Raw genomic sequence first — 288,358 nt, 5'->3', positions numbered from 1 at the left:
TTGAGCTGCGTGATTTAAAATGTGATTTACAAGGACTTACAACCTGAAAAACAAGCATTTGATTTCTTTTACATTGTAAGCTGCGCGAGGATCAACTGCCATCTAGTGGAACTGCCTATGTACTGTGTCTTTGTCACAAAACACATGAAGATATTCTTTGTCATATGACATTTGTGGTGGGTTACAGCGTTATTGCGAAAGAGGCAACTCGAAATGTTTCTACTCTTTGGTGAACTGTTACTCTAGACGGCATTTAAATGTGCCTGGTGAGCATGAGAGTGGTGAGCGTCATTTAAAAGCCTCTCGAGCACAGCTCGCATCTTACCTGAGTGTTCGATTTTGCATGAAGTCCGGTCTGTCAGCCATTTCTCACGGATGGATCATCTGTCACATTCTGGAAGCTCTCGGACGTCATCTTATCTGTTCTGCTGCGCTGACACACCGAGAGCCACCCGGACTTAGCGTCAGAAGACGTGCCGCCATCTTGAGTTAGGAGTTCCAAGTTTCCTGCGGTCAGCCTCATTTTTTGTGCTTTGCCTGCCATGCATCTTTTAGTCAGCGCTGATAGAGTTCCATGCATTTTTCTTCTTCATTAGAGTGACTATCCTCCAGCAAGTGACCTTTTTATTAATCTACACATATACTGAATGTTACACATATGCTGCATTTAAGGACTTACTGTTAGGTGTGGGATGTCTTAAACATTCTTCGGGTGAGAGAGTTCGCTCACCGGTGTTATTAAATTAAAAAAGAAGAAATGATTTTCTTACATAGACTGTGAATTACCATTTAATATGCTTGAAATGACTTATACTGAAGTTAAACTAAAATCATAATATATTGGCATTTCGCAAGTATTAGATATACACCACAATCTCTTGTGCAAGTCATATGTTATTTACTTTTATTTACACTGTGTCTTACACTTTTCTTTATTTTTCTTCATCCTGTAATTCGGTGTTAGCGTACATGATATGTTTTAGATTTGGCCAATCTAGACGTTTTAGAGGTACTACGTTTTATCTTTTGGTGTAGGGTAGTTGGGTTTAGGAGCTGGTCTCCGTATTTTTCTTCAGTGTAGGTGTGCACGCTTACTAACTGTTCCTACCCTACAAGTTTGTTTTAACCTTGCTTCACCCTTTACGCATGTTCATTTGGAAGTGTAAGTTGTTTTTCTTGTTTTGTGGTGTTTCTTGTGATACTTTTATGAGCAGTTATTATTGGGTCTAGTATTTACCCTATACATTTATTGATGATTTTCTGGTGAAGGTTATGCACTTATTATTGGTCACGTATTTACCCTACACATTTATTGTTGATTTTCTGGTGAAGGTTGTGCACTTATTATTGGGTCATGTATTTACCCTATCCATTTATTAATGATTTTCAGGTGAAGGTTGTGCACTTATTATTGGGTCACGTATTTACCCTATACATTTATTAATGTTTTTCAGGTGAAGGTTGTGTACTTATTATTGGGTCATGTATTTACCTTATACATTTATTGATGATTTTCAGGTGAAGGTTCTGCACTTATTATTGGGTCACGTATTTACCCTATACATTCATTAATGTTTTTTTTCTGATAGGTTGTGCACTTATTAGTGGGTCATGTATTTACCCTATACATTCATTCTTTCATTCATTTCAGATGGTTTGTGCACTTATTCTTGGGTCAAGTATTTTTATTTATGTATTTATTTATTTTTTGATGCTTTTATGGGATTAATTGTGTTCTTTTACTTTTCTGCTGTTCTGCTTTTGAGTCTTTTTGCTGTTTAATTTTTCTTTTCCTCTTTGTTTTCACCTAGGGAAGGGGATGTGTGCCATATTGTATCCCTTTACACTGTTTCTTTCTTCCCTTATTCTAGTCACTTACTTCTACCTATTCTTCTCTTCTTATTCTTTCCTTCCTTCCTTGTCAATTTGAACTGTCCGCTTGCTAGTATGAACTGTCCGCTTTATTGCAAATTTTATTATTCTATTTTTTTAAAGTTGCTTTGTTGTTCGTAATTGTATTATATTACTGTTGAAGGAAAGGGGATATGTTGTGCCTAGAATTATCTCCTTCCTACTTGCTCAGCCAGTATGAGGGTGATGTCCGTGTGGAATGTTAGGGTGCTTGATGACAGAGAGAGTGGAATGTGAGTGCGCCTGGTTGTGTGTGGAGAATGACAGTTGATGAGAGTGGGCTGAGCAACAACATCTAGCTCCTGGTGGAACTCTCCAACTGATTTACTAAGACACCTATGGAACCTGTGATGATTTACTAATAAACCTCCTACTTGGATAAATTACCTGGCTACCTCTACATTATATCTTATTTTACCCACAACAGCCACCAAGTTGGGGACCAACTAGGGACTAAACTGCCGAAAGTCATTACCTCAGTTTTATCAGAGTTCAACTTCAGGCAGTTGCGGGACATCCAGAAACTGATGTCTCGCATCCCTTCTTGAAAATTTGCTGCCAATTTTACTCTGTCATTATGGACTGCAAGTACAAGTTGGTTGTCATCGGCATAAGAGGTCAACCCCATCCCATGGGTTTTAATGATCCTGGCCAAGTCCGACACATAGATATTAAATAAGGTCGGACTTAGGGAGGATCCCTGAGGCACACCACATGGGAGAGAGAAGACCGGAGATTGGAATTCACCCAGCTTGACAGACTGTGTACGGTTTGCAAGAAATGAGGTCAGTAAGGCCCTGGCCTTTTGGTTGAAGTCAATGGCAGAGACACGGTCGATCAAGATGGTGTGATCGACCGTGTCAAAAGCTGCGGACAGATCCAACAGCATGAGGACAGCTGCTCCATCCTTATCCAGAATCATCCTAATGTCGTCTGAAGCCTTGATAAGGGCTGTCTCTGTCCCGTGCTCCTTCCTAAAACCAAATTGAGTATCATCGAGCAAGTTGTTATTGTGGACGAATTGGGCAAGTTGATAGTTCATTATTTATTTGATGATTTTTGATGGGAAAGGAAGACATGCTATAGGTCTATATTTTTTTGGTTCCAGCGGATCGAGATTGGGTTTCTTGAGTAAGGGTTTAATAATAGCCTTTTTCCAGACTGATGGATAGACGCCTGTGTTGAACATAGAGTTAAAAATGTCACCAAGGGTAATGGCAATAGGATCCGGAAAGAGTTTAAGGATAGAAGGCGGAGAAGGGTCTAAGGTGGAACCGGATTTAGTTGAAAGAACAAGCTTGCATACCTGCTCAGGAAAGACCTGAGTAAATTCTGAGAATACGGAGGTAGAGGAAGCATTCGAAGAATTTTTGAGGGTTTGCAGGTCTGAGTTGGCATGTATGGCGAAGTCAGAGCAAATGTGAGTAACCTTATCTTTAAAGAAATTAGCAAGCGAATTGCATAAGTCTTGAGAAGCTTGAAAAGAGGTGCCTATTGATGGTGTGGAAAGTTTAGTAACTACTTCAAAAAGTTCCTTCGGGGAATTTTGGGCCAATTCTATTTGAGTACAGTAGTATTTACTCTTGTGCTGGACAATCAGATGTTTATATTTTGTTATTGCTTCTTTGTATAACGTTTTGCCATTATTATAATCTTTATGCCAGTGTCTCTCTAAATTCCTGCAACATTGTCTCTCGAGTCTTAGTTCCTCTGAGAACCAGGGTGCGGAGCGAAACCTTCGATGAGTAGAGATCTTTTCAGATGTACTAATGAAGAAAAGATGTCGTATAACTAGACGGAGTAATTATTGGAGGCTATTTCAGGGTCTTCTGAGGAAATGTAATGGGAAGAAGACAGAGATTCTAGCAAGATTTGGGCATCAATTTTATTCCATGCCCGGATCTGTTTAAATGTGTGAGGGCCCTTGCCTTTTGAGTTGTTTTTTTTAATGTGAATGGTACAGGGTATTGCGGAATGATCTGTCCAGATCAAAGGGGTAACTGAAAGTAGAGAGATGTTTCTATTATTAGTGAAGAGACCATCCAGTGTATGGCCTGCCCTATGAGTAGGTAAGGTGACTAACTGGTGTAAGCCAAATGATAACAGATCAGTAATCAGAGAGGTAGGTTGCTTGTCAATGGGATATTCAAAATGGAAATTGAAATCTCCCAGGATAGTGTAGTCTGGTATAGCTGCTATTGATTCTAATAAGTTCCGCAAGAAAATCTGATCGGGAACCTGGTGGGAGATACAGTAAAGTTCCTTTAAAATATTGGGTGCTTGAAAGCATAACAGAGAAAGTTAATGCTTCACATACTGAAAAGTTAGGGGTATCAGTTTTAATTATAAATTTGTCACAGTAAATAATTGCTAACCCCCCACCTTTCTTTAACGTTCTGTCCTGTCTAAATAGACAGTAACCTTCGGGGTGGCCGTGCAAAAATCAGGACCAGAGGATAAATCCCCCCAGGTCTCCGTCAGCAATAATAAATTCAAATTATGTTTAAAAAGGAATTCATGTATTTCAAGCTTATGCTTGGGTAGAGAGTGGATATTTATAAGTGCAAACTGGATAGTATATGGTTTAGTTAGGGAAGCATGTGTACTAAAAAATGAAGAGGCTTTGGTTGGTTCTATTTTGAGCCTACAGTTAGGGCAAGTGGTGTAGTGTAGTTCCTATTTTCCCTATAGGCCCTGCGCATTGGAATAACATAAACAGCAGTGTAGACGTAGGAGTGCGATATCTAGGTCTCTACTGACTATGTTAGACTTAATTGGCTTTGTACCAGCTAGCTCAGAGGTCACTGGAAACTTCCTTGACTGAATAAGAAGTGATCAGCTTCTTTGGCTCAGACAAGAAGGGATTCAGTTTTCCAACAACCGCATTAACATGACAACTTTGCTCCTCAGAATAAGAGTCAATCTCTAGAGTCGTGTGAAACAATAGACAGCTATTTCAATCAGTCAGTTCGTGCAGAATTACTTTCACCATTTATGCAGAGAATGGAGAGGCGGGCGTTTTCAATAAAAAGGTATTATTTATTGAACAGTCTTTCTTCTCAATCAAGAGAAATGAATTGCCACAATTGCAAGACTAGTTATTATAAAAAGTGCGTACAGTAAAAGTAGTATTACGAAATAATACTGTAAAAGCATTGATATGGTTTCTTAGCCATAAGATGGTTAAAATGAATAAAATATATACATTCATATATACATTAGCTAACAACCTCAACTGGTGCTTCTGACTACGCCTACCCCAGTGTACCTGACCTAAGCCTAATACGTGGGAGGGAGTAAGTAAGTAGCAGGTTAAGTTTAAGTTGGTTTTTGCCAAGAGCTTGCTTCAAGAATTCTCTCTAAGGGTTTAGTCAGCACCGTACCTCTGGAATAGAATGTAGGAGGTCTGGTTTCTCCTCTCAGGACTCGATATTCCAGTCACCCGCAAGGGCCGGAGCTGGATTTTCTAGGCAGGAGAAAAGACAGCGTCTTCCTCAGCGCGTCAAGGAGAAGGGGCAGCGTCTGTGGGCTTCTCGCATCTGCTGGGCTCTCTGCAAGGGGACAGCTGCTCTGCTCCAGTATTCACCACCACCGTGTTTGCTTAAGGCAACGTCGGTATTATTTATACCTGAAAGGTGCCGAGTTTGACGTAAGTTTTTGGACATAAGACGTCAATAAAGATGTCACTAAGAACTGGTCGTTCTTACAGTGCTCGTTAGGAGTTCTATTACAAATCAAAACAAAGCAAGCGGGGCTTTCCCAGGTTGCTGGAGGTTTGGTATGTGGCAAGAACTCAGTGTGCTATCTAGGAATCTAAGGAAGTGACTTCTGCTGTGTCATGGACTGTCATGGACTGCAGAGGCGACTTGCAAAAATATGGTTCTGAATATTATGCCATTATAGGGATATGTATCGATTATAGCCGTATAGGGGCATAAGGTCATGCTATATTGATCGGGGTCCTAGATAAAACACAACACCCACTCCACAAATTTATGTCCATCAAATTACTAAAAACTAAAGCAATAAGATGCGCGTGTATTCCTACCCACCCCAAAATACATTTTGTATCTGAAATGGTGTATATGAAATACATGAAAATGAAGATAGGTACTGTACGTTTTCAAGCATAGTAATCATTCAAAAACTATTGCATATGTAATCAGTTGAACGATTTTGCGAAAAATTACACATGAAATGTCTCTTAATACAGAAGAAGGGCGAGACCATTCCATCACATATAAATACAATTACTGTAAAATGTGGTAGAGGCCAAGGTAATATATTGTCTCTAGATGTACTAAAAATAGAAGTTCTGTTCTTTATGAATAGTTCTACTTTAAGCAAAAGCATTCGTGCCAGAAAAAAGGTAAATATTTTGAAAAATTGTCTGATTCAAAAAAAAATTCCATGGGGAGCAGAAAATTAAAGTTCCAGACGCTTTTCAGTAGTTTTTGTTTATCAAAACTGAAGGCCGAATTTCAGAGTTCATGGGAACGCTGTGCGCCGGATTGTTTTCCAAAATTCATTCTTTCTGTTCAGGGGAGAACATCATATCAGACAGGCTCTCAAAGAATAGGTCTACATATTCAGGTGACAGTTCGACCAGGTTCGATAGTGCAGTAACCTGGCAGTTGTGAGAATGATTGCTATCATCGGTGTCTGGATCAGCAATGCTCACAGAAGGTCGTACCTGGGTGATGTTGCTTTCATTTCTCGCTTCACTGCCGCCCCCTAGTCGTAGCGCAGGAGTCTCAACGAATGCCGTCATCAGGATTGGTAGCCGCTGGGGACAACACGATGCATGAGCCGTACTGCTGATGGTAGTGCAAGACAGGTGTCTAACACGCATTCTTCTCCGCATAGCATACATCGAAGCACAGGTAAGATGCAGGTCTGCCATATAGGTCTGAATGAAAGAAACCAGGTCATGTTCAGATCTCGCAGCCGGGCCAATCCAAGGACCTTAGTTATGCGGTCCCGGTAGCGCATTGCTAGGATCGTTTCTTCCATCCTTGCCGGAGTCATGCCTGTGTTTTGGATTGCCATATCGCAGCAGAAGGGTCAAAAATAAAATGCCTGCTACGAGTCCCAAAAGTAGTGGTAGGCCGCCAAAGAGTGAATGGACAAAATTGGGAATAATGCCCAGAACCGCTTTGAATGGTGTTAGCAGTCCCGAAAAAATTGTCTTAAATACATTCGAGATACCTACGGCATCCGACATATTTAGGATTTGGCTGAGCATTTCTGTGAAATGCACGGGGCAATTTGTTGATAAAAGTTCATGTATGTCCGATGTTGTCCTTGCAACTTGGAGATCATACGTCTCTTTTGATGACGTGATGGGCACTGTTGTCTGCAAAAGCACAGACTTCATTCTGCTTAAAGTATCAATTCGTATAGAGAGATTTTCAAAGGAGGCCACATCGGAGTCTCGGAGTCTCCAGGGCCGTTTGGAAACAATGCTTGCATACAGCAAGTGACCATGGAAGTCACGCTTACGAGATATGCTTTCCCTGGCACCAAGTCACAACAGCTGTGGTCCGTTATTAGAATGTAACTCCCGTTAGAAAGCTGCCTAAAGAATGGCTCTATCTGTGTTGCAGGTGTGATGTGCTGGTGGCATGAAAGGTTGTTTGAAGTCCCTTCACAGGCCCCATGTAAATTAATACCCTGGCACAAGAGTATACCGCTTAGTGAATGTTTGCAATTTTCACCACTAAGAAATACATTGTTGTTGTTGTCACTGTAGCATGTGTGTGTATATGGTAATTTCCATGATGACTTAATGTACCCCTTACCCAACTTTTCATACTGGCCTGCCGGTATATACTCAAGGCAATTTTTAAATCGGAAAGTTGTTATCGGAATAGTGATAATCCCATGTATTATCCATTTAATGACAGGTCTTTCTGACATTGTCAATGGTAATCTCTCAAGTTTTTCAATGCTCAGAATTGTATAGTCTGCTCCTTTTTGGGCCAAACTGATTTGTTTATCAGTAAGGTTAAAGACAGAAAACAATGACGTTATGTTGATTAGACGCCATGGCACATAGCCCGAACGCAGATTTTGCAACGTCCAGCCTAGCTGTACAATAGAACGTAATTGGGATTGGCCATGTTGTAACATTAGCAGGTCCTGATCTATTATATCGATGGCAGATGATACAATACTGTCCAGTGAATATATTCTGGAGGACAGAGTCATTAACCCATTGTCCACAACAGAAAGTGATTTTTCCAAATTAATAAGATCAACTTCTCGTATTTTTTCCGCTGTTTCAATTTGCATTACTTTCCATGCCTCGTTGTATGCCGCATATACACTTGCCGCTATGAAACGTTTTTGACGTTGTTTGCATGGTCCCATAATGAAATCACGCAAGTCAGCTGTCACGGTTCGCGGCATTGCCGCGGCCGGCCATTCTACCGCATACACACACGGGCGGCCGGAATACTCACTTCCGGCCGGAAGTTGAGTACCCGGTCTAGTCCCGGGCTCCAGAGCACGGAAGCACTTCCGGGGGGAAAACGCTTAATATCGCGTTTCCCGCCGGAATGGTGCTTCGGATTCCAGAGACTTTGTAGAGGTCTCGCTGTCTCTGACCTGCACGTCTCTACGGGAGACAAGCCGCGCTGGAGCGCAACTCGCCATCAGAAGACAGCGCTAGTTAGGAGCGCTTTGTGAAACGTCACCTGGTTTCATTCTAGGACTGCTCCTGAACAGGCTACCGACTTCGTTATCAGTTTCCCTCCGCGCAGGAGCGCAAACAGGGAAACGGCTCAGCCAGCATTCTTGGGTTGAGTGACTACTTTTGATTACACTGGGGTGCAACGCGCAGGAGCGCTTTCTTTTGTGTACTTTGGGATGCAACGCGCAGGCGCGCTTTCTTTTGTGTACTTTGGGATGAAACACGCAGGAGCGCTTTTCATTTTGATTACACTGGGGTGCAACGCGCAGGAGCGCTTTCTTTTGTTATAGCTTTTGATAAAGCGCAGGAGCGCTTTCTTTAGTTTGAACTCGGGGATAACGCGCTGGAGCGTCTTGCCCTCGCCTTTCATCCTCAGAGCTGGACCCATCTGAGGTCCTGCCTTCCCGGAAGCTTTGGTGAGTCCACAGACGATTACCTGGTCTGTGTGTGTATGTGGGGGGTGGTTCCTTTGTGGGTCTATCTATAACCTTGCTTTTTCTTGGTTTCCAGTTGTCACCGGACGCCCCGCCAGCTCCACGCTTTCCTTTACCCTACACCCTGGTTCCCATCCCTGCGTCCATCTCATCCCTGCTGGGGTTTTCCGTCCACGAGGGTCAGGTGGGTACAGGGACGGGTGCTCTTGTCATCTCTGCGGAATTGCACCACAAGCAAAGGTAAGACTTGTGGGGCACCCGACATCAGCACCGTCTTTAAGTAAAGATAAGTGTTGCTTAATTTCTGCCAGTGTGGATGTTCCTATTTATCAAAACAACAAGTGGTCCTGAGCATACAAAGATAACGAAAAAAATGGTAGATATAGATCACAATGGAATTCTATATAGTTTAAGATTCCTTGACCAGCCGGCCAGGGAATATTTATTGGTTCAATTGTTTAGGATCTCAAAGATACAAAAATGAACCCAAATGGTAAGGGTTAAATTGGGGCACAGTCCTGTGCCATATAGAGAAGAGCAAGACAAGAGGGTAAAGGTAAGTGAGAAAAGTTAGTTGACCTCAGAGTAGTTCATACATGTACTTATATGATACCACTGTTTGTATGAATGACTCCAGGATACACTGCTAATGTATATTTAATGCCAGTGACCTGCTAGCTCACTTTTGTTTGCCTGATAACTTTTCTCACTTACCTTTACCCTCTTGTCTTGCTCTTCTCTCTTAAATTGGTGAGGATATTTCAAGATTTCGACCGGGCCATATATTTCATAGTCATCCCAAACTACCCCGCCGGGTATTGGGATGGCTGTGACATTCACTGATGATAGTTCTCTTTTCTCGATGTGTGATGACTTGTGTGGTTTTAGATCTAAGTTGATGTTCTGACTTGCTGTGTCCATTGAACTGTATTTTCCCTCAATGAATTTTCCCAAACAAAGTATCATGATGAGCCAAAGTAGGAGAAAGAATACACCTAGCCCAAACCAGAACTCTAACCATGGAGAAATAAGATAAGTTTCTTTGAGTTGATGAACTAGTTCTATTGCCTTTTCTTTAAAAGTCTTTGTTTCTGGCATCACTTCAGGGTCGCTTTGATCTTCAGAAAAGTTATCGAAATTGATGAAGTAACCAGAGACAGTTCTGTCGATTGCAGGAATAGCATTTCCTATTTGATTTTCATTGGCACATTCTGATGCTACATCATTGTAGACAGGTGTTTCACGATGAACTGATTCAATTTGAGTTCCAAGAGGCACGAGTTCCATGGCTTTGTTGCATAGTCCTTCTTTGTGCACTGCAGGTTTATCAAATGTGATTAGTCTTTCAGTTTGAACCTCTTGGATTGTTGCAAATTTGGGTATTCTGTTACTTCTTGGGAGACCACTTGGCCTACTATTTATTATAGGCCACATGATTGTGGTTTCACCAGGTCGATGGATACACCTCGGTTCTCCTTTTTACCAGCAAGGGGCGGTAGTACTACTGATCTTTTTCCGTTGATATTTAAGACAGGTACTGCTTTTCTGTAAGAAGGCCCAAATTCCTTCTTTACCGCGATCTTTTCTCTGACCAGATCCCCAATCTTTGGAATCCAGACAGGTCTTGCTGGGACAGGTGGTGTGCCTTCAGTGGTTGTTGGCTGCTGTTTTAACTTTATGTTGCTCAGGGCTTTTCTTGTTTCATTTAAGTCCTGTAAAACAGCCAAACGATCTTTGATGTCAAAGTTTTTATTTTCATCTTTTACCACTGAAACCTGACTATCAAGATCCTGAATATACATTTTAGTTCCGAACAATAGTTCGTACGGGCTGAAACCTTTTAGAGAATTTCTTGGCAAGTTATTAAGACTATGTTGGACACTTGTTAAATGTTTGACCCACCCATCACCCGAACCTAATACCTTTGCAGTTATAGATTGTTTTATGTCCCGGTTTTTTCTTTCCACAACGCTGTTTCCCTCAGGATGAAATGGACAAGAGAATCGCAATCCAATGCCCATGCTGGTCATGGCCTCCTTATAAGCTCAAGAGCTAAAAGCAGGACCCTGGTCAGAATGAAGCATGGCAATTGCGTATGTGCCGATAAAGACTCGCAAATCTTTTATAACCGTTTTGGCGTCAGCCGAGCGCTGGGGCCACATTTTTTAAGTGTACGTATTCTTAATTGACTAATAGGGCGCAGCATTTCAAGTGTAGATGGCTTTATTCTGCCATCATGGATGGCCATGGCATTACTCCGCTAGACTCATTGCTGCGATCTCTATCGAAGTCCGGGCAGTTTTTTACATATTTGTAGTGGTGCAGGCTCATCCCTGGCCACCAGTACTCTGATTGTAATTCAGTCAGAGATTCCTTCATCTGTTTGTGCCTTGGACCATCACCCATGTGTGCGTCTGCTATTAGTAACTTTCTCCGGTTCATGTTTGGAATTACCCTATCCCCCACTCCAGGGATTCGAGCAAAAGGAACGGAGTTTGCATCAATTACGTATGCATAATCGAGTGGATAGTTCACGGGTAATGCTGCACAGCTGCCTTTTGATGACGTTTTTACCGCCAGCATGATTTCCCCGTCTATGTATTTTTCTGAATGCTTTTTTGTGGCTACGGAAGCCGGTTTAGTTGCTTCCGCGGTGGCTGTATTAGCTAATGAATTCCCTGCAATGTGAACGCCATCACGTTGATGACTCTGTGCGTGTATCACGTGAGTCTTTTGTAGTTCCTTCTGTAAAAGAACTACTTGTGTCCAAAGCATTTTATGCTTGATTGTGGCACCTGTGTCGTCTTTGTAATCATTTTGAACCCAGTTCTGCAAATCATTATTGTAAGAATTGACGCAAAAATGCGAATCGCACACGATTAGTGTCGGGAATTCACGTACGGCATTTTCAAGCGCCATCTTTAAAGCTCTGACTTCAGCTCGCTGAGCCGAACATTTTCTCAGTGATTCAGTTTTTGTTATTTTCGGTCTGAATTTACCGCAGAGCCAGCGACCTTTTACAATCGCGCAGGCTGCATTGTAGGATTTATCATCTACATTGTAGTGTTGTACAAATCTATCTGTATAGATTATACAAGAGTACTGTTCTAGAGGCAGGATTTCGATTGGCAGAGGATATTCTTTTTCATAATTTAAATCATTCAGTTTTTTCATGTTCGGGACGTAGTAATATTTTACTTTTCCAGATTCAAGAGAATTTTCCCACTGTATCCATTTCGGATCTAGTGATACTGTAGGCAGGTTTACTGGGCTGAATAGTGCCTCGAAGGCTGATTCTGCTGTAAAAACAGTTATACTTTTACCTTGGGCAAGAGCTCTTTCTCTTGCCACGGCTGTTTGAACTGCCTTTACGGTATTTTCTGTAAGACTGAATGTTTTTTCTGCTTGTGTGTACAAATGTGATTTGTAAGCTATTGGTATCGTTTCTCCCTCATTGGAGGTCAGGTACGTGAATCCGCATCTTCCTGGGATGACCCGGATTACAAGATCACGTGTGTTGTCACGTGTTTCTAATTTTGTTTTAGCTAACATGTCTGTTTGCAGTGATCTCAAAATTTCTGTGTGTTTTTGAGTCCAGTTGATTTGTTTAAAATCAGGTTTTATTAATTCGTAGAGAGGTTTAATCCTCTCTGCATAATTTAATATGTATTTTCTTCCGAAATTCAGGAAGCCTAGAATCGATTGTAAATTCTTCAGCGTCTTTGGTGCTTGGAGTACAGCGCACTTCTCTAAGAAGCTGTCCGCCAGGCTTTTTCCTTCACTTGATAATTCGTAACCTAAAAATAGTACTGTTAGATGGGCAATTCGAGACTTTTTAAAGTTGAATTTGTAACCCTCTGCCGCGAACCCAAGTATTATGATGTTCACCCTTTTCAAGTGAGTATCCAAGTCGTTGTCTGTGAGATAGATGTCATCGACATAAGATAATGCCTCATCATCATATATTTGTAGTAACTCTGTTACTCTGGCTGAAAATAATCCTGGGCTGTTCTTGAATCCCTGTGGGAGCCTACAGAAATGTTTCTGTGACCCATTATTGAGAAAGCGGTCAAGTACCTGCTTTCTGGTGCAATATTTTGACAAAAGAACCCATTAGATATGTCTAATGTTTGTTTTGTATTTTTTCCGAACTATGTTATTCATCAGTGCCGCACTGTACGAGTTCTGTACCGCAAATGTTTTGCAACACGAGTTAAGATGTCTGTAGTCCAAGACTAGACGATATGAATCGTCTGGTTTGGAGACAGGAAACAAAGGATTGTTCATTTGAGAGGTGCATGTTTCAATCACCCCCTAGTATTCTTTGTGATCTAAAATCTCCCTTACCTGTTTTCTAGCTTCTTGCTCAATTGGATACTGCCTTTGTGCAGTAGGTTGACTTTTTAACTGGATTTTGTGAGGAGGAGAGTCCTCATCCCATCCTACATGATTCTTATATAATGCAGGTACCTGGGCTACTGCCCATTTCCTTGCATACACATACTTAGTGTGAATCGCAATGTGATTCGAGAAGGCAGGCATAATCATTTCTTCGCCATGAGGGCACTCCCTGACAAACTCTGGGGGCCAATCTCTCTCAGCTAACAGGATATCATAGCCTTTTGAGAGGTTATCCCAAAATAGACCCCTTATTTTCCTAGTCTTATCTCCCTCTATACGCAGTGTTATTTCGTATATTTTATGAGGTTTGCTAACTCTGGTGTCTGCAGTTTCTACTTGAATGTATTCATTTGTGTCCACTGTCTCCAGATGATTCATCAGGATCCTGCGAGCTATGCTGATTTCTGCTGCACTGTCTAGCATTGTCTGTGCCCACTCTCCGTTTTTCAGCTGTGTCCTCAGTATTCTCGGCATGTTCGATTATTCTAATACTGGCTACCTTCTTTCTTGGAAATTGTAACTTTTTACTTTGAGCAGGTTCCTTGTCTTTGGACTTGGTGTGCTCTTCTGGGTCTGACCGTCCTCTTCTTTCCGATTTCTGTGAAAAAGATCGAGAGGGACGTGTATCAATACTTTGATATCTATCAGGCTTTTTCAAGTTATCCCTATTTCTAAGGTTGTATTTTTTTTCAGAGTGCTCCCTCTGGGGAGACTGGTGTTCTCGAGTCGGAGTTCTTTCCCTCCGCCGAGGAGACCTTCCTCTGGACTGGAATACTTTTTCTTTGGGAGTGGATTGTTTATTTCCATCCCAGCTCTTTTTAGGAGTGTTTTGATTATTTTTAATAAATAATTTTTCAGGATTTTTGAGTAGTTGGGGTTTTACTGGCTTCCCTCCCAAACTATCTCTACCTAGTTCCTCATAGCATTTTTCTATGATTCTGGCAAGCTCAATTGGTTGATCTGTTATATCTGTTTCTTTCAATTTCTGGCGGATCGCCACAGATGCCGCTTCTCCTTTTATGTTGGCTAATAATATAGCCGAGACCTGCTTGAAGTCTTTCAGTAATTTCATACCAAGAGTTAAAGCAGGTTATGGACCGTATTCATTCTGAATCTGTTTTAGCACATCTGGTATTACCGCTATGTTATGTTATGTTATGTTATGTTATGTGGTTTTTATTTGGCGCACAGATGCTCCAGCTAAGGAGCGTCCTGGCGCCCGACAAGGCAGCTACACAACACAACTAATAAAAACAGCACAAGCAAATGACTAAGGGAATAAAAATGTTTTCACGGCGCGACGAAAAGAAAGCAAATCGCTCATAGCGCGAATTGCCGGGGGTAAGGAGTTCCACAAAGCAGCGGCCCGCACTCGAAATGAGCGTCCACCGGCCCTGCTTCGCTTAAAGCGCAGTACCACGGCCAATTCGAGGTCTGCCGATCTTAAGGGTCGTGCTGGGATGTAGTTGGCCATGAGGGTCGTAAGGATCGTTGCCGGGGACCCCTTCAAGATCTTATAGGCGACGCAGAGGACCTTAAACTGAATCCGCTGCGCCACCGGAAGCCAATGCAGCGCTCGTATGGTGCTGGAGGTGGGACAGAATCTTGGAAGGCCTACCACCGCTCTCGCTGCGGCATTCTGGATCCGTTGCAGGCGCCCGATCTCAGCTACGTTCAACCCGGCCAGCAAAGAACTCGCATAATCCAGCCTGGAGATGACGGTAGCTTGGATCATGAGTTGCCGAGTAGGGGCATCGAAGAACTTTAGCACAGGACGGAGCCCACGCAAGATGCCGAAGCAACAAGCAGCCGTGCGTTTAGTGTGGCATGCAAACGTAAGGGAAGGGTCCAACCAGACCCCGAGGTTCTTAAGCTCGGCGACTGGGATGGGAGCAGAACCCAACTCCTCCGGCCACCATCTCTCTCCCCACAGTTCCGGTTGTCTACCAAATACCATCACCTCGGTCTTACTAGCGTTTAGCTGGAGACAATTGAGCGTCATCCAGCTAGCGACCGCCCTCAGTCCTTGTTGAAACCTGGGAGCGTCGACTTCAGCATCCCCGCTGATCGTGACCGCTAGCTGGGTGTCATCGGCATATGACACCATGGTCATACCCCATTGTTTGACAACCTCAGCTAGCGGCCTTATGTACAGATTGAACAGCGTAGGACTCAGCGAGGAGCCTTGGGGGACGCCCAGGTTCAACGGATGGAATTTTGACTGATAAGGTGGGACGGTCACGCTGAAGGCCCGGTTGGTTAAGAACGACCGGAACCAGTCGAGAGCAGTGCCGGTAACACCAGCCTCCTCTAAACGCTGCAGAAGGATAGGGTGCGAGACGGAACACCATGTGTTTTTGTGTAAATGGAAGCAAAGACTGTACCCCAAGTGTCACAGTCCTCCACATGTGGTGTGACCCCCATTGGAAGGCAGATAGTCAGAATTCTGTGTTTCTCAATAGGGGTAGTATTCGGGAATACTGCCTCTATTTGAGTAATTTTTTGTGCTAACCAGAAGGGGATTTGTTCCCGTTTTATGGGTATTTTACTAAGACATGATTGTATGTTCTGTGGTGTAATTTTATTTGTGTTCCCCTGATGAGGGGTCAGCTGTGGAATACTAACAGCTGTTTGGACTGTTGCGGTCCACATTACATATTGGACTAACTGTCTGTATATTTTAATTAGTAATTTTAGCTGTGCTAAAAGTTCTTCTTTTGACATTTTATCAATGTCCGGATGTGGTGTGTAGCTGGCTAGAACCGGCCACGTTGCTCCTGGTCTACCTAGTGGACCGAGCCGGGTAATGTGATCATTATGTTTTAGGGCGCCTTTAAACCAGAGCAGGTGCTCTTGGTATTTTAATGGAATTTCAATCTCCTCGAAAGGAGCGTATTCATCTGGTGGATTATCTATTTTGTAATAGTGGAATTCGTGTGTTGTAGCGTTTGCCGCTGGAAAGTTTATCCATGAATAGAATATCTCTGTCTGCCGATATTCGTGTGTCTCTATCACGAAAATGACTGTACCGCCTTGAGCTGTCAGTCCGTTTTCTATACGTTTTAACGTTATAGATTTTCTTAAGTTTACCGGAATGATAATTGCATTTGGTTCATCATGTAGGAGACTCGCGTCGTCCATCATTAGTTGAATTGCTAATATAGTAGCATCCCTTTCTTCATCACTGTCTGGCATTTTACTGTCAGAAAGGTTTTTTTTGTTGCAGATCAGGTTTCAAGGAGGCCAAGGATTAGGTGCACAATATTTTGGAACACTGCATCCTTCAACGTTGACTAAACCAGAAACTCTACATAGGAATCTCTTCCTACTAAGTTCCGGCGGATTTTAACCTTTCACCCACTCCAGACGTCTATTGGAGTATTTACGGGAGAAAGGGTCTGTGTGAAAGAGCACGACTGAGTTGCTCTAAAGTCTTGAGTTAGTTTTATCGCCTTACCAAACGTTGGGCGCCCTGTAGTGTGGTTCCTATTTTCCCTATAGGCCCTGCGCATTGGAATAACATAAACAGCAGTGTAGATGTAGGAGTGCGGTCTTCTAGGTCTCTACTGACTATGTTAGACTTAATTGGGTTTGTACCAGCTAGCTCAGAGGTCACTGGAAACTTCATTGACTGAATAAGAAGTGATCAGCTTCTTTGGCTCAGACAAGAAGGGATTCAGTTTTCCAACAACCGCATTAACATGACAACTTTGCTCCTCAGAATAAGAGTCAATCTCTAGAGTCGTGTGAAACAATAGACAGCTATTTCACTCAGTCAGTTCGTGCAGAATTACTTTCACCATTTATGCAGAGAATGGAGAGACGGGCGTTTTCAATAAAAAGGTATTATTTATTGAACAGTCTTTCTTCTCATGCAAGAGAAATGAATTGCCACAATTGCAAGACTAGTTATTATAAAAAAGTGCGTACAGTAAAAGTAGTATTACGAAATAATACTGTAAACGCATTGATATGGTTTCTTAGCCATAAGATGGTTAAAATGAATAAAATATATACATTCATATATACATTAGCTAACAACCTCAGCTGGTGCTTCTGACTATGCTGTTCTATTAATGCATCAGTGTCAGTTCATGTATTATTGTCGGCTCATATTGGGCTGTAGGTTGTCCTCGTAACACCACACGAGGAACTTTCTGATACAGTCTAATGAATTCATAGAACTATAAGTCAATTGTCGCAAAGCGTATTTAAGTATGTAATTTTTGTGCCATCAAAGCCAGAACAGATGCACAATAGTGTGTGCACTTCACTGTCAGAGCTTGGAAGCACTAACTTGTGCTGATGTATGTACTCAGATGAAGGGGGGCTTGCAGGATGGGCTGCATGACCCGGGTTTGTGGAAGTACACTATGTATATGCTGGGTCTGGTGACTTAGTGGACTAATGCGCAGACACTCTAGGGGCCTGTGTTTGACAGCATGGTCGCAGGTTCTGCTCCCGGCGGGTCCACTCAGCCTTTCATCCTTCTGAGATTGACTAAATGAATACCGTTGAATTGAGTAGCAATAGACATCAGTTATCTAGTGCTTTACAAATACACATGTTATATTATGTTACTTGGAGACCATGGCTAGGTGGGCTGTGACAATGCGGTCACAATGCAGAAACCGCTTCAGTTACTGCCGCCCCTTTCTTTAGGCAGCTGCCCACAATGCCATTTTCTGAAACTGCTACTTCTTTATCCTATTGATAGTGTCTGAGGCAAGTGCATCAGAACTACTTGTGGTGTGTGGCTGCGCACTACCAATTTGCAGGACTACCCTATGGCTTAACAAAACCCACCCTGGACCCCTCTAAGCCAGAAAGTTTCCGGCCTATCTCGTTGCTTCCTTACTTGGCCAAAGTAATGGAGGCACATGTCAATTCTACTCTGACGGATTTTCTGGAGACTAATGGGATCTTGGAGGAGTCTCAGAACGGATTCCGTGCCAAACATAGCACGGAGTCAGCCTTATTGGCCGTCACAGAACATCTAAGGGTGGCACAAGACAGGGGTGACACCTCAGCTGTGGTGCTGCTAGATTTGAGTGCGGCGTTCGACACCGTCTCCCATGGGATCCTAGTCAGGAGGCTATGGGAGATAGGTGTCAGAGATGATGCTCTGGACTGGTTCGTGTCATTTCTATCTGACCGTTCCTTCCAGGTTCATGCTCCCCCGTACTCATCCGGCAGTTTTCCATTGGGCTGTGGTGTTCCTCAGGGCTCTGCCCTCAGCCCCACGCTGTTCAATGTGTATGTCCGCCCCCTGGCCACATTGGCCAGGGAACGTAACATCGAACTAATATCTTATGCGGACGATACACAGCTGATCTTCACCTTCTCTAATAACATCGTTGGTGATCAAGCCAAATTCCAAGAGGATATCGTGGCCATTTCCAGCTGGCTTACGGAGAACTGTCTTCAGTTAAACTCATCTAAGACTGAAGTCCTCCTGGTTGGCCCAGACACTCAAAAGTGGGACGAGCGGTGGTGGCCCCCTACATTGGGCTCACCGCCTATGCCCAAGAAGGAAGTTAAGAATCTAGGTGTGATCTTAGATGATGCTCTCACCCTGGATTCCCATGCGAAGAGGATAGCTGGTACTTGCTATGGCCGCCTGCGCTCTCTGAAACCTATTCTTGGCTTCTTTGAATCTTCCACCCGTCAGACAATTGTCCAGGCTATGGTCTTATCCCATCTGGACTATTGCAATGTATTAATGCTTGGGTCCAATCTGACAGTCATCAATAGACTACAGAAAGCTCAGAATGCGGCAGCTCGGACCCTGTTCGGCTTACCAAGATGCTGCCATACCTCTCAGGTTTTGCGCAGACTCCATTGGCTGCCCGTAAAACAACGCATTCAATTTAAAACCCTGTGTGTTATGCAAAGAATGTTACATTGTCTAGGTCCTAAAATCTTGCAAGGAATCTGTTCCTTCTATGTTCCACAGCGTGCACTCCGGTCTGCGGACCTCTTCCTTGCCTGTACCATCAAGATTCGGAGGTGTAGAGCTGGTGGCCGCTCTTTTAGGTTTCAGGCCCCAAAACTCTGGAACTCTATTCCTCTAGGTGTACGTTCCATCACAAACCACCTTCAATTTCGAAAACAAGTAAAAACTTGGCTGTTTTCTTCTATTTAGGGTTCCGCGGTGAATAGATATCCTGCCGCATTCCTCCGGCTGTTATGTGATTGGACCTGTCTGCAAGCGCTGGGACGCCTCGTTGCTGGGGTAGCCATGCGCTATATAAGAGTTACGTAACATAACATAACATAACATAACATCGGCTCCTCGAGTCTTTAAAAAAGGATCACTTGGTGCCGGCTTGTCTCGGTAAGTAAGGTGTTCTCGTCTTCCTGTACCTGGACGATTGGCTCTTCAAAGCTGCAAGGCCAGAGGTCAATCAATCAATCAATCACAAGAACTTGCATGGCATGCTACTCACCCAAAGGGTCTCAAGGCGCTGAGGGGGGGAGTCGCTACTGCTCGAACAGCCAGGTCTTGAGTTGTTTCCTGAAGGAGAGGTGATCCCGGGTCAGCCGTAGGTGAGTGGGGAGGGAGTTCCAAGTCTTGGCTGCCAGGTAGAAGAAGGATCTTCCTCCGACGGTGGATTTCCGAATTCGTGGGACGGAGTCGAGGGCGAGGCTGGCGGATCGGAGCTTGCGGGTGGGTGTGTAGAAAGTGAGGCGGCTGTTGAGGTACTTTGGGCCCATGTCGTGGAGAGCCTTGTGTGCGTGGGTGAGGAGTCTGAACGTGATCCTCTTGTTGACGGGGAGCCAGTGCAGGTGTTTCAGGTGGGCAGAGATGTGGCTGCGGTGAGGGATGTCCAAGATGAGTCGTGCTGAGGCGTTCTGAATACGCTGGATCTTTTCTGGAGTTTGGCTGTGGTTCCAGCGTAGAGGGTGTTCCCGTAGTCCAGACCACTGGTGACCAGGGCCTGGGTGACCGTCTTCCTGGTTTCTGTGGGGATCCATCAGAAGATCTTTCGGAGCATGCGCAGGGTGTTGAAGCAGGATGATGAGACTGCGTTCACTTGCTTGGTCATCTTGAGGGAGGAGTCCATTATGAAGCCCAGGTTGCGTGCGTGGTCCGTTGGTATGGGTGCGTTGCCCAGGGCAGGGAGCCACCAGGAGTCGTCCCACGTGGAGGGAGATGGTCCGAGGATAAGGAATTCCGTCTTGTCTGAGTTCAGTTTCAGACGGCTGCTCTTCATCCATTATGCAACGTCTCTCATTGGCTTTGGCGGTGGCGGGGTCGTTGGTGAGGAAGAGGATCAGCTGGGGTTCATCGGCGTAGGAGATGATGTTGAGGTTGTGTTAACGGGCGATGGCTGCGAGAGGGCTCATGTAGATGTTGAAGACGGTGGGGCTGAGTGAGGATCCTTGCGGGACGCCGCAGATGACTTCGGTGGCCGCGGAATGGGGGGAGGCGGACTCGCTGGGTTCTTCCGGCAAGGAATGAGATGATCCACTCCAGGGCCGCTACTCGGATTCCGATGTTGCTGAGGCGCTGTATCAGGGTGCGGTGGCAGACGGTGTCGAAGGCTACTGAGAGGTCCAGGAGGATGAGGGCAGCCATTTCTCCGTTGTCGAGCAGGGACCTGATGTCGTCGGTGGCTGCGATGAGGGCGGTCTCGGTGCTGTGGTTTGCTCGGAAGCTGTATTGTGAGGGGTCAAGGGATCTGTTGGTCTCGAGGAAGGCGGAGAGTTGTCTGTTGACGGTCTTCTCGATGACTTTGGCTGGAAAGGGGAGGAGCGAGATGGGGCGGAAGTTCTTCAGGTCCGTGGGGTCCGCGGTGGGTTTCTTGAGGAGGGTGCTCAGCTCGGCATGTTTCCAGCTCTCCGGGAAGGTGGCGGATGCGAAGGAGCTGTTGATGATATTCCGGAGTTGGGGTGCGATGATGGAGTCGGCTTTGTTGAAGATGTAGTGTGGGCAGGGGTCGTGGGGGAGCCGGAGTGGATGGTGTTCATCATGTGGGTGGTGTCTTCGGTGCTGACAGGGGTCCAGGTGCAGAGGGTGGTGGCTGGGGGCACTGGTTCGGCGGTTGGGTGCGTTGTTTGTGCGCCAAAGCTGTTGTGAATGTCGGCGATCTTGCGGTGGAAGAACGAGGTGAGAGAGTCGCAGAGGTCTTGCGAGGGAGTGATGTCGGTGTTGCAGGCGCTGGGATTTGAGAGCTCTTTGACGATGCTGAAGAGCTCCTTGCTGTTGTGGGTGTTGTTGTCCAGTCTTTCTTTGAATGCTGTCTTCTTGGTGGTGCAGATCAGCTGGTGGTGTTTGCGGGTGGCGTTTTTGAGGGCCGTCATGTGTTCTGTTGTCTGGTCGTGGCGCCAGGCTTTCTCGAGGGTGCGGCAGGTTTTCTTGGAGTTTTTGAGGTCAGTGGTAAACCACAAGGCTTTCTGGCTGCCGGGTCTGCTGGGGGGGTTCTTCAGTGGTGCAAGTTCGTCGCCGCAGTCGGTGAGCCACTGTGTGAGGTTGCAGGCTGCTTCATCCGGGTCCGTCGTGTTGGTGGGCGGGTTCTGGCGGAGGGTGGTGGTGAGCTGGTCGGCGGTGATCTTGCTCCAGCGTCTGCGGGGAGCTTGTGGGTCGTGATTCTCCTGAAGTTGAAGTGGACGCAGCTGTGGTCTGCCCAGTGTAGTCCGGTGGAGTGGCTGATGGAGATGTGCTTGCTGGAGGAGAAGACGGGGTCAAGTGTGTGGCCGGCGTAGTGGGTGGGGGTGTTCACCAGTTGCTTGAGTCCGAGGTTGGCGAGGTTGTCCAGTAGGGCGGCGGTGTTGCAGTCCTTGTTGTTCTCCAGGTGGAAGTTGAGGTCCCCTAGGAGGATGTAGTCAGAGGAGGTGAGGGCATGTGGACTGACGAAGTCTGCGACAGCTTCGCTGAATTGTGTGCATGGTCCCGGGGGTCTGTAGATGAGAGTGCCACTGAGGGTGGTCTTGGGGTCAGTGTGGATCTGGAAGTGAAGGTGTTTGGCGGCAGTGAGGGTGTCGTCGGAGTTGGTCGTGATGCGGATGGTGTTTCTGTGGACGATGGCGATGCCTCCTCCGGTTTGGTTGACGCGGTCCCTCCGGGTGATTTTGTAGCCGTCCGGGATGGCTATGGTGATGTTGGGGGCTGAGGAGGCGTTCATCCAGGTTTCCGTGAGGAAGGCGAAATCTGGTGAGGTTGTGTAGAGGAGGTTCCAGAGTTCCACAGCTTGCCTTTGGACGTAGCGGGTGTTGAGCAGGATGCACTTGAGGTGGTTGTTGCTGGTGTTCGGCTTGGCGGGTGCGGTGCAGGTCCGGAGGCAGGTGAATCAGCAGGCTTGGCAGGTGAAGGGTCCGTGTGTGCGCCTGGGGGTGGCTTGGTAGCAGGCGGCGTATCGGCCGGCGTTGAGTAAGTGGGGGTGGCGGCGTCGTAGGTCCGTCGGGTGCGCTGGCATCGGTGAGGACCAGGGGTCCTGGCGCTGGGCGCGGTCCAGGCATGGACCGGCATAGACGGGCTTGCCTTTGGTGTGCCTTCGGCGCACAATCTGAGCGCCCGCTGCACGTGAACACTGCGCGTACGTGCGGGCTCCATTTAAGGTGAAGTGGGAGGGAGGAGCAGCTGGGAGGCAGGAGCGGGGCGGCCAATGGGGAAACAGAAAGAAAAGGGGGCGGGCCACAAGGGAGCAGCGGCGGGAAGCGGGGAGCGGAGGGGGGGTCACACCAGGGGTACAGTAACGAGAGAAAGCGCAACAAAAACCTACTGACAGAAGGAAAAACACTAATACAGTGAATACAATCCAATCCAATAAACGAAGGCACAGGAGGGCAACAGCGGGAGAAAAGAACGAGCAGTAGCGAGGGGGGCACCGAGGTCAGGGTCGGACCTGTGGCGCTGGGGCAGAGACGCGCCTACAGCTGGTGGGCCGTGCAGCGTGGGGGTGTCCTGGGGTCAGGTGGTTTCGCACCCTCTGCAGTTGACAGTATTCCCATTGGTCAACCTGGATTTTTCAATCAAAGAGTCCAAATCCCTCCTGTGGCCCTCCCAGTAAGTCCAGTTCATAGGGTCACTACCCTGCTCTGACCTTTCTCTCCTCCACAGATTTCCAATGTCCAGAAAATGGTTCCTTCTTTCCGGCAAGGCGCGCAAGTCCTTAATATCTGCAGATTCTGTGGTCTGCTGGCTTCCTGAAGTCGCCTAGTCATGCACGAATATTGGCAAATATGGATCCTGCAGTGGTGCCTCTGCAGGCAGTGGCTACAGTGATGGGGAGAACTGTAGAACTCCTTTGTAATCTCCCCCTGCACTTCAGCGAAAGTGATTTGGTGGGGGAACAAAGCGAACCTGAACTGCAGGATGACCTTCACTTCCCCTGCGACCGTGGCTACAGTAGTGATGGATGTTTCTACTTCAGGTGAGGAGCCCACCTGGAGGATTTAAAAATCAAAGTCCTCTGGTCTCCGGACAAAGAGATTCTTCAAATCAACCTGTTGGAACAGCAGGTGATGTAGCTACGCTCAAGACCTTCCTCCTTTCCATCTAAGAATGGCCTTTCTAGATGTTTATGGGCAATGTCACAGCAATGTGGTATGTCAACAAGCACAGGGAAATAGAGTCTAGGGCACACTGTCATGGAATGTGGCTCACCCCCAATCACTAAGAACGATCTCTAAACGTTGACATCCTAAGCCGGCGTTATGCTCCTTACCATGAGTGGCATCTTCTACCAGAAGTAGTCCAAGACACCTTTGCAGTTCTGCATCCTCCAGTATCCAATGCGGGGAGCCTTGGGAGATACATTTCAGTTGATGTGCAACTTTCAGATGCATTTGGTGTTTCCCCTATACCCGGTGGCTGTTCTAAAACGCAAGTTGGTTCCGCAGATAGGTTAATCTGGTATAAGCGTGTTTTGTCTTGTAGAATTCGTGTTTGGTCCTGAGGAGAACCCCGTAACTAGGGGGTTCGAAACGCGTCGACCTTGTAGGTCCAGTGTCAGTCGAAAAATTCAAAGTACTGAGTCAAACATAATACGATCTGTCTTGTCCAATTACTGGTGTTATCAACATTATAAATGACAATGTATATTGTATCATATGATTTAATGAAATGATTATATTGACACGGACCCATACCTCAGAGGTATTTGTTTTGTTTATAGGAATATAAGTGGTATGTTTGTGGTGTGAAAGATTCAGTGTGGATGTGTTGTGGTTTATGATCTGTATTGTAAAAATTTGTAAAAAGTTTGTATCTATTTGTATATTTTGTATATATTTGTGATATGCCCAAGAGATTCTTTTTGAAAAAACAAGAAAACTTTTGAAAAATTATTTGAATAAATTAGTAACAAATGTTACATCAGACTGATATGCTTTATTCATGGCTATTAGAAATGAAGTTAGTCCAGTACTGACATTTGTATTGTTGGTTTAGTTTACATTTGACTTAGCCTTGCTGGTTAGGAGTCAAGACCCAGTTTTGTTCTCCTGACCATGAGTGGCATCTTCTACCAGAGGTAGTCCAAGACACCTTTGCAGTTCTGCATCCTCCAGTATCCAATGCGGGGAGCCTTGGGAGATACATTTCAGTTGATGTGCAACTTTCAGATGCATTCGGTGTTTCCCCTATACCCTTGATTCCTCGAGTGTGAGAAAGATCCGACTAGACCGGACCCAAGTCCTTCTCATCACCCCGAATTAGCCGAGGAGGGGGTGGTTATTGGACCTTCTGTGCTTCTTCACATGTTCCCTGCTGAGACTTCAATTCAGGCCAGACCTTCTCTCCAAGTCGGAGCGAATGGTTCTCCACCTCAATCTCAGAGACCTCCTCCTACATGCTTGGAGATTGACCAGGCAAATTTGATTTCCTTCTAGCTGCCACCGGACATAGTGATTGTCAGCTTGTCAGCCTGTCACCCCACCAGCAAGTCTGTTTACTCTTGCAGATGGAGCAACTTTATTGTGTTATGTCCAGACAAGGGAGTGGACCCTTTCAGGATAATCTGTCAAAGGTCCTGCAATATGCACTTTCTCTAGGGTTGTGAGATAGGCACTCTGGAGGGTTGGTTTGCCACATTGTCAGCATTTCTCTGTCTGACGGATCAGCCATCCCTTTTTAAATTTCCCACCGCTATGCATTTCTGAGAAGATTGACTAATATGTATCCTCCAATCTCATTTGTGGTGCCGCAGTGAAACCTTAATTTGGTTTTGACTTTTCCTATGTTGAATCAGTTTGACCCCCTCAGTAGGTGTCCCTTAAGGATGTTGACTCTCAAAACTGTATTTTTAGTCACTATCACTTCAGCCAGGCAGGAAAAGGTGGGGAACTACATCAACCACCCTACATCGGCCCCAGGAGGTGGGCCCTGTGATTGCTCACACCTGAACCCTCACTGCTGAACTGAAAGTGTTATAAAGTGCAGTACGTTGTCTCTCAGTGTGGGAAGGCTGTCATTTGTTTAAAGGTGGGGGACTACACCAACCATCCTGCACAGGGCTTCAGGAGACAGACCCAGTGATTGCTCACACTTGCACTCTCACTGCTGGCCTGAAAGCGGCAAAAAGTGCGATGCATCATCCTATAGCGTGGGCAGCATGCAGACCTGTAAGCGCTATAAAGTACAGTGCTTCATCCTGCAGCACGGGCTGCATGCAGGCTGCGCCTGGGCGATGCCTTGGTCAAGGGTGAGCCCGTTCTGCACCAGCCATTAACCAGTAGTGGCTGGGATGTGCTGGCCACCCCCTTTGCCTTTATCCTGTGATATTTGTATGGCCTGGGGCGCATGGAACTAAACAGGTTAGGGATTACAGCCCTCCCGCAATCACTCCTGACTCTGCTCAGGGATCCATCTGTCCTGCCTTGACGAAAAGCTAAGAGGACTCTGCTGCAGCCCCTGCCCATTCCATTGATATACCAGGGGATAAGTGCTGGTAAATAATTTTGACTTTCCTTTATTTTTTTGTTTTATTATTAACATCACTGGACATTTAAGTGACTGTTGGACTCACTTTCTGTACTTGTCTTTGTGATAGTAGGGATTATTCTGTGTCGAGTTTGCTTTTTTCTCATGGCTCTTGTGAGCATGTTTATTCTTTTATATTGTGAGTAGGTGGGTAAAGTTAGTGATTCTTTGATTACATGCCTTGGGGCCTGCCTTGATAAATACCCTGCCTACATTTTACTAACCCTTCTGATGCCAGCTCCCCCATGCCACGCCTTTTTAGGGTATTTGATGTACTTCACGCTTAGGCCCCCATGAATGTTTTTCCACATAAGGTATCCACACCAAATTTGCATCCTTTTTTAAAAATATCTTACGGAATGTAAAGGTACCCAGAGTTTGTGGATTTCCCTGAAGAGGACAGAGAAAGTAGCCAAAATATAGCTACATTTTGGGTGTTTTGGGGACAAATGGGAAAAAGTGCTACAGAAGAAAGCGTCTGTTATTTTCCCTGCAAATGGTATCAATGAAGGGTTTATGGTGTTAAAATCACCATCTCCATAGCCTTTAGGAACAGGCTACATTTTCTACATCGTTTTGGTATTTATCGTGTTTTTTGTGCTTTCAATCTTAGTGGTAGAAATGACCTTAAAACCAATAAAGGATCCTGGATACCTAGACATTTCTTAAACGTAGATGGAATTCTGAACTCAGAGAGGGGTTATTTGTGTAGATCCTTCAAAGATTGTCTAAAGAAAGTAACAGTTGGAATAAAGAAATATTGAATTTGAGGTGATGAAACAGCCATTTGTGCCTTCATTTTCACCTGTAACTCTTTCTAACTATGATAGGTTTAAAACAAATATATACTGTTATGTCTGCAGGATCGTTCTAATTGCGATGATATATAGGGCTTGTAGGTTCACCAAGAACAAGAGGTAGCCGGGGCCAATAACTGAGCTGCACCTTGCAATGGTTTTTCATTGTGTAATGGGTATACAGCAATCCATTTGATAAAATATAAAGAGTGAAACATATATATCAAGGAAACCTATGTAATTCTGATAAGGAAACAAGATGTGGAGTTTACAAGCAGTGGTTATTTGTGCTTCTCTGAATTTTTGAACACCCATATTAGCATGTTAATTAGAGGATATTTTTCAAAATGACTTGTTTTTTACGCACTGTCTTACATTTGGAAGGCAGAAATGCATTAAAAGACAAATGGTAATACAACTTATTCTACTATTTTGTGTTCCCCTAAGTCTCCAGATAAAAATGGTATTTCACTTGTGTGAATACGCCTAGTGCCTAAAATGCAATGTGGACACATAACAATTTTCCAGTGAAAATTAACCCTTTTTTTCAATGTGCCTAGTTGCGGGTTTTGAGTCATAGCTCAGCTGCCACCTAGGGAAATCTAGCCAACCTGTAAATATTTGAAAACCAGACACCCAGGGATTCCTGGATGGGCTGACTTGTGGGACTCTCACCAGGTTCTGTTACTCAGAATCCCTGGCAAACCTCAAACTTTGTAAACAAAACAAATTTTCCTCACATTTCTGTGATGGAAAGGTCAGATTCTGCAGGGAGCCACAAACTTCCAACCACCCATCATTCTCCCAAGTCGCCTGATAAAAATGGTAACTCGCCTGTGTGGGTAGGCCTAGTGCCTGCAACAGGAAGTTATCTGTCACAAAACGTACTGGCTTTGCAAGGGAGTCACCTGCCTTTCTAGTCCTGGGCTCGATTGCCATCTAGGGAAACCTACCAAACCCAGACATTTATGAAAACTAGACACCCGGGAGAGTCCAGGGAGGTGTGGCTTCTGTGGATCCCCAAGAATCCCCTTAAAAACTCAAATTTAGCAAATAAAACACATTTTCCTCTCATTTCTGTGTGGGAAAGATGTGGGATCACAGGGCCATCACAAATTTCCTACCACCCAGAGTTCCTGCAGGTCTCTCAATAAAAATGCCAACTCACTTGTGTAAGTGAGCAAAGTACCCATAAAAGGGAAGGGTTGAAAACGTATTGTGGAGACATCAAAATTCAATCACAAAACAATCTATGTTTTTGGTCCCCAGCTAGGCGGCCATCGAAGGAGACCTTCCAAACCAGACATTTCTGAAAACTAGACACACAGGGGAGTCCAGGGAGGTGAGGCTTGCATGGATCCCCAACATTTTTCTACCCAGAACCCCCTGCAATTTGCAAGCCTCAAATTTAGGTAAAGAAATGCAATTTTCCTTACATTTCTGTCTGGGTGTCACCGCGCTGGCACAAATTTCCTACCACCCAGCGTTACCCTTAGTGTGGCCATAAAAATGATAACTTCCTATAAACATATCTCTGGTGCATAGTGGGCTTTCTGCCCCTGGGGGCAGATCAGTTGGCTTTTGCCACTAAAGACTGTGACTATTTCGGGGGGGGGGGATGATTGGGGGCATTGGAACCCTTATTCTGGCAGCCATGGGATGGGGGGCAAAAATACTGTACGTTTGTTTTTAAGTGATGTTGCGGTATTGGTATTACTGTCGCGTTCTAATCTAGGGCCCTGATCAACCCTATGACCTTATGCCCCTATACGGCTATAATCCATATTATTCCCCTATAATGGCATAAACGTTCAAGTGTGAAATCTCAGAATCTCGTCTCTGACCTCACACGATCAGAGCCACATTCCTATGCAGCTTCCTCTGCAGCTCATTAGTACATGACACAGCAGAAGCCACTATCTAAGATTCCTAGATTAACACTCCGAGTTCGTCAACAAGATAAAAACTCAGCAACCTGGGAAATCCCCGCTCGCTATGTTTTGATAAGTAAAAGAACTCTAATGCGCACTGAAAGACGTTCACCTCCTAGTGACATCTTTATTGACGTCTTCTGTCCAAAAACTTACATCAAACAAGGCACCTTTCAGGTATAAATATTACCAACGTTGCCTTAAGCAATTGCTAGCTAACTGCCTCAGAGACATCGCTGCCGTTATCGCTGCTGATGCTATCGCTGCGAACGAGCGAATGATGGTGTGGTGAACACAGGAGCTGAACAGCCGTCCCCAGCAGATGCAACCAGCCCGCGGACGCTGCCCCTCCTCCTCCTCTTTGACGCGCTGAAAAAGACGCTGTCTTTTCTCCTGCCAAGAAAATCCAGCTCTGGCATTTCCAGCCTACCCTTGCGGGTGACTGGGATATCGAGTCCCGAGAGGAGATATAAGACCTCCAACATTCTATTCCAGAGGTATGGTGTTGACTAAACCCTTAGAGAGAATTCTTGAAGCAAACCTTGGCAAAAGCAACTTAACTAAAACTGCTACTTCCTTACTCCCTCCCAAGTATTAGGCTTAGGTCAGGTACACTGGGGTAGGCGTAGTTAGAAGCACCAGTTGAGTACGTTAGCCTAATGTATATATGAATGTATATATGTTTTATTCATTTTAAACCATTGTATGGCTAAGAAACCATATCAATGCTTTTACAGTATTATTTCGCAATACTCTTTTCACTGTACGCACTTTATCTAATAACTAGTATTGCAATTGTGGCAATCCATTTCTCTTGCATGAGAAGAAAGACTGTTCAATAAATAATACCTTTTATTGAAAACGCCCGTCTCTCTATTCTCTACATATTGTGAAAGTAATCTGCACAACAACTGACTGAGTAAAATAACTGTCTATTGTTTCACATGACCCTAGAGATTGACTCTTATCTGAGGAGCAAAGTTGTCATGTTGCACGGTTGTTGGAAAACTGAATCCCTTCTTGTCTGTGCCAGGGAAGCTGATCACTTCCTATTCAGTCAAGAAAGTTTCCAGTGACCTCTGAGCTAGTTGGTAACAAACCCAATTAAGTTTAGCATAGTCAGTAGAGGCCTGGAAGATCCGCACTTCTACGTCGATACTACTGTTTATGTTATTCCAATGCGCAGGGCCTATCGGGAAAATAGGAACTACACTACATTACCAGTCTGGAAAGTCTCCACCTCTACTCTGGCTAAACAAAAAATACTCTGTGGTGCTTAGAGGGAGTGTGGCTATTTTTTGTTGGGTGTAGGGTCATTGGCACGCCCATTCTGGGCAGCCACCACCCCTACATTTACATACAAATGTAATACTTGGTTCTTGTGGGCTTTGTGCTCCCCCAAGGGGGGGCAAAAAGACTGTGTCTATTTTTGGGTCAGGTCGAAGCATTACAATGCTCATTCAGGGTACCCTCTACCCCTGAATGTACATTAAAAAAATCCCTGGTTCCTCGTGGACTTTCTGTTCCCAACCCCCGGAGGGATGATCATGTGCTATTGCCCAGTAGCGGTGGGTGAGATTTGAAAGTGGTGGGGCGCAAAGTGATTTGCATACAGCACCGTAGCGAGCGAGCGCAGCGAGCGAGCCTGAACCCCAAAAGGGGGGTTTGGGGGGATTGCCCCCCCCCAGAAAATTTTGAAAAAAAAGAAGAAAAATCGTGCATTTTCAAGCAAATTTGAGGAAGCAGGAAGGTTAATAAAGCAATTGTGGAAGTGCAGTTATTACATTCATAGATGGCTTAACATAGGTAGCTGCTTATTCAGTATAACCACAGAGCTTCATACATTCTGTCCTATTACGCTCAGGTGCTGAATTCAGACTATAAGACTTTCATGAAAATCTCAGATCAACAATATTCACACCTAAGGTGGGAGCAAACAAGGCACTCCACACTTTTCTAGCAAAGAAACACATTTTAAATTACTGTAGGACTGGTATATACATCTGGCGAAACTCTACAAATAATACCCTAGTGCTAGTGCGCCTCGCTGCGCTGGGGAGATTGTGATAAGTTAACATAGGTGATCTACTTCATATGTCGTGGCCTTGTCCCAAAAATATGGCCCCCTCGTTGTGCTTGCTTTCCTGCCCCCTGTTCCCTCGTTGTGCTTGCTTTCCTGCCCCCTGTTCCCTCGTTGTGCTTGCTTTCCTGCCCCCTGTTCCCTGTGTGTGGCTCTCTGTGTGTGTGGGGCTCTGCGTGTGTGTGTGTGGGGGGGGGCTCTGTGTGTGTGTGGGGGGCTCTGTGTGTGTGGGGGGCTCTATGTGTGTGGGGGGCTCTATGTGTGGGGGGGGGCTCTATGTGTGGGGGGGGCTCTATGTGTGGGGGGGGCTCTATGTGTGGGGGGGGCTCTATGTGTGGGGGGGGCTCTGTGTGTGTGGGGGGCTCTGTGTGTGTGGGGGCTCTGTGTGTGGGGGGCTCTGTGTGTGAGAAGGGCTCTGTGTGTGAGAAGGGCACTGTGTGTGTGTGGGGCTCTGTGTGTGTGTGTGTGGGGCTCTGTGTGTGTGTGGGGCTCTGTGTGTGTGTGGGGCTCTGTGTGTGTGTGGGGCTCTGTGTGTGTTGGGCTCTGTGTGTGTTGGGCTCTGTGTGTGTTGGGCTCTGTGTGTGTGGCTCTGTCTGGCTGTGTGTGTGGCTCTGTCTGGCTGTGTGTGTGGCTCTGTCTGGCTGTGTGCGTGGCTCTGTGGTTGTGTGCGTGGCTCTGTGGTTGTGTGCGTGGCTCTGTGGTTGTGTGCGTGGCTCAGTGTGTGTGTGTGTAGGTGGCTCTGTGTGTGTGAAGGTGGCTGTGTAGGTGGCTCTGTGTATGGGTGGGTGGCTGTATGTGGGTGGCCGATATGTGCAGAAAAACACTTGCGAGTGCAAAATGAGGGTACAGTGTCTGCCCTTAAAGTCCAGTGAGCTCTGCACCGTCTTTCAATCAACACACCCTACCCAACAGCGGTCAATGAACCAATCCAGAGAAGAGTGGGAGCATGGAGGACCACACAAGACACGATCAAAGGCTGACCCAACAGCTGCCGATGGACCACACCAGAGAAAAGAGGGGGGAAAGAGGGCGGTATAAGACTATCAAAAGCCAACCCAACAGTGAACGAGAAGAAACCCCAATGAAGTAATGTGATATGATTAAAAACCAACTCAGTGACTGCTGATATACATTGTGGCAGAAAGGAACAAAGATGGCTTTACAGAAGTGTGATAATGACATTCAACTCAATTTTAAAGGGAGTGCTGATAGAGAGACGGTAGGGGTGAGAGTGAAATGATGTTAATGAAGACAGCTCAGCATCTATCAACATTGCTGGATAATAGAGAGAAGTCAGAGCGACAAAGAGCTGTACTATGTTTCAAACCAACCTTAACTAAATGTGTAAATGTGCGGTCTGACACCAATCTGATAAGACTGGGCTGATTGTTAAAACAATACCACGACGATCATGCCCATGCCAAGCTCCCTTTATGTGCCCGCACACAGCCACACACTATGGCAGTAAGCACAAGCACAGCACACTCTTTAATGTAGGTAGACAAACTCTGCACGTGCACACTGACTTTTATTGCATATAGGCACCCACGCTTAATATATGCACAGACTCACTTTCCTTGTACAAACACACTCGCTGTATGCACTCAGTCACTACCCTTGAATGCACACATGCTTCGTGTGAGGCCACACTAGAACATGCTTCCCGCAGGGACGTGTAGGCCACGCCTGTCTGCCCGCATCTACACTCTCCTCTATACAGATATACGATGCCCTAGTGTGTCCTCAACCACACTGTCCATGTTCACACTTTCCCTGCTGCCCAGGGTTGGACTGGCCTAAGGGGCAATCAGGCAGTGCCCCAGGGGCTAATCTGACAGGTCAGAGTGTAAGAAAGTTTTTGGCTTGTTTTATTACCTGCTGGGAGGGTTTTTATATTTCCCAGGGTGTACACACAGACCCCTTTCTCTCAATGGCTGCTCACCATCTCTCTCTCTCTGTCTCCGCACCCTCCTCCCCCCAGTTCTGTAGACAGCCACAGTATGCCACCGGGGACTCAAGTGTACCTGCAGCACACACTGACCCCGAATGCCCCCTTATCTACCCTCAACCAGACCCTACAAAGACATAACAGCATACATGGAGGGAGTCTTCCAATGGTTATGCCAACGTGCCACCTTCGATCCCGGACTATTGCCAGCAAAACAAGCCCCTCCCCCCGCTCTTTATGAATACTCTGATTCCCAGATACCCCTTTAACGCACAATTCTCCAAGGCATGCAGGTTCGCCATGTGCAAAAGAATAGCGCGGGTGAACAGAGAGAAGAGAAAGATTTTCAAAGCAAAGGGTGGAAAGAATAAAGGAGGGAGACAGGTGGCAAGAGTTTCATGGACCGTACTTCACACATACTACTTTATTTCCATTGTTATCTAGCAGCCTAAGGGCTAGATTTTGCGTTGGGTGGTAATGGATAATCATCTGATACACGTTCGAAATGTTAATTGGAGAGGGAAATCTGTTGGTGGAATTTTCTTCTCCATCGTGGTATCATGGTAAAGGAAGTACCACTTCTGGTACTTTATGATCAGACGATTTATGGACTGTCCCTGTGCCAAGTGTCAGGGTGTGAAACAAGAAATTCTCCCAGTTTAGGCTATACATTCTCCTGTCTATGACCCGCTGGATTCAAGTGTTGCACTTTGCAGCTCTGAAATATATGTGCACTCATTAATTCTAACTTTCCCAGCCTGTATACACCGACCGTGCTGCACTGAGGTTATCTGTTCTCCCTTCGAGCATTATCAATGTTATCATTTGCATCAGTACTCCGGATGTGTTGCAACGGCTTTAAAGCCCCCCCTTACACAATTTCATTAAAGGAAAGAGACTAACATCCAATATATTCTCTCTAGATTGAAATGACGACATGGTGGTGTCCCACATCTAGCACCAGAATGTCACACCTTTGTCGAAACGGGAAACTCAAGGTCTAATAGAAAATGGCGAGAGGCCTAGGCTACCACATATGCTGGGACACTGCATACTACGCTGGTTGATAAACACACGGCCAAGTCAAAGTTTTGCCGGGAGGTTTCAAGACTTAGCACGTGTATTAATAGCGAAGAGAGAAATTACGAATAATTGGAGGGCTACAAGGGGACTAAGAACAGAGATCTGGAAAAGAGAGCTGGAGAAGTGGGCAGACGCAGAAAATAGAATTCATAGCTGCCAAGGTTTAAGATTGCTTATGTGTGACATTTTCAGAATTTCAATGTTATAATGAGTGACATTCAACAACTATGAGTGACACTTTCTTGCTTGCAAAATCAAGCAATGAAGAAGAGGGAAAAATATATAAATATCAGATATTACACCCCTTTGAGCAACTAGAAACTCTAAGAAGATCTTAAAACTGCTGCAAAACTAACCTACTGCCCTTAAATAAACGTGTTGCCTGGAAGCAGTGCATCACTGCAGTCAAGCCCCAGGTTCAGGTTTTTTTTAATGGATGCGGGGGGTGAGAAAGCTACATACATGAGGGTGCTGCCTGGACGCTGTGTGTCCCTGCAGCCAGGCCCCAGATTCAGGGATTGTGAGGGAATCAGGGGTGTGTGGGAAAGCTTCGTACACCCAAAGTAGCATTGAGCATGGTTGAGCAGCAGGCAGTATTACCTATGCTCTAATCTCATCCTTTGAGAATTAAAGACAAAGCATTAATATGCAATATCAGAATGAGATACCCATCTAGTGATCAAATTGTTCAGTGAGAACCTGGTAAAGCTGTGACAAATCCCAGCTTCTCTGTATCACTAAATTGTGTTATCCTAGACAAAGTGTTTATTTCATAGAGCCTTCTTTATGTTCATTATTACATATGAGAGTGCCTTCAAATATGCGTGTCATACAAATTAAAACATGTTTGTATAAATCGTAATGGTACCAACTAATTGTGAAAAAAATTCCTTCATATCTTAGAGTTTAACTGTACTCTGCAAGTATAATACGTCACAGATATTGTACAACTGAATCAGATGAAGGCATGCCTTCTGGGGTTACTAAATATTTTCTAAATTACACCATTGCTAAAATGCTGCAAGTAAATGACCTCTGCACAACAAAGATGTCATCAATTGGTTTGAGAGGTGCAAATTGGAATCCTGTTCATTTCTTTTTGTTGCCGTTTTATAGTGTGCTTTGGAGCACTTTACATGAGTACCAGTTATATTATAGATGGTCAGATTTGTTTTTTAGGAACAGTAAGATTAAGTAATTTGCCCATATTCACAGGATATTGAGCCAACGCCCAGACTTGAACCTGGTTCCCGAGTTCCAAAGTCTGCAGCTCTGACGGAAACACCACATGCTCTGCCATGTTTCGTGTTTAATTTAATGGACTATAACGGGAATCTAGTTTGCCTATAGGTTACAAGTGAGAACTGACTTACCTCTCAGCAAACAGTCAGTAGAAAACACGTCATGCAGATAGAAAACAGTGCTCCCATGAGGTGAATACTCCTTTCCTGGTGTTCCTTCTTTTAATGACTGCTCCCCTTTGAGTCTTCTGCTCCTGCCTTTTTCGCTAATATATAAGCTGAGTTTGTGATCCCCACTGTCTCACTTGGGCACCACCCCCACTGCCTTCCTTACAGCTGCTGGGAGGGGAGAGCCATTTGTGCGCCATAAAAGTATCCGACACCATGCGGCCTGCTCGACCACCTCCACGCAGTACACTGTGAGGGGTCACTCCACCCCGCCTCGGGCACTGCACTATACTGTGTTTAGCAAAGTACAGGCGACAGCATTTATAAGAATTACTTCAGGCACAGTTTTTGTTTCATGTGAACATCACCAGCAAAAACCGGAGCTCCAGACCAAACAGGCATACAAACAGCCTAGCTAAAATAAATCAGTTGGCACACTGACCTGCACAGCTACCTCTCAGGACTCGACTATACTTGACAGGTGGCAGGCCGGCAATGAAAAAGGTACAGGCGACAGCATTTATAAGAATTACTTCAGGCACAGTTTTTGTTTCATGTGAACATCACCAGCAAAAACTGGAGCTCCAGACCAAACAGGCATACAAACAGCCTAGCTAAAATAAATCAGTTGGCACACTGACCTGCACAGCTACCTCTCAGGACTCGACTATACTTGACAGGCGGCAGGCCGGCAATGAAAAAGGAAGCTGCCGCCCGTCATGGCATACACTCCAATTATGTTTTTCAATGTACTGTCCTGGTAAATTCGGCAACATCCACCCATTCCAAAAACGGGTGCATAATCCCCAAAGGCCCGAGCCAAACGACGTCATCACAACTTAGGAGAAGCCACACTGTTAGCGCCCATAAAACAAATATTTATCAAGATGCAGTGCGCTTATCTGCCACATTATTGTCGGAACCCGTAGGACAATTACTACTCACCACACTTATCCCCGCAGTCAGGTCTGGCGAGATCCCGTGAGTGCTGTGCAACAACCAGCCAGGCAAACGTCACAGCGCAAATCCAGAATGACCAATCACTGCATAGCTTCACAGTGAAGTCACGCAGTGATTGGCCATGCAGTGCTGAGCCTGAGCCAGTGTGCCACCAGCCAATCCTGGGTCTGCATGTAGCGCCTGGATTGGCTAGCGAGGCACATTTGCTGCTCGCCCTTTCGCCCTTAGAAAACCCGGGCTGTGGCACCAAACAAGCACCCCTGGGTCCCGCTGGGGAATTTACAGTGCGCATGCTTGTGAAAGTCTTTAACTTTCCCAAGCATGCGCACTATAAGTTCCCCACGAAACTGTGCCCTACGGTCTGCTGCAGCCTGAGTGTGGACTGTCACTCAAGCTGCAGCAGGCCACACCCCTACACAATTCCCGCCGGCGGCTGATTGCTAGTATTCAATGTATTTAATTGCGGCCGGCGGCCGCGATGCGTCCATGGTGGCTGGTGGGGCTACGCCCCTACGCCCCAATGGACGCACCGCTGCTGCTATTGCCCCATCTGACCTTTAGGGTGGGCTGAAATACTGTGACAATTTTTTGGGGAGTTGGGACATGCCCATCTGTGCAGCCTGCACCCCTAAATTTACATAGAAATGTAATCCCTGCTTCCTATTGGGCTTTCCTCCCCTCTGTGGGGGCATATTGGGGGTAATTGCCTCAATTTGCTCCCCAAGGGGGCAGGACAACTGTGCCAATATCTGGGTGGGGTGGGAGCATTACAATGTACACTCAGGTCAAACCCCACCCCTAAATTCACATTTAAAAAATCCCTGGTTCCCATTGGTCTTTCTACCCCCTTGGGGGCATTTTAGGACCTATTTCCCCCATCTGTCCCCCAGGGGGACAGAAAGACTAAATATGCCCCAAACATTTGTAGGGAAAAAAGGACTTAGCCCAAGGGGTCGGTCCCCCTCCCCTGTGTCTAGCGGTGGATCCCTGCTTTGGGATCGCACTCCTGCAGTGATCCTCAGGCAGGGATCCAATAGGAAGGGTACCATTGGAAAGAGGAGATTCTCCCTTCCCAATGATACCTCTCCCATCTGCCTAGATGTTAGGGGGCTGAGATAGCCCCACGAGCATTGAATCAGTAAAACTGAAATGAGCGATGCTTCAGTTTCACTTTCAATGTAATGACGTCAGCACGCCATGAACGCTATTGTCATTATATTGAGAAAAAAAAATTCTCAAGAGGTTGGGGAAGCTCTTCCCCAGCTCCCAAGGCTGTAAAACCAAAAAGGGAATCCATCTGCTGTTTACTGCTACGTACTTGATTTCTGGCTAGTGTGCAGAGGTGTAACGGTTACATGCTCATTACACCAGCACCACAGCCGAGAACGTAAGCATTACATCCTCGGCATACAAGGGGTTAAACTGTACGAAACAGCGTTTGACCCTCTTTTTTTGTTAAGCTTGCATGCTCAGAACATGTCAAATCTATTACCGTCCATCTTGGGTTGGACGACTAGAACCTTGTATTCTGTATTTTGCCCTATAGTATAGTATGGGGTCCCTCCTTAATGTATGTCGAAACCTACACTATTTTAGTGGTACAATTTTGTCCAAAACATGGAAAAGAGAAAGGTGGGTGCTCCCACACATAAGTTGCCCAAAGTACAATAAAAGCTACTAGTTTTGAGGGGTTTCTGTCCTGGGCAGTCTCTGTAGTAAAGAAAGAAATTGAGTTGCATTCACTTAGTCCAACGCAGGACCTCATTTTAGTTTCAGCCATGGGTAGTACTGCTCATGACAAGGCCCAGGGGGTTTCTCCCCCGTTACTGAAGGAGGACACCCAAGAGGGTGGCCAATAATCAGCCAAGCCCCATTGCCAGGCCCAGAAGGAAGCAGAGGTGACGCATGGTTGCCCCAAAGAGAAGGGGTGTTTAGTGTCTGACGAAGTACAGTCAGAGCTCTTTTTTGAATTTCCAGTGTTAACCTGCTTTCAGGGAAGCAATGGTGGCGAGAACTCTAAATACGATTCCATCCTTTCGAGATTAGTTCAGATTGAAGAACGTGTGGCACAATTAATGACACAGGTAAATAACTCAGTGATATTGCAAAAGGACAAAAAATCTTATAGGTGGGTTAGGAGTTACTAGCACCATAACCAGTGTTAATAGTATTATTAAAGTGAATTTACCTTAGCCGCAGAGTGCACCAGCAAATCTGGCCTAAGACCCCATGTGCGTTTGGATGCTTCATATGCCAAACACTCCACTACAGTGTTACAGCCTTTAGTCCCCCGGGCAAGCAATGTAAGCAACTTGTCCACAGAGTCAACCCTGTATGTGACAGTCCTTGGGAATGTACTGCCACACAATAAACCTGCATGCGCTGCTCTACCCCTGGATTTGATTGATCCCCCCACAAGCTTGCTCCACATCTGCCCGCATAGCATGGACTGGGGGGAGGAGGATCTCATGAGTTCCAGGTTGGCTGTCACCTCAATTTGTCCTGGCAACTGGCGATCCTTGGAATACCGAGCTGACTCTCTGGCCGCCCAAGTGATGAGAGGGGGCCTCCCATTGGCTCACTGCGTTGGCCTGGTACTTGGGTCACTGCAGTTTGGGGGTGCACCTTGTCTCTTTTTCGGAGGTCTGCAGTCCTAGAGAGTGAAGACCTGGGGAACTCTCTGTTCCCTGCAGTGATGCCTGAGTTTCAAACAATAGGGCCCTTAGGGACCAACCCACCATTTTATGAAACATTGCTCCGCTGAATAGTCTCACCTACAGAAGATGGCATCCCCTCACCTGGAATTGCAATTGAGAGAAGACTTTATTGGAAACTAAAATAGGACTATAATCAGTCATCTACATTTCTTGAATCCCTCATAAGGGATCTTGTCACCTCATTGGGTACATCCGTTCTGAATTGTGCCTTACTCTCTAACAAACTCCTTTCCGTCAATTGATAATCATAAATATCTCACCTCTCCAATTGTCATACCCTTCTCCACCTTATGAGTTTGGAGATTGGTCAGAAGCTCCCTTCTCTTTCCTATTCACCCCTCTGAGGTACTTCCTTTCACTAAGCAATGGATAGAAAACTAGAACATAGGGGCCTAAAAATGCATCAAAAAGTCTCAAACACTGGTTACTCAAAACTCACCCTGAAATACTTATCTCAGACCTATACTTCTGCTTTAGCAAGGGAACACTACCCAATGACATCATCTTCTACAAAAAAAGGCGAGCACAAAGGAGGAATGTCATATATTTCATGCTTCAAATCACCTACACCAGGAAAACATCTCATGCTGTTAGACTGTCTGCCTCTCGTTCACCTTTCTGCAGGGCGGATGTTACCATATCTATATACAACAACAGGAACATTCTAATGCAATCTAAAAATGGCAAACTGGTAATAGCGGATGAGATCTTCCCTATCCTCAAGAAGGTGGTGAACAATAAGAACCCACATCCCTTCCAAAGTCACCCTAGCAACCCTGATGACGCTCATGCACCCCCTTTAACTCCCATGTCTATCCCAACATCACTCAACCCACTCCCAGTCGTCAGTGATTGCTACCCCACCTTCTCTTCTACCATATCCACTCCAGAGTCCTCATCTCTAGCTGGGCCAGAGAATCAATCCATGACTTGCCTACCCAATGCATTGGCTCTCCCTGCCCCTCTTAGGGCAAGCATAGATTCCCTCATCTCTAGACCCTTTCCCTCACATTTGCTCTCTATCCCTTCCTCCAAGCTCTAAAGCAAGGTTACCCCAGGTACTCCCAGAGCGCCCCCCTATGCCCGGAAGTTCTACTTGGCCAAAACTATATCCCCTAACTTAACCGGTCCGCTCCGGTGGGTGTTTACTAGTATCAGGATCCTTTTCTAGGGACTTTTTGAATGTATTGGGCAGGTAGTTTCTATTTGTTGGTTGTTCTCTATTTTCCCCTTCTTACCTGCCTGTATCTCGTCAGGGGTCCCCCTTCTTATTTGTAGTTTTGTCACAGCTCTGGAGCTGTGGGGGTCTTTGGTTCTTTCTTCTGGAATAGTTGTGCAATTTTGTTGTAGTCTTAATCGTTTGTGCCCTTTTGTGTGTTTTTGTCCCTGTGCCGTTCTCATCGGCATCTGTTATAATACTGAAGCTTTCAATTGTGAGGGGCCTTTTTACCCATATTTATGATGGAGTATGAAAGCCTTCAGGTTTTCTGGTGAAGACTTTGGCAAAATGATTGGCCTCTCAGGCACCGATAAATAGTTCTATCTCTCTCTAAGAAGCTAGAGGTCGAATGGACCAAACTCCTTAATCTCAACAAAAAATCTAAGTGCACAGAATTTCATGCGCATTTTATGCTAGAATATCTTAAGGCTGGAACAATCCCTATTGGACTTAGGGTCCACAACATCCCTGGACTGTTTGTCGAGATCAGACAATTCCTAGAGAAGTGGGCTTTAATATCAAACAGGTGCTCCAGGGATTGGATGATGTTGATCATTGAGACCACGAGATAAGTCATTGCAATCCAGAATGAGGAGATTGAAGAGCTGGAGAAAAAGTTGAAGCAAGACAACTCGGTGGAATTGGGTAAAAAGAAGTTGGAGGAAATATGTTAAGAATTGGACTCCTTCTCAGATTATCTCCTAAAAAGAAAAACCGAGAAGTTTAGGAAGGATATTCGGCTATTTACACAAGAGCGTGTCCATCCTTACTTGCCCACCAACTTCTATACCAGTTCAGATGATAACAACCCTCAGGGTGGTACCCCTAGATGGGGTAATATACGTGTGATGACCTTCTCAGACACCACCAACTCGGAAGGTGAGGGGCCCAATAATTATGATCCCAACTACGATCCTAAGTACAACTCCAACTTCCAGCCCATACAGGAATCCTTTGAAAGATCTGCTATGCCGAATCGTTTTTTAGGCAACCTTCAGGGGACTTTTCACCCAAGAACCCAGACCCCCCAACACAGGAGTTACCATCAGGGTCAGGGTCAACCTCAAATGTATATCCAGACAAGACATCTATATAACATAGGGGGGAGGGAGAGAAACAGTGGATTCAGTCTCCCTGAACGTTATAAGTAAATAAAAGTGGAATCCACTAAGGAGGTGGTGGTGGTCCCTAATGTGGTGGGGAGCACACTGTGTTGTTTAAATACCCCTCACACACCAACAGGCCCCTTGGTGTCATGCTTCATCATTGGGGTCTCCGCACCCCTCTACGGGATGTGGCGTGCTACAACCGACGACTACGTGGGAACACTTGCTGTGGACTATGTGTGGATGTGTGTGGGGTATTCTATGAGAGTGGTGGAGTGGTGAAGGTAATAGTTAAAAAACACCTGGCTCATGGGGAAAAAAAGACTTTAATTAAGCTCCTGGCTGGTATTATTAAAAAGGGTGCAGTGTGAGGTTACTGATGTATAATTATGTACCTTAACCTCTGTACTGCGTTGACATGAACATGTTTCGGAGTGCGAAGCTCCTTCTTCAGGACAGGAAATGCACAAAATTCCCCACCCTACTCACATGGATGTATATATGAAAGTGTATTATACAAAAACTGTGAACTATAGGTGTGTATGTACCTAAAATGTAGTTCAACACGTAGTCTCTTCGCCCAATTGGCGGTTTATCAAGACCTGGAGGGAGAGAAGTAAATAATCAATGCCTTTCTCATTATGCATTAGTAACTGTCATGTAGGTATCAGTGACCTTAAGGCCTTAAGGACAAAGAATATGCATATATATATATATATATATATATATATATATATATATATATATATATATATATATATATATATATATATATATATATATATATATATATATTCACTGAAAAAACCATAGGTTATAAACCATATATAGTTAGGGATTAGCATTTACAAAACCTTATTTTACTCGCATAAAACCATTGAAATTCCATATATAGTTAGATGCGCTAACTATATATCGCGCACCCGCAATCCACTGCTGATGATGTCACATATTACATCATTCATGACATGGTTAGTGACATCACTGATGACATCACTGATGACATCTCAAATGACATCACTGATGACATCACTGATGACAACATCCAGTGACTGTATGTTTCTGTAAAGTTAAAATATGTCTTACATATTGAATAATGAGTGGATGTATAAGTGTCTGGATGAAGGATTTAGTAGGTGCATGACTGACTGTATGAGTGAGTGATTAAATGTGTCTCTCTGAGTGCATGGGTTAGTGACTAAACTGTCTTAATTTGTGCATCATTATGTCTGTTGTTCTGTAAACTGTTGCATGTGTTGATAAGTAGCTATATGAGTAACTATATGGGTTATTGATTGGTTGCCCAAGTATTTGTATGGGAGACTGAGTTTGTGTGTGGGTGGCTGGGAGGTGTATGACTCTGTGCATAGATGTGTGAGCAGTTGATTCACTAGATGTATGGTTTCAAAAGTGCATGTGGAAACAGCTGTATGGGCGGTTGACTGTGTGCATGAGTGTATTGGTGAGTGAATGGATATCTCAGTGCTACATGTCAAAGTAAGTACATATGTAAAACACAGTACATGTGAGAGTTGACATATATAAATAACTGTGCATAAGAGCCAGTGAATGTGTGAGTGGCTGTATGGATCATTATGAACTTGTATCAGGGATTGTATAAGAGAGTAAATATGTGTTAGTATATGTTTGAATAAGTAAAGTTTGTATAACTGTGTTTCTGAGGAAATGGAGGTGTGATTGATTCTTTGCATGACTGACTAGGTGTGTGAGTAACTCCATGGATGAGTGACAGTCTGTGAGTGTCTGTTTACACTGATTGTATCTAAGGTTATATTAGAGTCTGAAGAGGTTCATCGTATTATCACATGAATGATATCATCAGTGATGTTATCAGTCATGTCAAATGAGATGTTTTCAGTGATGTCATCAGTGATGTCATTTGAGATGTCATCAGTGATGTCATCAGTGATGTCACTAACCATGTCATGAATGATGTAATATGTGACATCATCAGCAGTGGATTGCGGGTGCGCGATATATAGTTAGCGCATCTAACTATATATGGAATTTCAATGGTTTTATGCGAGTAAAATAAGGTTTTGTAAATGCTAATCCCTAACTATATATGGTTTATAACCTATGGTTTTTTCAGTGAATTTTCAAGGTTTTGTAAATGCAAATTCCTAACTATATATGGTCTATAACCTATGGTTTTTCTGTGAATTTCATTGGTTTTTTAAAAGCTAACATTTGTAGCTGTAAAATGTATTCTTCTTTAAATCCAAAAATATATTTTAGATGTCTATTGATAATTTTTTTTTTTATATTTTTTTTCTCCGCTTCCGGTAAGCGAACCGGGAAGCTTTCCGTTAGCTCATCTTGATGCCGCGATCTAGTACGCGAACCGGTAAACGTTTCGTTAGCGCAACTGTGACGCGTCGCGGAAGCGCGACGTATCACGTTGTCGCGTAATGCGTCTTATGACGCGCCGCGTTAGCGCTCCCGGAAGTGCTCCGGACCGCGAACCGGAAGCTATCCGAGGCACGGCGCGCTCCGCGTAACGTGAGCGGAACAGGTCATGTGACTTGTTTATTAAAGTTTTCATTGGTTCATTTCACTTTCGGTTTCCTAATGATGTAAAACTAGGTCATGTGACCTAAAAATAACACTTTTCATTGGTTTAGAACTATTTCTTTTCCCAAATGATGAAAGCCCCCACCTTTTTTCTCACTCTGACTTTCAACTTTGTGAAAGGAAGACCTGATTTTTTTCTGTGATGGCTTCAATAGTAGCTTCAGCTTCTGCACCCCCACCACCACCACCCCCATCTCCTAATAGGAAGAGAGGACCCCCTCCACAATTTCTTGGAAACATAGAGGAGGAAGAGGAAGAAGAAGACGGGGAGGAAGAAGAGGGACCACAATTTGTCGAAGAGTTACCCCGGGTATCTCATCGGAAAGAAAGCTTCATATGGCAATTTTTTAGCATTCCTTCTGACGAAAAAAAAGTCAATGCACGATATGCTAAGTGCCTTATCTGCAAAAAAAAATTATCCCGAGGAACAAACAAAAAGTACAGCTTTGGAAATCACACAATGCATCGACATATGCAGAGGTGGCATCCAATGAACTACAGTCGTGGAGAGATGCGTGACCTGCAACAAAAACCCCCAACTTCGGTGCCTTCAACATCTTCTGATCTGTCTCTGTCAGTGGCCGAGGCGAATGAAACAGTGCCCAACATACAGAAAAATTTTGTGCATCTAAAGCTCACATGCTTGTATTGTGGAACACTAATTTCATGCGCTAACATGAGCGTGAAATTGATTAATCTTGCTTTTGAAAAACACCAGTGTGCCAAACGCAAGAATTTTTAATTTTTTTTTTGCTCCTGTTGAGCCAATTTCAATACCTCTTTCTGTTCATTCCCTTTAAAAAAACAACAAAAAAAACAAAAAAGTGTTCAAAAAATCCAAAAAAATGAAATAATGTTCAAAAAAGTAAAAAAAAAAAAAAAAAAAAGTTCTTTTCAGAACTACCTCCCCTTTTTACAAAAATTGCTAGAAAGTGTAACACTCTGGCAAGCTGGTTTTTTTTAGTTCGCTTTCCGGATAGCTCTCCGGTACGCGAACCGGGAGCTAACCCCAAATTTTTTTTTTTTTCAAAAAAGGAGTAATTACAAGAGAACATGGCTAAGAACTGCTCACAAATGAGGCCTATTTTGAAACATGATGCTTCTTTTGCATTGCTTATGTCTCACAATAGTGATGCAATAACAGCGCAAAAGAGATGTAAAACCATCATAAAATTGTGTCAAACATTTTAAATGATTGTTATAGGATGCAAATAAGATGTGTGCTTTCAAGAGCTTTCTTTGAGGTGAGGCCTATTTCTTTTTTTTTTTAAAAAAACAGTACCCAGAAGTACAGCACTGTAAGCATTAAAATTGACACTTACAGAAGACTCAGCTTCTCCATATCTACCTCACATTTCTAAATGTATATCATAAGTACAAAAAGCATAACATTAATTATACATGTTAAATTGTTTATTTTTGCTGTTCTCAGAATGTATCAAATTTCACTTAAATCAGTGACTTGAAGGTATTCATCATGTAACAGCGGGGAAAAAAAAACACAATCAAAATGACTGTGTTTAAAAAACCCATACAAGCTAAGAAATCTGATTTCAAAACTCCTTAAAATTAACTTACTTTCAATAAAGTCGAAGGATCTCCTATGTACAGCGTCCACTCTGTTGTGCTATAAATATTTTCAGCCCGCCACTTTCTGAAAGAAAACCTCCATCGATACGAAAAATATGTTACATAGAAAAAAAGACTTCTCTCATTCTATCACATGTTTCCACTAGGCCAAATCATGTTGCCGCGATACGCAAGTCTTGTTATTCTTCCAATCAAATCCCAAAATTTTCTATTTTTGCAACTTTCAAAAAGAAAACATTTGAGATTATTTTCACAATCCTGGACTACTAATAACTTACTCTTCTTTGTCACTCATGTTCTCCTTTTCCTATGACACTGATACTGCTTACTATGAAGCAGACTTACTTGCAGCAAGTTTATATAGTTGGATTTTTAATCTAGACAGCATTGCAGACTTACATTCCCTCTACTTAAAATTTTGGTTTTAAAAACACCAGGTAAGAATTTTTAAGGTCAAACGGCAATTTTTTTTTTAAAGTTACAGCGGAATCATTACAGAATGACCAGCCGTTTCCAGACTTTAAGTAAGCTGTATAATGTCCTGATGTTGTTGATGGACCATTGTGATAGATAATTGCTACAGTTACAAAAGTCCTCCCTGATATTGACAGCTGAGAAGCCACAAAATTTTTTATTAAAGTTGACAATTTTGATCCATCAGGCCTACATCGTTGGATCATTAAAATGACATACTGGCCATATCTACGTATAAATAATGTTGACATCATATCACATTTACATTGGCTACACTCCATGTTGTGATCCGCTGCATTTACTAGCTTATTAAAGGACACTGATTTACTGTCTGGTAAAGTTAAATATATACATCTTTCTGAGTCTACACTAGTAGTACTTGATACCAAACAGTTCTCGCAGTCATGCTGCCATTGATAAGAAAGCCCAAACAGGTGATCTACATCTACACCCTCATCTTGCAATACATCAAGCATATACATTAAAAACTCCTGACAATCTTGCTGATTATTTTCAGAGAAGTCTGTTTGACCTGAACATTCATCTAACAGATAACGAACTTCAGACACACTTTCTACTTTTGTTCGATCACTGCTACATTTCTCGAAAACAGAATTCAACAAACAGCATAAAATTTGTTCTGAATTCAACAGAATCTGTTCTCTTAAACTCTCTAGTGAAAAGAGAACATTAACCACTACATTTGCATAGCAGTTGACACCAGAACTGTTTTCAAATTGAAAACCGACAACATCTTCAACAGAATCCACTTTTTTTCTGCTAACAATTTTCGGTTCATTGACTTTTAGTCTTTTTGCAACAACCTCCCTACTATTACTGATATTTCTACGTTTCCGGCCTACCACACGTTTCTCAAACAAAGGATATTGAGGCAAATGTGGCGCATACTCTCTTCTTAACCTATTGTATTCCTTAACACAATCTAGATCCGCACAAATGTTTGTGACATCACAGTCAATCAAGTACAATCCCGATAAAGTTCTAACTCGTGACAATGCCACATATGCCATACCCTCCTTGAACACAGAACTGCCAATATTCACCAATGCACAGTCTACACTTAAACCTTGCGATTTATGGATTGTCACCGCATATGCCAAGCAAACAGGAAACTGTTTACGGCGAACATATAAGTCTTTAACAAGCAAAAACCTAGCAGAACAACGACCAATTTGCTGTACTTCCTCAATGCCATCAAATTTAATTCTTAAAAATTCTATTCCATCTCTATTTCTGTATTTCTCAAAATCAACAACATTACCCATTGATCCATTTACCAGACCTCTTTCTACATGTAAATTCCTTCTCAAAATGATTCGGCAATTTAAACACACATTCAAAGTCTTTTCAAAACCCGCTGTTTTGGATATAGTCTTCTCTAATGAATCCAATTTTGATTTCAAATTGTCTGATAAAATAATTGTTGATCCCATATGCTCTAATTTGTCGATAGCTTCAAGTTTCACAATCTCTTGCTTTTCTAAATTCAACATTTTGTTGTTGAAAATGGCACATTCTGCAAGAGTTGGCATCAAACATATCCCGGATTTCTTCTCAGTAATTTTCTGAAAAATATTCTCAGGCACAATCTCTTGTTTGGGATATAAATTTGTCAGTAATCGTGCATTTAAAGCTTCTTTCCCATGCTCGGTCACTTTTCCAATTCTAATATCTTGTAGAATATTCTTGTAATCTTCATCCTTTGCCTGACGCATATTTTCATGCAGTTCAGCATAATTGAAGTTTAACCATATATTGACGTTGCCAATGCTCCCTAGGCACTTCCTGGTATCTTCATGCGTGAGTATTTTGAACACAGGTTGACCTTTTACTGGTGTCAGCTGCAGAAGATCTCCGAAAACAATGATGTGTTTGCCACCAAATAACACATCATATTCAGTTTTAAGTACTTCTTGCATTCTCAAATGCACAAAGGCAAGCATGACATTGGAAACCATGCTTACTTTGTCAATGATAAGTAGTTTCATTTTCCTCAAGACTCTTGAAACTTCACAGCAAGCATCCCCAGATAACTTGTTGTATTGTAATTTGTTGTCATGCTCCACCGGCAGCATCAGTAGACGATGCAAAGTAATACCTTTAATGTTATGTGCTGCCAGTCCAGTAGGAGCGGTGACAACACAAGACAACGATGACTCAGTCCTTTCCTGCAAATAACAAGAAATTGCTTTAATGAGGAAACTTTTGCCAGTTCCCGCTTCTCCACTCACATACAGTCAGACAGGCTTCAACAATGTACATGAGCACTCGTTCTTCTCATGACTTAATCCGTGCTCAATTTCCTTGGTAACTTCATCATATATTTTCCTCTGCTCAACGTTGAGTTGTTTTTCCAAGTCTTCTAAGTTAGCTGAATCCTCCTGAGCATGTGCCATGGCTCTTTCTGCTTCATTCATAGCAGTGGCAGCTTCATTTTCGATAATAGGTCCTCCAAGTGGATCTTGACTCAATGAAACAGAACTCTGACTGTCCTGAGAACTGTCTCTGGCAATCTCGGCTGCAATCGTTGCTTCCTGCTCAATTTCCAAAGTAAGCATTTCTTGATATTTAGGAAAAGCAGGACATTCTATGGACTCCTTGGCTGCATTGAAAGAGTCTTCGTAACAGAGGAAATCTCCAAGCAGTTCCTCTTCTGCACGCCAAGGCTTGAAAAGTTGCAAAAGTGCTAAATAGAAAAACTCCTTTTTTTCTGGAGATTCGCCACTCAATTTTCGATGGTTTACTAATTGGCATTTTCTTTGCTTGACCAGACATCCCTCACTTCCAATTACAGCATACACTCCTTTCTCAATATCTTCTTTGATGTTCCTCTTGAATATATAATTTTGTAGAACCTCATATAGACAAACATTCTCAAGGTGACTGCTTCGATTTGGATAATATGTATCCAACATGTTGGTCTTCAAAATGTCGGTACTGTTTGGCTCCTTTTCCGCCAAATACTCAATTTCCCGGACAGGTTTTAGAACTCGATTTCGTGTTGCATCAAGACCAAGACTTGCCCAAACGATACTCCTGGATTTGGCATAGAGACTTGCTGAAGATAAGCGGTCAGAACATTCGTAAGCTCCGATTTCTCGATGCGACAACATCTTCAGACTGAAACTGTACAACTTCTTGCTGAGGCTCTTTTTATGGGAAATGTCCTCCCACATATCCTTCAGTTCTGTCTTTTCTTTTTTGGTGATGTAAGATGTCACATACCGAGCCACAGCCATACAGTTGTCAGCCACAAACTGTATATCCATGTTAGCATTCCACATGGACAAAATCACTGGGTTGTAGTCATTGATGTACTTGGACTCTTCGTTCCTTTTCAAATTGTATGTATTCTTGGGTGATTTCCTCGTCACATTATGTCGCAGCGAGGACATCAAACTGTTCACTCTTCCTTTAGAAATCACTGGTCGTGGAAAGTTGAAACGACATTTGGTGTAGAACTTGTCCTTGTTTCTGAATTTACGACGACAGTACTTTCCACAATGATGGCTTTGGAAACGTAGAACTTGTTCTCTTAGGCTTTTCTTCTCCGTTGCGTTTGGAACAGCACACGTAGAATACTGTTCTATGAAACTCATCACTAAGTCATCCGGATCTGTTCCAAATTTAGGTGCATCCTTGATACACAACAACATATGTATATGAGGGGCACCTCTTGCTTGGTACTCCTTTCTCCAGAAGAAATCCAACACCTCTCCAAGAGGTGGATTCTTTTTATTTGTGATGAAAGACATCATAGCTTCAAATCTATGATTGAAGTACCTGCATACATTCACTGGATCCAAAGAACACAGTTCTCCAGGTGTCTTGAATTCAATGTTTTCAATATTTCCATTTGCCTCTCGTAGAAATTCAAGTAAGTCTTCCCAGCCATACTCGGCACAGCTCAGAGTGAGGAACCATGTCGGAGTTCCTAAGTTCCTCAACATACATTTTAAATCACCATGACGACGGTACCAGTACTCATTAGTACCACGCTGACACGCCATGAGATTAATTAAGTGAGAATCCAAAATACTGTCTTGGACATTGACTTTATGCATAAAGTCACTTGCCGAGATGTTTCGCATCTGTATACCACTTTTTAAGATGTGGTTCACTGCATATGACAGTCCAGACAGATCGCTTTCAAACAGGAGATGAAACAAATAGGGAATGCATTGACGAAACCTAGCATCTTCTGCATACAATCGTAAAGTCCGGTATTCAGACGCAGGAATTTGACGAGGTCGCTCATCATATCTTCCTCCTTGACCTGTGGGAAATAGCTGTGGGAAACACCGAGCTTCCAAACTTTCCTCCCAAACACTAATGGGACTCCCTTTGGCTTGTTTCATTTGAAACAACTCAATAGCATTCCCCATGACTTCCTTGGAATGCAAAGGATGAACACTATAATGTTCATATATTTCTTCACTATTAGACACCTCTACTTTCTCAATTTGGCCAGCACACAAAACGCTATCCTCTTCATCACTTACTTCCTCTTCTGCAACATATACATTCTTATAGTACTTATTATTTTTCTTCAAATACAAAGTTGCATTTTTCACTTTCCTAACATCCACTAAATCTTGCCATATTTTCTTATTCTTTGTCGGAACCCCATTAACCAAGATAACCAGAGGTTCCTCTTCCACTTTCTCAACTCCAATTGTGTTAATGTTTTTGTTCAAATCTAGAGGCAAATAAACAACTCTTCCCTTTAATCCTCTCTGTAAATCTGCTGGAGGCAACTTCCCTGTCTTGGGCTCCATTCTTACAATAGCCTGAAAGGGATGGATACTTTGAATCAAAATAGATTCATAAGTATTTAAATCCTTCAATTCTGAAGGTATCTCAACCAATTCCAGATTATTATGAACTGCCCTAGCAGGCATCTGGTTTTGATTTAATTTATTACAACAATAAGTACACACACGTTGATCCACTCCCAAATCAAAACAATTTTCTACCATCAAGTATGTGGCAAAATCCTTCCATTCACTATTATTTTCCCTTTCAGTTTTTGCATATAAATCCACTAACTTAGTCTGATTCTTATAATAAGTGCGTCGACAACATACACAAGTGAAATTAGGCCTCTCACTTGATTTCATCTGAAACGTGGCAATTTCCTTCTGAAAATTATCTGAACTAGAAACCTGTATATTATCTTCAACATAACCCTCTACTTCTGGGTCAATTTGAACATTCTCATCTCTACTACCAAAGTAACAAAAGTCAATTTCTTCACAAATATTCTTCACATCTATTTCAGAACCATGCAAAAGAGCAGCACATAATTGTTTAAGCATAATTGCTGGACTCTTAGCATAATACAACATTCTCACTAATTTTCTCACTTTATTATGATGCACTGCTAGCATCCTGAAATGATGAAAAACACTCTGGCATACTCTCCTGGAAAGACAAGCCAGTGAATGACCACGCAAACCTGTCATTTGTCTCACTCTGCAAGGATCTAAATCTTGCAACAACTTCATTTTCTGCTTCAAACTTTTCTTATTAAATGTCCGTATAAAATCACAAAGCAAATTGATGGAAACCTGTCGCACACTGCAAATAGAACTACACTTCCAAATGTACACAGGACCCTTAGGACGTCTTCCTAAAACCTCATCACTTAGCGCCTCTTCTGTCTCTGTTGTCACAAGTTGTTCTTTTTCAACTGGACAACCATCCTTCACTTCATAAGCTCGACCACTGGTGTCAACTGCAAACACCAAATCATTATCCTGAAAATAACTCTCCTCATTAAAAAAAGCCTTACAACTAGAACTATGCATCCATTCTCCGGAAAAAACTTCACAAAAGTTAGTACGATTTACTACTCTCTTCCATCTACTTTTAGTTTTGAAATCAGAAATTACCTTGCTTAGTTTCCTAATTCTATTGATTACCAAAATAAACAACTTTCGCTTAATTTCAAAAGCATGATCAATAATTTTCTCTACATTTTTCTTCTTCTTATAAAATGCCGCTTTATGTTGGCCTTTTTTTTTAATATTTTTCAATAAATTAACTATTATCCTATTACGGAACATTCAATGTCGAATGTCCCTAAACTGTTGTTTCCTTCTACTATCATGCACAGAGTTATCTCTTCCTCTACCAGTAACATTTTTGATGGGTCTCTCCTTTCCATTTAAATTGCTTTTCTTTTTGAGGACTGAAACATTTTTTGTAAAAATACTTTTTTATGACAAATATTTCTTAAGAATGATTTCGTGCTCTTACCCGGACCTTTCTTGGTGTTTTGACAAGTATTTGGGGAAGAGGACTGCTGCAATAAAACATCATCCTGCTGTCTTTGACGTTTTCTCGCCTTTCTCATTCTGTTTTTTGTAGGCATTTTCCAAACTATGAAAGAATCTACAGTTGAATCTGTGGAAAAATGTATTAAAAAATGTTATTACCACTATTACCAAACAGTAAATGAATAACAGTCATCTAAAACTTAATGCCCTACTAATTATTTAACATAGCAAATCTTTTGCACCAGCACTGCATCACAAAAATGACACTCAATGGTACATAACAGGCATAGAACAATCATAAATCTCTCCCTAATATTTTTAATGATTAATTCAGGATGACGATAAGATGTAGCTTATCTAAAGGTTTGTTTAGGCCCAGATAAACCTTGCTATTAGCAAGGTTTATCGCAAATGCGATAAAAAACGGCCGCAATGCATGAATATCGCTGAAAAGTCAACGATATTCATGCATTATCCAGCAAATGCTCTTAGCCATGTTATCCACCTTCCATTGAATAACATGGCTAAGAACTGCTCGCAAATGCAAAAAAAAACGGCCACAATGCAAGAATATCGCTGAAAAGTCAGCGATATTCATGCATTTTCCAGCAAATGCTCTTAGCCATGTTATCCACCTTCCATTGGATAACATGGCTAAGAACTGCTCGCAAATGCAAAAAAAAAACGGCCGCAATGCATGAATATCGCTGAACAGTCAGCGATATTCATGCATTTTCCAGCAAATGCTCTTAGCCATGTTATCCACCTTCCATTGGATAACATGGCTAAGAACTGCTCGCAAATGCAAAAAAAAACGGCCGCAATGCATGAATATCGCTGAACAGTCAGCGATATTCATGCATTTTCCAGCAAATGCTTTTAGCCATGTTATCCACTTCCCATTAAATAACATGGCTATGAACTGCTCAGGGCCCCATGAGGAACCCTATCCATTTTAAAAGGAAAACATAACATCAAAGACACTCAAATGCCTTATAAATATGGCCCAAAACAACCTATGAAGCTCTAACAGTACATATCCAGAAATGTAATTGATTTCAAAATTCGTTTTTAAACACAGCATATAAATCAATTGTATACCTGCATTCATGAAGAAATGACTGAAAATGTCCTTGAGACACATGAAAGTGTTTTCTGGAATGCCCTAGCACCATTTTTGGGACACTATTAACATGGCTAGGTAACTCCCATAATCAAAATCTAAATTTGCCCAGCGCAATTGGGAGCGTATTTAAAAGACACTTGCCCCATGAAGAACACTTTCCATTTAAAAAGGTAAACCACAATGCAAGAATATCGCTGAAAAGTCAGCGATATTCATGCATTTTCCAGCAAATGCTCTTAGCCATGTTATCCACCTTCCATTGGATAACATGGCTAAGAACTGCTTGCAAATGCAAAAAAAAACGGACGCAATGCATGAATATCGCTGAACAGTCAGCGATATTCAAGCATTTTCCAGCAAATGCTCTTAGCCATGTTATCCACCTTCCATTGGATAACATGGCTAAGAACTGCTCGCAAATGCAAAAAAAAACGGCCACAATGCATGAATATCGCTGAACAGTCAGCGATATTCATGCATTTTCCAGCAAATGCTCTTAGCCATGTTATCCACTTCCCATTAAATAACATGGCTATGAACTGCTCAGGGCCCCATGAGGAACCCTATCCATTTTAAAAGGAAAACATAACATCAAAGACACTCAAATGCCTTATAAATATGGCCCAAAACAACCTATGAAGCTCTAACAGTACATATCCAGAAATGTAATTGATTTCAAAATTCGTTTTTAAACACAGCATATAAATTAATTGTATACCTGCATTCATGAAGAAATGACTGAAAATGTCCTTCAGACACATGAAAGTGTTTTCTGGAATGCCCTAGCACCATTTTTGGGACACTATTAACATGGCTAGGTAACTCCCATAATCAAAATCAAAATTTGCCAAGCGCAAGTGGGAGCGTATTTACAAGACACTTGCCCCATGAAGAACACTTTCCATTTAAAAAGGTAAACATAACATCAAAGACACTAAAATGCATTCTAAATATGACCCCAAACAACCTATGAAGCTCTAACAGTACATATCCAGAAATGTAATTGATTTCAAAATTCGTTTTTAAACACAGCATTTAAATCAATTGTATACCTGTTTTCAAGAGGAAAGGACTGAAAATGTCCTAGAGACACAGGAAAGCGTTTTCTTGAATGCACTACCACCATTGTTTGGACATTATTAACATGGCTATGTAACTCCCATAATCAAAATCTAAATTTGCAAAGCACAAGTGGCAGCGTATTTACAAGAAATTTGCACCATGAAGAACGTAAAATAGCATAACAGACACTCAAATGCCTTGTAAATATGACCCAAAACAACCTATGAAGCTCTAGCAGTACATATCCAGAAATGTAATTGATTTCTAAATTCGTTTTTAAAAACAACATATCTGTTTCAGCTTACATAACAGACCATGGAATGGGCTCCATGTAGCACAATAACTTGTGTTACTGCATGCCAGAATGCTACACCGAATATGCAATTACAATTTCTCAAAGTAACAAAATCTATTTCTATATCACTACAGACAAAGCCACAGTTTAAAAACACAGCTTTCTTCATCATTTTCTCCTTAATTCATACTATTCTCTCTCTAAAATAAATAAATCTTTTCTCACCTTAGCAAATACTTTTTAAGTTTTGAAAACAGTCTCAGAAATACACCAAATTGTCTTCAGCAGAAGAAAAACGATGCACTCCAGAGGCTGCAGCTATTGAAAGCACAGAAAAACAGATATTCATTTCACATATCTCTCATATTAGCCAATCATAACTCTTCCCTCACTTTTTTCAAATCAAAACCCTTCCCCCCTCTGCCCTCTCTGCCTTTTTTCCATAGCAACCACCTCCTGGAAGACCTCTCATGTTTGCAAATTCACACAACAATGTTTCAATTGAACTCTGAACTCTCAGTGCACCTGCGTATCCAGTGCAATCTTTCATTAAATGTTTCTTCCTTGACCATTCAAATTACATCTTTCAAAGAACACATCCATGCACCCTAACTTTCTGTTTTCAGAAATGGAAATGCACCAATCACTGCTAATGATTCATTAGCATTGGAAATCCACAGTTTTTTTTCTTTACAAACTCCTACTGTTTCAACTGCCCTTTCATTACCACACTTCATCTGACTGCAGAACAACCTTCTCCCACCATGTTTAAGGTCTGGATTGTTGGACATAGTTACATCCACTGGGCTCAAAGGTATGCTGAGAACAGAAATTTACACAACCTCAATTTACAGGATGTGGAAATTAAGTGGTTGGGCCAAAGAGGATTAAAATGTCACCAATTGATACCATTGGTGAAAACCTTTATGCATTTGCCAAACCCTGACCTGTTAATAGTGCACTGTGGAGGTAATGATTTGGGCACTTTGACAGGGGTAGGTCTGGAAATGCTTTTAAAGGACACCTTGGAGCAATTAATGGCACTTTTTCCTCAAACTGCTTTGGTATATTCCAATATATGCCAAAGACAGAAATGGAGGTGGTCCAACCAATTTTCTCCACAAATTGAGAAAGCGAGGAAGCATGTAAACAAATCTGTTTCAGCTTTCATGAGAGACCATGGAATGGGCTCTCTGTACAACAATAACTTGCGTTACTACATGCAAGATATCTACAGAGGAGATGGAGTTCACTTCTCAGATGAGGGCAACAGAATTTTCATTCTGAATTTAAGACTGTGCATTGGTACCTACTTATAAGTACCTAAATGTACCATAAACCCAAAAGCTCTTCTCAGAGCTACCCTTCATCTGATCACACACTTTTATTATTTTTTTTCTAACTTTTTTCTGTAATTTTCAACAAACTACGCTCAAAGAGCGCTATCCGGTACGCGAACTGGAAGCTAACCGCGCAAACTTTTTTAAAAAAATGTTTTTTCTTCGCACATATAGTCCTCCTCAGCCACCCTCAGAAAACGTAGGGGGGCAAACTACTTGTACCATGCCCCCTTCTACCCATTCAGAACATTATTTACCCTCCATTTTATACCTTGATGCGACCGAAACACAAAATGGTGGACTCCCGTTACGCTCCTAGTTCGCGGACCGGACCGCTTTCCGGGAAGCGGTCTAAAAAAAAGGTGGGAAAGTGATTCACAGAAAAACGACTAGAGACACTCTCACCAAATATAAATTAGCTCATACTACATAACAATCCCTTTCATTTTCACAAATTTGATTGAAATTTAATTTAGCCATTTAGCCTGTAGACCTCTCCAAGTACCGTGAGGTAAATTACTTCACAAAACACATCTGAAGTGTTGGAATTGACAACCAATGAAAATGTTACTTTCATTTTCTACTTTTATTACCTGACATTTGATTGGTTATATACTTGAATATATATAAAGGAAGAAAAGGAAACACAGCCATTTTGACTGCTACTTCTTGTTGTACATTACAATTGAATTATCACTAAACTCTTCAACTTGTTTGTAAAGGTAAGTTGTTATTTTTAAAACTGAAGTATATTGTACACTATAACTTAATATAGTAGACTTTTTCTGCTAGATATGCACTATCCCTCTGTACTAGTAATGTATTTAGATAGACTTCTCTGTTATAGTTATGAATGGAGTTGACTTGTCTTGGTTAAATAACATACACTTTTTTATAGTCCTATTTCCACTCTGATACTATACACTGCCAAAAGAAAAATTCACTGATAAAAAATGACTATCTAAAATTAATCCCAACAGTGCCCTATCTCTACTAATATATATTGTTTTAATCCAAATTTCAGGCAAAATGGAAGGCGAAAACCAAGTTTCTTTTGAAATGGACCTGCAAGAGAGCAGCCAGGAATTGATTGAACAAATTGACATGGAATTTATGGATGAAAGCTTGGATAATGAACTGCTGCAATGTGTCCAAGCAGTAGATGCCCTCCTTGCAAATGAGGACATTTTACTACCTCACAGATTGCAAACAATATTTCAAGAAAATAATGACATTTCAGACACTGAAATGTTAGAAAGTTTAATAAATTATGAAAAACAATAAAAATTAAAAAAAAAATTTAAAAAAAAGAAAACAAAAAAAAAAAAAAAAAACAACAAACAAAACAACAAACAATTAACATTTAATCTTTGAAAAGTATATCATTCTATTATCCTTAAAGTACGCTGCCTAGAACGCTTTCCGGTTCGCGTACTAGGCGCTCATCGCAAAAAAAAAAAAAAAAAAAAATTTTTTTGAACCCTGCTGGGCCCTTTTAAAACCTCCACATAAAACCTAGGGGGTCAGGGAGGATCTACTATGCCCCCTTATGGAAATTTCCCCCTTTGTTTTGGCCTCCTCTTATCTCTCGATCCTACCGAGAGACAAGATGGCGGCCGCACCGGACTGTTTAGAATGTTGACAGACACCGAAGAGCCAATCAGCTTTCCGTGCGCAAAGTTCCGTTACGCGAAAAGTACGCGAACCAGATCGCTGCCCGGAGCGCTGTTACAGATATATATCTTGATTTAAACGTTAATTTCTCAAAATCCACTGGAGCACATATATTGAGACCTAGCAAAGGCACATCAGCCTAACAGTCCCTACAATTTTGCCAAGTTTCGTGCAAATCCATTCAGCCGTTCGAGCTAAAAGTGAGTCCAACCGCCCTATGGAAAACTCAATGTTAAAAACGCGTTTTGGGACCCCCCTTTTTTCTCAACCCCCCCTTGACGACCCCCCCCAAATTTCCTGGAGCTGCTCAGAAACAAAATGTGCCATTTTCCTGAAAATTTCAGCCAATTCCGTCCACAAACGCCAAAGTTATTAGGCATAGAATTTTCAGAAATCCCATAGGGAAAAAATCCTAACTATATATACCTACTGGCGACCGCCAGTAGGTAATATATATATATATGTATGTATATATATATATATATATGCATATTCTTTGAAAAGTGACAAAAAAGGACAAGGACACACATGTAAACACAGACATAACACACATGTTTGGATTGTTGTTGATTCCAAAAGTTCCTTCATGTTTGGGGATAAAAAACACATAATACTGCAGAGATTGTCTTACTTAGTGTTTTAGGTTACAATGCCTCATGAGCCCTTAACGCTTTATTGGGGGTTCCATCATGCTAGGATCAGCGATGGTTTTACAGGAGACGATCTGCCCTCTTCCCCTCAGCGCTACTCCGACGATGGTGCCGATGTGGGGAGGGCGAGTAGTATTTATACCCTGGTTTGCAGTGATAATTGCCAATTAGCGGGTTAATTACCCGCGGATGTATGCCCAAACATGGGCTGTTTTCTTAATGTTTATCGTGGTTCCCGGTTCCGCGCTAAGGAGCAGTGTCTTCTCCCTCGCTCATGCTCAGATTGTGCGGGTCTCATTGCGCATGCGCCGTAGTCGAAGACTAGGCTCACGCGCATGCGCGGATCGGTTCCGGGCCGGCTCCTTAGTTCTAATGCTACTGATGCACAAAGTTAACAGCACTCCGGTGTTTGGGGCAAAAGATATAGTTTTACTGACAGCCTCAATGTTTAGAATCAGCGCTTGTTGAACAGGCAGAGAGTGAAAAAATGCCAATATTTGTGCAGAACAAAGCGCATAGCAATTATTTGAACAATTATTTGAACACAGCTATGGACCTGATACCGGTGTTAAAGGTATGGAGGAGGACACAGATTTGATCAGATAATATGGAGATGGGGGTAGAGTGGTTTTTTGAGGGGTATGCGTCTAGTGAATGGTAATATTTCATCGCAGTTGCCCTCAGGGTATGGCATCGTTGAGGGCTTCTGTGTTAGTGCCCAGACGGAAAACACATCTCTGTTCCTTTTCAAAGAGGCCTGTTTCAGAGGGTAGCTGTTCAATAATGGTCCAAAGCAGCTCATTAACGCAGTGTTGCCTCTCCAGATAATGTGCTGCCATCTTTGTAGTTGATTTTCTACATCTCACATTGCTCTTATGTTCGTTTGTCCTGACTTTCACGGGTCTGGTGGTCATGCCCACATATTCTAACCCGCAGGGAAAAGTGATTAAGTACACCTTAATCTTTGTCAAGGCAGTTGAGATGCACTCCAGTACAACCCCTCGTGGGGTTTGGTATTTCCATGGGGTCGAATGTAGTACCTCCACTATGATGAGGAGAGTCTCGTCATGTGGCAGACTAGTGTAGAGACTCTCCACATCCAAACTCAGCAATATCTGTGAGTCCGGGTCGAATGGGAGGTCCTTCAGTAGTTGGAGGACAGCTTTGGTGTCCTTCAAGTAGGTGTCGGTGGCCTGGACTAATGGTCTCAGAAAGGCGTCGGCAAATTTAGACAAAGGCTCCAGGATAGATGATATACCTGATACTATGGGTCTGCCAGGTGGTTGAGTCAGACTCTTGTGTATTTTCGGTATGCTGTAAAAGTAGGGGGTACGTGGGTTTTTTTGTGTGAGGAATTCCCCTTCCTTTTTTGTGAGCCATTCATGCGCTAGTGCTTCCTCAACCATAGCTTCACTGCTTCACTCTCCTGCTTGCTCATGTTGTGGACGGTCTGGTGATTGCTGGTGTCTATTTTACTTAGTTCCACCATCAGGGCTTTTTCGAATGCCAGAACCTCGACTGGAAGTGCATGGTCACCAGACCTTCCACAACATGAGCAAGCAGGAGAGTGAAGCAGTAAGAGAACTTTCCCAGAATAGGGATCTGACGATAAAACCAGCAGACAAAGGGGGAGCAGTGGTTTTACAAACTACAACTGCATATGATCAAGAGTGCAAAAGACTTGTCGGACAGGAGGAACTACCGAATTCTACCAAATGATCCCACTGAAGAATTCAGGATCAGAATAGGAGCTATGGTTGAGGAAGCACTAGCGCATGATTGGCTCACAAAAAAGGAAGGGGAATTCCTCACACAAAAAACCCACATACCCCCTACTTTTACAGCATACCGAAAATACACAAGAGCCTGACTCAACCACTTGGCAGACCCATAGTATCAGGTATATCATCTATCCTGGAGGCTGAAATAGGCTCTGCAGGCCGAAATCTCGCGAGAATGCGCGAGAGTGCCCCAGCCCGATCCAAGATGGCGCTTTGCCAACTGCCTTGACAAAGAACTTCTTTGAGTATGAGGGCACACTGTACCTACAATGCCACGGTACTAGCATGGGCAGCACCTTCGCTAAGATCCTCAACCCAGACAACGCTTTTAGGAACAACATCCAAACATGGAAGAGATACATAGACAACGTCTTAGTTATCTGGGAAGGCAACAGCCAGTCAGCCATGGACTTTCTGGTTTGGCTAAACGATCAAAACGCATACTTGAAATTCACTCATTCAATGTCCAACGAATCCATGTTTTTTTTAGACCTCAACATTTACCATGACTCAGGGTGCCTGAAAACAGAAACCCATTTCAAACCTACCACAATAATAATAATAATAAAGACATTTATAGAGCGCATGGTTATGCCATCCCGGCGGATCCCCGCGCTAAAAGAGAGAAGAAGAAGCTCGCCAGGGGAGAGGACAGTGCGAGGCAGAGGACATTAAAGTAGACTATGAGGAGAACAGATGAGTTTTCAGTTGACGTCGGAAAATAGTTTCCGAAGGCTCCAGGCGGAGACTGATGGGAAGTTTGTTCCATCCTATAGCAGCCGCCACTCTAAAGGACCGAACTCCCATTTTTTCTCTCCTATAGCGGTGGGTCACAAGCGTGCCCATGCCGCCCGTTCTAAGCGATCTGCGTGGTTCATACCAGGTAACCAGACCTGCCAGATAGCCGGGAGCTTTATGCCAAAGGATCCGATGACATATTAGGAGGGCTTTGTACATTATTCTTTTTTTCAGTGGGAGCCAGTGGAGGGCCTCCAGGGCGGTTCTGGAGTTGGCTCTTCTTGGGAGTCTAAGCACCAGGCGGGCTGCAGCATTTTGCAGTATCTGGAGTCGTCCTATGCTTTTACTAGAAGCTCCCAGGAAGAGGACATTCCCATAGTCGAGGCGTGATGTAATCAGTGCCTGGGTCATAGTGCGCCGAGCCTCCAAAGGAAGGAGGTGCAGGGTTTTATTGAGAGTCTTTAGGACTCCAAAGCACTTGCCTACTAAACAGTTGATGTGTGTCTCGTAAGAGAGTGTGGTATCCATCCATATCCCTAAGTTCTTAGCTTCAGGACATGGTGTAGGCATAGCGCCTAAACAACTTGGCCACCAGTCACATGTCCAGAGCCGTTGATCACCACCAATCACCAAGACTTCTGTCTTGGAGCCGTTAAGTTTTAGGCAGTGATCATCCATCCAAGTGGCCAATGCTTGCATACAGGCTCGGAAGTTATTGGCTCCAGCTGCAGGAGTTTGGGTGAGGGTGAGTAATAGCTGCGTATCGTCGGCGTAGGAGACAATCTCTACGCCGAACGATTGAACTAGCTCAGCCAGGGGGGCCATATATAAGTTAAAAAGGGTAGGACTTAAAGCAGAGCCCTGTGGGACCCCCTGTTCCAATACCCTCTCCTCAGACTGAAACGAGCCCCGTTGGACCTGAAAGCTTCTGCCCGTCAGAAACGATTTTAGCCAACTGAGTGCTCTATCAGTCACACCTCCTCTGTTCAGACACTGTAGCAAGGTGATATGTGCTGCAGTGTCGAATGCTGCACTAAGGTCTAGCATGACCAGTGCCATGGTTAGGCCTGCGTAAGCTCCTTGACGTAGAGTTTCGGTGGCTCGTAATAAGGCCGTCTCAGTAGAGAAACCTCTTCGGAACCCCGATTGGGAGGGGTGCAGGAGAACATTCTTCTCCGCAAATGCCATCAATTGCACATTTGCAATTTTCTCTGCAATTTTCGCAGTATAGGGTAGCAGAGAAATAGGTCGTAAGTTCTCCAGGGCATCATGGCTTACATTAGGTTTTTTTCTAATAGGTAACATAATTGCCTTTTTCCAGTTTATCGGAAGGGTCTGGGAGTCAAAGGATGTTACAAGGACATGGCGGATGTAAGGTTCTAAAGCCACTCTGCTTGCACCCAGGACCCTCGGAGGAGCGGGATCTCGAGGAGAGCCAGATTTTATACTAGTACAGATGGTTTCAAGTTCTTTACTGGGTGGTACGGTAAAACACTCTAACCTCGGCTCCGAATTCAACAGCGCCACTTCCTTCAGTTCTATGAAGGTTTCTCCATCAGCAGGACATCTGGAGAAAGAGCTGTTAGGAGAAACTGCTTACTACGCTTCAACAGTTTTCACCCACGTCAATTCAGAGAGAACCTGCCATAAGGGCAGTTTCTCCGCCTACGCCGCAACTGCAGCGACATAAGCAAGTACAAAGCGCAAGCCCAAGACCTAAAAAAAAAACTGCAACATAGACACTACCACGACAAAGTAATAGACTCGGCAATGAAGAGGGCATGGAACAATAATCGTGAGGCCCTGTTGGAGGACAGGTTTCCAAAAGACAACGCAGAAGCAAGACCAGTATGTGTTACCACATACAGCACACACTCGAACAGAGTGTCAAAGATGGTTAACAGACATTGGAGGATACTGACCATCGGAACCCTAAACCTAGAGAAACCATTATTTGCCCACAAGAGAGGTAAAAATCTCAAGGATATCCTAGTACACACCAGGCCACCTAAGACACTAAGCCAACAACCCCGGCTAACGGGGACACAAGGGCATCATCCCTGCGGCAACTGCAGCAGCTGCCACCTAACGAAGAAGAGTCTGTCTCTCACCTTCAGAAATGGAAGGAAGTGGGAATAACGCAAATTCACAAATTGCAATGGTAAGAACGTGGTGTACTTAATCACTTGTCCCTGCGGGTTAGAATATGTGGGCATGACCACCAGACCCGTGAAAGTCAGGACAAACGAAGATAAGAGCAAAGTGAGATGTAGAAAATCAACTACAAAGATGGCAGCACATTATCTGGAGAGGCAGCACTGCGTTAATGAGCTGCTTTGGACCGTTATTGAACAGCTACCCTCTGAAACAGGCCTCTTTGAAAAGGAACAGAGGTGCGTTTTCCGGCTGGGCACTAACACAGAAGGCCTCAACGATGCCATACCCTGGGGGCAACTGCGATGAAATATTACAATTCACGAGGCGCATACCCCTCGAAAATCCACTCTACCCCATCTCCATAATATCTGATCAAATCTGTGTCCTCCTCCATACCTTTAACACCGGTATCAGGTCCATACCTGTATTCAAATAATTGTTCAAATAATTGCTAGGCGCTTTGTTCTGCACAAATATTGCCATATTTTCACTCTCTGCCTGTTCAACAAGCGCTGATTCTAAACATTGAGGCTGTCAGTTAAACTATATCTTTTGCCCCAAACACCGGAGTGCTGTTAACTTTGTGCATCGGTAGCATTAGAACTAAGGAGCCGGCCCGGAACCGATCCGCGCATGCGCGTGAGCCTAGTCTTCAACTACGGCACATGCGCAATGAGACCCGCACAATCTGAGCATGCGCGAGGGAGAAGACACTGCTCCTTAGCGCGGAACCAGGAACCACGATAAACATTAAGAAAACAGCCCATGTTTGGGCGTACATCCGCCGGTAATTAGCCCGCTAATTGGCAATTATCACGGCAAACCAGGGTATAAATACTACTCGCCCTCCCCACATCGGCACCATCGTTGGAGCAGCACTGAGGGGAAGGGGGCAGATCGTCTCCTGTAAAACCATTGCTGATCCTAGCATGATGGTACCCCCAATGAAGCGCTAAGGGCTCATGAGGCATTGTAACCTAAAACACTAAGTAAAACAATCTCTGCAGTATTATGTGTTTTTTATCCCCAAACATGAAGGAACTTTTGGAATCAACAACAATCCAAACATGTGTGTTATGTCTGTGTTTACATGTGTGTCCTTGTCCTTTTTTGTCACTTTTCTCCACAGGGTGTAAGATCTTTGGAGGAAATCTGCAACCCTATATATATATATATATATATATATATATATATATATATATATATATATATATATATATATATATATATATATATATATATATATATATATATATATATATATATATAGGGTTGCAGATATATATATATATATATATATATATATATATATATATATATATATATATATATATATATATATATATATTTTGGTCCGGGACGCCGCTTTGCTTAGTGGGTGGGGGGGGTGGTGTCTTTTAAGCAGACTCGCTGTTCTGACTTCCTCGAGCCTGTTAGTAGGCTGTTGGATGGGGGCTCTATAGGCAATCTTAGTAAGCTTTCACTTTGACCGCACCGGACTGCTCTTGGTCACCTATTGAGTGTGTTGGGTCAGTGACAGGTCAGCTATTCGGACAAGTCGGACAAATTAACTAGCTAAGCCTACCCTAGTTGTACTATTTTGCAGGTCGGTGTACCACCCCCCAATGTTGGAAATGTAAGGATCCCCAATTTTGATTGGACAAGGAATGAGGAGAGGTCATCACACCATAACAAAATTAAACTTTCTGCATGGCATATTTAAATGATTGTTCCCGCCCAACAATTTATTTTTCTCATGACATCTTTATTCCACCCAATAATGAATGTTCTTATTGTAATACAATGTTAACAGTTTGTCTTCCATTTGGGGTCATCAGGTTAGGTTCCCAGACGCATCTTCTAGTGTGCTGTAAGCTTGGCAATGCATCAATGTCAAATGACTTCAGCTCCTTCTGAAGTTCAACATGCGCAGTGTAGCTTTTCAAGATGGAGTAATAGAACCTCCCAGGCCCAATGATTACGATACAAAAAAAATAGAAAAGAAACAGTTTTAGAACACAGAATAAAAGAATGCACTGTATACCACTTATCTCTACTCTATCCCCATTACATTATTTTCAACTATTGCGTTAAGGTTAAGCAGAACGAACAGCTTAGCAAAAGCAGCAGTGCAAGCTTCATGCATGCTGTAACACATAGCAGCCATTTTAATTCTAGTGCGCAGAAGCAAAAGATTCCCTCCAAAGCAAAGAGTACATCATGTCACATGAGTGTGACAGACGCATGCGCAGTAGAAAATCCTGCATAGCAGCGGCCATTTTAATGCAAGCGGATTACAGTTAGTAAAAGCACATATGCAAGCTTCCCTCATATGGTATTTAATGCAATGTTAATAATACTAACATGTTGATTAATTTATTAACGTTATGTCGAGAGGGTTGAGTACAAGCAAGTCGGGTTACGTGCGAATCCTTGCTCCATCAGGTGTGCCTTTAGGACTTCCTTTCTTATTGGATATCTCCTTAGTTGGTGACTGTGTATGGTCTGGTTTATTTCTTCCTCTATAGATCCTTGCTGAAAAGTTCCTCCCGTTTGGGCTTTAAGTTGCCCTCTGTCCTAGAAAACCAGACGGTCTTGGTGCATTTGCAAGTTTGGGTATGCGACTGAGCAGTATATGTGAATTTTCTGCTCGCATGTAGGATGGCTATATGTTATAGGCTCATTACTTACTTTTTTCCTTTCCTTTCCTCCTTGTCACAGGTTCTGTAGCCTGTAAATTCTTTATGTGCTTTTTCTATTTTCATTCCACATCACTTTGGAGAATTTCCGTACTTTGGCTTTCGACTTTTTGAAATGAGCCTTACCCATTATCCCAAACCTAAGTTTTGGGAAAAGCCTATTTCTGCTTATATGTCTTTCACTCAGGTTTATCTTGCACTCTATTCCAGTTTTAATCATTTTGCGCTAATATTTTGCATATATACAAATTCTGGTTTCCCCGGAGCCGATCATGTAGCTAGTGGATTTAAGTTACACAAGAATGCTGAGACTATTAATATTGGTATTTATCCTGAACGTGTGTTTCAAGGTGTACTGTCCCATACTTCTTGTCCATCTTCGCCCTGATGAAGGTTTAGCCCCGGCTGGGGCGATACACCGAAACGAGCATTGGCGTTGTTCATGCGGGGACAGCTGGATTGCATCCACCCCTTCCTCCTTGACGACTTTTTCCTACTTGTCATCTAACCATCCGATGGCTGTTGTATATTCCTTGATGTAACTGTTGACTTGAAGTGCATGTGGGATGTGTGAGCTGGTATGGTGAGTTCTGGATTGTATGATAGTATGAGTGTGAGGTATGAATTTGGTGTGTGGGACTTGATCAATTGATTTATGTTTTATTAGAGTGTGGCTTGGTTTTGTATTGAATCTCTATTTATAAGCTGATGCAATATTTCTTATAAATTTGATAAAGAAAAAAAAATGATCATATGTTTTGAATAATCCTATGTGATTGTCTTTCCTAGCTTTGGTCTGCTCCGGTGGGTGTTAACTAGTATCAGGATCCTTTTCTTGGGCCTTTTTGAATGTATTGGGAAGGTAGTTTCTATTTGTTGGTTGTTCTCTATACTTCTTCTTTAGCAAGGGAACACTACCCAATGACCTCATCTTCTACAAAAAAAACGGCGAGCACAATGGAGGAATGTCATAGATTCCATGCTTCAAATCACCTACACCAGGAAAACATCCCATGGTGTTAGACTGTCGGCCTCTCCTTCACCTTTCTGTAGGGCGGATGTTACCATATCTATATACAACAACAGGAACATTCTAATGCAATCCACAAATGGCAAACTGGTAATAGTGGATGAGATCATCCCCATCCTCAAGAAGGTGGTGAACAATAAGAAACCACACTCCTTTCAAAGTCACCCTAGCAACAGAGATGACGCTATTGCACCCACTTTAACTCACATGTCTATCTCAACATCACTCAGACCATTCGCAGTCATCAGTGATTGCTACCCCACCTTCTCTTCTATCATATCCACTCCAGAGTCCTCATCTCTAGCTGGGCCAAAGAATCAATCCATGACTTGCCTACCCATTGCACTGGCTCTACATGCCCCTCTTAGGGCAAGCATATATTCCCTCATCTCTGGATCCTTTCCCCCACATTTTCTCTCTCTCCCTTCCTCCGAGCTCTCCAGAAAGGTTACCCCAGGTACTCCCACAGAGTCCCCCTATGCCCGGAAGTTCTACTTGGCCAAATCTATATCCCCTAACTTAACTATCCTTAGGCCTCTCAGATCCCTCGCCCAGCCCTCCTTCTCCCCCTCCCTGGCACCCATGTTTAATGAATCAGGACCTCTACAAGACCTCCCTGACAAACAAGTACCCTAGACCCCCATTAATGACATCTCCTGTCAGATTGGCCTCTTATGTGACTGTCCCTTAAGTGGGCCTCAACCCATAACTACCTGTATCAATGCCTCTTGGGAGGTACGCTTTGATGAGATTTCTCGTAGCCTGCTCCATGTCAAGGAAGATCTACAGGAAACAAGGGAGGTCGCTGTACTGTTCCTATGGAGAGTGTGGGAAGTGTTTAGCTGGCATGGGAACATCAGCACCACCATGTACTGCAAGCCCACTGACCGTAACAGTCTTCTACATTTTAAGAGTCACCACCCAAGGGCCTTGCGTACCAATCTGCCCTTTGGGCAATTCCTAAGAATCAGACGCAACTGCAGTAAGATATCTGACTACAAAAAGGAGTCGGAAATCCTATCAAGGAATCTACTTGACAGGGGCTACCCCAAATGCGATGTACTGAAAGCCAGAAAGCGTGCTAGAAACAACAACAGGGACGCACTTCTAGAGAGACGAGAGAGACCCCCGGCTGAGAATCAACCCATCACATGTGTAACTACATACACCCCCTTGTCCACTGAGATTAGGGGTACCATCAGACGCCACTGGGGGATCCTCAACACAGGAGAGTTGACACTAGAAGAACCGAGGTTTGCCTTCAAGAGATCCAAAAACTTGAAGGACATCCTTATCAGTACTAGACCCAAGAACACCAAGAAGGATACCCAACAAACACTTTGGCACCTACCCCCAGTCACGGGCCACTTTCCTTGCGGAATGTGTGGCGTTTGTAAATACACCATGACACTTAAGACGATCCAACTCTCGGAGAACTTTAAATGGGAGATCAGACACCATACTAATTGCAATACATCTCATTGCATCTACTTACTCAAGTGCCTGTGCGATCTACTCTACATTGGGATGACCTCCCGTCCAGTGAAAACCAGAATTATTGAACACCGGAGCAACTTTCGTTGCAAAAAAACGCATACCAAGATGTGCAAACATTTTGTGGAACAAAACCATGATGAAGACTCCATGAAATGGGTGGTACTTGAAGCCAGCCCGAACTGCCCAAGTGATGCCCTGTTCCGAAAGGAGCAAAGATGGATCCATCGATTATCCACAGACAAACAAGGTCTCAACGAGGATATCCCATGGCACTCGCTGTAGGATATCAGGGTCCTTTTCCGTTCCCTCATATACACCACTCGCCCTACACACGGGCTATATTATTGACAATTATCCAGCTGTGTCATTCTAACATTAGTCCCTGTTGCCAATAATACACTTGAGGCAATGCGACGCCACACACCAAGCGACATGCCCTACGTGCTATGTTGAGCACCCTAAGGTAGCATACTTATCACTACATAGCGTTCCGCAATGTACTTGCAACCATACTGTTATACACATGCCCATGACTCATTCTATGCCCATTATACAAGTGTTCGCCGCACTTCACACATGAGAGCGACTAGTTCCTTGCATAACCACTACACACGCACAACAGAGGCCACGCTTTGGAAATTATAAGGGGAATTTCAATAACTTCCTGACTCTGTCCGTATGTGATTAATATGTACTACCTATTGTGATTACGATGCATACCTAGCGTCTTACACATTAGAAGACCGACTTAAGATGGCCGCCGCAATATGCTCCCCAACCACGTGACCTAACAGCGTAGTTTTTTGCAAAAATCATAGCACACGCACGACAAAGTTGACGTGACTTTGTAAAATAAATGGGGATTTTAATTACTTATCCCCTCCGTATGAAATCTATAGGCACTACCTATATTCATCACGACACTTACATAGCGTGATACGCAAGTGAATACAGCTCCAAGATGGCCGCCACAATATGCGCCACAACCACGCGACCTAACTGAGAAGGCGGAGACGCGTCGGAACACGCCGACCTGTCAACGCGCTTTAAATTTCCCCGGCCGCCGAGCTCACACATCTACTCGAGCTCGGCGGAGAAGGGTAGGTCGATCTGCGCGGACACGGGAGGATAGAGGTGAGTCTTACTAGACAGGGATCCTGCCAAGGGTAACACTATGGAAGCCCTGCGCTGCTTGCAAACACATTTTTTAAGCCTTAACCAACATCCAATCCCTGGCGCTATGTTACTTGATATCCCCAGCATACACCTTGGGCTCTTCCCCGATGTCTAGTCCCGCCGACCCCTCATGTGGCATGTAGTCCTCAACCTTTAGGTGAGTGGGACATGCGTGTTTTCCCATTAATTTACCCTTTTGGGACACAGTGTGTGTTTTGGTTTGTTTAATATGCATGTACTTACAAATGGTGTCGTAAATAATATACCTGCTCGTTTTTTACAAAACAGGAGCAGCCAAATCCTCAGAAATTGCTGCAATTTTTAAGTCTTTTCTGAAAAACTGGTTTTAAATCATTGTTTTTAGCCTACACCTTACCACCAACCTCCTCACAGGCTCAACAGTTGTGTGTGCTTCTCACTGCGCACTCTGCACACAGACTTTGTTGCAAGGCATGCTTTCTCAACTTTAAAGGCATGCTTTACTATATAAACACTCTGGCATTGACTGTAATTACTGACATGCATAACAGCATCTAATGTTTTTCCTTTTTCTCTCCCTCTATGTCCAGGCATAGGAGTACCCACAGAGGTAACATAAGACACACATGACACTAGCATGTTTGCCCTTGCACATTTATACGGTCCTGATGAATCGCGGGTGACTAGACCCACAGCGTGAAACATGTCGACCCTCATCACTTTTAGCCTCATCTAGGGTCACCTGACCTAACCTGCTGACACCTAGTGAGCCTAACCCCTCTTTTTAACTGCAGCCAGGGGACCCCCAGAATAAATTGAATTCCGGTACCCCTTGCTACATTTTAATACCCCACACACCACCACACCTAGCCCGGTCCACACACCCCCACCTCACCATAAGGCAGTTGGAAAAAGATCTCCGCCAAAGAGCCCCTCTTTTGAGGTGAGCCCGTCGGGGATTGCACCGCCTCCCCGACGAGGAGCAACTGCCGATGATGAAGCATGACATCCTTCGGGGTGTGTGAGGCCATTACATCCAACAAAATGGATGCCCCAGGATGTTACTCTAACATCTGTGGTCATGCCAGCTAAACACTTCCCACACTCTCCATAGGAACAGTACAGCGACCTCCCTTGTTTCCTTAGTGCAAAACACGGACACAGCTGCAACTGGACCTTCCACCCACCCCCCTGGGTGGTAAACCGTGTCCGTTGATCTATTGATCACCTTCTCTAACTCCCTTCTTTTGATACAGAAGGAAGATCTACAAACATTTACATCCATCACCTCAGAGCTACTGCTCATTCATAGAGCCAATAGTACAGTGATGAATCAGACAGACTCCCAAACAGACACGCTACCGCCCCATGTCCTCCACACTTCTAATCTTATCTCCAAAACATGTCCTTCCCGAACACCTCCTCTCGACCTAGTAGATCGAATGATGGTCTATCTTCCTATCTTTTTCCCACACAAAAAATATCAATGAGGCCGCTCAGCATCAAATACAATAACATCATTTTAAATGTCCTCGACTTGATCGCCCCCCTTCAACAAAAAAATATATCAATGAGAAACACATTCAGTAGAATAATCACAGAGGCAAAGACCAACTTCTTTAGAGCTCAGGTTGGCCAAACCAGAAATAATCCCAAAAAACGATTCGAAATCGTCGAGCCACAATCACACAACATACCTAACCCACTTGGCATTGATTCCATCAGTCTCTTAAATTGCAAGGAGTTGACTTCCTTCTTCTTGGAAAAAAAGAAAACCATTGAAAGTAACCTACAAACAGCGAGGGCACTACTTCTGGCTGCCATGCACATCTTTCCATACTCCTCCCAGACCATTGAATGGAGTGCCCCCCTCTGGCAGGTCCCCAAAAACAACCTCTCCTGGCACACTTTCACACCAATCAATGAAAGTGATATTAACAACATTCTTTCATCCTTAAACCCATCTAATCACTTCATTGACCCTCTACATTAGATGATCTTCAAAGAGATGAAAGCTGCTACTCTCTCCCATATGGTCTAAGTCAATCACTATCCCTGACTGCCTAAAAATAGAACAGGTTAACCCCATTTTAAAGAAACCCAATGGAGATTGCTCAGATCATAACAATTTCCACCCTATCTCCAACATCCCCACTCTTGCAAAGCAGCTGGAAAAATGTGTTCAAATCTAACTCTGCAACCACATACAAAACTTTCAACTCCTTCACCAATACCAATCCGGCTTGTGTCAAGGTCACAGCACTGAATCAGCACTTACACACAATGTGGCTAACATAATATAAATGCTGCACTTAAATGAATCATGTCTTCTGATACTACTTGACTTATTTTGTCCCTTCAACACTGTTATACACGACAATCTACGGAACCTACTTGAATGGAGGATGGGCTTATCAGGGGCCGTAAGGTTTACTTAATTCCTCCACAACAGATCCCAAAGAGTCAAGATGAATCAATCCCTCTCTAAGCCCTCTGCGGTCACTCTTAGTGTTTCACAGGCATCCACCCTCTCACCTATACTCTTCAGTCTATTCTTGGAACCTCTAGCAGACTCCTTGAAGTCTGCTAACATACTTTATCACATGTATGCAGATGACACTCAATTGTATCTCAAGATCACCTCCCCAGAAGACATCGTATCCCTCAACTCTACTCTACAAAACACACAACTTTGAGTCTCTGGCAACCATCTCATGCTCAATGCTATAAATACGGAATTCCTACTCATTACGCCTCTGAATAGTATTTCGAAGATCGACCTTTGGATAAAGCACTTAACAGCCCTCAACTGTTTCCCTAACATTATAGGTTCTGCTAAATACTTGGGATCACATCAGTACGGTCACCAAAGGAGCGAATTACCAGATTATCATTTAACAAAAACTTAAATGCTTTCTTCCACAGGACAACCTCAAGCATGTGGTGCAAGCTCTTGCTTAGCCCAGGCTGAACTGCAAAAATGCCACACTATGCAGCCTACCCAGATACAAGCTGGTCTCTCTAATGGCCTCCCGTAACGCTGCTGCCAGATTTTGTCTCCGGAACAAAAAGAAATAATCACATCTCCCCAAGTCTAAAATCCCTTAATAGGTTCCTTTATGAGGCAAGAATACAACTAAAGATTTCGAGCATGACTCATAAAGCCCTACATTTCAATACCGCATATATTTGGGTCAAAAGCTAGAAAAATGGTGGGGTTTCAGATCTTCTTCTCGAAGTATTAGCTCCCTGCTACTGAAACCACAGTGTTTCCATAAAAAGATAAAATGCTACAGAGCTTTTCTCAGGTGTCATCCTGAAAATTTAGAACTATCTGGTTCCGGATGTTTGCCTAATCTCGCCTACCGCCTCCTTTAAATATAGAAGTAAAAACATTTCTGATGAACGAGTATTTGCCCTTAGATAACACCTTAAGTTTATTGATGCTAATCATGCCCGCTATTCATTTATGATGTCTTATCACTACATTGCTGACTACCTTAGACGTCAAGCTTATTATTTTGTCTATCTTCGATGTTTTGTTCTTCAGTCATATATGGGACTAGTTTTGTTTTCACAATTATACCCTACCTCCCCTTCATGTACTGTTCTCTGATACCCTCTAGGGTCATGTTCACGCTATATAAAACTTTATGAATAAATAAAATAAATAAACTAAGGAACAAGGTGGTTCACTGGTTTAAGTTAAACTCTAGCATTGGCATGGAAATGTATAATTCAATCATAATGGCTAAGAGGGTTGATTTGCTTGGCCCAGATACCAAGAGGTGGTTGGCATACTGTGCGACCTTAAATCATGTGATTGACCTTTAGATGTAACAACAGCCCCCGATGATAACACAAATGGGCCATGTGGCCCCACAAGAAGACCCTATGATCTTGCCTGGCCCTCCGTGTACTTATTCTTCGAGCCCAATGAGTAGAGATAAAATGCACAAAATGAAAGTATTGAGCTGGAATACCACAGGTCTACAATCTAAAATACTTCTTCTGGACTAGCTGTCCTTGATACATGGCTGCAATATAAATATTAGGACTAGGCAGAGATCTGCTACATGTAACTCTGCGAAGTGCCATAAAAACTCCTCAAAACTCCATGGAGTTCCGCGAGAGTGGAGTGTGGTAAGTCGCAGCGCATGTGCTGAATGTAGCACCAGGAGTTCATCCCACTCTGTAAAATCAGTGTGAAGGACAATATGTGCTGCACAAGAGGGCATTGCTTCAGTAGATATTCTATTTGAGCTGCAGTTTTCTCAATTCGAGCAGCAGCTTTCAGCGTTCAGCAATATCGCCAGAAGGTGGTCTAGAGTATGCTATTTCTTGCTCGCCCACCTAACGTTGGCAAGTGACGCAAGCGGAAAAACTCCTCTGTGCATGGCTCTGCTGAGTTTTTTGGAACTCAGCGTGGAGAGGGCACACCTTCCGAACGCTGCCGGCGGAGAGGAATTCATTGCCCACCCCAATAATACTGCTACAGGAAACGTGGGTCATTGGCCCCATAATGCTCAACGGGTACTCCTGTTTTTATACACCAGCAATTACATCCCATTCATGTGCCTCAGGGGGTTTAACCACTTTGGTAAATGTTTCACTAGGAGGCAACGTCGAAGCCTTAGACACTATGGGTAATAATTTCAATCCTCTGTTGTATTTGTCAATTTTTACAACTACGTTTTCTTAAACTGCCCAAACAGCGGGTTCCCAGAATTGTTTAGTTTTATTGATTCAATTGTGGGGTCAGTAACAATAATCCACAATAGTACCAATATTCAAGAAGGGCGATCAATCTTCAACCAGTTGCTATCACCCAGTTCCCATCATAAACATACCAGCCAAAATCTTCAGAATGTTATAAGACTATCGAGTGGGTGGAAGACAATGCGATTTTGGAACCATACCAATACGGCTTTCGAAAACACATTGGAACACAGGAGCAGTGCCTGAACCGTAGCTTAATTCTGGGGAAATATACCTTGGCAAAACGTACCAATATGTATTTAGCATTCATGGCCCTCACCATGGCAGTTGACTTAGTAAATTGGTCAAGGCTATGGCAAAGTTTATTGGAGAGGGAGATGGAGGAGTCACTTGTATACCTTTTGGCTTCCATGCACACAAATACATGGGCTAGAGTGAGGTTCGGACAGAGTGGAGAGCCTACAAGGGAGATCCATATTGGGCGAGGGATGCGCCATGTCTCCTTTGCTGTTCATCCTGTACATAAAAAAGCTCAGCACCATGAAACCAGCACTAGATCATGATTTGTGCAGGGTGCTGCGACATTTTCTCGAGAAGACGAAGAAATATGGAGGTCCCTAGCGCTAACCCTGCTGGGCAAGGCGGTCCTATACAAAATGATAGTGCTCCCCAACTTCCTTTACATGCTACAAAACATTTACCAATTGATACCAGTGGAAGTGTTCAATAGAATTGATGATGTACTACAGACGTTCCTGTGGGATGTACGACTGCTGAGGGTAGCATCGGCAACGTTGCAGCGTAATCAGTATAATGGTGGCATCTCCTTGCTGGACCTTCGGGCGTACTATTGGGCGGCCCATTTAATAGTCGTGAATGACTGGGAGGACATAGAGAGGGTGTTAGGGGTGGTCGGATTCACAGACCCTCTGTAACATGTGTTCAGCATTGTGTTTCCTCTTAACCTGACTTGCATTTTTTTAGACGTCCCCTTAATGAACTCCTTATGTTCCTTTTGCCCTGTCGTGTACTTTTGATTACTGATTCTGATGAGACCACGCCCCCTTTACCTAGCGTTCGCTCTTCGTGCTTCGTGGAAGCTACCGGAGCCTTTGTTTCCCGATTTCTTCCTGTTCAAGTTCCCGATATTGATTCCTGGCCATCGTTTTGGATAGAACTTCTGTACCTTGTTGTCTATTCCCTATTTCTCCTGACTGCGCTCTGCCTAACTTTTGACTAGATTGTTTTCTTCGTTTGCACACACCCTCTCCCTCTAGCGAGGGGTGGCGTGTCTTGACCCCGCAATCCTTCACTGCCGGGTTCTGTCTTATTTTGGGTTACAACTCTCTAATTTTTACCTGGCATTCCACTGTGTTCGTAAGTGTTGTCATATCCTGTGTGTATGTCTAGTGAGGTGCTTGTTCCGCTCCATCTTTAGTTTACTAGCCGGACAACACTTCCTCTTGTCTCGAGTGAGTCCGTAACATTCTGTCTATTTGAGAGCCCTGTACCCCTCTGTCTTTAGCTTAAGAGTTGGGCGGTGCTTCTCATTCGTGTTTGTGTTTTGTGTTCACCCGTTCCGCTCTGTCTTTAGTTTAAGAGCCGGATGTTGTTTGTGTACACCCGTTCCGCTCTGTCTTTAGTTTAAGAGCCGGATGTGGTTTGCTCAACTTATAGTCTAGTACGTTTTCTTCCCGCTCTATCTTTTGTGCATGAGCCGGTAGGAATTCCCCTGGTAGTGAGTGTTTACTCCCCTTCTGTTGCTCTGGAAGTCGGGTGAAACTCCTATCCTCCCACGTTCTTGCTGTAGCCCCTTTTCTGTGTGAGTCAACTGCTGCTGTCGGGGTACATAACTTCCCTGATGTTTTTTCCTCTCTGGAGTTTCCTGGTGACACTTCATTCAAGGTCTGACTCTCACTATCGTGGGGTAAGTGGAACTCCATGTTGAACACATGTAGATAATTCTTGTTGTTTCATTGTAGTTTAGAAGCACTGTGTATTTTTTGCAGCCTTCTCCTGTGTCCAATTCTGCAGCTACAACATCCAGCTGGGGGAGAGTTGGTACACTCCTCGGATTATTCCCCCCACCCTTTTTGAGAGCAGTTGGCATTGAGTGTGTAAATATCCCACTCTTGTTGTTGCTTTTTGGAAGTGTGGAGGACTTTCATCTTCGCTTCTGTGTAACTTGGCCCTTCCCTATTAGGGGAATCGCGACAGAAAGCCAAGCCCACAAATTTATTCCACCCGAGCGAAGATGAATGTAGATAAGACCCGTAGTCCTTCTGAACAGGCACCCTCCTTAACTAGTCGAGTTCCTACAGTAGAAGACCTATCTATAGTTTTGGTAGAGTTGCAAAATGAAGTAGCTCAGTTACGTTCAGAGAATCAAAAATTACAGGCTGAAGTGGCCCAATTAAAAGCTCCAGATATCAGTGGGGTTGGAGGGTTGGGAGCAATTCCCAAGGGAAGGAGAAACTATATCCAGCCTGCTCATTTTACTGTCCCAAACTCTGATGCGAGCGCCACATCTGAAGACACAAGTGCCATAGCTCCTGTTCATGTGCCCTTAGCTACGCCTGAAAGGTTCACAGGGGACGGCTCTAAATTCAATAGTTTCATGACTCAGTGCCATCTCCAGTTCATGTGTAAAGTGGCTGTTTTCCCTGATGATGCTGCTAAGGTAGCATTTGTTATTTCATTTTTAGCTGGGAATGCAGCAGAATGGGCAGTACCCCTTGTTGAGACTAATGGTCCATTGTTATACGATTACAACAATTTTCAAGACAAGATGAGAAGCCTCTTTGCTAAACATACATACATGCAGGCTAGTGACAATGCTCTTCTTAATTTAAAGCAAGGGTCTAAAGATCTTCTCACCTATATCACACAATTTAATAGACTACTGGTAGAAACATATTGGCCTGAAGATAAGAAGACATCATTATTTTACAGAGGCTTATCGGATGAGTTGTAGGATATATTATCACAAATAGTAAATACACCTGAGGATTGTCCTTCATTTATTGAACTCACTGTAAAATTAAATCATAGATTACAAGAAAGTAGAGGAGAAAAATCCCGATTGGGTTAACCAAGATATGTTGTACAGAGAGCAGACAAAAAAGAATCTAAAGATATGCCAGAACCTGTGCAAATTGGAGGTTTGAGAGGCCCTATATCAGATGAAGAAAAATCAAAGAGACGTAAAAATAATTTATGTCTGTATTGTGGGAAAGGAGGACATTTTGCAAGAGATTGCCCCGTCAGGCCTTACACTCCTCCTAAAGACATTGCTAGCACTCAGGAAAACTAGAAAACTTGAAGAATAATGAGATCGATTCTTCCTGTTCATCATCTCAACAGATCTCAATATCAAGAAAGACTTTAATCAGACCCATGAAACATTTTCTTCTAAATGTGACCCTCATAATCTCAAATCAAGACAGATATAGCATGTCTATATTACTAGATTCAGGAGCCACAGCCAATTTTCTTGACATACAGTTAGCCAATAAGATTGGCATCCCTTTCATCACTAAGAGTCGCCCTGAACCAGCTAAGGCAGTAGATGGTTCGGAATTATCTTCTGGTTTGATTGTTCATCAAACACCTCCCCTTACCTTGGTATGTGGCAATGGACATTCCGAACAAATAACGTTTGATTTGATTGACACTCCTAATTTTGGAGCAATATTAGGGGTCCCATGGCTAAAAGCTGACAACCCACAAGTTGATTGGATAGAACGTACAGTGACACTAAAATCTCAATTCTGTATGTTGCATTATTATCAAGAGGCCAGTGACAGTTTGCACCCTGTATGCTGTACCGTTCAATCAGTGGCAGCTACTTCTTTTGTACCAGAGATCTATTCCGAGTTTTAATCCGTATTTAATGAAGAAGAGGCTACTAAACTACCACCACATTGTAGTTATGATTGTCGTATAGATCTAATCCCAGGGGCAGAACTTCCTAATGGTTGAATATATGCTCTGACCTCGGCTGAAACTGAATACCTGAAAAAGTATTTGGAAGAAATGTTGCAGAAAGGTTTTATTAGGCATTCGACCTCCCCTGTGTCATCGCCTTTATTATTTATTCCCAAACGGGAGGGAGGCTTGAGAGCCTGCCTGGACTATCGCGCTCCCCTACCACTCATTCCTGTCCTTCTTGACCAAGTGCGAGATGCAAAGATCTACACCAAAATTGACTTGAGAGGAGCGTATCATCTTATCCGGGTTAAAGAGGGTGATGAGTGGAAAACTGCTTTTCGCACCAGATTTGGGTTATATGAATACTGCGTCATGCCCTTTGGCTTATGCAGAGCTCCAGCTGTGTTTCAATATTTTATCAATGATATCATGCAGGAATTTCTTGATGTGTTTGTCATCGTTTACATCGATGATATTTTGATTTACTCACAAACTGAAGAAGAACATGTGATTCATGTAAAAAGAGTGTTAAAGAAATTACAGGAGAGTTATTTATTCGCAAAGTTGGACAAAAGCACGTTCCACACCAATACCATTGATTTTTTGGGTTTCATAATCTCACCCCATGGTCTCCAAATGGATCTGAAAAAGACAAAAGCCTTAGTAGAATGGACAAGTCCAACTACGATCAAAGAAGTGCAATCCTTTCTAGGGTTTGTAAATTTCTATAGGAGATTTATTGATCATTTTTCTGATACCATCACTCCTATTACGAAATTACTCAAGAAAGGTGCAAAGTTCTCCTGGCCGGAAGAAGCTGAAAAAGCCTTTTGTATTCTGAAGGACAAATTTACTTCTGCTCCAATAATTTGTCATGCAGATAATACTCAACCTTTTTTTTGGAAGCCTATGCTTCTCATCTAGCCGTTGGAGCAGTGTTATCACAGAGAGATAAAAGTACAGATCAACTGCACCCAGTTGCTTATTTTTCAAAGATTCTACTTCCTGCAGAACAAAATTACACTATAGGAGAAAGAGAGCTACTCGCCATCAAGTTGTCTTTTCAAGAGTGGAGGCATTATCTTTTGGGATCCCCACATGTCATAACAATTTTTTCTGATCACAGAAATCTTCAATTCTTTAAGTCTGCCAAAGCTCTTACACCTAGGCAGATACGATGGGTGTCATTCTTCGGTGAATATGACTTTGTAATAAGCTATAGGCCAGCAGCACAGCATGGCAAAGCAGACGGTCTATCGCATATTAGTAGTCCTAAATTAGAGATCAAAGAAGATGTGCATCCTATAATTTCAGAGTATAAGATCATTGGAGTAGAAGACCACAATACAAAGATATTCTTAGAGCTGTTAAGAGAACAATATGCCCTTATCCCTGCTGAAGAATGGAAAAAGAATCCTTTGCATTCTATCAAAGAAGGGTTATATTACCATGATGACAAGTTGTACATACCTATTCCCACCTTACAAAATCAAATACTAGAGTGGTGTCATAATAGTGTTTTAGCAGGACATCCGGGGGATTTCAAGACTGCTAGTACATGTTAAAGATGCTTTTGGTGGGACAACATGAATAAAGAGATAACTGATTTTGTAAAAGCTTGTTCTATCTGCGCTAGACAAAAAGCATCTCATTGTGCTCCCATGGGATTATTAAAGGTGATACCTGCTCCTCCCAGACCTTGGCATACTATAAGTATGGACTTTATAACCGAGATCCCCAGTAGTCAAGGGTATAACACAATATTTGTAGTAGTGGACATGTTGTCTAAGATGGCCTATTTTGTCCCTTTAAAAAAGATACCATCTTCTCAAGAGTTAGTGCAGATCTTCTTGGCTCATGTCATTCGGTTACATGGCGTTCCTTCTGTTATTGTATCTGACAGAGGCCCTCAATTTATCTCCAAGTTTTGTCAAGGGGGGTGTTCAATATTACAAAGGGATCATAGACTTTCCACGGCCTATCACTCACAGACAGATGGACAGACTGAAAGAACAAATCAGACATTGGAGCAATATCTACGTGGTCTTCTAAACAGTCTGTCTACTACCTGCGTGGAGGCTCTCCTATTGGCAGAATTCGCATACAATAATCCAACTCACTCTAAGGGTCTCCCCTTTCTTCTTTAATTATGCACAACATCCAGGGTTTCTACCCATCCCCTTTCCAAAGGAACTTGACAATATCCCAGCTTTAAAAGAAGATGATCAACATTTGAAGGCAGTTTGGGAAAGTGCCATTCAGGAATTAAATAAAGCCAAAGAAAATATAAAACATCATGCAGATAAGCAGCGTCGAGCAGAACCACCTTATGAAATAGGGGAAAAAGTTTGGTTGTCTACCAAAAATCTCAAATTTCCAGGGGCTAGGAAACTACAACCCCGTTTCATAGGTCCGTATTCAATCAGCAAGGTCATAACTCCTGTCACTTTGAAATTACAATTACCCTCACACTTAAAGATTCATCCTGTTTTTCATTGCTCCTTACTTAAGAAACACATAATCTCATTGAAACCTGAAAAACCTCCCCCTCCTATCGAAATAGAAGGAGAAGAAGAATTTGAAGTACACCGAATCCTAGATTCTAGGAGACAAAGAGGGAAATTACAATACTTAGTGGATTGGGCAGGATATCCTGCTGAAGACAGAACTTGGGAACCTGCAGAAAATGTTCATGCCCCCAGATTAGTGAGAAAATTCCATAGATTACACCCCTCTAAAACACGTCCAGGAAGGAGGCTTTTGGGGGGGAGAACTGTTAGGGGTTGTCGGATTCACAGACCCTCTGTAACATGTGTTCACCATTGTTTTCCCTCTTAACCTGACTTGCATTTTTTTAGACGTCCCCTTAATGAACTCCTGTTTTCTTCATTTGCACACACCCTCTCCCTCTCGCGAGGGGTGGCGTGCCTTGACCCCACAATCCTTCACTTCCGGGTTCCGCCTTATTCTGGGTTACAACTCTCTCATCTTTACCTGGCATTCCACTGTGTTCTTAAGTGTTGTCATATCGGGCCCGATTCACAGAATTAACTTAAGACTCAATACTAAACTTACTACTATTTTGGTATTCACAGAATGCACTTACTACTTTTGGCATTCACAAAATGCACTTACTACTTTTGGCATTAGCAGACGTTAGGATTTTGTCTTAAGTTTGTCTTAAGACAGACTTAAGACAAACTTAAGACAGACTGAAGACAGACTTAAGACAAAATCCTAACTTCTGTGAATACCAAAAGTAGTAAGTTCATTCTGTGAATACCAAAAGTAGTAAGTTTAGGATTGAGTCTTAAGTTCATTCTGTTAATCGGGCCCATCATGTGTGTATGTCTAGTGAAGTGCTCGTTCTGCTCTGTCTTTAGTTTACTAGCCGGACAGCACTTCCTCTTGTCTCAAGTGAGTCCGTAACATTCTGCCTATTTGAGAGCCTCGTACTTCTCAGTCTTTAGCTTAAGAGTTGGGTGGAGCTTCTCATTCGTGTTTGTGTTTTGTGTTCACCAGTTCCGCTCTGCCTTTAGTTTAAGAGCTGGACGTGGTTTTTGTACACCCGTTCCGCTCTGTCTTTAGTTTAAGAGCCGGAAGTGGTTTGCTCAACTTATAGTCTATCACGTTTCTTTCCCGCTCTATCTTTTGAGCATGAGCCGGTAGGAATTCCCCTGGAAGTGAGTGTTTACTCCTCTTCTGTTACTCTGGAAGTCGGGTGAAACTCCTATCCTCCCACGTTCAGGCTGTAGCCACTTTTCTGTGTGAGTCCACTGCTGCTGTCGGGGTACATAACTTCCCTGGCGTTTTTTCATGTCTGGAGTTTCCTGGTGACACTTAGATTCAAGGTCTGACTCTCAATATCGTGGGGTAAGTGGAACTTCATGTTGAACACATGTATATAATTCTTGTTGTTTCATTGCAGTTTAGAAGCACCGTGAATTTTTTACAGCCTTCTCTTGTCTCCAAATCTGCAGCTACAACATCCAGCTGGGGGAGAGTTGGTACTCTCCTCGGATTATTCCCCCCACACTTTTTGGGAGCAGTTGGCATTGAGTGTGTATATATCCCACTCTTGTTGTTGCTTTTTGGAAGTGTGGAGCACTTTCATCTTCGCTTTTGTGGAACTTGGCCCTTCCCTATTAGGGGAATCGCGACAGAGGGATCACCCCACATACGCTTTAGAGCTAGCACAATTCATCAACCACCCGACTCGCATTACATATATGGGGGAGGGAGGCTACACAGCTCCTCACGGCAACGTGGATCGTCCTAGTTTCATGGAAACAGGCGGTAAGACAGATGAAATGGGGTGGAACGATTACTAGGGAAACCCCGTTGTGGGTGGGAAGTCGCCTGCCAGAAATCAGGAAGCTATGAGGCTTTAGGAAGTGGGATCTGTTGGGCATTTCACAACTTAAAGACATACTCCACCATAAATAGTTAGTCACTTTTGCACATCAACAGACGGAATATGATATGAGCTCGACCCAATGCTACAAATATTTACAATTGAAACATGCCTGGCGGGTGCAGGGCTTAGATACTGATGATATCCCCGAATACGCACCCTTAGAGGGACAGCTCTTGATGGGAGGGATGGCAGAAAAAGCAGTCTCCTGGACGTATAGAACAATCATAAACAATACACCAGATACATTGCAGAAGCTATGAAGGAGATGGGAATCGGAGCTGGGGGAGATGGATGATTTGGACTGGGAGATGGCATTGATGCACCCCCGCGAAGTAGCCATCAGATCACGCCTCAGGCTAATTCAATACAAATATTTACACAGGGCATATTACGATAGAGTGCGGTTGCACAGCATTGGAAGGGCTGAAACACCCACATGCTTGCGTTGTCTAGGGTCAGAAGGTACATTTTATCATATGGTTTAGGAGTGCTCCGAGATTCAAAGGAATTGGATGACTCTGAGGGAGGAGATGGAGAGTGTCCTGGGGGCAGAGATCCCACTTACCCCCTTGTTTGCCCTGTTGGGCATATCCACAGATATTGACCTACCTGGGCCTGGGCTGGTCCTGCTACAGCTGGGGTTGGTGGTCACAAAATGAGACGTAGCCAGGAAATGGGGGACCGCAGAGGGACCATCTCTTGTTGAGTGGAGAAAGAGCATGGACATGTATATGCTAGGTGAAAAGACAACATACAAGGCACGGAGCTGCCCCAAAAAGTTTTCGAAAATATGGAAGCCTTGGCTTGCACACTATGGACTCTCACTCTCTGACTCACAATGATTCCACAGGGCTGGATATGTGGCATGAGGGGTTGGACGGGGTACGCAATAATGCTCCGACACATGATAGCATTGTTTGAATCATCTTTACTGCTGATTGTACACGCTGCTGCTGATTACTGAAAAATGCTTTTGTATCTAATTGGTATTCATTGTTGTTGTTTTGCAATGAGAGAAAATGTAAATAAAAATATTCATTAAAAAAAAAGAAGCTCAGCACCCATTTAACAGTGTGTACATTAGATGGTCCATCAGTGCTAGGCACACCATGCCCAGTTTTGCTATACGCAGACGATGCAGTGTTATTAGCACACACGTCCAGAGCTTTGCATTTATTGGTCCACTCTTTTGTGAAATTAATGGACTCACTTAACTTGTTGTCTAATTTTTCCAAATCTTTTGTCCTGGCCTCATGAGTATCCCTTTAACAATTATCAAGTTAGGAACAAACCACCTCCCCAACACTAGGATATTCTCTTATTTTAAAATTGTATTTTACCCTCTGTGATTTCACGTTGCACTTGGCATTTTACCTACCCCGTAGCAGGCTCGTGTGCTCCGGCCCCGGTCCACCACAGCTGAGGCTGATTGAGCGGAGGGCGGATACGCACGGCCTGACACACCCGCTCGCACGTCAGACGCCTCGTTACAAGACGGCAGGGAAGCATATATTAACTCCACCATAAAGCGAGAGCGCAGTGGACGCGCCGCAGGCATGCCAAAGGCAAGCCGTCTGCGCCCGTCCGTGCCCTGCCGGGACCAGGGGCCACGACCCCTGATCCTTGGGCATGGCCACCTACATACGGAGTGTGTTGAAGCAGGTAGCGAAGACTGCATTGACTTGTATGGTCATGATGAGTTTCGAGTTGAGGATGACTCCCAGGTTGCGTGCATGGTTGGTAGGAGCCGGGGGTGTCCCCAGTGATGCGGGCCACAAGGAGTCGTCCCATTCTGAGGGGTTGGTCCCAAGGATGAGGATCTCCGTCTTGTCAGCTTTCCTACATCCAGTCGGCAACAGCCTTCATTCCCTGGTGGAGGTTGGATTTGGTGGTGGGGGGGGTCCTTGGTGAGGGAGAGGATCAGCGGCATGTCGGCGGCATAGGAGATTATGTTGAGGTCGTGCTGTCGGGCGATGCATGCGAGTGGTGCCATTTAAACGTTGAACAGCGTCAGGCTGATGCAGGATCCTTGTGGGACGCCGCAGATGATCTCGGAGCTTTCGGACCGGAACAGGGGGAGGCGGACTCACCGAGTTCTGTCAGAGTGAAAGGAGGTGGTCCAGTCCAAGGCCTTGTGTCGGATCCCTGCGTCGTTGAGGCGTGTGCGTAGTGTGCGGTGGCATACGGCGTCGAAGGCGGCTGAGAGGTCCAGGAGGATGAGGGCCGCCGTCTCGCCATCGTCGAGCAGGATCCTGATGTCGTCTGTGGCGGCGATGAGGGCGGTCTTGGTGCTGTGGTTGCTGTGGAATCCTGAATGGGATGGGTCAAGTATGCTGTTGTCTTCGAGGTGACGGGTGTGCTGGGTGTTAACTATCTTCTCGATGACCTTTGAGGGGAACGGAAGCAAGGAGATGGGCCGGAAGTTGTTGAGGTCGTCCGGGTCCACTTTGGGTTTCTTCAGTAGGGCATTGATCTCGGCGTGCTTCCATCTCTCAGGGAAGGTGGCGGTCTCGAAGGAGAGGTTGATGATGCTGCGCAGGTGGGGTGCGATGGAGCTGCCGGCTTTGTTGAAGATGAGCTGTGGGAGATGGTCAGATGGGGAGCCGGAGTGTTTTGTGCCCATGGTCTTGATTGTGTCCTCAATGCTCATGTTGGCCCAGGTTGTCAGGGAGTCGTGGTCGATGGGGTGCGGTGGGTCCGGCGTGTCGAGGCCTGTAGGGGTCGTCCGGGGGTTGAAGCTCTCATGGATGTCGGTGATCTTGCGGTGAAAGAAGGCGGGGAGGGAGTTGCACAGGGCTTGCGATGGAGGGATGTCGTTGGCGCTGGGGTTGGAGAGTACCTTCACGATGTTGGAGAGCTCCTTGCTGTTGTGTGTGTTGTTGTCAAGGTGGTCTTTAAAGGAGTTTCTTTTAGCGGTCCTGATGAGATTGTGGTGGTTGCAGATGGCGTCTTTGTGGGCAGCCAGGATGTCTGGCGTCTTGTCTATGCGCCATTTGTTCTCCAATTTCCGGCAGGTGTGCTTTGATGCTAGGAGTTCCGGGGTGAACCAGCTGGCACTCATGCTGGTGTCTCTGTTGGTTGTTTTTTTCAGCTGGGCTAAGGTGTTGGGGCAGTCATCCAGCGTCTGAAGGTTCGTGCACCATCGTCTGGGTTGGTGGGGTTGGTCGGTGGGCTGAGTGCGAGGTTTGTCTGTAGTTGTTCTTCAGTGACTTTGCCCCAGCATCGGCGGGGGATCTGTAGGGTGCGGTGGTGTGTGAGGTGTTTACGGAAGGTGAAGTGGATGCAATGGTGGTCTATCCAGGTGAGTTTGGAGACTTGGCTGAAGGCGACGTGGGGGCTCGAGGAGAAGATGGCATCAAGCTTGTGACCGGCGATGTGGGTCGGGGTTGTGACGCGATGTTTTAGTCCGAGGTTGGTGAGGTTGTCGATCAGGGTGGAGGAGTTATTGTTTACCAGATGATAGCTCAGGTCTCCGAGGAGGCGGTAGTCGGTAGAGGTCAGAGCGTGCGTGCTGATGAGGTTGGCGATGGAGTCGCAGAAATGTGGTCGGGGTCAGGGCGATCTGTAGATGAGAGTGCCTCTAAGGGTGGTCTTGGGGTCCATGTAGATCTGGAAGTGCATGTGTTCTGCGGTGCTGATAGTGTTGTTGGTGTTTGTTAAGACCCTGATGGTGTTCTTGTGGACGATGGCAATTCCTCTTCCGACTCCGTTGGTGCAATCTCTGCGGGTAATCTTTGTTAGACGGACCGGGAGGGTCGGCCGAGGATAAGGGGAGAGGTCTCCGGGGAGAGCCGTCTCCGACGATCGTACAGACAAGTAACTTCCCCCCCACAGACGGACACCACACAAGGGCAAAGTTCAACGATACTTTATAGGCAATTCTTTAGGTACGATGATGGTACAAGGAGGTCTGGACTCAGGGGTCCCCTCGGTTCTGGTCTCTGGTTTGGGAAAAGGGTAGCGGGACAGTCTTGTTACCAAAAGGTGGAAATAGCTCTCAATCCTCGAGCTCGGCGTTCTAGATGATCGGGCCGCGGCGGAGCCAGCAGGTCCCGAGATGGACGAAGGAAGCGACGGTCCGCGGCGGAGCCAGCAGGTCCCGATGAAGGTGGTAGTTACAAACGGTCCGCGGCCACGCCAGCAGGTCCCGACGACGATGATGGTTTACGAAGGTTACGAAGGTTGCGGCAGCGCCAGCAGGCAGGATGATGATGCGCAAGGCAGAGCTACGGCAGCGCCAGTAGTCCGTCAAGGATGAGTTCTTCTCTGCGTCTCTCGACTCCAGGATACAACTGCCTTCCTGCTCTGGAGCTGCCCCAGTTATAGGGCTGGTGCCCTTTGATGTCCGGACCCTCGCACTTGGAGGTCGGGAGGTCCGGGATGAGGGAGTCCAGACACCCAGCAGGGGGGTGGAGCCAGCGGCCGGGGAGGCGATGGGCGAGCGGCACTTGGCGGGGGAGAGCCATCGACGCCTCTTTCTCCCATTGACTTGCCAAGTAGCCCGCTCACCTCCTGGGTGGATGGTGGTGCCGGGATGTCTGAGGCCTGGCTAGGCCCAGGGTTGAGGTCGATCGGGGGCCAGGCGGCCTCGTGGTGGAGTGTCCAAGATGGCGCCCAGGCTGGGCGCGTGGGCCAGTAGTGGGTCGGGCCCACGAGGTCGATATGTTCAGGGGCCGGTGTCCCGGAGGGGACGGAAGACGAGCAGTGGTGGTGTGTGGCACTTGTGTGACCGGGTTCGGGCCTGGTCGGGCCGAGGGGGGAGCGGCCCTTCAGGTGGCCTGTCCAACATGCGTCCCCCCCAGCTGAAGGCGGGGAGAGTCACCCATCCTCTTGGGGACTCTCCTCGTCGAGGCGGAAAAACCGGGACAGGCCATCCGCGTTGGCGTGATCTGGCCCAGGCCGGTGCTCAACAGTGAAGTCCATCCCTTGTAGGGAGATGGACCAACGTAGTAGTTTCGGGTTTTCCCCCCGCATCTGCATCAGCCACTGCAGGGGTCGATGGTCGGTCTGCACCCGAAAGTGTGTGCCAAAGAGGTAGGGCCGGAGCTTTTTGAGGGCCCATACCACAGCGAAGGCCTCCCTCTCTATGGTGCTCCAGCGTTGTTCTCGGGGTAGGAGTCGCCTGCTGATGAAGGCCACTGGCTGATCAAGGCCTTCGGTGTTCATTTGAGACAGGACTGCCCCAATGCCATGGTCGGAGGCATCCGTCTGGACGACGAATTCCCGGCTGTAGTCGGGGGCCTGGATCACAGGGGCGGAGCACATGGTGGCCTTCAATTGTTCGAAGGCTGTTTGACAATCCGGGGTCCAGTTGACTTTCTTGGGTTGATTTTTGGACGTGAGTTCTGTGAGGGGCCCCACTATGGTACCATAGTCTTTCACGAACCTTCGGTAATAGCCCGTGAGGCCCAGGAAGGCGCGTACCTCGGTCAGGGTGATGGGGGGCTGCCAGGACTGGATGGCGGCAATCTTGAGCTGCAGAGGGGCCACCAGGCCACTTCCCACCTGGTGTCCGAGGTAGGTTACGGACCCCTGACCAATTTGGCATTTGCTGGCCTTGATCGTGAGGCCAGCCCGCTGGAGGGCCTGTAGCACCGCTCGGAGGTGGTGGAGGTGCTCGGGCCAATGGTGGCTGTATACAGCGATGTCGTCTAGGTAGGCGGCGCTGAATCCTTCGAGCCCTGCCAGGACCTGGTTGACGAGTCGCTGAAATGTTGCTGGAGCATTCTTCATGCCAAAGGGCATGACCTTGAAATGGTAATGGCCATCAGGGGTGGAAAAGGCAGAACGTTCTTGGGCCCGGGGTGTGAGGCCGATCTGCCAGTAGCCCGCCGTCAGGTCGAAAATACTGAGGTAGCGGGCAGCTCCCATGCGGTCGTTTAGTTCGTCTGCCCGGGGGATGGGATGTGCGTCTGTTCGAGTGACCGCATTCAAGCCCCGGTAGTCGACGCAGAACCGGAGTTCTGGTGTGGTGCCGGGAGCGGCTGCTTTGGGGACCAGTACTACAGGGCTGGCCCAGGGGCTGTCTGAGGGCTCGATGACCCCGAGCGTGAGCATTTTGGTTACTTCTTCCTGGATGCAGGCCCGTACCCGATCTGGCACGCGGTAGGCCCGGTGGCGGATAGGGGGGTTGTCCCCCGTGTCCACGTCGTGCACACACCAGGAAGTGACACCTGGGGTGAGGGAAAACAGGCTGGCGAACTGCAACAGAAGGTCTCGACACTCCTGGCGTTGTTCCCGGGTGAGGGCCTCCGAGAGTCGGACCCCATCCACGGAGCCGTCTTTCTCCCGAGTCCGTAGGAGGTCAGGGAGGGGTTCGGAGTCTTCTTCGGCCCCATTGTCTGTGGCCATCAGGAGGCTGAGTTCTGAACGCACAAAGTGGGGTTTCAGTCTATTGGCGTGGAGGACCCGGAGGGGGTTCCGGGCAGATTCCATGTCGATGAGATAGGTGGCAGGGCCCTTGCGCTCGACTACTTTGAAGGGCCCCGTCCATTTGTCTTGCAGGGCGCAGGGTTCGGTGGGGGACATCACCCATACCTGTTGCCCAGGTTCAAATTCGATGGAGGAGGCATTCCGGTCATACCACTTTTTCATGTCCTCTTGACTGGCCTCTAGGTTGGCTTTTGCCAGCTCTCGGAACCGCCGGGTCTGGTTGCGGAGGGTTAGAAGGTATCGGAAGACATCTGGGGGGTTCTTTAGAGGGGGCATCTCCCAGCCTTCCTTGACTAGGCTGAGCGGCCCCCGTACTGGATGTCCATACAGCAGTTCAAACGGGCTGAAGCCGAGGGACTTCTGGGGGACCTCCCGATATGCGAAGAGGAGGCACGGCAGCAGTACATCCCACTGGCGACGGAGGGGCTCTTCCAACCCCCCAATCATCCCTTTGAGCGTGCGGTTGAACCGCTCAACGAGTCCGTTTCCTTGAGGGTGATAGGGGGTCGTGAATCGGTAGGTAACCCCACACTGTTGCCAGAGGGACTTCATATATTTGGAAATAAAGTTCGTGCCTCTGTCGCTGACGACTTCTCGGGGGAAGCCCACACGGGAGAAGATTCCCATCAGAGCCCGGCCGACTACCGGGGCTGTCACAGTCCGCAGGGGAACAGCCTCGGGGTAGCGGGTGGCGTGGTCCACTAGCACCAGGATGAACCTATGGCCTTGTTTTGTACGCGGGTCCAGGGGTCCCACAATGTCTATCCCGACCCTCTCGAACGGGGTGGTGACCACGGGAAAAGGTTGCAGGGGGGCTTTTAGTTTGCGGCCGCTCTTTCCACTGGCTTGGCACGTGGGGCAAGATCGGCAATGCTGGTGGACATCGTCCCTCATTTTAGGCCAGAAGAAGTGGGTCACCAGGCGGCTGTAGGTTTTATCTTGACCCAGGTGTCCAGCCAGGGGGACATCGTGGGCCAGGTTTAGCAGAAAGTCTCTAAAACGGAGGGGCACCACGAGCACTCGGCTGGCCCCCAACTCCGCGATTCTTTGTTCACTGTATAGCAGATCATTGTCCCAGTAGATCCAATGTGTTCCGGAGGTATCCCCTGCGCTTTGGGCGAGGGCTTGTTGGCGGAGTCCCTCGAGGGAGGGACAGGTCTTCTGTTCTTGGCGAAACTGTTCTTGCGTGGGCCCCCCTCTTGAGGCCACTGGTCGAGGTTAGCGAGGTCTGGAGGTTGAGCTGGTTCTGGGGGGACGTCACGGTCGGTGGTTTCGGCTGGGGCGACCGGAGGCGGAGGCGCCGGCCATTCGGGTTCCTCGGGTCGGGGTTTGGTACGGGCGGCCATGGACCGGGTGGTGACGCATGCCCAGTCCGGGATGCCTAACATCCCCAGGTGTTCTCGTCGTTCTACGGCTGCCCACGGAGAGCTTTCAAGGTCATTCCCCAGGAGGCAGTCTACGGGGGCATCGTCTCGGACCGTTACTTTCAACATGCCGGAGACCCCTCCCCATTCGAAAGGGACGCAGGCCATCCGACACAGACTTTCTGAATTATCGGCTGAACGGACAGGGCAGAGAATGTTTGGTAGGAACTGTTCTGGTGCCACCAGGTGACAGCGGACGGCTGTCACACTGGCCCCGGTGTCACGGAGGGCTTCGGCCCGGCGTCCATTGATGCTCACCCATTGGCTGTACTTCTGGGTGTTAGCGGGTAGGGGGACCCGCGGGACCATGTCTTTCCCCCCTAAGCAGGCTAGAGCCATGGCGGCTGGCTCCCATTCTTGATGCTCTTGCTCATATTCTTCTTGTTCCTCTGAGATCTGTTCCTCCCCCAGAGCAGCAGCGGCTACTTGGCGGGGTCTTGGGCTCTGGTACTGGGGGCAGTTTGGGTCGTTTGCATAGTGTCCGACTCGTTGGCATCGATGGCACGTAACATTGGCTCGATATCCCGGTCGCGCCGGGGTGCTGCCCCGGTTGGCCGGGGGGGGGTGGTGCTGGTAGCGGGGGCGACCGGAGCGTTGTCTCTTCCACGTCCTTGGCCTCCTCCTCCTCCTCGGGGACGGTGCTGACCGTTGTTGTTCCGGCTCTGTTCATAGGACCCATTCTGGCCCACTCTGGTGATTTCCCACCGGTCAGCTTCGGCTGCGAGCTGCCGGGGATCGGTCAATTTGCTGTCGAGGAGGTGCTGGCGGAGCTCAATGAAGCAATTGTTCGATAGATGCTCCCAACCATGAGATTGAAGAGTTGTTCGTAAGTTGTGACCTTGCTTTCTTTGATCCAGCCCTCGAAGGCTCGGCTAAAATAGTTTACATAGTCCACCCAAGTTGTACCCGGGATGCGGGTGCAGTCTCGGAACCTCTGACGGTACATCTCGGGTGTGAGGCCATAGCGGGTGAGGAGTGCAGCTTTCATATGGTCATAGGAGGTCATCTGGTGGTCCGGGAGCTGTAGCAGGGCGTCGCGGCCCTCATTGAGGAATCTCCCCCATAGACCGGCTCCCCAGTCGCTTCTATCGATCCGGTGGGCGGTCATAGCGATTTCGTAGGCCTTAAACCATTGCTGGATGTCGTCCTCTCGGAAGTATTCTCGAACGACATCCTTGGGGATGTGTACCTTTTTCTCTGTTGCCCCTGGGGTGTGGGGTTGCTCGGGCACCCCTCCTTCTTTATTCTGCTTGCGTAGGTCGATCTCCGCTAATTTTCGCTCGTGTTCATATGCCAATTTCTTCTCCTCGAGCTCCCTTTGTCTCTGTTTTTCCTCTCTTTCTTCTCGGAGACGCAGGTGCTCTAAGTTTATTTTTTGTTCGGCCAACTTAAGTTCAACATCCATTTTGAGCCGGGCCATTTCTAGCTCGTGTAGTCGGGTTTTTTCTCGTTCCTGGATCTCGTCTTGCGAGAGGCCCGTTCTTCGCTCCTCAGGGGCCGTGGTGTTTTTTTCTATTGCTGCGATGTTTTGATCGGGGGTTCCGGCAGCCCCGGTTTCTGCCCAAGACTCTAGGGCATGCTTGAAATCGTCTTTGGTACTTAGACCGGTGGTAGCGATACCTAGTTCGATGCAGAATTGTTTTAATTCACGATGGCTGTACTCGTCCAATTTCTCCATCTGAAATTTCTCGGTGGATCCGCTTTCTTTGTTTGACATCGTGATTTGGTCGTGGGGTGAGCTACTCTCTGTACGATTATGCGGTGATTCGGATCGCGCCGCTGGCCACCAATGTTAGACGGACCGGGAGGGTCGGCCGAGGATAAGGGGAGAGGTCTCCGGGGAGAGCCGTCTCCGACGATCGTACAGACAAGTAACTTCCCCCCCACAGACGGACACCACACAAGGGCAAAGTTCAACGATACTTTATAGGCAATTCTTTAGGTACGATGATGGTACAAGGAGGTCTGGACTCAGGGGTCCCCTCGGTTCTGGTCTCTGGTTTGGGAAAAGGGTAGCGGGACAGTCTTGTTACCAAAAGGTGGAAATAGCTCTCAATCCTCGAGCTCGGCGTTCTAGATGATCGGGCCGCGGCGGAGCCAGCAGGTCCCGAGATGGACGAAGGAAGCGACGGTCCGCGGCGGAGCCAGCATGTCCCGATGAAGGTGGTAGTTACAAACGGTCCGCGGCCACGCCAGCAGGTCCCGACGACGATGATGGTTTACGAAGGTTACGAAGGTTGCGGCAGCGCCAGCAGGCAGGATGATGATGCGCAAGGCAGAGCTACGGCAGCGCCAGTAGTCCGTCAAGGATGAGTTCTTCTCTGCGTCTCTTGACTCCAGGATACAACTGCCTTCCTGCTCTGGAGCTGCCCCAGTTATAGGGCTGGTGCCCTTTGATGTCCGGACCCTCGCACTTGGAGGTCGGGAGGTCCGGGATGAGGGAGTCCAGACACCCAGCAGGGGGGTGGAGCCAGCGGCCGGGGAGGCGATGGGCGAGCGGCACTTGGCGGGGGAGAGCCATCGACGCCTCTTTCTCCCATTGACTTGCCAAGTAGCCCGCTCACCTCCTGGGTGGATGGTGGTGCCGGGATGTCTGAGGCCTGGCTAGGCCCAGGGTTGAGGTCGATCGGGGGCCAGGCGGTCTCGTGGTGGAGTGTCCAAGATGGCGCCCAGGCTGGGCGCGTGGGCCAGTAGTGGGTCGGGCCCACGAGGTCGATATGTTCAGGTGCCGGTGTCCCGGAGGGGACGGAAGACGAGCAGTGGTGGTGTGTGGCACTTGTGTGACCGGGTTCGGGCCTGGTCGGGCCGAGGGGGGAGCGGCCCTTCAGGTGGCCTGTCCAACAATCTTGTACCGGTCGGGGATGGCTATGGTGATGTCTGGAGAGGAGGCTTCGTTACTCCAGGTCTCGGTCAGGAAGGCGACGTCCGGGGATGCGGTGTCGGGCAGGTCCCAGAGCTCGCCGGCGTGTTTGTGTGCAGAGCGAGTATTGATCAGGATGCATCTGAGCTGGTTGGGTTCTGTTGTGGCGGGTGTCTCGCCGGCTTCAAGGCAGGAGAAGCTGCAGTTCCGGCAGAGGGGCGGGTGTACCGAACAAGGACAGCGGATTACAGGAGAGAGACGGGCAGACAGAGTACAGGCACAGAAGAGGAACGGGTGTACAGAACGAGGGCAGCGGAGTACAAGCGAGAGACGGGCAGACAGAGTACAGGCACAACAGAGAGCAGATGCAAACCTTAGGCCACCACTGGCCACCAGGGATGAGGCGCAGGTGGTAGCCTGCGGGTAGTGGAGGGCCTCGACTTCTGCGGCGACTGCAGGTGACAGTAAGAGTGCATGAGGAGCTACAGCGGGGGGAGCGACCTACTAGGCAAGGTCAAGGGTCGCTCTCCTTACCGCGCAGCGGGCGCCATATATGGGGAGGTGGGGAGGGAGGGGCAGCTGGGAGGCGGTTGGCAGGGGCAGCAAATGGGCGCAGAGGGGGCGGGGCCGCAGGGGAAGCAGCGGCATGGAACGGGAGCAGGGAAGCGGAGCTGTTATGGGTAGGAAACAGGCAAAAGGGGTACAGAGCAGAGAAGGGGCACAGAGCAGGCCGGGCAGTGGGGGCACAGAAGTAAAGGAGGTCGCGGTGGTGAGCAGGGGACAGTGGGGAACAAAAGAGGAGCAGGTGTACAGAACAAGGGCAGCGGAGTACAGGACAGAGATGGGCAGGCAGAGTAAAGGCACAATAGCGAGCAAATGCAAACCTAAGTTCACCACTGACCACCAGGGATGAGGCGCAGGTGGTAGCCTGCGGGTGTTGGAGGGCCTTGACTTCAGCAGCGGCAGCAGGTGACAACAAGAGTGCATTTGGAGCTGCATTGGGGGACCGACCTACCAGGCAAGGTCAAGGGTCGCTCTCCTTACCGCGCAGCATCCGCCATATATGGGGAGGTGGGGAGGGAGGAGCAGCTGGGAGGCGGGTGGCAGGGTCAGCAAATGGGTGCAGAGGGGGCGGAGCTGCAGGGGAAGCAGCGGCGTGGAACAGAAGCAGGGAAGCGGAGCGGTTATGGGTAGGAAACAGGCAAAAGGGGCACAGAGCAGACCGGGCAGTGGGGGCACAGAAGTACAGGAGGTTGCGGCGGCGAGCGGGGGGCAGGGGGGAACAAAAGAGGAGCGGGTGTACAGAACGAGGGCAGCGGAGTACAGGAGAGAGACGGGCAGACAGAGTACAGGCACAATAGAGAGCAGATGCAAACCTAAGGCTACCACTGGCCACCAGGGATGAGGCGCAGGTGGTAGCCTGCGTGTCGTGGAGGGCCTCAACTTCAGAGGCAGCAGCAGGCGACAGCGGGAGTGCAGGCGGAACGGCAGCGGGGGGAGCGACCTACCAGGTAAGGTCAAGGGTCTCTAATATGCCCTAGAGAATTCCAATAGAATCCCAGGTTCCAGTGGAAAGGACATCAAACCTGGGCTTCTATTGGGATTCTCAAGGGCATATTATCAAGCCCCTTCTCTCCGCTTTAGCAACAGTTTCCTGCCGCTAAAGCGGCGATAATGTTCCGCCAGTTCTTGATACTATGGCCCATAGTTATTCCATGGCTAGGGTCTATAAAAAAAACTTTTGATGCCATTGACCTTCCACAGGTTTTTATTAACACTGAAACTTGTGTTATAATGGGCAGAAATCAAGTTCAAGAATTATTGCTAGCTTGCACCCAGTAAATAAGGTTAAATACTGAAATAGCAAAAACTTCAGTTTCAATGTATTTGCCTGTGAACCATGAACGTGGCCTCAACCATTAATTATGTGATGTTAGAGGAAGATGAGAATGTTCTTTAATGTTCGGCGTACGGGCAGACACAATTAAATAGCTACTCTGCTTTCCGCAATGCTTTCAGCACAATTTAGAATCACTTGTATGTCTGTGTAACAATACTCCTAAAAAGTCGATGTTACATTTTACTTTTTACTGTGGTCTTTATCAGACATATTCTAAAATGTTTGCAATGCCTTTTGTGAAGTCGAACAAAATTGCTGCACTGCAGGCAGTCTCTGCTTTTTCTAAAACAACTTCAGGATGAAGAAACTTAATTATATGTGTGGTGTTGCGCTCTAGTCTCCGACGCGCCAGCGTGATGACGTGGTGCGCCGGAGCAAGAGCGGAACACCAGCGCATGCGCGTAGGCGGCCAGCAAAGCGCGCGAAGCGGCAGAGAGACGCAGAAGCGACCGGAGCAAGTCAATGTTAGACGCTGCCGCTCTTTCGGTATAGCGAACTACAGAAATAAATAAAAGCCTGTTAAATGCTCATAGGCTTCCTGTCCTCTGTGGGGGGAGTGGATATACAACATTACAATATGTAAGTCTGATTTTGCAGGTGGCTGGACATTCTCAACACTCAATGCACCACGAAAGAGTTGCTGCTTATGTTTTGCAGGGTTGCCTGTTCGGAATAATGTACTGTAACAACCTGTTAGAAGCACTTAGCACTTTACATATGTTTGTATTTTTTTTATCGTTAAAATGTATATGATTATTGGAGGGCGCAATGTCGAGCTGACAGACTGCAGCCGATTGATGAGACTTAGCGCCATCCACCAGTATCGCGATTTAGTAGCAGATACAGATTTGAGACCATGGCGCCCTCCGATTTCAGGCGACTCACCCCTACCTGAATCCTGGGCTGTCGTGCATCGCACTCCCGTCTTCCGTCTTGAAAAAGACCCGCCGCCACCATACACACAGGCTGCACAGGGTCGAAACGTCGACATCCTTCAAAGGCCTAGTACCTCTAGGATTCTACTAAACTGAAAGAAATAAATAGGAATCTCTAGAAACAAACCAGTATATGGCCATCAGAAAGAAACTTGTATATACTTGTATATATTGATTGTATTGGATTGAAATCTTCACTGTATATATTTCTTCACCACCGGATCACAATTCACCATTGTCACGTTTTTTGCACTTGTAATTTATCTTGACGGTCATTGTACGTACTGTATGAAACATCAATTTGAATGAATTCAATTCAGATAAATATACAGAACAACTAATTGCTCAAAGGTCTCTTGTTCATTCATTGTGAGGGTCTGTCCTTGTGTTTTTAGAGGAGATTCTTAGATTGGATTATTTGATTGCATTAAAAAGTAGTTTTAAATTATTTGTGTTTCTACCCGACAGAACCACTCTTTAATTAATCATTAATTACCCGGGTTCTGAGGGACACAAGGTCACCCCTTTTTCTGAATAACTGTTGGCAAGTCAGCATTTACAAGGGTAAAGTTACTTAAAAGTGAAGACGTATATATACCCACCCCATGAATTCAGAGAATAGAGCCTGATTGCAAGTGTAAAGTTATTTCTCGCAACTTTTCACATGGAGCTAAAGGTCTCTACCTCCGGGGTGGAGATTTCTCTGTTATGAATTTTAGGCAAAAGATTACAAGTTTTTTAAATGTAAAAAAAAAAAATAGTACAAATATTTTAATTACAATATAAGTTTAAATTCATTTAACATATTTATTTTATATGTAAACCAAAATAATTTTAAATTTTCAAAAAAAGGCAACTGAAAGAATAACATTTATATGTATTTATTGTGTAGTAAACATTAATAAAAAATATTGAAAAAATATTTTAATTATTTGTAATTACATTTACATTTGTTTTTAAATATAAAAACGGTTATTAACATTTTATAATAAACTAATAATTAAGTTTAATCTAAAATTAGTTTGGGGGGCGTGGCCAAGCAACATGTCCGACAGGACGTGAGCCTTCTGAGCTCCGGGTCCGTCCGCCCATAAATCCTGCAATTATCCTGTTTGGAAGGGGCAGAAATCAGCTCACATAGCAGGAATAGATAAACATTGGCCCCCTGACCCAGCGGAGCTGATCGAGGTGGTCCAGCAGTGGTAGCAGCGGGTGGGAACCAGTACTGCGCAGTGACTACTGTGTGGGCCTGAGGTGGGGGACGGCAGTGGATTGATGCTGGTAGCCGCTGCCCCACGGACGATCTGTGCCAGGTAGGCGGGCGAGAGTTGGCAGGCGTTGATTGTGCTGTCTTTGGGCTGCCTCGTAATGCCCTCTGCTGCCTGAGGAGATGCAGCATTGAAGGGCTCCCATGCCGTGACTCGCCCGGCAGGAGCGTACTTGGGCTGCATAGCGGCCTGGAATCACAGATTGGGAATTAATGTGGTGGACAGCAGTCTGCGGTGGCACTCTGCTGGGGTCCTGACCTTGCCCAAAGTGAGCGGCGGTCTTCAGACCTGCCACGGCCAGGCAGAGGTGCATACCTGCTGGGCCGCACTGGAGGAGCCGGAGAGAAGCTATGTGCTGGTGCTAGTGGAGGGTGCGGCATGCAAATAGACTGGCCCAAGACTCATGGGAGATCCTCTGCGGAGCCCTACTTAGACCTGGAAGTGCAGGCGCAAGGTAGTCGAGCACAGTGAGTGACGCGGCAAGCAGCACCGGAGTGATGGTGAGGCCTAAAGGCTATTTACCCTCCCAGTTATATATTGAAAGCTGCAGGAAGAGAGAGAGAACAGCGGCGGGGTCAGCAGAATCATATACTTCTGAAGGCAGTAGCTGAGGCAAGAGTTTTGGGTGCGGCCCGGCTTGGCTCTGTGGCATGCATACTGTCCATGCTGGAGGGGGCTCGGACCTGTCTGCAGAACACTCTGGGGGATACTGTGATATGTGGCGGCATGGGGTGCGAGAGTAGTGAAGTGCAATTGATGCCACCATTGTAGCTCAGGGTCTAGAAGAGTGTCATCCCCAAAAAGGGGGCTGAAGAGGAGAGGGTCGACACCCGGCTGGCAGGTAAAACTCACCCCCTTTGAACCAGGGGCTGTTTGACTACAGCAGCTCTGGCTGAGTAGGGCCTCGGGTTGTCACTGGAGAAGGGCAACGACAGGACTCATAACAATTGATTGTCACTGAGAGCAGGGTGGCTGCATTTATGGAGGCAAAATGGGCAAGGATAAGGCTTAGAGATTGGTGGGGCCTAATACCATCACCCAGTACACCACCCCTAGACACCCCCCTTTGTGGTTGAAGAGACAGAATGGGGGGGTGGAACGGGAGCCGGAGGGAGAGAGAGACAGGAACAGACACAGTGGCAGATGGTGAAGCTTGGGAGTGGTGAGCTGGGCTTGGCTGAAGGGGTGTGGGAGGGATGTTATGGGACCATGATATTTTTTGGTAGGCCGGTCGCCATTTGCCGGGAAAACACAATATACACACACATCAGTGTGCCACACACAGAATGCACACACTCTACATAATATACATTCAAGGCCTCGTCCAATCCATAACGGTAAAGACTCTAACCGCTCAATATGTAACATGGAAAAAGAGGCATCTTTCATCGAAAGTAAACGCTGCTTGTCAGTCAAATTAAACGGGGCAAATAGGGAAGAAGTATTCATGTAATGCCTTGGCACTTTTCCTGCCTTAAGCGTCTGCAGGGTCCATGCAAACTGCATAATAGAACGCAATTGATTTTGACCATGGTACAATACAGACACTTCATATTGCACAATATCAACAACAGATGACACAATATTATCCAATGTGTGAATGCGGGAAGAAAGCGTGTCAATGCTATTATCTACAACTGCTAGCACTTTTCCTAAATTAGCTTGATCTATAGCCCTAAGGCGGGTAGCCGCCTCAATCTGGGATGTTTTCCAGAATTCGTTATAAACAGCATATATCCATCTTTTAGATCTACCTTTAGCCGAGCCTTTTATGAAATCATTCAGATCAACATCATCAATCATTTTAGATAAATGCAGTTTTGCTGATGCTAAGGTAGAATGTTTGAGCCAATTCTGACATAATTTTCCTACAGAATAGGTAGTCACAGAATGGTCACTTTCAAAATGGGGATCCACCCTGACCTGTGTAAAGCCTTGAGCCAAACCCAGAAACGATGCTGGCACGAGTCAGCACTTCTGTGCCAGAGCAACCAGCCATTGGGATCCAAACTGGATATGTGAAAAGAAGAATTTAGCAACAGAGTTTGTAACTCTCTGATCGAAAATTTGGTAGTATTACCCCAACCCGAATATTCTTCCAAATCAGGTAAGGAAGGTGCATTTAATTTTTTAGAGTTAGCCAATCCAAAGCATGTGGTCTGTGAAATTGTAGAATTAAAAAATAAACATATGGTTCGGGATGAGACATTTACGGTGCAAAGGATCCGTGCCTTGCATCTGCCAACTTTTAGAACCCCAAACAGATTTAAGGTCAACTGTCTGCTTCCACAACTCGTAGCCTCAAACAGCTAGCTGGTCTAGAAAGGACTTTGAGTACAAAAAATTTGTATCAGTAAGTCTAACTTTGGATGTGGACTTTTCAGTCATTTTAAATAAAATGCATTGGGATTTGACTGATCAAAATCAGTAAAATAAGTGAACTTTTTCAAAAAGGAAGCAGAACTGACTTGTATAGGAGCTGGACAATGCTCCCATTGTGTATAATTTACAGTGTATCTCCTGGTATTAGTTTTATGCAGGTAGTGATTGCCAAAATGTTGGTAACAATATAAATCACTGTAATTAGCAGATTCTAAATACAAATCTTCAGCATCAAAAGCCGCATAATATTTCAAATCAAAAAACAACATTTCTACGGCCTGAACATCCCAATCATCAGAACGTATATATTTTGTTTAACTACATCCCCCATGTTAACTCTAAGCACATTAGGGACATTTATAACCTCTGTGGGGCCATGGATTTGAAACTTAACAGCATCCCATACAATCCCATCCAGGACAGGCCAGGCAGTGATGTTAATAAAAGCCAAGTCTCTCTTCAATCTGTGTGATGGGGAATGGGGTTCCAATGTTCCATTGATATGTCGAATGCATGTTCTCTCCTCAACATAGTGTCCATTGACGAGACTGAAAAAATAAAATACAAAACCAATTGACATAAAAAGGTAAATCGAAAAAAGCACCATCCAAATGTATGTCCAAGGGGGAATTTAAAATTATTTTTTAAACAATCTTGAATAAACTGTAATTCTCAAAGGCTTTCTTGATGTGTGTGAAACAGAGTCAAATAAAAATCTGGATTCCGTGTCCAAGCGAGTTAATAAATCAGGTATCGATAAGTCAGTTGGGTAAGTGTAGTCAGTTTCATCAAGTTGAATACCAGGCAGTGTACTCAATAAAGGACTAGAAATTGCAGGCATCTCGAAGGCAACCTCAGGCACTGGATTTGAAGCCGGGGCCGAAACAGAATTTGCCACAATCGAAGGACATGAGACTGCCAGTGTCATACTAAGAATAATCGGCCACCCTGTGTATTTTGGCATTGTCAATGGAGATATACCTGTTTTCCTTACGACCTGGAAGTGGTGGTAAAATGACTGTTCTTGTGCCCTTCACACCAAGCACTGGAACTGGAGCTCGATAAGAGGGACCAAATTCTTTCTTGTTTTCGATCTTCTCCCGAACCAGTTCTCCAACTTGGGGTAGCCAGCCAACTACCGGGATCTGCAACGCATCATCCGAGGTAGAGGGCAAATGTTCCTTTGCAAGACTGTCTCTCGTCTCTTGTAGATTCTGTAAAACATTGCAATGTTCATCTACGACAAAGGAGGCAGCAACAGCCACCGAGTCTAGACCGTCAAAACATCTTGATACCAAAGAACATCTCATATGGGGTCCGCCCACCCAGAGACCTTCTAGGGAGATTATTAAGAGCACGCTGCACGCCATTGAGGTGGGCCAGCCAGTTCCTGCCAGTGCCCATTACTCGAGCTGTCAAAGACTGCTTTAAGTCACGGTTTATCCGTTCCACAACACTATTACCCTCAGGTCCGTATGGAGACGAAAACTTGTCTTGGGCCCCCAACGAAGTCATGGCATCCTTACACGCCTTAGAGGCGAAAGCCGGACACTGATCCGAATGGAAGGTACCACAGGCAAAAATACCTACAAAGACACGCAAGTCTCTTATGACAGTTCGTGAATCAGCACTGCGGTGAGGCCACACCCACACAAAGCATGAATTAACTGCTACTAAGATGTACTTATACGCAGTATCAGAAGAAAAAGGACTGCAGTGATCTAAATAAACACAACCTTGTGGTTTATTAGACATGTACAACTGTTTCTGGGGCGGACTCGCAGCAGTTGAAGGCTTAATCTGCTGGCAAATGTCACATTGAAGGACATTATCACACGTCTGTTTGTACAGTCCCCGCCACCAGAAATGCTGTTGTAACTGAGCCACAGTAGCCGAAACGCCCGCATGCGCAGATGCAACGCCTTCATGGGCCGCTGTGAGCAATGTGTGCCTGCGATCTGCATTGGGAATCAACCTCTAACCAACGTCAGGTATTTTCACATAAGGAACTTTATCAGGACTTTAATGGTATGTATACTTCGAAGGGAACCCCTTAGGATATTTACTTCCCTTCTCAGTCGCAGCAACAGCTGCCAAGATGTCATCATCAATCTTACTTTTGGACCGTGTAACTGCTACAACGAAATATGACGATACTGCTGATTTCGCAGCCTCATCTGCCAACTAATTGCCAACAGCATGGACTCCTACGCGCTGATGACCTAAAGTGTGAATTACAAACATGAGCGGCAACTGCTCTTTAAGCTCAGCCACTCGGACCCAGATCATTTTATGTTTTATTGTGCTACCCTTGGAATCACGAAAATCATTCTGAATCCAAAAGAACAGGTTTTCATTGTAAGACTGGACACAGTAGTAGGAATCACTCACAATAAGAGTTGTCACACTAGGATCAGCATACTCACGAAGCTCTGCGGTGCAGTCCCCTTAAGTCTGCATGTGCAGGACCCTGGACTTGAACTCATCATTCACCATGGCACCGACCACAATGGCGCAAGCTGAAACGTATGCGTGTTTAGACCCATGCGCTGAACCATCAGTGTATATGATGCAATGGAAATCCTCCAAAGGATGCATAGTCAAAGGCGCAGGATGAAAAAATTCAGACTGCAAAAACTCCTGCTACTGGAGGGAGGCATCAAAAATAAACGTGACATCCGGAGACGTCAATGATGCTGCCCATTGTATCCACCATGGGTGCAAAGCTTTAGAATTAGGTACACTAGCTTTCGTCACCACCTCTAAGGCAGGAAACGGGGTAACAACCAACATGCGTTTTCCCTGCGACAGTGCATGTTCCTTAAGAATCGCCATCTGCACTGCTGTCAAAACTTTTTCCACAGTGTAAAACCGCATTTCTGCTGAAGTGTACAAGTGTGACTTGTAAGCAATAGGTACTGTGTCTCTTCTGTTAAACGTTAGGTAAGTGGAACTCACCGCCCCGGGGATGATGCTTATCACCAGGTTTGTGTGGTTTTCACGGGCCAGTAAGAATTTAGATTCTAGAAGATCAGTCTGCAAAGATTGCAAAACAGCTGAGTGTTCTGGCAGCCAGCAAGATTTGGTAAAAGTAGGTTGTATCAAAGCATACAAAGGCTTGATACGCTGGGCATATTCAAGAATGTAGGTACGCCCAAAATTGAAAAATCCCAGCAAGGACTGTAATTTTTTCAGAGTGGTAGGAGCACGCAGTTTTGCGCGTTTCTCCAAGAAGTGAGGAGCCAATCCTCAACCTTCATTGTTGAGCTCGTAGCCCAGGAACAACACTGTACTCTGCAATGTGAGACTTTGCAAAGTTAAATTTGGAACCAAAGTCTGCAAAGCTACAAATTATGCCGTCTACCCGACACAGATGCGCCCAAAGTTCGTCGTCTGTGAGATAAATGTCACCCACATACGAACACGCATCTGGGTCCACTCTCTCCAAGAGAGAGACTAGGCGGGCAGCAAACACGCCTGGACTATTCTTATAGCCCATTGGTAAACGTTGGAACAGTTTTTTATTTGCCGCCGCTCGTAAAACTGGTCCATTGTGAACTTAGACCATCCAAATGGTGGGCAAAAAAACCGTTGGATATGTCAAGCGTGGGTTTAAACCGCTTACGCACAAGCCTATCCACTTAGGCAGAGCCGTGAGTATTCTGTACTGCACAGGTACGGCAATGCAAGTTCAAATGCCGGTAATCCAATACCAAACAATATGATCTGTCAGGCTTGGTCACAGTAAAAAGAGGGTTATTCATCGGTGACACACAAGTTTCAATTACACCTTGATATTCCAATTGATCAAGGATTTCCGCAACGGAAGCCTTAGCTTCATGTCTGATGGAATATTGAGGTTGAGGCTGTGGCATAGACCGTAAAGGAATCTCGTGATGTGGAGAAAATGTATCCCACTCACAGTGTGTACGGTACAAAGCCGGCGCAAGGGCTTTAGCCCACTCTTCTGCAAAATTCAGCGCAAGCTCCTTTGAGACAGTGTGCACGAAACTAGAGAGGATTACCTCCTCCTCTCTCGGAGCGGCGAGCACAAAAGGTGGGGGCCAGCCAGCCTCCGCCAACAAAATGTCATAAGTAGTCATAAGATTTTCCAAAAATACCCCTTTTATGGTACGTTGTATGTCATCTTCAATTAAAAGGACTATTACATAAAGTCTATCAGGGGGAGCTACTCTAGTGTCGGTAGTCTCCACAACAACATATCGGTCAGTCGCTGTCAACTTCAGCAGTGAACACAGGTAATCTCTGCGGCGCTGTCCAGCAAGGTCAGAGCCCATGTCTGATTCCGAAGCTGCGTTCTCACTATCTGTGGCATATCTCGCTGTTAAAGCGGCAACTTTCTTTTTCTGAAACTGGGGTCTTTTTGGTGTTGAATCATCCTGCTTGCCTTTAACATCTTTCGGGCGGGGTTGGACGCGTTCCTGCTGACCACCCCGACCTCTGCTGCCGCCTCCTGCACCACCGGTCGATGAGGCCGATGATTGCTGAAAAGAACGAGGAGAGCAATGTTCAGAAACCTGAAAACGATCAGGTGAAATTATCGCCGCGCGATCGTGCAAGTCATAAATACGTTCTGTAGGTGCAGGCACTGGAGATGCAGGACGAGACTCCTGCTTCTGCTGTTGTTGTTTTCCCTGATTTTGTTGTTTTTTCAGCCAATTTTGCTTCTTAGCCTTGGGCTGTTCGTCAGTTTCTGACTTCTGCCCTTGGGGTTGTTTTTTCTCTTTTGTTGAGAAAGGCTTGAGTCCCAAACTATTACGGCCTACGGTCTTATAAGTCGCCACAATAATTCTTGCTATTTGTCAGGGTTTGTCGACATAGGGTACAGCCTGCAAAGCATTAGACACCTGAAAGTTCACAGCATCTCCCTTGACATTCGCAAGTACGAGGCGCATACCCAATTCAACCGCCGCCTCGGGTCCGTGCTGATCCTGAACACGCTTAAGGACCGTAGGAAGGACAGTCATTGACGGAGTGCCGAAGCACCTCGTATACACTGCTGTAAAGGTCTTACCCGATGTCTCACAGTCACCAGGTTCCGGGACCAAGTCTTTTGGCATGCTAATTGTCAGAATCCGGTGTTTTTCACCAGGAGTCGTGTTAGGAAATACTGCTTCCAGCTGGTCAAACTACTTGGCAAGCCAGAAAGGAAAATCATACTTATTCTGGGGGCGCTTGCCCATTACTGCCTTCACCATCACAGGACTGAGCTTCACACCGCCCTGTTTGGCAGGAAGTGCCGCAGCACTCAGGGCCCCGCCCGAGAGATTGCGGGTAATGTACTGCACTAACGACCAAATTACACTAATTGCGACTACATGTAGTCATCTTAAATCAGCAAGGGGACACGCCCCTTGTTGAGGATGTGGTGTAAATCCAGCCAAAACAGGTCAAGTTGCACCTGGAATGGACAAAGGACCTAAACTAGGGGTAGGGCGCCATTAAACCAAAATCGGCGCTGCCAAGCATTAATCGGAACTTCCTGTGTCCAATAGGGAACATATTCCGGTGGCATGGCAGTCGCGGTGTACGTGTCGAACACATTAGTATTTGCATTCAAAGCCGGGAAGGTCACCCACGAGTAAATAATTTCGTATGGGTAAGCTACTTCCGCACTCACCACCATGATCACAGCCATGCCATCCACAGGGACATCATAAGTCTGTACATGATTGCGAACCGCAATCCGACTATGCTGCGGAATATCAACGGCATTAGCCATAGCAACACACTAAGAAAGAGGTACAATAAAAACTACGTAGCACAACTGGGCAGTAATTCAAAAAGAAACCGTTTGAAAATAATCAAACTTGAAAAGACCTATGTAACTATAGGTAGGTTTGTCCAACACCACTGTCTTCCGGAAACAATATTGAAGGGGGTTAAAGAGTGATAGAAGCACTACTCAAGTGTCATGTAATAAGACCACAAACGGTTGGGCGCCATGTCGCAGGGATCCTGCTCTCACACAGAACTGTGCATAGAGACTTGGAACCTCAGTGAATTAGGGTGTGCCAAAACTCACCTTAGTATCCAAAATCCCCTACCAGACTAGCAATCAGTGTCTCATTGGTTCTTACAAACTCCCAATGTTTAGACAACCCAGAACATGGACTTAGAACACCTCAGGTAACGTGAAACACATGAACACTCTTTCATTATACCAACATATCAGTCCAGAACGAGGAGTAAATGAAGACACGTGCAAGTTTGAAATGTTTATTTCTAATGCAGTGTTCTCAAGCGCAGTATCTTAGCTAATACAAGCAAACATATTATAAGAAAAAAGTAATCAGCATAGTTACCAGACCATAAAATACAAAGGGAGAAAGCATGTTAAAATGCTAAAGGGAAGAAGGCTAAATGGCGCCTAAGTCTTACCCTCCCTTGCTAGTATATTATATTATATCTAAAGAAGGTCTCTTTGGGTTTTAGCATAACTCTGATACTAGTGGAAAGGGATCACATTATCTTCCACCAGCTCTCTGCATATGAAACATCATCAAGTGTGTGTGCATGCTCTGCGCAGTGCAATATTAAACGCGCCTAAAGCCAGAGTTGGCCGCAGCTGCAGATATGTTATATCTAGGACATGCGAAGATCAGACCTCACAACAACCACTGTGTTGAAATAACCTTGAAGGCCTCGGCACTCACTGTACAGACATAGCTTACCAAGCAAAGCTTATACAATAGCAAAACATATTATTCTCGTGTGAAGCTAAATATTCTACTAGGCTCAAAGCTCTAATAACAATATGTGCTGTGTGCAGAAGCAGCAGCAAGGTAAAATGGCATTTAAACTCCTAATAAACTCATGCTAACTTAACACAGTGTGGAGGCAAAGCATATCTATATGACAGAACAGCATTGTCGAAGACTACAGAGCAGCTAAAATTCCTCTGTGTGGACACAGCTGAGATTTCCCCATAAAACTGCCACCATTACAATGTTAACAGCATTGGGTCTTCCAAATTTTTGGAAAAGAGGCCACGTACTGAATGGGCATGGAACATTGACCACAAACTTTTGGTGGGAATTATGAGAAGCTGCCATTGGTGTCTAGTATGAAATGTTGGCACTGGTGGCTACTATAAGGAAGTTATACTGATGCTAAGAACCTCAGACCACTAAGGCTCTTAATTCTGCATCCTTCAGCAAGGCCAGATGGCCTTTGCGAAGCCAGGCGATGGACAAGGTGCATTCGTTCACAGAGCAAAATGCACAGTAAAATAACATCACAGTCATCTCTATATGGCAAATATTTCCAAGACGTATTTGCTGTCTCTAGTCTCCCTTAACTCCTTACTGATTTATTTGAGAGTGCCATTTGAATTCACCCAGAAACAGATTAACGGGGGGCTTTTTTTTATATAAGTCTACCTAGTAAGACATTCCTAGTCTTGTGCAACCGCCTCACTCTGGTGCCAGTGACCTCTTCTGGACACTCTCTGTGGCCAGCAAGGTCCTCCACCCCCCCCCCCCCCCCACTGCCAGTTATTTTGCTTATTAAATGGTGTTTAAAAAACGTTTTTAAACAGTAGTTGTTTGAGAACTCTAAATGAGGCAGACTAGTTACCGCTTCCCGCAAGTAATGCTGCATGCCATTTATTTATCGTCAATCTGCTTCTTTGCACTTTCCAATCATTTACCTAACTTTTATCCTGGGGATAACTGACCATATTTTTTTGTCAAGTTCAACTTAAGAGCTTGTCAAACGTATCTGCAAAGTCCACATAACCGCTGTCTCACAAAACCCATCAGATTAGGGGTGGGTGGAATTTTCGTAATCGCGATACGCAAATCTCTGCGAAATGGTAAAAAATCTCTGCAAACACGCAGAAATTCCGCAAACACGCAGAATGCGTGTTCGCTATGCTTTTTTACTGTTCACAATTGCTGTTTGCGTGCTGGGGGAAATATCTTGTGAACACGTATTTGAGAACGCGAACAAGCAAAAAATTTCGCGAAGTCGCGGAATGCAGACTTTTGGGCAATTTCACGTTCTCTGCAGAACTCGAAATTACCCAAATTCCGCGAGTGGAATGGAATTTACCGCCCAGGCCTACTTCAGATACCATGAAGGAAGTAATTAGCAATCAATCAACAAGACAGGCATTGACTTAAAAGGGCCTCTTCCCTCGTTTATGACAACTAAAGAAATACACAGAACCCAGCGTACTTACATGGTGGTTCACTGACAGGGTGGAGGCTGCAGGTCAGTGTCTGGACTAATCTGAAGGGAAGCTTCAAGATAGGCAAAACCAAATGTTTTCCACAGACACAGGCTCCTGCAGCATACTACATATTTGCCATGAGTCTGCTTGCTAAAATGGCGGAAGCAGATACCTCGAGTCTGCGCAGTATGTCTTCAAAAGTCTTGATGACAAACTGCGCAGATTATATTTTTTGGCTTCCTGACTACAGCTTCAGCCCCACCCTTTACCAACTCCTCACGGGATAGGATCCTCCCCTTTGTGACGAGTTGGGAAAGGGTGGGGAGACCATGCTCTCCACTCCTTGACTGACGTGAGGCCCCAGCATTACAGGGTTTGTGTAAAAAAACGGCGAGAGGTATTTTTACACACACATAGTCAAGGGGTGGAGACTGATCATCAAAGCTGTTTCTTTGCCGAGCTGATGACATCACAGGCCCCAGGGTTGTGAGCTCGTCAGCTCGGCAAATACTTATAGCTTTGGGCCCAGGAGGAAGTTTATGGAAAGCATCACTGACACTACCATGATGCCATCGCAGCAACAAGCACCGTGAGCGACAGTGTGCAGCCAAATAGTTAAAGTGTGTGAATGCGTGTTTTGTAAAAAAAAAAGGTATAGTTCAAATATAGCTTTTACTTTTTGACCTCGAAAGTAAGGGGGGCGGAGCCCCCACATCCACAAACAGAAACCGTCACTGACAGACTAGAGCTGAATAATGGCAGCAATCCAGGGCTCTAGAAAAGCATTGGAGGATCGCATAGACACAATTTTGATAGATGTAAACCTACTTCAAGCGGACTTACGAAAAGTAGCAGAAAAAGTCATGAAAGCTGAAGAGGACATAGTAGAGCTGAGGGGGGATGTAGCAACACTCAAACAACAAATGGCACAGATCACTGGGGCCACAAAAGCGCTTGAGAGCCGTGCTGATGATGGGGAAGCAACCTTAAATGAAATGTATGGTATGCATTGTAATTGTATGCATTGTAATGCTATGATGCGATGTAACGGAATGCGTTGTAAATGTATTTTTTTTTAAATGCATTGTAATGGCTTGCAATGTAAAACGATGCTTTGTAATGGATGTTGCGATGTAAAAACTGCATTGTACAGGTATGCGTTGTAACATTATACATTCGCTCTGTGGGATGGGGCGGGACAGCAGAGCTCCTGGGAGATACACCTGCAGGGTCGGATGAGGAATCACAGGCTCTGGGGCCGACAACAGACATTGTGCCTGAAACGCTGCTGGAGGAGCCTCCGGAGAGGGAGGAGAACTAAGAGGCGAATGGCTGACCTGGCTATCTGGAACATGGACTAACGTCAATATAGATGTATGGTAACGTTGCATGAAGTGATTACTGGGGTATTGAGAATGTAGTTGTCTTACTGACTGGCAGAGATGGCTTGTTTATAGCGACAACTACATATGTGTAAGATTGTGACATGAAGATTTCTGGATATATGGGAGGGGTCCTAAGACTGTTATAGTTAAGAAGCTGTCAAGTAGTAAAGGGAGGATGGACTGGGGAATAAAGTCGCACTTGTTGCCCCTGTCGGGCTGTTAGGGATGCTGTGCACATATTGGCATGAGCGGAGGGTGGGCAGTTTCGACTGTGATGATTGCCCAATATTGTCTGTGGGTGGGGGGTGGGGTAGTTTTGTTTCAAATGTTGGGATAAACATAAGTTGTGTTAAACGAATGGGTTGGTTGCAACACTTGAGCGATAGATGCAGCGACGCAGTAAGTCAGAAAAACCGATCAAAAAATGTTGGCGAGTTCCTTAGTTGGAATGTCAGAGGGTTGGGTACCAGTGCTAAGCAGCATAGGGTCCTTTTGTTCCTTAAGCATCTTAATATAAAGATTGCATGCCTGCAGGAAACACATTTGGATGACATGGGCCTGCAAGATTGGCAAAGAAATGGAAGGCTCAGGTGTTTCATTCCTTATACTATACCTATGCTAAGGGAACGCTGATCTGATTTATGCTCCAGTATATGGAAGCTGATGTTGGGGCCTGTTATGTGTTGCTTAGTGGGAAACTAGACGGAAAAGACATAACTAAACTGGACACGTATGCTCCGAAATAGCGACAATCCTTTTTAGGTTGAGCGTCAGCGAAAGACCTATTGTATTCGCTTTCGAGGGAATCTGAGACAGCGTTCGGCCACGCGCCTCTGCTGTCTCAGATTCGTCCTCGAGGGCGCGCACGGCGCCGTGCCAATCTCCTGCCTTTGAAGCTCCAACACCACACACGCATGCGCATACACAAAGACACACACACAAGCGCCCATGCACGCACGCACCCATACATACAGAAAAACTATCCCCGCCGTCGCATACACACACGCACACGCACACACACTGCATACACACACGCTCCCCCCATCAGAAGCTCCAACACCACACACGCATACACAGAGACACAAACACGAGCGCCCATGCACGCACGCACCCATACATACAGAGAGCCCACCCCGCCGTCGCATACACACACGCGTGCACACACAGCACACACACAAGCGCACCAAGACCCCCCCGCCACCCCCCTACAAGTAAGGATTGATAACGTTGGGCGCGTGCGCATCTGACTCAGACAGCATAGCATGGCAGCGCGCACAAATCCCCCTCACACCCCACTCACCAGCTTCTTCGTTCGCGTCCCTCGTTTTACTTCTGCCTTCCTTCACCGCACACCGCCTGGTTGTTATGTATTGTCTTGTCTCTTCGCGGCCTTCCTGCCTCTCCACTTTCAGTCTTCCCGTTCCTACCCCTTTCTCCGCCCTAGCTCCTCCTCCTCGAGTCTCTCCTCCCTCTGGCCTCTCTTTCCCCTCCTCCCCATCCCTCCCTGCCGTTGCTGTGCTGCAGGCCTTGTTGTGCCGCACTGTCACCTGTCGGGCTGGTGCTGCTGGTCGCCCCGCTGCAGGCAGTAAGAGGGCACAGGACAGTCCCGTCACCTCAGTCGTGAGCCCCCGTCCCCCACCCAGTGCCGGCGCTTGGATGGGGGCACCGGGCCTCGCACCCGGAGGCTCAGAAGTCGGCCAGGTGAGTGAGTGCCTTTGGGAGAGCAGTCACTAGGCGCGAGCACCCCGTTGACAGCCGCAGATGTCGGTAGTCAGGACTAAGCACTTTGTGGTGGCGGGGTCACTGGCCGGAGAAATGAGGACTCCCTCCCAGAAAGGTGACCTGCACTGCTTGTTATATATGCATTAGTAATAACTTAAGATGACAAGGCAGATCATCTGGCAGGGAGGTGTCCTGTACCAGGCTCTTGCTTATGTTTTGGTTTCTGTCACGTCATCTCAACTTTGGTTTCTGTCTTTCTTTTGGGTTCTAGTCAATGTGTCTAAAACCCAGTGAGAAATCTAAACTGTTGTGCACCGAGCACACCTATTTTACTCAAAAAATTAATTGGAGAAACAACTGAAAAAAGGACTACGGAGTCAGGGGAAACCCTCGTAATAAATATCTCGAAATATTCATTAACTAAACATGAAGAGAGAGTCCTCAATAAAGGCATTACATTTGTTCCGACCTATATGGGCTCTAAATTTGAAGACGAGATAGCTTTCTACAAGTTCATGAGAATTTTGAGGCTGAGAAATTTTTTTGATAATGTAGTTCCCACAGATGAAAACCAAGGAGAAAAGAGGGTAGAAGTTTTTCGACCAAAAAGCACATTTGAAGCGCCCACTTCACACAAAACACTTGACCTTTTTGAAACATTGGTCACTAAGGATTTGAAGAAATTGAACTACAGATATAATAGGAAAACACCGAATAATCTAAACAGATTGGAAAAGAGTATACTGGTTCAATTATCAAAGAAAACAGAGTTGACTTTTCAGAAAGCGGATAAAGGGGGTGCATTGGTACTCATGGATACCGAGTTCTATCAAAGAAAAGTGGATGAACATGTGAATGATACTAATACTTATTTAATGTTACAACAAGACCCGACAAGTGAAATACAAAAGATACTACAATCTTTGATTGATAAAGCCATAGATGAAGACTGGATCACACCAAACATGGCAAAATTTCTCATAATACAAAATCCAAAGAGACCAAAGATCTATATGTTGCCAAAAGTGCATAAGTCGCTGGTAGATCCACCGTTTCGACCCATAGTGGCAGGTTGCAACTCTATTTTTGAACCGGCTGGGCAAATAATTGATTATTTTTTGCAACCATTCATCCAAAAATGGCACACTTATATACAGGACACAACAGACTTTTTAGTCAAGCTGGCATCTGTTAATTTGCAAGCAGGTAAAGAATACTTTCTATGCACTATAGATGTTGTGTCGTTGTACACATCGATTGGACACACGGATGGACTTGAAGCTGAAGAGTGGATGTTGTTGCAGCATCCAGAAATGGAAATCAACCCAGTGTTCCTACTTGAACTAACGCAGTTCTGCCTGAGAAACAGCTATTTCCAGTGGTCTGAAAAATTTTATATGCAACTGAACGGAACATCAATGGGCTTTACTGGGGCTCCAGTATTTGCCAACACCTACATGGCAAAATTTGAGCAGGAGCACGTCTTCGCTCATAAAGAATGGACAGAACATCTTGAATTTTTTTGACGCTTCATTGACGATATCTTTGTAATATGGTCTGGTACAGAAGCACAACTACATGACAACATTGAGACATTGAATTCAAGGAATCCACGCATTCAAGTAACGCATACTGTCAGTAGATCCAAAATAGCATATCTAGACGTGATGGTAGAACTTGATGGAGAAAGGATCAACACTTCCTTGTACCGAAAACCGACTGATAAGAACAGTATGTTGCTTTTTCAAAGCTTCCATCCTCCGAAATTACTGAAGAACCTCCCATATTCTCAATTCCTAAGGATCAGGAGAATAGTCACAAGACATAATGAATGTGTGGATTATATCAAGGAATATAAGGAAAACTACAAAAAAGAGGCTATCCGACTGATATTTTGGACACAGCACAAAATAAAGCAATGGAGAAAAATCGTACTGATCTACTAGTACCTACACACAAAGAAGTACAGAGACGGAATGTGTTTGTCTCAAAATATTCAGTTAACTCACAAAAGCTCAAAAATATTGTTCACCAAAGATGGGAACTTTTGCAGCAAGAAAATGATTTTCACAACTGTTTCAAGGATAAACCCCCCCTACACAGAGGACGGGCAGCCGGACGGAGTCTCAAGGTCGCCCTAATCACCCGGGCACGGAGGGGGCCAGCATGGAACGTCAAGGCCGGGAGGAGGAAGACGACAGCTCGGCAGCAGTGGCGCGACTAACCACCAACGCACTGGCGGAACATGACGCACACACCGGATCTCCATCAGAAAGTCGTACGAGTTCCCACACAGCGGCCTCGGACACGGAAGGAAGCATTCAGTTGTTTCCCCAAATCACAGCACAGTTGGCGGCAGACATGTGATCGTAGAGCCTGCAGCGACGGACTGGTAATGTAGCAGATGTTCTCATCTACCAGAGGGGGTGGGGTGGGGAACCAGGACCCTGGGACAACTTTGAACGTAGGGGACAATGGTTACGGGACTTTTAGACATACTTTGTTGTAAGAGTTTGTCTGGGCTCACACCTCCAAGCCTAGGCACGGTTCCAAGACTTCTATACCCATGTTGGGTGTTACAGTTTGGTCCTCTGAGGTTGTAGAGGGGGACCTACGAGTTGGGGTAATGTTTGCAAACGTGGCACTGAAGATTTCCATTTTGTGGTCAATGATGGTATGGACAATGGTTTTGGAACATTTTGAGGACATCCGGGGTAATGACGTCCCCTAATGATTATGTGGTCTGCACTTGGAATGTACGGGGATTGGGCTCAGTACACAAAAGACATAGAGTTTTGGCACAACTGCGTAGGCGGCGGGTGCACATAGCATGCCTGCAGGAGACACACCTGAATGAATCAGAGGGGGCCAAAATGTTGGGGAAATGGAAGGGCCAGCTCCTCGCCACTAAATACTCGGCATTTTCCCGGGGGGCAGCCATTTGGATTAACAACTCGGTCCCGTTTAAACTCATTGAGTCCAAGATAGACGGGGAAGGCCGCTACGTGCTAGCTAAGGGATTGCTGAATGGTGTGTGTGTAGTGCTCGGCTGCCTGTATGCCCCGAATGTGGAGCAATCGCAGTTCCTTGCGGAATTAGGTAGAGCGCTATCGGATTGGGTGGAGTATGAATGGATTATAGGTGGAGACTGCAATGCGGTACTAGATCTCACACTCGACAGATCTCATCCCCCTCTGCACGCAGCTGAGAGTAGAAGGCAGGCGGAGGCATTGGCACGCTGGGCCGAGGGGTGGGACCTGGTGGACACATGGCGGGCACTTCATACATCGCACAGGGAGTACACGTTTTACTCCCCACCACATAACCTCCACACCAGGATAGATCGCATCTTTTGCTCCAAGACACTTACGCCGTCCATTGTGCAAGTAGGGCATATGGGGAAGACACTCTCGGACCACAACCCGGTGGAATTGTCCCTGACATGGGGAAGAATACCTACCCCCATACCGACATGGCGATTGTCCCCTAGCCTCCTCGAAGACTCGATTTTTAAGTCCACCCTGTCGGATGCTACTGCGCACTACTTCTCAGAAAACACGGGTACAGCAAGCTCCAGGAAGGTCGAGTGGGACGCTTTCAAGGCGACCATTCGCGGGGTGGCCATGGGCACCAAAGTAGGCATCAAACACCAGGTACTGAGGAGACTGCGAGAGATAGAGAGCAGTCTAGCGGCACTGGAAATTGAGGCCGCAGGCACGGGCGGCGCCCTCACACAACTACAGGAGGCTAATATACAGTATGCGGAACTTCTAGAAGAGTTGAGGGTCCTCGACTATAGGGAATACACCACACGACATCACGCACAGGCGGACAGGGCGGGTGCGCTGTTGGCGCGCCTGACCAGGGACGCACCGGCAGCTACCCCTATCATGGAGATCCAGGATCCCGCAGGGGAATTGGTGCAGGGGCAGCGGGATATCAACACGACGTTCCGGCGTTACTACGCTGAACTGTACGGCCCGCACCCTCCACTCTCAGAACCGGCTTTGGAGGATTTCTTCTCCGATGTATGCGTTCCTCAACTGAGCGCGGCGCATAGCGAGGAGCTGGCGAAACCCATTACGGTAGCGGAAATTAGAATGGCAATCAGGGCTCTGCCTAGAAACAAGGCACCCGGGACAGATGGACTCCCGGCAGAGCTTTATTTAACGTACATAGACCTGCTGGCCCCCCGCCTTCATGAGGTATATAACGAGGCACTGAAGAGCGGTGGTCTGCCCGACACGACACTGCAAGCCCTAATCGTCTCCCTTCAGAAACCGGGGAGGGATGCTTTGCGGCTTGACAACTACAGACCACTGTCGCTTTTGAACACGGACTCCAAAATACTCAGTAAAGTATTGGCGATGCGCCTGTCTCAACACATCCCAGACATGATCCACCCCGATCAATGTGGGTTTGTCCCGAACAGGAGCACGGCGCTAAATCTGCGGAGGCTTCACCAACTCATGTCTCCGACCGCAGGGGGAAGTGCCACTGAGGGTTGTATCTCGCTAGACCTACGGCAGGCCTTTGATACACTCAGATGGGACTACATGTTCGCGGCTATGTCCAAATTTGGGTTACCCGCCGGATTTATAGCCTGGGTATCTCTGTTGTACCGGAAACCTACGGCACGGGTTCGGACCAACAACTGTATCTCTGATCGGATAGACATTGCGAGAGGCACGAGGCAGGGGTGCCCTCTCTCGCCATTGCTGTTTGTAATCGCCCTGGAGCCCCTACTGCTGAAGGTCCGGACTATGGCGGCTGTGGTGGGGATTACTAGGCTCAACACTAATCATGTCATATCGGCGTATGCCGACGACATATTACTTTTCCTTAGAGACATAAATGACCCGGAGACACCACTGCCACAGATCTTTGAGGTTTTCCGCGAGTTATCGGGCCTCGCCATCAGCGAGACAAAGTCATATGGATTTGGCTTTCGGGGCCCGGTGGCGGGGACACATGTCCAGTTTCCGCCGCACTGTTTTCAGGTGGCGCCTGTAACATTTAAGTACTTAGGTCTCCAGATATACCGCCAACCACAGGACCTGCTGGACGGGAACCTGGGGCGAGCACTGACTAACCTAACCGCCCGGGTACAATTCTGGACTACTTTACCGTTATCGGTGGCAGGGAGGGTGGCTATATCAAAAATGGTGGTGCTGCCGCGTCTCCTGTACTTCTTTACGAATCTACCAGTCTCTATCCCTATGCCTTATTTTAGGAAACTCAACACTTTACTACTTGACCTAATTTGGGGAAAGGGCAGGAGACGCATAAGCATGACCCGACTGCAACTACCCACGGATAGGGGCGGCTTGGGAGTGCCTGATCTGTTCGCTTACAGCTGTGCGTGCCAACTGCAATGGCTAGCTTACTGGTTGGCTGGCCGCAATTTACACGAACTGAACATGACAGAGGGCGACAGACTCCGGGGGGTCATACATCGGCTGTTACTGCCAGGGGCCAAAGCACCGGCGACGACTCCACCCCTACTCAAACTGGCCCTCATGTACTGGAAGAGGGCGGTCAGGTATGCAAATGGACGGTCAAATTATGCGCCCTCGATACCACTGTTGGGCGTCCCGCTGGGGACAGGTCCGATGACGGAAAGAAGACTACGGGTGTGGCAGGAGGCGGGGATAACACAAATAGGGGATTTCTTCTCGGATAACAGGCTACTGCCGTTTGAGGAGTTCGCCAGGCTTCACCAGGCGCCAAGGACGCTCTTTCTGCAGCATGCACAACTGAAACACTACATAGGCACCCATTGGGCAGGAGATGGGATGGAGCCCGCCACCAACTCACTGGTCACTATGCAGTACCTCATGGGGGCGGGCGGACACTTGACAAAATGGCTGACTGCTGGGATACGGGAGGGCAGGGCTGACCCCCTACAACCCCTGAAATTGAAATGGGAGGAGGATCTAGGGGCGGCGTTGAGCGTCAAAGAATGGGACCTGGTATTGAAATTGCCGAAGAAAGTGTCTCGGAACCCCAGGTTTAAATTTATACAATTGATGATTATACACAGGGCATACTTGACTCCCCGCAGACTTCACATGATGTTCCCGGCTACGCCCGATACTTGCCCCAGGTGCCGACGGGAAGATGCAGGCATGTTACACATGTTCTGGGAATGCCCTACGCTGGGACACTACTGGGGTACGATACACCACATACTGAATGATATAATACCGGATAGACCCTACACATCCACCTCTTACTGCATGCTGGGGATAGGACACAAAGAGAAGAAGAGGAGTGTGGAATCCAGATTTGTGGATCTGGCATTGCTGATAGCGAAGAGGTCAGTGGCGATGAGATGGAAATCAGCAAGGCCGCCAGACATAGGGACCTGGAGCGGGGAGGTGATCAGGTGGGGCAAGGCAGAGGGACAAGAACTAGGCAGGGAGGAGAGTAGAGGCCTTAGGAAACATCCCATCTCAATGGAATGGAATGCCCTGCTTATAGCATTCGAGCAAGGCATACTAGACCAAGAGGACTAGCCTGTACCTGTCATGTCTCACAGGGGGATACTACGCCCGTGACCGGAGTACACGGGAACTGAGTTGCAGACACACTGGGAATGATCTGATATGCATATATGATGTAACCGGGGACCGGTACCCCTGCTGGATACAGATTGTACTGTACATATTGATGCAAAACCAATGTATTGCTGTTAAATGGAATGATAAGTGCCGGGGGGGGGGGGGGAGGGTACAGGGAGGGAATGGGGGAGTTGGGACGTTCTTGAAAGCAGAAAACGGAAAATGTAAATGATTGAAATGTATACTGAAATATGTGTCACGATGCGGAGAACTACTGTGTACATGTCTATGTTATGTGCAGTGACCTAACTTGCAAATAAAGAAATTTTCAAAAAAAAGGATAAACCCCTGTTTGCATATACTCGTTCAAAGAATCTGAAAGAATTACTTAAACATTCTGAGACTCCAAAAAAGAAGGTTTATAAAGGAATGAGGAGATGCACAAACTGTGTGCATTGCAACAATGTTATTGTTGGAAATATGATCACCCATCCTCAGTCTGGAAGAACTATCCAGTTGAAAGTTGAGGGAGACTGTAACACTAATAATGTCATATACACTATTAAATGTCCTTGCGGACTTTTATATGTTGGTAAAACTGAGCGTAAACTCAAAATTCGAATTTCAGAACATAAAAGCAGAATACGAAACAAATCTATGACATCACCCTTAGCAACACATTGGCTAGAAAAAAAACACACCATAGCCCAACTGAGATTCACCATTCTTGAAACAGTAACATTAAAAGAGGGTTGTGACAAAAATAAGAAATTGTTACAGAGAGAATCATTTTGGATAAAAATGTTGGGTACTCTGACCCCCGGGGGACTTAATGACCGGATTGAGTTAAGCAGTTTTTTATGATTCTTATCAGAACTGTGTCTCTTATAATATATATTGAATTTGCTGTAGGGATTGTAAATGTTTGATTGTTCATAATTGATGTTGTTTGAAAAACCACAGATTGATCTTTTCATCAAAATGTATGAATAATGCTGGTTCACGGTCTTTTCTGCACACTTCTTCTTTTCGTTTATTTCAGCGCTCCTGTTATTATATATGTATTTTTTATTATTTTTTTACTAACCTTTGGAAGAGTTGATGAGCGTCTATTGTCATTAATCACTCAGAGTGATTTTCGCGCTTTGACTGTTTGTTGTCCTTTTTTTGGGCTAATAAAGTTTTGTAGACTTGTTGAAATACGAGGTTCTGACTAAAATAGAGAGTAGCGGTAGTTGTATACTAAGATTTGATACGCGTTTTTCATGTCAGTGTAAAGCGGAGTTTGTCGGACTTTAGATTAGACTTGTTGTATAATATTGTTTGAACAATATATTCTATTGTCTGAATTCGATGCTGGGTGCAGTTTGAAGGTAGCGAGTACGATGGAACGGAAGGGCGGTTACCATAGTAACCGGTGACACGCATGGAAAAGATTGGTATCTTGAATTTCATTGGCGGACAGGATGACTGAATGATCCAATAGGGAGAGATGTTAGAGTAGTTTAACCAGGAAACGGTGCCGGTTTCACAAACGCGGGTGATTTCGTATGTTGGAGAATTACCTTGTGGATTGTTGATGAGCCACGCTCTTTTTGAAAAACGGTAAGAACCTTTGGAGTGAGACGAATTCCGTTTTGTTTAAAGGGCTATCGCCGAGTTGAACGGTTGATTAAGTAGTTTATCTTTTGTCACGGGCAGGTATTGGAAAACGATTGCGCATTTGAGCAAGAGAGGGTCTACGCATCGCATGTACTTGAAGTTAATGCAGGTAGGCATTGAAATAACGTTAGTACTTATTGTAGTCAGAGTCTTTTTGTTACACTGTTTGGGGCAATAGCCTGATTTTTTTATGCATTGTTTTTCAAGAGTTGGTTTGGACCTAGAAGAAGAGCAGCTTATAAGAAACATTTACTCGTGTGTAAATGTGAGTAGTTTTCAAACGCTCTTTTATGGGATAAGGTGTATCTTTTTGTTTATGAACTTAGGGTGTGTTTTCTTTTCTTTTGGTGGAGGAAAATGCAAGAAATACGATGAACCATGTGATATATATGTAAGTAAACTGATGTGCCTGTATATGTTATTTTGCAGCATTGCCCCTGACGAAGGGACCCTACTTTTGTCCCGAAATGCATTGGGCGAACTATGATGCACACAAGAGAATTTAATATTTTTCTATGTATATAAACGCTTGTATTTTGTTTTGCAAATGGATAATTATGTGTAAATTCACAATGTACAGAATGTCGTGTTGATAAAGTTTGACTGATTGTCAAAATACATATGAATAAAAATATGTGTTTCATGTTCAAAACAAAGTTTGATCATGGAAAGGGGCGACCATTCGGTCCCCCCGAACGTATGGCGGAGTACCACGATCCCCCCGGGAAGCCATCTTGGGCGGGAGGCGAGCCTCGGCTGGTATGCCCGAAGCGGCATAGCCGGGGCGCGCCTTTTTCCCGCCCTGGAGTGGGCTGGCCTAGACACTGACGCGGCCGGCCACGCCCTTTGGGGCAGGCAGGGGCGGGTTTACGCCCGCCCTGAAGACGGATAAAAGGCGCCACAAGCCAAGAAGGCATCCTCTTGTTCCTGTGCTCTGAAGCTGCACCTCCTCGCTGCACGTGAGCTCGAGACGGAACGAAGAGCCAATTTTGAGCGTGGTAATCTTTCTTTTTTGTATTACAGATACTCTGTCGGAGAATGCCTAAGAAGGTTGGAAAGCGAATGACTACCGACCAGATGCTGCGGATACTCATGAAAGAAGTAACCGATTTGAAGAAGCGGGTGGCGGATAGAGACGGAGAAGGGGGACCGAAACGTCCTTTGGCGGGAGCAGCGCCGGGAGGAAAAGGCAAAAGGCCCAGAAGGGGAGCAGCTGGGGGGGACATCCCGGTTCCCTGTGCGCCACTCGAAGAGCCAACTCCGGTACCGGCAGAGGGGAATCCGATTCCCGTAGTGGTTACCCCCATATCCGGGGAGGATATGCCGCCCGAGCTGGCAGCGCAATTAGCAGCGTGGTTGGGTAAAGATAGCGAGGGCGCCACGGCTGACGATGCGCGAGTGTTGATGAAGCAACTGCGTGAAACAAGGGAGGCGGTGAAGGCCTCATCGCCAGTTATCACGCCGGCTGCGGCAGTAGAAAAGCCAACAGGGACGGCTCCAGCAGATGCAGCTTCCGGTTCAGGTAAGCGGCCATTGCCGATTGCAAGGGATGAGTCTGCACCTTCACGAAGGGAAAAGTTGGGTCAACATGTCCCTCTGGCTATTAAGGAGAAGATATGGGCAAATGAGTATATAAACATCTTCTCGTTGCTTACTGATCATTATGAGATGGAGCATGTTAAGAGCCAAAAGGAGCTCATGCATCCGAGTGTTTGGCGCGCAAAGATGGCCGCCTTTAAAGTTGATGAAAACATTGGCACTTGGGGGAAGGCGTGGGGAATTTTTACCTCCATCATGGGCGAACGCAGACTCGAGTTGCTGTCCGAATTACCGATCTATCAGACACGGATCATGGAATATTCCGTATCATATGGGGGCAATCAGTGGTTTTGTTACGATAACATTTTTAGAAAAGCAAAGGAGCACGATAAAAACTTAACTTGGGATTGTTATGATTCTGTTTCATGGTCAAAAATGGAGAGTACTGGTATGTTAAAAGTACCATTAGTAGGGAGTAGCGGGGGTGAATCCTCCCGCCAATATGCCGGGACCCCCTTTCGATCAGGTACAGGTAACGAATACAACTCGAGGCCGAACGGCAACACAGGTAAAAGGGGGATTTGTTGGAACTTCAACAGAGGGAAATGTACGAGGCCCCAGGGGTCATGTAAATTTCGTCATGAATGTGGAGGGTGTGGGCAGCCATCCCATCCGGAGTCCATGTGCAGAGCCAAAACGGGTGATAACAGGGGGAGAGGAGGCGCCAAACAGGTCTGAAATAGTCCGAGGGGCGCCTTTACCTACTCCGGTTGATACCATGGCAATGATTCCTTGGCTCAGCGAATACCCGGACCACGCTTCCGCTGGGGTGTTGAGGAACGGGTTTTCATATGGTTTCCGCATCCCAGTGGGGGGCTTTCGGGGTGTAGGAAAATGTAAAAATCAAATATCGGTCTTGCAACATACGACCGTAGTACAAGAAAAAATTAGGAAGGAGGTTACTCGAGGTCGAGTCGCCGGTCCATTTGACGAGCCACCGTGTGCTAACTTTGTTTGTTCTCCTTTGGGGGTGGTCCCTAAGAAGGACCCGGGTGAGTTCCGACTGATACATAATTTATCAGCCCCACGTGGTCGGTCCGTAAATGATGCAATAGACCCGGATGTGTGTTCGGTGCGGTACGCATCTTTCGATGAGGCCGTAGCCATGTTGAATCGCCTAGGGCCCGGGGCGCTGATGGCAAAGTCAGATATTGAGTCAGCGTTCCGGTTGCTCCCGGTACACCCAGACGATCAGCGTCTCCTTGGTTTCATGTTTCAGGGTCAGTTTTTCATGGATAAATGTATGCCAATGGGTTGCTCTATTTCTTGTGCATATTTTGAACAGTTCAGTTGCTTTCTGCAATGGGTCTTCACAAAGAAGACTGGTTTTCAGCATGTCATGCATTATCTCGATGATTTTTTGTTTCTGGGGGCGGCTGGGGGTCCGGAATGTGGACAGGCTTTGAATGAATTTTGTACTTTAATGAAGCATTTCGGTGTGCCGTTGGCACCAGGTAAGACTGTGGGACCCTCGACTTGCCTCGAGTTCCTGGGGATCGAGCTCGACTCTGGGGAAGGTTGTTTTCGACTACCTAAGGAAAAGGTGATAAGATTCAGGGCTTCACTGGAAGCTTGTATTAGCGAGTCCAAGGTCAGGCTGCACCAGTTGCAACAATTGGTGGGACAGCTGAATTTTGCCCTGAGAGTCATGCCGATGGCCCGCCCCTTTTCCCGCTCGATCGCTCAGGCCATGGTCGGCCTGAAGGAGGGTCATCATCGCACAAGGTTATCGGCAGAGGTTCGTCAGGACATGCGCATTTGGTTGGCATTTCTGGCGGATTTCAATGTTCGAATTGTCTGGAACAAACCGGCGGTGTCCTCCGAGGAGCTGGGGCTGTGGACAAATTCGGCAGGGAGCACTGGTTTTGGTGCCATATTCGGCACGCGATGGTCGGCTCAAAAATGGCCATTATGTTGTGTGAGTGTGGGCTGACAAGTAACATTGCCTTTCTTGAACTTTTTCCCATTCTTGTGGCCCTGAAAACTTGGCCTGAGGGGTTCAGAGATCACTCTGTGGTGTTTTGGTCTGATAATATGACCGTGGTTGAGTGTATCAATAGCCAGGCAGCACGATGCAAATGGGTTCTGAGTTTGCTCAAAGAAATTGTGTTATTGTGTATGCAATTGAACGTGCTATTTAAGGCAAAACATGTGCCAGGGGTAATGAATAAAGCGGCTGATGCGCTTTCTCGTTTTCGTATGCAGGCCTTCTGGGGTTTTCTGCCCACAGCGGACCCGGTGGCGGCACCCTTTCCCGAAGCTCTTTGGTCTCTAGGTGCCCCGAACTACAGAACCTTGTGGGAGAGAGTTTAGCACCCAGGACGAGGAAGGCATATGAAGGGGCGTTCCGATCATATTGGGCCTTTGTGGGGGCTGCTAGGGGAGAGCTTTGGGGCCAGGAAGAACTAGTAGTAGATTTTCTGCTGTCGTTACGTCAGGCAGGCAAATCAGTGGCTACGGCCCAGAGGCATCGGGCCGCCATTTCCTTTGTGGCAAGGGCCCATGGGATTCAGGACCCGACCGCGTCTTTCGTTGTGCAGAAAGCGCTACGTGGGTGGCAACGCCTTGAGGGTCGCAAAGTAGATGCAAGGCGCCCGATAGGTCTGGATAGGTTAGCTCTGTTGTTATCTGTACTCCCTGCAACATGTTCATCCCTGTATGAAACAAGGTTATTCAGAGCCGCTTTTGTGCTAGCATTCCATGGGGCTATGCGGGTAAGCGAACTAGTGGCAAAGAACAAACAGGATACCATGGGGGGACTGTGCCGAGAGCACGTCCAGGTCAGGAGGGAGACAATGACTGTCTCGTTTGTGAGGTCCAAGACCGATCAGGGTGCAATGGGGGACGGCGTAATCATACGAAGGATTCCCGGGTCTTCCATGTGCCCGGTGAGTTGCGTGGAGGAATATTTAGCGCAAAGGGTGGCATCATGGGGGGGGGGCCTTGTTGAGACACGCTGACGCCACCCCACTGACGAGGTTTCAGTTTCAGCGGGTGCTTGCGATGTCGATTTCTGCCGCGGGCTTGAACCCCGGCGAGTTTGGGACCCATTCCTTTCGGATAGGGGCTGCTACAGAGGCTACAGCCAGGGGTCTGAATGTCGAACAAGTTAAACGTGTGGGGCATTGGTCCTCGAATTGTTATAAAAGGTATGCAAAGTTTGATCATTAGAATTTACCAGTGTTGTGCGCAGCTAAGCCTGTGTTAACAGTTTGTTGACCAGCCAAATTTCCATGTTAAAACCCAGTGAGTTCAAAATAGTTGCTGCTCCTAACCCCCTCGCTGACGTCCCAACTTTTCAAAACTATAATAAAGGTCATTTCTCCTTGAAGCGAGGGCAGTGCTTCATTGTTCACTGGGCATCATTTCTGTGCACCTCATGTTAGTTCTAGGTTTTGTACCACCTAGCCGAGTTATGGCCTTCTCGCTTGTAGACTGGGGGTCCATTGTTTTTGTGGGTTCTGGGACACCTTCCTTGTGGATTCTAAGTACTTTCCTTTGTTTACCATTTTAGTGAGTTCTGTGGCAACCCGTTTGTTGAGTCAAGTTGTTCCAAACACTTTACTAGTGGGGTATAGTTTCTATTCCCCCTACCTGTGCATTCAGGCTTCATGTTGCCAAAGTGGGGTTTGGCTTCTCTGGACCCCATCCCTATAGGCTTTTACACGCTATTTGCATGATGCATAGGACGCCAAACAGAAATGACACAGTTTACCGGACCGTAAAGGCCAATTTCCATATACTATCGGAGGGCCACATGTGAAAACTTGTATTTGCAAATGGAATTTGATTAAGCCCTGAAGAAGTCCCATGGGGCACGTAAATACAACACATATTGCATTACAAATGCTATAGGTGTCACATTTGCGAAAGTTAAAACTATTGGCATTGGAAATGACAAAGCTATTAATTTAGCAATTTTAAAAACCAACACATAAATAAAAAAATTGTCATTTACAATACCAATAGCTCAAACTTTCCTAATGCGAGACCTATTGCATTGCAAATGCTTGTTTTGTAATGCTGCAGGAAGTGGTTACTGAGGACTTGGACTCCCCACTTATATGGATGAAAGATTTTAATTGTGTCCTTGATCCAGACTTGGATAGGCACCCGCCTAGAGGGGGCACGATGCCGTGACTAAACAATTGAGAAAAGTTATGCATGAGCTGGGTCTCAGGGATATCGGGAGGATACGACATCCGACACAGGAGGTGTACACGTGTTTTACGCCAACACATAATGCATAGAAGTAACAACTGAGGAAATAGCAGAGGCTATAGCAGACATGCCCAGGGCAAAGGCCCTTGTAGGAGGTGAATTCCCGAGGGAATTCTATCAGGCATATTCGGCAAAACTGGTTCGCCCATATTACAAACTTTCAATGAATCTTTTGAAAATAGGGTATTGCTGACAACAATGCGAGAGGAAAAAATATGTATGTTCCCCAAACCGGGTGGAAATAGTCAGGACCCCGCGGCCTACAGACCGCCCACAATGATTAACACTGATGTGAAAATCTTGTGTAAAGTGCTGGCTAAGGGGCTGGAACCGCACATGGGCCACTTGGTCCATGAGGACCAGTGTGGCTTTATTCCGGGTCAGAATACTATATATACTGAATATTCGGCGCCTGGTCCACATAATGCATAAGACACAAATGAAAGCTGAGGAAATGGCACTAGTGGCAATTGATCTTGAAAAAGCATTGGATATGGTGTACTGGGGGTACCTGCAGGGGTGTTGACAGTGGGGGGTTTCTGGCCACACTTCTGAAGGTGAGTTCAGCTAGTAAATACCAAGCCGAGTGTCAGGATTCGACTGGGTCAAAATAGGTCCACATAGCGGCTATAAGAACAAGGTAGGCGGCAGGGATGCCCCCTGTCCCCATTACTTTTTGCCTTGGCCATAGAGCCTATGGCAGTGTGGGGCAGACGAGATCTGGCAAGATGGAGAATTCGACTGGGGAATGCACCTCACCTGGTCCTACGATATGCTGATGATGCATTGTTCTATGTTGACTCCCCTCTACAGCAATTCCAGAACTAATGCAGTTGTTGGACCAATTCGCAGAATATTCAGGCTTACGCCTTAACAGGACTAAGTCATTGGTGTTCCCACTCGCTGGATTGAAGGGAAGAGGAGAGGAGATTGGGAAGAGGAGTTGGCCTACGGCTAGGGTGGTCGAACTCAAATCTGGGGAGCTGGGTTTGAGTCTTGGCAATGACGCTGAACATCCTGTGATTCTGGCAAATCACTTAATCTCCCCGTGCCTAACAAAAAAATTAATGTGACCTCATGCAATGCAACTGGTGCTATGTAAACCACTCTGATACCTGATTCAGGTCAAGTTCACACTATATAAAACTCTGGTAAAAATATAGGGCTGAGGATTTGCCAAATTTAGGGCTGCGGTGGGAAATAGGTAATTTCTGTTATTTGGGAATACAGGTAGGCATGAGGATGTGCAGACCCTTCGTATGAACACACTTAAGGCATTAGAGTCCCTGAAGTGCTCGGTAGCATTTTGGAATACACTGCCACTGTCCTTAATGGGCAGTGTTGCGGTGGCAAAGATGGTGCTTATGCCTAGATGCCTTTATGCATTGCAGAATTCTATGTGTAATATTCCCATGTCGATATTTCGGCAACTGAGATCACTCTTGGTGTCCCTACATTGGGCGGGGAAATGCAGCAGAGTGGCCATACAGGTCCTTTCCAGACGTTATGAGGAGGGGGATTAGAGGCACACAAATTAGACTTATACTATAATGCAGCGCACCTTCAGCGCGCAGCGCTGTAGCTGGACGAGGGAGGCAGCTGGGCGAAGAGCCTGCTAAGTGAACAAGTCCAACCGGAGAGTCTTCCTATTGCGTTGATGAAGGAGGGTGGGTGTGAGCTCGGATTTCCCATATGTGGTTAAGCAAACAGCATTTCTATGGCAAACATATTTTGTGGAAAGTGTGCTATGGCACGGCACTCACTTTTTCACCAGTAATTGAGAATTTGGCATTTGCCCCTGTGTGTAAAATGGTCGAGAGCATGTCCTTCCAGGCGTGGAGGGAGGGTGGATGTCAGGTACTCGAAGATTTATACATGACTGACACTTTCATTACATTTGAGCAGACTTGTAGGAGTTTTGATTTAGGACATGGGCTGTATCTGCAGTATGCAGGTATGATGGAGCTAGCCAGGGTAACATGGCCCACATATCCAAGCATGCCTCCAACAACCGAGAGATTGGATGTGTTTCTCGCTTGTGGTAGTGGACGCAGATTGGTCCCACTGTTGTTTAGGGCCATGAGGGCGGATTCGGGGCCACTGGTCCACAGGGCAAGGAATGCATGGAATGAGGATCTGCTGATCCCGTTGACAGAAAAGAATTGGGAGAATTCATGCGCATTGGCTCGTAAAGTATCCCGTAATGCGCAATTAAAACTGATACATTATAATTTCCTGTAGAGGATATATATGACTCTGGTGTGACTGCACCGTAAAGATACAATCCAACCACATGAATGCTGTAGATATCATGGGGGCCGAGCAGGATTCTTGCATTTGGCATGGGAATGTCTGGAGGTGTTACAGTACTGGAATGGTGAGGCGGCAAGGGTGTCTGGGGAGGTGGGTATCCTAGTGGAGGCTAAGCCAGCGTAGTGCCTTTTGGGACAGATACTAAAGCATAGAAAATGTAAGATGCCATATAAACGGCTATCAATCAAACAATCAGTCAAGACATTTGTATAGCGCCCTACTCACCCGGAAGGGTCTCAAGGCGCTGGGGGAGAGGGGTCCGTTACTGCTCGAAAAGCCATGTCTTGAGTTGCTTCCTGAAGGAGAGGTGGAACTGGGTTAGCTGAAGGTGGATGGGGAGGGAGTGCCAAGTCTTGGCTGCCAGGTAGGAGAAGGATCTTCCTCCGGTGGTGGCTCTGCGGATGCGTGGGACGGCGGCGAGGGCGAGGCTGGTCGACCGTAGCTGGCGGGTGGGTGTGTAGAAGGTCAGGCGGTTGTTGAGGTAAATTAGTACTACAATTAGTAATGGTGCTGGTCAGACTGCGGGGAGCCATATACTGGTTGAGCCCAAGAGTACCGACATTAGAGACGTGGATAAGGGGTGTGGGTGAGTGGTCTCTTGTTTAAGAGACTTGCATATGAACACTTGCAGAAAAAATGACAAACTAGTGGAGGATGTCGCAATTGGGAGAGAATTATGCAGAATATTACTTAATCCAATGGGAAATGGAAGTGAGCAGGCAGACACGTTAGATAATGATGGTGATTTATAACGTAAAAAAGCATTCTTATTATGACGGCACGTGACCTGCTGGTGGTGGTATACGGCTTCGTTATCATGATTTGTACTTCATTGTATTCCCTCTCATCATGATTAATGTATTTGATTGATGCATCACTGGAGATCTGCACCTATCGAGAAAGGCTTATTGATGACTGCTTTGTAAACTTGTGTACAACCAACCTGTTGGGGATAAAAACTTCATAAATGAATAAAAAAAAGGCTTATAGATGACTGCTTTGTAAACTTGTGTACAACGAACCTATTGGGAATAAAAACTTAATAAATAAATTAAAAAAAACATATATATTATTTTTTTAATATTAAATTACATGTATTTGTATTTAAAAAAGTTAAAAATAAGGTAATTTAATGTAACATTAGTTTGTGTGGGTTTTTATTTTAAGTCCCTGTCCATTATTTTTTAAGGGTGAGTGTTGCAGTACCAGTTATTGGCCATTTGTGGTGCTGGACTTACACCAGGGCTAAGCTGGAGTACATTTACTACTGGTTCTGGTTCTTTTTCACAATAGTAATTTTAGAAGTGCAGTTTGTGAAAAGCAATGGGATTGCTTTTTTGTAGGTGGCTGGGTGCATGTCGAATCCTAAACTCCTTATTACCCTTCCTGAAACCCCTTCCTATTTCCTCCCATTTATTAGGATGTTTTACCCATATTCAAGCCGCTTCCCCCTGTCCCACCCACATTTATTACAAAAATGTATACCAATGTGTGCATAGAACTCCTCAGTTGGGCGAAGATCTTTGCATATATAATATAGGAGAGGCAGAGGCGTTGACCTCATCATGTAAGTAAGTGAATGTCATTTTGTTGTACACTAGTGATATTATTGTAGTGCCATTAGGCATACTGCAGAGCTCAGCTTCTGAATAGGTTCCTACGTGGAGATAGGAGCAGTTAAGTATAGTTAGCTTCAGAAATCATGGAAGCAAACAGAGTACCTCTTTCTACAGCACAGAAACAAAACTTAAAAACAAGGCATTATTTCTGAGAAATAAGAAGAAAATCCCTAGTTCTCAAGAAGTTTTGTCCTTGTGCAATTGCTTACTTTTTCGTGCCTGGATTCTGCATGGTGGTTCCAGTCAAGAAGAATAAAAACCAGAAAGTCCACTCTAAATTGGACAGATGCTCATACACTGATCACCCTGTGACAGATGAACTGGTGGGTAAAGGTTTCTGATGGTAGACCCAGCTGAAGCTTAGAGGTTGGAAAATGATGCCTCATTTATGGCATTTTGGTGTAGGGTACCTTGCTGCCCTACCCTACACCAAAGTGAAAGGGCAGGAATGCACCATATGTAAGCAATACAGTACATTCCTGTACTTTCTGCCTGCACTGCTGTCGTTTTGACACTCTGGCGTCAACGTAGGCAACACTATTGTTTAGTTTTCACTATACAGTAGGAACTGATCATTTGTGGACAGCAGAAAAGTTGGATGGTGCCAGACTTATTCTGAGCATTCCCTCAGGATATGTTGCCCTATGGGCCAGCTTGCCAGCTCACTCACAGAGCCCACATAAGTACTGTAGGAAGGTGGATATCTGACTATGGTTACCCCCAAACTTTTTGCCTGGTGTTTAGCTGGTTTTTGACATAGTTGGCCTGGGATCCTGCTATTCAGGGCCCCAGGCTAATTGCTCTCTCCTTAAAATGGACTCCATGTACCTTAGGTGCATACGAATTGGATACTGGTTCACCTTATAGGCCCCTGTAACAGAGTACCATAGGTACCCAGGGCATAGGTGTATCCAAGGCCTACCAGGGGCTGCAGCATGTATTGTGCCACCCCTGGCCTGGCCTACACATTTGACACAACTGGCTGATCACTCGGCTGGGGTAAGTTGGTGTAATCACCTGTTACTTAGATATAGTATCCCTATATCTAACCTTAACTTGACACATGTTAACCTATAAGCCATTCCTATGGAAGGCCCCTGCAATCCTGGGGGCAGAGTGCGTGGTTTCATGTGAGATGGTGCTCTAGCATGAGCTGAGCCTGTCTGCAGCTGTCTGGAACAACTCCCTTAGCTGTTCCGGGATATTGCCATACCATATACTCTTAAGTGCATTATAATCCTCACAGTTATATGCTAACTTTGGTTTGGCTTTATCAAAACATGTCAAGTAAGGTGTCATACGATTTGGAATACTATCCCCTCGACAGTTCTGTCGACGGGGATAGCATTCCACCCTTCTAGAGGGACACAACATGTACATAGCCTTAACCCCGGTTAAAGTTAACCCGAGCCTCAGCATCACAAAATGGATGCTGCCACCACAGACACAAGTCTGACCTCCTGTTGCTGGGAGTCCTTCCAGCGAGGGAGGCTTGGACAAAGGGTTTCTTGCCTTGGGAGGTGCGAGCACCACCCCAGACAGGATTTTGTGTATTGGGTAGGATTGGGCTGAATAGAATCAGACATGCCCGGGGCACACAAGGTGTCCCCGTGCATAAGCCAATCAAAACCGGTCCTGGGACTTTCCAGACCCAGCAAGAAAAAAGGGGATTCCTTTCTGTGGTTCTTAGATATGAATGTAATGTACTTTGTAGAGTAAGACACCAGAGCTTTTCTGTCCTCAAATGTATACTATATGTCCACAAAATATATCAAGAAAACTAAATTATCATTAAAATCATGTTTATTAAAAGAAACAGACTTACTCAAATAGCATTGAATAAACAAAAATTATACACATAAAAAATTACACAAATCATAGTTATTCACATTACAATGTGCTTCATCACAATTATATATAAAAAGGTTAAAAGTAGCCAGCACCACCCCAGACAGGATTTTGTGTATTGGGTAGGACAGGGCTGAATAGAATCAGACATGCCCGGGGCACACAAGGTGTGCCCGTGCATAAGCCAGTCCAAGCTGGTCCTGGGACTTTCCAGACCCAGGCCTGGCGAGGAGCTGGACAAAGGAAAGGGGGTGTAACCGCCCCCCTTCCTGGTCCCACCCAGAGGAGGGACCTAACAGGTGATCCACCCCTCAGATTGGGAATAAGAGTGGGAGCAGTGCCATAGCACCTCAGATCATTCTGAATCAACTTAAAACTAAGAAGACGACTGGACTTCGACATTCTGCTGCACAGAAGACTGAAGAGCATCTCCCTTGTGGCCTAGGAGTGGCCACCCTGTGAACACAGGCACCATCCAGCAACTCGACGTCTGCTTTGCCGCTGCCTCCCGCCGGAGGTGGATGCCTTGCCATGTATTGTATAATTACATAAATGCTTTTTTGAGAAACAGATTGTATAATTTATGTACAAATCAATGAATTATAACAGCCATTTATCGAGCTATGCCAGTATTTTGGTAAATGTACACGTATGACTCTGATAATAAGCATTATTCAACTGATGGTTATATGTTGTCGACATGTTAAAAAGGTTTATATGATAATACAATCCCCAACCAGATATTATTTGAGCCCACAGTCAACTCCATTAGTCTCCGATGTGCAGAATCCGGGGCAATGGTCCTTTATCTATTTCCAGCACTATGTCGACCACATCCGGTAATTTAGAAACGGAAGGACTTTCGACCGGAATATTGTGTTTCGAATCTTGCTCTAAAATTATGCCTTCCGAATGCCATTAGTTTTCCGTTTTTTAATAAAAAATATCGCCAGTTTAATTCAAGTCGCCGAATTCCTAAAATCGCCCCAACATGCCCCGTCGCCATAATTATATCCCCAAAATGTTGTAACATAGACATATGGTGAGGTAATCCAAAAAACTCTTTAATATCGGACTCGGAGGTATTCTATGCAGTTCTCCGGTAACCAGTCCTCTTTCTATGCTAGTTATACGAGGCGTGCTGGGTATTATTACAAATGCGGAAATGCACGAACGTTGATGGCGGCATCCTGAAGCACAGGGAGGCTCGGATGGAAAAACGTTCCAATCATTGGCTATCTGGTACGTTAATTTCCCTTTTAACTCGTGATTGAGTAGGACATAATGTCCCTTTAGATATACAACCACGTTACGAGATGGATATCTATGAAATATCGAGTGAGACCCTATTTTTGTGTCGCCCTTACAGGAAAACGATTAGGAATTCGTTCTAACCACTGGCTTACCTGCGAAATAGTAGATTGAAAATAGTTAAGCGTTTTGATTAAGAACAAAAACCTTGCAACTCTAATACACTAGAATAATTGGAATATAATGAATGATAGTCCCATTATTCATGTCCTCCTTTAGAGTCATTTGAAACAAGGAGTTGGAGTCCGGAAATTAGGACCCTCCCATTTTGGTGTATTGTATCACAAGCAACCTGAAATCATCAACAAGAACGCTTGATCTTGCCCAAGACATTTATATCAAGGTAAACAACCCCTATTGTGAATGATTTGGAAGTATTCATACCGCCTATGGTTAAGGTATATTGATGCTACCAAATTAATTGTAGGTATCATTTCGCCAGTTAATGCGAATGAAGTATCGCCCTCTCTACATGGATGAGGACATGGGATTTTCTGATAATGTCAAGCGAATTGTCTAGCATCTGATCTAGATGCATTGTAGATTTCAATTTGTTTTTACAGGATATTTGTTGGGAAGTGTTGATTCGGATCTCCTCCCACCGCTTGCTCTACTCTGAAGGGTAAGAAATACCACCTTCCCACTGTGTGGGTTATAGGTTTTAATCTCCACCACGGTTTAGTAACTCCCTAATTCTTCGCTTTTAGGGTTATTAAAAATATCCCTTGGTTGCCCCAGTCTATTCCTACAGTCCTGATGAAGACTCGCAATCCCCAGGTTTAAATCACCGTTGGCTTAAGTCGAGACGAAATGTCGACATCTTCTTTACATAACCTTGGACCAATTGTGCAACACCATTGTTGATAGTGCAAAATATAGGATATATAGGTTTATGTACTACAATGTTGTGATTGCAATAATATAAACTAAATCTTGGCCAGGTATTCAATACAGCGAATTATATGTCCGATATTGGTTGTAAAATAATGTGAATAATTTCTGGTCTACCTCTGTGTAATTCTTTTCCCCTCACTTGTTTCAATTTTCTGATCACATCTTTTCTTTTGCACGCTCCCTTTGGGGCAACCTGTCTGTTTTTACCTACTTTTTGAAAAATATATTGTAACAATATGAGCATGAAAATGAAATTTAAAAATTTAAAAATTTAAAAATGAAATAGAATAAATAATTTTCTTAAACCGTGGTGTTAGGTTTTTTCTTAGTATAATAAGTATTGGAGTACTATAGAGCATACTGGATACTGTTGCTCTACTAGAAGTATTGATTCATCATTGAATAAGTCAATTGCTATAATCTATAGGTTCAGGACCACTGTCTGTTTATATCAATATATACCCAGGTCCATGCCCTATGGGCTACCCCATTTTCTTAATGGTCACCCTGTGAACACAGGCACCATCCAGCAACTCGATGTCTGCTTTGCCGCTGCCTCCCGCCGGAGCCCGAGGCCAGAGCCTGACAAGACCCAGACTCCCAGACTTTTCACAGCCCGATCCACAGTCCCTGCAAAGAAGGGACCCGTGGAGGCACCGAGAGACGTGGGACCAGACCTCTTGAAAGACCCCCGAGACGCTGACTGCGCAGCACCCGAGGTGCCCTCAAAGCTGTGCTTTGAGGATTAAGAACTCCTACAACTGAGCAGCCCTTGCACCGAAGATCAGCCCCCCAGCATCTCCATGATCTGCGTGGGGCCGTTTTGCATTGTGCCACTCGACGCGCCATCCTGGCCACTTGCCACGTGGTCAGCGGCCATCTTGGTGACGAAACCTACAATCTACACTGCGGATCTGGTTGCTCTAGACTTGCCCTCGCTCCTGTAAAAGGGAGCAGCTGCTCTGACCTTGCTGGTCCGAGTGATAAGCTTTTTTTGATTCCTGCGTGGCTTGCGTTAGCCAAGGCCTGTTTGCTCCGATCAAGTTGCCGACACAGCCATCAGCTAAAGCCTTTGTGGGACAGCTCGTGACCGATGCCTGGACGTCCTCGACCTCTTCGTGTCCACGTGGCTGCAGAGAGAAGCTACACCTCATCGCCTGTTTGCACCCAACATCGCCTGGTTCCAATCTGGTTCCACAGTAGTCACTGGCTAGTGACTTTGAACATTGTCCCCTCTGCTTTCAGGTCTTCACCACTTCAGATCCACCCTTGGATCCACCGGAACTCTTCACATCGAGCCGCCTGCAGCATCTTCAGCTCCAAGCACCATCGACCTGCGTGACGAAACTCGACACTACTTCGCACCTGTGCACCCGCTTCCTGTGGGTGAGGTAACTCAGCAACGCCGGTGTTCCCACACTGGTACACACCTCTAGTGCCTGTGTCTTAAGTTTCACTCCTCTAGGTCACTCGGAAGGTTCCTAAAACACTAACTTTGTAACTTTTACGCACCATAGACAATGCATTGGTGAATACGTGCACTTTAAACACTGCACCTGAGTCCCGCGGGCCTTTCCCAACTTAGTCGCTGCTAGTCTCAATCAGCTCCAGCGATTCCCAAGTCCCTAGGCCTATTTCCTTTTCAATTGGTATCTCTTATACCACTTGCTTAATATATGGTTTAGGTGGCCCCTAGGGCTCATCCATATTGTGCAACTTTTGTGTATTTAAACTGTGTTTTGTTTTAACGCTTGTGCTTCTGTGCTCATAAAGAGTATAGGGGATATTTGTAGTTAATAGTCAGTCAGTCAAAATACTTTATTCGATAATTCAATATCATAAAAAGACAATGATGAACAAAATACAATCAATTATACTCACACTTTTTAGATATATTAAATATGTTAAAAAGTCCAGCCAAATTTAAAAAACTTTAAAAATTCAAAAACATTAAAGACGATCAGTTCACAGAGTGGTAGCTGTTATGATAGATCACTTATTTAAAACGACAATATATACAAAAAGTGCATTTTTATAGGAGTACATTTAGGCACCAAGTTTCATTATCTTATTTCTCTCCCTCACTGCCCCTACCAAAATACTAGCGACATGAGAAATAACCCTAGAACTGTCTAGTAGTTGCAGGTATAGGAGTGCAGGCCTCACTTGATTGAAGCCTGCCTCCCTAAGGATAGGCACAAGAAACTTCCTCCTTGCAGCTAAATAATGGCCACAGAACATTACAAAATGCATAGTGTCTTGTTTGGAGAAATTGTCGCAGGAACACGGCGGTGCCTGATCAGGAGTGTTCCATTCCGTGAGTTGACCCAATGTTAAATAAATCAAATTTAAACAAAAACGCGTTAAAAGAAACCTATGATAGGGTCGATTCACTAAAACCAAGTAAAGTTCAGGGCCAGGGGGATTAGCAACCATAATAAAAGATCTAACTGGGCTTTTTCTGAGCTCCCTTTCCTCCCTTTCCAGAGACAGCATCTGTAACATAGTCTCCTTCGTAGATGCTATGTCCCTATGAATTATACTTTCCGGGGAGTGAAAAAGCTCAGGTCTTCCAATTTTCTGAAAACCCTGTTTGACGTAGGACAATTTTATTTTGGTTGTCTAAACCAAAACAATCCTTAAGAATAGCATGATTCAGGGAGAGTTCATCGTTCAACCAAGTCTTCCGCCAAGTTATTAATGGGGCTACCTTCAACATATCTGTGATAAAGCCAACACCCAACTCTGAATGCACTGAAAATGAAGGGGTTGACTGCGGCACCGACAAGATTGATCTCATAAATTTATTTTCGGTGATTTGCAAGCAGTCCGTAGTACTGTATTCCCATAGTGAGCAGCCATACGTGGCAACTGCCAGACACTTTGCTTTATAGATGTTTAACAGAGCTGGTATGGGCCTAGCCCCAAGTTTTTTGGTAAAGGACATGACTGCCATAGAGGTTCTAGCAAAAGCGATATTTCTTGCTTTAATCTGTGGGCCCCATTTCCCCCTCTCCTCAAAAATAATACCCAAATACGGAAAGGTGGGGACTCTGCTCAATTCCTCATTACAGCAGAAAAAAGTTTTTGTACTTTTCTTTCGAGAACCTCTCCCAACTATCATTATTTGTGATTTTTTTACATTTATTTTAAGGTCTAAGGAATTCATGAATCAACCGAATGAGTCCAGTAATCGTTGAAGCCCCACCCCGGTTCGTGACAAAAGCACAGCGTCATCCGCACACAAGAGAACCGGTATACCCAGCCATTGTCCCCCTGAGTGCAGGTTCAAGAGCGTTTATATAAACTGTAAACAAGAGAGGGGCCATAATGCACCCCTGTATAACCCCCCTTTCTGGGTGGAAATGGCTGGAACAGCGTCCCGCTGAATTTACTCTGACAGAGGCTCGCAGGTCAGTATGTAGGTCTGCCAAGAAATTTACCAGGACTGGATCGAGACCCAATCCAATTAAAATCTTCCATTATTTTGGTCGGTTCACAAGGTCGAAAGCCGACGAAAGGTCCATAAACCCCAAGTATAGTGTCCCATCCTTAGCAACGGTATATTTGTCCACTAACTATTGTAAGTTAAGACACTGATCCACAGTGCTTCTTTTGGATCTAAAACCGTATTAAACATTTGACAGAATCCCTTTCTCTTCAAGCCAATCCTGAAATTTAAAATGGATGACCCGTCCCAGAATTTTAACTGACAAATCTATTAGGGAGATCGGTCGATAACAGGCTGGATCTGACCGATCACCCTTCTTAAAAACTGGGACGATGATGGACTCTTTCCAGGATGCTGGGATGTTATTATGATTTAGTTTGTTAAAGACCTTACACAGTATCTCTGACCATAATTTTGGAGCGCATTTAAAAATATCAGCGGGAACCCCATCAGGACCAGGAGCCTTATTTCTCAAGGTCTGATCTATTGCCCTTTCCACGTCTGAGACTTCGAAAGAAATACAAATACCCTCGTCTCTCTCAACTGTCATATTTAATGACTCTTGAGGAGCGGTACTAGAGTATATGTTACTAAAATGCAAAATCCAAGCCTCATCAGCAATGTTAGACTCAAGAGGGCAGTTCTCTACCAGTGAGAATAAGGGGTGATTTACCACTTTCCAGAATTGGCTGCAATTTTTTAACACCTCTGGATCGAGTAGCTGTAACCAAGCATTATCTTTCACAGTGTTCTTCCTGGTCTGTATGACCTTTTGTAGTTTGCTCTCAGCTTGGCTATTAGTACGCAATCTTTTCTATTAGACTTCAGGGCTTTTAACAAATCAGTGTGTGCCTTTGAACAAGAGTGATCAAACCATCTTTTCCCTGAGTTTTTAGGGGGAACTTTTTCCACCATTAGAGATTGATTGTTCTGTTTACAAATGCTATCAAATGCACTAACTACTTGCTCGCTAGCAGCCTGTGGGTCTAAACACGTAGCTACATCATCCTCTACCCTATTCAAAACATTCTGTAAAATGGCCTCTGGTTCTATATTCTCCCATTATAATCTACGTCCTTGATCTATCGAAGTCACTCGCTGACCTCCCTTATGAAGTACTGTTTTAAAAGGTAACAAGCCCCTAGACAGAACCTCCATCAAGACTGGGTTATGGTCGCTAAAAACCGAAACCTCAGTTCTATATCTTAACACTTTACCTAGAATTTTACAGGACATAAAAATAAAATCGATAATTGTTCCATCACCTATGCCTTTAAAAGTTGGGGCAGTTAAATCACCCTCCCTGCCTCCTGATTCGTATAGGTTCCATACAGCCAAAAATTCTTCAAGAGCCTCCCCCCTTTTTGAATGTTCAAAATGTGAAACTGTGGAACCAGGTGGGCCATCATCTAGTAAATTAACACAGGGGTAATCACACGGATGAATATTAAAATCTACAAATAGAATTATCTCAAAGCAATTTACTTTTGTTCTGTACACTGACAGAAATGTATCTATCTGGTCCAGATTATGTCTGGTACTCTCTGTAGCTTTAGCATTGTAAAAATGTATAAATAAAATATTGGATGAATCGGCGGAATTCATTTCAATAATTAAAAAAATTTCACAACCTGAATCAAGCTATGACAGTTCTCCTTTTAGCTCTAACTTAAACAAAGTTAATAACCCTCCTTTCGGTCTTCCAGCCAAACTGGCTGTAGCAGGAATGAGAAAATGTCTATATCCATCAAGAAAAAAACTGTTTGAGAGGTCCCAGGTCTCACAATGGCAAAAGTTTTCAAAAAGTCAATCCAAGTTTCGTTGCCCACTTTGCCCCTTTTTCCAGCAATGTTCCAGGTCATGATTCTACAAACTTGTGTGATGGTCCGTGATTGATTTACCAGTCAATCATTGTCCTCCAAAGAGGTTAAGGGTGCAAAACGATTGAATAAAGGCAGAATTTGATCGGCTGGAAAGTTTGGTCGACACAGGTTCTAACAATAAGAATCTTGGGGCATTGAGTTATGATGACCAGGAAAAACATGTGGCACATTACCCTGCATAAAAGGAGAAATTGGTGGATAGTGTTGGGCTACTTGCGGTTTAATGATGTCATTCAAGTGATTATAAAAGAAACCAAGTACATACAGAATTATCTGTCGATGGCAAAGAAGCAGCCCTTAGCAAGACAGTCGCTACATGCTGTGGATGCTTTAAAATTTATGATCACAAAATCACCCTTGGCAGACTTTCTTGAATTACCCAACCACTCAACTCTTCGTGTTGATATGATGTCATTAGAAAAAGCAACAGGGAAGCCACAATATTTACTCAACCAGGCTAACACTTTATGATTTAGAGAATCAAGTGTTTCCCCTTTTGCATCATTCATGTGTGAATCTACACCAGGGACGTTAGTCAACACTACTATGTATGGAGCACAATCTGGGGGTAGATTAACAATAGGTTTTCGCTTTCCTAACGTCCGCTCAAAAGAGACTCCTGCGATATTGGGTAGAGTGTTGACCTGCAATGTAGGTGGCGGAGGGCATGGCTGAATGGGAGGCTGAGCCGCTGGTACTTGAGTAATGCCCTCCCCACTGCTTACACTTGTGCATGCTGACACCTCGTTTACCACATCCCCTGTACTAATGTGCCTAACTGATTTTGCTGAGGTCAAATGAGTAGATAAAAGAACCCCTAATTTAGGCACCTCCTTGGCAACCTGATCCAGTTTGGCAGTCTCTCCTTCCTTGTAGCACCAGAACCCTTACTAAGCACACTCGGGTTTTGTGCCGCAGCCTTATGAGATGTCAATAGTGTGCCCAATCTAGATACTTCTTTAATGACCTGTTCTACTTTCTCAGCCAATTGTCTAATCATGTCCTCAAGTTTAAGCCGAACATGTTTACCATGGAATCAAGTTGGTTTGACTTCAGGCGGAGAAGTGTGGCTCACGGTGTAGAGCAGGCAGACCCGGAAGCTGAGTTCAGACCCGGTACCAGGGTTCAATTCCCGACGCGGCAGGGTCTTGAGCTCAAATGTCCACAGACTCAATAATTCTCGCTTCGGTGCCTGCTCTAATCATGGGTTCTCACTCTGCAACTCCGGGCATTAAGCTTGCTTAATCTCCACAACGGCCCCCCTGCGGCAGGATGCCTGGCTTTCACCTTGGGGATGCCCTGTAGGGGCTATCTCACAGGGAAAAGCCAGGACGGGTTCCCAAGGCAAGCCCCGGGAAACCTCCGGGTAGCTGTGCGCTCAATAAATGCAATAATAATAATGATTAAGTCATCCTCCATATGAGTGACAGGAATGGGCCTTGATTTATCAGCAGTCATGCCCAGCTTCTTAACTCTATGATACACTACCCGTTTGTTCTGTGTCCTTCTACAAGCCCTCACAGTTCTACGCGAGGGTGAGGACGTTTGTGGGGATACTGAGGGAAATGAGGATATTATTTGTGATGAATCTTGCGATATAGAGGGGATAAGATTATCCGGCACCTCCTGTATGGGTTGTGCAATTCTATCAATGTCACCTAACAGATTGGACATTCCCTGGCACTACGTCAACTATCTCAGGTAAAGGGCAATTGCTTGTAAGTGAAGTGGACTAACTTGACCTATAGACTTGTGCCGTTCAGAATTTATTTTTCAACGACCTTAACCATGTAATTCTCAATCGATCCAGCAGATATAGACATTTTGGAAGGATCGTAATCGAGACATTATTAGGCTATAAAATAGTCACTAACAGTTCAAAAGGTTGGATGGAAACGGAGTGTCAAAGTCCGTGGCCCAGCCCGGCCTCGTCCGGTCTCGGACTGTCGCAGACTGTCCCGCCCTTGTCCAGGGCTTCTCCCGGCGCGTGGAAGGGGAGAGCAGTGATTCTGATGATGGCAGAAATAGTCAGGTGCTAGTCAGGAGGCTTAACCAGACTAACTTAAGTGTATTTGGGACTGAAGCAAGGATGACCTTGCCCAGCCACCCAAGTGGACTTAACCAGGAGTGTAGGAGGAGGAGGAATAACTCAGGTGAATCCTATACCTCCCAGGCTTCTACAGGTTCTCATGGTCACTCCAGAAGGGGGATGACTAGCCCTCAGCAAAGGGAACATGAGGCCAAAATGAGAGAGGCTGAGCTTAGGATCCAGAAGCATGAATTAGAAGTTGCCCTGGCCCAAGAGAAACTTGCTAGAGCAAGACAGCCTAGAGAGAGTGGGTTAGTACCCACTGGTGGCAGCACTATCCAAAAGGATAAAGACAGGTCTTTTGATACCAGAAACCTGAGTAAGATTGTGCTGGGAATGATATCCACAAATGGATGACTGCACTTGAGAGAGCCTGCAAAGTACAGCAGATCCCTCAGGAGCAGTGGGCAGCAATCTTGTGGCTCTCCTTTGAAGTGGAGGCCGAAACAGACTTCTCACAGTTAGTGATGGGGATTCTAGAAACTACCTGGTCCTGAAGAGTGCTCTGATTGATGGGTTAGGCTTAACCACTGAACAGTACAGGTTAATGTTCAGAGATACCCAGAAGACACAGACTCAGGACTGGTCTGAATTTGTTGAATGTGCCACTAAGGCTCTGGATGGCTGGTTGCTGGGAAGTAAGATTACTGACTATACAGGATTGTATAATTTAATTATGAGAGAGCAAATCTTAAGTAATTGTAAAAATCAGCTTCTACATCAGCACCTAGTTGACTCTGATCCGACCACTCCACAAGAATTGGGTAAGAGGGTAGACAAATGGGTCAGAACCAGGATCAGGCCTAAGAACCAGGGTGGTGACCAAAAGAAAGAGACTACCAAGCCTCAAGATAAGGGTGGGGATAAATCCAAAGAGAAGACTTCCCCAGGGCCCCAAAACTCCAATGGAGAGGGTGGGTCCCCCAACACTTCCTCTACAGAGAAAAAGCCTTACTGCCATGCCTATAAACAGGTTGGACATTGGAAATCAGACAGCTGTTGTCCAAAGAATGGTAATAAGGAAAATATACCTCCAGGTAAAGCTCCAACACCTTCTGTCCCTGTTAGCAGTGGTCCCCCAGGTGGTGGGAGCACTGTGGTTCTGAAAATTCTGAACCTGTGTTTTAAATATCATGATTCTGTTATGAATTTGGTATCAGCGAACCGCAAATGACGAATGCGGTATGCATGAGTGTTTTCATCATGTTACACCAATGGATTCACTGTGTATTTGAAGGTTTTGTTTTGAACACCCGGTTTCCATCTTGTGAATAGCAGCCATTTTGTGCATTGCCCTTACAGTAGGCTCTCACCATGGTAGAACAAGTATTTAAGGACATAACCTTAGCATGGGTTTGTGATGACTTCTGCATGACCTGACGAAAGCTGACCCTGTTGCTTGAGGCTAACCTTGCCAAGCCAGTTCCTGCCTTTAGCTGATCAAGATTATAGATCAGAGCACAGGACATTGTAAAGATTTACTACACACAAACATGCCTATCTTATTTCCATCTGTTCCTGTTCTCTCTCTCCACGAGCTATTTACGACCTGGGCTGTGTTCTTAATGTTTTGGGTTTATCCGGCCTTGTCAGCTAGAGAATGTACGCATTATGTGGACATTGTTTATGGCCTGGACTTATCTTGAAAATGGGTTTGTCATCATACAGTGCTTTGTGTGCACGTCCTGGGAGTGACAAACAATAATGTTCTTCAAAGAAAGAATGTGTGCCTAGGGCATAATAATTTGTATAAAAGGTCTGTGTGGAGACCATTCAGGCAGACTACCTCATTCAGTCGCTTTAGGTGTGACTGGGCGACGTAGCCTCACAATTAATTGTAATAAAGATGTCTTTTTCATATTTCAGATTCTCTGTTGATTTCTTTGCTGCCTTTGAATGGACTACTTGTTGGTAAGACCCCTGGGAAGTGGTGATGAAGTATTTTAGGTACTTCCGTTGGCGTCACAACCGTGGGCCTCATCGGGATGTGACTACCTGGAGGAGTAATCTTGTCAGAGGACAGAAATCTACTGGGGAAGGCAAGACAGAAATCTACTAAAAGAGGTACTCTGTGCACGGAGGTTCTGGGGGATTCTCTGTCTTTGCGGCTCAGTATATTTTGATTTTTCTGACCTAAACTCTCCAAAAGATGTCACTCCTGACTGAGGAACCCTTTTGGCGTAAGTTTTTTTTAAAAAAAGGGGAGACTGTTAGTGCAGTTAGAACTTGGCATTTAGAATTTGGACAAGGTTTGTATAGGTTTGTTTATGCGAATTGCAATTTGTGTAGGCAGGTAAGGAAGGGATTTTTTTCTCCATCTGCTTTAATTGAAGTATAAGTGGGTCGCTCCCAGTCCTTTGTTGTTCTTTGTTTAGTCCTTAGTATTATTTGAAGATTGCAATTTTCAATAACCAAGGGTCTTGTATATTTGCAAGTGTATCGATAGAGATAACTCCTTGACGTTTGAAGCTCGATTAGCGAGCTATCAGATGCCTGATCTTAGCAAATTTGAAGATTTGTGTTGGCCAACTTTGTATACGTTTGGATTAGCCGGTTTACAAACATATTTCTTCCTTGGTGATTTTGTATCCCCAGGAAATTAAAATATGACATAATACAAAACAAGGATCCTTTGCTCTGTGCAATTTTATATGCAGAACGATTTTTGGTGTTCTGCCAGCTAAAGCTAGTGGATTGAGTGTATTTTTGGTTTCCTGCACATACGGTGTGCTGTTGGGTTGTTTCTGCAGTCTCTTTGAACACTATTGAAAAGTGTATCTTGTAAATATGACTTACAGCTACGTACAGTCCGGACAGTCCTGTTTTCGTCCTGAGTGTTGATTTGTGTGTTTAAATGTGTGTTTAAATGTTTATGTGGGTTTTCTCATTAGTGTAACTTCAGTATGTACATAGCGTTCGCGCAATTTATGAAAGCGCTGTATTGTGTGTTCTGACTGTTTCAACACTTTCTGTTTATGTCTGAAATGAGCTCAATGTGTGTGCGGGTCACATTCAATGGATCAAAATAAGGCCCCAAACAAAAACAAAATTACCTATTTTTGTAAAAATAAATAAATTTACAGCATTTTTCCTTAGATGCACTGTATTAGATGTTCACAGGCAAACCTTTCAGCTGCGATATATTTGATTGGAATGTTCATTCAGCCAGCACTTTTTCAGTTAAACACGGGTGGAATTTTGCATAACCGTCCTTTTAAATGTGGCGCAAAAATGTGACGCAGAATTGTGACGCATTTTAAGTTAGGCATATGCAGGTTTGTGAGTTACTGCATCTAAATGATAGGCAAGGGATGCAGCGGACTCTTATATGTAGAACAATCACAAAAAGGAATAATTGGTTTTTTTTTAGAAGACAATAATTATTAATTATGAAAAAAATAATTATTAAAATTAGTGCAACAAAAATCGTTTTCTAATAATTATAAAGCTTAACACTCATACTATGACCTCCTAGCATTAAAATTTGATTCAAGTTATGTTGCATCACTAAAATGACAAGTATTCGTGTGTATAATTTCCCCTTGCCATAGGCGCAAGCAAGCTCCTTTGTATAAAGTATAAGTTATTATTTTCAAATGCCTGATTCATGGGTTATGTAATAGACATTCTAGTAATGCATATTATGCAAGAAAATTGTAGGATATTCATTTTTTAATGCCCAAAACCTGAAAGTCGATTTTGAGTGAAAGCACTGTTTAAACTGCATTTTGCTTTCATTCAGAGTACCTTTTAAAGTGTCTCAGGCTTGAGCAAAAGCATACATTTAGGTTTTGATATATATATATATATTTGCAGGTTGTGCCTTCTTATGATTCAGTGGGTTACTGTGTCAGTACACAGGCTTGCTTTAATATCAGGGTTGAAGGTTCTAGCTTCAGCTAGGCCCACGGAAAGTTTGTTTATTTAAGTCTGATGAAGTGTGTACCATAGGATTGCAACAAGCATTTACTCTAAAACACTGGTCTGTGTGTCTTTAGGTTTTGAGAAACATTGACAGTTAATGTAGTTTAATGGTCTGGGAATAGAGATCATTTTGGCGCCTAAAAAATTATTTTTCAAAATAGAGTGAATTATTGCGGGTTAGATATTGCCTACTGGCTTTGTCAGCTTCAATGTGGCAGAGGCCGGGGGCCGGGAGAATTTGCAGAGGCTGGCTCGAGCCGCGTTGCTGAGATGATATCTTGGAGAAGGCTGTCATGTTGACATTTGTGACCCTTTAATTAGGACTTTGCCTCTGAGGAATGCAGAATGACCTTGCTGAACGGGCCTCTAGAGGTGAGATTTCTGGTTTCTCCGTGAGAACATCAATAAAATGAAAAAACTTAATTTACAAGGGAAAATAAAAAGGGGTTTCTTTGGAAATCCCAAAGTGTTAAATGCTTTGCAAAACTGAGACATTTGTGTCTCCACACTAAGAAAAATAATGTTTGCTAGCTGCTTTTATTTTGACAGAAAATTAGGCATTACATTAAGTTATAGACAGAAAATAAGAGGAAGCTCTTTATTCAAATGTTGAAGGCTACATGCCCGAGTGAGAACAAATTGTGGGGCAAGGCTAACATGGAGTGTCAGTGAAAGAATTGCACTTTTGGAAAATTAAAAGGGCTTCATGTTGCAAGGTGACTGACAAGATGGTAACAGTTAAGTAATGGAAACTTATTTTTGTGTTTTCTTAAATGTGTATCATGTTTTGTCTTCTGATTAAAAGTTATAATTGATATTCGTTTATTAGCAAAACTGTCTTTCTTGTGTGTTGTGTATTTTTCTTGTTGCTTCTGCCTACAGATTATTCATGGATTGTTCTAAGGCAGACAAGACACGTGAGTTTGGTTAATTGAACAGAGATGTATTTTTGTGTATTTCTTTGGAAAGAAATGTTCATGTGTTTTTATGTTTGTGTATTTGGCCCTATCGTGAAATATTTTAATTGGTCCTGTATGTTAGGAGAGAGACAGTAAAAGTTATGCTTGACAGTAGACTCCAACTACGTTGTGTTCTACTGTCAAAAGGATGGTACAGGCCCAAATATTGGGTTTTTGGCTGCAGGTTTACAGTGCATAAAGTACATATGCTATGGTGCTGTGTGGCACCGCCAACAAGTATATCTGATGGCTTGACATGTGCTTTTTTTATTTTGTATATTTTGTTTTATGTTGTTACTATTACAAGTTCTCCTGTGTTGTGAAGGGGTCCGTATGACGATACGTATCGTTGCACAACTGCTGGACGAATTTGGTATAATGATAAATTTCACAGATATGGTTTTCATACTGAGAGGAAGACAGGCAGCACTTTTACCAGTGCTTGCCTAAAATTGGCTATAATGATATTGAAGAAAACTAAAAAGATATACAGGTTCAAAGTGTATCACCTGATGCAAGTCACTTACTGCACATTCCCTTAAAGGAACAGGCAGCCCTAAAATTATGTATCCTGATTGGACGTAAGGATAAAATTATAGATCTGTGACTCTTGCATATGGTGACCTAATTTCTATATTGCATTACTTAATCATGTTCTGTTTCCCAAATAGCTTTTGTGTATCCCCCGTACTCTTGGTGCTGTGTCACATGCCTGAGGCACCCAAGCAAACTCTTGTTCTTCCTATTGGGGATTTTAGTTGTGTCCTACTTTCATTTCCCCTTTTCCATATTCCTTTCACCAGTCAGCCCATTTATATGGGTGTATTGTTTTTGTGCACATTTCTAGACTACAGTGATGTATCAGGGACCCCCCATGTTATGTATAATTCCCTTTTGTATGACCAGATTGGTTTGCATGAATTTTCCTTAGGCCTACTTCAATATTTTTCTTCAGACTGATTGTCGGGGTAGTGATAGGCTGGTTAACTGACCCAATATTATAGTAAGACAAGTTTTCCATCTCAATAGGAGATACCTTAAATTTACCCTTTTGAACATGACGAATGTACAATGTCTATTTAAATTTTTCAGTTCTCTTTTGTTCCTGCTGCTTTAATTTTTGGTGGGATCAGATGTGTTCTAATCATGCAAATACCAGGACTTTTTAGTGCTTGTCCTTTGTCTGCATATTTGATCATTAGCCTTTGTATTGTATAGTGCACCTGATGCACATTTTTTAAAGGGACTTTTCTTCATGTCCTTGATAATCTGTATTATGTAATTTCTCTATTTTGAGATGTTTAGATAAGGAATTTAGGAACACCTAGGCTTAATAATTGAGGAAAATATGTATTTACCTCATTAGACAATGCCACTGTGTGAGGACACCCATTTAGGTTCCTATGACGTATTGCCACTCCCTTGCAGATTGCAGGCCACCTGTTTGCAGTCCCCTTGTTAAAACACATGAACTGTTTTTGTGCTTGATTTGAAGGAAACTAACAATTGTGTTACATTTCCTACATCACTAGGTTCTGCTGGATCTTCCAGAGTCAAAGGTAGAGTGATTCCCTGCAGACCTGTGATCAAGATTAAGCCCACTCTCCATCAGTGACCGCTACAGATGAATGACAGATTTCTTGGCTCTACAATTCCTGCAACAAGAAAGTCGCGAAGCTGGACAGCGATCATCAGCGCGACATCAGTGGTACCTCCCAAGCAAGGCATTTGCTTCAACAAAAGGCGATGGAGAAAAAAAAGGAGAAGCTGGTTCTTTGTTTGCCACAGAATGGGAGCTTCTATTTGTTTGGGCTTGGTACCTGTTATGGGCTGGAAACCTCTGTCAGTATACACTCCCTTGAGCCCTTGGCCCGAGTTTTGGCCACACACACACCTCCTTTGCTTTGCTCCAGCGGAAAGGCAGTGCACCCAAGGATCCACGTTTGGAAAAGGCACTACATTTTGGCATCCATGGGAAAGCAGCTTGAGCGTCCTCAGACACTAAATAATGAGTGTTGGAGTCTGAAAGTGCTGCTGATGCACGAGATGCTTTGTGCCCTTGATCAATGAAGAGCACATCATTTGTAGTGTCTGCCACAAAGAAGAGACACTGGTGCATTGTTTTGAGACATTGAGACTTTCGAGTGAGCTGTGGGTGTTTTGCCAGGAAGGCACTCCAACTAAACAGTATTTTTTCCTCATGAAAAAGCCTGAATTGAAGAGGCTCAACGCTGAAGACAACAATGGAAGCAGATTTGTAGGCCAAGAACTATGACTATGGACTAATAAAAAGTTTTTTCTTTTTGATTGTGCAGCGCTCTCATCCACGAAACTTGCTCATTTTTGATTTTCGAACCGCCATCCGGTTCTGCTGCTAGGGTCGTGGTTGCCACAGTCTTGGGAGTGCAAGCCTGAGACACTAGGTCGAGGGTTCTGTTGGCCCGAGGCAGCCTTCCTGGGTTTAGCAGAGGCACTCCTGAGCAGAATCAATCTCCCACCGCGGGCAGCTACTTAGAGGATGGAGTTTCCCTGGATGGAGAGACCTGCCAGACCAACGAACTTTGAAAACAGAATAAGCACTGTGATGGCGATAAAACGATTTTTAATAATATGCATTTTTTATGTTGTGTCGTGTGATGATGTTTTTAATAGGTTATGTTTGCTTCACTTTTCAAGTGACATCTGTACCCACTAAACAGCCCATACCTCCTCCTACTGTTTCCTCGCATTTTTCACCCTCTGCTTGAATATGTCGTCTGCTAGAAGATTGGAGTTTGTTAATAATTCATTTGTTCAGCTTTTACACCAACACCAGTTAGTGATGAATATAGACCTGGAGTCAGATTAGCATGAGTATAGGTTATTGCCTATGTAAGGGCAAAAGGATGGTCTGTGGTTCTGAAAATTCTGAACCTGTGTTTTAAATATCATGATTCTGTTATGAATTTGGTATCAGCAAACCGCAAATGACGAATGCGGTATGCATGAGTGTTTTCATCATGTTACACCAATGGATTCACTGTGTATTTGAAGGTTTTGTTTTGAACACTCGGGTTCCATCTTGTGAATAGCAGCCATTTTGTGCATTGCCCTTACAGTAGGCTCTCACCATGGTAGAACAAGTATTTAAGGACATAACCTTAGCATGGGTTTGTGATGACTTCTGCATGACCTGACGAAAGCTGACCCTGTTGCTTGAGGCTAACCTTGCCAAGCCAGTTCCTGCCTTTAGCTGATCAAGATTATAGATCAGAGCACAGGACATTGTAAAGATTTACTACACACAAACGTGCCTATCTTATTTCCATCTGTTCCTGTTCTCTCTCTCCACGAGCTATTTACGACCTGGGCTGTGTTCTTAATGTTTTGGGTTTATCCAGCCTTGTCGGCTAGAGAATGTACGCATTATGTGGACATTGTTTATGGCCTGGACTTATCTTGAAAGTGGGTTTGTCATCATACAGTGCTTTGTGTGCACGCCCTGGGAGTGAACAACAATATTGTTTTTCAAAGAAAGAATGTGTGCCTAGGGCATAATAATTTGTATAAAAGGTCTGGCGGAGACCATTCAGGCAGACTACCTCATTCAGTCGCTTTAGGCGTGACTGGGCGACGTAGCCTCACAATTAATTGTAATAAAGATGTCTTTTTCATATTTCAGATTCTCTGTTGATTTCTTTGCTGCCTTTGAATGGACTACTTGTTGGTAAGACCCCTGGGAAGTGGTGATGAAGTATTTTAGGTACTTCAGCACCCCCATGAATTTGGGTGGGTTTACTTTTGGGGGTCAGGTAGATTCTGGCCTAACCAGGTCCCCTAACTCAGATACTCTTGTCTATGAGACTGGCATGGGGTTTGCCAATTTCACTGCTTGCCCAAACACTTTGAGCAAGTATAGACAGGAGCCTCTCATCAATGGCTTGAAAGTTGAGGCCTTCAGAGAGACAGAGGCTAGCATCACCATGGTGGCTGAATGTCTAGTCCCCTCAAGGCAACTTTTACCTGATGCCACATATCAGGTGACAAACATTGATGGCATAGAAACCAAACATCCCATGGCAGTAGTCAATCTTAGCTGGGGAGGTGTCACTGGCCCCGAGAGAGTGGCAGTGTCAGCAAACTTGCCTGTAGATTGCCTACTTGGTAATGATTTGGAAATCTCTGCCTGGGCTGAGGTTGAACAGCAAACCCATTCTAGAATGGTAAATCTCCATGTAAAGGTTAGTGGGGCTGTAATGGCTACAGCCCCAATCCAAGATGTCCTTCCTGAAAAGGTTGGTAGGGCTGAGCAAACCTCAGCCCCATCTTTAGCTAACTTCCCTCCTGAAAAGATTAGCAGGGCTTTGATGGTAACAGCCCATACCCAAACTGAGTCTCCTCCTGAAAAGGTTGGTGGAGCTGTGATGGCCACAGCCCAAACTCAAACTGATACATGGGTAGTGAAGCCTGAAATGATGGATCACTCCACCCAAACTGAGAGCATTGAGGAGGAAGAGAAATCTCCCTCCCACCAGACTTTAGGAAAGGATCAGCCTCCTCAGGGAACTGTTCTTACCCCTGATGAAGGAACTGTCCCAGAGGTTGTTAGGCCTGGCCTGACAGAGCCTCTGATTGCAGTGGACCCTTCTCAGGTGGGACCCAGTCTGGAGCAGGTAACCTGCCCCTCTCTACCATGCCTCAGTCAGCCGAGGGCTGCAGAGGACAAGAAGGACAGTGAGCCCCAAAGGGCCCCCTGTCAAATAAAGCACCCCCATCAACAGAGTAGGGGCACCGAAACTAGTAGCCCTAGCGAAGTGAAAACTTTAAAAACTCCTGAGGAAGCCCCCTTAAAAGTAGTTAGGGACCTCCCACAGATGGATTGTGTTGGGCACAGCCAAACCTGGGACCCCAAGGCCCCAAACCTGACCTGTCCCTCCAGTAAGCCAAACAGAGGGACCCAGCCTCCAGCTTTAGGTAGCCAGAGGTTGACCCTGAGAGCACAGTGCAACTCAGTCAAAGAAAGAGAGGCACACATGGTGCAGAGTCATTGGAGGAAGCTGAGTCCTACAGAGAAATCTCACTTCAGTACTCCATCCCAACATCAGCCTTTAACTTTGCAAAAACACACCACAGGTAGAGATTCCCTATGGCGGAGACCCTCAGATACCCTTAGGGTGAGGGATTGCTTAGTGGACCATGAGACAGGGGGTAACCAAGCCAGAGCTGGTTCTTCCTTATATGGCCACTTAGGCAATATAGGCTTACCTGGACAAGGATAGCCTTATCTCCTTTCGTTTGGGGGGGTGAGGGGGGTTATGTAGGAAGGTGGATATCTGACTATGGTTAACCCCAAGATTTTTGCCTGGTGTTTAGCTGGTTTTTGACATAGTTGGCCTGGGATCCTGCTATTCAGGGCCCCAGGCTAATTGCTCTCTCCTTAAAATGGACTCCATGTACCTTAGGTGCATAGAAATTGGATACTGGTTCACCTTATAGGCCCCTGTAACAGTGTACCATAGGTACCCAGGGCATAGGTGTATCCAAGGCCTACCAGGGGCTGCAGCATGTATTGTGCCACCCCTGGCCTGGCCTCCACCTTTGACACAACTGGCTGATCACTAAGCTGGGGTAAGTTGGTGTTATCACCTCTTACTTAGATATAGTATCCCTATATCTAACCTTAACTGGACACATGTTAACCTATAAGCCATTCCTATGGAAGGCCCCTGCAATCCTGGGGGCAGAGTGCGTGGTTTCATGTGAGATGGTGCTCTAGCATGAGCTGAGCCTGTCTGCAGCTTTCGGGAACAACTCCCTTAGCTGTTCCGGGATATTGCCATACCATATACTCTTAAGTGCATTATAATCCTCGCGGTTATATGCTAACTTTGGTTTGGCTTTATCAAAACATGTCGAGTAAGGTGTCATACGATTTGGAATACTATCCACTCGACAGTTCTGTCGACGGGGATAGCATTCCACCCTTCTAGAGGGACACGACATGTACATAGCCTTAATCCCGGTTAAAGTTAACCCGAGCCTCAGCATCACAAAATGGATGCTGCCACCACAGACACAAGTCTGACCTCCTGCTGCTGGGAGTCCTTCCAGCGAGGGAGGCTTGGACAAAGGGTTTCCTGCCTTGGGAGGTGCGAGCACCACCCCAGACAGGATTTTGTGTATTGGGTAGGACAGGGCTGAATAGAATCAGACATGCCCGGGGCACACAAGGTGTGCCCGTGCAAAAGCCAGTCCAAACCGGTCCTGGGACTTTCCAGACCCAGACCTGGTGAGGAGCTGGACAAAGGAAAGGGGGTGTAACCGCCCCCCTTCCTGGTCCCACCCAGAGGAGGGACCTAGCAGGTGATCCACCCCTCAGATTGGGAATAAGAGTGGGAGCAGTGCCATAGCACCTCAGATCATCCTGAATCAACTTGAAACTAAGAAGACGACTGGACTTCGACATTCTGCTGCACAGAAGACTGAAGAGCATCTCCCTTGTGGCCTAGGAGTGACCACCCTGTGAACACAGGCACCATCCAGCAACTCGTTGTCTGCTTTGCCGCTGCCTCCCGCCGGAGCCCGAGCCCAGAGCTTGACAAGACCCAGACTCCCAGACTTCTCACAGCCCGATCCACAGTCCCTGTAAAGAAGGGACCCGTGGAGGCACCGAGAGACGTGGGACTGGACCTCTTGAAAGACCCCTAAGACGCTGACTGCGCAGCACCCGAGGCACCCTCGATGCTGTGCTTTGGGAATTGAGAACCCCTTCAACCGAGCAGCCCTTGCACCGAAGATCAGCCCCCCAGTATCTCCATGATCTGCGTGGGACCCTTTTGCATTGTGCCTCTCGACGCGCCATCCCGGCCACTTGCCACGTGGTCAGCGGCCATCTTGGCGACGAAACCTACAATCTACACTGCGGGTCTGGTTGCTTTTGACTTGCCCTCGTTCCTGTAAAAGGGAGCACCCGCTCTGACCTTGCTGGTCCGAGTGATAAGCCTTTTTTGACTCCTGCGTGGCTTGCGTTAGCCAAGGCCTGTTTGCTCCGGTCAAGTTGTCGACACCGCCATCAGCTAGAGCCTTTGTGGGACAGCTCGTGACCGACACCTGGACGTCCTCGACCTCTTTGTGTCCACGTGGCTGCAGAGAGAAGCTATACCTCATCGCCTGTTGGCACCCGACATCGCCTGGTTCCAATCTGGTTGCACGGTAGTCACTGGCTAGTGACTTTGAACATTGTCCCCTCTGCTGTCAGGTCTTCTCCACTTCAGATCCACCCTTGGATCCTCCGGAACTCTTCACATCGAGCCGCCTGCAGCATCTTCAGCTCCAAGCACCATCGACCTGCGTGACGAAACCCGACACTACTTCGCACCTGTGCACCCGCTTCCTGTGGGTGAGGTAACTCAGCAACGCCGGTGTTCCCACACTAGTACACACCTCTAGTGCCTGTGTCTTAAGTTTGACTCCTCTAGGTCACTCGGAAGGTTCCTAAAACACTAACTTTGTAACTTTTACGCACCATAGACAATGCATTGGTAAATGCGTGCACTTTAAACACTGCACCCGAGTCCCGCTGGCCTTTCCTGACTTAGTCACTGCTAGTCCCGATCAGCTCCAGCGATTCCCAAGGCCCTAAGCCTACTTCCCTTTCGATTGGTATCTCTTATACCACTTTCTTAGTATATGGTTTAGGTGGCCCCTAGGGCTAATCCATATTGTGCAACTTTTGTGTATTTAAACTGTGTTTTGTTTTAACGCTTGTGCTTCTGTGCTCATAAAGAGTATAGGGGATATTTGTAGTTAATAAATATATATATATATATATACTTTCAATATATATCTGTGTGGTGTCCTTTCATTTGGCATTCAAGGGGATTGTGTATGGTAAAACAGCTTGCTTCACATGCCTTTCAGAGTTTAGCCTAAGACTGCTTTGTCCACGCTACCACTAGGATAGCTGGTCTATAAGGTTGACTTGCAACCAATCATCATAAGGGTTGCTTGGCATGGTACAAGGTGATCACTAGAACTAGTGAGCATCATATACCAGGCCAACATCTCACAAGTACCACCAAACTTAGACAGGTAGCAAATGGTTCTGGCCACCACTGAAAATGACAACCCTGATACCCCAGGAATCGTGGTAACAGATCTAGAACCCTTTTGCTCAGTCAGTTGTGCTCTTTTTCTCTCAAAGAAATATATACAGAATACACAGATGTACATTTTGAATGTTTATTGGAACAACGTGATTGTTGTATAAAATATATTTGCTACAATGATTAGTAAGTATCAGGAAGGAGAATAAAATAAAAAGTTCCACCATCGTGCTGAAACAACCTGTACATGCAAGCTTATTTAAAAAAATATGACAGTCTTACTATGCGTACCCTGGACTAATCATATAGGGTGTGTGTGTGTGTGTGTTCTCTCAAGCATCCCAGTATTGGATGATCCAATCCCAATACCTGGTGGTAAAGAATGTTGGACCCCCCTCTTTTGGTCACAACATGAACACCTCTCGTAGGGAGATATCAGCAGGCTGCTGATCTGAAGCATCAGCTTGGCATGACCCCGTAAATTACAGCAAAGTGCTCCTCTGCCAACACATAGAAACTGATGTTTGTTTATAACGAAAAGGCATCCTTCGGCCGTGATCTTGATCAGGCTGTCATTGTTTGGGTGTTATAGGAAGCTATGTTGCACTATGTACAAAAACAATAAGAACATGTGCATGACATATGTATAAACGTTGTACATGGTGTCAAGGTAGCATGATAGTGTTCTTACGAAGTTGATTCTATAAGCAAGTATAGTTTCAATTAAACTAATCCAGACTGTCACGGATGCAAATGTGTGTCAGACGTCATTGTGTAAAAGTGAAGACAACTTTAGGAAAGACCTATGTATATGTAAAATGGCAGTGTTTCCTTAGAGGACTTACTGGGACATATGACAGCACCCTTGCACAATGGGTCAAGTTGCCTCTGTTGTAGATAGCATTCTCATTTTTTTTGCAGGAAGGGGCACCTTCGACTCAAATACAATCCTGCGAGTCGTTTTCCTCTTTCAATGTGTGCTGGAGAATGCAGCGCACATGGAAAGATGGAAAAATGAGGAGAAATTAACATATTTCTCCTAGTTACGCCTCACCTCGGGAGGTGTATAGATTTGACGCGTTTCCAGGTTTAGATCACTTTGGAAATCTGGGGCAGCGTCAAATTCCTTGGGTGTTGCACAGGAAGACCCACCACAATGCCCATGAAACTCCACGCGGGTGCAGAGTAGGACAATGCAGCGATTTGCGCTATGTCGGCTTACTCATGATTTATAAGGTTGGCTGTGCATGGGTTGATACATCTTGGTGAGAGCCCTGCATCATGCATGTATCACTATACTTGGTGCAAAAGTGTAGCAGGGCTCTCAGAAATAAGCCCCGGAGTGTTCTCCCACTCAAAAGTGAAGCAAGGGAGCCACACGTTGTTGGGCTGGAGACCTGACGATTTATGGTGATTCCTACTCTCCAAACTGTAACTAACAGCCAACTCCTGTCCTTGACCATTATTTAACTCCGGGATTAGCATTGTGATCTGTGTTACCGAACAAGATAATGACACAGCCAAATGCACTAATGTTGGTGTGAATCTGAACAGATGCTCTAGGGTTGCGAGTCCAAATCTCAACATTCATTCAAGATTCATTAGTTGTTGGGCAATCATGAACATGCAATAATGATTACTAAGTAATGGGGGAATGTTAAAATTCTGTTATGAATAATGAGTGATGGAGCAGCCTTGACAATACAATAAGGGTTCATGAGTGATGGGACAAATCTGAACATGTAATGGTGCTGATTCTTGGCAAACTGTGGGCATTCTTGGCAGTGTTGCTCATCTATAACTAGGCTGTCCTGTTTTCAGTTTCTATTTTTGGTAAATTCTGGTGGGGATTTTTCAGTGTTTTCAATATCTTAAAAAACAGTTGTTATCAGTGGTTACACATTTTCACGCCACTAAAAACAACAGAAAAAGTGTTTTTCCGGTGTTTATGGAACGGTTTGCTTTCATCATTGCTTGCTTTCTGCACTGAAAGAACATGGTATATAGACAGTGTACGTATAGTGTATATGAGGTCCAAAGAGATTTTTGCAAATTAATCTTATTGTAGCACACCATACAATACTTCTTCAATGAGTTTTCGGTCATGTGCGTTTGCTCTTTCCTTCCCATGTAAACTTCTGAGAAAAGGCCCTCTCAGCATTCATAGCCACTTGGGCTGAGAACCGTCAGCTAAGGGGCACATTTGCGATGACTCTTTCTTTGATGCCACATAAAGCATGAAATGATAAATATTTGCATTTTAGTTCCTGGTCATAAGAAAACAGTGCACCAGAATGGACTAAAAAGTCAATAGCATCCCTCATTAACTCTGAATATTGTAAAGATGCTTTCAGCATACCATCTAAGAAGTGGCAAGGATCTCCTACAGGGAATCACTTCAGCTCGGGTATCAATTTTGACAAGTCATCACACACATTTTTTATTTACGTAGCTGAATCACTACAAATACAAACAATATCACTCCAATCTTTGTTGAACTTGGAAAGAACCTTTTTTGCAGAGCATAACAAGTGACACTGCGTTTCATATTTTCCAGAAGTCTGGTGTCACGTTTTCACCACTATCCCAGATGCTTGGTGATATATATACTTGTCACTATACCTTGCATTTAATGTTTAAAGCCTGAGGTGTTGGCAATTACCCTACTATCAATACTGACCCACTAGAAACTATGGTCTGATACATTCTCTGTGGGAAAATGTGATGACACATATTAGGAAAGATTTTTATGAAACTAGCCATTTTACCTATCAGTAAAAGAATCAAATGCAGCCAAAATATCAAATGTGAGTTTGATATGTCCTGATTCTCTACAGTTTATATAATAATTAAACTAAACCTAAAACGTGAAACTAAACCCTGCATCTTTAGACCAAAGGCCATAAAACTGAAAAAAGTAAAAGGAAGAAAAAACTAAATTTTTGTGGCATCATTAAAGAACAAAACTCAAGCAGAATAATGTTAGCCAGTCTTTCTTACTGCTAGCTTGTAAAACAAAGTTACATTTTATTGACTCCTTCAGTAAGAACAAAATGACTCTTTCACTTTCTTTTTCCTTTCTTTGAATGGCATTTAGTTTGTGGCTGTGCAGGTGTTTTTTCAGTGTTTATATGTGTTCACCGGTGAGGGCTATTTTTCTTTCAGTGGGGTTTTATCAGTTAAAATAGGTTTAAACCTAAAACCCCACAGCCTATCTATAACTTATGCTTGCACATGCACCATGGTAGTGATTCTTAATATACTGTGGGCATTAATCGGACTTCCGTACCCTGTTATGGGATAATTATCGAAGTAACCTAATATTGGTAATGTGTTGTATTTTTGTGACATGCTGCTGAGAGAGGCTATCCATATACTCACTAATCCATCCATCAATTTATGGTCACCACTTTCATCCTCCATGCATCCATGCAGACACTCCGTCGAGAATTCATCCATGAATTCATTCATGCACTCACTCACCAGGCTCTCAGTGAGATACTCATCCATCCATACACTGACACATTCTTACACTCCCCACTCATCCATTCATCCAACCACGCCACCATGCTCAGAGACTCTGATTCAAGACCGTGATTTTCTTTGCACGTTAACAATGAGAGTTTAATCACAAGAGCTAAACTGATAAAGAAAATATAATTTTTCAGTACTTTGGGGAAAAATACAAGTCCTATATTCTTTAAGCAGCTGCACAGCCAGAAAGAACTTTCAAGAGTTAAAACTGTTACAGAGAAGAAGCAGAAAAGAAGTGAAGAATAATCGCCCCTCAAAGTGATAGAATTGGAAGTGGATCAATTCAAGAAAACAAGCAGGGGGTCTTTGAAGAAACATGCTGGATATAATGTTGACAACAACATAACCAAGAAACCAAGATAACCAAGAAACCTTTATCAGCATTATAACTCTTTCCATCCCACTGAAAAGAAAATGCCAAGAATAATACGAATTGCAGAAAAAACGATGGAATACTTGTTCACAAAAAAAAGAGAATTGTATTCATGACACGAGGCAGAAATAAATCACAGGCTTGAGTTAAACTCGGAGACCAACTTGTTTAACTGCTACCGTTTGCTCCAAATCTAAGATGGCTGTTAGTGGAGACCTCATCTGACTTTCAATGGTTTATTGTTGCAAAAGTCATAGGAACAGCAGTCAAGTTGAGCGCTCTTGTCGGCGATGTGGTGTAGGACGCTACAATACTCCATCGTTGCGCACACTTTGAATTCCGCTGTAGGAAACAACAACCTCATTAGTTTTGTTCTGCTTGCATTCGCTTCTACAAGGAAAGGACAAGAATTGGGGATGAAATATAGTATTTCCTTCTCTTCTCCTTCCTCCTCAATGAGTGAATGGGCCCATTCTCCAGTGCTGCTCACACTTCCTACAGCTGTTTTCTCTTTCTACCCCTGGAATAGAGTCTTACCCATAAATCCTCCAGCTTGTCCCAGCACTCTTTTTTGCTGAGCCCGTCTCACTTCCTGAGGACTTTAGGGCTTTCCAGGGGTACTAAGGACCCTCCATCGAAGACATTGTTAGTGGTAGGAACCTTCTATTTTGGTAAACTTTGCTCCTGCATTTGTTAAGGGCTGGTTTAAATCTTCCCGCGGTGGCAGTGCCCCGGCTGGGGGTTCAAGAGTCCCCTTGACTCTCCTGCTGTGGCTCTGAGCGATGGTGGACTGCCAGCAGAATCTCTTACTTGTATCTCATACTGAAGCCTTTGTTCTTTTAGGAACTGAACGTCTCAAGTGAGCACTGTTCGTTTAATGACAGTGGCACTGCACTCTAGATAGTTTCTTAATGGCCAAGGGCGCCACCAGGGCCGCCTTAGGCATGTGCAAGCTGTGCACCTGCACAGAGCCACCAAACCCCAGGGGCCACTGAACCAATATATATCCTTAATATAATAATCCTCTGAGGATGGATACACATTTGCGTGGCGGCCCCAGTGGCAGGCATTTGGCGGCCTCAGGCTCTGTTCCACTTCCAAACACCCAGACCCCCTTCCTGAGCTCCAGGGGGCTCCGCCCTGCCCAGACCCCCTCTTCCAGGGCCCCCTACCTACGCTCCCTGCCCAGGGCCGTCATGAGCCTAGAGCCGACCCTGGCGCCACGGAGTAGAACCTACTTCTCTGCGCAGTGCAGAGGGGTCGTTTCTGAATATGTGGTCCCTATGGCTGCTGCAGCTTCCTCTCTACTCTGTTGTAGCTCTAATATGCTTCTCCTGAAAAGAAAAATAGAAAGAGGAAATGAAGGAGAGTGAGGGAGGAGACAGTTGAAATTCAAATAAGATATTTTTCCATTACATACGCATAAAATTACAGCATAAAATATACAGTTAAAAAAAGTACAATAAATTATCGCACATTGGGCAGCTACAGTGTAAGAGCAAGGGTGAAATATGCAAGAAAGTGACAGTGCATGAAAACTATAAAGAACTGAACAGGATGGGCCTCAGGTATTCTACAAGCTCAAGTTCTAAGGCTATAAACAATTACATCAATACAGTCACGCCTTGAAATCATTACAATATACAGAATATATCATACAAAAGTGGCATCATAGCAGCTAAAACAACATAGATTTCCTTGTTGCAAGTAAAGACTGTTAAAGGGTAACACCTTTGGCTTTGAGTGCTGGTTGCAATATACGCCTCAGAGTAAACCCTCCCCATGGGGAACACACAGAGTTTTATAGAGTCTCTCTTTTAAGAGAAACCTTAGGAGTCTGGATGTTTCCTTGTCTTTTAATTTTAAGCAAGTAATTGGTGGGCCTCTCAGTTAAGGACCCAGGTGGGTATTTGTGGGAGGGACGGACGGAAACAGAAGCGAGGAGGCCATATTGGTGTGACATTGGGGCCGTTTATTATTCCAGATAAAAATTAAATGTACAGCAGTAGAAGTTCTTTTCCAATAAAGGCTTAACTAAATAGGATTTCTTTCAGGTATTTTTCTCCTCTTTGGTTCCTTCTAGGTGTTCTGGTGTTCTGGAGAGGGATCCCAGGAGGCTTACAAAGTAAGCACAACAACAACAACAAAACGGTAAGTATGACCACGGTGGCTGGGCGTATCAATCTTTCACCACACCCAAGTGGAAGAATTTGTGCAGAGCAGAAAAAAAATATTTTATAGGCAGTCCAGCCTTGTGTGCCCCATTTTCAGACTCTTGTCATGTCTTTCTGCAGTCCCTTTAGATCTACTCCCTGGGTTTTTTTTACATAAAAGGGGTGGGGAGTAAAAGTGAGTCAACAGAGATGTGACAACCTCCCAACCTCCCGATCTCCCTACATTTACCCCCTTCTGTGTCACATACTGCCTCTGAGGCATTCTTCATCTATTTCCTCCTCTCCTTTTCTCCTCCTACTGTGTTTGCTGATTGGGCCTTCTGCTGCACGCCCCCGCTGGTTGAATGGTTAGTCTGTTGTATTGAGTCGTTTCCGCCCTGTGTGAACAAAGAATATTTCGGTCTTATTGTTTAGTCTTTTCGTTTCCAGACCTTGTTGTTGTCATCAGGACCCAGGAGGAATGTAGACCATGGCAGTGAGTCGAGAGGTAAGTTGTGGGTTTGTGTGGTGGTTTGGGGCACTTTTCACAGTATTTAAGTGGACCATCTCACCCGTGCCTGCTTGTGGTTATAATGGGGAATCATATCAGGAAGTCACACCCTTCCCCTCCTTTCACTCAGCGATACTTACATTGAGTCAAGAACAGGGGCTCGATTCTGGAATAAATATGGCATCCCTGTCACCCTGCCCCTCAGTTAACATTGGAGTACAAGACAACACTGAAGGACCGCCATGATGCCCTTGAACTACACAAAGAATGGCTTCATTGTCAAGAAGACTGCATCTGCTGCATTTTTGGGCTAGTGAGATTGAGACTGTGGCTACAGCTCCTGACCGTGGGAAAAGTAGATTTTCAAACCTTGCCAATTCCAGTGACACTAAGGACCAGCCACTGATCCCCTGGAACCAACTCCAGGGACACAAGAGTTGAAAATGTCCAAAAGGACAAAGTGGTAGCCACTGCAGTTGCCGTGCGGCTAACAGTCACCGGGTATAAAGGAGGACAAATACAAAATAGCCAAAACCTGCACCTGAGTCTGCCGGACCTGGGAGTGTTGTTTGTGGCCAGATTCACCACACCCAAGGAACACCAGCCCCCACCAAGGATATTCCCTGTGCCTCGAGAATGAGTACTTCAACGTTGCTGGACTTCAAGTGTCGCACAGAGGAGTTTATGGAACCCCAAGTGACATGGTCAAAGCCGCTAGTGGACAGATGGCTCAACCATACTTCACTCCTGTTGATCACACAGCATGAGGAGCATCCTTTGAGCTCCTTTTAGCCAGCATCCCTCAGCATCAGGACCACTCCATTGACTTTTAAGGCGGTTGCCCGGTAAAGTTTGGAACTTGATTCAAAAATGCTTTGTTGGCCACATAACTTTTCAAAGTAACCCCTCTGGCCTCCTAGACCTTTCCCTACTGAATGTGGTCACCTAAACCAGGCCGAAATAACTGCACTAACTCTTTCAAACTTTTCAAACTGTGTCTTTGTCAATTTCTTGTTTGTGGTTACATTTAAAAGTAATATAATGTTCTAAAATCTGTATCTCTTGAAACCTGCAGTGGAATTTAGTGATCAAGATCTCTAAAAATGATTTAAAATATGCTCTATTTTTATAAAATCTTGGTGTGTGATTTTCTTATTTCATTGTTTAGTGCTGTTAAATGCTTAACGCTAAGTTCAATTGCCAAGCCTTACTGCATGAGCCACAGCTACCCAGGATTGAGCTACGGTTAACTAAACGATACTGACTGGACCCAGGATGGTATCTGTGAGGGTCCTTCATTATAAGGCCCCACATTCATATCATATATTGCACTCAGATCCTCACACAAGGCATGCCAGCAGCAGGGGTTGAGGGACAGTGATATAGTATGGAAAAACACAGAGTCTCTGGCAGGGTTCAGAACTGGTAGGATGCTACTACTTAACAGTGTTAACAGCTGTCTGGAGAGCAGTTCAATACTTTGAACTTCTGTTGAAGGGAAAAGCTCTGGTGGTTTATACTGTCAATACAGAGGCAATGTCCTACTTGACTCGTTATTTTCTCTGAATCAGGTGGCACAATAGATTTGCACGTGGGAGGAGCCCAATCTACTTGATCTCAGAGCCATTTACATCATGGGGGTCCCCAAACACTCAGTTGAATTACTTGAGCCAAATGTTTCCAAGCTTTCAAGACTGTGTCCGAATCATCTTAATCTTCCAGCAGATTTCAGAAGATAAGAGTGTCTTATATATCACCTATTCACAACTCATCACAATTCTCAACTCCTGAATTTTCTGTCAATGTTTCAGGATCCTCCAGGTGTGGCAATAGATGCCATGGCCACCGCTTGGCAGGAAGGGCTTCTTCACGCCTTTCCATCCTTTCTATTGTTCAAAAGTGTTCTGGCAAGACTCCAGAGGGAGTGATGTTCGTTCTGCCATTTTTGACAAGGAGACAGTTGTTTCCACTACTGAGGAGGCTGGAATTGGGGCAATAATGGATTCTGCTATTGCACCCTTCTTCCCTATTGCAGCCACTACTACCCCTGAATTATCTGGCCTAATACTGTTGGTCTGGAGAATGAGAGGGAGGGGTTCTTGAATAAAAGGTCTCTATTTTCTGTTTCTAGATCATTACAAGCTTACAGAAGATAATCCACTAATAAGGTTTATAGTCTTCACTGAGGTTCGTTTGATTCTTCATGCAGAGAGAGTTTTTTTATCCAGTTAGGACTTCCGTTCCTAATATCCTCCAGTTTCAACGGGAGTGCTTTGATAAGGGACTGTCTGTGGCCACCCTTAAATTGCAATGATCTGCAAGCAATGCCCTTGGAATCAGTTATTAGCAGAGGATTTTATCTCTTAAGACAAGACTTTGTAATCCATTGCCACCTGGGGATCTTCCTTTGGTTCTATTTTTCATCAGAGGACACCCTATGAATCCGAGAAGGACTCATCTAAAGTTTCTCATTCTTAAGACCGTCTCTCTGGTCTCAGTTACATCAGGTAATGTATTAGGTGAATTGGGTTCTCTAGTCTGCCGAAATCCTTACCTAAGGATTTGTGAGTATTGTGTAGTTTCATTCCTTTATTTCTTTAAAACTTTTTATTGGGTTTTGTATTTTAAACATCAGCAACATATGGCATTTTCCTGAATATTGCAAGAAAGAAAAAGATTTGGTTCATACTTTCTTGAGCTCAGTAGATAAAGCCAGCATTTACAATGCAATAGGTCTCGCATGTACGCAAGTTGGAGCTATTGGCATTGTAAATGACAATGCCTTTTGTATATGTTTTTATTTTTAAAACATAAATAAAAGGCATTGTCATTTAAAATGCCAATACCTTAAACTTGTGTACATGCGAGACCTATTGCATTGCAAATGCTTGCTTCTTTTCTGGTTGATTCCTTCTCTGGCTCATTCCCATGACAGGTCACTCCTGATGTGCCTAACGCCCGCTGTGACTGACTCCTGACTGCTGCCACTCATTGCTGCTAAGGCTGACTGCTGCCATGGCTGATTCCATTCCCGCCGCGGCAGACTAACTAGAGTTCATTCTTGCCTTGGCTGAGCCCCGCTGAGTCCATCAGCACCAACAGCAGAGGTAGTGAGGTGCAGGAGGGGGCAACAGAGAACACAGAAGAAAAGGGACTGGCGAGATGCTCAAACTCTCGCAAATGCGAGAGCACTGTAATGGTGGCCACGCAACTTTTTTTAGACGCTGATTGCATATTCAGGTTACAGTGAGCATCGTCTAAACAAAGGGGTGCAGCCAACATTAAAGTCAAAGCCCCTTGATTAGCATTGGGCCCATCAATGCTTCCAATTAGTACTGGCCGGCCACATAGGCAGACCAGTACTAATTGGATGGCCAAGTGACCATCCCTGTCTATTATACCACTGGTTTCCTAAAATGAGACCCCAAGAGGAATCCACACCAGGGCACCACGTGTATACACTGAATAGGTTGTGGCGCAAAAAAGGCCCTACAAGTGCCTGCGCAAATGGCGCAACTCCCTGGCCATGACATGTGTCTCTTGTAGTAAAATAACCTACGCCTGCTGGAGTTTGATGTAGGAGTGGAGCTTTCTGGAGGTGTGCATGCTCCAGATGCTTAGGGTGAGGGATCAGATGTCAGTGTTTTGAGACATATTGATACATGAGTGATGCAAGCGTGAGGTGCTGATGGTCCACCCTCAAATCGCTGTGTCCGAGGCCTGGGAACCATGAGATTTCTGCCTGCCAAAATGTTGTGGTTGTGAGATAGAAGATGGTTGAGTGGAACTGTATCAACTTGGGAGGGAGAACATTTTAATGCTGAGAACTTACCACAACAGATGGTACACCCAAACCGAGCATATTCATCTTGTCCTAGTCGTGCAGTTATTTTCCTTGATCTCAAATTTCTTCCTAAAATTAAATCTAACTTCCATGGGAATCAAGAGATTGACCTCCATTACTTGCCCCCAGATAATGGCAATAAGGAGCTTTGATGCATCTCCTGGACAGTGGTGGCTCACTCAGGTAATGCTGTGGGGCGGGGCAGGGGTGAGGTGGATGGGGGGTAGTGGAGTGTGACATAGCATGGGAAAGCCGAGAGTAAGTTATTAAATAAATAAAAGAACTTACTTTGCACTTGCAGCATCACCGAGTCGGCGATACTGCAAGTGCAAAGTAAGTGCTTTTATGTATTTAATAACTTACTCTTGACTTTCCTGTCGTACGTCACACTCCAATACTCCCCCCACCCAACCCCACCCCCACCCCTCCTCACCATCCCAAAGCGTTACCTGTGCAAGCTGCCACTGCTCCTGGATGTAGTAGGGTCTATTAAAATCTACCTTAAGAGTTCGAATATAGGCTCTCTGGTGCCCTGTTTGCAAATGTCAAACCTGTTAAGAGAGGTGGAAAACTATCTTCCTCCACTACAGCACGACGGATAAGATCACTTAGTTTCTCATATTATCAGGGTTGTGAGTAGGATCACTGAGCAAATAAAGACTCAATTGGCTTGAGGAATGATATGCTTCTGGGCTGAATGGGCAGAGGTTTATTTTGGAGAGGTTTGTAATGCTGCAACATGGGTCGCAACTTCAACATATATTTTACCTGATAGATTGCATGTTGCTCAGAAATCTGAGTTATCCTTAAGGTTAAAGATTATTTTTGGATTGATGATAGCATTTTTTACTTTCTTTTTCATACTTAATGGGATCCAGACATCCGCTAAATATTTGTACCCTACACAACGTTATGTATGATTTAAATGCATCCGGAGTAAGGAATGGATATTAAATCAAATTCTCCCTCCTTTATTAAGTGTTTATTCTTTCATATGTTCTTTTGGCTGATGAAGGCAGGGGTTAGCTTCTTAATGCCTCATTAAGTAAGGAATGGGAAGAAGTAGGATAAGAAGGAGCAATACTCTGATTATTTATGAGTAATCTTCATTACTATGATTCTTAGTAGAGTCGAGGGAAGAACTTTCTTTGTGGCTGAAGAATGCGGAAGCATGGAATGGCAAAGCGATCTTCGTCGAATCCCCAGACATGATAATAGAGTCAGATGCGAGTCTAGAAGGTTAGGGGGCAGCTTGCGCCAACCTGCCGACAGGAGGGCGGTGGACACGCGAGGAGAAGAGCCTGCACATCAACTGTCTGGAACTTTTAGCTGGTTCCTTTGCAAATCGAAGCTTTACACAGGAAACTATGAAATGTTCTATAATGCTTCGCATGGACAATGTCGAAGCGTCTGACAGAAATAGCGAAGTTTTTCTGGGACTATTGCCTTAACAAGGGACTGTCAGTCACGGCAGAACACATCCCTGGTTTGAACAATGGTGTGGCAGACTGGTTTTCCAGAAATTTCATGGATTCCAGCAATTGGAAACTGAACAGAAAGATTTTTTTGAGCATTCAAGATCAATGGGGCCCCTTCGGGACAGACCTCTTTGCAGACAGGGTGAACACCCAGTTAACAAATTATTTCAGCTGGAGGCCGGACCCTCGGGCATCTGGAGTGGATGGCTTCATCCAGAATTTGCAAAACGTAAAACCATATGCCTTCCCACCATTTGTAATGCTCCCGCACCTCCTCTTACACGCTCACAGATACCTTCGGAGTATGATAGTGGTAGCCCCCCTCTGGAGGTCTCAAGCATGGTTCCCGCTCATCTTGGAAATGACAATAGACTTCCCAATACTAATCCCGTCTTTCAACCGTCTTCTCCTGGGCCCTCAGGGCGAATCTCACCCCCTCCTAGAGGAAGTAATCTTGGTAATGACGGCCTGGAAGATTTCAGGCGACAATGGCAAATCCCTGGCCTTTCGCACAATGCTTTCCGACTCATATCTGAATCCTTAGTCCTGGGACAAGGAAGGCATATCGATTGGCATGGAACAAATGGGTTCGCTGGTGTCTTCAACGACATCATGATCCCGTTTCAGTTGATTTAGTTCAAGTGGTTAATTTCCTTTCAGAGCTTTTCACTTCTGGCCTCAGTTATAGAACCGTTAATGTTTATAGGTCAGAGATAGCTGCAGGCCATTCCTTAATCGATGGTGTTTCTGTTGGTCAAAGTCTCTTGACCAAAGAAATTATGAGAAGCATGCGTGTTCTCAACCCTCCAACTCCTAAATATTCAGCCCTCTGGGACGTGAGAAACATATTGTATCTTATCTCTTCATGGGGAGAGAACGATGTCCTTTCCCTCAAACGTATTTCTTATAAAATTACTGTTTTGCTTTGTTTAGTCTCATTCAGACGAACTTCAGATGTTAAAGCATTAGACGTTTCGAACAGGGCCTTTCAACCTGAGGGAGTTTGTTTTTATCTTAAGAAAAGGACTAAAACTATGTCTTTTTCTATCTTCTATCCTTTCTTTCCTGAGAATGAAAGATTGTGTGTTGTTAAATGTATTAAGGAATATAAAAGAAGGACTGTCAACTTGAGAGGCTCTGAGACACAACTCCTGATCTCCCATAGATCTCCTTATAAACCAGTTTTCCTCTCCTACTCTCGCAAGATGGGTGAAAGAAGTGATGAGTGAATGTGGTGTTGACATTTCGATATTTGGCGCACACTCTCTTAGAGGTGCTTCAGCTTTTAAAGCTTTTATGCTTGGTGGAGGGCTCTAAGATATTTTAAGAGCCGCAGATTGGTCTAATGAAACTATGTTTAAAAAATGTTATTTTAGACCTATTAATAATGTGATTGATAATGTTCTCAATTCACTTTGAACTTGCATAATGTTGGCCTCCGTGTCATGCCATAAAATTTAGAGTTTTCACAGCCTGCTGGGCATAAAATCTGGATTTTATTAAAGACACAGAGGCTAATATTATCCCTCCACTATTCGCCCTTCCCATGGGGTCATATTTTTAACATCTATATTACTTCTTCTTTCAGAATAAGGAATTTCATCTCCTGATTTACGAAGATAAAGATGTTACGTTTGGCGTCTCTCTTCAAGTTGGAATTTTACTTGATCTTATCCTTTTATTTTGCAGCATTGGACAAAGAAGGATGATGGCTGTGTGTTCATGAGCTATATACCTTTTCTAGAATGTTCACAAGTTCTATGTTCTCTTCATTGTTACTGCTGAGCTGTGGCAATAAAGGAGAATTTGCATAATATTAGCCTCCGTGTCTTTAATAAAATCCAGATTTTATGCCCAGCAGGCTGTGAAAAATCTAAATTCTTCCTTACTCATCCCATTACTTGCGAAACCTGCTGTACCTCATCAGCCTTTTTTGCTGAGGGCTTGACGGGAAACAGACCGTCCCAGGAGGAGGAAGGGGATTTATGGGTAAATATTTATTCAAGGTACAGAAAGAGAAAACAAATTTAGGAATTGATGAGCAGTTCTGGAGAATGGACACATTCATTCATTATGTAAGTACCGGGACAAGTAGGGAAAAATTGGAGTAATGAAGATTACCAGTAAGTAATTTGAGCACTACATTGCATGAGAAAGAGGAGGAGTGTGTTTGTTTTACTATTCATCACTTCATACTTCACACTGCCTGGCTTTGAGGCAAAATAAGCCAGGCCACTGTTTCTTTTTGAGTGACCTCTGTCTCTCAACAATAATTTAAGTATTCTTATACATATTTTTATTTTTGTTTGTGTTGCATGGGAGGGCAAGGGCTGGGTGCAGCTGCATAACATCCTGCAAGGCTTCGGTTCTAGTGGATCTAAGAATTTACAGGCCCAGTATTTTCAGATTCAGTAATCTAAGGTTTGGTACTACTAGGGTACTCAGAATGGCCCTGAGTGGTATCTAATTCAGTCGGTTGTATGACGTTACAATGCATGCTTTTACCCTGCATGCCGTTACAACGCAGGTTTTTACAACGACTTGCTATTGGGGTACATGGAGTTTGGAATAGTATAGTTTATTATTCCAACTCCAGTCTTGGCAACAGTAAGGAATTTGTTGTAGTTAAATCCAACACCTTATACCCCCTACAGCTAGCCATTTAATTGTTATGGTATGCAGTGTAAAAGCATGTGTTGTAAAGCATGCGTTGTAACAGTTCTTACCCAATTCAGTTACACTCCTCCAGACCTCCTGGAATGAGGGCCTTAATGTAATTATTAGATATACAGTCAATTAGGAGTAGTTCATGGTTCCAATTCCTAACCCCTGCCCTAACATTCATAACCATGTCACTGCCATTGATAATTCTTCCTTTGCACAATGGAATAGGTTCAGGTCCTTGCCCTCCTAGCAACAAATTGGAGTATGTGGTGTAGCTGTGGGAGTGACATGTGGTAAATTGTACAAATGGAGCAGGATGTCACTTTCAACACTGCTTTGAACTGATGCCCATGATGTGAAACTGAGGAAGACTACGTCAAGGAGCAAATATTATGATTATTGCTGAAGCAAGAGTTTGCGGTGGAGCTCTTCTTTCTGATCACACAGCTAAAGTCTGGAACCAACTCAAATCTGCTGGTTGGGTCTCAAAGTAATAATACTAAATTTAAGACACTTACGAATGGAGTTATTCAAACATAATCCTTGCATTTGAGTGTTTGGGGAATTTTAATTTTTGCAGCATTGTCATCTGCCTTAACTTGTCCCAATCAGGGCCAAGAGGCCCTTTGGTCACTGGTTTGCTTTATAAACCTTTCAAATAATAAAAATATGTAAATACTCACTAAAACGATCACTGAAGTGAAAACACACATCATGACTAGGATCGCAATTCACGATCTTCTCATTAGTTCCCTTTTTGTAATCGTAACATCTGAGGGCTCCACCTACAGGGAAGGCAAGGCAAGGCAATTGAAGGTAGAGGAAGGGAATTGAGGGGAGAGGAGAGGAAAGGAATGAAGGGGAAGGCCAATGATGAAGAAGGAACAAGAATGAGGAGATGTGAAGGTAATGGGAGAACAAGGGGAAAAAGGTAGAATAGAAGAAAGAGAGAAAGAGAGAGCCTTAAAAGTAGACAGAAAAAGAGAGAATAGGTAATTTGTTGGTCAAAAAGCAGCACGTTGAATGAAACACACGTGGAAAGAGAGGGACACAGAGGTGAGCAAATGTAGGAAAGCGGGCAAGTGGGTGAGAGAAGGAGATCAACATTAAACATATGTCAGCGTCAAATGAGTGTGAGAAATGGGAACAAATAAAGGAAGTGTGACAAAGAAGAGTGCTCTTGAGGAGAAGGAGAAGGGGTGCATGAAAGACATCAAGAAAATGTTTGAAAGTGAGATAAAGAGAAGAAAAAGTAAACATATAAAGAAGGCATTAAAATCCAGATGTATGAACTGAAAGTAGGAATTACAAATACAGTGGGGGATGTAAAAGAGGGCATGGCCAATAAAAGAGACATAATTAAGAAATGTTTTTTTATCCAGAATGTTTGGCCCCTTCTTTACCATGCTCTTCATCCCCTTACTTTCCTTTGATTCATGAGCCAGGATAAACTATTTTGGGAGACGAGGTGGGTGAATACCATATGAACACCCTTCTAAAGTAGCTGCATTATCATAATCCAAAACTGCATTATTTTGGTTATAAACCTTAAAAAGTTGTACATACATAAAACATCAAATTTAACACAATTAATTTTTTGTCGTAGAATCAACAAAGTGCATCATAACACGAAGGTCAGAAGAAAATCAGATCAAAGCACAGTCCAGTGGCGAAAACCTAAAAATCATTCTACTAATCATCTGACTGTGCTTAAAAATCTACTGATAGAACCTGTTGATCTAGTGTTGTAGAGGACAGCATAGGTGTGCATAAACATAAGTATATAATAGACAGTCAGTAAGGATGCATCGAGCTGCAAATGGCACAAATAAAATACAATAGGGGACATCAGAAAATGCCTTCATAGTGTAAACTAATGTGTACAAAACAAAAAATAATACAAATACATTAAATAAAACATCAATTCAATGGACCTAGAATATGCTAAAAAAAAGTAACTCTTAACCTCTCATCTTTCTAATGAAGCATGCAATGTGCATAAATCTGCTCAGGCCAAAAACAACTAGGCAAGAAATTGGTTACAAATAAAAAAGTGCTGGTTGAAAAGTGCGGAAACCAAAGGTAAGACACAGAAATCAAATCTATTTGTGTTTGAGTTTCACATACATTGGACAGAAGAATAAAACATGTTTGATATTTTCAACAGCATAACTAGTGCACATTTCACGTAAGGCCCCATTATTGGAACCCTTTTTGCACTTGGCTGTATGCATATTGATTTTACGGACTCCAAAACAAACCTTCATGAAGAAAGACCTAGCCAATGTTTAAGGGGATGTCCATGAATAAGGGAATTTGAAGTCTTCTCTGGGGAAGATTACCTAATGATCTTATGCAATTATTTTCTTGAACAGCTAGATGGGTTATCGATGAGTATCCCCAGATTTTAGTCCCACAAAGGGCTGCTGTTTGGTCTTTGGCCCAGTATACCTCAACAGCTGGTGAAATGACTCGGAACTAGTAGCATGTCTGGCATCTTATCTCCCAGTCTCATTTTTTTTTTCTTGTAGCTCATATGTATGTTGAACATCATTATCTCTGACTTAGAGATGTTTATTTCCAAACACTTAATTATACAATGGGATTGAAAAGAGGCCAATACATTTTCTATGTCTATGTCCGTAGGGGCCCGGAGATCAGGATAGTATCATCGGTGAAGAATAATGCTGGAACAGTAGGTCCATTTTACTTAGGTGAATCATTGAGTAAATCTTCATGTGTAAATTTACTCTTACACTTTGAAGTAAATTTACTACTTTTGGGTATTCACCTTTACCATGTCGTAAGAACTAGAACAGTGGTTCCTAACTTTTTGACCTCTTTGGAACCCCACTGAATCACTATTTGAATCCAGGACCCCCCCCCCACTGAATCATTGTTGGGAACTGGCGACCCACACTGAGTCATTACTGGATGCTAGGAATCCCTTCCTAAGCTTTTTTGATAATTAGACCCATAAAAAATACATAAACAATAAAGAAACAGGCATTCCTCAAACAAACATACATATTATGGAATATTTTGTATAATTCACAAGCAAATATTTAAAAAAAACAAAATTCTACTTTTAATAGTAAGGTTGGAGCTTTTATAAATTTAATTGAGGACACTCATTGTCTATGTTATATTCTGTTTGATGCATGTGCACAGCTCCCACAAACGAATTTGAAGATAATAACATAATTTGTAGCCTCCAATTTCAAACTTCTTCACATTTACAGCACAGTTTAAAATTTTCTGTTGTACATTATGACCCCCAGAGCAGATTTAATGGACCCCCAGGAGTACCTGTTTATATGAAGATTATGAAATAATACCGTGAGCTGAAATCAAAAATTGTCCTCAAAATAACAAAAGAACTAGGGAACACACAATATTTCAGAATATATGTTGTTCCATGCTTGACACATTATCGTAATTAATGATAAAAGAATATGTTAGAATATGTTAGAATACTTATTTGTTAAAACAATTTGATCATCTGTGGTCTCAAAAATGTGAACAATACACTAATATTTATATCATGGTCACTTGCATAAAAATTCTTGCTCCAACTTTGGGAGCACTTCATGTTAGTATTAAGTTATCTGATATCTCACCTTAAGAGAATTACACTTCAAAATACATTAAATTTCATGTTTCTTAAAAAAAAGTATGCTAGATTACTTTAAAAAAAACTACAATGCACTAATTTGCATATCATTAAAGCAGTTGAAATGTGAATGTACAAACCTTTTTTTTTCAATTTGCAACAAACAATATCAAATCTGGTGTGATCTAATTGATTCCAAAACATCTAAGGATACCCACAGATTCTAAAATCTGGTTGGATTTGTAACTAACAATTCCAAAAATTCCGGAAATAACCAGTTTTCTTATAAAGTGTGGTATTTGCTCATTACAGATCTACATGCTGCTGCTCATAGTCCATCATTTAAATTGTTAAGATGTTATTAGAATTTCCATAGACAAAGTTTTCACAATAATTAAAAGTTGCTATCCATCATAAGCTCCTGGCCCTAATGGTATTTCTATATCTGTCCTCAATGCATATCTCCTTGAACTGAGTTTTACATTGAGCTTATTGTATAAAACATTTTTTAGAACTGGGATAATTGTGTCATTCTGGATTGGAAAATTTTAACAACCTAAGTACAAATGAATTTCATTGTCCCAGAAACTATCATTGACTAGCATTATTGGAGTCAGGCGGCAAGTTGTTTGCTAACATACTGTTATAATGACCACATTTTGCATGGTATTCCTCAAGATTTTCACCTTCACTATCTTATTTTTTGCTGCACTCATTTTGTTGGTGTTAGGATTCTGTTCAGTTTACTCCTTCAATGCAGTGGTAAAGCGATTGTTCTTTCCCTTCCAATCATAGTAAGATTGGTGTACACGCAATTGGCACAAATTATTTACTTATAAGTCCCTAGTAAATGGTATTACATATATGCAGGGCCTATAAATGGAATGCTGCAAGTGGGTTGCAGCACACATTGTGCCACCCAATGGAGTTGCACTGTACAACATGTCTCATGCCACATTTATTGAGTGATAACTTTGGAAGCAGATTTCTCTATCTGCTCCCAAGCAGCTTGGGATACAATAAAGAAATATGTCTTCCACTCATTTGAATTGTAATTTAAAATCCTCTTTAACGGTAAAGTTGAATTGTAGGTGGTTATGCTGAAAATGCCAGTGTTAGAAATTGCACCATTTCAAAGCAGGAACCACAATCCTCATCATGATAAGACACAACACACCCTAAATTATCCTGTGCTCACTCTCTCGTAGCCTGGCACAGAGCAGTGAGGCATAACTTACTAGTCAATGTGTAAATTATTTGTGCAAAACTTCAAACCGTAACAGTGAAAAACACCACAAAAAGACTCCACCCTAGGTTAGAAAAATAAAGCTTAATTTCATAACTAAACCAAAACCAGAATGACAAAAATCCAACAAGTAGAAGTTGAGATATGAATTTTTAAAGAATACATGTAAAGTAGTGCTTAGAACAATAGGCGCTCAAATGGGATATCTGGTTGCACTGGACCGGGGCAAAGTCAAAACTACACACGGATTGCGAATGGGCGCAAGCTGGATACAGGGTCCCACTTAGGTCCGCCGAACAAAGTAACCTCAATCCGGACTTGCATCGACGTCGAAGAAGATGCAAGGTGCAGTCAAAGCGATGCATCAGTGTTGAGCCACGCAAAGGGCGAAATGAGGTAAGATATTCCACACAATGGCGGCGATGCGTCAGTTCTGAGTGCGAGGTGCCGGTTTTGACGGCGATGTGCGGCTACTGCTCCAGCAGCATGTGAATTGCCAAATCTGAATACTATGGGCTTGTTCCGATTGCGATTTGCCAGCTCTGTTTCAAGCTTCACTGAGGATATGCTGGTTCCGACCCACTAAAGATGTGCCAGATCCAATGAGGATGCATATGCTCTTGTTGTAGTAGGACCGTAGGCCTCATTTCCAAGGGTCCAGAGCTGGGTTGGCACCACTTGGCAGGCCAGACTCACAGCTTGGAAAGTCCAAATGCAGATGTAGGTAGTTGAAGTCTTTTATATCCCTGAGACTTATAACAGGAGGCAGACAGCAGGCCCGTGGAGTCACTCTGGGTTCAAGTGATGCAGGTCCAGTCCTTCCCACCCAGTCAGGAGAACAGAAGGCAGCAAGGCAAGAGCACAGCAAGCAGAAGTCCAGTAGATTGGGAGTCCTTCCATCAGCACAGCAGTTTCTTTTCCTGGAAGAGTGGTCAAAGGTCCAGAAGTGTACTGAAGTTATGGTATCAGTGGTCCAGTACTTATATCCAGTTGTGCCTTTGAAGTGGGGGAGGCGTCAATGAACATTTTACAGTGCACAAAGATCTTCTTTTCCTTACCTGGCTCCAGACTCACAGTCAGGATGCACATGGTCCATCAATCACACCTAAGCTCCATTTGTGTGTGGCTTTCTAGAGGTAATGCACAAAACCCAGCTGTCACCCACCCCAGACATGTATTCAGAGACAGGCAAAGAATGAATATAAGAAAACACCATATTTCTAAAGGTGGCATTTTCAGTCTTGCAACTTAAAATCCAACTTCACCATCAGTTGTGATTTAAATTATGAGTCCAGCAACATCAAAGCCAAAAAATCTATCTCTTCACAGTTGGGAATTATACTTAAAAGACGCAATAGGGTAACCACAATGGTATCCAATGGGAGAGATAGGCCTTGCAATAGTGAAAATGAAATAGGGAGTTTGTAACCACCAGGACATGTAAAAATTAAAAGTACATGTTCTGCCTTTTTAATACATTGCACCCTGCCCTGTGGGTTATACTGGGCCTACCTAAGGATTGAGGTATATGTATAAAAAGGGAAAGTTTAGGCCTGGGAAGTGGTTTATCTTGTTGGGTTGAAGTAGCAATGTAAAACTGCATATGCAGGCTCTGCAATGGCAGGCTTGCATCATGGTTAGAGGGCTACAATGAGCGCTGCAGACCCACTAATAACATTTAATTTGCAAGCCCTAGGCACATGTAGTACACTTTAGTGGGGGCTTATAAGCAAATTAGATATGCCAATTGGGGTTAACCCAATATTACCATCTTTCTGGAACAGAGCAAAAGCACTTTAACACTGGTAAAGTGCACATAGGCCTTAAGCCAACAAAAACGAAGGCAGAAAATGGAGTGAGGCAGTCAAAAAGTCTGGAAAGACCACCCTAAGGCTGTTGGGTCTAACAACTACTTTTAGAAAGTTGACATGTTTCTGCCTTAACCAAATGTGCCTTTCTGCCAGTGTCCTCAGTCACATGACTGTTAATTGACCTACAGTGGTGTGATGACAAAAGGGCATTGGGTGTAATGAATGGAATTCCTCCCCTGGGCACGATGGCCTGGGGGGGTTTGCTCAGCCCTTCCCAAAGTCCTGGATACTTGGGTGGTTATTAATGAGAGCCTTCCCTCACTTTCGCACCACGTAAAGTGAGACATGCATGATGCAGGGCTTTCAATCAGATTCATGAAGCCACGCAAAGCCACCCTGAATGGCTTTGAGTGGCCTCGTGGATCTTGAGTAAGGCCACGCAGCTCAAATCGCTGCATCAATTTACAGTGTGCTCAAAAGGCATTCCTTGGGCATCGTGGTAGGTGTTTCCATGCAACACCATTTTGATACTGACCCAGATTCAATCATTGACACTTATAAAGTGCGCTACATACCCGTAGGGTCTCAAGGCGCTGGGGGGGGGGGGGAGGGGGGGGCCGCTACTGCTCGAATAGCCAGGTCTTCAGCTTCTTCCTGAAGGAGAGGTGGTCTTGGGTCCGGCGCAGGTCGGTCGGGAGGGAGTTCCAGGTCTTGGCGGCCAGGTAGGAGAAGGACCTTCCTCCTGTAGTCGCTCTTCGGATGCGGGGGACGGCGGCGAGGGCGTGGTTGGCTGATCGGAGGTGGCGTTTGGGAGCGTAGAAGTTGACTCGGCTGTTGAGGTAGCTCGGGCCTTGGTCGTGTAGGGCTTTGTGTGCGTGGGTGAGGAGGCGGAAGGTGATTCTTTTGTTGACGGGGAGCCAGTGAAGGTCTTTCAGATGTCCGGAGATGTGACTGGTTCGTGGGATGTCGAGGATGAGTCTGGCTGAGGCGTTCTGGATCCGCTGGAGTCTCTTCTGGAGCTTGGCGGTGGTACCGGCGTAGAGGGCGTTGCCGTAGTCCAGTCGGCTGGTGACGAGGGCCTGGGTGACGGTCTTCCTGGTCTCGGTGGGGATCCACCAGAAGATCTTCCGTAGCATGCGTAGGATGTTGAAGCACGCCGAGGAGACGTTGTTGACTTGTCTGGTCATGGAGAGGGAGGAGTCCAGGATGACGCCCAGGTTTCGTGCATGGTCAGTCGGTTTGGGTGCGGTGCCTAGGGCGGGGGGCCACCAGGAGTCGTCCCAGGCGGAGGGTGAGGAGCCCAGGATGAGGACCTCTGTCTTGTCCGAGTTCAGTTTCAGGCGGCTGGTCGTCATCCACTCGGCTACCTCTTTCATCCCTTCGTGCAGGTTGGCTCTGGCGGCGGCGGGGTCGTTGGTCAGGGAGAGGATCAGCTGGGTGTCGTCGGCGTAGGAGATTATGCTGAGGTTGTGTTTGCGTACGATGGCCGCGAGGGGGCTCATGTAGACGTTGAAGAGGGTGGGGCTCAGAGATGATCCTTGGGGGACGCCGCAGATGACTTCAGAGGCCTCTGACTTGTACGGTGGTAGGCGGACTCTCTGTGTTCTTCCGTCGAGGAAGGAGATGATCCATTCCAGCGCCTTGTCCTGGATGCCGATGTTGCTGAGGCGCCGTACTAGGGTGCGGTGGCAGACCGTGTCGAATGCCGCGGAGAGGTCTAGGAGGATGAGGGCCGCTGTTTCTCCATTGTCCATCAGGGCGCGGATGTCATCGGTGGCGGCGATGAGGGCGGTCTCGGTGCTGTGGTTGGCTCTGAAGCCGGACTGTGAGGGGTCGAGGGATCCGTTCGTCTCGAGGAAGGCGGCCATCTGCTTGTTGACGGTCTTCTCGATGACTTTGGCTGGAAACGGGAGGAGCGAGATGGGGCGGTAATTCTTGAGTTCGGTGGGGTCCGCTGTGGGTTTCTTGAGAAGAGCGCTGAGTTCGGCGTGCTTCCAGCTCTCGGGGAAGGTGGCGGTGTCGAAGGATGTGTTGATGATGTCTCGCAGGTGGGGTGCGATGACAGCGTCGGCCTTGTTGAAGACGTGGTGAGGGCAGGGGTCGGTCGGTGATCCGGAGTGGATGGAGTTCATCGTGCGGATGGTGTATTTGGTGCTGATCGGGGTCCAGGCGTGGAGGGTGGTGGTGGGGGGTGGTTGTTCGGTCATAGTGTGCGTTGGTTGGTTGTTGAAGCTGTTGTGTATGTCGGCGATCTTGTTGTGGAAGTATGAAGCGAGGGAGTTGCAGAGGTCTTGCGATGGGGTGATGTCGTTGTTTCCTGCGCTGGGGTTGGAAAGCTCTTTCACGATGTTGAAGAGTTCCTTGCAGTTGTGTGCGTTGTTGTCCAACCGGTCCTTGAAAGCTGTTTTCTTGGCGGCGCGGATCAGCTGGTGGTGTTTCCGGGTGGCAAGTTTGAAGGAGGTCCTGTTGTCCGGTGTCGGTTCCCTTCTCCAGACTTTCTCGAGGGCTCGGCAGTTCTTCTTGGAGCTCTTGAGTTCGTCGGTGAACCATGGGGCCTTCTTGCTGCCGGGTCTGCTGGGCGGGGTCCTTAGTGGGGCGAGTTCGTCCGCGCAGTTGTTGATCCACTTCGTGAGGTTGTCTGCGGCCTGACTGGGGTTCGCTGAGCTGGCAGGAGGGTGCTGGCTCAGGGAGGTGGCGAGCTGGTCTGCTGTGATCTTGTTCCAGCATCTGCGGGCGGCCTGTTTCTGGTGGTGGTGGGACGTCGTTCTCTTGAAGGTGAAGTGGACGCAGCTGTGGTCCGTCCATTGAAGCTCTGTGGCGTGGCTGAAGTTGATGTCTGTGCTGGAGGAGAAGACTGCGTCGAGTGTGTGTCCGGCGAGGTGGGTGGGGGTGGACACCAGTTGCTTGAGTCCCAGGTTGGCGAGGTTGTCGAGCAGGGTGATGGTGTTGCGGTCGTTGTTGTTCTCCAGATGGAAGTTGAGGTCTCCCAGGAGGATGTAGTCGGCGGAGGGGAGGGCATGCGGGCTGACGAAGTCGGCGATGTCCTCGCTGAATTGCGTGCGTGGTCCAGGGGGTCGGTAGATCAGGGTGCCTCTGAGGGTGGTGTTCGGGTTGGTGTGGATCTGGAAATGCAGGTGTTCGGCGCTGGTCAGGGTGTTGTCGGTGCTGGTCGTGAGACGGATGGTGCTCCTGTGGATGATGGCGATGCCTCCTCCCATCTTGTTGGCGTTTCGGTCTCTCCGGACGATCTTGTAGCCCTCTGGGATAGCGATGGCGATGTCGGGAGCTGAAGAGGCGTTCATCCAGGTCTCCGTGAGGAAGGCAACGTCAGGGGCTGTGGCGTCTAGGAGGTTCCAGAGTTCGATGGCGTGTCTGTGGACGGAGCGGGTGTTGAGCAGGATGCACTTGAGGTGGGTGCTGCTGGTGTTCGTCTTGGTGGGTGCTGGTGCGAGGCTGGTCCGGATGCAGGAGAACTTGCAGGCGTGGCAGCTGAAAGGTCCGTGGGTACCTCGTGGAGCGGCTAGGTGGCAATCTGGGAGTCGGCCGGTGTTGAGTGCGGTGAGGGTGGCGGCGGAGTACGTCAGGCGGGTCGGTCGGGCTCTTCGGGGGCCAGGGGTCCTGGCGCTGGTCGCGATCCGGTCGCGGACGGGCGCAGACGGGCTTACCTTTGGCGCGCCTTCGGCGCACAATCGGCGCGCCCGCTGCGCGTGACCGCTGCGCGTTCGCACGGTCGCCATTTAAGGCGAAGTGCGCGGGTGGGCGGAGCAGCTGGGAGGCGGGAGCGGGGAGGGTACAGAAGAAAAAGGGGCGGGGCTAATGGCGGTGGCGGGAAGCGGGAGCGGGGAGGGAGAGCGGAGGGCGGCGAGGTAGGCGGGCAAGCAGGAAGGAGGCAGGCACAATGGGGGTCAAAAACACGAAGAGTAATTGGAACAGAAAAAAACAGGCTAAATACAGGTCAAAACACGGAGAAAAAAACGGCACAGAAAAAACAAGCAACAATTCAGGTCAAAACGGGGGAAAAAACTGTAGGAAAACGATCTTGGCCACAGAAAGAAAACAAGCACAAATTTTAGACAAAAAACGGGCTGAAACCAAAGGGCAGCGCTCAAGGCGGCAGCGAGGTCGGCGCTGAGGCAGAGGCAGGCACTGGGGGCACACGCAGCAGCTGGTGGCCGTGCGGCGCGGGGGTGTCCCACAAGTGATTGGCAAAATCATGTACACCTGGGGAATCCTTATGCCTTTTGATATCTTTATTTCTCCTAGTTTGTTCTTCTTTCAATGTGTTCTGCATTCTGCAGCACACATAGTAAGAGGAAAACACCTCTTAGGATTGTTTCTGTGCAGGAGGGTGTCCCTTCCTACGCAAAAACAATCCTGCATGCAATGGGACCTAAGTTCGTGCAAGGCTGCCAAAAAGGGCACCCGCGCTGGGAGACAGGAGAGGAATGCACCATATTGCATAAATATACGGTGCATTGTTGCCCTTTCAATTTTTCGTAAGGCAGCGCAGCACGGTGACTTCCTGTGCAGCCCTATGCCAAAATCCCCAAAGTGTGGGCCTTGGAGTGAACTCCTACCTCAAAACTGCTACAACTGGACTCCCGCTTAAAATGCAGAGGTCCCTGGGTCTTTGCATTGGAAAAGAACCATTCCCTGTCTTCTCATGAACACAAGCGGATTTCACTGAGTTCAATATGGGACCGGCATACGATGGGCAACAGACTGAGGAATTCACTCACACTGTGCTCTTCACATCAGCAACAGAGGGTTAACCACAGGTTTATTTTGCAAATTTGTGGTTCACCATGACAAGGACTGAGTTTATTTTTTAAGTGGAGATCTCACCCCTCTCAACTAACAACCCAGTTACATACAGGCATTACACTAAAAAGTATTTAAAATGTTCCCAAATGGGCTTCAGGGCTAATTGGTCCACATTGGGTGAGCGCCATTACTACATTGTCAAGAAAAGCACTGGATAGTAGCCGCCACAAGCTTTGTGGTTGTCATATTAGCTATTCCACAGCTTTCTAATAAAGTTGACAGGAACCGCCACTGGCCTAATTGTACTAATGGTGTATTGACCATACCTTGCTTCAATTGAAATCAAAATGTTATGCTGATACTCGAATGCAGGTAAAATTATCAAATGAAATGGCCTAACACCTAGAATAAAAAAACACCAAATTAACTGAAACACAGATAAATGGTATATTTCTTGGCTGTGTTTTTTGTATATGGCAGATTTTCTGGGTTCTTTGCATCACTTGGATGATCCAGCTCCGGAGCTTGGTGGAGTGAGGATCACAGACCCGGCACATTCTGAGGACTTGATTTTTTTTAATCAATGGTCCAAATTGTCCTTCTAAACAACTAAATAATTTGTACAAGTATAATATTGCTAATGTTCTTCAGATCAAATTATTTAAAAGAAAAATATGGCCTTTGGAACCCGTAAACCAGCATTCAAATGGGTAATAAACCCTTCTCCTGCAGAGTATGTCACTAACTGTTAATATCTAGGCAGCTTAATAAATCACAAACTGTGTGGAAGTACCAATGACTTTAAATAAAATAGTAGATGTTTGTGTGTTAGTGATGCTATTAAAACTGTCAAATAAATATGGGGGATGAAAACTGGTCCTACCAAGGTGATTCCCCATTTTTAATTAGTTACTATTTAGTTTTATGACTTTCAATTATTCTCAGCCAAAATAATTGTATTTGTATTTTGTATTTGTTGAACAAATTTGTAATTACATGTTTCTGCTGTCTTTTAAATCTCAGTTCCATTGTCGGAAAATGTTACTCTTTTTTAGGTCGAGGACTGAGAAGGCTGCGCTTGCGCAGTCTCCGGGAGGAGAATTAATGCTTCTTAGTGGGGCTGTAGAACCCGCCTCCCTCCCCAGTCTCTCCTCCATTGGCTGGCTTCCTAAACGGAGGCCAGCCATTGGAGGATAGAGCCGTCACTCCGATTTAGCCCCGTCTCTTTCGGATTCGGGGGCGTAAGTTTTGCTGTTCTTTAGACAGTGACGTCATGCGTCTCTCAAAAAAGCAAAACCACGCCCCCGATTCCGAAAAATTCGGAAGCCTGCAGCCGCCATTTTCTTTCCCCCGCAGTGAAGGTGAGCCTCGAGCCTCTGCCTCTGCCCCCGGGCATCCTCCAGCGGCAGACATGGACACCGAGGACTCTCCCAAGGCGGCCTGTTTCTCGCTGCGGCCTAGAGATCAGTGAAGGTCGAGAGGGGAGCGGGTACCCAGTCTGCGGGCGGAGCCACTGCCCATAACCTGAGCAGCCCGCTCTAGCCTCAAGGGGAGAGTGGACCGCACAGCGGAGAAGCAGACCCCCCCATGGAGTCGTGAGAGGCAAGACCCGTGATACGGCTCTGAATGCGGGCTGAGCGGCTGCGCAACACAGGCACCTGAACACAGGTCTCAATGGTGGAGGGTGGCACCCCCAACACGGTCCCAGAGAGACGTGTGCGAAGAGCAGCCTAAGAAGTGGCAACCTCACTGGTGTTGTGGAACCCCCTGGAGTGGTTGCGGCTCAGCTTCCTCTGCTCCCCGCAGCCCTTTTCGGTGCCCGTCGGGGTGCCCTGTGCCGGGGGGCAAGACCCCGGTGGCACCTCCTCCTCTTCGTCGTCTTCCTCCTCCTTGCAGGTGGGCCCTGCCGGCAGGGGGCTGAGGCTTGCGGGCGCGTCGCTCTCCTCGTCCAGCTCCAGGCTCTCCACGTCTATCTCCGAGTCCCCGGCAGCCACCTGCAGCTCGTACATGGCGCCCCTCCGCTGAGCAGGCCTCTCTGCTGAGACTAATGAAGCAACATAAGCAGTAAGTAACTTTCTTACCTTTCTTCAATTCCCAACATACTGATACGCAAGAAATGCTGGAAGGAATATGGAAATGCCTATGCATTGTGTGCATGGTCAAACTGGGCATCTACTTTGCCCTGGCACCTCGAGAATAGCGCATAAAAAAAGAAATTCCATGCTGGCCATGTAGCTAACTGATCTCAGAAATAGCAATAGGAAAGGGAACAGTCCTGGATCCCAGGGATCTTGTAGCACCACATTTGCTCCATATAATGTATTATGGGACCATATTTATTTTCACTTTTATGATATAATCGGTTCATTTATCTGAAGCGAGAGAGAGGGAGGGATGAAGGTACTTGCATTTATATCACGCCTTCCACATCTACACAACAACTAATATCACATCCTCTTTCCAGCACTACGCGTCTGTGTCCCCTCACCCAAGTACACAGGACTGCACGTGCGGGGCCTGTGGAGAGGTGACTCACATTATTTCTAAAAGCTGTAAAATTCAAACTTTGCTTTCAAAGACACCGTGCTGAACCCGCTTCGTTTACAGCATCGTATTATGTTATTTCACAGAGTGGATATCAGGACCCATTCACGGTTAGGAATAAGAAATGCGCAAATCTCCTTGTGTTTTTACTGCTGGCGTAGCGCCTACCAGGCCCGAAAGGCTTCAAGGTGCTCTATGCTCGCAAACCCGCGTCATGAACCCTTCTCTGTGAGCAAGACCCGGGCGTTACAGGCCCTTAGGCCCTCTTTGTGCAATTACGTGCTTGAATTTCTGTATATAATCCGATACTGCCAGGCTTGGGGGGTAGGGAGCGGCGGGGGATCCGGGTTTGAGTGATTCCGCAGTGAAATCGCCAGATTAGCGCCTGATTGAAATGTCTGTTCGTGAGATATTACAAAATTAATTATCACAGCTCTCTGCTAACTCGATATGAAGTAACACAGATGGTATTTTATGAGCCCAGGGCTCTCGCGTTTACTTATGATAATTTCTGGGGGAATTTGCAGGGAAACATCCTTTACGACGCAACTTTTACAACGCAGTGCCTTTACAACGCGGTATTTTCAACGACAACCATTACAACGCATTGTGCTGGGGGCGCTCTAGGATAGGGAATAAGTTTAATTTACTATCCAACACCTTCCCTAGTGTCCACGGGGACTGGAGTTGGAATAGTAAATTAAACTATTCACTATCCAGCACCCCAAAGCACTATGCGTTGTAAAGGTATTCGTTGTAAATACCGCGTTGTAAAGGCATGCGTGGTAAAAGTATGCTTTGTAGCGTCATACATCCGAATTTGCATGTCATCAGCCCAGTAATCTGCTCTTTCTTCCCCCTGCGACGAGGATTCCTCGCTGCTGTCAGAAAAAAAACCTCCAGGCTGCAGGGCCCACACACCGCCAAGACAAGGCTCGGGAATAATACTTAAAGATTTCAAGAAAGTGCTATAATCCGCAATTGTTTTATTCCCAAAATGGCGCCAGGTTTGAATTGTTGACTAAGCTTCTTTCCGGGAATGTTTCACACATTGTTCTGAAGGGGCACCCACTGGCTCTGCTCTTGAAGTCAGGCACATTTTGTGCGCCATGTTTGTTCTCCAGTCCTTAAGCGGTTGGGTAAACATTTCCAAAATGTGCTTTGGGCACGAAACTCCCCGAGTGTGCACCCCACATACTGACACCTTCTGTGCCGGAGCCAGCCCACAGTCCCCGAAAACTCACATTGCACTAGAACTAGAACCATTTAAGCATGACACTTCAAAATTTTAAACATTAAATCTCGGAAGTCTGTAGGGTTTGCTACTCTAAAACCGCCAAACTTTGGCAGATGAAATATAATTTTGGTCCGCAGCGCACGCACGGGGATCCCTGGATCCCACAGCCCTCCGACACCCCTGCGGGGGTCGCCTTGAGCCCGCCGCCCCCATGCCAGTTGGGTCATGATCACATCGCCCTCGCTTTCTGCCGCAATAGATTGTGTGTTCGGCCAGCAGCCCGGGGCCGCTTTCCTGCAGCCCGCGCCACCCTCGGACCCCGTGCGCCAGGGCCAGCGGTTCCCCATCAAGGTGCTGAAAATGCTGACGGCCCAGAGCAGACACATCCTGCAGCCCGAAAACCTGCAGCCCCTGCCCTCCACACCCGTCAGTCCTATTGAGGTAAGAGCCTTGGCTGTGCTTGCTCCCCTGCCCCCTGGCTGTGCTTGCTCTCCTGCCCCCTGGCTGTGCTTGCTCTCCTGCCCCCTGCCCGGCTTGCTCCCCTGCCCCCTGGCTGTGCTTGCTCCCCTGCCCCCTGGCTTTGCTTGCTCCCCTGCCTGTGCCTGCTCCCCTGCCCCCTGGCTGTGTCATCAGCCGGGAGTATTTAAACTGGCCCGGTGAAGCTATTCGTCCCCCATCCTTCCTGCCATGACGTCTTGGCTCTTGCAGACCTGCTGACAGTCTGATACTGGTAAGCCTACTTAGGGAATATGTTGCTTTGTTTTGCTTGATGCCTGGATTTTCTAGTCTTTGATGAACTTTGTCCGGTATTATGTCTCTTGCCTGAGCGGCTACCATGTGTATGTATTTCCAAGGGGGAGATGGGCTATACTTTTACTCAAAAACACTGCCTTGATTTCATACTGGATGGGTGAGACTCGAAGCTTAATGAGGAGGGCCTAGCCATATGGTCATTACATATATCTATCAGTGATGGCATTATGCCTTTAGTTAGCAGAAGCTTGGATCATTAGTGGCTCTGTATGTGTGTGGCTGTGTGTGTGTGTGTGTGGCTCTCTGTGTGTGTGTGGCTCTATGTGTGTGTGTGGCTCTGTGTGTGTGGCTCTGTGTGTGTGTGTGGCTCTGTGTGGATAGCTTGTTTTGTAGGTGGTCTATGTGTGGGGGGGCTCTGTCTGTGTGAGGGTGGCTCTGTGTAGGTGGCTCTATGTGAATGACTCTGTGTGGGTGGCTCTGTGGGTGGCTCTTGATGTGTGTGTGGGTGGCTTTGTGCGTGTGCCTCTGTGTGGGTGTAAATGCAATAGGTCATGCATTTGCGAGCGATGAAGCTATTGGCATTGTAAATGACAATGCCATTTATTGAACGATTAAACTATTGGCATTGTAAATGACAATGCCATTTATTTATGATTAAAAAAAATAGACATGAGCAATAGCTCTACCTTTAATAATGCCGAGACCATTGCATTGTAAATGCTTATTTCTATTCTTCACAGGCAGGTGAAACTTGGGAACACATGCCTCAAAACTGCTTGTGCCCTTCACAGGAGCTACCGTGGTGGTGGATCCTGTGAACGGAGATCGCCACAGGCCCAACTGGGACCTCTAGATATGGTGGGCAGGCATCCAACCAGTGTGATAGGGGCACTACTGACCACCACCATCCTGATAGTGAGGTGCCTGCATGCCGTACCGTAATGGATGCAAAGGGCTTTCATCCATCCCAAGCTTAAAGTTTAAAGGAGCTTGGATTAAGCTGGAGCAGACTCAGAGATTTTGTTGTCCCTGTTTTTAGGCAGGTGAAACAGGGGAGCACATAGTTTGTCTAAATGTGGAGCTTCGGGAACGAAGAAGAACATTTTTGCGATAACTTTTTGAGGATGTTTCTTGTAGAACAATATGCGAAGTCATGTTGTTCTTTTTTAATATTTAATAGCCATTTAATGGCTGCATTAAAAAAAAAGTAAGAATAGCTTTTAGTTCACTTATAATTTGCAAACAAATCACTATGAATGTAAATGTTTATGGTGAATTATTCTGTTGTAGTGTGTTTTTTTATGTACATGTATGATGCGATCACTGGAGCTGTGACCATAATCATTTCTAATTATGGATATATTTATTGTGATGTATTCATTAATCTTTAGAATAAACTTTGCATACTACATTTTCCAGCCATTACTCATTTAACAAGTTCCACAGTCTTGGTGCCGTGACCATGAACCGGCGATCTCCCCAGGAGACGGTTGTGGTACGTGGCACCACTAGTTTGTTGAAGGTAGTGGATCGAAGTAGTCTGGGGGGGCAGTAGGATGTCAGCTGATCTTTGAGGAACTGAGGTCCTTGCCCATGCAATGCTTTGTATACGATGCATAGAGTCTTAAACTTAATCCGGTTTCTGATCAGGAGCCAGTGATAGTTTCTGATTGTGTCAGCAATGGATTTATGTTTGGGGGTTCTGGAAAGGAGTCTTGCTGCCGCATTTTATATGGTCTGCATTTTATTGATTACACGGATCTGAGCATTGGCAAATAAGCCATTGCAGTAGTCCAGTGAGGATAACACCAGGGAACTTATCAGGGTTTTGCCGGCACTATCAGGTAGGAAGGGGATGATTTTCCTTACTAGTCGCAGCTTGTGAAAAGCTGTAGCCGCTATTTGATTGGCATGGGCGACAAAGTTAAGGTTTTCGTCGAAGACAACATCCAGGTTCCTTACTTTAGGAACAGGTTTAGGCAGGGTTCCGAAAGACAAGGGCCACCAAGCGGGCAACCAGCTTGGGGCTAGTTGTCCAAAGATGACAACCTCCGTCTTTTCGGAATTGAGCTTTAAATAATTGGAGGACATCCAGTCTCCTATTGCCAGCATACCTGCTTTAAATCTCTCGGCCACCCTTTCTCCATCTTTTTTGATGGCCAGGACTAACTGAGTATCATCTGCATATGAGGTTAGGCTCATCCCATGCGCTTTGATGACTTTAGCTAGGTCCGACACGTAGATATTAAAGAGTGTCGCACTCAGGGATGAGCCTTGAGGGACCCCACAAGGCATAGACAGATTAGCCGACTGGAACGCTCCCAAGGTGACAGCCTGTGTTCTTTCGGACAGAAAGGAGGCCAATAAGTCCTTAGCTGTCTGTCGAATGCCCATTTTTTCGACACGATCGACCAGGATAGAGTGGTCGATCGTGTCGAAAGCTGCAGATAGATCCAGTAGCACTAGTACTGCTGTTCCTCCTTGATCTCGAATGACTCTGATGTCATCAGCGGCTTTGATCAAGGCGGTTTCTGTGCCGTGGAACTTGCGGAAGCCAAATTGGGTGCTATCCAATTGGTGATGTTCCTCGATGAATTCTGATAACTGGAAATTCATCGCTTTCTCTGCAACTTTTGCCAAAAATGGGAGGCTGGCAATCGGTCGATAGTTTTTCAAGTCGTCCTTATCTTGATGCGGTTTTTTTAAGAGTGGTTTTAGGAGAGTTTTTTTTAGTATGTTAGGATAGATCCCTGATCTAAACATAGAGTTGCAGATTTGAGTGATGACCATAATCAAGGAGTCCATGACCGGGAGAAGAATTTTAAAAGGGCAAGGGTCCAGGGCTGAACCGGTTTTAATGGAAGTGATGATATCCGTTGTTTGGGCCTCCGTGATGTCATTGAATTGGGTGAATAAAGAGTGGAATTTATGGTATGTGTGGGATTATTGGTGTTGGAGGAGAAAGCTGAATAGATATCGTTTACTTTTGTGAAAAAGAAATTTGCCAGTGCATCACAAAGGGATTGAGAGGGGGGAGGGTTTAAATCAGGGGTATTCCCTACTAGCTGCTTATTAATATCGTAGAGTTGTTTGTTGGAATTCTTAGCTTTCTCTATTTGTTCGCTAAAATACTTCCTCTTAGCATCTGTGATCATAGATTTGTATTTAGCGAGCATCTCCTTGTAGCGAGATTTACTTTCTTCATTGTAGAGTTTCCGACAATGCCTCTCCTTATTTCTACAGAGTTGTTTCTGATTCCTGAGTTCTTCAGTGAAACATGGTGCTGAAGGGGCCATCCTATTTCTAGTGACAGTTTTAAGAGGAACCAAAGAATTCGTAGCATGACCTAACCAATCCTGGTATTGATTGGTGGCTATGTTGGGATCTGTGGATAAAGTAGGCTGGGTACTGTTGAGTAAGGCTTTTAGGTTTGTGTTATTTATGTCTTTCCAAGCCTTAAACGGTTCGCAACTGGGAATTGATACGCTAGTAGTGGGGGCCTCCTTGGTTGTGATTGTACCAAGAATTACATGGTGGTCTGACCATGGGAGCGGGAGGATGTCTGTTATATGAATATCCTCTAGGTTGGAAAAGATGCCGTCCAGAATGTGACCGGCATCATGGGTGGGAGAATTGACCAATTGAGGGAGCCCCAGGGTTTCCATGTCTGATAAAAGAGAAAGCGTATCCCTATATGAACGCTACTTTAAGAGCCACTGCAGAATCCAAGAACGTCTGCCTACTATCTTGTAAGGTACACACACAAAAAGTGTTTTCATTTAGCCTTGAATATTTCAAGCAAATGTGCTTTCTTCTCCATTTTTACTCAGTAAAAAGAAGAAGGAATGGCAGGGCCTGCTGGGGCTGCCTAGTAGATTAAGTGCTGCATATGATGATAGAGATGAAGGTAGCCTGATGGCTAAGAGTAGTAGATGGAAGACTGTGTGAAGACGGCATAAAATGACAGAGATGAGGGCGGGCCTGCAGAATTTATCAGTCCTAACCACTGAAGTCAAGCTCTAGAGAAGGCAAGTGAGTTGCGGATACAACATAGAACTAGTACACTGGTTTTATATAAAACCTTTAATGGCCGTTGGAAAATGCCATTTGTTGTCATGCTCATTCCTCTTCTAATGTTCTTCTTAATCTAACTTTGACCTGGAAGGGACAGAGTAGCGGCAGGTGGGCTTACAGCATGCCTATCACAAGGCATCAGATGGCCTTCAGCTCCTATACCACAGGAGATGTATTGATTTTGCATGGTTTCCTTCTTCCCTCGTCAGCCTCACCCCCAATCTGCTGCATGCACCACCTTTTTACTCTTTCAGCTTTCTCTACCTTGGTGATGCATTCATGAAGCCAAGGTGCCCTGCCAGACCTCATCAGCTGCCCTACGAGGAAATAAAGAATTCAGTTGTACTGACAGAGTGGCATGTCTGTATGCGTTTTTGTCTACTTTTGCTGCACATGATTGTTATAGACATTCCATGCCAGTATTGTGTTTCTCAGCACAAATATAAATCAAATCTGTGCCTGTGCTTGTCATTAATAGGACTATGGAAGCCACTCATATAGAGGGCTGACTTTAAATAAAGATTAGATTTGAACTAAACCTGTTGGGTTTGCCTTTTCGGATAAATTTGTGAATGAAGTTCAAATAATAATATTATTAGTGCACAAGCGTAAAACATTTAGGGGCCGATTCCCATTCAGTAAAAGCCCTTACAAATAGCCGTACGGAGCATATTTCCCGTACGAATCGTACCATTAAACGTCCCCGTACGTACGAGGAAGTACGATTCAGACCCAAAGCAGATCTCTGTACGAATCGTACGAAAGACCATACGACTTAAAAATCCATATTAATTGCATTCGGAACACGCAGTACGCGACGTCCGTATGGATCGAAGCAGCATTTTCCGACCCAGCAAGTACGATTAGTCTCATCAACACTGTGTATGATTCTTTTTCTATGGGAGCTCAAAATGTCCAGAAAAGCAGATTTCGGCTTGAACGGCGTATGAAACGGACCCCACCCCCGGGTATGTGCGTAGGGGTACGGTGTGTACACCCCCCATGATTGCAGAGGTAGGTGCGAAGGGGTACGATGCGTACACCCCCCATGATTGCAGGGGTACGGTGCATAGGAATACGGTGCGTACACTCCAAGATTGCAGGGGTACGGTGCGTATGTGATTGTGTTGCTCTCCGTACGAATCGCTCATATGCAACGTTTTCCATACGAATCACATTCTCATTCCCCAGTCCGGATGGTACTTGTCGGGTCATACAGCATGTTTACGATTTGTATGGTTCACTGAGAGGGTGCGTGTCATACGGATTTTCCCTTGCTTTTCGTACGGTTCGCAACGATTCGGTCATATTTTTTCAAACGAATCGTACTATGCGATTTGGATGGAATTGTACAAGTCACATGGAAAGGGCTACGGACTCGATTCGGTCGTACGATTGGTTTACCGAATCGGAATCGGCCCCTTAGTGATAAACTCAATCTATTTGTTAGTGTACTGGGCTAAACTGCAGTTTAATGTTGTCACATTTTACAATAGGGGAGGCAAAAAGGAAGAATATTGCTATTTCTCCTGATGTGAGAGGCATGCTGTTAAGTGCCCAGGGCATCTGGTAACTGATTGTTGCTTCCTCTGACTTTGAAGTCAATCTGAGGTATCACATTCTTTTTGTTGAGTTCTGACTTTCCAGGAACGCTTTCATTAAGAATGTCATGTAGTAATGACCTGAGGTTCTGCTCTATTTGTGCTCTCTTTCGAGGGACATCATAGGGATGTGTGGTACAACAATTGTGTGCAGCTGCAGCTATTGTGGGAAGGAGCAAATACATAAATCACTGATGCCGAAAGACGGAGATGGGTATATTGCTATCGGCATACACACTGTTGGGATTATTTAGAGCTGGAAGGGGGTTTCCTGGCCCTTGCCTCCAACACCATGCCTCTGGCAAAGGACATCACATCCCATTTAGGGGATCTCCACCTGGTGAGGGTCTCTCTGTGTGAGACCGGAGCTTACCAGTCAACATAGGGTAGCCTGGCACAGAGCGGGTTTGGCTAACCTCCCAGGCAAATTGCATCAATCACTTACAGTAACCCAATGCCTAGCCACTAAAATAACTGACACCACACCAGTTTAGAAAAATACGAGTACACTTTATAAAAGTTCATTTAGTTATTTCGTTCCGTTCAGCTTATGAATGACTCATATTTTTTTTCTTTACACCTCTTACATCAACGGCTTGCACTTATAAAAAAGTTTTTCAGTACATTGTTACCAAAAATCAAAGGGTTAACATCTACACTTATATTCTCTTTTTAGGCATTCACTAGAGGTATTATATGAGGTTCACTTAAAGGACATTTCAGTTTAACTCGAACCTGTACATCAAAGCATCAGACAGGTTGAAGAACCCCCTCCTCCTTATCTAGTTGAGCGCTAGCTGATTTAGCCTATATTTGCATAGAATTACAGGCTTTATTACACAATGGCTCTTCACAGTCTGGTCAGCAAAAACGCTCGGTTTCAAGGTACTCAGATCATGTCTCTAATGCCCCCCAAAGGTCATCTCCTCAGTTCAGCCCAGCAGCTCCGATTTATTTCCTCCGGCCCATCTAGTCTCTAGGACCGGGAACGTAGGTTTCTATTTTTGGACTCCCTCGCCTTTACCACAGAACCTGCTTACTTGTTTTAGCGGAGCACCGCTTTCTCACTTCACTCCGCTTCACCAGAAATCTGAAAGCAAACCTCACCGCCAGTTTCGGATGTTCCGTGTTGAACAGTGGAAGCATTGGGATCGCGTCTCTGAGTCTCCTCACTCGAACGCCCCCATCGCTCCCTTCACAAGCCGCAACTGGGCCTGCGCAAAGGAACAGCGTCTGAAGCGCGGGGTCGCCCTCCTTTTCACGCAGTCGGCAAGCCCTCTGACAGTTCCGCCCTCAAGCGGCTGATTCTCTAAGACCACTCTGCCTCCTGTCAATCTTGGACGATGCTCAATGGGCCTGCGCAGGGGACCTGATCTATCGCCGGCTCCGGGTCCACGGCCAGGCTGTCTCTCTCACAGAGGCCGTGCCATCAAACCCGCGAGCGTGACAGGGGGGGAGGAAACCACTTTCTCCACAACACGAAAGAAACCGATGGAACCCAGACTACGTGGGCAGTGTTCAGGAAGGCCAGGGTAAGATTAAGGCTGATTAATTCCCTCGGTCCGGGCCTTGCCCTCTCAAAGCTCTCAAAGATCCAAGGGTCTGTGGTTGACTCCCTTGCCAGAGGAAGCGGGCGGAATTTTCTATTCAGCTCGACCACACTACCCTTTTCTTCTCCTCAGACTGTCAGGTCCATTCTAGTACTAGAGGTCAATTCCTCCTAACACGCCAGGAGACCCCAACCAAGTCCAAGAAGATGGTCATACAGCAGGGCCAGATCTGTAGGTAAGGGGGGCAGTGGCAGCAGTAAGGCAGCAACCCTCTAACAAGAAGTCAACCCTCTGAGCTTCCTAACCCTCTATCCCCACAGCCTGCACTCCGACTGGTTCTGTGTCCACACAAAATGGCCGCCCAGGTTCTGGCCTTTTATAAACTGGGCTCTGACTACTAGAACCAGCCAGAAGGTTCTGGAATTTCCCATTGAGTCCTATGGCCCCAACTCTGAGGTGAACAGTAATGGCAGTTTCTAGCCACCATTTTGTGTGTTGGAGTTTCCACCATTATAGGAGTCACCTGGGCCTAAAAAAACAATTATAGGGTCAAGGAATACCTAACCCCTGGGACAACACCTAAAAATTCCAGTGGACATAAAAAACAAAGGTTAGGAGGCAGAAAAGGGAACAAAAATAAATATTAGGAGGGACCACCCAAAGGCTGACAGGTCTAACACGCGTCCCCCCCAGCTGAAAGTGGGGAGAGCTACCCAACCCCTTGGGAGTTCTCATCACTAAGGCAGAAATACCTGGAGAGACCGTCTGCATTGGCGTGGTCCACTCCAGGTCGATGTTCCTACCGGAAGTCCATTCCCTGTAGGGAGATAGACCATATTAACAACTTGGGATTTTCTTCCTTCATTTGCATCCGCCAACAAAGGGGTCGGTGGTCGGTCTGAACCAGGAAGTGCGAGCCAAACAGGTATGGCCGCAACTTCTTCAGAGCCCATACCACCGCAAAGGCTTCCTGCTCGATTGCACTCCACTTCTGTTCCTGGGGAAGCAGTTTCCTAGACAGGAAGACAACAGGTTGAACCAGACCCTCTTCATTGAGTTGCGATAACACTGCCCCAATGCCATGCTCTGATGCGTCTGTCTGGACAATGAATTCCTTGGAAAAATCCGGGGCCCTTAGGACTGGTGCTGCACACATTCCTTGTTTCAACTTATCAAAGGGTTGCTGACAAGCCTCCGTCCAGACTACCCGTCGGGGTTGCTTCTTGGATGTAAGCTCCGTTAGGGGTGCCACAATAGTGCCATACCCCTTCACAAAGCGACGGCTGAGTCTGGGGCTGAACTGTGCGGGCGTTTCTCTCCTGCTTCTGCTGATCGTCGTTGGATTTGAACCCTTTCTCCCCTGGATGCAGCTCCTTTCCAGTGAGCTGCCGCTGCTGTACTAAGGACCCGCCCTCACCGCCCACACCGCTGCGGGACTGCGAGGCACTTTCCTCACCTGTAGCCTCTTCCCGCAGCGGCCCCGCCCCCCCCGCCTGGTGCTGACATAAACTTTCGCAGCACCCGCTGAGCGGGTGCTACTCAGAGACTGAGTCTGGGGCTGAACTGTGCGGGCGTTTCTCTCCTGCTTCTGCTGATCGTCGTTGGATTTGAACCCTTTCTCCCCTGGATGCAGCTCCTTTCCAGCGAGCTGCCGCTGCTGTACTAAGGACCCGCCCTCACCGCCCACACCGCTGCGGGACTGCGAGGCACTTTCCTCACCTGTGGCCTCTTCCCGCAGCGGCCGCGCCCCCCGCCTGGTGCTGACATAAACTTTCGCAGCACCCGCTGCGCGGGTGCTACTCAGAGGCTGAGTCTGGGGCTGAACTGTGCGGGCGTTTCTCTCCTGCTTCTGCTGATCGGCGTTGGATTTGAACCCTTTCTTCCCTGGATGCAGCTCCTTTCCAGCGAGCTGCCGCTGCTGTACTAACGACCCGCCCTCACTGCCCACACTGCTGCGGGACTGCGATGCACTTTCCTCACCTGTAGCCTCTTCCCGCAGCGGCCCCGCCCCACCGCCTGGGAGGATATAATCAGCCTACTCGTCTCGCGCAGCGGGACGCGCGCGTGACGAAGCTCGGGGCAAAGGGCGGGCCCTCTGAGGCCCTCAGAGGCCGGATAAGGCCGGGCCGGGCCTACCCTCTTTAGTTTGTCCTTGAACATTCGATTATTTTTGTTACACTTTTTCCTTTTAAGTTTTGCATCCATTACGTCTTGTTATGCCTTCCTCGGCCATGGAGGGCACCCCTATGAATATGGGAGGGGTTAAAAATAGGGCTCTAGATAATTATTTCCCCCGGGCGGCGGGAGACGGGGATAAGGAAAGTACTTTGATCAAGCGCAGGGCGGAGCGTAGACGTTCTATAGAAAATCTGAAAAATAGGCCCCTTGGAGATAACGCTAGATCACTTAGTGAGGAGCCATCCTCATTGGATGATGTCCCCCTTCTGCTGAGGGATTGTACCAATAACCCGACTGAATCAACCACTAACTTAACCCCCCCTATTAGCCCAAGTAGTGTGACTGTTGATTTAATCTCCCAGCCCCCACCGGCCATTAAAGCCAGGAAAGCTAAACCTAAGTCAACTCCTGTGCAAGGGGTATACGGGCCCCCACCTAACAAACGCAGGAGGAAGTCGAGGGGTGGCCAGGGAAAAACTAAAATAAAAATCCCACACTCTGATTTTGGGAGGACACCAAAACCCCCCCCCCAACCACTGAGAGGTTATTGGAAGATGTACATATAACACCACCTGAAAAGGTTACCATTATTACCGATTCGGCCGATGCCACGGTAAACAATGTTACCAATGTCCCTCTTTCTGTTGTTCCGTTAGGAGATTTGGAATTTTTGCTTAGGTCACTATTATTGCCGATTAGCGAGAGTATTAGAAAGGTTGAGATTAGACTCACTATCCCGGAGGCTACACTAAGTAGTATGAAATCTTTGGTCAGCCCTCAGGGTAGATCTCTTGAGACTATTCCCCCTCCCATTGTCCCTCCCAATTCCCCTAACATGCCAGTTAGTTTGGCACCCCCCTTGGTGACCACTGCTGCTCCCCCCCCACAACCCCTTATGGCTAATTTAGCCCCAGCTCATCTACGAAACCCTAACAGGCCACCCTCACCTGTAGGCCTAGCTCCCCCTATGCCAATCACTGGCAGTATCGCTCCCCCACCCCCAGTGAAGCCTGCTCCTAGACCCCGTAGGCCCAATCTCCCTCCAGAGGCAAACGATCTCATGGTTATCATGGCCGGTGTTCCCCCACTTGAAGTGGGCAAAGGTGAGAACTTTTGCTCACTGAAAAGCAAGGTTATCAAGTGGTTGAATTGGAACAGACCCCTCCGGGCCCACCTTAACAGCGAAATCATCATGGTGAGAAGGGTACCTTGGGTGGGTAAAACAAACAAATCTATAATAGGGGATTGTATCCTGGTGAGTTTTCGAGACGCTGGGACTGTTACCCATATATGTCAAGGGAAGAATAGATCCCTCGAATCAACAATTCAGACTCTACAAGTGTCGTTTTTCTTCCCCCCCACCCCTTTGTATTCCAATCAAGCCCACGATAACTGGACGAGGGTCGCCCGGAGGGGTAGACACCACGATTTTAATGTTCGGCCAGTTTTTCATCGCCCGGTGACACCCTTCCATGACTTTAATCAATTTAGTTGCCTGAATGGACTTGAGGGGGTCGATTGACACATGGACAGATATACCAATACAACGGGAAATGTATGTCCATCAGTTGTATATATAGGGGACCCAATATTGGAATCTGGGCAGCAAAGCCTGCTGGCACAGCAAACTTCACCTAGTAGGGCTAGGGGGATTGAGGCAAACGAGCCCATGGTTACAGCTATCGAACCTATAATGGGAGGAAATGGGTTGGAACCGGGTCGGGTGGAGATTGTGGAACGAATTGGGCTCAATGGGGGAATAGAGCATGTCTATGACATACTCAGAATCATTTCCTGGAACATAGCAGGCTTGGCAGCCAAATTTAACAACAAGGAGTGGCACAACTATATTAGTAACTTTCATGTAATTAGCCTCCAGGAGACATGGGCCCTTGATAATAGTAATTTTCACATTCAGGGGTATAAATGTTTTTTTGTCCCGGCGCAAAAAACGAGATCGGGGAGAGCCATGGGAGGACTATCTACATATGTAGATCTAAACCTTCCGGGCAGCTGGTCCATTACGGACTGGAAATCACATGCCATACAAGCAGTACGGTTTAATGGGAAGGGGCTAAGACTTACTGTTTTCAACATTTACAACAATGGGGTAGGGGGAGACCATACCTCATTTGTAGGAGAACTGGATGACAGATTGGGTCAGGAAATCATAGCTAGGAAAGTGGGACAGGTACTTGCTCTGCTGGTCATGGGAGACTTTAACTGTCACCTATGCTCGGCATTGGTCCCAATAGATGCAGAATGGTCTCATTGCCCCGTAGAGAAAGAGCCGCATTTCTCCCACACGCCGGATGGTCTAGCTTTTAGTAAACTCCTGCTTAATCACGATCTAGAGCACACTATTAATATGATGGGTGTGCAGAGGGATGGCAGCCTCCCACCAACATTTAAGGGTAGAGGATGCTCCTCTTTTATTGACTATATCTTAGTTTCTAGACTTTTAATAAATAGAGTCATCAGCGTAGGGATAGAATGGAGCAGTTTTAGTGATCACAACCCCCTTGTATTAGGGTTGCTGCATCTGGCGGGTCCAAGAAGTAGATACCAAGGTACAATTACTGAGAAGGTAACAGACCAGGGAAGGAGACTAAGGTGGTCCAAAATAGATGGGGAAACCTTTTATAAATCCTTGATGGACTCTTGAAAACTCGCCATGGATGACTGTTTAGATATGGATGTACAAGGTCCTCGGTTGCTCGAAGCATTTGGCCAGATTGCTGACCTTATAGACGGTCTATTAAAAACTAGTGCGCCCATAAGGAACCACTGTAACCCACGTTGGTTCGATAGAGATTGCTCATAGGCTTTGAGGGAGCTCAAAAGCAGCCTTAAAAACAAACCAAGAGATATCCTACAAATCGCTGTGTGTAGGAACAAATACAAGAGGGAGAATAAGAGGAGGAAATTAGCTCTACAGGGAGAAGCGTGGGCAGACCTAAGAGAAGCGGGGGAAAATAGGGACATGTCCGGGTTCTGGAGAATTATCAATCAACCAACTTTCCAGGAAAATAACACCCCGGAGATAGGATCAAACATCCTACCAGAACAGTGGGTCTCTCATTATAAGGGGCTGTACAACTATGAGCCAGGAACAACTGAAGAGCATGTAGGGACCTCACATCAGGGCACTACAGTAGTGTTCTCCATTAAGGAGATCACCGCTGGAATAGAGGGATTGACAAAAAACAAAGCCCCTGGCCCGGACGGGGTCCCCCCTGATTTGTTTTTGAGCTGTGTAGAACTGTGGGCTCCCATAATGACTAGGGTCATAAACACTGCCATTACTTGTGGTCTGCCGCCGTCCTGGTCAAAGGCCATAATCGTCCCTATTTTTAAGAAGGGCAATAGGGACGATCCCAAGTGTTATCGCCCGATTTCCTTGATTGATGTGTCTGCCAAACTTCTGGGAAGGGCGATCCTCAACAGATTGTCCGAGTGGACCGAGGAAAATAACATCTTTTCGGACACTCAATATGGATTTAGGACGGGGAGGTCCACCAGTGACCAATGCTTGAACCTCTATATGCTGACTGCCAAATACACCATGGCCAGCAATGAAGCCATCTATATGGGGTTCATGGATCTGGCGGCAGCGTTCGATCATGTTAATAGGGAGAAACTCTGGGTCATGATGTCTCTTATGGGGATTGAGGTTGGCCTAATTAATATTTTAAGGGAACTTCACAGTGACACCTCTGCTAAAGTCCGTTTTAATAGGGAGGGTGGGCTGACCGATTAATTTCCTTGCAAGAGTGGGGTACGGCAAGGCTGTATTCTTGCCCCATTTTTATTTTCACTTTATATAAATAATTTGGAGCAGTTCTTGTTAAATTTAAAGACAGATTGTCCAAGGGTGGGGTCGCGTCACATTCCTGTTCTGCTTTACGCAGATGACGCGGTCCTGCTCGCACGCACGCCTAGGAGCTTACAGATTTTGATTGATGGATTTGTTAAATTTATGGGCTCCTTAGATCTTTTTGTCAATTTGGGCAAATCATATGTGTTGTTGGCTGATAACAAACCATGCACCAAATTTACGTATACGATAGGAAACCATAAAATAGAAGAGGTTAAAACATTTCCTTATCTAGGTCTAATTTTCGACGGGTCTTTACAATTTAACTCCCTGGTTGAGGAGCGCTGTTGCAAAATGATCGCTACTAATGGCGCTATTGCAAGTTATGGTAGGAGGGTAGGCAGATGGAGTCCTGAACAGGTGATGAACCTGTATAGCTCCATATGCTGCTCCAAAGTGATTTATGGGGCAGAGGTATGGGGCTTTGTTAATACTGTGAAAATACAGCGGGAAGAAAATAAATACTTAAGAACCATCCTGAGAGTACCCGCAAGCACCGCTGGTTTCATAGCACACAGGGAACTAGGGAGGCCTTACCTAGAAGATCTGGTAAAACTTAGGCCAATAGTGGCCTGGTTAAAAATTTGGGTCAACCCTGAGGCGTCTCTGAGCAGGGAAATTCTAAATGATTGCTTAGAAAGAGACAAATGTATGAGAATCCCATGGCTCAACTATGTAAAGAGTACCTTAGAGGCCCTTGGCTACAGGAACCTCTTCACGGACCCGGTAGCAATTGTATCCCAGCACAAGGCGTTAGTAAAAAAAGCTTTTTTAGATCAAAAAGCACTACAGAGAGCTGAGGCTGAAGGGCCCAAAAAGACTGTGAGGGCTCATAACCTGGTTAAGAGCATCGAGGGAATGGAACCATACTTGTATCTCATGCATAATGCTCAGGACAGATTTTTGATGTGTCGCTTTAGACTAAATCTACTTCCACACTTATTGGCATCACAAGCAGGGTTTTTAACCACAACTGAGCAGAAGGGAACCTGCGGCTGCGACAACAGGTCTCCGCAGGATTCCCTTCACTTTGTACTCCTGTGTCCTTTTTACTCAATGCCCAGGCGTAGATTTTTAGTGAAAATCTTAAAACAAGCCAACCTGAAACATGCTAAAGAGGCCCTAACCTATCTACAGAAAGCATCTGACCCTTTAACATTGTGTTGCATAATGAATTTTATTAAAGTGGCGGTCCGATTAAGGGTAACCAGAGGAGAGGAATGATGCCTAAAATTGTTATTAATCTTTTTTAAAGTGTCAAATCCCCTTTTCCTTTTTTGCTATGTGTATAAATAATTATTATAATTAGGATCCTGATAATGATTTAATGAAATGTTTTAATCATGTATATATGTATGTGCTTTTATGGTGATTTTTAATCATCGAATAAAGAATCCTTGAATTGAATTGAATTGAATTCCTTGGAAAAATCCGGGGCCCTTAGGACTGGTGCTGCACACATTCCTTGTTTCAACTTATCAAAGGGTTGCTGACAAGCCTCCGTCCAGACTACCCGTCAGGGTTGCTTCTTGGATGCAAGCTCCGTTAGGGGCGCCACAATAGTGCCATACCCCTTCACAAAGCGACGGTAGTAACCTGTGAGGCCAAGAAAGCTCGGACCTCGGTTTGAGTCTTGGGGTGCTCCCAGGCCATGATTGCCTCAATCTTCGCCAGGAAGGGCTGCTCCATTCCCCTGCCCACCAAGTGGCCTAGGTACACAACCGACCCCTGCCCGATCTGACATTTACTGGCCTTGATTATCAAGCCAGCTTGTTTCAAGGCCTGGAGAACAGCTTGTAGGTGACACAAATGATCCTCCCAACTGCTACTGAAGACAGCAATGTCATCCAGATAAGCAGCAGAGAAAGCCTCCATTCCAGAGAGGACCTCGTTCACCAGCCGCTGAACAGTGGCAGGAGCGTTCTTAAGCCCAAAGGGCATTACACAGAACTGGTAGTGGCCCTCAGGCGTGGAGAAGGCTGACCTTTCCTTGGCTCCATCTGTAAGGGAGATCTGGGAGTACCTGAAGTGAGGTCAAAGGTACTCAAGTATTGGGCAGCTCCCAGCCGGTCAATGAGTTCATCCGCCCTAGGGATCGGATGAGCATCAGTTTTGGTCACTGAATTCAGTCCCCGGTAATCCACACAGAACCTTAGTTCTGGAGTGGTGCCCGGTGGGGCAGCTTTTGGTACCAGAACCATCGGACTGGACCAGGGGCTACAAGAAAGTTCAATTACTCCTAGCTCTAGCATCTTAGTGACTTCACTGTGGATGCTGGCCTTCACCTTGTCTGCCAGCCGGTAGATCTTAGACTTCACAGGTGGGCTGTCTCCTGTGTCCACGTCATTGGTACACAGGTGGGTCCTTCCTGGGACAAGGGAGAACAGCGAGGAATATTGCTCCAGGACCTGGCGGCAGTCCCTCTGCTGTTCAGGAGTCAGGGATGGTGAGAGAATCACTCCCTCCACAGACCCATCCTTTTCCTGAGACGAAAAGAGATCAGGGAGAGGCTCGCTTTCCGCTTCCTCTGCTCCATCAGTCACCATCATTAAGATGACCTTAGGCCTCTCATGGTGGGGTTTGAGACGATTGGCATGAAGCACCCGTAGGGGCTGTCTGGGGGTTTTCAGATCCACTAAGTAAGTGGCCTTACCCTTCTTCTCCATCACCTCAAAGGGGCCTGTCCAACGATCCTGGAGGGCACTGTGGAAACACAGTTTTAGTAATGGACGAAAGCTCCTCCATTTTGTGTTTCCCAGCCACCATTTTGTGTTAATCTCTTTTCTCCTGCCACCTCAGCACATATAGTGTGGCCGCTTCTTCTGCACAAAGAAATGTTGATACATCAAACGACCCCAGAGCATATGTTTGTACTTCACCTCATGACACACAAGTAGAGCAGGGTACATTGCTTAAAGGTCAATGACTCACTTGTTTAACTTTTCCTATTAAACTAATTCCATGTGTATTATAGCTAACAAAAGACTGCTGATGGTAATGAATTATTGTTGACACAAGAGATGTAACCTTTGCTCTGTATCCGGATGACTAATCAAGTGTGCGCCTGACTCTGTAACCACAAGTCCGCCCATGTTTATACTTGGCACAATTTATGCATAGTTCTGCTTTATTTCTGTTTATCACAAGAGTATTGATGACTGATGGGGTTTAGTGAGTAACCTTTATATTTGTGTTCAGCAAGCCAAGTATACATATTTCCAGAGTCACTGGCTCTGACCAGTACGTGATATTGTTTGGGGATCATTAATCATCCTTGGCAGCTGCTGATTTATCATATCCTTTCCCACCTACGCTTATGGAGCACAAAAGTATATAAGGCTGTCTATGACTTTGTAAGTTGTCCACTTCCCTCATAGCCACATGGAGCTGTGAGGTGGTGTACCCACTCGAGCGCAATAAATCTTTTTATGTTTCAGTTACCTCCGACTGCTGGTCTTCCTTTGTAAGCATACCTGGGCGAGGTAGAAGAAATCCACTTTGACAGACTTGGCGACTCTGGTGGGACCTCTCCATGGGACATCCAACGGCTAGCTGAGTCCGTGGTTGAGAGGTGCGACTGAGGACCGAATGATCGTTGGGGCCCCTGCACAAAGGAGAAAGCGTTTCTCCGCAGCAGCTGCCATCTGAAGTCCCGACTGGCCTCTTGACACAGGATTCCCCGGCAGAGGTCCACGAGCTGATCCCTTCTGAAACAGACGTGTTGTCCGAAGACCAACAGTCGGACGATTTAAAGGACACACCACAGATTGGTGAGATTGTTCTGTTGCATGTTTTGATAAAAAGAAGTTTGGTTAACTAAGTTTTGAATAAGTTGTGGTTAAAAGGGTAAAAGGATAGTTATAACTAAAAATAATAGGAAAAATGAAGAAATGCATTTCTAAAACGTTCTGTTGTATAAGTTCAGGTTACCGGTTGGACGAAAGCGTCCCCAACCCTGTTGAAGACAGTCCTGGGTGGATATTGATGATAAAAAAAGGAGTAACTGTGAACCTATACAATAGAATATGGCATGAGTACACAAAAAAATAAGGAATTACAGTTTCCTATTGATGGTACCTTTGATTTAGCTAAATTACAATATTTACAGCAATGTATGATGGAACGAAAAGTCCGACCAGCTATGTTTGAGACATTTCAAACATGGGAAAAATCTGCTAGAACTAGGGCCATGAAACAAAAACAAGACAGGGAAAGAGAAAAGAATAAAACAACTATGGCCAAGGTAGCAAAATATAATGATATAAAGATAAACGAAAATATTGAACAGCATGACAGAGAATTTAGGATGAAAACAGAAAAATGTTTTGTCACAGTGGACAAAAGAAATTGCCCTCCTGTCGATGAGGTATTAGAGGACTTGTTAGACAAGCCTCCCCCATATAATATTGCCAAAATCCTGCTCCCCCAGGTCCCGGTATTGGGGGCCAACAACTTAACATTGTTGCCCCACCACAAGCACAGCATGTGCCCCCTCCTGTTGTACCGGTCCAACAGGCATCCGCTCCTGTTGTACAGGCACAACAAACGGCCTCTCCTACAAGTAATTTGCAGGGTACACATGGGTCTGTAGGAAATATCCCCAAAACACCGTCTGCTCCAACACTTTCCAGCGTGACACTTCCAGTATCAATGACGCCACTTGCTTCACAAAGTGATTCCCCTGCAGTAAATACACAAAGAGCAAACATTTGGCCGAATTCCCCGTGGTTTAGATCACCAATGACAAATAGGCGAACACCAGACTTACACATTAGACACACCCGATTAGGCTTTAATGAAAAAGAAACAATAAAAAAGATGGCACAAAAATGGATGGACCTTGGGGAAATAACAAAAATAGGAGCCTGGGAAACGTTTGAAGGAATGACAGAACTGAGAGCTAGAAATCTTGTTATTAATAGCATGGCGACTAGATTGCTTGAATACTGTGAACTCTTGCTAGAGAATACTACTGTTTCTTTCAGAGTACCATTGTGGTTACACAAATTATGGAGGGAGAGCGAGCAATCCATATTAACAGACAGAGAATGTGAAGATGCTTTTAATGCTTGTTATCACTACCACAAAGAGCTAGATGTTATTATGCATAATGCTACCGATCAACATATCTCCCAACATTTTGGTCCAGAATACGAGCATGATACCTCAGCTTTCCCTATGAGAGAAGTACAGCCAAATCCTGATCCAAGGGGTGGAGTTCACCCCGCCATCCGACAATATGTGCACACTCCATGGACTAGGGCTGATTTATTGGCCTTGAAGAAAGAGTTGCCTGATCCTAGAAGTAATCCAAAAGTATTTTATGAACACCTTGAATCTGCTCTTAGTTTGACGCCTATGATATTAAAAGATGTCGATCTTCTGTTTGATTTTTTGGTACCGCAGGAACTATGGCGCCCATTTAGGGATCATGATTCGGCAAATATTAACTGGGAAGCCATAAGGGCTGCGGATACTCTTAGAGCAGCAGGAGAGGATGTGCCACAAGTTTTAAAAGATCTACCTGGACACATTATAGCACGCATGCAGCAAATTTTGCCTAGACAAAAAGTGGACTGGGATAAAATGACCGCATGTAGACAGAAAGAGGGAGAGGAAGTGACTGACTTTTTCAGCAGAATAGAAGAAGTTTTTAAAGGGTATAGTGGACAGGACATTCAGACAGTACAAGGAAAGCGCATTTTTGCTAACCAGTTCGTTAATAACATTTTGCCTGACTTATCGGACAGTATAAAGACAAACGAAAGTACCTGGACTGCTAAAGATCCAGCTGAGTTATTGACAATGGCTTGCTATTATGAGAATAAGAGAAATTCAGAAAAGGGGAAGAAGGATAACCAAATGAAGGAATTAAAAACAAAGGCATTAATTCAGCAAGCTTTTCCTGACAGAGGAAGGTCAAGAGGACGTACAAATTTTCAGAGGGCAGGTGGACGTAGTCGTGGGGTCGGTCGAGCTGATTCAGCTCCGGCGCAACACAGAGCAGGGTTAGGATACAAACAATGTGCTAACTGCTACCAGGAGGGACATTGGAAGAATGAGTGTCCTTTGTTGCAGGGCCAGGGTCAAACTATGAGAAATAATGCAAACACTTACAGAGGAAACTCAACTCCCCGTGTAGACAGAGGGAGAAGTAGAGGACAGCAAAGAAATGACAGTGACGCTGAGCAGACAAATTATTTTGACAATAGAAACAATGCGTATTTCACTCAAGATTATGCACAATATGATGACAAAGAGGACTGGACACAATAGGGATGCCCAGGAGAGGACAGGGAGCGAGTGCAAATACCAGTGGATTCTTCAGGCCCATATGTAAAAATGGTAGTTGAAGGTGAAGAGAGGGAATTCCTTCTAGATACTGGTGCCACTAATACATCGATTTCCCACTGCTTGCTCCCCCATGTTCCTCTCTCGGGAAGATTAGATAAGTCGGTGGGATTTTCAAATGCTGTTGTCACAAGCCCCATTTCGCGACCATTGGATTTCACAATTGGTCCTATAACAGGGAGTATGCCATTTGTACTAACAGAGAAATGTTCGCTAAATTTGCTTGGTTTAAAGGCTTTGAAAATGATGCATGCTACTATATACTGCACACCAGATGGTGTCTATCTGACTTGTAAGAAACAAGGAGTGTCCAGACAATACATGGTTTCAGACAAACATGACATACCACCGGAGCTGCAGGATATTGATCCCAAATTATGGGCACATGGACCAAACGATGTAGGTGAAATGGATATTGAGCCAGTGCATATTACAGTAAAGCCAAATGTCAGATTACCTCGCATTCCCCAGTACAAAATATCAAAAGAAGGTGAGGAGGGTATTAGATTAGTTATATCAGACTTATTGCAACGTAAAATAATACAAGAAGTTACAAGCAGTCCATGTAACAGTCCCATTCTACCTGTGGTTAAACGTGATGATGGAACGGGACAGGTCAAATATAGGATGATTGTTGATTTGAGAGCCATAAATAAAATAGTGGAACCACAATACCCAGTTGTACCTGACATTACAGCAATGTTTTCATCTATACCACATTCAGCCCAGTGGTTTACTGTCATAGACCTGAAGAATGCCTTCTTCAGTATCCCCATACACCCAGACAGCCAGTATTTGTTCAGTTTTAGTTTCCAGGGACGATCATACAAATTCTGTCGTGTTCCCCAGGGGTATACTGAAAGCCCTAGCATCTATAGCCAGGCCTTAAAGAGACAACTAGATGACTGTGCTTTGCCACCTGGTACAGTATTACTGCAATATGTGGACAACTTACTGATCACAGCTGAGACAGAAGGCATTTGTAAGCAGGCTACGCATGATGTTCTAGCATTTCTTGCTTTGCATGGACACAAGGTTTCGCCAGCTAAGTTACAGTACTGTCGACAGGAGGTAACCTACTTGGGTCATCTCCTGTCGAAAGGCGGGAGGAGATTATCATCTGAGAGAATACAAACAGTGCAGAACATTCCCAGACCTAGAACTCAAAAAGATGTGCGTGCATTTCTTGGAATGGTCTCCTTTTGTAGGCAATGGGTACCAAATTTCTCTTACCTGGCCAAACCATTACTGTCCTTAACTCACAAAGATGTGGAAGATCCTGTTCCTTGGGATAAAGAACATCAAGATAGCTTTGTGGCTTTGAAAACTGCTTTATGCAATGCACCTGCTTTGGGCACACCAGATTACACCAAGAACTTTGCATTGTTCGTGCATGAGAGAGAAGGATGTGCAATGGCTGTACTAACCCAGAAAAATGGAGAGAAGAATAGACCATGTGCCTATTTTTCCTCAACATTGGATCCGGTAGCAAGAGGTCTACCGAACTGCCTCAAAAATTTTGCTGCGGCGGCTGCTGCAGTAAGACAGGCAGACTCTATTGTACTTGGACATCCAGTTATGGTTTACGTACCTCATTCAGTAGACATACTGCTGAATAAAACCAAAACTCAGCACTTAACTAATGCTAGGTTGACTCAGTATGAGCTAATACTAATGGCCACTAATGTGACCTTGCAGAGGTGTAACACCATAAACCCAGCTACTCTGATGCCTCTCCCTTCGGAACAGGATGAAGTACAACATGATTGCGTGATTGTCACTGAAACTGAAACGAAAGGTCGAGTAGATTTGACAGACATACCTATGCAAAAAGTCGATGGAACACTATTTGTGGATGGCTCTTGTCTAAAGCGACCAGATGGACCTACCTCTGCAGCCTATGCAATCACAACCAATACAACAGTTGTTGAAACATGTAAAATACAACAGATGTCTGCTCAGGCAGCCGAGTTAATTGCCCTAACTAGAGCATGTGAGCTCTCAGAGAAGTTAGCTGTAAACATTTACACAGACAGCCAATATGCATGGGGGGTGGCACATAACTTCGGCCGATTATGGGCCGAAAGAGGGTACATTACATCTGGAGGTGCGAAAATACAGCACGGCACCTTGATCACAAGACTACTAAATGCCCTTGCATTACCAACTAAGTTGGCCATCATGAAGTGTAGTGCACACAAGAAAATCACAGACCATGTAGGTCAGGGAAACGCCTTTGCCGATGAAACAGCAAAACACACTGCGTTGAATGAGTACACCTTAGCATATGTAGTGTCAAAGACTGATGAGGAGGAGACAAACATTGATCCCTATAAGGAGATAAAGGACATTCAAGAGTTTGCAAGTGAAGATGAGAGGAAGCAGTGGGTTAAGGAAGGATATTATTTTGACACGCACTTTGGGGCTTGGATGCAAACACTAGGACATTTGAAAAAGTGGGTCCTACCCGACAAGTTTCTCCTACCCATGCTTCACATGGTTCATGGTCCTGCACACTTGGGGGCTGATGGGATGACAAATACCATTGAAAAGATATGGGTCAACAAAAACATTAGGAAGACAGCTGTAAAACTATCCAAGAACTGTATGACCTGTGCTCTCCATAATGTGGGAAAATGAATACAAGTACCACCTGGTCATTTCAAATTGCCTGAGTATCCCTTTGAATGCCTTCAGATGGACTACATAGAAATGCCCCCTGCCAATGGCAAAAGATATGTTTTGGTCGTTATATGTAGTTTCAGTAACTGGGTGGAGGCATTTTCTTTAAAAGATAACACCGCATTAAGCACAGCCAAGGTGTTGTTAAAAGAGTACTTCTCATGCTATGGTTTGGCCAGAAGTCTCTGGAGCGACAACGGGGTACATTTTTCGAATAAAATAATGGATTTAGTATGTCAAGGATTAGGGATTAGCCAAAAATTCCACTCAGTTTATCATCCAAAAGCAGCAGGGTTTGTGGAACGCTGTAACGCTACATTGAAAAATAAACTGCAGAAAATATGTGCATCAAGCACTCTCAGCTGGGTAGATGCTTTGCCCTTAGCCTTGTTCTCCATGAGGACAACTGTTACATCCAAAAACAGACTCTCTCCATATGAGCTTGTTATGGGGAAACCAGCAAATGTATATGGGTTTGCCTCTCCACCAAAGTTGCAAGAATTGACGCATTCTGCTTTGTTGGATTATTGTAAAGAACTAACTTCCGACCTGTCTACAATTCGCCAACAGGTCAGAGACACTTGGTCCCCGCCTCTGGAAGGAGAAGTACACGACATCAAACCCGGGGACTGGGTGCTGACCAAAAACTTTGTGAGGAAGAACAGTCTACAGCCCAGATGGAAAGGGCCAGCACAAGTTTTGTTAGTCACACAGACGGCGGTTCGATGTGACGGACACAAAAACTGGATTCATCTATCAAATGTGAAGAGAGCACCACCGTTCTGGCCAAAACTGCCCCCGGAAGAGGATCGTTCTGACCGAAGGACTGGTGACTGCATTCCTGCATGCATTGATGATCAACAAGCTGCATCAGGATACAATCTACGCCCAAGGAAAATGAAGAGTGCTTAGGACGGAGCAAGCACCAACTGCCACGCACTGAACAGTGCCAACTTTAAAGGACTAACTTGTGCAGTGAGGTTAGTAAAATAAGGAGACTGCCGACTCTGATCTGAAAAGAGAATAAAGGAATACCTCCGAAGCCCAGAGACCCAGAGGAGGAGAGGGTGTGAGGTCGAATTTGTGTTAATACTACCAATTGCAAGGTCTGTAACAGTGAGGCCTATAACGAACACTGTTGAACTGCCGCACTTGTGAGATTGTATAATTCAAAATTCTGAAGTATTATTTCGAATGGTATTTCTGTTTGGAAGAACAACTAGACATCTTCCTTTACTTGAAATGGAGGATACATATTCCACCCTTAATTTGAACAAGAAGGGGCGCTGGTACTCCAAACTATGCATGTTTTGTATGTTATTTTGCATAATGTCTTTGGTCATCGGTTTATTATACCTCCTAGAGCTCTACCATCCTATTGCAAAAACAGCCCCGCTCCCATCAGAGCTTCCCTCTGACTTTGTCCCCTCAGTTACAGTACCACCAGAGGATATGGATCACAGAGAGGAGATGCATCATAATTCTTTCCTTACCCTACTTCATCAGACCCATCAAGTAATTGATAAACACAATTGTTGGATCTGTATGCAATTCCCAGCCTATGTAGACGAAGGTGTACCCCTTCTCCAGGTACCCCTGCCATTTGAAGCGTCCTGTTATGCATTACACATTGCGATGCTGAAAGTTGAGCTAATAGGGGTCTTCAGCAGCTTAGTAGCTTCCCGTTCTACCACTAGAACATCAACTGTTTCCCTGTACACCCGTTATGATAAAGACATTCTCCAGTCAGGGAATTGCTCTGAAGTTATTTTGACCAATGCAACGTTCCCATTTTCTAATATATTCACCCCACTATTTTTGGTAAATAATGATAGCACACCTCCACTCCATAGGGATACTAGGGAGATACCCTTTATGAAAATGAGGCAGCGTAGTGTGCTTGGGAGCATATGTATTAGGAGCAACGGTACCGCCAACATGGGGAATAGTACCAATTGCAATATAACATTTGAAGTGTCTTCCCGGGAAATAACTGTTCCACTCTATATTGGTGACTCAGTCTATTTCATTTGTGGTTCCAGGGCCTATATATGGCTACCAGTGAATTGGGGTGGCTGTTGTCACCTAGGTCTTGTAACGCCAGCAATGTCTGTAAAAAGTACTGCAGAAGTGAATAAAGCATCCAGAACTCTAAGGGGTAGGAGGAGTGTTGATCAAGGAGATACAGGGGCTGAGATAGCTGGTGATATACTAAAAGCCTTTGTTCCTTGGTATGGCCCTGCCATAAATTCCAGAAACATATGCAGGTTATCCCGTCTATTAGAAGCAACTATAGAAGAGACAGCAGTCATAATTTAGAACATCACAGTTGAACTCAAGGCTCTCAGATTAGTTTCTCTTCAAAACAGGATTGTGCTGGACATGATGTTAGCAGAACGGGGTGGAGTCTGTAGGGTGATCGGGTCCTCCTGCTGCACGTATATTCCTGATTCATCAACATCCGTTAGGGAAGCTGTCAAAAGGCTATATGATATTGGTGCCCAGGCCCATAGTGAAGTTGGCCCCTGGGATCCTGTAGGTTCCTTTTGGAACGCCTTGTCTGCTTGGGGCTGGAAGATAGGGATGTTTCTAGTGGCTATCTTCCTTGTGGTGATTGGGTGCTGTGTTCTCATTAATTGTCTGCCCATGTGTTGCCAGTGTTTGGGGCGATTACTAAAACCACCCCCAATGCCCCCAGTGACTGTGACTAATGCTCTTATAATGAGGGATGTTGTAACTCAACAATTGATGGATATTGATATCTCGGATAATAACCCTTCTGACGCAAATACGGTTGATTACGTCAATGAGCGCAGTGAGGCCCACTATAGTAACACCCGCCCTATCTATGAACATGTGCCGTAAGTCCGCAGCAAAATGTTGGACCTTGCGTCCAAAGGGCCGATTGTGGAAACACAGTTTTAGTAATGGACGAAAGCTCCTCCATTTTGTGTTTCCCAGCCACCATTTTGTGTTAGTCTCTTTTCTCCTGCCACCTCAGTACATATAGTGTGGCCGCTTCTTCTGCACAAAGAAATGCTGATACATCAAACGACCCCAGAGCATATGTTTGTACTTCACCTCATGACACACAAGTAGAGCAGGGTACATTGCTTAAAGGTCAATGACTCACTTGTTTAACTTTTCTTATTAAACTAATTCCATATGTATTATAGCTAACAAAAGACTGCTGATGGTAATGAATTATTGTTGACACAAGAGATGTAACCTTTGCTCTGTATCCGGATGACTAATCAAGTGGGCGCCTGACTCTGTAACCACAAGTCCGCCCCTGTTTATACTTGGCACAATTTATGCATAGTTCTGCTTTATTTCTGTGTATCACAAGATTATTGATGACTGATGGGGTTTAGTGAGTAACCTTTATATTTGTGTTCAGCAAGCCAAGTATACATATTTCCAGAGTCACTGGCTCTGACCAGTACGTGATATTGTTTGGGGATCATTAATCATCCTTGGCAGCTGCTGATTTATCATATCCATTCCCACCAACGCTTATGGAGCACAAAAGTATATAAGGCTGTCTATGACTTTGTGAGTTGTCCACTTCGCTCATAGCCACATGGAGCTGTGAGGTGGTGTACCCGCTCGAGCGCAATAAATCTTTTTATGTTTCAGTTACCTCCGACTGCTGGTCTTCCTTTGTAAGCATACCTGGGCGAGGTAGAAGAAATGCACTTCGACAGCACTAAGCTCTCCAGGTTCCATCACCCACACTTTCTGGCAAGGCTCCAATTCCACCGGGTGAGCATTTTTTGGCTGGCTTCCAAGTTGTCAGAAGCTTGCTTCCACAACTTAGCCATTTAGCTCCGGAAGGCCAGCATATAGCTCACCACATCCTGGGGAAGCTTCTTGGGAGTCTTTTCCCATCCGTCTTTCACCAGGCTGAGAGGTCCGCGCACAGGGTGCCCATACAAAAGCTCGAAGGGGCTGAAGCCCTCTCCCTTCTGTGGAACTTCCCTGTAGGAAAACAACAAACAGGGTAGGAGGACATCCCATTTCCTCCGCAGGCTCTCAGGCAGACTTCTGATCATGCCTTTCCACTAGACCATTGGTCTGTGGGTGGTAAGGAGTGGTGAACCGGTAGGTAACCCCACGCTCCCTCCACATAGCCCGCATGTACGCTGACATGAAGTTGGTCCCCCTGTCGGACACAACTTCCTTGAGGAAACCCACCCGGGGAGCTTTCAGCTTCACCCCTGTTTTCCCACTGGCTTGGCAAGACACACATGTCCGGCAGTAAGTGTTGCCACCTTCATCTGAGGCCAATAAAAGTGGGGGACAAGCCTGGCAAAGGTCTTGTCCTGACCCAAGTGTCCTGCCAAGGGTATCTCATGAGCCAGTTCTAAAATAAAGGCTTGGTAACGTTGAGGGACAACCAAGGCCCGTGATGAACCGTGCACCAGTGCCTTAGGTTCACTGTAGAGGAGTCCATCCTCCCAGTAAATATGGTAATTCCCAGTAACGTTCCCTGCTGCCTGGGCTTCGGCCTGTCGCCTCAGTCCCTCAAGGGTAGGGCACTCCTTTTGGCCCTTACAAAACTCCTCCCTGCTAGCACAGGCCCAGTCAGGTGTGCCCAGCATATCAGAATGAGTCCGGTATTCCACCTCCTTCCAAGAATTGTGCTCCATGTCATTCCCCAACGGACAACAGACAATCGACTGGCACGGCAGGGCTTACGACAACTCGAAGTAGACCTGCAACCCCTTCCCACTCAAATGGAACCTCGGCCACTGGGTAGTGGCCCATTCTGCCGTCAGCCATCGCGGCGGGGTGGAGTACATGTGGAATCACCTGCTCTGGAGACATCAGATGACTTCTTACCATAGTCATACTGGCTCCTGTATCTCTCAGAGCTTCCCCTCTTTGGCCATTGATGGTGATCCACTGCCCATACTTAGTAGTATTTGGGGGCACCTGGATCTTAGGAACCATCTCCCGATCTCTCAGGGACACTAAGGTGACACCCGCCCACTCCCCCCCCTTATCTAAGGGCAACTCCTCCCCGAGCACTACACTAGCTACTCCCGGGGCTTTTCCTCCAGTGGGAGGGGGTGGTCTCTTGGGGCACTTTACGTCTCCCTTATAGTGCCCAACGCCACCACACTCAAAGCAATGGACAACCCTTGGCTGCTGACTTTGGCCAGGATGAGGGTTTCTGGCGGGTTAGCCTTAGGGGTGAACCCCCGTTCCCTTTCCCTGGAAACTGTTTTGGGGGCCTTTTGAGAACTCCCTCTTTTTATCTCCCCCCTCTTTCTTCTGGAGGGCACCCTGTGCGGTCTTTTGGGAATCCCCTCCAGTCCCCTTTGAGGACGACCGGGTACTAGCCCAGATGTCCGCCTCCTCAGCAAGCTTCCGGGGGCTGGTCAGCTTCCTGTCCACCAGGTGTTGTCGCAGCTCGGGAAAACATTTCTCGAGTAGGTGCTCCTTGAGAATAAGGTCATACAACCCCTCGTAGTCCCCCACTTTGCTGCCTTGCACCCAACCCTCTAGGGCCTTCTTTGCATAGTCCATAAAATCCACCCAATTCTGTGTGCTTAGTTTATGGCTGCTTCTAAATTTCTGTCGATATTTTTCTGGAGTCAGCCAAAACTTTTTGATCAGCGACACTTTCATGGTGGGGTAGTGGGTCTGCTATCCCTGCTCTAGGGCCAAAAGTGTATCCCTACCTGCAGGAGGCATGTATTTATACAAGCCACCCCCAGTGTTTTTCCAGTATCCCATAGGCTCTTAAGGAGACCTCATAGGCAGCCAGCCACTTGGCAATGTCATCCCCGGCGTTGTAGCTGGCGACTATGTCCTTGGGCAAATAGGGTTTGGGTTCCCTGGTTATCTCTTTGGATTCGCTGCCACCATTAGGAGTGCTGGAAGTCCCTACTTGTAGGGCCTTGAGATCTAGCTCCCCGAGACACAGTTCATGGGCTAACCTCTTCTCCTCCCTCTCCTTCTCCAATCTCGCTAACTCCCACTTTAGCTGTCTTTCCTCTCTCCGGTCTGTTAGTTCAGCTTCAGTTAAGCTCCTCACAGAGACACTGCTGCCCTCCCTTGAGAGTGTTCTGGGACCTGTCAGTAGGTTCTCCCCCTCAGGTCGGTACAATACATCTACCCCGATGACAGTGTCCCGGTCGGCCTCTTCCTCCTCCTTCCCATCTGAGTGAGCTGCCACCCATGCTCTCAAGCTGGTCTGGAATTCCCCCTTTTTAGCACCACGTTTGAAAAACACTCCCTTACTCTGACAAAATTCCCTAAGTTGGCCCGCAGTGTAGGTCTCCAACTCCTCCAAATCAAATTCCATCTTGTCAGTAAGGACTCAAACAACCACTTGGAAGTTAAAAGGAAGGGCGTTAAGTAAGGGATACCACCATCCACCACCAGGAGTAAATTTGGAAATTCAAAAGTTTAATTAGGGAGTCCGCTTGGAGAAAACTCCAGGTGTAGGCAAGTGGTGCACACTGAGTTACTATTAAGTAGATGCAAGCACAAGCTCTAATCCCACCACTGATCACCATTTATGTTAGACCGGAGCTTACCAGTCAACATAGGGTAGCCTGGCACAGAGCGGGTTTGGCTAACCTCCCAGGCAACTTGCATCAATCACTTACAGTAACCCAATGCCTAGCCACTAAAATAACTGACACCACACCAGTTTAGAAAAATACGAGTACTTTTTATAAAAGTTCATTTCGTTATTTCGTTCCGTTCAGCTTATGAATGACTCATATTTTTTCTTTACACCACTTACATCAACGGCTTGCACTTATAAAAAAAGTTTTTCAGTACATTGTTACCAAAAATCAAAGGGTTAACATCTACACTTATATTCTCTTTTCAGGCATTCACTGGAGGTATAATATGAGGTTCACTTAAAGGACATTTCAGTTTAACTCGAACCTGTACATCAAAGCATCAGACAGGTAGAAAAACCTCCTCCTCCTTATCTAGTTGAGCGCTAGCTGATTTAGCCTATATTTGCATAGAATTACAGGCTTTATTACACAATGGCTCTTCACAGTCTGGTCAGCAAAAACGCTCGGTTTCAAGGTACTCAGATCATGTCTCTAATGCCCCCCAAAGGTCATCTCCTCAGTTCAGCCCAGCAGCTCCGATTTATTTCCTCCGGCCCATCTAGTCTCTAGGACCGGGAACGTAGGTTTCTATTTTTGGACTCCGTTGCCTTTACCACAGAACCTGCTTACTTGTTTTAGCGGAGCACCGCTTTCTCACTTCACTCCGCTTCACCAGGAATCTGCGAGCAAACCTCACTGCCAGTTTCGGATGTTCCGTGTTGAACAGTGGTAGCGTCGGGATCGCGTCTCTGAGTCTCCTCACTCAAGCACCCCGTCGCTCCCTTCACAAGCCGCAACTGGGCCTGCGCAAAGGAACAGCGTCTGAAGCGCGGGGTAGCCCTCCTTCTCACGCAGTCGGCAAGCCCTCTGACAGTTCCGCCCTCAAGCGGCTGATTCTCTAAGGCCCCTCCACCCCCTGTCAATCTTGGACGATGCTCAATGGGCCTGCGCAGGGGAGCAGTGTTTCCTCAATCCGGCTCTACCACCTATCGCTCTCCCCACAGTGCAAACAGGGGCCTGATCTATCGCCGGCTCCGGGTCCACGGCCAGGCTGTCTCTCTCACAGCGGCCGTGCCCTCAAACCCGGGAGCGTGACAGGGGGGAGGAAACCACTTTCTCCACAACACGAAAGAAACCGATGGAACCCAGACTACGTGGGCAGTGTTCAGGAAGGCCAGGGTAAGATTAAGGCTGATTAATTCCCTCGGTCCGGGCCTTGCCCTCTCAAAGCTCCAAGGGTCTGTGGTTGACTCCCTTGCCAGAGGAAGCGGGCGGAATTTTCTATTTAGATCGACCACACTACCCTTTTCTTCTCCTCAGACTGTCAGGTCCATTCTAGTACTAGAGGTCAATTCCTCCTAACACGCCAAGATACCCTAACCAAGTCCAAGAAGATGGTCATACAGCAGGGCCAGATCTGTAGGTAAGGGGGGCAGTGGCAGCAGTAAGGCAGCAACCCTCTAACAAGAAGTCAACCCTCTGAGCTTCCTAACCCTCTATCCCCACTGCCTGCACTCCGACTGGTTCTGTGTCCACACAAAATGGCCGCCCAGGTTCTGGCCTTTTATAAACTGGGCTCTAACTGCTAGAACCAGCCAGAAGGTTCTGGAATTTCCCATTGAGTCCTATGGCCCCAACTCTGAGGTGAACAGTTATGGCAGTTACTAGCCACCATTTTGTGTTGCAGAGTTTCCACCATTATAGGAGTCACCTGGGCCTAAAAAAAATTATAGGGTCAAGGAATACCTAACCCCTGGGACAACACCTAAAAATACAAGTGGACATAAAAAACAAAGGTTAGGAGGCAGAAAAGGGAACAAAAATAAAAAAATATTAGGAGGGACCACCCAAAGGCTGACAGGTCTAACACGACGGACCTAAAGTGCTTCTGTCAGCATTGCAGATCACTGTGTGCCAAAATATCTAGTTTATTATTGTACTATTAAAATATTGTAGCAATTATATCCACAAACTAAATTGAATGAAGGTAAATATTTTCAGGAAAGTCCACATTTATTATTCTTAACTCAAAATGTGCGTACTTTGGAGATATATATATCATCAAGGAATACTGACGGAGAGTAAAGTTTAGCACACATATTCTTCCCCATTTACTCTCTTGGTGATTCATAATTTTGATACAATATAAAGGTAGCACGAAATTAAAGACTCAATATTCAGGGGCCATACTGCATGGGGTGCACCATCCTGCTCCTTAATCTATGTCTTTTTCTGTGTCATATAAGGTTGCTGCTTGTGGGCACGTGTGTTTCATCATCCTTCAGGGGCAGATCGTTGGTAGTCCTCTCATACCAGAGCTCAAGTTGCTCTGAAAGGGAGCTTCTGGTGGGCGTCATCAAGTGTTCCTTTCCGGGATAATTTGCCCCATTCACAGTCAGTCTATTTAGAGATATCGGTTGTGTTCTATGGCATTTCATATTAACAGCATAGGGGTGAGGGACATTTAGCAATAGACTGAGTTTCCACCACCCCATGGGAGTTAAAAGAAGGGTCTTGGGTTGGCTGCAGGTGAAATCAGGCCCTTGGCCATGTGGTAAAATCCTGTTCCTTTTATCTATGTAGATTTTGCAAAATGTTCATGTTTCTGGACATCTAGCACATTTCAACCCCCTGCCCTGGCAGATATGTGGTAAATTAAAACTTGTGTTTCATAGAGGAGGCTTAATTTGGTTTGTTGATCAGATAGTCAAGCCAGGCTGAAACAGCCATGTCGTGATTCTTGCTTGGAATCTGCATGGGATGAAGGCACCAGGGAAAATGATAGATTTGAAAGGAAAAGAGAAGCTTTGAGTTCAGACATACCTGCCCTGCAGTGGATAGAACATATTGAGATATAATTTGGGTGCCAGTCTGCAACGTTTGCTCATCTAGAGTGGAAGAGATATTGGTGATAGATAGGTAGCAAGGGATTACCTGGTGCTGGCACAAGAGTTTCCCATGAAAGAGAGATAGGTGATGTAGCAACACAAAGTACATGGTAGATGGAATGCTGAATATTGTCAAACATTCACCCCCTTTCACAACTCTGGGTTACATCCATAGTTTTTTTGCTCATCTTGCCATCCTAGGTAGGACCCAGTCATATGCAAAACAGTGTTGAACCTGCTCCTCCTCATGGGAACAGTCCAGTCCGAACTGCCAGGCCAGGTCCTCCCTGGACTGGAAAGAAAGCATCCTGAGACTGGTTTCAGGGTATGACCCTCCTCATCAGCCAGGCTAGCATGAATCCAGTGGGAAAGTGAGCACAGGACTCACGCTTGGGCATACCCCTCCCACTGAAGGTGACTATAACAATAATAAAAGACAATGAATGGAATGCTGAACATTGTCACACAGTCATCCCCAGTCACAGATATGTTGTTTTTGTGCTCGCCGTGCCACCCCAGTTTGGATTCAGCCATATGCAAATCAGTCTTGACACTGCTCCCCGTGGAAACACTCCAGTCCGAACTGCTGAGCCCCATATTGGGAAGGGTCTGCCAAGACGTGGGTCTTGTGCTCATTATGCCAATGGATTAACTCTAGCCTGGCTGATGAGGGGTGATACCCCAAAACCGGTCCCAGAATGCTTGTTTTTTAGCTGGGCAATTCAAGCTGGACTGGCATGTTCCCTTGGTGATCAGGGTCAAGAATGATTTGCATATGGCTTTGTCAAAACTGGGATAGTGTGGCAAGCAAAAAAGTGATGAATTAAACCCAAATCTGTGACTGGGGGTGAATGCTTGACAATGGTCCTATTCCATCCATCATCTTTTTGTGTTGCTAGATAGGTGATGTATCCATCTTATCCTGTATTAACCACAGATTGGAGTTATTGTTGGGCACAAGTCCTCCGCATTAAATGGGATAAAAGATGAAGAATTCCCTTGTATTTAAATGCTGTTAAGAATGTCCCTGGAGGAAGGAGACGTGGTTTGGTTTTGATTTCTTGACAGACCCCTTTGTGGACATTAATCGCATGCTCTATGTCTGTCAAAAAGCCTTCTGTACACTGTTTTCTAAAATGTGTATAAAACATCATGCACATATGACAGAGACAGTAGTTCAGGTTCCTAATACTGTAATTAGCCCTGGTTATGCACAGCTCTATTGATAATGGCTTTGTGCAGTGATGAGCTATAATTCATGTCATCAATCCCCCTTGCTACTCAAACAGGATCACGGACCAACTCACACCCAGTACCTTCTTCACCCCTATCATTTGAACTCCTTGTGCCCAAAATACTGCTGCACATATGTTTGTGCAATGATGTCTAGGCAACAAAATGGAAACCAACACTTAAATGCTACAAAGTAAGCACTGAATTAATCTGAATGTGGACTTTCGAAATTCTAGTGACTGGTCAAGTATTTTTAAATTCAATCCAACAGACCAGTACAATTTCCAAATGATCCATTGAATTCCCACAGCTGTAATTACCCAACCCCTATCGGAAGCACACATTTTATGGCTGATGGATAAAAACTCTACTTACTTGAGCACACGTAGACTCCAAGGAACACAAGAAGAATGGCAGGCTTCATTGGTGTGTTGTGGTTGGTTATTCAGGTTCTTCGCAAGTGAAACCCTGGAAACAGAGTAACAAACATTCTGATGCTCTATGTAGGTACTTCTTGGCAGCACCTGATAGTAAGAAAGCTAACTGGGCCAGATCCATTAGAATTGACCAGTATTTTAAGAGCATTAAGGCTTGAGTCTCCTGTCTATTCTTTCTGACTCTGTTATCTGTGTTTCTCAATTTTAACCTCTTGCCACAAAGGGAAGACCCAGTCATTCTCCTCCTCTACGACAGCATGATCATGCTTATTGTTGTACTATTGATTAGGGCATTCCATGCGATGTCGTACAATCATTTCTGGGGTCTTCGAGTGCCAACGTACCTGATCTCACATCAGAAGAATGACAGTCCCTCATTCTTGTGCTTGTGAAGTTTAGGAAAAAGGTTGAAAGTGGGGATTCACCAGAATGGGGTAAAGTACTTTGGTTGACATTCCATTGAGAGTGAATTCACTGTACTTGACACTCAAAGTAGCATGGACTTCCTTCTTTCAAAAGTAGCCATACTCTTCTTTTCATTCCAGCACAGCAATGTTGATGAGCAATGTGAATTTTCAAGAAGAACAAAGAATAAAAACATGTTTTATTCCAGTTTGTCTCAGCATGGAACCCGGTCTTTTATGGTAATTTTTCAAAGTAACAAGCCTTGTTATGATGTATCTTACAGATATTCTCCATCCTAGTCACATGGAAACACAAGTTAAGCTGTTAGCTTTGTGTGTTATTTTATTATACATTTAATCACAGGTTTGAAGTTCCTAAAATGTAGGAACATAGAACAGTCCCTGGTTCATGTACGTCCTCACAGTGGATTCTTTGATTGTTCTATTGATTGTTCTGTTATCTCTAGAAGTTTGTTTGTCTTTTTATTTGCTATTCTCTCCAATCGGAAAATGGTATACTGTATATATAACGTTATATATCCTGATTGCATTTAATTACTGGATAAACTTGGGTAAACCGTGTGTTTTCTATTCATAGAGCAGTAGTATTTCACGTCTAGGTCTACTTTGTGTATTTAAAAAAGCTGGCAGATTTATATTGCTGATACAACTTTAAACAAGCATTTGCAATGCAATCGGTCTTGCATTTTTGAAATTTAGAGCTATTAGTATTGTAAATGACAATGTTTTTTACTTTGCTTTTTGATCTGATGAACTAGGCAATTCATATCATGTACTAGCAGGGTTAAATAACCACTTCATAGCCAAACAAGAGAACATTTAAGTATATTACTTAAGCATGATAAGGCAAACTAGTTTAGCCAGAACAACACAAACTGTCACATTACATCTCGGATGACTGGTGTGGGGGGTCAAATATGGCACTGTACACACAGATACACCTAGTACATGCTGTACTGTAAGGGAGTGCAGCTACTTAGCCCATCGCATACTGCACTCCTCATATAGCAACCTCCTCGGAAAAAAAGGCAAATTGTTAAGTGGAATTTGCAATTGCTTGGTTACTAAAAGGTGTCAACCCAAAAACATGGGGATTTAGATTCGATTTTACAAAAATAATTAATAGCACAGTCATTATTTGTACCAGTGTATTCATCTCTAATGAATGGTGCAAAATTCAAAAATCCATTGGAATGTACTGTTATCAAATAATTGTACTGAATTATTGTATAATTTGTGCAGATCCAGCTTGTATTTCCTTTTCCTGTAATAGTAGTATGTGGTATGTGTGATTGAGGTATGAATGCGGTGAATGCTTTTTGACTGTGACATGATTGAGGTTTTAGGATGTTTGAAGTCTCTATTGAATGTAGTTTAATGTGTCCTCCATTATTTTTCTGATGCTTCTCTCCTTTTTTATGAAAAGATAAATTATGTAATGACTGTTGAATTTCTATAAAATAAAATTGCGACTTAGTAGCAATACCCTATCTTGAATTATTTTTCTTGATGTGGATGTTGAGTTCCACCATTGAATAAATGTTATCAGTATTGGCATTTCTCTATGTTATTTGATATGTAGGCTCAGCCTTGCTGATTAGAGCCAACCCTATTTTTGTTTTCACATTACATAAATATAAGCATTTTGGAAAGAGCTACCATCAGGCTCTAACCTTAAACAAATGCAGTCCTCCAGATTCTAATCATTAATGAAATGACTGATGCTCCACTGGAACTCCAATACTAAATGCTAAATGGAGGAGATGCACAGATGTATATTAAAAGAATTAGTGGTGGACCCCCTTGCCTGTGAGAAAGATGGACATGGTGTAGTGGAAGGTGGAAGACCCTCTCGCCAGGGAGAGATGTGGAGAGAGAGAGAGAGAGAGAGAGGGACAGCCTAAATGCCACACTAACACAGAGCTGTGAGATCGTCATTAGGAACAGTGGCCAAAGGATGGGAGGCGAGAGGCATGGCAGAGCTCATCCCCAAAGATGAATATCAACTCCTGTCTAGAGGTAGACCTGCTCTCTGCATTCCCAGGGTACATAAAGCTGCAGAGTCAGAAGAGGGGCAGCCTGGTTTCTTCTCACTGTTGAGATAGTAAGCAGAGAGTGCCCCACTTTTATCATGGTGACCCAATGGACAAATTAAGGAGGTGTGGAGAGCTAGGATCAGAACCACTGTGTCTGAATCCCTATCAATGAGGTGCAGGCTGGACTGAAAGCAGCAGGTATCAAAGGTGACAAAGATATTATAGAATTCCCAGCAAAAACAAGTAGGAAGTAGTGCTTAGGTCCCACACCTTGGGCAGTACTATATTTAGGCTTGCCAAGAGAAGGAGAGGTAAAAATTTAAGGTAGTGTTTATGAGTACATATAATGATACTTCTGTTTCTGAATGACTTCCCTGACATAGGATGCCCTATTAAGAGTGGAGAAGGCTATATGGGCCTAGTCTAACATTGAATGGCTGAAAGAAGAAAAGCTACAATCTGAAGGCGTAAATCTATCTCAGGAGTAGTATATGAGTCTGAACTGGGCCTGCCAGATAGCAACATCCGGCTGTCATGCACTCCAACGTCAGCAGGTTCTAAAGTATGTTTGTGAAGCAGCTAAACAGGCAGGTCACATACTCCCTGATAGCTCCTTTAGCCAATCTAGCAAACTGCAGGACAAAGGTTCTACTCTCAGTAAGACAGTGCATGCGGTTACACCTGGCATCTGACTCATTCTGCCCTAGCCACAACGACATGTGAGCCATCTGCCTATGTCTAAATGTCCAGTTTTTCAGCTTTGTATAGCGCCCAAAACAGCTTTCGTATGGGTGCTAAGACATTTCTCTTTTGGAAGATCAACAGCCTGAGGCACATGAGGTACAAAGCTTGCTCAGGATCACTCCTTTGACAAAGGTTGTGGAATAAAAGACGTAGCTGACACCCACATAATAGCAGTGTGCTGGCATCAAGAGAGGGGGTGTGCTTATTATGGAGGAAGAGAGGAGAGTTGTATGGGTGGCACCATGGACAATAGAAGAGAATCAGGGTGGGAGAGAGGAACACCACAGACAATCAGACCTGCCAACTCACACGGTGCCACTGTGTGTCACAAGATATTGGCTCCTTTCACACGGTCACATGGTGAGGAGCTCACATGGTGGGCACACAATTAGATGGGGAACTCTGAAGAGAGCAGGCTTGCAGCTAATTGTTTAGAGTTTTAGCTCAGCTGATGTCCATTATTAGGTGGGAAACCTCCTGCGGACATCAGTGACAGCCTCAAAAGCTTTGATTTTGGTTTTAGGCAGCAGGGGAGGGGAGGCAGTGATGACTCATCAGGAGAGGGGGCTTGTAGTATATCTTCTATGTTAACATCCTCGTGCTGGAAACATGGCACGAGGATGTCCTCGTACACTGTGCATTATTTGTAAGTCATTCCATGATCTGAGGCAGAACGCGGCATGCCAGGATTCCAACAACATTAGTCAGTTGTCGTAGATCCTGATATGCGGCGTGAGTGTCCGTTCGTGGGTGCAGCATTCTTAGAAATAAACAACTTAAATTACCACCAATTTGACTTCTGGTAATTACTACATTTGGCGACAAGGAACTTACCCCTACAGCTGCAAACGTCATTTTCGCGAGAATTGACGGATTCTTCTTGAAATCATCCTCCTTGGGAACGGAAGACTTCCACGCTCCTGACTGTTTGACTTCCCCGCTGCTATAGCCTATAGTGATTGCAGTTCCCGGGATTTAAAAAAAAGAAGTTTCTGCTTGCTTTTCTTTGACGAGGCCGACCCTACGTCACTTCTTCCTCTTGCTGATGACACCCCTAGCAACTGGCATCTTCAAGTGACGTTCAAATCCCGTTGACGTCTCCACGACGCTTGCGCACCTACGTCAAGCGTACAGGACGGCAATCTTTAACATCGGTTTTGGTTTCCAAGGTAACACACTACGCCCGAGTGATTCTTCACTCCTACGTGGATTTCTTCTCGTCAAAGGTATGATTAAGCCTGCACTGTCTTACGGTGACAGGCACACCTTTCAAATTAATAAACTTTAACACATGCGCAGCTCTTCAATTATGCCTGCACTTAATACCAGTGACAGGCACACCACTTACACTGTTGTGTTTAACTTTAAACTTTAAAGTTGAAGATTTCTCTTGACACTTTTACAAGACATTTATTTCGATTTTATTTTAATGTATTTTTACCCTGCATTTACATTCTCTGTAGAATATTGAATACTTGTTTATTTATACTGTTTATTTAATATTTTCATGTTGTTACGTAATTTTATTCATTCATGTATTCAAAACCTTGCTAGTATTTTACAGTATACAAGTTTCTTTAATCGCTTGTCTTAAGACTCAAACATGGCGTCTTATCAACAATTTGCACAACCACCTCCTTTTCTGCATAATCCTGGACAGCCCAGCATTCCTTGGCGGCAATGGGTAAAAGCATTCGAAAATCATATTGTGGCCATTGACCCTCTTAACTCTTCTCCAGAACGCAAAGTTGCAATTTTGTATGGTTGTCTTGGTCTTGCGGCTCAACACGTCTTTGAAAACTTGCCTAAATTTCCTACTCCGTCTGGTGAAAGTTGTGATGCTGACCATTAGAACTCATATAAAGAAGCCTTATCACGCCTTGCTAGACATTATGACCAGGAACCAAATATAATGCTAGAAAGACACAATTTCTTTAAAAGAAAACAGAGAGAAGATGAGTCTGTGGAGGAATATATCGCAGAATTGCAAGTTCTAGCATCAACATGTGAATTTGAAGCTGATCCTGAAATTTATATTCGAGACCAATTTGTGTTCGCTTGTTTTTCTAGGAAGATTCAGGAGCGACTTCTTAGCTGTAGGAAACCGTCTCTTCAAGAAACAATAGACATCGCCAAAAGTACTGAAAGGTCTACTGTTACCTCTAAAGTACTTCAACAAGAACATCCTATGAATGCTTTTAAAGTTTCTTCACAAGACGTTAACTCAGTTAATATTGTTTCCACACAGAGATCTACCAAACGGTTTGTAAAGAAAGGTACTTATTGTTTTAGATGTGGATCTAAATCACATTTAAGTAATTACCCTAATTGTCCTGCAATTGGTAAAAAATGTATTCTTTGCAAGAAGATTGGTCACTTTCAAGGTTATGCAGATCTTCCAAGAAAACCACCAGAGTCAATAATGTTGACTTTTCTGACTCAATTGACGACTGCTCTGATCACTTTCAAGACATGGTAGTTTCTATAGAATGTAATTCCATCTTCACTTCTCAATGTGTCAAGGGACTATTGGGTACTGTATTCTTTGGCCATATTGAAATTCCCATCATGGCTGATTCAGGTTCTCCTTTAACCATTCTCTCTGATGTTATGTTTCATAACAAATGGCAAGGATATATTTCTTTATCTCCAATGGATGTCAACCCAAAGGCATTGATATGCTTGGTTACTTTAATTACAGACTTGAATGTTTAGGAAGGTCGATTTTCACAAAGGTCGATTTTCACGAAGGTTTATGCTGCAGTCAAAGGACGCAACATCATAGGTTGGCAAGACCTCACGAAAATGGGCTTACCTCTTATTCCAGGTTCTGATAATCCTATTTCTTTAGGTGACCCTCCTCAGGGTTATGTTCCTGCTGGCTCTAGAGATGACCTATTTCCCGATACAGAATGTTTATTTCTCATAGATCATTCATCTGACATTAAAAAGGTTTTAAATACATTTCCAAATTTATGTTCAAAGAAATTGGGAACTGTCAAAGGATTCCAACATCAAATTAGGTTGAAGTCTGATGCTCAACCTGTTGTGCATAAAGTTTGTCCTGTACCTATTAGTGCCAAAGATGAACTTAAGTCTGTTCTTAAAACTGTATGTGATGAGGGTGTAATTGCTCCTTCTGACTCTTCTGAGTGGGTTTCTCCCAGTGTGATTGTCCGGAAGAAAAATGGTGAGGTCAGATTATGTGCAGATTTGCACACGTTAAATAAAAACATTCTCATTGATTGCCACCCCCTTCCTAAAATACACAAACTTCTTGCTAAGTTGGGAGGGGCAAAAAATGTTTCAATCATTGGCCTTTGGTCAGCTTATCATCAAGTTCCCCTGACAATTGATTCTCAAGAGTTCACCACATTCGTCACACCTTTTGGTGTCTTCAAGTATCTTAAATTACCCTTTGGCCTGGCTTCTGCAGCCAGCGTTTTTCAGAAAATCATGGACAACCTTTTCAAAAACCTCTCAGGAGTCCAGGCTTATCAAGATGACATCTTGGTATACGCTGATGATTGTGAATCACATTTAAACAATTTACATTCTGTACTCAGCAAGCTTAATGATGCAGGTATGAAAATCAGACTTGATAAATGCAAATTTGGCACTCATCATCTAGAATAATTGGGCCATACAATTTCCTCTGAGGGTATTAAGCCAAAAACTTCTCTCATTAAAGCCATTAGTCATGCCACTCCTCCCAAAGATAAAGATTCTCTTCAATCTTTCCTTGGGCTTGCAGAGTATTATGCACGTTTTGTGAAAGGTTATGCCCAGACAGTGGAGCCTTTACGTGCTCTTTTACACAAAGGATCAAAATTTGACTGGTATGGGGAAGTTTCTTCTTCTTTTGCTCAGGTGAAGAATCTCATTATTGATGCACCTGCTCTTCACCCTTTTCATGACTCCTCAAAATGCTTTAATATGGTAGACGCAAGTCTCACTGGTTTGGGTGCGGTTCTTGGCCAATGGGTCTCAGGCAAGGAACACACCATAGCTTTTTCATCAAGGATGTTAAAACCTTCTGAAACTCACTACAGCACTATCGAACGCGAGGCTATTGCCTGTGTTTGGGCCATTGAGAAATTCAGAAATTACATTTGGGGACGAGAATTTGAACTTTTCACAGATTATAAGCCTCTTACTCAACTTTTAACTGGCAATGGTTTGGGAAAAACCTCCTCGAGGTTAGTTAGACTTCTCTCTAAGCTTCAAGAGTTTCATTTTGTCATAAAACATATTTCTGGTGGAAGAAATTTCAGAGCTGACTGACTACCTCATATGGCTTTGCATGATTATTCAGAAAATGAGAGTTCAGAAGACACAGAATGTGTTATTGCAACTCTTGATGCCATTAATTCATTCTCTAGCATCACTGAAGAATCCTGGGTAAGAGCGCAAGAAAAGGATGAGAATCTCAGACTAGTTTCAAATTATATTGGTAAAGGATGGCCAGAAATTAGGAAACTGTCTAATGAGTTGAAAGCATTTGCAATGGTGGCTTCTGAATTATCTCTCGTTAATAATATGATCATGAGACATGATTTGTTTGTTCCACCTTTTGATATCAGGAATGAAATCATTAAATTTGCTCATATGGGTCATTTGGGGATATCCAAAACTTCTCAACTCCTTAAGACTTACTATTGGTGGCCATCCTTGGAATCTCAAGTGAAATTTCACATTGACTCTTGTCTTGAATGTTTATTGTCAGACAAAAAATGGAAACTCATCAACACCCCTTTACATCCAGTGTCTTTTCCTTCAAAGCCTTGGGACAAAGTTATCTTAGATTTCTCTGGACCCTATGACTTATTACCTCATGATATAAGGTACATCATTTTGCTGATTGATTATCACTCTAAGTAGATTTATCACATGCTATGTGATGCTCCCACTTCTTCTAATGCCATAAAGTTTTTGAAAAAAGTTTTTTTCTGTAGAAGGATTCCCCTCTGTTTTAGTGTCAGATAATGGCTCCCATTTCATTTCTCAAAAATTCACTTCATTTCTCACTGATTGCGATGTGAAACACTTTAAAGTTGCTCTTTATTCTCCAACATCTAACGGCCTGGTGGAGAGAGCTAACAGACTAGTGAAAGATGCAATTCAAACTGCTATTTCCTCTCAACACGATGTTCAAGATTTTTTGGAGTCAAAACTTTGGCCGTACAATATATCTCCTCATTGCACTACAGGTGTTTTTCCGTTTTCTCTATTGAGAGGCAGAACTCCTCATACCAATTTGTTTCCGAATTGGTTAGTTAAGAAGCATGTCAATATTCATCATTGTAACAAAGAAGTAGCATTTAGAGTTGCTAATAAACAGTCTTATATGAAATCTTTTCATGATGCTGGCAAACATTTCAATTCCACGTTACTCAAGGTTGGCAATTGGGTTCTCATTAAGAATCCCCAAAAGATTCTTAAGGGGTCTTCTACATTTTCTCCACCTGTTCAAGTCACTGGTGTCAGCAAAAACTCAGCTCTTCTTGGTAAAAAGGGCTGGTGGAATCAAAGATCGCTTGTTTTGCTTTCTGACTCCCAAGCTGATTCTTTGATTAAGCTTTACAGTCGTGATTCATATGATTCTGATTGGATTCATTTTGTTCATGACACTGTTCCTAATTATGAAAATGCTTCTTCCCTTCGTGATTCGTATTCTAGTCATAAATGTGTTTCTGACACCATTTCTGTTGCAACAAATAATAACTCTCAAGTCTCTTCAACTGATTTGAAAACTCGATGCAGAAAGTTACCATCAAGATTTAATAACTGTGTGATGTCTTAATACCTGGAACATCTGTTCTTTCTAATTTTGTTCGTTTGAAATCCTGTTCAAATTCTGTTCATATTTTTAATGTGTTTTACAATTTGTTTTTATTTCATTAAAAGGGGGAAGACGCTGTAGTATATCTTCTATGTTAACATCCTCGTGCTGGAAACATGGCATAAGGATGTCCTCTTACACTGTCCATTATTTGTAAATCGTCCCATGATCTGAGGCAGAACGCGGCATGCCAGGATTCCAACAACGTTAGTCAGTTGTCGGAGATCCTGGTATGCAGCGTGAGTTTCTGGACGTGGGTGCAGCATTCTTCGAACAGAACAACTTAAATTAACACCAATTTGACCTCTGGTAGTTACTACAGGGCTGTACAATTAGAAGTTTCTCGGGCTGTGCTGGCACTAAGCTCTGCCCTTCATGGCAACGCCCCCTCCTCATTCGGCATAAAAAAGTCACAAGTTGACAGGTCTGGGCAATGGGAGGTTTTCAGATTGAGAACAACACAATGAATGAGTGAAAGAAAGGTGTGTGGGTGCATGGGAGGTGGAAACACTACAGAGAACAGATGGAGGGCAGCTGGGAGGGACAGGGAGGTGGGGAAGTACACAAGGAATGTATAGGAGACTGCATACATTTGTGCTTGCTGCATGAAGTGTTTCTGGTAATATCTTGGAAAATAACATTAAACTCCTGCCCACCAGACCATTGAATAGGCCCACACACATCCACAAATACAGCCCACACACGAACCGTTCCGACGAGCTCTTCTGTCACTGTCAGACTGATTGCATTTTAGACCAGCCCGACCATGTAGGGGCACCACTGGGACCTGCATTATTCTAGTAAATGCCCTATTATATACAGTGATTGCCGTAAAGGCACCCCTGGGGTGTCTGCAGTGTGTACAGTGAAGGTAGTAATGGAATATGCAGTGATTGCAGTAGAGGCACCCCTGGGATGCATGCAGTGCGTACAGTGAAGGTAGTAATGCAATATGCAGTAATTGCAGTAGAGGCACCCCTGGGATGCATGCAGTGCGTACAGTGAAGGTAGTAATGAAATATGCAGTGATTGCAGTAGAGGCACCCCAGGGGTGTCTGCTGTGCTTGCAGTGGAGGGGACGCTCAGATCAGTAGTGCTTAGAGATTGGACACAGATGGGATCTGTCCTGCATACAGTGGAGACACCATTAGATCTGTCTGCAGTGCTTACAGTGGAGGCACTGCTGGGACCTGCATTGCTTTCAGTAAAGGCACAGTTTAGTTGTTAGTGCTTACAGTAAAGGTAGTAATGGAATATGCAGTGATTGAAGTAGAGGCACACCTGGGATGCATGCAGTGAGTACAGTAAAGATAGTAATGGAATATGCAGTAATTGCAGTAGAGGCACCCCGGGATGCTTGCAGTGCGTACAGTGAAGGTAGTAATGGAAGATGCTGTGATTGCAGTAGAGGCACCCCTGGGATGCATGCAGTGTATACAGTGAAGGTAGTAATGAAATATGCAGTGATTGCAGTAGAGGCACCCCTGGGCTGTCTGCTGTGCTTGCAGTGGAGGGGACGCTCAGATCCGTAGTGCTTACAGATTGGACACAGATGGGATGTGTCCTGCATACAGTGGAGACACCACTAGATCTGTCTGCAGTGCTTACAGTGTAGGCGCTGCTGGGACCTGCATTGCTTTCAGTAAAGGCACAGTTTGGTTGTCAGTGCGTACAGTAAAGGTAGTAATGGAATATGCAGTAATTGCAGTAGAGGCACACCTGGGATGCATGCAGTGCATACAGTAAAGGAAGCAATGGAATATGCAGTGATTGCAGTAGAGGCACCCCTGGGATGCATTCAGTGCGTACAGTGAAGGTAGTAATGAAATATGCAGTGATTGCGGTAGAGGCACCCCTGGGATGTCTGCAGTGCGTACAGTAAAGGTAGTAATGGAATATGCAGTGATTGCAGTAGAGGCACCCCAGGGGTGTCTGCAGTGCGTACAGTAAAGGTAGTAATGGAATATGCAGTGATTGCAGTAGAGGCACCCCAGGGGTGTCTGCAGTGCGTACAGTAAAGGGAGAATGGAATATGCAGTGATTGCAGTAGATGCACCTGTGGGATGTCCTCTGTGCTGATAATGCTTGACTTGTTGGGGGCCTTCGACACCGTCCCCTATGAGGGTTTGCTCGTCATACTTCATGAGATCGGTCTGAGGGGGACGGTGCTTAGCTGGTTTACATCTTTTCTGGCCGGCCGCCGACAAACGGTCTGGGCCTCCTTCAGCTCTGCTGAGATGCCGCCTTTGGGAGTCGGAGTCCCGCAGGGCTCTGTGTTGAGCCCGACTCTCTTTAACATCTTTATGACCCCTCTGGCGGCCCTGGCTGAGTCTTTTGAGGCCCAGATCGTATCCTATGCCGACGACACCCAGTTGCTCTTTACCTGTCGGAAAGGAGTGGATTTTGATGGAGAGAGTATCTGCGAGTGCCTTGGGGCTGTTTTCAAATGGCTCCAACTGAACAGCCTCAAGTGCAACTCAGATAAATCGGAGGTGCTCTTCTTCGGCTGTCAATCCGATCCGGACTGGCAGGTATGGTGGCCTGCTGACATGTCTCCCCCGGTGCGGTCGTCTCAGTTAGCTAAGAATTGACAATGGCCTGACTTTAAGATCTCAGATCCTTGCCCTCACTGGCACCTGTTTTGGTCTTCTCCGCGTGCTTCGGAAGTTTTTCCCTTTGCTTTCTGAGGACCACAGGAGGACTACGGTACATGCCTTGATCGGTTCAAGACTGGACTATTCCAACATCCTATATCTTGGCCTACCGGAATATCTCCTGCAACGGATGCAGGTGCTCCAGAACGCGGCAGCGCTTGCCATTTTTGGCCTGCATAGACGAGTCAGAGTTTCTGGCTTGTTGCAGTCTCTTCACTGGCTGCCTATCCGGAAGCAGATAGTTTTCAAAGCCTTAACTCTTGCTCACAAGGCTCTTTATGCCGCAGGGGCTAAATACCTTCAAAGGAGGCTCGTCTTTTATCGCCCTTCACGATCTCTGAGATCAGATTCGATGTTTCTTGCCACTGTTCCTCGTGTGAGGAAGGCCCGTATTGGAGGTCATTCCTTTATGTCCCGGGCTCCACAGCTCTGGAACTCTCTGCCCCTGACATTGCGCAGTACCTCAAATTTGTTGGCCTTCAGGAAGGGCCTGAAAACTTGGCTTTTTGCTTCCTAGATTTATTCATTCTGCTGACCCTGTTCTCTTTTAATCTGTGTGTTGTGTTTGTCTTTTCAGGCTGTCAATAAAGCGCCGGGACACTCTTTTGAGTAGCCGAGCGCTATAAAAGACACAAATAACATAACATAACATAACAGTAAAGATAGTAATGGAATATGCAGTGATTGCCGTAGAGGCATCCCTGGGATGTCCGCTGTGCTTACATTAAAGGTAGTAATGGACTATGCAGTGATTGCAGTAGAGGCACCCCTGGGATGTCTGCTGTGCTTTCAGTGGAGGGGACGCTCAGATCAGTAGTGCTTACAGATTGGACACAGATGGGATGTGTCCTGCATACAGTGGAGACACCACTAGATCTGCCTGCAGTGCTTACAGTGGAGGCACTGCTGGGACCTGCATTGCTTTCAGTAAAGGCTCAGTTTGGTTGTCAGTGCTTACAGTAAAGGTAGTAATGAAATATTCAGTGATTGCAGTAGAGGCACACCTGGGATGCATGCAGTGCGTACACTGAAGGTAGTAATGGAATATGCAGTGACTACAGTAGAGTCACCCCTGGGGTGTCTGCAGTGCGTACAGTAAAGGTAGTAATGGAATATGCAGTGATTGCAGTAGAGGCACCCCTGGGGTGTCTGCAGTGCGTACAGTAAAGGTAGTAATGGAATATGCAGTGATTGCAGTAGAGGCACCCCTGGGGTGTCTGCAGTGCGTACAGTAAAGGTAGTAATGGAATATGCAGTGATTGCAGTAGAGGCACCCCTGGGGTGTCTGCAGTGTATACAGTAAAGGTAGGAATGGAGTATGCAGTGATTGCAGTAGAGGCACTCCTGGGATGCATGCAGTGCTTGCAGTGGAGGTGTCACTCAGATCAGCAGTGCTTACAGCTAGAACATTGATGGGATGTGCCCTGCATACAGTGGAGACCCTGCTAGATCAGTCAGCAGTGAACACAGGAGAACCATTTTAGGGATTGGCAGTCCTTAAAGCAATGGCAGTGCTAGTTTTTGTCTGCAGTGCCTAAAGTGGAGACACTGCTGTGACCTGCGGTGCATTCTGTGGAGGCACTGATTACTGTAGAGAAACTGAAGTCTATTGTTATGCTTACATTAGACCACTGCAGGGATCTGCCTCCAGTGCTTACAGTTAAAGCACGGCTGGGATCTACCTTGCTTACTGTGATAACATATTTACATTGAAGGCACTGTTGGGATGTGCAGCGATTACATGGGAGGCACTACTGGATATATCTGCATTGCTTACAGTGGAGACACTGCTGGGATCTCTCTTAAGTACCTAGAGTGGGGGCACTGCAGAGATCTTCAATGCTTACAGTAAGGCACTCTCTTCTGATCACCAGTGGTTACAGACGAGCAGTGGTTAATTTGTAAAATTGTAAGTGCCAGGGCTCTTGCCAGGAGGCCACTGTAGCTTGCACCACCCATTGACCCTCCCAGGGATACCAATGACAGTACCACTACCAACACAACCACTGACCTTCGCACTCCTGCAAGTGTGACTCCAGGCTATTCCCGGCCCCCCAAGTTATAACAATGCCTTGGGCGGAAGGTATAAGTAATTTTTAATGTATGTTGTGTTAATAAACAACTGATGTGTTCATATCTAAATTAGAAATACAGCACGATCATGTGGCAGACTGTCATAAGTGCTTTTGTTGACAACTAAGTGCCAGTTATGAGCGCTGGGAACCACCGGTTTAAATTAAGCACTGCAATGGCGGCAGTGCCCGGAACAACAGTTTTCATGTTGTGAACTAGGGACAGAATGAGGAGGAGAGGGGAGGCTGGAGGACTGGCCTATAGCCTACAGTGAATGATGCTCTGAATTAAATTCTGGACTTTGCCCTGAGGCACAGCAAGTCACCACCTGGATTTGTGGATGAACTGGAAAGTCAGGAGTGGATGCCCTGGAGGTGTGAGCCACACTGTGAAGTCATAGGTTGGACACCAGTCTCTGCCTGGCACACACCTGATGTTCAATATGGGTGATACTCATGAATATGGGAAACTCCTTTCCATAAATAGCCCTCTTTGAGTGACACTATGAGTAGGCGGGGCTCTCCCCCTCAACGATGTGTCATGCTTTGCTGCCAACAGTGCTTACACAGAGACATTCCAATTACCTGCCGCTCCCACTGGCAGCCCTCTACCCAGAGCCAGCTGGCTCTCGAGCGATGGTACTTTTAACACTGCTGGTAGAGTGCTTCCACACCAAGAGAAAAGTAGCACCTAAATAAATGAGCAGTGGAGGGACATAAGTAATGCATCCATGCTCCCGGGGTGCTGTGAAGATACACACAATGAAGTAGGACGCCTACAGCTGCTAACCAATAAGAAGCAAGGAAATGTCAGTGAGAATAACGTCAAGTAATAGTAAATAATAGGTGGGATCAATACCCAACATAAGCTAACAATAGCCTCGAAGAGACAGCGCTTGCGCTGCCTAGCCAAGACCTAAAAATGAGCATGGGCAATAAAACCAGGTAACACTGTAGACTGCGAAAATTCCATGACTTTAGCACTTTATGTTCAAATTTTCTATATTGTAGCAATGCAAAGGTAGCACAAGTCAATGACATATACAAGATCGCACAAGGGTGCACTCCCGAGCTTACACAAGCACAAGCAATTTTCCACCAACCGCCAAATACCACCCCACTCCCATGCTCCCCTCTCCCCCACGGGCAATGAACACATAATCAAAAATGTTAATGATGACAAAATGAGCCAATCCCTGATGGTGTGGATATTGGGCCAGTCAGGCGAAGTAATCTAAGGTAGGTAGGGCAGGTCAGTTCCTTGAACTCTTGAGAAAGGAGTGAGATGAAAGGCCCCCAGATCTGACTTCAGCAATTTACAAAAAGAAAATAAATAGAATGTTTTTACCCAGAGTGCCCTCCTTTCAAGGATCTCCATTTGGGAGATAAATGACAGTATTCATTTAATTTACTTTCCATCTGTCACTCCTGCTCCCATTCACTCACCAATAGCAGATGAATCTTACCTCCAACAGGAATAGAGCTAAGTGAGGACTATTTGTCTTAATGGGGAGGAACACGTTTTGTGGGATGTATGACATTACAACGCATGCTTTTACCACGCATTCCTTTACATCACAACTTTTACAACGCAAGCTGGATAGTGAATAGTTTAATTTACTATTCCAACTCCAGTCCCCGTGGATAGTAGGTGTTTGATAGTAAATTAAATCTATTCCCTATCCTGGAGCGCCCCCCAGCGCAATGCGTTGTAATGGTTTGCATTGTAATAGTTGCGTCGTAAAGGCACTGCGTGGTAAAAGTTGCGTTGTAAAGGATGTTTCCCCGTTTTGAGAGCATGAGGTGGATCCTGAAACGCATGGAGTCAATTGAAAACGCATTTGCAACAAGGGCCCTAAAGGTTCTGGGCCTAGAAAGCTATGCGGTCACAAAGAGACTAATACCAATGGACTTCACTGTAATCATTCCTTCCTATGAGACACCTTTGGGTAAGAGGCAGTTTCAGAAACTACCACATAATTTTATTAGGGGTCATTCCACTAAATAAACAGGCTTAGAGCAGCCCCTTGTCCTCTGTTGTGCCTTGCAGGGTGGCCCTCTCTTTCTTACACAACTGAGTGTGCCTTACACATGAAGGTTGGACAGCTCACTTGCTTGGTATTTGCCGCATAAGACCAAACTGATTCCTTTCTCTCTGTATTCTCTAAAAAGGCTATAAGTGCAACCCATGCCCGGAGGAGACTCCAAGCTCCTCAGGAAACTTTGTATTTAAAACCAAGGCTTTGAGTGGATGGGACCCTTACCATCCTCACACCCAGTGGTAATTAAAACGGGTGCAGAGATCGACTAAAAAATATTGAGTTGCACAAATATCAAGTCATTAATATCAGGGTTCAGAAATATTGACAGCAAGAATATCGTGCTCAAGAGTATTGACCTAAGATAAGTAATATTGATTTAAAAAACATTGAAGTGTTTAATATCGTTTGCAAAAATATAGTTGTTAAAAATATAGTTTTTTTATTAATGGTATGTATTTTAGTATATATTTTATATCTATGAAATCTACGTTTTTTTGTATAAGAATACTTTGTATTTTTGATATATGTGTTACATTTTTAGTAATTGTTAATTTTTTTTAATTTGAATTTTGCGGTTTTAGTTCCGTAACTGGTTGTGGGTTTATGGGGGAATAGGGTGAAAAGTAATTTAATTATATTAAATGTATTAATTTTTTTTTATTTATTAAAATTTGGTTAATGGAGTTGTTATAGTGTTAAAAGTGTAAACCAATGCATTATTAATAATCTAATAATTGGTTGTCGATTCATTTTAATTAATTAATTAGTAATTAATTATGGTAGTTGTGTAATTAATTTTAGGTGTGTGTTGTGGTGTTTATAGATTTAAAGCGTGGGAAGTAATTTTTTTATTTTTTATTTATGAATTAATTACTAATTGTTAATCAATTTTAGTTCAGTTTTTGGTAATTAATGATAGTAATTGTGTAATTAATTTTAATGTGTGTGTTGTGGTGTTGATAGGAGTAAAGGGTGGGAAGTAATTTCAGTTTCAATAATTAATATATAGTTGTTAATTAATGGTCATTATTGGATAATTATTTTGGGTAATTGTTTATTGTTTTGTGTGCTGTTTTTACTTTTAAAGGGGTAAAGGGTGGGTATTAAATACATTTAAATTATTTAATACATTTAAATTATTTAATTATTAGTTGTTACTAGTGATTATTTTTTAATTTAAAAATATGTTTTAATTGCATTGTAATACTTTATAGTTTAATTTAGGGGTGTGTTGGGGATATTATAGTTTTAAAGTGTGTGTAGTCAATTCATGTTAGTTTTTTTATTATTAATATTTTTTATTGTGTATTAATTATGTTAATTATGGAAAGACATCTAATAAAAATGTTTGAAGTGTTTTGTTATTGGTGTGGTTTTATAAGGTAAGAAAAAATATATATATATGTTTTAATAAACAAATGTCTTTGTAAATAATTTCTAGTTGAAAAGAATTATTTTTTATAAATGTATTTATTATTTTATTTTATATAATATTGGTAGGTTTATGTTATATGTAATTAATATTATATTATGTGTTCTTTTTACATGTTTAAAATATTAGATTTTTTATTTTTTATATATTGTTTATTCATTTTTTCTGTGTAGCATCTTGCTCTTGTATAGTTCCTACTTTGAACTGAGTCTCCTTCAGGTGTTATAGTGCAGACCTCTGGTCAAAACATAAAGGTTATAGCTAGAGAAATGTTGTGATCTGATAACTTGTAGAACCCACAAACCTATGGGGATATATATAGGATAGTCATCAATAAAATTACTTGTGTTTTTGTACCGTTTTTAATGTGTAAAGAAATGTAAAGAAATGTTGTGATTGCATGACTCTCCGAGTTCATGAACATATGGTGATGTAAATAGGACACTAAGTAAGGAAATGATTTTGTGTTCATGTGCCGTTTTTAATTTGTATATAATAATATGTGTGTGTGTTTTTCCGTTTCTTAATGAAACCATTAAGAATTTTATTTTAGATGTAAATAATAGGTATCCAATGATATATTTAGTATTGATTGTTGTTTTTTATTAATGCTTCCAGCCTTGAATAAGTCTCTGTGAGACGAAACACGTGTCGGCAGTGTGAGCTGTGAAGTTGCTATAAACTATTGGTGTTTAATAAACGAATCTTTGGATTAATACAATCTGTCTTGGATCTCTGACTTTGGAGTTATATGAATACAAATACGGACAATGTACAAACTATGAGTATTGACTAAGCCTGTGGTTCCCAAAGTGTGCGCCGCGGCGCCCTGGTGCGCCGTGATGAGCAGCCAGGGGCGCCGCGCCGCCATGCAGGAAGTCAGATGCAGATGATCAGAACAGTGGCTTTTCAAAGTATTTTTCCAGCTTGTCTTCCTTTTACCCGTGTGTTGTGCCCTGCCCTGTCGTGCCTTGCCTTGCCTGACCCTGTTCAAATCGGTAAGTAAGTGTCGCAGACGAATGCAGGAATGTAGGAATGTCTCATCACAATGCTTTTTAATTTTTCAATCGTTTGAACAGTAGCAAGTGCAGTGGCGCGCGATTTCACTGAGCTCCGCTTGAAAGCCCTTCGATTTTGCGGGTAACGTGAGATTCATGCCAAGCTTTAAAAGCGAGCCAGATGATCAGAACCGTGGCTTTTCAAAGTCTTTTTCCAGCTTGTCTTCCTTGTACCCGTGTGTTCTCGGCTTTGCAGTGAGAGATAGTGTGAAGGGAGTTCTACGGGGAAGCCCGAAGGTGTCAGAGCGCTTCACAATAGGAACAGTAATGATAAATGTGAAAATTACAAGTGACCAAATAACAAAACCAAACGGTAAGTTACATGAGGCAGTAATATGAGCAAACAAAATACAAGAGGTAGCAAAAGGTACATTATAGGGGGCGCACGGTGGCAGCTCTGGGGAACAAAGCAAAGCACACACAAATGAAACATCTGTATTTTGCAGGCATGACTGCACCCATGCAGTTTTTCACTGATGGGTTTCAAAAAATGTATTTGCAAAAACTCCGGGTAAAAAGGCAAAACAACAGAGTCTGGTGCTTTAATGCTACCTTCATGGAGTGGAGCTCAGAATTTGGAGGTATTTACCACTTCCAGTAAATACCCGATCCTCATCTTCCAGTATTTGCAAGTGCATTAAGTGCCCCACCCTATGCCACCCTGCTCAAAATCAGGGCCTCATTATATGTAATTTAACCTCACATGGCTATCGTGAAAGTGCTGCACAGGTCAGGCACTTGTGGGCCTACGTGGAATGCCCGAAGATGTCAGAGTGCTTCACAATAGGAACAGTAATGATACATGAGAAAATTACAAGTGACCAAATTGCAAAAGTTAAGTTGCATGAGGCAGTAATATGAGCAAACAAAATACAAGAGGTAGCAAAAAGTACATTACAGGGGGGAAAAGTGACATGTGTGCAAGTTGTAAAAACGTACAAACTACAAGTAGAGGTATAATACTGCAATAAATGGCAGACACTCGAGCACAAGAACATTTTGGGAAGGCACTTCCATAGTAATGGAGAAAATAATTTTCTGTACTGGAAGGTCTTCCTTAAGATAATAGAGAGGGCGTGAGTTACATTTGGAAGTGTCTTTGAAGGAGGCGAACTTTGAGGTCAGTTTTGAGGCCTGGGAGGAGGTGGTGGCTCCCGAACACATGCAGAAAAAAAATGATTTTCTCTGAGAAAAAGGCCCCCAAGCAGGGCGAGTTTGTCACTCCCTGGTGAAACTAGTGACGGGTAAACGGAGTGTGGCTGATCCAGGGGCCACCATGTCCCAGGGCGCCTCCATGCATATTTTGTTACTAATATCATTATAATACCTTCATTGCGTCCCAATTACTTTACGGAAGACAACAGGAAGTACTCCCGAGGTCGGGCTTACATCCCGCCCACTGGTAAAAAAAATAAACGGTGGGGAGCCACGGCCAACTGCTGATTAGGTCAAGGGAGCCACGGGTCAAAAAAGTTTGGGAACCACTGGACTAAGCTTATAGAAAACAACGGGTTTGGACTCTAAATAGCCAGATACATTTTTATGGCGTACACTAATTGAACACGAACAGGAGTGCTAAAGTGGCGTGTTATTTCGTTTTCTTGTGATTTAGGCATTTGTGCCTTATTGACATCCCTGGTGGTGGGTGTATATCAGGCCACATAAGCACCCGTTTTCAGACAACTTAATCAATTTTCTCGCTCTACGTATACATCTTAAATAATCAATTTGAGAAGAATATTACTGTATGTGCAGACGTTTTCCCTTTTTAGGGGACACTACCACCAATCCGTTTTTTTTGCATCTCCTTCAGGTGTTTTTAATGGGCCATGATTGACAGCACCCGAGTTGAGACGGAAGGCACTGCCACCTTCTCACAGTGCCTGTCAATGGGTCAAAAGATGTACGGAATTCATGGTCATCTAAACATTGGCCTCTCTGCTGAACCTACAGAGCAACGATAATTTATTCCAGTTGCAATTAAGATTATGTGTAAATGTGAGTGAAGGAGATAAACAGTTGTCAAAATATTTACAAAATGCAGTGTTTACATGTGAATAGGTGTGTTGTGTGTTTGGGGCTGGAGAAGAGATGTGAGGATGTTCATTTAGGAGAGAGGGAAAAAGAGGATTTTGAAGAGCAAAGAGTTGAGGTGTATGCCTGGGTGAAATTTAACACCTTGCGTGCGGCCCCTATTTTCCCCCGGTGCTGAAATTCCTATCGCGGGTGTGGTCATGACGGAACGGTTCCGTCATTAGCACAGCTCGAGCGATGCTCATGACGGAACCGTTCCGTCATTAGCATCGAAAGGGTTAAATTATGCCAACTTACTTCATGTTACACTTGTTACAATAAATCAATCAGCAGTTAGTAGAGCACTACTTGGCACCCTGAAATGAAATTTTGCCTTCACTTATTGTAACTATTCGCTGTTTAAAGGAACCATCAAATTTTACTGTGAAGCTTGGAAAGCAGAACCCGAGTGCCTGTTATTTACATCCTGACTTCAATGTTATGCATTCCCCTGCCTGTAGAATCTTACAGTGATGACATGCCTTCGAATGTTGTGAGTCAAATGAGTCACAGTTGACTGGGCTCAGCTGTTTGCTGGCTGCTCCTGATGAGGTCTAGATATGGTCTTTCTGTGATCTTGTACCATCTTGAATAAAACCTCTATAATCACATCTACCTGCGTGGTCTTGATCACTACAATTTTTGGCGACGATCTTCAAAATAACCTGCATCTATCACCTCTTCAAACTTCAAGCAACTCAAAGTACAGACTCTACAGTAACTCAAGCTAAGCATCTACCTTAAACTGGAATCCTTGACCCCACCAGTGACCTCTCGTCGGTTGCCCACTTTAGCCTGCCTGTGCGTCTGTCGAACTACCACTACAGGAGATGCCCATTCAAGCTTAGGCGTCCACTTCCCACTAACTCTTCACATTTTGTGTTGTGCCTGTGTCCTGTGCTGTGCTTTCAGTGAAGGTAAGCCTGCTTGCAAACGTCTACCCTTTGTGCTGGTTCTTCAGTGAGGGTAAGCCTGCCTTTCACCAACGTCTGCACTCTTCTTGCTTTGTGCTGTGCCTTCAATTGCCACTCATGGAGGCCTACACTGTCTCATAAAGAAGTGTGCTACATGTGTGCGCTAGCCATGCCATTTTGTCTGCGCTCTTCTGACTTTATCCTCTCTCAGTTCCTTAATCTGTGTGGGAGAGTCGTGGTATGACAGCTGGGATTTTCCCTCAATCTTACGTGGGACTGTTTCGACGTTTGTTCTGAATGGGGAAAGAGGAGTGCTACTGGCTCAAATCTACACTGTCTGCCTTTTCAAATGGTGATGCTGCGTGATTAATCTTCTACAACTGAATTAAGCTCAAGGTCATTTTTCGCTCTGCTTGCTCGGTTTATGCTGCCTACGTGTTGCTTATATCTCTACAGCCACGTGTGAAAGTGCGCAGTCTGCCTATTTATTTCATCATACCAGAGACTGTCTTTCTACGTTTTTCTGTACACCATTTAAAATTGGCACAAGACCTCCATTTCATGACCTCCATGGTAGTTTAATCGTTACCTGTCTTTACAAATTTGTTTCGGATTTACATGCTGAGCGCCCGCACTCCTATTTGTTTTTGCTTTCCTCCTCGACGTCTCCATGGTTCCCCTCCGACGTTCCGGATTCTATTACAGGACCGGAGGCTTCAGATTATGCTTCTCAATCTTTACTGCAATAAACACAGCAGCCAATGAAAATGTATATTTTCATTAAAAACAGTAAAACAAACTACATAGGCACGCCCCCATAGTCCATAAGAACCCCTTGCGTGCTCTTATCATCCTCTTTCTTTGCTGCTCACAGCAAGAGTTAAGTGCACCTATTTTCTGATCCCCTTTACTCTGCTTTTGCATGGGGTATATGTTCTGGATTGCTTACATTGTATGCTTATGTGTTATTAGAACGTTTTATTTAAGGTGGTTACCTTGTACAACTGTGGTTTATTGGTGCTTTTTAGGAAGCTTGTTTCCGCGCTCCGTGATACTCAGAGCTTCATTTCGGGCTGCCGCGGCATTCCGATGACTTCAGGATAGATTTCTGAGCGCGCGACCGCAAACGCGCAGAATTCACGGTCTCTGACCGGCAGGGAGCTGGTCGCTTTCATCACCAGGGCCCGGTTACTGGCAGCGCTGCAGCGCTGCAGCACGCGTTGGGCTCCCCTTGTACGCTCTCTCACGCTTCGCCTGGGTGGCTCACAGCCGACGCGCGCACCCAAACGCGACCAATTTGGGCTAGTTTTGGGTGGATTTGGTAGTGTTTGGTCTGTGCGCCTCGGCGTGGTTCCCACGGCAAACTTGAGCGCACTTTCAGTGCGTTCTACACACCGGCAGGCTCCCTGTATGATCACCTATCCCAGGTTGTAAAATCGAGCCCCCAGAGTGTGCACACGCTCTTTGTACTGTTTGGGCCAAGGTCTCTGACCTAGTGAGTACAGCTTTGCTGAGGGGGTTTGGGTAACGTTTCCAAAGTTATTAGTGTGCTCTGGGCTGACCCCCCCCCCCCATTACCCCCACTGGTTGTGAACTGAAGGGAGCTATCCCTGTGTGGCATTTATTTTTGACTCCTTATCATCATGGAAGAATGGGCCCAGGACCCTGAGGAGTACTATGGAGGGGAGGAGGAAGTTGGTGATGGACAGCAGGAGGCTGTTTTAGAGGACAACATTGTTGAAGCCTTAGATGTTTCGGTCCAGGCTTCCGTGAATAAAGCCATGGAGACTAAAGTCCCTCAAACTGTGCAGCAGGCACTAGCTGTGGCCCTACGCCCTATTAGGAAGCAACTAGAGGGATTTTCTAAGCGTCATGGGTATGACAAAAAGAAGAAACAGAAGAAGGAGGAAGCCCCTTCTTCCGCCACAAGCTCGAATACCCAGAAACAATGGCTGTATTCTCAGACACTGGCATCCTTGCCAGCGACAGGTACGGCAGAACACGCCTACGCAGGCGGGAAGGCGAAAGCTAAATGCCCGGCTCCGGTGGATACAGATACCACTACCACCAACACGGACACAGACACTGATACCTCGGAGGAACCACCTCCTCCTCCAAAAAAGGCTAAAGTTGCCCCCGAGGCTTCGGCAGAACAGGTCATCACTCCTTTCACTTTTGATCCTTCGGACATTGTGCATCCCCGGTCCTCGGACTGGATCCCGCCCCCTGCGGTGTCGGATTATCTCCATGAAAACCTGCGGAAAAGCTTCCCTAGAGAAGTCCGCAATCGTTTGAAGTCAGAGTGTCCACGTCCGGAACTGCCAGACAACGTGGCAGAAACTCCAGAAATCGATGCAAGCATGCTCACCTTCCTGAAAAAATTCTCCAAGGACCCCAAACGTGGGTTGGACCGTGCTTGGCGCGGTTGCCAAGATAAAATACTTGACGTTGTGGGTCCCCCAGCGAAAATACTGGAGATGGCTCTAGCAGCCAAAGAAGGTACAACACCAGTCGACCCGGACATTTTGGCAGGCTGGACCCAGCGCGCTATCTGCCTCATCGGCAATGCAAACTGTGCGATCTCCTCGGAGAGACGCAAGTCCTTGCTCCTAAGAATGGACAGTAACCTGGCAGAAGTGGCAGAGGCGGAGCCAGGTCCTCTGGCTGGGTGTCACTTGTTCGGTGACTGTTTTGTCAAGGATGTTTCCAAATATGTGGGGACATTCACCACCGTGGACAAAGCTCAGAGCGGTATCAAAAGAGCCCTTACCCAGGGTGTTTTCAACAGGGCCGGGCAAGGTAGGGGCTGCTTGTCAGGCCGGGGCTTTCAGCAAGGCTCCCAGCGCGGCGACTATGGTCGCGGAAGAGGAGAGTGGGACTCCACCCACGGAGGTACCTTTTACCCGTCCCGCTGATGCTTCAACAGGGATCGGTTCCAATCGGGAAACAACAGGGCGAATTTCAAGTCCCAGCACAATGCTGGTTAGTGCAACAGATATCTCTCTACTTCCATGGGGGGGGGTCGTACACATCATTGTCTTCCACAGTGGCAGGCCCTGACTCAGGATGCTTGGGTATTGCAGACCATCCAAGGGTTTCAGTTGGATTTTTATTCTCATCCAACACAAGCATTTCCTCCACCGACTCTCCATTTTTCCAAACAAGATTGCAGTTTCATAGAGGAAGAAATTGCAGACTTGCTGCAGAAACGCGCAATTGTTCAATGCCAAGGCGGAACTAGCGGTTTCTGCAGCAACGTCTTTATTGTTCAGAAGAAAGGGGGTGGCAACAGGTTAGTGCTCAACCTCAAGGATTTCAACCAGTACCTTACTTACAACCATTTCAAAATGGAAGGTATTCATCTGTTAGCAGATTTGTTGCAGGAGGGAGATTGGTTGGTCCGTCTGGACCTCAAAGACTTGTATCTGTCCATACCAATTTTTCCTCCACACCGCAGGTTCCTACAGTTTCTCTGGAACGGCGAGTGTTACAAATATTTGGCTCTTCCTTTCGGGCTCTCCTCAGTTCCCTGGTGCTTCACCAAGGTGATGAAGCCAGTGGTGGCTCACCTCAGAGAGAGGGGGGTCAGGCTTATAATTTATCTAGACGACATCTTGCTCTTGGCACAGAGCCAGTCCACGCTCGAGCAGCATTTGGGCATGACAACGACGCTGCTTCAGAGCTTAGGGTTTGTTATCAATCAGAAGAAGTCGGTGATGGTGCCGACACAGGTGATAGACTTCCTAGGGTTCACAATAGACTCTCAGGCAGCACAACTGTGTCTCCCTCAGGCGAAATTGAGGGACTTGAAAAAAGAAATTCTGAAGTTGCTGGACAGTCAGACGGTTACGCTCAAGGCGATTGCCAAAGTAGTTGGGATATTGGCCTCATCGATTCAGGCAATATTCCCGGATCCCCTTCATTACAGGGCACTTCAGTGCCTGAAGATCAAGCATCTTCAGAGAGGACTATCGTACACGGACTCCATTCCCCTGTCGGAGGAGGTCCGAACCGAGTTACAGTGGTGGCTCGGTCACGTAGAGGCCTGGAATGGCAGAGCGATCTTCGGATCACAACCAGAGGTGGTAATCGAGTCAGACGCCAGCAGATGGGGCAGGGGCGCACGCTGCGGAGATATCTCCACAGGCGTCAGATGGTCTACGCAAGAACTCTCGCTACACATAAATTGCTTAGAACTGCTCGCAGGATCGTTTGCGATTCGCACGTTATCCCCGAGGCAGACCTCTTGTTGCATCCTCCTTTGATTGGACAATGTGTCCGCAGTGAGGAATATCAACAAGTTGGGCAGCATGAGGTCGTCGCTTCTTGTCCAAATAGCCAAGGACTTCTGGCATTATTGTCTCGAGAATCAGATCTCGGTGATAGCAGAGTATATTCCGGGGCAATCCAATCAGGTAGCGGACTCGAATTCCAGGCACCTCAGGGATTACAGTGACTGGAAGCTGCTTCCCCAGGTATTTCAGTGGTACAGAGTCAGACGATTTGGGGTCCGTATCAGACGGACCTATTTGCCTCAAGACTGACTTATCAGATTCCCAGGTTCATCAGCTGGAGGCCAGACCCGATGGCGACAGCAACCGATGCCTTTCTCCAGGATTGTTCTCTGGAGATTCAGTATGCTTTTCCCCCGTTCTTGTTAATCCCCAGGGTAATGACGCAGGTGATCAGACAACGGGCGGAAGTGGTCATGGTGACACCATGGTGGACGTCCCAAGCATGGTTCCCCAAGTTGTTGCAGTGGAGCTGCGATCGCCCTCGGTTACTGCTGGACTCGGAGTGCCTATTACAGGGCCCTCGTCAGGAGCAGCACCCGTTACTGTTGGAGGGTAGGCTATCGCTGATGGCATGGAGGCTTTCAGGGAGCAGTGGCAACTGCCAGGAGTTTCGAGCAAAACTTCCGAATTTATCAAGCAGGCATGGGCACCATCTACCAGGAAGCGTTATTCCACGGCCTGGAAGAACTGGGTGGATTGGTGCGTGGGACGACAGGTGGATCCCGTGGGGGCACAGTTACCCCATGTGTTGTACTTCCTGTCTGATAAGGCAGCTGACGGTCTGGCTTATCGATCAGTAAACAATTTTCGTTCAGCTATTTCGGCGGGGCATACCCAGATAGACGGTAAACCGTTAGGTATGCATCCGGTGTTTTGCCAATTACTGAACGGGATTAGGGTAGCTAATCCCCCTAAACCCAAATATACGGGTCTGTGGGATGTCTCTTTAGTCATCTCTTTGTTTAACAATTGGCCTACTAATGCACTTTTGTCTAGGAAACAATTATCGGTCAAACTTGCCATGTTACTTTGCCTATCAACTTGCAGGCGGTCTTCGGATGTGAGAGCACTCGACGTTTACACCAGAAGGGGTTTCTTTCAATATTACAGGTCGTACTAAGATATTGTCACGTCACATTGATTATAATGCATTTCCTGAAAATGAGAAACTATGTGTGGTCCAATGTTTAAAGGCATATGAGGAATGTACAAAGACCTAGGGGCCTCAAGGTTGATGGCAACTATTGATTGCTTTGCAAAAGACTTTTAGACCAGTGGTGGCTGCCACGATTGCCAGATGGCTTTGCTTCATAATGCAGGGAGCGGGTATTGATACGCAGATCTTTGGTGCTCATTCAGTGAGAGGCGGTATGGCGTCAAAGTCTTATAGTTAGGGATCTAATATACAAGACATTATGCATTGTGCAGATTGGACTTCTGAATCAGCGTTTAAGACGTTTTATTATAAGCCGGTGGGTGATATTACTTCTGTAGTTTTTAAAGACCGTTAAACTAGCATAAACCATTTACTAGCATTCGCGCCAAGAATTTTCAATTCTATTAAGGACACGAAGGCGAGGATTATCCCACCCGGCTTAGTTTACAGTAATAAGCTTGCCAACCCAATTATACAGTGATTACGGTGGTGTAATTTCCTTTCTTTCAGGATCTGATAAGAAGTCGGACTGAACGACGACGGACGCCAGGAGTTTATGCCTGAGGCTTTGTTTCTTCCATGTTGGAGGAGTTATAAACGTATTCAAGTTATTGTTGGACTTGGGATGATGGGAGCACGCAAGGGGTTCTTATGGACTAAGGGGGCGTGCCTATACATATGTGCATCATGGAAAATGTAGTTTGTTTTACTGTTTTTTATGAAAATATACATTTTCATTGGCTGCTTTGTTTATTGCAGTAAAGATTTAGAAGCATAATCCTCGCCTCTGTGTCCTTAATAGAATTGAAAAGTCTTGGCGCGAATGCTAGCAAATTTTTGATCTTCCCTCATGTCACTGCTTCGATGCAGCACATCGCTGCTGACAGACGCTCTCCTGCACAGACATGCCTAGAGCCACCCGGTTCACCGTAAGTTTGCGTGCAGGATTTAGGCAGGGGAGGGAGCATGGCGGTCGGAAGCTAATGGCCGCAGGCGGAGCTCCCGGGATGTGTGGCGTGCGTCAACTACACTGAGGTGTCAGCTGACTCTGGAGACTCTGCTGCCGACTTTGCTTCGCTTCGCTGCAAGCTCCACTGCTGCGCCGCCTCGGAGGAGCATGAAGCCGGGAACTTAGCGAGCATTGAGGAAACTTTCTACCGCCTCAAATTATCCCTCAAATTATCCCGCATGACTGGTTAGACCCGTAATTTGTGACCAGCGGCTAACTCCGATTAAATTCGCGGCTCCAGTGGGGGTTTCTTCCTGGTGTTTACTCAGGAACACACCGCTCGGAGCTGAGCAGGGCGGCGCCCTATTCATCTTGCCACTGTTTTTTTTCTTTTTTTCTCTGCTCAGCCTCTCAGACATCATATACCTCAATGGTGAGCGAGAGATTTGGCAAGGGAATCAACCTTAGCGGGGACACAGCGGTGGAGCAGTCAGGGTGCTGCATCTTGGAAGCCACGAGGAAATGGAGGAAGCAAGCTCTTAGTACCCTCGGTGGGCACCACGAGGTAACAGCGCACCATCAGCAATTGCAGCGGATCCTGTGTCCAGAGGGAGTAAGGTAGGAGAGAGAGAGAGGGAAAAGGGGTCAGTGGGAGTAGAGTGTGGGGGGATTGGACACCAGGGGCAAGAGAATCATACTGGGGGCGCCTTTGGGGGCCTGTAGGGAGGCAAGACCCTATCCTCAACAACGAGGTTGCCGCCCAATAGTTTGGGCTGCATGGAGAGTAGGAGTGAGGCGGTGTTAGACTGCAGTCCCTTAAAAAACGAAGAAGTCACTTCGCCTAAACAAGCCTTGGGGAGATATACGCTCCGCAACAGTGGCCTAGCCATTTCATCAGGTCAGTCCAAATTAGCAGAAGGATTGACATCAATTGTGGAGGTTAAAGCAAGAAATAGGCAGACACAAGGAAGAGACACTAAAAGTTCACAAGAGATACCACAGGATATCCCGCAGGATACTCCCAGTAAAGGAAGGAAGAAAAGTAAAAAACAAATGAAAGCCTGCCTTTCTGCAAAATTAAAAATAACACCATCACTGAAATCATACTACAAGATTTGCAGTACCTCTTCTACCTCCTCTACCTCCTCTGCCTCTATCTCTACCACCATACCTACTCCGGCTCACAAACAAAACGAAAGCATGACATCTAAGGGAACCACGGTTTTGGCCAGTCCTGCTCCTAGCTCGGATCCAACAAGTGCAGACAGTAAGACAAGCGATGTACCCCTTGCTGGTCTCTTTTCCAATGAGACAGATCATATTACAGCTCGAGAATGTTCGACTGAAATACATCCATCAGTAGAACTTTCAAACAGCTTTTCAGCTCTTGCTGTACAAGATCTAGATATGACTCAAGAGATCGAAGCGGGTATAGCAGGTAGTGAAGGCTCATTAGGCTTGCTAGGCGCACCAGATTTACCAGGCACCTCATTGGGATAGGAGACGGAGGGGAGAACACCGAAAAGCCAAACAAAAGTACAAGTGCAGGCACAAGAGCAAGACACTGGGGCACAGGCTCTCCCACCAACCCCCCACCCCTCCATCCAGGAAGTCCAGATACCCGGAGAAAAGATTCTAGAGCACCTCTATTGCCTCATACTTCTGCTCCTGGGACTCTAGCGGATATTCTGTTGAGTCTACGTGACAACATAGGCAGGAGATTTGAAGGTATCGACAAGAGATTTACAACCTCAAAGGCAAAGCAAGAGGCTATTCAGGCATCATGTGATCTTTTGTCATCTAAAGTCGAGGAGATTTCATTGAGGACGGATTCTCTAGAGGCTGAGATACCGAAAATAATGGAATCTATAAAGACCTCCTCCTCCACGTTGAATAAAGTGATCCGGCAAAATCAGGAGCTACAAGACGACATTGAACGGCTTGAGAATCATTCTAGGAAAAATAATCTGAAAATATTGAATATTCCAGAGGACATTGGGGGGAGCGATATTAAGAACTTTGTTGTCTCTCTCTTAAAAATACACATATTAAAAAGCTCAGATGAAGACCTGGACTTGTCATCAGACATCCAAAGAGTCCATCGAGACCCGTATAGAAGAGCTCCTGGAAAAGACCGTCCCAGGAAAATACTGGTTAACTTCTTAACGTATTCCCTCAAAGAGAGGATTCTATCTCTTGCCCTTAAAGCCGGTCAACTAAAATGCAACCTGACTTCTACCCCATTCTCCTTTTCTATTCGGTCAGATGTGTCCCATCGAACAGCTACAAGACAATGGGAATTGGGCAAAAGGATGACCATATTGAACACCCCCACCCACTACGCCGGCCACAGGCTTGACCCAGTCTTCTCATTCAGCAAGCACATCTCCTTCAGCCATGCCACCGGACTCCACTGGACCAACCACAGCTGCGTCCACTCCAGCTTCAAAAAAACTATGACCCATCACCACCCGCAACAGGTCCCCCGCCGATGCTGGAGCAAGATCACCGCCGAGCAGCTCACCGCCTCCCTCAGCCAGAACACTCCCACCAGCACAACGGACCTCAACAAAGAAGTCAGCAACCTCACCAAGTGGCTGACCGCCTGCGCCGATGACCTCGCACCACTAAAGAACCCTCCCAGCAGACAAGGCAGCAAGAAAACCCCCTGCTTCGCCGACAAACTCAAGGAATCCAAGAAGAACTGCTGCACGCTCGAGAAAGCCTGGCGGCTCGACCACACCACAGACAACAGGACCGCCCTCAAGCACGCCATCCGCAAACACCATCAGCTGATCCGCGCCACCAAGAAGACGGCACTCAAAGAACGACTGGACAACAACATCCACGACAGCAAGGAACTCTTCAGCATCGTCAAAGAGTTCTCCAACCCCAGCGCCGGAAACAACGACATCACTCCCTCCCAAGACCTCTGCAACTCACTCGCCTCGTTCTTCCACTGCAAGATCGCCAACATACACAACAGCTTCGACGCACAGACCACGCACCCTACCACCGAACCAACAACCGCCACCACCACCCTCTCAACTGGACCCCAATCAGCACCGAAGACACCACCCGCACGATGAACTCCATCCACTCCGGATCACCAACCGACCCGTGCCCACACCACGTCTTCAACAAAGCCGACGCCACCATCGCACCCCATCTTCGAGACTCAATCAACTCCTCCTTCCACACCGCCACCTTCCCGGAGAGCTGGAAGCACGCCGAGCTGACCGCCCCCCTGAAGAAACGAACGGCGGAACCCACCGACCTCAAGAACTACCGTCCCATCTCGCTCCTTCCTTTTCCGGCCAAAGTCATCGAGAAGACCATCAACAAACAGCTGGCCGCCTTCCTCGAGACGAACGGATCCCTCGACCCCTCGCAGTCCGGGTTTCGGGCCAACCACAGCACCGAGACCGCCCTGATCCAAGCCACCGACGACATCAGAACCCTGATCGACAACAGGGAAACAGCGGCCCTCATCCTCCTGGACCTCTCTGTGGCATTCGAAACCGTCTGCCACCGAACTCTAGTGAAGCGCCTCAGCAACATCGGAATTCAAGAAAAAGCGCTGGAGTGGATCATCTCGTTCCTCACCGGAAGAACCCAGAGAGTCCGCCTCCCTCCGTTCAGATCCGAGGCCTCCGAAGTCATCTGCGGCGTACCACAAGGATCTTCACTCAGCCCAACCCTCTTCAACGTCTACATGAGCCCCCTCGCAGCCATCGCACGCCAGCACAACCTCAACATCATCTCCTACGCCGACGACACCCAGCTCATCCTCTCCCTCACCAGCGACCCCACCACCGTCAGAGCCAACCTACACGAAGGGATGAAAGACGTTGCCGACTGGATGAGGAACAGCCGCCTTAAACTGAACTCGGACAAGACGGATGTCCTCATCCTGGGATCATCACCCTCCGCCTGGGACCACTCCTGGTGGCCCCCGGCCCTGGGCACCGCTCCCAAACCGACGGACCACGCTCGCAACCTGGGCTTCATCCTGGACTCCTTCCTGTCAATGACCAGACAAGTCAACGCCGTCTCATCCTCGTGCTTCAACACCCTGCGCATGGTCCGCAAGATCTTCAGATGGATCCCCACGGAAACCAGGAAGACTGTCACCCAGGCACTCGTCACCAGCCGACTGGACTACGGGAACACCCTCTACGCCGGAACCAGAGCGAAACTTCAAAAAAGACTCCAACGCATCCAGAACGCCTCCGCTCGACTCATCCTCGACATCCCCCGACACAGCCACATCACCGGACACCTGAGAGACCTGCACTGGCTCGCCGTCAGCGAGAGAATCACGTTCAGACTCCTCATCCACGCACACAAGGATCTCCACGACCTGGGCCCCAAGTACCTCAACCACCGCATGACCTTCTACACGCCCACCCGCCAGCTACGATCGACCGGCCACGCACTCGCCACCGTACCACGCATCCTCAGAGCCACCGCCGGAGGAAGATCCTTCTCCTACCTGGCAGCTGAGACGTGGAACTCCCTCCCCACCCACCTTCGGCGAACCTAAGACCATCTCGCCTTCAGAAAGCAGCTCAAGACCCCAGCGCCTTGAGACCCTCCCGGGTGAGTAGTGCGCTTTACAAATGACGTGATTGATTGATTGAACCAATTGGAATATGCGGCATGTAAAGGAGGTTGATGCCCTAATCGACAGGATTAAAAGGAGAGGTGGGGGAGAGGAGGATGAAAATTTTGGCAGTGGAGGAGGGGCGATGTGTAAAGTATAGTAAAACTCAAAACTCAAAAACTTAAAACTTAAATTGATGAATACTGGTTTGAGTAAAAATATATAGGATCTGAGGAGGCAGAGAAGGGAAGAGTCGAGGCTGGCACCATTCACTTGAATAGTTGTAGTATATTTTCTTTTCTCTCTTTCTTCACTTTATTTCTAACTACATTGCATATGGCCACACTTCCGGGGAGGGCTTCGACCGAGGGCGCATGCCCAGGAGGAAGGGAGGGCTCCCCAGGGATGCAGTAGGTAGGGGGGGTCACAGGGGGTTAGAAGGGGGGGGGAGGCGGGGAGCACGGGTGGGGTTGCAGTGGGAAAAAACAAAAAAAATGTCCTTATATCCCGTTTCATCATTTTCAATTATGTTAGCGCAGGCCATCAGGCTTAGAAGGGTGAAGGGGTTGGTAAATAAATGACTACTATAAAGATATAGGTTATATCTTGGAATGTGAATTGGCTGCGGTGTAGCAGAAGGGCGCTGCAAGTTATGAAATATCTAGAACAGTCGGCAGCACAAATATTTCTCAAATAGGAAACGCGCCTAAGCTATTTAGAGACCAAACATATCTTTTGTAAATTTAAATGGATAGAACATTTTCTCTGCTCACAAAACACGTCACATAACAAGGGGGTCGCAATTCTGATTAGAAAGGGAGACAATAGTGTCATTAAATCTGTTTTAACTGATTGTACTGGTAGGTGGATCCAGATGAGGGTAGGTTGGGGGGAGACTGAAATTATGGCCCCAATGTGGATGACCCCTCTTGCCTACTTAAAGTTCAGACTAATTTCATAGAAGTTACAACTCCCGTAATAGTCGGGGTGATTTCAATGTACTCCTTAACCCTGCTCGAGACAGATCGAACCATAGAAAGCAGGTGACAGCTCCACTTACAAGGCGAGCAATGATCAATATGATCCACGATCTTGGATTGGTTGATATCTGGGAGGCCAAAGGGGGGACGGGATCTGGGTTTACTTATTTTAGCAAAAAACATGGTCGTGCATCGAGAATTGACTATGTACTTACTGATAGAGTTGGTTTAGATAAAGTGGGGGATATCTCTGTCCTCCCATGCATCCTCTCGGATCACGCCCCCATAACTTTCTTCTATACAGGAAGCATAGTTAAACCCCGTTTCGGTGGACGTTAAATAGAGCTATGCTGCAAAATCAAGAGCTAATTAGCAATATTAAGGAGTCCCCAACCAGGTTTTTCCAAGAGAACGTAGGGTCTACCTCCACAGAGTACGTATGGGACGCATTCAAGGCCTACATACGAGGAGTATTTCGTAGCTTGATCCTATATAGGAACAGAGAAGATAGGCAAGGATTTAAAATATTGGAAACAGAGGCAGCTAGACTTGAGGAAGCAAGATTGAACTCTCAACCAGCGTAAACAGCTCAAATCCTCAAGGAACTAGACCGAGTTCGCTCGGAGTATAGAGCCAAGTTGGATGAAAAAGTGAGAGCCCAGTGAGAGGCAACTAGAATGGAGCATTATGAATACGCGGAAAGGGCAAGTGCTACCCTAGCATGGAAGATAAAAGCTGATAGGGCAATGAGCAACATCAAAAAGTTAATAATTGACGAGGCTGGAACCACGTCAAGTAAACATGAAGATATGCGGCAATGTCTTGTGTCTCTGTTTTCCCAGTTATATAAGGAAGAGGGTACATCAGATATAGATAGCATCCTTACATGGTTAAACAATAAAGCTTTACCATTATTAACTAAAGAAAGCCAGGAGATGTTAGAAAGGCCAATCACTGTGGAAGAAATTAGGCTCCACATCAAAAAGATTAGGAATAACAAGGCGGCAGTGACCGATGCTTTACCCGGTGAGGTGTATAATAAAGCTCTAGAAGAAGATATCATACCCAGACTACATGAGCTATTTAATCATGCATATATATTAGAGGGGGGTCCCCCGTCCTGGAATGAAGCAACTATTGTGCTTATACTGAAACCTGGAAAGAGTCCACTAAAGGCGGATTCCTACAGGCCAATCTCCCTGCTGAACGCTGATTATAAGATCTTCACTAGTATTTTAGCAGGGAGATTGGTCAAAGTAGTGCCACAACTAATAGGAATAGATCACAAAGGTTTTATTCCGGGTCGGCACATTCAAGAACAAACTTTGCAATTAATAGATTGCATAGACTGGGCAGTAGCATGGGCAGAGCCTCTCGCAGTGGCCGCGTACGACGCAGCAAAAGCGTTCGACCGAGTTAGCTGGGTCTTTCTTTGGGAAACTCTAAGAGTAATGGGTTTCGGACCAATGTTTATAAAATCTTTAAGAAAATGTGATGAAGGGGCTTCGGCCACTATTCTCCTTAACGGGATAATGACAACAAGATTTGAAATTCAGAGAGGCACCCGTCAGGGGTGTCCTATCTCCCCTCTGTTGTTCAATATATATATCGAACCCCTAGCTCAAGTACTTAGATTAGACCCTCAAATCACGCCGTTCCGTGTCCAGGATCTTAATATTAAACTCGCCCTTTACGCAGATGACCTGCTAATTTACACCAGCAACCCTACAGAAGTTTTTCCTAAAGTAGAGAATACCCTATGCGACTTCGGAAGACATTCTGGATATGCAGTAAACCCTTCTAAAACAGAGATAATGTGTTGGGGGATTGAAGGCTGGAACGGGAGAGTCAGCACAGGATTTAAATACCTGGGGATAAACATAGAGCAGGATGTGTCGAATATTCCCTCGACAAACTTAAGGAGAGTCTCAAAGGAGATTGACCACCTTTTCCTTAGGTGGAAAAATTTACCATTGACAATCTATGGCCCAGTGAATATAGTTAAAATGGTAATTTTACCCAAGCTGACCTTTCTTTTCAGTGCCATCCCACTAGATTTTCCCAGTAAACTTCTAAGTAAAATCCAGAGTAAGATTGGGAGTTTAATTTGGGCCAATAAGAGTTCCAGATTGTCCTGGAAGAAACTAAAGAGAAGGTTAATCAAGGGGGGTCTGGCTTTACCCGATGTTCTCTGCTACTGTATATCTTTTCAGTTTAAAAATAGTCGCTGTTTACTGGCCAGCCCAACTGACAATAATTGGGGGAGGATTCTGAGAGCCATGGTCAATCAAGAGGGAGGGGGAGTTGGGTTCTTGTACAAATTCGGGCCCCCCAGGTTTTTCAAAAAAGTCCATCTGAAGGTGATTGAATCTGCACTTAACATCTTGCAAAGTCTTAAGGTAAAGTGGGGGATAAAATACTTTTCAGACCTTGCCCCTATTTGGAATTCCCCAGGGCTTCCAGATTGCCTAAAAGACAGTCTGGCTGATCCAATTGAGAGTGCAGGTATCCTGGTGTGGTCCGATCTAATATCCTCAGATGGGGTCTTACCGTGGGAAGTCCTGAGAGCAAAGATTGGAGACAACTTTTCTAGCTCTAAATTTCTACAACTATCATCATGGTACGCGGCAGAAAAGGAGAATACAGGTGGAAATTATGAGGCGGAGATAAAGTTCCAAAATACAGCTCCCATGAAGAAAGAAGTAGGGCTATGGTATGGTAGCCTATTAGATAGGGAAGACACTGAACTACCAACATTACATACAGTTTGGGGGTCACCTATATTGGAGAATAGCGCTTCTGAGTTCTACTTTTTGTCTCTTAAAAACCTTATAAATTTGTTAAGTCTGCTTCCCTCAAGAAAAAACACTTTTACACTATTAACAGGTTGTATTATACCCCCCAAAAAATTGCAAAGTTTGCTCTGAATCAACCTCCCCGATGTCCTAAATGCGGCTTGATAGAAGCAGATGATCTACACATGTTTTATGAGTGCACTCAGCTGAAGAGCTATTGGTGTAATATAGGGAAGGCATTGATGGGTATTTTTTGCCTGGAAATCATCTTAGATATACAGCTAGTTATATTTGGCTTAGGCCCAGGCACTATGAACTTTGCATCGAGACAACATATGGGCCTTTTTCTATGCTTGATCCTGTTGGCCCGATGGGAAATTTGCATATTATGGAAAGATCTCGCCCCCCCCATATATGAGAAGTGATTTCGTGCGGCCTTGAACATGGCAAGACTAGACCGTATCGAGGGAAACATCTGGTTGCCCTTGGTTTGCTGGGGCAAGGAACTAAGGTTGATCTAAATCTGGTCTGATGATTACACCAAGCCTCGTACAAAGAAGCTGGCCTGGTAGGGCCGAAAGCGAATGCAGGAACATTGACCCAGGGCGCCCAGGATCAACAGAGTCTGATATGTTACGATGGCGGACGCTTATGGTGGTATGAGGACAAAAAAAAAAAAAGTTTGCATGCCGCCTTCTTGAGATTTCACACATCCAGCTACCAACCACGTTACTGGCCAACTCTGCTTCTTTTTATGGTCCTGTGGTGTCAATAAAGTTGATTGACTGTTTCATTCGACCAAGAATTTTAAAGGTTGAAGTTCAAATTTTCGACAGTATTCCTGGTCTTCGATGGATCTCTACGGAAGCGCTGAGATGACACAGGTTTTTATCGTGCTTGTTCTTGACTGTCATTGTGTTTCACGTCTGGAAATTTTTCTCCGTCTCAACTCCAGTAAAATAACTGAACTCGCCTTGGGAGCATATGCGTATTGAACATTATGTATTGGTGCCTCTTGAATTGTTTATTTTACACCCCTGTTCCTATGCTGTCTCTGTTTTTCCTGTCTGTTCTCTCTAAGTTTGAGAACTGCTGGCGGGTAATTTATTACATGTCTACATTTACTGTTATAGCAAGCACTTTTTCTTTTACAAAAGGGATATCTAAACATGTGATACTTAGGTGAGTAGTCGCTCAACAGCCTTGGTCTAGAATCCATTGTTGTCTCAAGCATACAATGTGTTCCCTTCACTAACTTTCTATTTTTGTTGCTGGGGGAGCCATGCAAAATTTTACTGGTTCGGTTACAATACTATTGTCCATGGACCCCAGGAATACGCCAAGTTTAGAGTCCAGGTTTTATTCAAGATGGTACAAGATCACAGCAAGACCATATCAAGATCCCACCAGGAGCAGCCAGCAGGCAGCTCAGCGGAGTCAACTGTGACTCATTTGACTCACAACATTCTAAGGCATGTCATCACTGTAAGATTCTACAGCCAGGGCATGCATAACATTGAAGTCAGGATATAACACAGTGCTTTTGTTTTGCTGCACCTTAAGTCAAAAATGTAAACAATGAGACATTTTGCTCTCAAATATTCAGTCAAATGACTGATGTGCATTTTGTGTTACATTGTAGAAATTTCACATAATCACATGAAAACAAAATAACTACATTTCACACCTCCCTATTGAGGTTTAAGATATGCTGGTGGATGAGATGTGGAGAAAATAAGGTCCTCCATGTCTAACATAGAGTGAACATAACAGGAGTGATAGTGTGTAAGCGGGACCACAGGAAGAGGCAGTAGGCGGGTCTTAGTAATCAAAGGAAAGCTTTTATTGATGACAAAAGTTGGTCGGTGCTTTTGAGCCTGCCCGGGTGCTTCCTTGGTGACCGGCTCCTTTCAGCCCGACTCTTTGACAGGACCCCCTCGGTTCGCCTTGTCTTTAAGGTCCGCCTTCGTTCTGCTCCGTCCTGCTCCGTCGTGCCGCTTTCTCTTCCAGGAGATATGCAAATGAAGGGAGAAAAAGCGCGTTACTGTCACGGCCTTTCTCTTTCAAAATCCCATTCACCAGTGAGGGGGGGGGGAAAGAGGAGTGAGATGACTTTGGTAAAGTGCTCCCAAGCTTTGGTGGACTGTACCCCCGTGAAACTGTGAGTTTTCTAAGGGCAGTAGTGGCCAATCCGCACCCTTCCCCTTTTCCCGTGTCAGCGCTCTAGCGCCTTGCCCGTTTTCCGATCCAAGCCGCTATTCGTTCACGTACCTCGTGAAGCCACGCCCCTCCAGGGGAGTGGCTGGGCGGATCGCGGTGTCGGTGGCCTCCAGGCTCGGTTCCTAGCTCCGAGGGTCTTCCGGATGCCGCTGGCAGTCTCTCGTCTCGGCGGGACTCCGCTCGATCCGCTCTCTCCTCCTCGTAACTATGGACGTCCTCTTCGCCGTCTCGCTCGAGTCTCCCCGACCGCCTCTCCTCTGCGGGGCTGATGTCCGACGGGCTCTGCTCAGGCTCGGCGTGGTCGTCCTGTCGGTAGTCCGGGGGATCGTCCTGCCTCCGCTGGAGTCCCTCGTTGGTCTCTGCCTCCTCCGTAGGCTCCCTGGTCTGGATCCGTCGCTGTAGTCTCCAGTCCGTGGAGTCCTCGTCCCACCACTCGTCTCGGCTTCGCTCTGTTCCTCTCCTCCGACACTCTGCTCCGCCGGTGTACAGACACACCTCTTCTGGCTCACCTGCGTCTTTTCTAGGGTAGTTTGGCCACTCCCCTTCATCACCTGGAGACCAGTTAAAGGGGCCGCTGCCCAGATCCTCTTCTTCTCCGCTGTAGGCTTCCTCCACTTGGTGCCAACACGGCGCTTTCAGGCTGGGCTGTGGAAACACAAAGGGGGGTCCACAAGTTACTTCGACCCCAGGGGGCGCCAGGGGCACCCCGTTACATTCCTCCCCCCCTGAACTCTTCCGTTCGGGAAGTGGATAGCGAGAAAGAAAGTCCGCACCAACATTGTCAGTTCCACGTTTATGTACAACAGAAAAGGAGTAAGGCTGCAGGGCTAGGAACCAGCGCATCACCCTGGCGTTATTCGCTTTATTACGGGCCATCCATTGCAGTGGGGCGTGGTCAGTATACAGGGTAAACGGTCTGCCCTCCAGGTAATAAGACAACTTATCAACCGCCCACCTTATTGCTAAACATTCCTTTTCTACCGTTGCATACTTCAGTTCTCGGGGAAACAGTTTTCGGCTAACGTATAGTATGGGGTGGTCTGTTCCTTCCTCGGATTTTTGGGAGAGGACTGCCCCTATCCCATAATCCGAAGCGTCCGTGTGCAAAAAGAAAGGTTTTGAAAAGTCAGGGGAAGTCAAAACCGGGGAGGAAGTAATACAGGATTTTAAGCTGGAAAAAGCCTCTTCCATCTCTCTAGTGGGGTGGAGTAGCGTTTTCTCAGGGATCCGGTGTTTTAGGGTGTCCGAGAGGGGGGCTGATATCTGTGAGAACATCGGAATAAACCTACGATAATAGCCAATCAATCCCAAGAATGCTCTCATGTCTTTTCTTGTTTTGGGGAACGGGGTCTCGGAAATGGCTCTGACTTTCTCGATCTGAGGTTCTATCATTCCGTGCCCTAGGACATAGCCCAGGTATTTAACTTTTTGATAGGCCATCCGTGATTTCTTAGCGTTGATTTTTAATCCAGCTTGTTGCAGTGTATCTAATACCTTCTGTAGATGTTCCATGTGTGTTTCCCAGTCGGGACTAAAGACGACAATATCGTCGAGGTATGCCGAGGTGAACATAGACAAGTCTTTCAATACCGTATTCATCAATCGCTGAAACGTGGCAGGGGCACCGTGAAGACCGAAGGGGAGTACGGTAAATTCATAGTGACCGTCCTCGGTTGAGAACGCGGTTTTATGTCTATCCTCCTCATGGAGGGGTACCTGCCAGTACCCCTTAGTCAGGTCGATGGTGCTAATAAACTTGGCCTCTCCCAACTTCTCGATCAGCTCATCGATGCGAGGAATCGGATAGGCGTCAAACAGCGATATTTCATTAAGGGCGCGGAAGTCCATGCAGAATCTTCTTGTTCCGTCGGGTTTTGGAATCAATACTATTGGGCTGGACCAGTTGCTCTTTGAGGGGCGTATCACGCCCAGCTTCAACATATCCTGGATTTCCTGCTTTATCCCTTGGCGTCGGGATTCTGGGACTCGATATGGCCTGATTTTCACGATTTTTCCTGGCTCGGTACGTATCCTGTGAGTGGCCAGCGAGGTCCTTCCGGGAACATCCGAGAAGACCCCTGCGTTCTTCTTTAAGGTGTTCATCAGTTCTCGTCTGTCTTTGTCCATCAGGTCTTCGTTCACGACCAGTTGGTCTATCGTGCTGGAGGACGGCCGGGGGAGGTCGTCCGTCAAATGTACCCCGGTAGGGGGGGGTCCGAGCCACTTCTTCAACAAATTGATGTGAAAGACTTGAGTCTTCCTCTGGGTTATCTGTAGCTTGTAACTGGTGTTACCTATAGTACTTATGATCTTGTAAGGGCCTCCCCATTCTGCTTTAAACTTTTGGGAGGAGGAGGGCAGAAGTACCAGAGCCCAGTCCCCCACGGCCATCCTTCTCCATTTCTTTCCTTTATCGTATATGGTTTTCTGACGCTGTTGGTTTTTCTCCAGATTGGCATACGCGAGTTCTCTTAATTTTCCTATTTTGGATCTGAGATTACGGGCGTATTCAAGGGTCTTCAGGGTTTCTTCCGGTGTTTCTTTCTCCCATGCTTCTTTGGTCATTTCTAGGAGGGAGCGGGGTTGTCGCCCGTATAACAATTCAAACGATGAAAACCCCAAACTGCTCTGTTTTTGGCCTCTTAGAACATACAAGGCAAGGGGCAGTACTTGATCCCACTCGGCTCCGTTGATTTCTAACATCTTTCTTAGGGTGGTTTTCAGGGTCCTGTTGTAACGTTCGACGAGGCCGTCAGTTTGGGGGTGGTAGACCGCCGTTCTGATCTGATGGATTCTTAGCAGTTGACACACCTCTTTCATGAGCCTTGATACAAAGGGCGTGCCCTGGTCGGTGAGGATCTCCTTCGGGAATCCTACTCTTGAAAACATTTCAATCATCCGGTCTGCAATGAGTTTGGTTGTAGTGACCGTCAATGGATAGGCTTCGGGGAACCGAGTGGCATAGTCCACAATCACCAATACGTACTGATATCCCCTTCTAGTTTTAGGGAGGGGTCCTATTATGTCCATGCCAATCCGTTCAAAGGGGGTGCCTATGATGGGCAGAGGTTGTAGAGGAACGGCCGGGGGGCGGGTCATGTTCTTTTTCTGACAGACCTCGCACTCCTGACAGTATCTCACAGTGTCTTTGTATATCCCGGGCCAATAGAAGTGGCGGAGCAGGTTTTGCGTGGTCTTCTCTGCCCCTATATGACCAGCTACCAAATGGGCATGGGAGTAGAATAACACCTGCTCCCTGAAGGATAGGGGTACTAGCAGTTGCTCTGGATCATCTTTTTGAGCCTGCCTATACAGTAAGTCGTTTTTGACCATAAACCTTGGATATTGTAAGGGAAACAGGTTCTTATCTCTTTCCGCTGCGTCCCACGCGTTAGAGAGGGACGCGTCATTTACCTGAGAGAATCGAAAACTACGGTCAAGCACCCACGGTTCGTCTGATATTAAGGCAGGGACGTTTCTCTCCTCGTTTCCCTTCTCTGGGGGGGGGTCAGTGGCGGATAGGCTGTACTTAAACATGTTTAGAAAATCGGGGTTATCTGTCCCTATAATGAGGTCCTCTGGGAGAGTGGCTAGAACCCCCACCCTTAGGGTATGTGGACTCCTCCCCCCTGGTTCAATGGGCAGCATAGCTACCGGATAGGCCTTGACATCTCCGTGTACACATCGTATGTTCACCTGGGTTTGTGAGAGGATCTGGGAGGGTAGAACCAGACGGGCGTGTACCACGGACTGGCGACAGCCCGAGTCTAACAGGGCCTGGAGGGAGGTGCCGTTTACCCCAACACTTACCCTGAATGCCTGACCCATTTCGCTGGAGAACATCACCGCCTTGGGAAGGTATCCGACCTCCATGGGTTCTTCCTGAGGCTTCCTACGGGGGCAGAGTCTGGCGATGTGTCCCCAGGTGCCACATTCAAAACATTGCGGCCCGGTAGGCAGAAGTCCCTCGGTCCTCCAGGTTCTTGGCCGAGGGATTTCCGTAGGTTTCACTGGTTTCCTTTCGGTTTTCATCGGGATTTTGTGTTTCTCACTCTCCCAGGTTTGAGCGATCCTAGGTTGGACTCTAGAGAAGGTCGTTGCCATGTCCACGGCTTTCTCTATAGTGAGGTGGTGGTGTTGTCGTAGCCACCTCTGGGTGGCGTAGGGCAGGGCCTCTAAGAACTGTTCTAAGTAGATCCTGTCCATGATCTCTTCCCTTGTACATACGGACGGCGTCAGCCATTTGTCCGCGGCCATCTTGAGCCTCACGAACAGGGTTTTTGGGGACTCTCCTGGGGCTCCTCTCTCCTTACGGAACCGGATTCGGTAGGCCTCCTGGTCTAGGCCCAAGTGATCTAGGATGATCCTCTTTACATCAGCGTAAGTAGTATCGCCCGTGGGGTTGGCCACCTGATAGGCCGCCTGGGCCTCTCCTACCAGGAGGGGTGCCAAAAAGAACGGCCACTTGGGCACGGGCCACCCACATGCCCGGGCTGCCCTTTCAAAATTGAGCAGGAAGGCGTCCGGGTCCTCTCCTGGCTGATACTTTTGGAGGGATACGCCGCTGATATGAGGGTTAGTGGCCGACGCGGTGGCTGGTTCGGTAAGCACTGGATTCTCCATAGCTCGGGCGGCCACCGCATTTTTCATGGCCTCTCGGTCTGCAGCTGACGTGATGATCTGCTGTTGAATGGCCCACTCCAATCTCTCTTGTCCTTTTACCAATGACTGCACCACCTCATCCATCTTGGCGTCGCAGATGGTCAAGCTGCCCGCATTCTCCACCACTGTAAGCGGGACCACAGGAAGAGGCAGTAGGCGGGTCTTAGTAATCAAAGGAAAGCTTTTATTGATGACAAAAGTTGGTCGGTGCTTTTGAGCCTGCCCGGGTGCTTCCTTGGTGACCGGCTCCTTTCAGCCCGACTCTTTGACAGGACCCCCTCGGTTCGCCTTGTCTTTAAGGTCCGCCTTCGTTCTGCTCCGTCCTGCTCCGTCGTGCCGCTTTCTCTTCCAGGAGATATGCAAATGAAGGGAGAAAAAGCGCGTTACTGTCACGGCCTTTCTCTTTCAAAATCCCATTCACCAGTGAGGGGGGGGGGAAAGAGGAGTGAGATGACTTTGGTAAAGTGCTCCCAAGCTTTGGTGGACTGTACCCCCGTGAAACTGTGAGTTTTCTAAGGGCAGTAGTGGCCAATCCGCACCCTTCCCCTTTTCCCGTGTCAGCGCTCTAGCGCCTTGCCCGTTTTCCGATCCAAGCCGCTATTCGTTCACGTACCTCGTGAAGCCACGCCCCTCCAGGGGAGTGGCTGGGCGGATCGCGGTGTCGGTGGCCTCCAGGCTCGGTTCCTAGCTCCGAGGGTCCTCCGGATGCCGCTGGCAGTCTCTCGTCTCGGCGGGACTCCGCTCGATCCGCTCTCTCCTCCTCGTAACTATGGACGTCCTCTTCGCCGTCTCGCTCGAGTCTCCCCGACCGCCTCTCCTCTGCGGGGCTGATGTCCGACGGGCTCTGCTCAGGCTCGGCGTGGTCGTCCTGTCGGTAGTCCGGGGGATCGTCCTGCCTCCGCTGGAGTCCCTCGTTGGTCTCTGCCTCCTCCGTAGGCTCCCTGGTCTGGATCCGTCGCTGTAGTCTCCAGTCCGTGGAGTCCTCGTCCCACCACTCGTCTCGGCTTCGCTCTGTTCCTCTCCTCCGACACTCTGCTCCGCCGGTGTACAGACACACCTCTTCTGGCTCACCTGCGTCTTTTCTAGGGTAGTTTGGCCACTCCCCTTCATCACCTGGAGACCAGTTAAAGGGGCCGCTGCCCAGATCCTCTTCTTCTCCGCTGTAGGCTTCCTCCACTTGGTGCCAACACGGCGCTTTCAGGCTGGGCTGTGGAAACACAAAGGGGGGTCCACAAGTTACTTCGACCCCAGGGGGCGCCAGGGGCACCCCGTTACATTGTGACACCCTGAAAACCACGAATCATTCTACAGGCCTCAGTACTCATTCAGAATCTCATGGCTTCAGAAATAAAACATTTTCAATAGTACTTACCACAAACTCATTGTTGTTACTCATTTGCCTTAACATTTCATAACCACTGACAAAGCCAGTAGTCCTAGCTGGTGTTCAGTGTATGTCAATTGTTGTTATATATCTAGCTTTTGCAGTTTTATATAGAGCAAACGTGTTCCAAAGCCACTGGAGCACTTTACACACACGCCATATCACTTTACACAAGTTCAGATTCATTTTTATTCCTATTAGGTACAGGTAGGTTAAGTGATTTGCCCAGAATCATAGGATGTTGAGCTGATGCCAGTACTTAAACCTGGTTTCCCAGTTCCAAAATTTGCAGTTCAAATCATTAGGCCACGTCTCTTTCCCAGTCCCAAAATCCCCACTCCCCATATCTGGATGCAGTGACAGAAAGCATAGAGAGGAACCAAAATATGCTTGGTGGCACACTATGGAAACCACAGAAAGTTAGTTTATATGTTTAAGCCATACCAATACGTGCATAGTCAACGTCCCCTTGTTGCACCCCCCACTTTTCTTTTATCCTACTAGGAGCAATGGAAAAAGTATTACTACTGTATAAAAAAGGTAAAATATGAATTATCCGCATTTGCTATATTTTATAAAGTCTTTCTGCTACTTACGCATGGATGAAAAGTTGGAGATTTTCAACCTGGAAATTGAATGAATAGTTTCATGTTTTTATGAGCTGTGTTAGAGCTGGCTGTTTCTGCTTGGCTAAGGCTGACGCCAAAGCCAGGCAGAAACCACCATTCTAGTCAGGGCAAGGGAGTCACACGCCAAGATAACCCCTGCTCACCCCCTTGGTAGCTTGGCACGAGCAGACAGGCTTATCCCGGAGGCAATGTGTAAAGCATTTGCGCATGCACACAACAGCAACAACATCCTAGGCACACCACAAAAGGAACTCCACACAAGGTTATATAAAAAACCTTCTGTATTGCAAAACACATCAGATAGTAATCACACAATATACATTGTGCCAACTGGCATGGGCAATATTCACAAGGGATTATTTACAGGACAGGGCCACATGGGCCACTGTCAGAATCAGCACTTAGTAGAAAATAGCACTTCTAGAACATAGAATATAGGATATAAAATCACTGTAGCACAAATTAGCAAATATAGCACACAACCAGTAACCACTGGTAACAGGTAAGTACCACCTACGCAACCCTAACCGCCTTAGGAGATTGTCACGCAGGGAACCAGGACCTCACTAGGACCACCTGTACTAGAAAGAACAATCACCTAAGTATCACAATACAATTAGGGGTATCAGCAAGAACACATTACACATGATGCATCACAACATTTAGAGGTGTAGGGAAGGAAAACACATGATGCATCAACATACATTCAGCGGTGTAAGAACAAGGCACATGATGCATCAAAAACACATTCAGAGGTGCAGGGAAGGAAAACACATGATGCATAAACCAACACATTCGGAGATGTAAGAACAAGGAAGACACATGATGCATAAAAACATTCAGCGGTGTCAGAAAACAACTCAATAGCGCAAAAACACATGATGCCTAAGAACATTCAGAGGTGCAGGAAAAACCACACAATTGCGCAAAACTTACATAAGCCACCACCTGTGGCAGTCCCTAGGCCAACTGGCCTTGTTGGGGCTAGGACGCCCTGTGTCAAAATGTCAGGGCCCTAAACGTGGCAGCTGCCCACAAAGTGCTGGGCAGCTGTGAAGACAGTGATGGGGCCAACGTTGGAGCCTTCCAGGCTCTGAACAAAACACTTGTGTCCCCCAAGAGCCTCACTGGGCTCCAAATAACAACAATGTGGGCAGGGAGCCTTGTGGGCTCTGAAACTGCTTAATGCCCCCTAGAGCCCACGTGGCTCTAAACAACTGTGGGGCCATGGAGCCGCTCAGGGCTCGAACTCCAACTGCCACTTGAGCCTCGCAGGCTCTGAAGAGACATTCGGCGTCGTTGGAGCCCCCCTCTCTGGGGGCTCAGGATCACGGAAATGGCCCCGGAGCCTCTCTGGCTTGACAATGCCCACTGCCCCCAAGAACCTCTGTGGCTCTAAACACAAAATGGCCCGCCATTGGAGCGGCCCCCCTGAGCACACGGGGCCGCTCTGACTCTGTGCCTGCACTGGTACAGCCACCCCTGGGCCTCACGGAGTCCCCCCCAGCCCTTCACCACTCACCGGGCTTCTCGGGGGACTCCTCGCCATTCGGGTAGACTCTGGCTGCACGCAGGGCTCTCCTTTCTGCACAAGAGCCCCGCCAGCCACTGCAGCACTCCTCCTGTCTCGCGGAGGCACTTGGGCGCTTCCCGCAGTCAGCGGTATCTTCTCCTTCGGCGCGGCACTTCCTGCTTGGTGGCCCCGGGCTCTCCACAGCTACGGGAGCCCCGGGTCGCGGGAGCACGTCGCTTCTTCTCTCCCTGCTCGAGGAGGCGGGGTGGGCTCCCGACCTCCTCACTCTTGTGGCACCACTACCGCCTTATGGCAGGCCCCGCCTCCATCCCGGCCGGGCCTGCCTGACTTCCGGTTTTGCTCTCTGTGGCCCACGGGGACAATAACGAGGGGTGGGCACCCTCGGTTTCAAAATAAAACATAGCCGCGGGGTGGCACCTGCTAAATCACTCAATAAACAGGGTGGCACCCGTAATTTAAAAATAGCGCAAATCGGGCGCCAAGCAGGGTAGACACCTGCAAGCTCAGGGGCACAAGGGCAGGAGCGCTTCCCTCCTTGGGAAATCGACAGCCTCTGCCCAGGATAAGCAAATATAGCGCTCAGCCTACAAATAGAGTGCGGGGAGGCTGCAACAAAGCCTTGGCAAAGTCAAAGCAATCCAAAAAGGCACCAGCAGTCCTGGAGATCAAAGGATGGAGCAACAGAGCTCCCAGCAAGGAAAATCCTCCAGGCATCCAGGGGCTGGGCAGGGCCCAGTGAGGCAAGCCTTCCCCTGGGCCCAAGCAGCAGCACGCCCCTGGCAGGATTCAAGTCAGAAACAAGAACATTTTGTAAGGGGACACAGCCCCTTTTTATACAGAGAAATCCTTTGTCTAGCAGGGTGCAGGCAGTGAGAGAACCAGCTAGAACTGGTTATAGGGAATTCCTTTTACTGGCCAGGCTAGGGGTATCAGACGCACCCCAGGGGGTAGAGCCAGCATTGTGTGGGGAAAACCCAGCCCCATTCAGGACCCTCAACCCAGACAGTCAATCCGCAAGCAGGCCCATGCTCACTACTGGAGCCAGGCTCCAGCCAATCACACGCAAGACACAATTTACACAAATATGCCAACTTCTAAAAGTGGCACTTCTACACTAGACACAACCATGCCGCATATATCATTGCGCAGCATTCAATCTCACGAGTTCGCACATACCAAACTCGACCCTGCACTCCCCACACATCAGGAACCACCATGGGCATACATATTCCCCATGCATTCCTAGGGGAGGGCAGGTCACTCACCCCACATTCACAGAGAGCTCACGCACTTTACACTGTACCACAGTGAAAAAGTGCGCAGAGACCTAAAATCACCAACACCAGGTCACAAAAACAGGCTAGGAAAAAGCAAAAAGTCTTGGGCTGAGCCTGCCAAAAGGGCCGGGTCCAACAAGCTGGATTTGTGACCACGCTTGCAGATTCACCTTTTGTTATCCAGCTGACTCAGTTAGCTCATTTGAGACTGAAAAGCCCATGCCTTTAATAAAAACACAAAACAGCTTGTACCAGAACTCAAAGGGCAATTGCTAAACAAACAAAGTCAGGAATGGCGGATGTCACAGATGATGTAGGGTATCTTCGAGCTATGATTTGACCCCAGGCCAAACACAGTAAATTGATTGCAACTATTTTTATTAAAGACGGATCAGGTCCATATAGTAAAGCTTTCTGAGGCAATTGTCATCATGGGTTCAATATATCAGTCCCTGTTTCAGGGAGAATTGTTGTAATGCTAGACCAAGTGTTATCCTGGACAAGCGATTTCATAGTATGGTGGTGCATTTATCATAATGTAGGCATGTAGCTCAGTGATCTGAACCCCCCTGCTGGAGACACCACATTCTGGCTCCTCAGCAGTAGTGCTAAATGAGACCCCTACTCCTGCAGAATCTCTTGAGGGGCCCCTGAGTCTCCCATGAGCCAGTGGCTGCTGGTGGGGGCCACGTGAATTTGGGGACCCACACTTATTTTTCTGCATCAGAAATGTACCTTTAGCAAGAGAGGGAAAAAATCTGAGCGAAAAGATGGTGGAAGAGAAAGACGTGAAACACGCACAAAGGGAGAAAGCAGGAAGACTGAGGTAAAGAGGGAGGGAATGTCTGGTAGTGGATTAAAGAGGCCTGAGGTGCTTTGATATTAGGAGCACTGGTATTAAAAATTGCACCTGCCATGGGCTTCTAAGCTTAGCTTTGGGCACCAGCACTCATTCGTTTACAAATTAAGCACTGATACTACGCAAATGATATGGAATCAGTCCATTAGGAACCTGGTCTTCATAGACTCTGCTTCCGAGCAGGTAAAGCTTTGAGATGGGGGTCTGCGAGATGAATGGGTATGTGGCTGGGATACGCAGCTGAGGCCCTCCAATGATGGGATGGTGCCAGCTACTCTGGCATGTACAGCACTGTTAAGCGGGACCAGTGAAAGTAAAGAAAGTTTAGGGATGGAGGCATTGCCTAGCGACCGTGGGGGCGGGTGCATGAAAGTGTGGGGATGGCAGGTGCTCAGAGGTTGATGCAGACCAGCCAACTCCCACAGAGCTACAGTGTGTCACAGAATATCAGCTCCCTTCACACGGTCTCACTGTGAGGAGCTGATATCACACTGTGACAGGGAAGACGAGCTGGAAACCACTGCAAAGAACAGATTTCCAGCTCATCTTCCAAAGCTTTGAACAGGCACCAGCTTAGCATGCTTTTCTTTTTGCAAGAGGAGGGTTTAGGAGGGATAGGGAGCACAATGGTACATCTTAGCACCAGACCCTGCTCCCTCTAAGACCCCACCGGCTTCTTACCGAGTGACTTTCTTCTTAGTTGGCAGGTCTAGGTCATGGATGCCAAATGCATGTGGAGCTATGTATGTTTCGTTGACCAGTTGGCGATTCCAGCAGGCTCCACCGAAGGTGTGTCTTGACCATTGGTAACAGAGGGCTTCGATGGGTATACGTTGGGAAGACATTTATCAGGGCACCAGAGAGGGTAGCTGAAATTAACTTCATGGGTTAGCAGAGTTCAAGCATTGGGGCATATTTACAATGCCCCTGCGGCACAGTTACGCACCTGGAGCATCACTTTGTGACACTCTGGAGGCACAGTTTGCTGGCCCATATTTACAAGGCCACACAAAGCCACCCTATGTGGCTTTTCAGGGCCACGTAAATATGGTGTACGGCAATGCCTTACTCTGTGTGGAATGGGAATTTAATGGGTTTTGCTGTGGGTGTTCTCATGCAACACCTATGGCGTCTGACACTGCCTCGGAAGGTGAACATAGAATAAATCTGAGGAAGCGCAAAAACGAACGCCTCCCCACAGCAGGTGTAACGAGGTAAATCTTTTACATTTTAACTCTTTCCACATGTGCTGCATTCTGTAGCACACTGAGAACGAGGAAAATGCCTCCTTTGATAGATTTTGTGCCAGAAAAACAATCATTCCAACAACGCAGATATTCTTGCACCATGGTGCAAGCTTCCTGCATTAGCGCTTTGCTGCAGTTTGTGCACCGGCAGAAAGAACAAGAATGTGCTGCATCTTGTAGATAGGGTGCATTCCTGCCCTTTTCTTTTGACTTAGGGTGCAGCTAGAAGGCTTGCGGTGCTGCCCTTTGCCAAAATATTGTAAATATGCTCCTTCATCTGTATCCACATCTGACAACAATGGATTGGAAAAGAGGAATGGAGGCAAAATGTCCTTCTCGACATGAGTTCCTCATTTCAGGCATTGAGGGATGCAAGGAATGTGAAATTCTTATGCTGCCCTTCACTGTTAGGGGTGGGCCATTATAATTGCTTTAACAGGAATTATATTAGGTAATTACAATGGGTTGCCGCTGATAGTGCTCCTCAAAAGAACTATCCCAGCAGGGGAGTTCACTGTCTGGAGTCGGCACAATGTATGTAACTAAGTGCAGTTAGTATTAAGTTTGATACATGGCCAGGGCCCTCACAGTACTTCAAAAAGCTTTTTGGGGGGTTCCTACCCATGGAGCAGCGCATCAGCCACAATTATACTCGGGTATGAAAAACAGGCTAAATGACTGTTCCTAGTCACACTGTCTTGCTGCCAAAGCCCCCCTGTTAGCGCTCACCTCTGGGTGTCTTGTGGTTGTCGTCTACTGTTCTGGGCTCTCCTCGATGCAGTCACTGTGCCAGGGGCCCTGGCTTATATAAGCCTTTAACTGATGATGAAGGCCAGTGACAAATAAACAAGACGCACATTTACAATAACACACATGCTGGCATCTAGGTCTACCCAGCTGATCAGGTGGGGACGCTAGAAAGACGCTTTAAGGCATCATCATTCCTCTTCTATTTGTACTTCTCTATCATGTGCTTGAACACGTGTTCTTCTATTGCTTCTGTGATGTGCATAACTGCCTCAGTGAAACGGCCATGAGTTTTAACAGCTATCAACCCCATAGGTTCATGCCAGTATGCTTTCTGGAAAGTAGAACAAAAACATCCAAACTCTTTTTTCTTCCATTGCTATTCATAGGAAAGATTCTACAGCAATTGGCCTAATTTAATGCTTACAAAGCGCAAAGTCTCTATTTGTGAAGTTTTTCCAGCTAAATTACAACCTAATACAAAACCTTTACTTTACCAGACACCTAAATTGAAACCCTCACATAAGCTTAACCTAATTATTTTACATCCTTTGGATTTTCTCTATTTTGTTATGTGTAAGGGTTGTTTGAATATAATGTCTATGCTCCGTATTAGGTGTTTTGAAATATACCCCATAGAAAAGACTTTGCAAAATATTTTAATCCTACTTTGCAGGCTTTGCTTGAAGTGTAACAGCCCTAGAGATGCCACATACAGCACTGACAAAACACTCCAGTAAGATCCTGGAGGGAGCGTTCCAACATTACAGCTCAGCTATGACTATTGTATTGCAAACTTGTCCAATAAAGTGTGCTAAATCAACCAGGCAGTCCCTTTGTGGTTCATTCCCTAACGCACTGGCACATTCACAAACTCACTCACTTACTCACTAACTCACCCACTCCCTCCCTCACTCCCCCATTCCCATACTCACTCCCAAGCTCACTCACTCATTCACTGATTCACCAACATATACACTCCATAGTATACTAAACTGCAACCCTCATATCGGACAACAAATCTGACCCTTTACATCTGGTTGTATAATGGAACGCCCTGCATGCCTTTACAACACAGTCACTACCCCGATTGAAACATTACTGCATGCTACTTTACCACACAAGTCTTTACAATTACTTTCGTTATGGAGCGCTGGACTTTGGAATAGTATCAATTGCTGGAATAGTATCAATTGCTAGTCCAACTCCACTCACACAACAGTAGGGAAGGTGTTGGACTTAAAATTCGAACACTAGTACGACAAAGCATGCCCACAGCAAGTAGTTGTAACAATTTGTGTTGTAAAATAACGCATGGCAACATTTTAGACGGGCTAGTGACTGTATTGTAAAGGCATGTTGTTGTGACTGCGGTGTAAAAGAGGTTTCCCATACCTATAACAAGAATAAGATAAAGTAGAACATGATCAAATTAAATTATGTTTTCCCATGGTCCATTTCATCTCCATTATGGAGACAGAAGAATTTTTTAAAGTCTTCAGGACAAGGTTTTCTCCTCGCAAGTAGCCCTCAATAGGCAAGGATGCACACGTCCTTATTTAGCCTTCATGGAACCTAGGGCTTGACAGATAGAAGGAAATTATATCCAACGAGTAGCTGTTGCTCTGGCCATATCCTGTGAAAAAAAGACCTTCCGGCCAGAACACAGAATTTGCTTTCTTTGTTTAGCCATAGAGAGGGCGCTCATCAGGTCAGAGTACTGAAGAAAAAGAACTGTAATGTCTCTTAGTCAGTCCATTGAAGATGATGTTGAAGGTTTAGGGCTAATACGCAGTGCTCTTTGAAGATTGGGATCTGCATCCTTCAGTCCAACAATTTTTGAAACGTGAACCTTGAGGAAGGAAATCATGTCGGAACCCTGTGCGCCCTGATGAATTTGGTTGATGAGTAGATCTTCAATATGTTGATCAAGAAGAGAAATTTCCTTGGACATCATCTCAACCTTATCAGTCATGTCTTTGATGTCACTAATTCGTTGTTCTACCTCAGACCTTAGAATCTTGACTATTTCCTTTCAATCTGCTGAAGTGTAGAGTCTGTTTCCATCACAAAGGCTTTAAACGCTTTATTTCCTCTATTAAGTCTTCTAGTATTAAAGGTAAGAAACGTGTCTTCATCGGAGAGATAGGATCCTTTTTTGCATCTTATTATTGTTACTGTTAAAGTCTTTGGGGTGCAGTGGCATGGTCATAAGTAATGACACATGTTTTAATAAAGAGGAATCAGCAGAGTCCGTACTTGAAGACATGAGGAGAGAGTGATTATGGCCTAAAGGAATTTGGCAGCCTCTAATATGATGCCCAAATAAGTAAGGGGACTCTCGACGAACCAATAGCCAAGACTGTAAATATATGACAATAAATAATCAACAGCAGTCAGTTTTGAAAACCACCAATCTTACAGAAGCCTGTCAATACCTCTCAGTCAGTGTATCATATGGATTAGGAGTGCCTTATTTTGCCTGAGCAGGGACCCAAAACAACTCCTCTATCTGCAAATGCATTGCAAGGTATCCCAATAAATTACTCCCTCTCTGGGAATACATGAAGCACATTGGTTTTTTCCAATGTGCTTCATGTATTCATTTGTTTTTTTCCAAATAGGAGGTAAAGAGTGGTGTACATCCTGGTTTTGAGCACCATCGTCATACTAAATTGGTCAATTGTAATAGGTGCATTTCATAATTGCCTCAACCCCTGTTCGGTTTTGTCTTTCATCATTGGGCCCATGTTTGTACTGGATGAACGGAGCAGGTACGGTTTGTTGCTGGTAGATTATGGTTGCAGGTGGCCTGAGGTGAAATTTGTGAGGTCTGCGACCACTGATGAAGTAGTGAGTTTCTTCCATTCGTTGCTTTTGAGAGAAGGCGCCCCTATCGAGTTCATCACTGATAATGGAGGGCAGTTCGCATCCAAGGAGTTTCAAGAGTTTTTGTGTCATTGGGGCATCTAACACTTCCTTATATCACCCCTGCAGCAATGGTTTAGTGGAACGCTGCAACAGGGTCATAAACTCGCCCGAGTAACAAGAAACGGCCCGTGGCTACCATGCCCTTTCTTGTTACTAGGGCGGATTACATATAAATTCAGATCTATTCCGTATAGCGGGTTAACTATGATCGTACAATTTTATTTGACTGCTATTCTTTCCACAATTGAGAACAAGTTGAATATCACTACCAGATCGCCCTTTCCTGATTACCTGACTGAACATTACTACTTGATAAGGTTCATACATATCAGTGGAATCTATTCAAATCCTCTATATTTCATCTTGAGCCCTGAAGAAGTCTCGACAGAGACGAACCGCCTTGGCTAAAAATTTCAGATGATTTGGATTTTAAAAGACGCTGTGGAAGTCTATCAATAAAGAACATTTTTCTACTAAAAGCCGACTTGGAACCTGCTCTCTTAATTTTTTCCTTTTGGACATTTGTTGCTGTGTTAATTATCAAATATTATAATTCTGATGGGTGCTAATTCCAATGTGCTTCATGGGCCCAATGATATCTAAAGCTAATTTGACCAAAGGTTTGTCAGGAAGGGGAATGGCTTCGATTGGACTGGGAAAAGTGATTTGGGTCTTATCGCTAGTGGTGCATGAAATACAGTCTCTTACAAAATGCTCATCAGAATGATCCATTCCAGGCCACCAGAATACTTCTCTAAGTATTCTCTTCATCGCTCTCATACCTATGTGGCCTTCATGACCAAGCAACAAAACCTTGTTCTGCAAAGAAACAGGCACCACCAACAAATCTATTCTCTGCAAAGTACCGGACTGAAAATACAACTCAGGAAACATATGTTCAAATGAACTCACTTCCTCGTACTTGGGCATCCAACCCTTACCTAACATGCCAATCACCTCTTGCATTAAAGCATCCTGCTGAACGGCGAACTTCCATTCTTCTTCTGAGATGCAGTTAAAACTAGAATCCATTAACTAAGCCACAATACAAAATTCCTCCTCCCCTTGCTCACTTGAATGTTTATTTACAAGAGACAGTCTGGACAAACAGTCCGCGAAAATGTTCTCAACACCGGGAATGTACTCTGAATGAAAGTGAAATTCCATCAACCTGCAATGCCACTTGGCAATACGAGGAGTGGTATTACTAGTGCCTTTAGTTGTGAACAAATTAACCAGTGGCTTGAGGTCCATGCGAATGGTAAACTCAGAACCCTATAAGTATTGTCTAAAGTAGTTCATGAACACCTCAACAAGCTAAAGCTCCACACTCCAAGACTGAGTAAATAGGCTCAGCACCTCTGAATGTACATAAGGCAAAAGCCACTACCCCCTCTTTCCCTTCTTTTTTTTTGTAGAAGAACAACACCTAAACCGTACTGGCTGGCATCTGAGACCAAAATGGATTGGTCACATGTGTCAAAAATGCTTAAAAGGGATAGCATTACTCAAATCTAATTTTATGGACTGAAATTCCTTCTCTAGATCAGATGACCATGACCATAAAAAATGTTGGTTTTTCTTCATGAGTAATCTCATGTTATGTGTTTTACCACTGCAGTTAGGGATAAACCTGACATAACATTCTAGCATGCCAAAAAATTATCGAAGTTGGTCTTTGTTCTGTGGGGTGGGAAAACCTTTTATGACAGCTGTTGGACATGGTCCTTTTTGCAGGGTCATCCCTGAACTTTTTCCATTCTCCTGTATTATGTCTGACCTGTTTTTGTTGGTTTTATGAGTCTGGGCACTTTACCACTGCTGATCATCGCTAAAGTGCATATGCTCTCCCTATTGTAAATTGATGTATGGATTAGTGATTCCATGATTGGCTTGTTTGGTTTATTTGTCAGACCCTAGGACAGTGCACTGAGTTTGCCCAGGGCTTATAAATCCAAATGCTGCTGGTGGGCTTGCAGAACTGGTTGTGCCGCCCATAGAAGAAGCCTTGTAAACATGTATTTAAGGCCTGCCATTGCCATATTGATTGGGCAAGTGCACCCACTTGCCAATCCCTAAACCTTCCCTTTTCTTCATGCCAAACACCCCTATGTTAGGCCCAAGGGCAGGGTGCATTGTAAGTATAAGGTAGGACATGCCCTGTGTGTGGGGCACGTCCTAAAATTTAATTACTGCCATTTTCGTTTTTCACTATTGCAAGGCTACCTGTTCTCCATAGGCCAGAATGGGCTGTTAGATTATTACATTTTATAATCCTAACTGACTCAGGGAACGTGGTAGAAATTCTGGTTTAGTGTGCCTGATAAAATACATCTTTTAGTGAAGTTGGTTTTAACATTCTGTCTTTGATAATACCACTTTTAGAATGCAGGTATGTTCTTGTCTAAACCTTCCAAGCCTGCCTCTGATAGGTTGAGTATTCCTTGTCTGGAGTTTGAGTGGCAGGGCTGGGGGATTCCAGGAGACATGGTGAGTCCGCCCAGTGGTGAATCAAGAGAACTGCATCTAGATGGGAGGGATTAGTTGTACCTGGGACCTGAATAGGAGAGTGTCTGCCCCCCACAGTGCTGGCTCCACCCCTTGTGGTATGTCTGATGTCACAGCCCTGCACTGTGAAAGAAGAGAAGGAATCATGTCAACAAAGTCCTCCAAGGCTGTGCTTTCCCTCCACAATGCTGGCTCCACCTCCTGTGGGGCAACTGAGGCTTCTGCCCTGCACTGTGAAAGGAAAGAAGGAGTCATGTAAACATAGTGCTCCAGAACTGGTTTGGACTGGGCAAAGGTCCCTCTGCCCTCAGAAGTAAAGGATTTTGGGGTATAAAAATTGGGATCCTGATCCCAAGAAATTAGATCACTTTTGGACTACCAGAAGAAACCTTTGCTGAGGAGAGGAACCTGTAGAAACTGAGGAGAGACTATCCCTAAGCTGAAGTGCTGCTTGGGGGATTGGCCTGCAGTGGCTACCTGACTGCCAAAGAAAGGAGAAAGAACTTTGTGTGCTTTATTTTCAACTTCTGAAGGATCTCCAGGGGCTTAGAAAAGAGCTTGGCTCCGCTGAAGTCTCAAGGACAACAGACTTCAACCCCCAGCTCCCTAGAGTTATTTGGAAGTGCCTTCTGCTGTTTTTGGGCCTTCTGAGGGACTGCGTTTTGCAAAGAGCTGGAAGCACAACTCAACGAGGAAGAAGCGTATCGCCGTCGCTGCCGTCGCATCTTGAATGTTGGCGCTGTAGTGGTCATATTGCACCACATCGAGAGAAGCGTCTCGAAACAAAGAGGAAGTGTGTCGCTGCTGCTGCCGTCGCATCTTGAATGTCTGCAATGTAGCTGTCCTATTGCACCGCATTGAGAAAAGCGCCTTGCAACCTCAGAGAAGCGCGCCGCCGTCGGAGCTGCTGCCATAGCATCTTGGATGTCACTGCTGTAGTTGTTGCATTGTGCGGAAGCCTCTCGCAATGTCGGAGAAGAGTGCTGCAGCCGAGGCTGTTGCCGTTGCATCGCTGAACAAGGGTGTCGCCGATGCAGTAAACACATCGGATTGAGACTTCTCGCATCCTCAGAGAAGCGTGCCGCATCTGAAAGATCATCACATCTTTACTTCTTTGCACTGGAACTTTGCCGCATTTCCATTGCTGCAACATTACTTGTAGGGGAAGCACAATGCATCCTAAGGTACATTGACGCAGTGTTGCATCTTAAGAACTGAACTGATCTAAGATAAAACTACCATTTTTAAGTATAGTATTGTGGATTTTGTTTGTCGTTTATGGTCTTGTTTTAAGTCTATATAAAGAATACTTATTTCTGATATAAACCTTGTGTGGTGTCCATTTGTAGTGTTGTCACTAGGTTACTGTGTGTGGTCACAAATGCTTTACACACTGCCTCTGAGATAAGCCTGTCTGCTCATGCCAAGCTAAAAAAGGGGGTGAGCAGGGGTATTTTGGGAGTATACCTATTTACCCTGACTAGAGGCAAGGGTCCCTATTTGTCACAAGTACCTACCTGCCAACTAGAGACCCCCAAATCTAACAGCAGTGACCAAATCTTCCTTAGGTTCAACTACTTTGGCAGATAACTTGTAACCCAAGTAGTTTACCTATTTAACAGCAAATTTACATTTTTCTGCTTTTAAAGTTGTACCTTGGTCAGTTAAAATCGATAACACTATAGCTAAAGCCTTGTTGTGAGATTCCATGTGTTTACCATACACCAATATGTCATCCTGAAATCATTTGACATTTGGTACATTGGAAAACAGGGACTCTATTACTCTTTAAAATACAGCGAAGCTGACGCCAGACCAAAAGGCATCCTTTTGAATCTGTAGGCACCAGATGGAGTGACAAAGGATGTGAGATGGCGACACTCTTTCTTGAGTGTGATTTGGTGGTACACAGATGACATATCTAAAGTAATAAATAATTTTGCATCCTTAAGGGTACTCAACATTTCTGTGATGTTGGGCAGGGGATGTGCGTCCACCCATATCTTGTCATTTAGGTCTCTCAAATCTATACACATTCTCAGGGCCCCATTGGGTTTTCTGGCTAAAACTAGGGGAGAAAGCCATTCTGAGCTTTCTATGGGCTCAATGATGTTCTGATTACATAGAGTTTCGAGTTCTTGAAATAATTCTTTCCTCATAGCTAAGGGTACCATTCTGGGCTTGTGCACTAAAGGTTGAACACCCTACTTTAGAATGATCTGATGGGAAAAACCTTTTATTTTATCAAGATCTTCACTGCAAACGCATGAAAAAGATGCTTTCCAATCATGTGCATCTACACTGAAAACAGGTTTAAAGTCATCTTTAAAGAGAACCTGTTCTGGACTATTGGGATCCAAAATGATACCTAAATGTTCTTTTTCCAACCATCCAAGAAGTGAAGATCCATCTTCTGCAACATAGACAGTAGCCGGAGTTGAGCGCTCCTTGAATTTTAAGGAGAAATCAAAATTCTCCCAAGACTTGAACATGTTTGCCCGCATATGCACAGTTTTTACTAGGGATTTCTTCTAAGGAATATTGTTTAACTTACTCCACTCCTCAGAACCAATTAAAGTGAAAAAGGAACCAGAGTTGGCCATCATGGAAATATAATTACCATTTACTCCAACTTGACAGTAGGGTCGCTTTATGCTGGCAGGTTGAAGTTTAAGTGCTTGTGGAACATTGACAGGAAAAGTGGAATTAGGGAGGGCACACAAAACATTTTGGCACTCTTTGATAATAGATTCGTCAGCATTAGATAAAATCATAATTACATTACCATCCTCACTATCTGAATCAGATTCTAACTTGGACTTGGTTCCAATAGAAAATACTTTTTCAGTTGGAGATTTGATGTTGGTATTAGCAGGTCTAGATTTGCAAACCTTGGAAAAAAAGGCCTTTCTATTCACATTTAGTGCAATATTTATCAAAGGCAGGACAAAAAGGAGCATTTCCTTATTAATCATTAACATGTATTTTGTTATAACCGGTATGGTTTGGAATTTGCAATGAAAGCAGGATGGTGAGACACTCATGTCACATATGGTAACCAATCAGAGTGTGAGTTTTTCTGAATATGAAACATTTTTTTGTAGTCTGCCAAGAATTAGAGTATAAATAATGACCTCTTTGGAGGCGTGGTTGGCTCCTAGGCTCTTAGGTTTTAGGGGGGCATGTGAGCTCTTGAGAGGGAGCAGATTAGACCAGACATCATATGGGTTAGGTACGAGAAACGTCAAGGGAGGCGATTGCTGCAACCTGGGAGGAGATTGCATCTGAGGAGATGTGGGGGGTTTCTTGCTCATATTTTTCCAGAGAAGTCCTTGCACGTCATATTTTTGGAAAGGCAGATCACATTTCTCTGTGGACTTGTAAAGGGCAGGCTCTCTTACTCCTAAATCACAGACACGGGCAGAGAGAGCAACAGATAAAAAGTTTTTTTTTAGATTTAGATGCTAAAACTCTAAATTTATGCTTTGACTAATTAATTAGTTTTGAAAAGATGTATTTGTCTTATGCATTTTTTTCTCTTTATGGGAGATTATTGCAAATTATTAAAGAGCCTTGCATAATTCTATCTTGAATTATTTTTCCTGAAATCTTTAAAGTACTCTGATTGACATTTGATGCCTTATTCCCTTCCTTTATGGAATGCTTTGTTTGCAACCTATAATATGTTCTATATTAATTCTATTTTTCCTGTTTTCAGAATTTTGTAACCTGATTGATATTTGACTAATGAATAAAGAGTCAGAGAACATTAATTTTTGACTACAAAATAAAAGCCTTTAAAATACTCAACAACTCAATGGCTTAAAAAATAGATGCATTTTAAATTGTTCATGTTTATGTAAAGTCTCCTGCAGGTAATACATGGTGTCAATGGCCCAACACCTTTTCAGCAGTAAAATAGAAGTAGATGAGGTTTTGCATTGAGAAAGTACCATGAAATTACCTCTGTATCAGTACCAATGCCATGGAGGTGATGATTTTCCACTGGTAAGTAGAGTCAATTAGCTATTGAGTAGACAAGTTTCTGACCTTAATCTATTGCAGCTGTTATATACTACTGTTTCCATTTCTGAACCAATACATGTCTAATTTTATTACCTGTAACTGAAGCTGGTGATTTTACTTACTTCAGTCACACATATTTGGTTGTGAAAATTGGAGACAATCTTGTTACATTTGTACTGCCGTGGGCAGGGTAGCAGGTAGATATCAATGTGGGACATGACAGTGTACAATTGGCAGTGCACTGAGTCCACTATGTTGACTGTAAACAAGGGATTTGAGTTATGTGGGAGTATTGACCTGTCCAGTGCAACTGGTAGACTAATCACACAACAGTGTCACACTGCTTGGGGATAGTGTCGAACATATTTTCCACTTGCTCCTGTGTCCAGGGTTTGGTGCCTGCACTGGCAGGAAATATGCAGCATTAGTCCAAGACAGGCTCATTATTCACGAGATGACAGTGTTGTAGGCTGGCATGGGAGATGTATTTTGTGCATGAGGCTGTACCTTACTGCACAGTCTGGAGCCTTGGAGGACAGATAGAGTGGTTTGTGTGTTGCAAACTGATGTGCATATACTATGAGATGTGTGTATATAATGAGTAAAGTAATGTAGAATGGTAGACATGAGCTTGCAAGGTTAAAATATGACTATATTTCTGAGTTTCACAGTTCTGGGATTACATCACATGATCATGGGATTTACATGTGGACTAAAGGAAGGTAATCCCTTACGTCAACACAGTGTTTTGACACAGCATTACACATAGTTAGGTTTTCCTGTTTTCAGTTTCTATTTTTGGTAAATTCTGGTGTTTTTTTTCAGTGTTTACAATATTTTAAAAAACAGTTGTTATCAGTGGTTACACATTTTTGCGCCACTAAAAACAACAGAAACAGTGTTATTCCGGTGTTTATGGAACGTTTTGTTTTTATTCTTGCTTGCTTTCTGTTCTGAAAGAGCATGGTATATAGACAGTGTACTTATAGTGTACATGAGGTCCAAATAGATTTTTGCAAATGAATCTTATTGTAGTACACAAAACAATACTTCTTCAGTGAGACTTTGGGTCATGTGTGCTCGATCTTTCCTTCCCATGTAATCTTCTGTGAAAAGGCCCTCTCAGCATTCATAGCCCCTGGGGCTGAGAACCATCAGCTAAGGAACACAGTTGGGATGACTCTTTCTTTGATGCCACACAAAGCACCAAATGATAAATATTTGTGTTTTAGTTCCTGTGCATAAGAAAACAGTGCACCAGAATGGACTAAAAAGTCAATAGCATCCCTCATTAACTCTGAAGATGGTAAAGATGCTTCAGCATACCTTCTAACAAGTGGCAAGGATCTCCTACAGGGAATCATTTCGATGGGTATCAATTTTGACAGGTCATCACACAACTTTTTTATATATGTAGCTGAATCAATGCAAATACAAACAATATCACTCTATTCTTTGTTGAACTTGGAAAGAACATTTTTTGCAGAGTATTACAAGTGACACTGAGTTCAATGCTATCCAAAAGTCTGGTGTTATGTTTTCACCACTATCCCAGATGCTAGGTGATATATGTACTTGCCACTATACCTTGCATTGAATGTTTAAAGCCTGAGGTGTAGGCAATTCACCTACTATCAATACTGATCCACTAGAAACTATGGTCTGATGTATTAAGTGTTTTTACCCATTCTCTGTGGGTAAATGTGATGACACATATTAGGAAAGATTTTTATGAAACCAGCCATTTTAACTATCAGTGAAAGAATCAAATGCAGCCAAAATATCAAATATGAGTTTGATATTTTTCGATTCTCTACAGTTTATAAAATAATTAAACTAAACCTAAAACATAAAGCTAAACCCTCCATCTCTAGGCCAAAGTCCACGAAACTGAAAAAAGTAAATGGAAGAAGAAACAATATTTTATTGGAATCCCTAAAGAACAAAACTCAAGCAGAATAATGTTAGCCAGTCTTCCTTACTGCTAGCTTGTATAACATAGTTACATTGTATTGACACCTTCAGGAAGAAAAAAACTACTCTTTCACTTTCTTTTTCCTTTCTTTGAATGGCATTTAGTTTGTGGTTGTGCAGGTGTGTTTTTTAGTGTTTATAAGTTTTCACCGGTGAGGGCTATTTATCTTTCAGTGGGGTGTTATCAGTTATTATAGGTTTAAACCTAAAACCCCACAGGCTACACATAGTGTTGCATTAGTGAGGCTCTTTCAAAAAATTGAATGCACACAAGGGGACTCATGTAGCATTTTCTGCCACAGTGCAGCACCGGATGTCATGAGGCTGTGCTGACCTGCATCCAAAGCGAAGGGCTGGATTGTGCCATATTCCTAACATACAGCGTGTCCATGGGTTATATGCATACACACCATCACATATTAGTAACTAGTCCTAACACCCTCTCCCCTTGCACCATGGTTAAAGGGACACAATTATGCACCAAAAGCAAACAGTCTATTTAATTTCCTCTTTCTATGTGCCGAGCGGCTTGTGGAGGGAATACCGCGGGTGGTTAGGTATGGGGAGGGGCTGAGTGGGGGGGTAGTGAACTTCGGTTCATGGCCGACCGGTGCAATGTAAGTAAATAAATAAATACAATGAATTTAATTGTGTGCACTGAAACAGAAAATGCGTTTCAGCGAGTGCAATTAAATATTTTTATTTATTATTTACTTACATTACTCCGGTCTGCCTTGAGTCAGAGTTTACTACCCTGCCTGTCTTTCACCCTGCCCCACCCCACTGCCCCACGGCACTTCCTCCACGAGCCTCTACTGTCTATGTTCCCTTGCGGAATGCAGAACACATTGTAATTGGACATGACAAACAGACATGTAATAAGGCATCCTTATTTCACCTTCTCTTGGGAGGCCCACTATTAGCAAACAGTCCCAGGTTCCCTGAACCTTGGATATGTGGACATGCATGAGATCTTCATTGGTGTTGGCTCATGGAACACATCCTTAATGTAGGGTATATCAGTGCTGCATTTTGCTCTGGCTTGCCTCACTGCATATCTATTAGGCCATGCAAGGGCATGCAGACAGACTTCATATTGCCTCAATGATATGATTTGGAGACCTGCTTTACGAGAGCATCATGACCAGTGATGCTCCAGAAGCTCAGTTCACTTGTACATGTGACCCAATATGGCAAAGGATTGTGTTGCGCATATGCCAGATAGTTTGGAACAAGTATGTAGGCCCACACCAACTACGTATGCACTCTCTCATTGAGCTCAAGACTAATATGGCAATGCATTCCAACATATTTGACTGTCATGTTGTCTGTCATGTGCTTGAGAAGAATTTACCAAAACGTACGCCATTCTCATACGTCCCATTCTGGAAGAGCTCCTTGATAGCGGAATAACGGTAGGTGAAGAAATCAAGAGCACTGCCTGGGTACTTTGCAAGGACATTCATGAAGACGCCCAGATGGTCCACCATTGCCTGCATGTTCATGGAATGCGTGTTCTTCCTATTGGGGTACGGGTGTGATGTAGCCGCTGGCACAAGTTGCAGATGGGTGCAGTGCATTGCCCCCAAAAAATGTGGAATCATGCAATGGCATAGCAGTCTTGCTTGTTTTCTTCTTGGTTCTTCATTGGTTTGGGGAACAAGCAGTACCGGTGTATGAGGCTTATGATGGCAACCAGGACAGAGGGGAGGGATTTAGAGAAGGATGGCTGGGATACTCCTGCCACTCTGACTGTGACAGGTTGAAACGTTCCAGATACCAGCATGTGTAGGACAGCAAGTAGCTTGGCCTTCAGAGTGATGTTGGTTAACCACTGTGATTTTGGCTGTAGCCTTGGTGCAGTCTTGTGCAGGAGGTAGACAATGGACACCCTTCTGAGCCTCTAAAGGGCAATGACCTCCTCTTCCCTTTTACTGTGCTGCCTCTGTGGTGATGATGGTTGTGGCGGTCATCTTGGTGCTCCGAGCTGCAATAGGAGTATGCCCATGGTGCAGTTGAGCTTGCCAGAGTGATTTGGGTATGTTCTGCTTTTATACCAGTGGACATACATCATTTTTATTCCTAGTTTTCTATAGCAGTAACATTCTGCCGCTATTGGTACTCTGCGCGTCTTTTTTCAAGGTAGCATCTGTGTTTTTTTGTAAGGGGGAAGCCTTCCTTCCATACTATTATCACTAACTGCCACAACTGGGTCTGGCACTGTGAAAAATAGGCTCAGGAGTTGAAAATGTGACGCTAAAAGCCTCCAGTGAATCTGTAAACATCGCAACCAAAAAAAGCTGTTGCAGAGTCAAAAAAGGATGCTGCATCAGTGCTAGCTCCTTGCAAATATGTCCCTCTGTCCCAAGAGTCCCAAAAAATGTGCAACATGCAGTTCGGAATGATTTCAGTGGACTAAAAAACATTCAAAATGAATCTTAATAGCTGAGCTGGCTAGATACCGAAGGAATGACTGTGTCAGGGTGGAAGGGCCTTAACTAATCCTTGTAAAACTAAACAGTATAAAGTAAGGTCAGCAAAAGTAGTGGATTATATCATTTATTTCGCACATCCTCTTATTGAATAAGTAGCCTGCTCCAAGGCCACACTGAGAAGCATTGAGAGAGCTGCATTTGAAAGACCAAATGCTGTGAGGTCTGCGGTCAATGGGTACAGGAGTGATGTTCACTGGCAAAGAGTTCTTTTCCTGAGATGTCAGCAGTGGAGGAAATAGAATGTGTTATGGAGATCTTCATTGCCTTGCACACAGGGAATGACACATTTTCGGGGGGCACATTTTAGGGGTGAGAAACCCATGTCACCTTACTACACTAGCAAGGAATACAGATCGCAGGAGTAGTGGACATTGTGTATGCAACAGAGTAGTAAGTGAATGAAGAAGAGCAATTATAAATGGTGCTTATTTCCCCCATCTTACCATAATATGGGGTTTCCAAGTCGTTTGTGGTCAGGAATAGATGCAGGTCTCGGGTTTACCCTGGCAATACAACGCGTCTTATGACTAAAATTACAGATTCTTTAGCTGACTGAAATGACGACGCCTTGTTTGCTTCTAAACGCTGGAAATGAGATTTTGCCTGCAGGCCTAATTTTTTAGTTGCCTCATGACACAGGGACTGTGGGAACTCTCACAGAGAATAAAGCATATTTGACAAAACCACACACGAGTTCACACAAGAAAGCATCAGCAGCTAGATATTGTGACTGCCATTTCCTGGAATCCCACTTAATATTAAACAAGCTTCCTTTAACCCATATACTCCCACAGGCATTGCAGTGTTTTCTAGCATTGGGAGTGACTGGGTCTGTGAAGTAGGGGTGCATCTATTTCAGGGAAAGGAAAGAAAATTATTGCAATAAATACCTCCAGCTTGTGTGAGGTTCCCCAACGTGGTGGTGGATGTGTGTAACATGTGTGTAACATGTGTGCTTATCCCTTTGTAAATTCACACTTTGGGGTACAATAGATAGATTCTAGCATCACACAATTCCATATAGACATATTCTTTTTGTTCATAAAATTCTTTACCCATGCGCTTAGAACAAACACCCCTTTAATCACCAACCACAGGACTAAAATAACATCAGTGCCATCAGGTGTATAGTGCCTATAAACACAGTCACAATAACCTTTTAGTATAGGGCCATAGTTGTTGCTCTTTAACATGCTCCCAATATCATTAAAACACTTTCTTTAGGTAAAGAAAAATCTCAAACACATACCATGGCGGTATGCAATTAATATATGATTGCTATACAAATACATAAGTGCAAAATTAAGTTCCGAATATTTCATTAAGACAAATGTCAAAACTCATGATTAATCATCACCATTATCTGTATAAGTTAATTGCTGTCTAAATAAATCTAGTGACAGAAAAGGAATTGAAATAGAAGTTAGAATCTCTAAATTTGCAGAAGAAGATCCATATTGGTGTTGTCCCAAAGTCTGTAAAAGGGTTTTATGGCATTATTTAGTGTTCGCAAGACAGAGTATTTTGTCGTAAACACACCAAAGTACCCTGCCAGCCAGTCACTCACTCTGCCTACCTCATTTAGCGGGGAGCGGAACTTAAGTGTTCTGTTGACTGAACCCCTGGTGGCTTCATCAATGGAGTACTTTCACAGCCTAAGAGAGTAAAGGCCACCAGAGGAAGTACATTACACCACCTGCCCTTTTCAGGATGGATGGTAAAACGTCATTTTTTCTGTCCGCTGCTAGAAATAAACTGGCAAAGAGTGACGGAAAAAATAAATAATGACTATCACACACTGGGAAAGCTCCCTGACAGCAATCAGTAAGTTGCTTTTTTTGTACATTGCTTTTAACCCCTTACCTGCTGATGACGAGCCCAGCTCGTCATGAGGCACTGTGGAGCTGTGCTCATGATGAGCTGGGCTCGTCATAACGGCCGCGCCATTCCCCCGCGCAGTGAATTCCACATTTGTGTGGACGTTCTGTGGGGGTGGGCGGAGTCACAACGAGCCCAGCTCAGCATGAGCAGAGCTGCACTGTGCCTCATGACGAGATGGGCTTGTCATGAGCACTGCATTGTCACGCGTGGCCCCCATCCCCTCCCCCCCCCCCCCCCCCGCACAGGAGGGGAATTACCCCTGCGGTTAAGGGGTTAATGATGGCTCCCACTCATCAGCGCAGCTATTTGTACGCTTTTTTTTTAATCTACTTGTAACTCTTGTTTTGGGCAAGATAGTATATTTTTGGGTAGGATTCAAGACATTACGCATTAGAGCAATGGTCTTCAAACTGGGGAGCGGGCCAGCCCAGGAGGGTCACAAGTGATCCCAGGGGGGGCGACAGGCTCTGGCCAAAAGAAGCATTGTGCTAATAACAGGTTTTAGGTGACAAAAAAATGAGCAGCAGTAATGTGCTCTTTAATGGCCCATCACTAACATGTTTTGTCACTTATGTCCAGCTGGGAGAAGGTGTCAATAAGGGAGGGTACTACAAATATCCTTCAAACCTCTCACCCCCTCTTCTAATAGTCATACTGTGGATAATTATACATGTTAGTAAGGCCTGCCGGGACAGAATAGTTTGTTTGGCAATCATGTATTTGTCAATTGCATTTTGAAAATGATAACAGAACGTAACTGATATGTTTAAATATGTACAGACATGTTTAAACATTGTCAATTTAATAAAATAATTTTTAAAAATTCTGAGGGGGGGCCCTGATAATTTTTTTTCCCCCACTCGGGGGTTGTAGAGAACGTGGTATTAAAAAGTTTGAAGACCACTGCATTAGACATCATGTTATTTTTAAATTCCGCAGATCGCGCTTTTAAGTGGGAAGGCTGATTTCAATGTATTTTACTCAGCTTTAATCTGATTACTACTCTCTGTATTGAATTAGATTAGGCATCCTCTGCCAAGCTCTCTGAGGAAAGAGCCTTTCCAAGTTCCCCAATTTTGGCAGAACTTCTGCACATTTTAATGAAGGTTGTCATGCATCTGTGCAGCAGGTGCGTGCAGCGGGCATCCTTGAGTGTGCCAAGGAAGCACCAAAGGCAAGTCTCTCTGTGTCCACCTTTACCCTCTCCATGCTCAGGGCATAGAATGCTGCCTGTTCAACCACTCATACACAAAAAAAATTGTAAGGCACAACTTGTTACTGTCTTTTTGATACTTTGCTGCTAGTTCTGTTCGCGCTTGTAAGGACATTCCTCTTTTTGCATGTTCACCCCCACATTTTTGGACAGATGCTGCAGGTTTATCAACTCTGAGAATGCAGAGAGGCCTGCTAATCAGACCTCAGTGCCAGTGTTTTAACCCATTACAAAGTGTCAGGGGCGAAACAATAGCCCCCGCAGACCACGCGGTGTGGGGGGCCCGAGCTCCAAGGGGCCCCCCTCAAGCACTGTGCACGGCATGGGAGACTGGCCCCTCTGTCCCCCATCACTATCATCAGTTTGTGCTGAGATCGCTGTAGACAATGGGATGAGTGGCAGGCAAATTTACTTTCTCTTTCTTTTCCACCACAGATCAAGAGAGTGTGTGAGGTCCCCTTGACACTATCGGTCATGCACTAGGTGCTATCAATCAAGCCTTCACATGCTTGTTGGCGTGCGTGACTGTATCCTGCCTGCACCCAGGAAGGCATCTCTGCTGTTTAAGGCGGGCCAGCCAGAAAACAACATTGGGGGGGGGGGCGGAGGTGTCTCTTCGAATCACTGAAAAACTGCCGCCAGCCAGAGCAAGCACTGTTGAGGACAGCTGCCAGTGGCTCACTGTGTGCTCTGAGACAGCTTTAAACTGCAGCTCTGGGGGGCGTGGCCAAGATGGCGAGGTGAGAGGACGCACTCTCTGCGAGCTTCTCCGACCACGGAGCCCTAGACCGTAAGAAATTGCCGATCTCCCCCCGATCGGCACTGGAGCAGAGGCGGAAACTGTGTGAAAGGCGGGCGCCCCTACATTAACCCTCTAATCACCACAAGAATCGACTTTTGGGGTCTTTTGGAGCGACGGAGGCGGGGGTCGGCCATCTTTGTGGCCTAGCCTGGAAGCCGGCCAGAGCACTAACCTCGGGCGGGGTAGCAAAGAGGACCCTGTGCTGCCCAACAACACGAGGCGGGCACCGTTGGAGCCCCGAGCTAGATCAGAGCGCTGGTCAACACCCGGAGAGGTACGGAGTGCGGTGGCGGAGAAGGAGTGAGCCGGAGCTCTGGCGCCCGGCTCTGACTACGCAAAGCCGAGGACGCGGCCTACTGCGGAGACCTTAAAAACAGCAATGCTCTCGCAACCACAATAAGGTGTAAAACAACAACACAGTAGTATCAATAAAGTAGCGGACAAACAGCAGATCTTGTGTTCTTTTTCTTTCCCAAAGACGTTTTATTGGATCCACATTCAGCCGACACGTGTTTCGTCGTGTTCAAAAGTGGAGTCAACACTACTCTTCAGGGCTGGTTGATAGACCCAGGCATCTAGGGTCCAATGCCAAGCGTGCGTATAGATGGTTGGAGGATCCTGTATATGGATAGTTAAGTTTCCCAAAACTTTAACATTCAGAGAAACCTGGTTACGGGTTTACAGCAATACGTCCAATACGTCTGCTGACTGTTGAAGCCCGATAAGGCTTGTTGATAAAGAATGGACTAGACACGTGTATGTGTCTAACTGTACCGGGAGGGGATCCAATTCAACTCGGAACACGGCGACCGGGAATACACAGAGGAGGGATACCATACTACAGTTCGTCTTACCTACAGTGATACCGACCGAATTATCTGTACTAACCTTGAATTGGATCCCCTCCCGGTACAGTTAGACACATACACGTGTCTAGTCCATTCTTTATCAACAAGCCTTATCGGGCTTCAACAGTCAGCAGACGTATTGGACGTATTGCTGTAAACCCGTAACCAGGTTTCTCTGAATGTTAAAGTTTTGGGAAACTTAACTATCCATATACAGGATCCTCCAACCATCTATACGCACGCTTGGCATTGGACCCTAGATGCCTGGGTCTATCAACCAGCCCTGAAGAGTCGTGTTGACTCCACTTTTGAACACGACGAAACACGTGTCGGCTGAATGTGGATCCAATAAAACATCTTTGGGAAAGAAAAAGAACACAAGATCTGCTGTTTGTCCGCTACTTTATTGATACTACTGTGTTGTTGTTTTACACCTTATTGTGGTTGCGAGAGCATTGCTGTTTTTAGTTTGCGAGAGTCCTTCTGATTTTCTTGGAACAGGTTAGGGTTTCTCCGTTCGCTCTTCACGCACCACGCCTCACACACCGTTTCTCTACTGAGTGTAACGTATACTCTAGGTAGAGCGCCTGATATATCTGAAGCTCCTCTAAACCCATTCAGCTATTTCCTCTTACTGCGGAGACCTTCCTGCCCGCGACTGAGGACCGGATTGCCAGGCGGCAGCTGGTGCTGTTGAGGGACGGGCGCCGGTGAGTTTTGGAGCCCGGCCTGAAACCGAAGGCGACACGAAGGAGTCCGTCAGCGGTGCCGACGCACGGGCGGCCGGGAGCCGCCACGCAAGCCCGGGGTCGCGGCCTGCGGGTCGGGCGTGCATAGCCCATGCCACAGACAGACAGCCGAGGAACACAGGCACCCAAGAGGCCCAGACACACGCCTGGGCCACCGGCAGCCGAGGGTGGCCGCAGAGGGATTTCTGGCACCAAAGAGGCCCGGACACAGCAGGGGGCTCAGGCGGTCGCATCTGACTGCAGGGGAGGACCAGCAGCGCTTAGGCCGCGGCCAGCGACTCTTGGTGCGACCCGGACAGCGGTGGTGTGTCCATCGGCGAGGCGAGGGCACAGGTAGGAGGTAGTGAAGGAGCACCCCCCCTTCTTCCCAGTGCGGACCAAGGTGCCGGCGAGTGTGGAGTAGATACTCGGCGACCAGGGGAGGGGGCCCGAATGCAACGCCAGCACGGGCCTGTCCCCGTGCCTCCCCGGGAACGCACGCCCGCCCCGGACAGGGACTTGAGATCGGCGATAGCGGAGCCTCAGGAGAGCAACGAGGCACAGGG

The 288,358-nt window shown here is 45.4% G+C and overlaps 1 long non-coding RNA gene across 1 annotated transcript; it reads right to left on the bottom strand.

Annotated features, from left to right (window-relative positions):
- Positions 1–157,376: 157,376 nt before the first annotated feature.
- Positions 157,377–268,418, bottom strand: LOC147741957 (uncharacterized). Its single transcript, XR_015299443.1, has 4 exons — positions 268,369–268,418; positions 217,693–217,785; positions 169,012–169,113; positions 157,377–158,020 (listed from the first exon to the last, which is right to left on the bottom strand). It is a non-coding gene; the product is annotated as an uncharacterized LOC147741957 (long non-coding RNA).
- Positions 268,419–288,358: the final 19,940 nt, after the last annotated feature.

Source organism: Lissotriton vulgaris, chromosome 1_1, assembly GCF_964263255.1.
Source record: "Lissotriton vulgaris chromosome 1_1, aLisVul1.2, whole genome shotgun sequence".
In the NCBI taxonomy this organism is placed as follows: domain Eukaryota; kingdom Metazoa; phylum Chordata; class Amphibia; order Caudata; family Salamandridae; genus Lissotriton; species Lissotriton vulgaris.
The sequence above is the reverse complement of the archived record's forward strand: the minus strand, read 5'-3'. Positions and strand labels throughout refer to the sequence as shown.